At 39.9% G+C, this 264,496-nt stretch overlaps 6 protein-coding genes across 20 annotated transcripts; 3 read left to right on the top strand and 3 right to left on the bottom strand.

Moving 5' to 3' along the window:
* The first annotated feature begins 42,528 nt into the window (after positions 1 to 42,528).
* Positions 42,529 to 50,199, top strand: LOC133080083 (leucine-rich repeat-containing protein 37A3-like). The gene is made up of 3 exons (XM_061175932.1): positions 42,529 to 43,313; positions 43,738 to 43,842; positions 50,065 to 50,199. Exons 1-3 carry the CDS (start codon positions 43,074 to 43,076, stop codon positions 50,113 to 50,115), a joined length of 396 nt encoding a protein of 131 aa, XP_061031915.1. The 5' UTR covers positions 42,529 to 43,073; the 3' UTR covers positions 50,116 to 50,199.
* A 6,555-nt stretch (positions 50,200 to 56,754) lies between these two features.
* Positions 56,755 to 65,498, top strand: LOC133080813 (RAD52 motif-containing protein 1-like). The gene is made up of 5 exons (XM_061176911.1): positions 56,755 to 56,850; positions 57,231 to 57,410; positions 60,582 to 60,702; positions 61,080 to 61,250; positions 65,284 to 65,498. Exons 1-5 carry the CDS (start codon positions 56,755 to 56,757, stop codon positions 65,496 to 65,498), a joined length of 783 nt encoding a protein of 260 aa, XP_061032894.1.
* Positions 65,499 to 122,062: 56,564 nt separating this feature from the next.
* UTP18 (UTP18 small subunit processome component) lies at positions 122,063 to 159,945 on the bottom strand. Of its 3 annotated transcripts, XM_061174976.1 has the most exons (14): positions 159,505 to 159,945; positions 157,771 to 157,883; positions 155,488 to 155,586; positions 153,360 to 153,427; positions 149,067 to 149,155; positions 147,628 to 147,753; positions 146,988 to 147,162; positions 141,957 to 142,057; positions 141,576 to 141,666; positions 138,424 to 138,547; positions 129,719 to 129,893; positions 124,779 to 124,921; positions 123,426 to 123,464; positions 122,063 to 122,218 (listed from the first exon to the last, which is right to left on the bottom strand). In XM_061174976.1, the coding sequence occupies exons 1-13, from the start codon at positions 159,835 to 159,837 to the stop codon at positions 123,440 to 123,442; spliced, it is 1,662 nt and encodes a 553-aa protein (XP_061030959.1). In that variant the 5' UTR covers positions 159,838 to 159,945; the 3' UTR covers positions 122,063 to 122,218; positions 123,426 to 123,439. The 3 variants fall into 3 exon arrangements, with proteins under 3 accessions (XP_061030959.1, XP_061030960.1, XP_061030961.1); XM_061174977.1 differs by lacking the exon at positions 123,426 to 123,464; XM_061174978.1 differs by lacking the exons at positions 141,957 to 142,057; positions 146,988 to 147,162.
* Positions 159,946 to 160,188: 243 nt separating this feature from the next.
* On the top strand, positions 160,189 to 228,599 carry MBTD1 (mbt domain containing 1). Of its 11 annotated transcripts, XM_061174971.1 has the most exons (19): positions 160,367 to 160,589; positions 161,213 to 161,276; positions 165,369 to 165,466; positions 187,974 to 188,175; positions 192,600 to 192,739; positions 194,013 to 194,127; positions 194,704 to 194,789; positions 205,062 to 205,179; positions 207,570 to 207,704; positions 207,977 to 208,065; positions 208,277 to 208,511; positions 209,119 to 209,174; positions 209,512 to 209,616; positions 213,744 to 213,891; positions 214,882 to 214,964; positions 215,369 to 215,603; positions 216,098 to 216,175; positions 220,507 to 220,698; positions 225,535 to 228,599. In XM_061174971.1, the coding sequence occupies exons 4-19, from the start codon at positions 188,022 to 188,024 to the stop codon at positions 225,651 to 225,653; spliced, it is 2,088 nt and encodes a 695-aa protein (XP_061030954.1). In that variant the 5' UTR covers positions 160,367 to 160,589; positions 161,213 to 161,276; positions 165,369 to 165,466; positions 187,974 to 188,021; the 3' UTR covers positions 225,654 to 228,599. The 11 variants fall into 11 exon arrangements, with proteins under 11 accessions (XP_061030957.1, XP_061030954.1, XP_061030953.1 ...); XM_061174970.1 differs by lacking the exon at positions 165,369 to 165,466; XM_061174974.1 differs by lacking the exons at positions 160,367 to 160,589; positions 161,213 to 161,276; positions 165,369 to 165,466 and adding an exon at positions 160,189 to 160,304.
* Positions 228,600 to 232,026: 3,427 nt separating this feature from the next.
* Positions 232,027 to 235,638, bottom strand: NME2 (NME/NM23 nucleoside diphosphate kinase 2). Its single transcript, XM_061176615.1, has 5 exons — positions 235,443 to 235,638; positions 235,032 to 235,161; positions 233,963 to 234,064; positions 233,063 to 233,175; positions 232,027 to 232,282 (listed from the first exon to the last, which is right to left on the bottom strand). Exons 2-5 carry the CDS (start codon positions 235,155 to 235,157, stop codon positions 232,165 to 232,167), a joined length of 459 nt encoding a protein of 152 aa, XP_061032598.1. The 5' UTR covers positions 235,158 to 235,161; positions 235,443 to 235,638; the 3' UTR covers positions 232,027 to 232,164.
* Positions 235,639 to 239,488: 3,850 nt separating this feature from the next.
* Positions 239,489 to 253,116, bottom strand: NME1 (NME/NM23 nucleoside diphosphate kinase 1). Of its 3 annotated transcripts, none has more exons than XM_061176618.1 (6): positions 253,005 to 253,116; positions 250,723 to 250,800; positions 244,607 to 244,736; positions 241,448 to 241,549; positions 240,286 to 240,398; positions 239,489 to 239,795 (listed from the first exon to the last, which is right to left on the bottom strand). In XM_061176618.1, exons 3-6 carry the CDS (start codon positions 244,730 to 244,732, stop codon positions 239,678 to 239,680), a joined length of 459 nt encoding a protein of 152 aa, XP_061032601.1. In that variant the 5' UTR covers positions 244,733 to 244,736; positions 250,723 to 250,800; positions 253,005 to 253,116; the 3' UTR covers positions 239,489 to 239,677. The 3 variants fall into 3 exon arrangements, with proteins under 3 accessions (XP_061032601.1, XP_061032600.1, XP_061032599.1); XM_061176617.1 differs by having other exon boundaries at positions 250,723 to 250,782; XM_061176616.1 differs by lacking the exon at positions 250,723 to 250,800.
* Positions 253,117 to 264,496: the final 11,380 nt, after the last annotated feature.

Raw genomic sequence — 264,496 nt, 5'->3', positions numbered from 1 at the left:
CCGGGCTCAGCATCCAGAGCCCACTGAAGAGGTAGAACCACCTCCACTTCAGCAGGAGGCTCCATCTCAGCCTTCAGAGGCCCCTGAGGAACTAGAAACTACAAGTCCTCAGGAGGCCCTAGCCCAGCCTTTGGAGACACTTAAGGAGGTTGTAGTTCGACCAGTAGCACATCATGGGGTAAATGAAGCTCAGCAGTCAAACTTGTACAATGTCACTGTTAAACCTCTGGATCTGGCATTTACCATAACTCCACAGGTCACAAAAGAGGCTGAACCTTCTCCAGTCCAGCAGGAGACCCCATCTCATCCTCCAGAGAGCCCTGAGGAGGTTGAACCTCCGCCAGTCCAGCAGCGGGCCCCATCTCAGCCTCCAGAGCTCCCTGAGGAGGTTGAACCTTCTCTACTCCATCAAGAGGCCCCAGCTCAGACTCCAGGGTTCCCTACTGAGTATGTACTTCAAATTCCAGTGAGTGATGAGGTAGCATCTCTACCTGGCGTTCAGCGTCACGCTCATTCAAACTTGCCCAGTGTTACACTTCAACCTCTGGATTTGGAACTTACCATCACTCCAGAGCCCACTCCGGAAGCTGAATTTCCTACAGCTCAGCAGGAGGCCCTGGCTCCACCTCTTGAGCATCCTGAGGAGACAGAATCTTCTCCAACCCAACAAGGGACCTCAGCTAAGCCTCCAGAGCCTCCTGGAGAGGTGGAGCCTTCAAGTGAGCGGGAGCAACCAGCTCCGCCTTCTGAGCCTCCTGGGGAAGTTGAACCTTCTCCAACCCAGCAGGAGACCACAGGTCAGCCTCCAGAGCCTCTTGTGGAAGCTGAGCCTTCTCCAAGTGAACAGGAACAACCGACTCAGCCTTCTGAGCCTACAGAGCCTCCTGAGGAGGTGAAACCAGCAACCCAGCAGGAGACCCCAGCTCAGCTTTCAGAGTCTTTTGGAGAAGCTGAAAGTTCTGCAACCCAGGAGGAAGCCTCAGCTCAGTCTCCAGAGCCCCCTAATGAGGCAGCATCTTCTCCAACCCAGCAGGAGATCCCAGCTCTGTCTCCAGCGGAGACAGAACCTTCTGCAACCCTGCAGGAGCAACCAGCTCAGCCTCCAGAGCCTTCTTCAGGGGAGGTGGAACCTTCTCCAACTCAACAGGAGCAGCCAGCTCAACCTCCAGAGCATCTTGAAATGACAGTTTCACCTCCAAGTCACCGTCACGCTGAGCATTCAAACTTATCCAGTGTCGCTGTCAAACCTGCAGATGTGGAGCTTACCATAACAAAAGAACCCACACCAGAAAGGTGGGACCTTCTCCAAATCAGCACAAGCCTTCAGCTCAGCCCTCAGTGCCCCTTACTAATGCAGAATTTTCTACCACCCAGCATGAGGCCCCCACGCTGCCTTCACAGCCACCTGAGGAGGTTGAACCTTTGCCAGTTCAACAGGAGGCTTCAGCCCAATCTCCAGAAGCCGGTACACATAATAAACCTTCCGTACAAGAGGAGACCCCAGCTCAGTATCCAGAGCATCCAGGAGAAGAAGTTACACCTGCCACAACCCAGCAGGAGACTCCAGATCAGCATCCACAGGCTCCTGAGGTTGTACCTTCTCCACCTCAGCAGGAAGCCACAGCTCAGCATCCACAGTCTCCTGGTGAGGTTGAATCCTCTCCAACCCAGTCTCCAGAGCTCTCTAATGTGACTGTAGTTTTCTCTCCAGAGCATCATGTGACAACAGTTTCTCCTCTAGGTCAGGATCAAGCTCAGCTTATGCAGCGGCCCGATGTCACTGTTAAACCTGTGGATCTTGCACTTATCGTAACTCCAGCGTTCACTAATGAGGTTGAAACTTCTCCACCCCAACGAGAAAACTCGGCTCAGTCTACAGTGTCCCCTGAGCAGTTGGAACCTTTGTCAGTCCAGCAAGAGGTTTCAGATCAGCATCCAACCCCCACTGAAAATGTTGAACCTTTTCCAGTTCAGCAGGGAGCCCCAACTCAACCAACATACCCTGAGGTGACATTTCCAAATCCAGAGCAAGTTCAGGCTCAGCATCCAACCTTGACTGAGGTCACAATTCAACCTTTGGACCTTGAACTGACCATAGGGCCCGAACCCACTAAGGAGGATGAACCTTCTCCAACCATGCAGGAGACCTTAACCCAGCATCCAGAACCACCTAAGGAGGTTTTTGTAGCTCAGCCTCCAGTATATCAGAACCCAATAGATCCAGCACCAGATCAGGATCACACTGAGCCTCCAGCATCACCCAGTGTCAGAGTTCAACCTTTAGACCAGGGGCTTACCACAACTCCAGAACCTACTATGGAGGCTGAACATTCCACACCCCTGCCGGAGACTATAGTTCCTCCAACATACCCCGAGGTGACACTTCCAAATCCAGAGCAAGTTCAGGCTCAGCATCCAACCTTGACTGAGGTCACAGTTCAACCTTTGGACCCGGAACTTATGTTAACTCTGGACTCCAATATGGAGGATGAACCTTCTCCAACTATGCAGCAGACCCAAGCTCAGCCTCCAGAGCTCATTAAGGAAGTTGTAGCTCAGTCTCCATTGTATCCCGAGGTGACAGTTCCAGCACCAGATCAGGATCATGCTGAGCATCCAACCTCACGCAGTATCACAGTTAAACCTTTGGACCTGGAGCTTACCACAAGTCCAGAACCTACTACAGAGTGTGAACATTCTACAGCCCTGCAGCAGACTACAGCTCCCCCTCCAAAACACCCTCAGGTGACACTTGCACAGCCAAACCTGACTCAAGTCACAGTTCCACCTGTGGACCTGGGAGTTAACATATCTCAGCAACCAAGGCCATCTGAGACGGTCCTTTTTCCTTCGACTCAGTATTCAGTATCCACTGGTCTTCCTGGTGTAAAATACACCCCAGAAAAGAAGCAGCCAGAACAGAATGCCACCACAAACATCAGCATATGTGAGCTCTGTACCTGCAAAAATGAGACACTGTCGTGTGTTGGTCTCAGCCCAAAGCAGAAGCTCCACAGAGTGCCTGAGCCAGAGCCTAACGCCTACAACGGCACCTTCACCATCATGTAAGATTCGCCTTTCCTCATTTGTTCTCTGCATCCTGCCTGACATGGCAGCCTTTCTTCAGGTCTTCCTGGGTCCTCCTTATCTCCCCAATCCACATTGACTGACTTTCTGTTTCCACCTTTTGTTTGTCAGTGATTCCTTATCTTCATTCTCCTTCTTACTATTTTTCCCTCTCCTCCAGTCTTTTACTTGTAATTGCCCTTATGTTTTCCTTCTCCATTTTTTACCCCATTATTTAATTCCTTAACATCTACTCTTCTCCCATCTTTACTCCATCCTCTTTACAGCAACGTGTCCCTCTCCCCATCTCATTGGTGGTAATACAACAAAGTGGTTAAGAGTAGAGATTCCGGAGCCAGACTACCTGGGTTTGAACCCAGGTCTGTCATTTATTAGCTTTATGACTCAATTTCCTCATCTGTAAAATGGGGATTATGGTAGTCATCCTCTCATAGGATGACTCCTATGACTCCTAAATCTCCCCATGACTCCAATCTCATTGGGAGATTTAGATGAGTTAATATAGGTAAAGGTCTTCTATCAGTGCCTAGCATATATTTTAGTGTCAGCTATTATTATTATTCAATCCCTCAGTTATATCTAGAACTCATCTTCGTCCCCTGGCTTTCTATATGTAGCACCCATTTTGTGCCCAACTCAGGGCTAAGTACTGTGGGAGCCACAGAAGTGTATGGCATTGTCTCCAGAACACGACAATGACAAGTGGGAAGAAAGGGGATATGCCTTAAAAGGGAGGTGATACATAATTAAGTGTTAAGAGAAATACAGATAGGTGCTGTAGTTCACCAGAACCTGTAATCACAGGGGTGTGGAGGTCACGGAAGGCTGCATGGATAAGCTAAATCTTTAGCTGGGACTTAAAGATTGGCTGTGATTTGTCAGAAGAATAATAGGCAGTACAGTCTAGGCAAAGGTGTGACTGCAGAGATGATCAGAATTTAATAGATTAGTCTGGCTGTAAAGAATTGGGTTAGGCAACAATGAAAGATAGGATTATGAAAAACCTTGGCTATCGGCAATGGGGGTTTGAAAGTTACGCTGTAAGATGCGGGGAGCCACTGCAAGTTTTCAAGCAAGAGAGACAAATGATTAAAACAAGAGGCTTATTTTAGATTTCATATGTAGAGCGATCTAGAGACGAAAGCTTGATTCAGGGAGACCAAATAGAATGCTTTAGCAAAATCTAGGAGTAAAGTGAGAAGGGGCCAAATTAGAGTGGTTGTGAGGGAAGTAGAAAGAAAATCCCGAGAGTACTACAGAGGAGAAACTGACAAGATGTAGTAATTGACTAGAGTTGGGGGATTGTAGTACAGGAAAGAGACAAATCACATGTGTTGATGGGCAGAATGATGGTGGCATAACAGGTGGAAATCCAGCAGTTGAGAAGCAGAGTCAGTTTTGAGGGAGATGAGTTCAGTCTTAGGCATCTTTTATTGGTGAGCATAAAGCAACCAGAAGGCTCTGTTTGAGTGGAAATGTCCCTCAGGCAGATGGGCAGACAGGTATCCGTTATGACGTATTTCTGACTCGCGTGAAAAATGTGCATGTAAACTGAACAGTCACATTGTTGCTGAGGGAAGAGGACAAAGCTAAAGCTAAAGATTCAAAGTCATCCACTGAGTTAGTGGTTCAAACTGAACCTCAGGCATTTAACAGCTTCTCTTAAACATGTCTAATTCATGGATACATTCTCACTGTTTAAAAATAGAAATGTCACAGAAGTATATAGGATAAAATGTGAAAATTCCACCCCACCTTCCCTACCACCAATAAGGTAACTCCTGTTACTGTTTTGATGTGTGTCCTTCCTTCCGAGCTCTTTCCTTTGCATTTTGTTCCCCTAATGAGGTAATAACTTTACTCCTTGCTCAGTAACTTGTACTTTTCCCTATGCAATATGCTTAAGAGATATTTTCGTATTAGTCCCTCTAATTTCTAATTGCCTGTATCCTTCTAACACCTGGACAGATTCTGAGGGCACTGAGCCAAAGCTTTGGTGTTGCCTAGCATAGGATTTCTTTTGCTGATATTGATAAATGTTTGCCATTTTTCTCATTGATTTGTAGGAGTCATTTTAGACACATAAGTGATTTTGGAAAAAAAGTAATTGGCATTATGTATCCAAGAAATTGGACAGATAGGAAGTTCAGGTTCTGAGGAGATGCCTCATTGCTTGTGCCAGTGGCCTCACAGTATGTTTTTATTAATTGTGCACACTGGGAAGCTGATAAGCTGTGGGAATTAGAAAGCTGGTCTTTTCTGCATTTGAATATTCCCCACACGGTGGCCATGATTCTTTTCCTTATTCTCTACATTCTTTTCCTACCTATTCAAGGATATGAACTGTGTTTCTTCACAGAAATTTCCAAGGAAACTCTATTTCTTACATTGCTGAAAGTATATGGAAGGCATACCGCTGGGCTGAGAAGCTGTGAGTATACTCTCCCCAAATATGAATACAAAAAGTTAACTGCATTGTAAGATCTTTCTTGGTCCAGAATTTTGAGGTCAATACCTGTGAGAAAAGGTATTTCCCCTTCCATATCCCAAAGCAGCCTAGTGATTGAAATTCTGTGTTTATTTTAAAAATTAAATTTGGCAGGACCTCTTTAAAATCAGTAAGAGCCAATTTAAACTTATTTTCCATTATACAAGTAATACATGATTATATTCTCAATAGATAATAATGAAATAACAGGTATAGTGAAAACCCTCCTTGTGCCCTAATCCCCCACCCACTACTTTGAGTTTAGTATTAATCCTTCCAGACTCTTTTCCATACGTTTGAGTACCTACATATTTACAGATAGCAAAATAGGTTTGTGTGTTTTTCTTATGTTTTTTTTACATAAGTAACATCCTGCAACTTGATTCCTTCATTTCATGATATGTCTTAGATTTCTTTCCTTCCCAGTACATAGAGGGTTACCCCATTCATTTAAGCTCCTGCATAATATTCCATAGTATGAATGTATCACAGTTTAATAATGCCCCTATTGAAGGATGCTTAGATTATGTCCAGTTTTCTTGTTACTTGCATTGCTGCAATGAATATCCTTGTACATGCATTTTTGTGAGCCTGGTCATTTATTTCTATAGAACAGTTCTCTAGAAATGGGATTGTTGGGGTGAAGACTATTTAGATATAAAATTTTAATTGCCCTCAAAGAAGTTGTGCCAGCTTATACTCCAGTCATCCTGCTGTGATGACATTCATTTCTCCACACCCTTCCACCACTGGATATTCTCCCTTTTTTTTTTGCTAATCTGCCGGGTGAATAAAAGGGGTCCCATCTGAATTTGAATTTTTCTTATTACTTGTGAACTTAAATATGTTTATATGTTTACTGAACATTTGTATTTCATCTCTGAATTGTCTGTCCTTTGCCCATTTTTCTGTTACTATTTTTTTTATTGATTTGTAGAAAAAGTCAGTTTAGATACATAAATGATTTTGGAAAAAAACATTCAAAGTAATTTTTCATGACAGTCTGTGGTCATATCCTTAGTTCAACTTGAATAGACAAGTCATAAATGACTTCTGAGTTAATAATAAAAGACATAACAGTCAATCTAAAAACAGGTGTTATGACCACCCTTAAAGAGATGCCCCCTTAGTCTGATATCTTATTGGTAAGGAAAAAAATGCTAGAACCAGGCAATTTGTTTTAATTTACAGATTTCCTAAATAGTATATGTAGTTTATATTTCCCGTGATAGTATCTAACTTGGAGATTTTATTTCCCAAACTTGTAAGAAAAATGAAAGTCATTTGGCACAAGAAATAGATAACTTAATTTCCTCTGGGAGTGGAGGGGGGTGGTAGACTGAGGGACAGAGGTAAGAGAAAAAGTTTGAATTGTGTGCTACGTATTTTTGGAATTTTGAGATGTGAATATATATGACATATTTTTAAAAATTAAATTGAAATTTAAAAATTAATTTTTAAAAAGCATGTGTTTGGGAGGCGATACACTATAACATGAGTCTGGTAAGGTTTGAAGATTTCTAAGTCAGCTTGTGGTTTATACCTTATAAGCAGAGGTTCCTAACTTGAGGTCAGTGGTTCCCCAAAGCAGAATTTCTTAACCTCCTGCTCCCCCGTGTATACCTCCTGCTCCCCTGTGTATACCTCTTTGGCAAGCTGCAGAAGCTTATGTTCTTGGGATAATGTTTTAAAATGTATAATAAGTCAAACTATATAGAAAAACAAAGGAAACCAACTATATTAAAATAGTTTTCAGAATATTTTTAAAATTAGTGAAATAGTAATAAATATGCTTCTCTTAACACATTAAATAACAAGATATAGTGGTAGGTCTAATAAATATTATAACTCCAGGGTAGTGATGAGAATAAATGATATTTTGAGGTATCTGCAGCATATACGTGATATGAAATGACCTGTGATTTCTATTGGGGACCAAATTAACTATACTGCTGATCTACTGTGGTTTGTTGCCTACATTCATAATGGAAGGAAGTGCTGATTTTAGTTAGAGATTTGTGAAAACTGAGATGTAATTTTATTTCCCATCCAAGTTTGGCACTCTGGATTCAGTCCTCTCTATTCACAGACCTCTGCCCTAAAAGGATGATCCACAAGTTGAAATTGCATGCACACTTTTGCGTGTGTTCAAGAAAGTGCAGTTTTTTAGGGAAAAGAACCATTGCTTTTATGAAATTCTCAAAGGATTCTTGTCTCAAAAGATTGAGTCACAAATGTAGGGGAGAAGAAAGACATTTCTTTTCCTGTACTTATCCTCATGAGTGACGATAAATGGATAATTTGTTTTAAGTAAAAGTATCTGATAGTTGATAACTTGTCACTTTCTGAATTCATTCAATAAATATTTTTTGAGTATCTACTATATGCCAGGAACTGTTTTACATGCTAGGGTTTCAGGCCCAAGAATGAAACAGCCCAAGTATCCCAGTTCTCAGGGGGTTTACAAATATATAAAAATAAGTATATAAGTATAATAAATAGATAGATATAATTTCAAGCATTGCTAAGTACTTTGGAGAGAAAGAAAGCAGGGGAAGGAGAGTAAATCAGTTCCAGAAAGGCCTCTTGTTTGCATTATACATATAGTTAATCAAACAAACAAACCCTGAGCCCTCTCAATTTCCTAGAAGTTACAGAGGTGGAGAGAAGGATAATTGTCAATAATACAGAATCAAGAATGAATGTGAAATTCGGAAGATTGCCTTAGACCAGAACCCTGGTCAGAAGTTAGACATGGATCTTTCTTAAATGTTACTTCATGCCTGGTTTTGATATTTTCATGGTGTGAGAAAGTTTTAGATCTGGCTTTAACTCTGATTCCCCATAGTTTTAAAATTTTTTCTTCAGTCAAAATGAATATTTGGAGTTCTACAGATTAATGTATTTTATTCCAGTTATTCAGTTATTGCTTATTTGAAGCTCCTTTTTGGGTAATTTTTTGGTGACTGACTCATTCTCAGTCTAAACTTTACTTCTAGGCTGAATATACCGTTGTTATTTTTAAAATTTCTACTATCCTGTCATCCAAACAACTTCACAGAAAGAAACCCCATTAATTTGAAATACATACGGTTCGGTTAACCCCTGTCCTACCATGATATTCAAACTCTAACCAGTCTGATATGGGCATCAGCCAATCAGAGAAGACAGTGCCATAAAGAGTTGAGGATCAGCCCCATCTCTTTGCTGTACTTACTGAATCCTTGCCAACGTTCAAAGTTATAATTAGTATATATGAGTTCCACATTTGTGTAGCTTTTTTTCATATACCATCATTTCCTGTGACGTTTGTATATCATTTATGGTATATACATACAGTTTTGTCATGCGATATGAGGAGGTAGAGTTTTTTCCTACCTTTGAAGGTATGAAAAGGGTTACCATAAATGTCGTTGGACATATTGATTTGGTTTTTTTCTTTTTGGATCATTTCCATGGAAATATGAAACCACTACTTAGAGGTGAGAAAACAATCAATCTTAGCACCATCTGTTGACCATTCCCCCTAACATGTATTCTGACAATCACTGCGATTCCTTCTAACATGGTGAATTTCAAATTGAGGTCAGGGTCTTTGAAGCATGCTCAGGGCTCCAAGAGTTCTTTGTGGGAATTGAAGTCTTTTGTGTTTTTGTTTTAGTGATCTTTTAAAAATGTGTGTGACTATATTCTGTATAATATGAACCACCTTAATAACTGAGTTGCAGAGTTTCCAGGTAGTAATATTTTAATTCTCATAAGCTATGAGTAAAGAATTAATTTATGAGCTGGAATTAAGCTATGAGATGGAATTAATATAAATATGTGACCAAGAGACACTGTGAGTGAAAAGCAGAAGGTTTTAAATGCAGAACTCAGTGGAAGTAGTTTCACAAGGCAACATAGCCTGTGCTCAGATCCCCAAGGCTCCTGAAGGATGTACCACTGTTAATATTACCTGCAAGGAAGGGGATTCTTCCAGGCACGAGAAACCTACCTTTGACGTCTTATAGAGTTTCTTCTGTACTGGCTCTGTCTACTACTCCCTCACTCCACTCTTGGGATACTGGCTATGTGCCTTCCTGCTTATCAGCTATAAGAAACAGGTGCAAAACACCACCCCCTCCTCCCCACAGCATGTTCCTAGTCTTTATTGTGAGACCAGCGGAAGCAAAGGGCTTAACATTCCTCTGGCAGACCCAGGCGTCAGGCTTGACTGTGAATCGTTCCTGCTCCCTTCATTCTGCGTTCTGGAGAAGTCATTGGCTGGATCTCTCAGTTTCCTAATTTATTCTTTAACTGTCATTTCTGCTTCTCATATACTGAGATTTTTTATTATTGCTAACACTTTTCATTCGTATATTCTTGAGTTGATTAATGGATGCACTATCTGTTTACATCTGTCTGAGGGTAATAATTGTGCTATCCTAAGGTCCTCTTGTGCTTTGTTAACTCTGATTCATTGGCTATAAGCTCTTATGTTTGTTTTTGTTTTCTGTCCTTAATGGAGTTGGCTTTCTCACATTGTTTGGTCCTTCCTGAGTGTAATTCATCTTTGTAGTTGAGATTCTACTGCGTTTGTTTCCCAGCTTTAGGGGAGAAGTGAAATGAGCTGTTGGGGCTTATTACTCCCGATGGGTTCCCCTGAGAATAAGGCAGAGGTGGAAGGTGACTTCTGGTGGCTAGTCAGGGAGTGCATACCTTTCTTCCAGGATTCTGGGACCTTGCCCCCTTTCTAACACCAATTGCCCCTGCCTAGAGGAAGACACCTTTTGCTGCCTGGATCAAGGAGGAAAGATGTGGGGTTGATGTGTGCTGTAGGCTGCTCCTACCGCACTATTCCAACTGATCACCCTGTAGGTAGCTCCAGGACGTTTCTGGTAGGGGAGCATTTGTGGAGCTGCTCCCACACATTGAGCTAAGGTTGTGATTCTTAAGTTATATCTTTTCTATCATTCTTAGGGATTTTGGTGGAAGTTGAAGGGGTGGAGACTTGACATGTTTCAATCGGCCAACTTGAAATAGCACAACTTCTTAGGAAACAATTTTGTATCCCTATTACATCCTAGACAAATTCAGGCAAATATGTATCAGGATACAAATACAAGAATGTTCAAAACAGTATTGTTTTTAATAAATAAAAACTAGAAAAATCTCAGTATACACCAACAGTTGAATGAATAAAGTGTGGTATAATCATACTTAGAAGTCATACACTTCATCAGAAACATAATGCAAGCCACATAAGTAATCTTAAATTTTCTGGTAGCCACTTAAAAACAAAAGTAAAATGAAACAGATGAAATAAATGTTAATATCTTCTACTTAACCCTTATATACAAAATATTATCATTTTAACATGTAATCATTATATACATTATTAATAAGATATTCTACATTTTTTTCATACTAAGTATTTAAAAATATCCAAAGTATTATCATATCTACATGTAATCAATATAAAAATTAATGAGAGAATCTACATTTTTTTCCCATACTAACTCTTTGAAATCACAACTTGGTTGCTAAATTTTATTACAAATACTTGATCGGTATTGAGATTTCATAAAATTTACAGTCAAAAATGTAGTATCACATATGCAAATTGTTGCTAACATAAACATTTTCCAATAATTACATTGAGTATCAGTTTTTTAAATTTTAATTTTAAAATAATTGAAATTAATTAAATTAAAAATTCCACTCAGTCACATTAGCCACTTTCAAATACTCAGAAGCCTCATTTAGTTGGACATGCAACACTACATACTAGAGGCAAAAATAAAATAATTTTACAAAATAATGTTGAATGAAAGAAGCAATGTGGAAAATAATACATATAATATGATTCCACTTATATAAAGTTCAAGAAGAAGCAAGACTAAACTGTGTTGTTTATGGCTGATAGAGAAAAGGCAAAACTACATTTAAAAAGCAAGGAAATTATTATTAAAGTCAGGATAGTGGTTCCCTCTAGGAAGTCAGAGAGAGGGTTGTGATTGGAAAAGGGCACACGGGGTCTTCTGGGATGCTGGCAGGATTCTTTCCTGACATGAATGGTATTACATGGGGGTCTGTTTTGTAATTATTAAACAGTTGAACAGTTGTTCAATTGAATTATTGAACAGTTATGTATATTTTATGCACATTTTAGTTTTCAGAAAATTTTTAATGGGGAAAAAAATCAGATGGCTTCATTTGCCCTGATACAGTTCTGTGTGGGACTTCCCAATAAGGTTTGGGGAAAGAGAGGAGGGAAGGGCAGCTCTGCAACGTTGGTGCCACCCAGAGCTGGGTTCTAACAGAGACTTCGTGATCTAGAGAATAGGCATTAACTATATGATTTGGTGGGAAGAGTGGGTGGGGCGTGGGGGTGTGTGTGTGTGTGTGTGTGCGTGTGCGTGCACATGCGTGATGGAGAGAGATGGACACAAAGGAGGACGTGAAAAGAAGGTTTAAATGAAAACAGCAGAAATCACCATCCCTAAATTAAATAAGAATTAGGTTGTTTAGGTGGCACCATTACCCAGCTTTCCTCCACATATAGGAGTTAGTCCTACGTAGTATATAGTTGTAGTTATTTTGCAGTTTGATCCAGAAATAACCTTTTCATTTTTCAGAATTCTCAGTGAAAATTATTTGACTGAATTACATAAGGACTCCTTTGAAGGCTTGCTATCCCTCCGATATTTGTAAGTTAATCATATTTATTTATGAGTTCTTATCTCTAAAGTAGATTATCTATAAAGTAATTAAGGGGTTCAAGTTAGATAATCTCTTCAGTTTCTTCTAGCAATAAAATTCTACAATACTTTAAGTCTGTGTAGGGCCCCAGCCCATCACTCGCGCTAAATATCTCCTATTCATTTTTAATTTTTTCATTATATAGACAAGGTATAGATAGAAAAATACACTTTAGTTGTAGAGGAAAAGTGGTAATGAGGTCTGAGCAATTATAGACTCCCATATGAACCTTGTTATGTAAGTGTTCGTATACTGTCCATCTGTATTTATATTTTGTTTATGACCTATGGATCAAATCTGGCCCACAGTCCGTTTTTATACAGCCCATAAGTTAAAAGTGATTTTTAAAGGGCTGTAAATGAGAAAAAAAGAAACGAAGAAAAATATGTGACAGAGACTCTATGTGGCCTGCAAAGCCTAAAATATTGACTTATCTGGCCTTTACAGAAAAGGTTTGAAAAAGTTGGTTTAGTGAAATGAGAGGAATTAAAGTTAACCTCAAATTGTCCCCTACAGGACAAGAAAATATAGAACCCTTACATTAATATGAATGCCATTAACTCATAACTTTGATAATTTAATCTAAATTAAATGAACATTTAAATATTAAATATTTAAGCAGATGAATTATATAAACAGTATTGTCAAGGGACTTCCCTGGTGGTCTAGTAGTTAAGACTTTGCCTTCCAGTGCAGGGGGTGTGAGTTCGATCCCTGGTCAGGGAGTTAAGATCTCACATGCCTCATGGCCAAAAAACCAAAACATAAAAAAAAAGAAGCAATATTGTAACAAATTCAATAAAGACTTTAAAAATGGTCCACATCCAAAAAAAAATCTTAAAAATAAAATCAGTATTGTCAAGAACACATTAAGTTACCAAAAGAACAAACTGTTGTTAAGGATTTCGATGCAGAAATTGTGATACCAATATTAAGAATGTTTAAGATGATGGTTAAGTGGTATATTTAGAAACGTTTACACTAAATAAGCATATCAGAAATGCCCCTAACAAAAATCTCTCCAGCCTTTTTTTTTCTGTTTTTTGTTTGTTTTGTTTTTTGGGCCACGCCACACGACTTGTGGGATCTTAGTTCCCTGACCAGGGATTGAACCCAGGTCCCCAGCAGTGGAAGCGCTGAGTCCTAACCCCTGGACCGCCAGGGAATTCCCTCTCCAGCTTCTTTATCAAAGAGGAAATGCTTGCCTAGTATTTCTTTTTATTTAGGGATAAGGAGATAACTGTGTTTTTTGCTATAAAAGCTCAGTTTTTGTCCTTTGTCCATGGCATCCAAAGCTGTGTATGTCATTAATCCTTATTAAGCCAATTAATGATCCTCTTTAGCAAATAGATTCTTCTTGCAAATATAAAAGCCTTAAGGGAAGTGGGTATAAAGAGCCTCACATGACCCTAAAAATAGTTCTTTTAATTATCAAACCTTCCAAGCCTTAAGGGGCAATCACCTTTATATTAGTCTCTTCTCTGCCATCTGGGCTCCAAACCTTACAAACACAGTTTGGAGAAAAACAAATCAGATAACTGCACAGTGGAATAGGCCCTTCATTACTTCTACTATGAAATACTTTATAATCTGATTATTTCATGTTAGCATAATTATTCTCATTCTTTAAAAAAAAATGCCAATCAATAAAATAGCGAAAACAGAATATGCTAATCAGCACTATGCCTAGTGTTGTGAACACGAAGATGGGTAAGACAGGACTCCTTTTAGCAACTCATGATCTCACAGGGGAAATAAACATATAAGCTCAAACCATAATGACAAAGTGCTGTAGAGGCACCATGAAGAAATAAAACTACATTTCTTTTAAAACAGTCATTTCCTCCTTCTATCCACTCCCCAGCTATTTGTTGAGTTTATAAATATTTGAGTTTGCTTTATGTCCACGCGTTGGTTTTAAACATGATAGACGATGCACATAAGCAGGATCTAGTCCATACTTTGAAGGAGTTTATGCTCAGAGGAAATGGGTTGCAAAAATAGCTATATTTAAAGAAAGAAATGAATATGGGCAATGAGAGCTATAAGTTGGTATTGGAGCACAAAAGAGGGAAAAAAAGACTTCAAATTGGATCAGGGAAGATGTTACTAGAGCAATGCTGTTTAAACGGGACCTCGAAGGGCCATTGGGTATCAATGACAGACACCTTGGGAAGAATAAGCTTGCGAAAGGAAAGTGGGAGAAAGGCAAAACACAGGAAAAATACTCTGAGTACCTGTAGAGTACAAGTGGGAAGAGTAGGAGATTAGAGCCAGATCATCTAGGGCTTTGGAGGCCAAGCCAAGGATAACATGTCAAGCTACCATGTTACCACAGCAGTGCTTTAGGACAAGCTTTAGCCTGCAACAGAACCAACCACTTGGAGGGCTTGTGAAAACACAAGCTCCACCCCCATAGTTACTGATTCAAGAGGTCCAGAGTAGGGGTGAGTATTTGTATCTTCAATAAGTTCACAAGTGATGCTGGTATTTGAGAACCACTTGCGGAGAGTTAATCTGGTGATCGCGTGGAGGATGGCTTAGAAAGGGAGAGGGTAGAGATGCAAACACCAGTCAGAAGACAGTTAAACCCATCCCGGTGAAGTGAGAGACTAAGCTGGAATCAATGGAAATAAGATAGTCAGCTATAGTCAAGAGTAGGTATTTTCGAATAAAAGTCAATATGATAGAAAGTGTAATACTGAATTAAAGTTACATATTAATGAGAGAAGTAACTTCCTTTCAAGTTGTGTGAAAGGGTATCTTTTATTTCTTCTGGTAATGAATTGACCTAGAAAAACAGAACTCTACTGGGAAGTGTGTAAATATAAGAATATTCCTTTTAATATTAGAAATTATCATGATATATAGAGATAAAAACTTTGAGCTCATAATCTAGAATTTGATGAGACCACGAAAGGTGGACTCTAATCAATGCTTCTGCTCTCAGGAAAGATTACCTCCAAAATCTATCAAGATCTATAGTTGTATATTTAATTTATGAAGATCCTGAAGGTGAGACTCTTAAGAGAGGTGAAGGCAGGGTTAGGGGCTCTGGAAGGTTCAAATAATAATTCCTAAGGTTTGGAGTTTAGACCAAAGCTTCTTATTTATTATTATCATTCTAAAGTCTACTAGTTATTCCTACTAATTAGATATCTAATAGCTAATTGAGGCAATATTTTCCTTTTACTTTTCCTGGAGATTTATCCTGCAATAAAATACAGTCTATCGAAAGACGTACATTTGAACCACTACCTTTTTTGCAGGTTATGTAAGTTACAAGTATAAAACTTCATTATATTTGGAATTTTTGTAAAGCTTAATTTTTTATAAAATTAATTTGTTACTCATTTTGAAATATGATTAAAATTACTACTAAAATTTTGTAGCAAATCCTTTTTGTCTCTAGCAAAGATTAGTGTGAGAATTATTACACAGATCAGAGTGAATCATTATAGAGCAGTGGTTCTCAACCAGGGTGATTTTGCACGCAGGTGACATTTGGTAGTGTCTGGAGACATTTTTGCTTGTCAGAACTGTATATGCTACTGGCATCTAGTGGACAGAGGCCAGAGATGCTACTAAACATCCAACAGTGTACAGGAGAGCCTCCCACAGCAAAGAATTATCCAGCCCAAAATGTCAATAGTGCTGCCTTTCTAGAGAAATAAAGATCACTTAACACAAGTATTTAATGAGCATTTACTATTTTGTATCTAATGCACAACATATATAATCATGAAAGTATAAATCATAATGTCTTCCACAGTGAGATTTCTTTAGTGTATGGAGGGAGTAGTGTTGTTATGTTTCATCATATATAAATTAGAATTATTGCCAAAGGATAACTGTTCTGAAAGAATATATATTTTTCTTCTTCTTTTGCTTGTGTCTTTTTTTGTAGAAATCTTGGTTGCAATTTACTCACAGAACTGAGCTTTGGAATGTTTCAGGCCTGGCATGGAATGCAGTTTTTACACAAGTTGTAAGTGAAATAGAAGATGAATACATGTAAAAAACTGTGTGTAAAAACATCATGCAGTTATTGGTAAGCTGGGTGTAAGCCCAGTATGAATTCTGGAAAGTATGTCTTGAGAGCCATTTTTTTTTTTTTTTCAAATGAGGAAAGTAAGGTACAAAGAGGCCAAGAGACTTGTTTAACTCATATATATGAATCGCTCTGCTTTCCATAGTACTGATCTTTGGCACGGGCAATAAAAGGCACCAAGCAAAAACACTCAAATTAGCCTTGTCATGGAATCCCACTGATGCCTCTCCAATATGCGAATGGTCCATGAAGTTCCACTTTTGAATTTCACTTTGATTCCTGCTCATGTGCAAAGTTCCTAACTGCTTAAAATGTATGCAACACAGAGCTGCAAAGAACTAAGTTTAGCACCGAATTCTTCAGGGAGCAAAAGGTGTGGGTGCTTCCCCAACCATTATTAGCTCTTTTAAATGGTAAAGCAGAAAGAATTCCTGAACACCCACCACAGGGCTCTCCCCAGCCACCCAGAACATTATTTTTCAAAAAGCATATATCTCTGAAGTGAATTATCTGTGGCCAATAGGAAGCTCTGAGGTATGGAAAAAGACGTTGTTTGTGTTCAGCTATAGTGTGAGAAATATAAAGAAAATACATTGCTGTAGCCTAATTCAATATACGTTCTCTGCTGACTACTCTTCAGTAAGAAGTGTGGGTTTTACACCCCTTCAGCTCAAAAATTCTGTGATTTCTCATGACACAAGGAAATGATAGTGGGTACGTTCAATGGCCCGAAGGCGATTTTAGACTCAAGGTAAAGAGCTCTTCTACACCTGGCTTTGGAAAAGACTCTCTTACCTGTCTTGTGGTTCAGAAATCCAGTTTCACACAGTTCATTTTGGGTTAATGAAGGTGTTGAGGCTGTGTCTGGAGCTGGATTAGCAATTCCTGCAGATGCCTATCTTTAGCGGCCTCCTTCCTTTCCCTTGTTAGTTTGCTGATGCCTACCTTGGGGAGAGAGCACCAAGGGTCAGTTTTTCTTTTGCCAGCACACCGGAGAGCAGGCTCATGAGGTCCCTTCACCAGGAGGTTTTAGTAGCGTCATTACAACATCTTAAACTCACCTCGTTTCCTAAACATCCTATAACACCAAGAGTTCCTTATAAGAATCAGAGTTTCACTATAGTTACGTAGGCAACACAGGAAAATACATTGTGGAAATAAATAAATAAATAAATAAATCACAGTTTAAAAATTAATGAATTCATTCAAAAACATTCACTGAGTGCCATGCCCACTGTGTGTCAGCACTGTACTAAGTGCTGGGGATACAAAGACGCATAGGGCAGAGACTTTGTCCCCAAGAAGCTTTCATACTGGAAGGAGAAAGATGGTTGTTGATGGGAAAACATATATGAGAGCCATTCTAGCATCTGTGCAGCAGGGTAACAAGGTGAGGAGGGGGATGATGAAGTAGAAAATGGGTGGTCGGTTAGAAAAGATTTGTAATGGAAGAGGCACCAACTTGTTCCTTTTGAATTTGTGTTCCTCTTAAATGACAGAAAAATGTAGTGAAAGAATCAAAACTATCTGGTGTTGGAAATAAATTAGTACTGTACTCCTAAAACTCATTCACAGTTACTTTCAAAAGATTGTCACAGTATAGTAAGTCTTTGTTTTGGGCTAAGTCTTTCTAATAGACAAAGCTAATTTGCTTCAGGAAACATTTGCCATGGTGAGATACAAACTTTATTGCATCTCTTTCCAAAGGCAAGCCACCAAGGGAAGATGCCACCCTCGAGTTAAGTCATTTTACTACCTATAATGACATATTACTGGGGTGTTTATAAGTTGCCTCCATTAAATAAGTTTGGCAAAGGGCCCCAGCTGAGGTGGATTTATCATGAATTCAATGAAGCTTAGGCTTCAGGGCTCCTCACTTGCATAGGTCCCTTCCAAGGTCTTGAGAGGGGTCCTAGCGATTTTTGTATTCATAACTTTGCATGTTTTTATTAGATAGGATTTCCCAAAGTAGATGAGGTTCAGGCCCCACGAAACCTTGATTCATCACCGGGTTTCAGGTAATTATAAGTCAGTAGGTTTCTTGAATGAAGCCTCTATGTTATTGACAAACATCAGGTGAAGTGGTTAGCAGTGTGGTAGTCTATTTTAAATCCGAAATCTACTTCAAAGATGAGCCAAGAGCTTATTAATTAATAAAGTACCACTTTTTGAATGGTGGTTGTAATCATATCTCTTTCAGATAAAATCAGGAATGAAATATATTATGGAAAACCAGCAGTGGTTGATAATCCTAAATGTTAAGTCTACTTGTTTTTCTGACTTTAAAGTGTTTCTCCTTCATTCACCTATGCAGGTCCAGACTGATGGCTTATTTTTAAAAATTCTTTTAGTCACTTCATTGGTTCTAACAATACAAGCTCCATGATTTTAGAAACTGAAGGACTCTACAATGTAGAAAGGCTATATAACTTAACCAGACAGAGGACATTCACATGCTGGCTTGTCTGTGGTACATCAATATTGTACCAAGAACATAAGCACTAAGAGAGAATAAGAGGAAAATCAAAGCCTTATCCCTATTGAATTATTTACCCCATTGTTGAGAATATCAGTGAGGTAGGTGTGGCCACTCTATGAAGACAAATTGAGCTGCGGTCACAGAGCCGCTCTAATGCTCCCCCAGTCAACTAGCATTGGTTTCGTTTAGATAGCTGTGTACACACAAAAGCTTACACACTTCAGGGTGTTGTCATCACTTTTTGCTGTGTACTAGAATCCCGGCAGCTTCTCAGATTTATAAAGGCATAAACGCTAAAAACAAAAATAACTTGGGTCTGTCCTTTGGGGTGATTTAGGGTGGCTGTCTTATTTGTGATAGTTCAAAATTTTGAGATTGTCACACCTAGCAACTACTATACTTTTCTTCTCCCAACTGCATCTTATTCTTCCCACCTGTAGTATTTTCTCCCATTCTATATGTTTTTTCACTTTCTTGATAGTGTCCTTTGAAGCACAAACTTTTTAATTTTTATAAAATCCAATTCATCTATTTTTCCTTTGGTTGTCTGTGCTTCTGGTATCATATCTAAGAAACTGTTGTCTAATGCAAGGTCATAAAGATTTACTCCTGTGTTTTCTTCTAAGAGTTTTACAGCCTTAGCTCTTACATTTGGATATTTGATCCATTTGGAGTTAATTTTCATATATGGTGGGAAGTGTAGGAGTCCAGCTTCATTTTGTGTGTGGATGTACAGTTGTCCCAGCATCATTTGAAAAGACTGTTCTTTCCACATTGAATTGTTTTGGCACCCTTGTTGAAAATCAATAGACCATAAATATGAGGGTTTATTTCTATACTGTCAATTCTGTTCCATTGATTTACATGTCTGTTCTTATTCCAGTACCACACTGTGATTGCAGTCGCTTTGAACTGAGTTTTGAAACCAGGATGTGTGAGTCCTCCCACTTTGTTCTTTACCAACATTGTTTTGGTTATTCTGTTTCCTTGAATTGCCATATGAATTTTAGAATTAGCTTGGCAATTTCTGGAAAGAAGTCAGCTGGGATTTTGATAGGAATTGCAATGGAACCATAGGTCGATTTGGGAAGTAGTGAAATTTTAATAAGATTATCTTCCAGGCCATGAATCCAGCATGTCTTTCTATTTATTTAGATCTTCTTCAGTTTCTTTCAACAGTTTTGTACTTTTCAGTGTGAATCTTGCACTTACTTGGTTAAATTTTTCCCTAAGTATTTTATTTGTTTTGATGCTGTTAAACATGGAATTGTTTTCTTAGTTTCATTTTTGGACTACTCATTGCTGGTGTGTAGAAATAATATTGATCTTATATCCTACAACCTTGCTGAACTCATTTATTAATGCTAACAGTTATTTTCCTAGATTCCCAGGAATATGTCTTGTGGTCTTCCAGTTTCCCAGGAATACGTTGGAACATTTCAAAGTCTCTGTGGACATCTCATTCCTCAGCTTTTCTTTTTAAGCTTTTCGGTTGGGCTGTTTTTTGCCCCAAAATGTTATCCATTGCCTCATACAACCGCCATGTTAAAATATTTGCTTGAAAATGTTTTCCAAAAATGCCACCTGAGGAGAAGCTTTTCTCACTAGACAGCTCTCAGTCAGGTCAAAGGCAAGCCTTTCAAGTGAGGTCTTCCAGGGGACCACCAGACATGTAAAACAATGACAGTTCTATGGGAATGAGGCTTTGAAGGACCTCCCAGTCCATGCTGCTCCTCCTGGTACCAGGGATGTGGGCTGTTTTTCAAGGCTACCACTGGCATGGAGAGCAAAGGTCAAGGACAAGTTAAAGCAACACAGATCTGATTGTTCTTACAGAAATTAATTTGTTTTCCTTGAATAAATTGCTCCCCAATTTGCTGCAAGCCTGTTGGTTAAATTTCCAGAGTTCAGAAAAAGTTGATTCTGACCATTTTTGCCAGTTTTGTTGTTGTTGTTGTTGTTGTTGTTATTGTTATTGTTGCTTCTGTGGAGGGATAAATTTTCAGATGTCCTTCCTCCATCATTTTTACTGATTTTCCTGCAATATTTTTAAAAATCTCTAAAGTCTCAATGACCATAGGCTAATTAAATATTTATCATGGGAGGTGATTAAGGCAAAAATAAATAAAAAGAGAAATAAATAAATAAAAAGAGAAAATATCATTCTCATAGAGGCTTTCCCAGATGGGTAGATGAAGTTTGAAAAGGTATTTCTATATTTAGTGCTCTCAAAATTAAGGTTAAAGTAACAGATGTTTTAAACCGCCCCCCCCCTTTTTTTTTCATTCAGGTTAAACACAAGCTTTAGAGTCAGAACTGAGTTCAAATTCCAGCTCTGCTTCTTACTAGCTTGATGACTTAGGACAAGTTATATAACTTCTCTGTGCCTCAGTTTCCTCATTTGTACAATGAGGTAATATATCTATCACATAATGTTACTGTGAGGATTAAATGTTAAGTGCTGCTCACAGATGCCTGGCAACCCAAAAGATATTAGTTTTGATAATTATCTTTATAATATTCGCAAAAATACATTAATAATTCTTGAGTAGAGTTAACCTAAAGTCAGATATTCTTTTCTTTCTTCCTGTTTCTTTTGGGGTTTTTTCCCCCCTTATTTGTTTTAAAGAACTAAGAAAAAAGAAAAAAAAGAAAGAAAGAACTAAGAAGAAAATCTATTCCAGCATTTTGGAATAAAATTTTGTTCCCCAAAATTAATTTGTTTATTTCATTGATATATAAACAAACTGTTATTTATTTATTCAGCAAACATTTATTAAATACCTAGTAAATATTAGGCACTATGTCAGGCACAGGAATAATAATGACAATAAAGTGTGGTCCCTGCTCTCAAGTTGCTGGCAATCTAGGAGACTGACAAGTAAACAGGTGATTACATACACAGTAACAAAGGCTATGATGCAAGAATACACATGGGACTATGTGATGGGAGGATGGCTTTCACCAGTTCCTCTTGGATTTATCTCTTCTTCTTTGGCTCCAGAACCAAGGAATTAGCCCTATTTTTGTCTTTAACTGGGTAGTTTAAATCATGAAATTTTTAAAAATTTGTAGAGATGAAAGAAAAACACCTTGAATTATGGAGGACACTAGAAATAGTACTTTTTTACAGAACAAGGGCTTCCTACCAGCATAGTCACTTCTTGGGTTTTTAACCTGAAAAGTTCTTTGGCATATTTTTTCTTTGCTAGCCACTTTTTTTCTATTTTTTTGTTTGTTTGTTTGTTTCTCTTCTCCACTTTATCATCTAGAGACCTGGGTAGTTCCCAATGAAAGAGTGTTTTACAGATGCTAAGGGTGATTTACAGGTAAAGACAGAAAATGATTTTTTTTTAAACCTTCACGTTCCGTACCAAAAAAAATGAATATAAGCTTTCATGGAAGTAATTGAAAATGTAGATAATTTAAATTCCATTCCATTTTTCAGAATTCTCAATCATAATCCTTTGACAACAGTTGAAGATTCTTATCTTTTTAAATTGTCAGCATTAACATATTTGTAAGTATTGCAACAGTTTCATGGCTCATGAGATAATTTCTGCTCTTTTTTACTTTCGTCAAAGATTGAGTACTTTGGCTAAAAAGTCATAATTTAGATTTTAACTGGGTTATTGAAAATAAGAGTTATTGGCAAAGAAAAGGATTAAGAAAGAATATATATGGGTAAGACAGCCAGCAGAGAATGAGAACAGTGTTGAAGAACACATATAGATATGGAACATGTAGATGCATGTAGGAATATTATTTATCCCAGAAAGCAAAAAGGAATAAGGGGTACATTATTTTTTTTAAAAAGAGTGATCAAAAGAGGTAGATGCAATTGAAAATGAGAAGTTAGGATAATAAAAAATGATTGTACTGTTCAGCACCAAGGTCATTAATTTGATGATGCAAATTTAAATTTCTTCAATAAGAGCTCTTTGGCATTATCATGTATGGCAAGTAAGAAGCCAGAATTGAAGTAATCACATGTTAAGTCTCTTTTTAAGTTTAGAATTTTTGTCTTTGGGTTTTATATCATGCATGTTTGGGCTTCTCCTTCAGAGACATGGGAACAACACAAGTGTCACTTACAACAATTGAAAGCATCCTCATGATGACCCTTGAATTGGAAAAACCGTAAGTTGATTTTTCTTACATTTGTTTTCACTCAATTGTTTTTTTAGGTTTGTTTTATTATTTTCTTAAGTCAGGTTTATTTATGTATAATTTTAATTTAACAAAATTCACTATTTTTAAATATACAGTGTGATGTGTTTTGACAAACGTATAGTTCTGTAGCCACCACCACATTTGAGGTAAAGAAAACTTCTGCACTCCCAAAAGACCCCTCATGTCCCTTTGTAGTCAATCCATCCTCCTCCCACTACCAGCCCCTGGCAACCACCAATCTGATTTTTGTCCATATAATGTTGCCTTTTCCAGAATATCTTATAAATGAAATCATGTGGTATGTAGCCTTTTGTTTTTGGCTTCTTTCACTTAGCCAGTCTCTTTGGAGATTCATCTGTTTTGTTGCACCTGTCAGTAGTTCATTCCTTTTTATTGCTGAGTAGTATTCTAGTTGTGTGGAGACACAGTTTGTTTACGCATTCATCATTTGATGAACATTTGAGTTGTTTGTAGTTTTTTGGCTATTATGAACAAAGCCTCTGAAAACACTCACATGTGTGTGTGAACATATGTTTTGTGCGAGCATATGTTTTCATTTCTTTGGGGTAAAATACCTAAGGGTGGGATTGCTTCATCATATGCTAAGTGCATGTTTAACTTTTTACGAAAGTGCTAAACTGTTTTCTAAAGTGCCTGTGCCATTTTGCTTTACCACTATCAGTCTATGAGAGTTGCAGTTGCTCCACATCTTCAACTGATCATTATATTTGTTTTTTAAAAACTTTTAACCTTTCTAGTAGGTGTGTAGTTGCATCTCGTGGTTTTTGCCACATTTTGCATTTCGGTAATAGCTGATGATGTTGAGTGTCTATTGATGTGCAAATATCTTTTTAAATGAAGTGTCTGTTCAAATCTGTTTTTTAATTGGATATTTATATTGAGTTTTAAGAGTGCTTTATATAAAAAGCAATGGAAAAAGTCCTTTCTCCCAGATATGTGTTTAGTAAATATCTTCTCCCAGATTGTGATTTATCTTCATTGTATTAAAGTGTCTCTGAAGACTAGAGGTTTTAAATTTTTGATGAACTCTAATTTAGCAATTTTTCTTTTTTTTTCATATTGATTTAATTTATTTATTTGGTTGTGCTGGGTCTTAGTTGCAGCAGATGGGCTCCTTAGTTGCGGCTCATGGGCTTCTTAGTTGTGGCATGTGAACTGTTAGTTGCGGCATGCATGTGGGATCTAGTTCCCTGACCAGATATCGAACCCAGGTCCCCTGCATTGGGAACTCGGAGTCTTAACCACCAGGGAAGTCCCTTAACAATTTTTCTTAGATGGTTTGTACTTTTTTGTGTCTTATCTAAGAAATCTTTGTGTGAGACCCCATTGTCTAACCCCAAATCACAAAGATTTTCTCCTTTGTTTTCTTCCAGAAGTTGTATAGTTACATTTAGGTCTATGATTCATTTTGAGTTAACTTTCATATATGTTGTGAGGGAAGGGTCAAGTTTCATTTTTTTGCAGTTTAAAAAACTATTTCTGTAGGACCGTACTGTGACAGTTTATTACACAACTTACTGCACCTTAAATTGTGCCATCTGCCCTCCAATATGGCAAGCTAATAGAAACTTTCTGTTATGCCAAGGCTAGTTGAGGGGATTGCATGAGATTAGTAGGTGGAAAGGGCCCTGCATTTAGCAGTCTGTTCCAACCGTCTTTGTCAGGTCAGCTGACAAATGACTGTCTTCACCACGCCGTCACATCTGTTGGTCACTGCTCTAGCCTCATCTTCCTCAGCCTTCCACAGCATCTGCCACAATTGCGATCCCTCTCTTGTCAGCTAGATGCCCTCCTCTCTGGATATTAAAAATTATTTCCCTATGTAACTACAATACTGTTAACACACAGTATTGAATAAAGTAAATACTTACACAATAATATTACCCAATAAAGAGTTGCTATTCAAATTTCCCCAATTGTCTCTCTCATATAATATCATTTCTTTTAACAGCTTTTTGAGGTATAATTGACATACAATAATCTGTGTTCACACACACACATTCATACACACCATGAAGACATCATCAAAATCAAAATGTCCATCACCTCAGAAAGTTTCTTAATGTCTCTTTGTAATTCTTCCTTCCCATCGTTCCTTGCCCTTCCCAATCACCATGATTGCATTGATCTGCTTTCTGTTTGCATTCTGTCTGCTTTCTGTTTGCATTTTCTAGAATTTTATGTAAATGGGATCATACAGTGTATACTTTTTTCTAACTGGCCTCTAACTCAGCATGATTATTTTAATCTTCATCCATATTGTTGTATATATCAGTAATTCATTTCTGTTTATTGCTGAATAGTATTCCATTATATGGATGTACCACAATTTATCTATTCACCATTGATGGACATTTGAGTTGTTTCAGTCTTTGTCTATTACAGATAAAGTTGCTATGAATATTTGTGTACAAGTCTTTGTATGGATGTATACTTCCATTTCTCTTGAGTAAATACCTGCAAGTAGAATGGCTGGATCATTGGTAAGTGTATGTTAAAGTTTTTAAAAAATACCTATTTTCCATAGTGGTTTGATCATTTTACATCTCTACCAGCAGTGTATGAGAGTTGCATTTTCTTCACGTTGTGGCCAACACTTGCTATGCTCAGTATTTTTAATTTTAGATAGTTTAATAGGTGTGTAGTTGTATCTCACTGTAGCATCCCTAATGATTAATCATGTCAAACATCTTTTCATATGCTTATTTTCCATCAGTATATCTTTGAATCTTTTATCTATATTTTTCTGGAGTTTTGAGAGTTCTTTATATATTCTGGAAATTAGTCCTTTATCCAATATGTAAGTTGCTAAGTATTTTCTCCCATTCTGTGACTCATCTTTTCATTCTCTCAGGAGTGTCTTTTGCAGGGCAGAAATTCCTAATTTTGATGATGTCTAATTTATCTATTTTTTTCTTTTATGGATTATGCTTTTGGTGTTGTACCTAAGAAATCTTGCCTAACTCAAGGTCATAAAATTTTTCACCTGTTTTGTTCTAGAAGTTTCATAGTTTTATGTTTTTTAGTTTTATGTTTTACATTTAGATCTTTAAACCAATTTGAGTTCATTTCTGTATATGGTTTGGATGGAAGTTCATTTTTTTTTTTTTTTTTGCACCTGGATATTCAATTATTCCAGCATCATTTGTTGAAAAGACTATCGTTTCTCCACTTAAATGCCTTTGAACCTGAAAGTCAGTTGTCCACATCTCTCTACTTCTGAACTTTCTATTCTGTTCCCTTGATCTTTTTGTCTATCTTTACACTATTATCACAATGTCTTGAAAGTGTAGCTTCATAAGCCTTGAAATCAGTTACTGTTAGTTTTCAACTTTGTTCTTTTTCAAAGTTGTTTTAGTTATTCTAAATTTTATTTCCATATGAATTTTAGAATTAGCTTGTCAATTTCTATAGAAAAGCCTACTGGGATTTTGATCTATAAATCAATTTGGGGAGAATTGATGTCTTAACAATGTTGAATCTTCTGATCCATGAATACATTATATCTCTCCAGTTATTTAGGTCTTCCTTAATTTCCCCCCAGCAATATTTTACAGTTTTCCTTGTGCAAGTCTTTTACATCTTTTGTCAGATTTATTCTAAGTATTTTATATGTTTGATTCTATTATAAGTAGTATTTTAAAACTTTGATCTCTGCTTGTTTGTTGAGATAAATTAATCTTTTTGTATGTTGATCTTGTACCCTGCAAACTTGATAAACTCATTTGTTAGTTCCAGTAGCATTTTTGTAGATTCTATCAGGTTTTCTACATAATCATGTTACCTGCAAATAAAGATAGTTTTACTTCTTCCTTTCCATTCTGAATATCTCTTTTCTTTTTGTTGCCCTATTGCACTGGCTAGAACCTTCAGTGCAATGTCAAATAGAAGTAATGAGAGCAGACATTCTTGCCTTTGTCCTGATCCTGGAGAGAAAGTACTTTGTCCTTCACCATTAAATATGATGTTAGGTTTTTTGTCAAAGTCATTTATCAAGTTGAGGAAGTCTCCTTCCATTCCTAGTCTACTGAGGGCTGTTTTTCTCTTTAATCAGGAATGGATGTTAGATTTTTTCATTCTTTTCCTGCATCTATTGCAATGATTATGTGATTTTTCTCTTCTTTTCTTTTCTTAATTTGTTTATTTATTTTTGGCTGCATTGGGTCTTCATTGCTGCACGCAGGCTTTCTCTAGCTGTGGCGAGCAGGGACTACTCTTCATTGCAGTATGCAGGCTTCTCATTGTGGTGGCTTCTCTTGTTGCAGAGCACGGGCTCTAGGTGCACGGGTTTCACTAGGTGTGGCACATGGGCTCAGTAGTTGTGGCTCACGGTCTCTAGAGCACAGGCTCAGTAGTTGTTGTGCACGGGCTTAGTTGCTCCGTGGCATGTGGGATCTTCCCGGACCAGGGCTCAAACCCATGTCCCCTGCACTGGCAGGTAGATTCTTAACCACTGCCCCACCAGAGATGTCCTGATTTTTCTTGTTTAGTGTACTAAGTTGGGTAAATTGATTTTCAAATATTAAACCAACCTTTCCTTCTTGAGATAAACCCCACTTGGTCATGATGTATCATCTTTTTATATATTATTGGATTTCATATGCTAAAATTTTGTTAAGAATTTTTGCCTCTGTGTTCATGAGAGATATTGGTCTATAGTTTTCTTGTAATGTCATTGTCTAATCTTAATACGGTGAAAGTTGGCCTTATAAATAAGTTGGGAAGTATTCCCTTCTCTTCAACTTTCTGGTAGAGTTTGTGTAGAATTGGCATTATTTTATTCCTTAAGTGTTTGGTAGAATTTCTCAGTTAAGCCACCTGGACTTGCAGCTTTCTTTGTTGGAAGGATTTAAACTGCACATCCAATTTCCTTAATATCTTTATTCTTGAATAAACTTTAGTAGTGCATGTCTTTCAAGGAATTTGTTCATTTCATCTTGAATTTATTGGTATAAAGTTTTCTATAATATTCTCTTATTATCCTTTTAATATCTATAGTATTTTTCTGTTCTCCATTTTCTTTATTTCTACTTTGATCTTTATTGTGTTCTTTCTTCTCTTACTCTGTGATTAATTTGCTCTCGTTTTTCCAGTTTAAGGTGGAAGTTGAGGAGGCTGAGTACAGCGTTAGCAATATCCCACATGTTGACATATTATGTTTTCAGTTTCAGTGAGTTGAAAATAGTTTCTGATTTCGCTTTTGATTTCTTCTTTGACCACAAAGTTATTCAGAAGTGTGTTGTTTAGTTTCCAAATATTTGGAGATGTTTTGGATTTGTTCATTTCTAATTTAATTCCATTGTGGTCAGAGACATATATTGAATGACTAAAATCCTTTAAAAAATTTTTTTAAGCTTTTTTTTTAAAATTTATTTTTGCTGCGTTGGGTCTTTGTTGCTTCGCGTGGGCTTTCTCTAGTTGCGGCGAGCAGGTGCTACTCTTCGTTGCGCTACACTGGCTTCTCATTGGATGCCTTCTCTCGTTGCAGAGCACAGGCTCTAGGTGCGTGGGCTTCGGTAGTTGTGGCACACAGGCTCTAGAGTGCAGGCTCAGTACTTGTGGCGTACGGGCTTATTTGCTCTGCGGCATGTGGGATCTTCCCAGACCAGGGATCGAACCTGTGTCCCCTGCATTGGCAGGCAGATTCTTAACCACTGAACCACCAGGGAAGTCCCGATTCCAGTATTCTTAATCTTTTGTGTAGATCCATATTCCAATCTGGTGTCATTTTACTTCTGCTTAAAAATACTTCTTTTAACATTTCTTATAGTGAAAGTCTGCTAGTAATGAATTCTTTCAGCTTTTGTATGTCTGAGATAGTCTTTATTTTGCTTTTGTTTGGACAGATCTGGGTATAGAATTCTAGCTTGATAGAATTCAATTCACTACTTTAAAGATGTTATTCCACTGAGTCCTCCTTTACGTTGTTTCCAACAAGAATTTTGCTGTCATTGTTATCTTTGTTCCTCTGTATGTAGTGTATAGTTATTTCCTCTGGCTGCTTTTAAATTTTTCTCTTTATTGCTGGTTTTGAGCAATTTGATTATTTTTTGTGCCTTGGTGTAGTTTTGTCCATGTTTCTTATGCTTAAAGTTCATTGATCTTCTTGACTTTGTGAGTTTATAGTGTTTACCATTTTGGAAAAATTTTGGCTATTATTTCTACAAATTTTTGTATTTCTCCTCTCCTTCATGGACTCTAAGTACACATGTATTAGGCCACTTGAAGTTGTTGCATGACTCACTGATGCTCTATTCATTTTTGTTGTTGTTTTGTTTTGTTACTCTTTTTGTTTCATTTTGGATAGTTTCTATTACTATGCCTTAATGTTCACTGACCCTTTCCTCTGCAGTGTCTAATCTGCCATTAACCTTGTTCAATGTCTTTTTCATTTAGATATTGTTTTTAATCTCCAGAAGCGCAATTTGGGTCTGTTTTACATTTTCCATGCCTGTACTTAACATTTTCAGTGTTTATTCTGGGTTTTTTAACATATGAAATACAGTTGTAATAACTTTTCTTCATGTATAATAACTTTTAAAATGTTCTTTTCTGCCAATCTAACATCTGTATGGATTATGGGTTAGTTTTGATTGATTGCCTTTCCTCCTCAGTATGGGTCATATTTTCCTACTTCTTTGCATGCTTGGCAATTTTTCATATGATCCCAGATATTGTGAGTTTTAGTTTACTGTGTGCTATATATATTTATATTCCTGTAAAATGTGTGGGCTTTGTTTTGGGTGAAATTAAGTTACTCAAAACAATTTTATTCTTTTAGGTCTAGCTTTTAAGATTCGTTGGGTAGGAGTCCAAGTAGGCTTTAGTCTGGAGCTCATTATTTGCAACTACTGAGACAAGTCCTTTCTGAGTATCATGAGGTTTTCCAGTCTGACTTGTAGGAACAGGTACTATTCCTACAACCCTGTGTGATATCCAGTTATTCTTATTATTAATCCTTTCATGTGGTTCTTTTCCTGACATCAAGGAATTCCTCACACAAATGTACTGACCAATACTTTGTTGAATTCTCAAGAGATCCCTCTGCATATCTCCAGAGTTCTTTGTCTGTGCACTTCTTTTCTCTCTGATACTCTGCTTTGTGAACTCTAGTTACCTTGGTTTTCCCAGACTCTCAGCTCCATTTCCTCAGTCAGGGAGTCCACCAGTCTCTGCCTGGACTTCTTTTCCCTGTACCATGACCTGGAAACTCTCTCAGAGAAGTAAGTTAGGGCAATTATAGGGATCACTTCATTTATTTCCCATCTCCTGGGGATCACTGAACTTTATTGCCTGAGGTCCAGTTTCTTGAAAACTGTTGCTTCATATGTTCTGTCTGATATTTTCATTGTTTCAGGTGGGAGGTTAAATTGGACCTTGTTACTTCATCTTGGTCAGAAGCTAATAACATTCTTTAAGTCTGTTTTGCTTTGATACAGGGTCCAATTAAAGATTAGGCATTGCATGTCATGTCTTTGTTTCCTTTAATCTAGAATATTTCCCTACTATTTTTTTTTTTTGGTCTTTTATGACATTGACATTTTTGAAGAGTCTAAGCCAGTTGTCTTGTAAATTGCCCCACACTCTGGATTTGTCTGTTTCCTCATTAGATTCAAAGTAAACATTTTGGGAAAGAATACTATATAGGTGATATGTTCATCCTTCATCACTTCAGGTGGCCCAGTGCTAAGTTTGATCACTTGATTAAGGTGGTATGTTGCATATCTCTCCATTGTAAAGTTATTTTTCCCCTTGGTAATTGATAAATAATATGTGGGGTGATACGTTGGGATCAGTGAAGATCCTACTTTCAAACAATTCTTCACCCAACTGTACATCAGTGATAATCCTTGTCTGAATCGATTATTACATTGATAGTTGCAAAATGACATTTTCCTAATTCTATCATTCCTTTTGCATTTATTAGCTGACATTATTCTATAAAGAAGAGCTCCCCCACTTTTCATTTTGAGTATCATTATGAACTCACGTGCTTTTTTAAAAGTTAACTATGTTATACCTTATAATAATGATAATGTTATTCTTTGGAATGTTCCTTTTGTCCAGATTTGGCCAATGCGACCTCTGTTATTGTTTAACCACATGATGCTTTTTTATTACTAGAATAATTTCTAATATATTACTACCCACAAATAGGAACTGAGAAAGGGACCCCAGAAGGTGCAGTCTTATTCAGACTCTTCTTAGAAGTCTGCCTTCTTCCTGTGTACTCTCAACCCAAAGTGAGGCTTTCGGGTTGGAAGGAGATACTTCTGAATTAAACTACAGATCAATGTCACCCAATTGTAATCCCTATTCCCTTTTTTCTAGGCACACCATACCTACTGCCATCCTAATCCTTCTGTTGGGCACCTCTCTCCTCCTCTATATTTATTTACAACAGTCAAGAGCAGCAATTGGCCAACGGACCCCTATCCAGTTCTCCAGTCCATATGCCCCAAGAACTCCTTTTTGCACTGGTCTGTGGTGGCCTTGGCCTACCTCTTCTACCTACTCAAGTAACTCTTTTACCACGAATTTAATTACCTCTGCTTCCATTTATAGGATCTTACCTAGCCGTATGGCCTGCTGCCTCTGCCAATTTAAAAATACTATTAGGTTGTCTGTAAGACAGACAAGCTGCATTGTGACAGTGAATGCCTGACAGACATCACACGTTGTGGTGAGTCTCAATTACGGGATAATAAATTTTTAATTTAATTTTTTAATTTTTATTTTTAATCAATGATGATAAATTTTCAAATTAATTATATAATTGCATTATTTTAATTCTTTAATTTGAGTTCCAACTCCCTAAGTTTCTGAGAACTACCCATTGCTAAAAATCAGATTCTGGATTACATTATTAAGCTAATAATAGCTCAGTTACGTTGTTAGCTTAATAATGTAAATGATCCACATACATAAAGGAACAAGAGAAAGGAATGGAAGGGGAAGGGAATTAACATGAATGGCCACATATCCTATGCTGTGCTCTCTGCAAACGAGAAGTTATTCATATAGTGCATCACAGTTTGTAAACTGATTTTATATACATTAGGTCTCAAGTACCCTTTGTCTTATAGGACAGGTATAAATATATTTTTGTTTATCTTGTTTGTTTCTGCAATTTTATAAAGAGTACAAGTGATGCTGTTTTATGTCCTATTTGGAGCCTGAGAGTTTCTGGTCCCATAACCAAAAGCTGCTACCTAGCCCTTCTAATGGATGGGAGAGCTAGTTTATTCTTAGACTGTCCAGCTCTGAACTTGCTCTGAATCTCAAGCTTTTCTATCCACAAAACACTCAGGGGCTTTCAACTATTTTTCTATATATTAGATTTATTGGCACTAACTTGATGACTTCCAAAATGTGCTTTCATGCCCAGGTAGCTTGAATACAGTTCTCTTTCAGTGATCGAGGGCACCTCATAAATAATAACACTTTGCTACTTCTATAAAGACAATATTGCTGATTTTTTAACACAATTTTTTTTTTTTTGGCCGTGCCACACAGCTTGTGGGATCTTAGTTCCCCAAGCAAGGATTGAAGCCGGGCCACAGCAGGGAAACTGCCAGGTCCTAACCACTAGACCACCAGGGAACTCCCCCAAACAATTTTTTTGCTAATTATATTACTCCCTTCTCCCCCAGAAGTGGGCAGTAAAGGCATTTTTAATCTCCTTTTACAGGTGAGGTAAAACAAGATCAGAGGTGTTAAGTGCTATGACCCTAGTGCCCCGATCTCCTGTCCCCAGTTTGGGGCTCTCTGCAAGCCCATGCTCCTCCTTTCTCATGACCTTTCCCTCCTCCTTTGACCCTCACCAAAAATACTTTTAATCATTTTGGAAGAGAAGCCCAGCTACACAATGGTACACATTACCTTCACACAGTCAGAAGCTTTGGATGGTTCCCCAAGTAAAGCTGGAAATATTAGAAGGAAAATGAAATAAAAGCAAAGTAGCCATCTGACAGAAGTTGCTTTTTCCATTCTGCATTTTAGGACCTCAAGTATTATTCCATTGATTTGTTGAACATTCCACTTTGGCATACAATCTGGCAAATCTCTTAATTTATACCCCAGATCCCTGCCCAAATTTTAGCAAAGAGCCAGGGCAGACATAGTGTTTTTTTCTGTATAGAGCCTTCTGTTATGGGGGCTGGGATATATGGAAGCAGGGACTGAGCAAAGGACTCGGTGGGTGGGTGGAGAAGGACATGTCCAGGTGACCACCTGTTAGCGGCGGTTGTTGTCATGGTCATCTGTGGTAGTTGCAAGAACGCAAGCACAGTGAAGAGGTGGAGAGAGGAAGCCTCACACTCCTCTGCCTCTGAGGCAGGACAGGATGGGGTATGTGAATGTGAGGAGTCACAGTAGATCTGCAGAGAGTCCAGCTGAGTAGGGGAGTATTTGTCTTCCAGCCTTGGCTTTTCTTGAGTACTGGCCCCTGGGAACCAGTGGAGTAATCCTGAATATAGATACTATATTTCACGCAACAGAATTTTCTGAGTAGATAGCCACTTTTTCAAGAGATACCTTTTTCACATTTTGTTGTTGCCAGTCATAGTCTTAAGTGTGGGTTTCTTTTTGTCCTACGTGGCACTCAAACGTTGACTGATTCCTAATTTATTTGGCTGTGGACTGACAAAAAGCTGTCCCATCAGTCTTCAGTGATCAAAAACAGGCTCTTCTTTTTTGACAGATGAAGAAACATCTCTAGGGATTGCAGAAGGATCGTTGATGAAGGTGTTACAAGCGCGGAAGAAGAACAGCAGCCCCGAGCTGACTATTGAGTCAGAGAGGGCGTCCTCAGATAAAAGTGCTGTCAGCTTGTCAGGCGTCATGAATGAGCAGCTGGACTTAATAATAAAAGTGATATTATCGGGGCATGAAATTACATGCTGCCTTATATCTCTGAGGCGAATCTAGGAGATGTGGAATCAGCACTATTACCATTCCTTCAACTTCTTTTTTCAAATACACAAGATGGAGATATGCCGCTGGGCCTTTTGAAAAACAATACAAGGAGCCCTTCTGTTAAACGTGTACGCAACAATTCAACTAATAAAAATAAATTGAGGAAACTCCATTTTCTGGAAAATTTGTTAGATGCAGAAACTCAAGAAAAAATGGATGAGGTGAAAAAGGAAGAAAAACCTGCCACGCGTACACGTTCCAACCTTTTAAGTGCCATGTATAAACACTACATCTTTCAAAAGAAATTGCAAACTGCCCAACCACAGAAAGACAGCCTAGCAAAGACTGAGCGTACAGAGGAAAAGCTGCTGAGAGTGAACAGGGTCCTCAAGAACCCGAGGGGCCTACAGAAAATGCACCTCAAAGCAGTGGGAGATGAGAGCGTCAGGAGGAAACAGAATGCCCAGCCATCTGTGGCGAGCACTGCCAAAGAAAGAAGGCTCAGGAGGCCATCCCCAAGAAAGCTGAAACAGCTACTCATGGTGCAGAGGCCCAGGAAGCTGGTGGGAAAGTCCTCCAATGCAGAGTCTTCATTCATAAAGGAACACAAGGCAGCAGGTTCCTCTACCCTGAAACAGTACTTCAAGGGCAGGCCTTCTGCCTCCATCCCTCCAAAATCCCCACCTGAGGTTAAAAGCAAATCAAAAGACTTATCCAACACTTTACTTGTTTTAGAGGATGCAAAGGCTAGAGTTAGAAATATTAAGGATTTTGAACTAATCTCACATTCTGGGAAAAAATACATCTTCCATAAAATTGGGACTCATCAGGTCCACAGAAAACCCAAAATCAAAAGGAGTCGAAAGTTCAGAAAGAAAAGTTCACCCAATAGAATGATGCTTGCAAGCCCTCCGTTCTCTGTAAGGAGGAGTCTCATAAATTCCCCTCCGCGAGAGGCTGTTTCATCTTCAGGAGAAGTGACTTCTCAGGAAAATCCTTTTCCAGAATTATTTTCTCTTTCAGACCCTTCTACAGAAAACACTACTTCAGAAAACAATACTGCACAAAATGTTTCTGCAGAAATTATTTCTTCAGGAAACTCTACTCTGCCAGGAGGAACCAGCCCTGGAAACACTACCCATAGGAACGTCTCCACTGCACACTCTGCTGTTGCTGCGGACAACAGTATGCCAAGTGTTCGACACACCAACGAAACACAATGGGAGTAGCACAACACGGGCACTGAATTATCCTCTAAGCCCACAGGCTTCACTTTCCCAGGGCTCACATTCCCGGGTGATCAAGTTGAAACTCAGCTAAAGCAGCAGCTACGGTCCCTCATCCCCAACAATGACGTGCGAAGGCTCATTTCTCATGTTATCCAGACTTTGAAAATAGACTGCTCGGAGACCCACGTGCAGCTGGCCTGTGCCAACCTCATCTCTAGAACAGGCCTCCTGATGAAGCTTCTCAGCAAGCAGCAGGAAGTAAAGGTGTCCAAAGCGGAATGGGATACGGGCCAGTGGAAAAGTGACAACTCTATCAGTGAGAGCACAGAAGCCCAGAGTGAGCAGAAAGAGCAGGAGTCAAGTGAGGTGAGGAGAAGCCCTGAAACATGGGACCTGGACTTTTACTCAGTTTAGGACATGCCATGAACGTGCCCAAGCAGGAGTACCATGGGCTCCTAGTCCGTATCTTATCTTCAGCCATGAAACTGGCTAAGGCAGTGATCTCCCACTTGGCTCATTTAGAGAGTGTGCCACTATTCCTAGGGTAGATGAGAAAAGGACATAACACAAGACAAATAAATTGTAGATAAATAAATTGTAGAAGAAAATGCTAATGATAAGATTAATAACATTAAATTTGGCTTGTTCTTATAGAAGCTACTCGCCTCAAAGGATTGGGTTTTATAGTAGTTTAAGAATAGTTAGCTATTGTTTAGAATAGGTTTAAGAAGAATTAGCTTTCATCCCTTCTATCTCCTTGTTTTTAAAAAATTGTTATTTATTTTTTTAGCTCACAAAAGAAGTTCCAGTATATGGCTATAAGAACAAACTCATCTTGGCAATATCTGTAACTGTAGTAGTGACGATTTTGGTTACAATTCTCTGTCTCATTGAGGTAAGGACAATAATTCATTCAGATTCAGAACCCACAAACTGAGAATGAAAGCCACCTTTCCACCTACTACTACTTGATTCTTCTCTTTAGTCATGAGGACTGAGATACAATTTGTTCTTTTACTGAAAAGTATATTCCCAGGATTTTATTTTTCCTTTTTTCTTTTTTGGCTGCATTGGGTCTTCATTGCGGTGCACGGGCTTCTCATTGCGGTGGCTTCTCTTGTTGTGGAGTCCGGGCTCTAGGCGCGCGGGCTCAGGAGTTGTGGCGCAAGGACTTAGTTGCTCCGCAGCATGTGGGACTTTCCGAGACCAGGGATGGGACCCGTGTCCCCTGCACTGGCAGGCAGATTCTTAACCACTGAACCACCAGGGAAGTCCCAATTCCAGTATTCTTTATCTTTTGTGTAGATCCATATTCCAAACAAGTGTCATTTTCCTTCTGCTTGAAAATACTTCTTTTAACATTTCTTATAGTGAAAGTCTACTAGTAATGAATTCTTTCAGCTTTTGTATGTCTGAGATAGTCTTTATTTTGCTTTTGTTTTGACAGATCTGGGTATAGAATTCTAGCTTGATAGAATTCAATTCACTACTTTAAAGATGTTATTCCACTGAGTTCTCCTTTACATTGTTTCCAACAAGAATTCTGCTGTCATTGTTATCTTTGTTCCTCTGTATGTAGTGTATAGTTTTTTCCTCTGACTGCTTTTAAATTTTCCTCTTTATTGCTGGTTTTGAGCAATTTGATTATTTTTTGTGCCTTGGTGTAGTTTTGTCCATGTTTCTTATGCTTAAAGTTCATTGATCTTCTTGACTTTGTGGGTTTATAGTGTTTACCAATTTGGAAAAGTGTTGGCTATTATTTCTTCAAATTTTTGTATTTCTCCTCTCCTTCATGGACTCTAAGTACCCATGTATTAGGCCACTTGAAGTTGTTGCACGACTCACTGATGCTCTATTCATTTTTGTTGTTGTTTTGTTTTGTTACTGTTTTTGTTTCATTTTGGATAGTTTCTATTACTATGCCTTAATGTTCACTGACCCTTTCTTCTGCAGTGTCTAATCTGCCATTAACCTCGTTCAATGTCTTTTTCATTTAGACATTGTTTTTAATCTCTGGAAGCGCAATTTGGGTCTGTTTTACATTTTCCATGCCTATACTTAACATTTTCAGTGTTTATTCTGGGTTTTTTAACATATGAAATACAGTTGTAATAACTTTTCTTCATGTATAATAACTTTTTAAATGTTCTTTTCTGCCAATTCTAACATCTGTATGGATTATGGGTTAGTTTTGATTGATTGCCTTTTCTCCTCAGTATGGGTCATATTTTCCTACTTCTTTGCATGCTTGGCAATTTTTCATATGATCCCAGATATTGTGAGTTTTAGTTTATTGTGTGCTATATATATATATATTCCTGTAAAATGCTTGGGCTTTGTTTTGGGTGAAATTAAGTTACTCAGAACAATTTTATTCTTTTAGGTCTAGTGTTTAAGATTCGTTGGGTAGGAGTCCAAGTAGCCTTTAGTCTGGAGCTCATTATATGCAACTACGGAGACAAGTCCTTTCTAAGTATCATGAGGTTTTCCAGTCTGACTTGTAGGAACAGGTACTATTCCTACAACCCTGTGTGATATCCAGTTATTCTTATTATTAATCCTTTCATGTTGTTCTTTTCCTGGCATCAAGGAATTCCTCACACAAATGTACTGACCAATACTTTGTTGAATTCTCAAGAGATCCCTCTGCATATCTCCAGAGTTCTTTGTCTGTGCACTTCTTTTCTCTCTGATACTCTGCTTTGTGAACTCTAGTTACCTTGGTTTTCCCAGACTCTCAGCTCCATTTCCTCAGTCAGGGAGTCCACCAGTCTCTGCCTGGACTTCTCTTCCCTTTACCATGACCTGGAAACTCTCTCAGAGAAGTAAGGTAGGGCAATTAGAGGGATCACTTCATTTATTTCCCATCTCCTGGGGATCACTGAACTTTATTGCCTGAGGTCCAGTTTCTTGAAAACTGTTGTTTCTTATGTCCTGTCTGATTTTTTCATTGTTTCAGGTGGGAGGTCAAATTGGTCCTTGTTACTTCATCTTGGCCAGAAGCCAATAACATATTTTAAGTCTGTTTTGTTTTGATACAGGGTCCAGTTAAAGATTAGGCATTGCATGTCATGTCTTTGTTTCCTTTAATCTAGAATATTTCCCTACTATTTTTTTTTGATCTTTTATGACATTGGCATTTTTGAAGAGTCTAAGCCAGTTGTCTTGTAAATTGCCCCACAATCTGGATTTGTCTGTTTCCTCATTAAATTCAAAGTAAACATTTTGGGGAAGAATACTATATAGGTGATGTATTCTTCATACTTCATCACTTCAGGTGGCCCAGTGCTAAGTTTGATCACTTGATTAAGGTGGTATCTTCCATATCTCTCCATTGTAAAGTTATTTGTCCCCTTGGTAATTGATAAATAATATGTGGGGTGATACGTTGGGATCAGTGAAGATCCTACTTTCAAACAACTCTTCACCCAACTGTGCATCAATGATAATCCTTGTCTGAATCGATTATTGCATTGATAGTTGCAAAATGACACTTTCCTAATTCTATCATTCCTTTTGCATTTATTAGCTGACGTTATTCTATAAAGAAGAGCTCCCCCACTTTTCATTTTGCGTATCATTATGAACTCATGTTCTTTTTAAAAAATTAACTACGTTATACCTTATTATAATGATAATGTTATTCTTTGGAATGTTCCTTTTGTCCAGATTTGGCCAATGCGATCTCTGTTATTGTTTAACCACATGATGCTTTTTTATTACTAGTATAATTTCTAATATATTACTACTCACAAATAGGAACTGAGAAAGGGACTCCAGAAGGTGCGGTCTTATTCAGACTCTTCTTAGAAGTCTGCCTTCTTCCTGTGTACTCTCAACCCAAAGTGAGGCTTTCGGGTTGGAAGGAGATACTTCTGAATTAAACTACAGATCAATGTCACCCAATTCTAATCCCTATTCCCTTTTTTCTAGGCATACCATACCTACTGCCATCCTAATCCTTCTGTTGGGCACCTCTCTCCTCCTCTATATTTATTTACAACAGTCAAGAGCAGCAATTGGCCAACGGGCCCCTATCCAGTTCTCCAGTCCATATGCCCCAAGAACTCCTTTTTGCACTGGTCTGTGGTGGCCTTGGCCTACCTCTTCTACCTACTCAAGTAACTCCTTTACCACGAATTTAATTACCTGTGTTTCCATTTATAGGGTCTTACCTAGCCGTATGGCCTGCTGCCGCTGCCAATTTAAAAATACTATTGAGGTTGTCTGTAAGACAGTCAAGCTGCGTTGTGACAGTGAATGCCTGACAGATGTCACACGTTGTGGTGAGTCTCAATTGTGGGATAATAAATTTTTAATTTTTAATTTAATTTTTTAATAATTTTTACTTTTAATCAATGATGATAAATTTTAAAATTAATGATGTAATTGTATTATTTTAATTAATTCATTCAGAGTTCCAGCTCCCTAAGTTTCTAAGAACTACCCCCTTGCTAAAAATCAGATTCTTGGTTACATTATTAAGCTAATAAGAGCTCAGGTACATAGTTAGCTTAATAATGTAACTGATCCGCATACATAAAGGAACAAGAGAAAGGAATGGAAGGGGGAAGGGAATTAACATTAATGGCCACATATCCTATGCTGTGCTCTCTGCAAATGAGAACTTATTCATATAATGCATCACAGTTTGTAAACTGATTTTATATACATTAGGTCTCAAGTACCCTTTGCCTATAGGACAGGTGTAAATATATTTTTGTTTATTTTGTTTGTTTCTGCAATTTTATAAAGAGTACAAGTGATGCTGTTTTATGTCCTACTTGGAGCCTGAGAGTTTCTGGTTCCATAACCAGAAGCTGCTACCTAGCCCTTCTAATGGATGGGAGAGCTAGTTTATTCTTAGACTGTCCAGCTCTGAACTTGCTCTGAATCCCAAGCTTTTCTATCCACAAAACACTCAGGGGCTTTCAACTATTTTTCTATATATTAGACTTATTGGCACTAACTTGATGACTTCCAAAATGTGCTTTCATGCCCAGGTAGCTTGAATACAGGTCTCTTTCAGTGATCTAGAGCACATCATATATAATAACACTTTGCTACTTCTATAAAGACAATATTGCTGATTTTTCAACACAATTTTTTTTTTTGGCCGTGCCACACAGCCTGTGGGATCTTAGTTCCCCAACCAGGGATTGAACCTGGGCCACAGCAGGGAAAGTGCTGGGTCCTAACCACTAGACCACCAGGGAACTGCCCCAAACACTTTTTTTACTAATTATATTACTCCCTTCTCGCCCAGAAGTGGGCAGAAAAGGCATTTTTCATCTCCTTTTACAGGTGAGGTAAAACAAGATCAGAGGTGTTAAGTTCTATGACCCTAGTGCCCCGATCTCCTGTCCCCAGTTTGGGGCTCTCTGCAAGCCCATGCTCCTCCTTTCTCATGACCCTTCCCTCCTCCTTTGACCCTGACCAAAAATACTTTTAATCCTTTTGGAAGAGAAGCCCAGCTACACAATGGTACACATTACCTTCACACAGTTATAAGTTTTGGATGGTTCCCCAAGTAAAGCTGGAAATATTAGAAGTAAAATGAAATGAAAGCAAAGTAGCCATCTGACACAAGTTACTTTCTCCCTTCTGCGTTTTAGGACCTCAAGTATTATTCCATTGATTTGTTGAACATTCCACATTGACATACAATCTGGCAAATCTCGTAACATATACCCTAGATCCCTGCCCAAATTTTAGCAAAGAGCCAGGGCAGACATAGTGTTTTTTTCTGTATAGAGCCTTCTGTTATGGGGGCTGGGATATATGGAAGCAGGGACTGAGCAAAGGACTCGGTGGGTGGGTGGAGAAGGACATGTCCAGGTGACCACCTGTTAGCGGCGGTTGTTGTCATGGTCATCTGTGGTAGTTGCAAGAACGCAAGCACAGTGAAGAGGTGGAGAGAGGAAGCCTCACACTCCTCTGCCTCTGAGGCAGGACAGGATGGGGTATGTGAATGTGAGGAGTCACAGTAGATCTGCAGAGAGTCCAGCTGAGTAGGGGAGTATTTGTCTTCCAGCCTTGGCTTTTCTTGAGTACTGGCCCCTGGGAACCAGTGGAGTAACCCTGAATATAGTTACTATATTTCACGCAACAGAATTTTCTGAGTAGATAGCCACATTTTCAAGAGATACCTTTTTCACATTTTGTTGTTGCCAGTCATAGGCTTAAGTGTGGGTTTCTTTTTGTCCTACGTGGCACTCAAACGTTGACTGATTCCTAATTTATTTGGCTGTGGACTGACAAAAAGCTGTCCCATCAGTCTTCAGTGATCAAAAACAGGCTCTTCTTTTTTGACAGATGAAGAAACATCTCTAGGGAATGCAGAAGGATCGTTGATGAAGGTGTTACAAGCGCGGAAGAAGAACAGCAGCCCCGAGCTGACTATTGAGTCAGAGAGGGCGTCCTCAGATAAAAGTGCTGTCAGCTTGTCAGGCGTCATGAATGAGCAGCTGGACTTAATAATAAAAGTGATATTACCGGGGCATGAAATTACATGCTGCCTTATATCTCTGAGGCGAATCTAGGAGATGTGGAATCAGCATTATTACCATTCCTTCAACTTCTTTTTTCAAATACACAAGATGGAGATATGCCGCTGGGCCTTTTGAAAAACAATACAAGGAGCCCTTCTGTTAAACGTGTACGCAACAATTCAACTAATAAAAATAAATTGAGGAAACTCCATTTTCTGGAAAATTTGTTAGATGCAGAAACTCAAGAAAAAATGGATGAGGTGAAAAAAGAAGAAAAACCTGCCACGCGTACGCGTTCCAACCTTTTAAGTGCCATGTTTAAACGCTACATCTTTCAAAAGAAATTGCAAACTGCGCAACCACAGAAAGACAGCCTAGCAAAGACTGAGCGTACAGAGGAAAAGCTGCTGAGAGTGAACAGGGTCCTCAAGAACCCGAGGGGCCTACAGAAAATGCACCTCAAAGCAGTGGGAGATGAGAGTGTCAGGAGGAAACAGAATGCCCAGCCATCTGTGGCGAGCACTGCCAAAGAAAGAAGGCTCAGGAGGCCATCCCCAAGAAAGCTGAAACAGCTACTCATGGTGCAGAGGCCCAGGAAGCTGGTGGGAAAGTCCTCCAATGCGGAGTCTTCATTCATAAAGGAACACAAGGCAGCAGGTTCCTCTACCCTGAAACAGTACTTCAAGGGCAGGCCTTCTGCCTCCATCCCTCCAAAATCCCCATCTGAGGTTAAAAGCAAATCAAAAGACTTATCCAACACTATACTTGTTTTAGAAGATGCAAAGGCTAGAGTTAGAAATATTAAGGATTTTGAACTAATCTCACATTCTGGGAAATAATACATCTTCCATAAAATTAGGACTCATCGGGTCCATAGAAAACCCAAAGTCAAAAGGAGTCGAAAGTTCAGAAAGAAAAGTTCACCCAATAGAATGATGCTTGCAAGCCCTCCGTTCTCTGTAGGGAGGAGTCTCATAAATTCCCCTCCGCGAGAGGCTGTTTCATCTTCAGGAGAAGTGACTTCTCAGGAAAATCCTTTTCCAGAATTATTCTCTCTTTCAGACCCTTCTACAGAAAACACTACTTCAGAAAACAATACTGCACAAAATGTTTCTGCAGAAATTATTTCTACAGGAAACTCTAGGCTGCCAGGAGGAACCGGCCCTGGAAACACTACCCATAGGAACGTCTCCACTGCACATTCTACTGTTGCTGCGGACAACAGTATGCCGTCTATTCAACACACCAACAAAACACAATGGGAGTATCACAACACGGGCACTGAATTATCCTCTAAGCCCACAGGCTTCACTTTCCAGGGCTCACATTCCCGGGTGATCAAGTTGAAACTCAGCTAAAGCAGCAGCTATGGTCCCTCATCCCCAACAATGACATGCGAAGGCTCATTTCTCATGTTATCCAGACTTTGAAAATAGACTGCTCGGAGACCCACGTGCAGCTGGCCTGTGCCAACCTCATCTCTAGAACAGGCCTCCTGATGAAGCTTCTCAGCAAGCAGCAGGAAGTAAAGGTGTCCAAAGCGGAATGGGATACGGGCCAGTGGAAAAGTGGCAACTCTATCAGTGAGAGCACAGAAGCCCAGAGTGAGCAGAAAGAGCAGGAGTCAAGTGAGGTGAGGAGAAGCCCTGAAACATGGGACCTGGGCTTTTACTCAGTTTAGGACATGCCATGAACGTGCCCAAGCAGGAGTACCACGGGCTCCTAGTCCGTATCTTATCTTCAGCCATGAAACTGGCTAAGGCAGTGATCTCCCACTTGGCTCATTTAGAGAGTGTGCCACTATTCCTAGGGTAGATGAGAAAAGGACATAACACAAGACAAATAAATTGTAGATAAATAAATTGTAGAAGAAAATGGTAATGATAAGATTAATAACATTAAATTTAGCTTGTTCTTATAGAAGCTACTCGCCTGAAAGGATTGGGTTTTATAGTAGTTTAAGAATAGTTAAGTATTGTTTAGAATAGGTTTAAGAAGAGTTAGCTTTCATCCCTTCTATCTCCTTGTTTTTAAAAAATTGTTATTTATTTTTTTAGCTCACAAAAGAAGTTCCAGGATATGGCTGTAACAACAAACTCATCTTGGCAATATCTGTAACTGTAGTAGTGACGATTTTGGTTACAATTCTCTGTCTCATTGAGGTAAGGACAATAATTCATTCAGATTCAGAACCCACAAACTGAGAATGAAAGCCACCTTTCCACCTACTACTACTTGATACTTCTCTTTAGTTATGAGGACTGAGATACAATTTGTTCTTTTACTGAAAATTATATCCCCAGGATTTTTTTTTTCTTTTTTTCGGTGCGTTGGGTCTTCATTGCGGTGCACGGGCTTCTCATTGCGGTGGCTTCTCTTGTTGTAGAGTGCGGGCTCTAGGCGCGCGGGCTCAGGAGTTGTGGCGCACGGACTTAGTTGCTCCGCAGCATGTGGGACCTTCCCAGACCAAGGATCGAACCCGTGTCCCCTGCACTGGCAGGCGGATTCTCAACCATTGTGCCCCCAGGGAAGTCCCCACAGGATTTTTAAAGGAACTCCACTGCCAGGAGATCTCTGGAATTGGATCCATGATAACAAGCCATTGGACTATTTTGACAAGTTAAGTTTATAAGAAGGCCAGAGTTGACATGATAGTAAAATTTCTTCAACTCAAAAAACTATGCTGATTTGATGTACTCACCTGTCACTCTCAGTCTACTGTTGATTTCTTTCCTTGTTGGCTGAAGTGATGAGAGGTATACGATCTCCATACTCACGGAGCTATCAGTCACCCTGGGAGGGCTAAAAGGACATGCCTAAAAGATAAAAGTATGATCTCGTCAATTCCTTAGGTTTACTTAGCAGCTTTCTTCTCCAGTGTATTAGGAATTGTGTAGATAGGTTCCATTAAAACACTGCAAGTAAAATCCTGCCGCAGGCTACCCTAAAGTATGTCATGTTTATAGTAGCCTATTCCTGCAGCTAGCCTGTTTACCTTTTGGTCAGTTACATAATGGTTTGTTACTTTTCCCAACAGGCAGTTGCTAACATTAAAAGAGTGATTTTAATAAGCTGGCAATCTTGATTCTACCCTACCAGTCCAACCTACTTTATTTACCTTTTCTCTTGTTATGGCAGCCCTCCATTGCAGCCAAAGCAGCTCCTCACTATATGCTAGTTACACCACACCCGTTCCTACTTTTGTCTGTGCCTTTGCCCATCTAAATTTCCTTGATTTTGCTTTGCCTGTGGAAGTCCTATGAACCTCTCAAAAGCCAACTCAAGTTCAGATATCTTTCTTCATAAAGCCTTCCCTGAATACTCCAGCCCTCCTGATCCTAGTCCTGTGAGGTTTGTCACCATTTCTTAGGGGCCATAGCAAAGCAGTCGCCTCCCCTCAGAACTCACAAAAGTGGTAAGCAGTTTTTAAAAAGGCAGCCCCCCAAGAGAGAAACACCAAGGTTAGCACATCATGGAACTGAGCAGAGACGTGTAAGGACCAATGGCTTCCTGGCCTATCAGACTTGAATAAAACCTGACATGATGTACTAACTTCTACAGAGAAATGTGTCTGTCTGCAGGAGGGTTGGTCAGTAGTGAAAGCATAGAGAAGGTGAGGAGAGACCAACATGGGCAGTGCCCATCCTCACATTGCCCGAGAGTAGAGATGGCACCTTAGGCAGCAGAACTGAAGAGTCAGGCCCACTAGCCAGGCTGTGCCTGTTGAGGAGATGGATGGATCCAGCTGCCTCAGGCCTTCCCATTAAATTCTGGATTCAGCTGATTCCTTTTCTAATTCTGTTCTCACCAAGTAGCCTTCGATTGTGTGATTGTGCTTTAGTGTGCCACGGAGGCCTGTCTCCACAGAAGGTAATTCTCTGATTGTGTAGACACGGATGCCCTGTGTGTAGAACAGATGTATTTCTCATTGTCAAGTAATAATTTGGCATTCTGATTTTTGATCAATCCTGTGCTATTGATAAAGTGAGACTGCCACAGCAGGAAGACGTGAGTTCTCTCTTGGTGAGGAAGAGTATGATTTCTGAGCCTAGGAGGCTGGGGACTAGCATGGGGTCAGCTTGCTAGTCATTGGCCATTGCCCAGACTGTACCCACTACATCTCCAGGTGGCATATGGCCTTTTGCTTTTTTAGAATTTCTGTAAAGTCCCCTTTTTATTGTTTCGAACTTCTATGGAGTTTAACCTTGCATTTGTTTTGTTTTGTTTGGTTTGGTTTTGGCCTGTGGGATCTTAGTTCCCCAAGTAGGGATTGAACTTGTACCCTCGGCAGTGAAAGCGAGGAGTCCTAACCGTTATTTCCTCTCCCCACTTATATGATAAGCTCTTCGAGGACAGGGGCCATGCCATGTTCTTCCGATGGTAGACACTAATGGTGTTCAACGGAAGAGAGATGAGGCGTTATGTCAATTCCACAGTGAGGAATCATGCAATCGAATATTTATTTGAAGTAGCATCGAGTCCAGCAATAGACCATGTGTTCTTAAGACTTTTGAAATGTCATGTTTTAATATTCCAATCAGTGGGAGAAAATGATAAATGATGATAGAATAGCTGCCTAACTCTTTGGGGGGTAAAGAATAGCAGATTCCCATTTTTCATCTTAAATAAACATATTTCCATAAATGTGAAAAAAGACCACATAAAGGTATTAGAAGAAAATAAAAGCAATATTTTTATAATCTTATTGTGGGAAAGAGCCTTCAGAGCCTGATGCCACAAGCAGAGCCTTTGATATATTCCACCATCTTGTCTGTGACACCAGCTTAGCACTGATTCATGCCAAGCGTAAGATGAAGAGTTATCCATATATTGTCTGATTTAATGCCCACAGTCCTGTGAGGTTGATATTACTATCCCTCCTTCATAGATGAAGGAGATCAATGTAAGGCCCCAGTGGCCAAACCAAAAGCAGAAGCCAGTTTCACCTGACTGCAAAGCTTGTGCTCCCTACTCCACTCTTTTGTCTTGTCTCCTTAGAGACAAAAACACTGGAAAGATTCGAAACACTGAAATTCAATGAAAACCAGTATTTCTTTACTATAAAGAGTTTTTTGTTTGTTTGTTTGTTTGCGGGTGGCGGGGTTTGGCCATGCTGTGCAGCTTGCGGGATCTTAGTTCCCTGACCAGGGATTGAAACTCAGGCCACAGCAGTGAAAGCGCCAAGCCCTAACCACTGGACCACCAGGGAACTCCCAAGAGTTTTATAAGTCAACAAGAAGAAGACAAACAGTCCAGGGGAAAAGGAGGCAAGGGCTGTGGAGAGTAGGAGGTGTGTTGACAGTCTGCCACCATATCTGCCCGTCCTCTCCTCATGGCTCATGTGGGGTGGGTTTTGTTAGCCAGGTTTTGTCACCTCATGACGTACAAATAATCTCTAATATTTTCTTCAAGTACTTTTATAATCTGTCTAGAATTTGTTGTATTTGTTTTTTAGTGTGGTTGAGGTAGGGGATCTAACTTTCCCCCCCTACATGAAGATCTAATCGTTTTCAAATCTTTCACTGAATGGTTTATTCTTTCTTCCCTGGTCTAATATACTATCTTCATCTGGACTGTATTCTGTGATCCAGTTATCTTGTCCTGTACCAGTACCAATATCACACTGCTTAATTCCAGTTGCTCTATAACATATTTTATATCTGGTAGAGCAAGGTCCTACACTTTGACCTTCTTTTTCATACATTTCATAACTATTCTTACACATATTCTCTACCAAATGTCAGCTGGCCAGGTTTTATATAAAAATTTTTTGGATATAAATGGATTGCATTGAATTTGTAGGTTAATTTGATGAGAATTGACCTCTTTACAACATTCTAGGAGGATGGTATCTCATGCCATGTAAGTACTTCTTAATGTCCTTCAGAAAAGTTTTAATATTTTCATCACAGAGGTCTTACAAATTTTTGGTTAAGTTTATTGCTAGGTACTTTATGCATTTTTATTGATATAGTAAATGGGATGTTTCTTCTGTTTTTTAGTGAGTTATTTGTGTTATATGGGAAAGCTATTGAGGCTTATATGTTGATCTCTTGATTTTGTATGTAGCCATCTTACTCCTGTTACTTCCAATAAAATTTCGGTTGATTCTTTTGGTCTTTTTAGGTCCCTCATTTCATATGCAAATATGTTTGTCTCTTCCTTTCCAATACTTCGTTTTTCTTATCGTACTGATTAAGACCTCCTCCACAATGATCGATAGTAGCAGTAATGATGGGCATCCTACTCTTGTTCTTGACTTTAAAGCAATGCTTAGGTTTCTGCTAGATACTTTTATTTTCTTTTCCTACTTCTAAGAATTTTTATTAGGAATTATCTGTTGGACGTTATCTAAAACAGTCAATAAAATATACCGCCAGCTGCATGCAAGACCCTAAGTTAGGTACTGTGGAAGAGTCAAAGGATTATTAAACAGGGTAGAATTCCTTTCCTTAAAAAAGTTATCATCTCACTGGATAGATAAGATTTAAAGTAAAAAGGAATGAATAAGGATTTGGAAATAATTGTAATGGATAATCATGATCATGTTTTCTTTCAAAACAGACTTATTCTCATAGAATTGCAAAAGGGGAAGATAAAAAAAGAAGCAGAAGGTAAATATTGGTCTTTTAAAGCAGAATTTTACAACTAGAGGAGTACTTAGAACTCATCTATTTCAATTTCCTCACCAAAGGCAGGAAGAGTGTTTAATTACCCTAATGGTTTACCCTAATTTATTTATCAGCAGAATTAGCTTCCCAGCCCAAGCTGAGTTAGAACAGGACTGGCACAGATTCATCTGTTTTCACTAGTCCTTTAAGGAAAGAGGGTGGACGGGGAGAGGTTTTGGTTGTACCTGTTCCTGCTGGCCTGGTGCCTGGTTCCTAGGCATCAGGCCAGGCCAGAGGCCTTCTAGGAGGCTCTGCGGTAGGGAGGGCCACATGGTTGGGGATTTAGGGGCTGGCCTCACTCAAAGCTGACGAAAGGTAGAACATATGAGTCCCTTCTGTAAAGTGGCAAGAAAACTTGCCTTCTCACCCTACTGTTTTTCAGGCCCCTACTCTCTATTCCCTTTATCCAAACCTCATAGAATTTTAACCGGGAGAAACTTTAGACAGTAGTTTGTCTCTTCCTTTTATAATAAGGAAATGGAGAAAGAGAAAGGGAAAATATCTTGCCCCATGGTCATACTGCTAGTGATTATCAAAAAGAAGAGGGTCCCTTTCCACTGAGGACTTCTCTACTGATCACACTGTGCTTGGGCTGTGAGCTCCGTTGTTATGTCACAATTCAGTATACACATACTATATGGGCATAAGTAGTTTCTGAAACTAACTTATTGTGCACTCTGATTTTTTTCTATTCTATTTGTATTCAAAAAGAGTATTTTGTGTTTCCCTGCTGGTCATGGCCTTTAAACTGATTTCACAATTCACTGACACCTCAGTGACAGCCTGCAGTATGAAAGTCAGAGAGCTATAGATAACTTTGCTAGTTGGGTTCAGGTGTTTACTTGGTGTGATTCAACTTATAGGATAGGATAGAGCAGCCAGGAAAATAAAAGCACCTTCTCCCCACAGCCACACCCCCAGCAAATGCTGTACGTGCGACTAAGTCCGAAGCGGACTGGTGTGAAGCGCATCTAGAGAGTAACGTGTTTCTGCCCAGCGCCGCTGTGCAGTGTTTTCTCTGCACGAGGGCACTTGGCCAAGGGCCAAGAAAGGTGAACGGAGCTGAAAATCCTGCCTATACTCCATGCTAAGCCACAGGCAAAGGTCTCCCCAGAGACACGGGGGGGCCATTATGGACAGACACAGAGAACTTCTGGAAGGCCAGCATGCATGGGATGATTTTCAAGATCCCGGGTCTGTGGTGATTTTGCTCATTGTGATTATGGACTGAGGTACCCATTTAGTCCTAATAAGACCAGAGATAACACATTGTGAGAGAGATGAAAAATGACATGTAACACTAACTGTGTGTGTTTTCCTCCAAGGGGCTTTTTTCTATTTCTGCTGCATAAGAGGAGCTCAGGGGAAAGTGAGAGTCAGGTAAATTTGAGGGGGATATAGTACTGTGGCCAGAGAAAGCAGGGGAGATGCTGAATTAATATTTCCCTTTCTGTGTTCCAGGAGGGCTTTTTCGGGAGAAGGCAGCCACTTTGGCTTAGTGATATGTATAGGCCTCTCAACGCCACATGCAAGGAAAACATGGCACAAAAGCTACACGACAGGGAGTCTTCTGATGAGGATGAGATATTCTATAAGGATGCACCGTAAATGATAGGGGACAATTTTAAATTCTCCTCTAAAATGAGGAAATAATGAAAACTATAATTGTTCCTTTCAAAAGTAAAAGCCTTGGCATTTTTCTTCTTACCCCAGGGAAGTCATCAAAGCCCCAGCAGAGAAGCTTCTGGCTGCATATTGGGTTGATGAAGAGGCGGGTGAGGAAAGTGAGACAGCACACGAGACAGCCACAGAGTGAGCCCTGTTGTGCCTCAAGCCACCTGCAAATTTTATTTTCTAATATTGGCTTCTCAGCATTGCTTGCAAAATACTTATTTTTCTCATATTAAAGTGTATAAATTCATAACCAAGTCTAACCATGTGGTAAGGAATTAAAATGTAAAGAGTTGAATATTTATATACCAATAACAGGGGCCTGCAAGAAGAAGCAGAGCTGAAACTAGAATCCCTCATGGTAGCCAGTACTTCCACAAGAGGAAATGTGGGCAAAGGAGGATAAGTAGAAGGATGAAGAGGGGCTTCCCTCCCTTGTTTCCCCAGTATCATCAGTCCCTGGGAACTGGAAAACATACCATCCTCAAGGGGCATAGATCATTAAATCAAATAACAATTTATTCTGGTGCTCTCTCTCCTGGTTCATCAAGTACCAGTTATTTACAACATGCTCGACCTCCTGCCCATAGAGGATCATCTACTTCTGGCCCCTCTTGTACGGTCATTGGGGTTGCCAGAATATTTGGATCACTGGGTCTCCCTCCACTGTGGAGCCAAGGCCTGACTTTTCTCCCAAGTTCTCAAACTCATGTACAAATGTGTACCCTGTCTTGGTAGGGGGTTCTCCACCATTTCAAGCTGGTGGAAAATTCCCTTTGGGTTGTTTTTTTTCTTTAAAAAAAAATCCCAACCCTTGGATAACTAGTAGGGAGGTGCTAGAAAGACAGGGTAAAGAAGAATGTGTGAGAGCAACCATTGCCCAAGATGGCCCTCCTCAGGCCCTGGCCTCTCCTGACCCCACTGAGGGTCAGCTGTGTGCTGCTCGGCTCCCTCCAGCTCAGCCCAGCACCAAACCTACCCACCTCCTGCCTCACCCAGCACAGGCCCAGGGCTGCATGATTCCAAGTGATTATATAGTGACAGTGCCACCTGCGGAAGGTGCAAAGGCTCTTCCACTCCTGCCAAGAAAGTCATTAATCACATTTCTTAAGTCAGTGAGAGTTAAATACATTAATGAGTAAAAGAAATTCTGAATGAACAAGATTTGATAATCTACCAAAATGACCACAGATAGTGCTGGTGGTTTAGTAATATGAGGTGAAGAACGGTGCAAGCCATGGGGTGATAGCACATGGTGCCCCAGAGGATCAGTGGGCCTGGGAGATAGCCCAGCAGGTTCTGCCGGTTGGGTGGGGTTCCAAGCAAAGTGAACGGCCCATCAGTTCTTCTGATTTATGAGTTTGCTGATGCTGCATGAGAGACATCTGTTCTCTCAGTGCCTGCCCAAGTCACCTCCCAAAGTTTCTTAGTGAGAATGAAAAACAAGTGTTTTTCTCTGGGCGGTGACTTCAGTGAGCCAACAAGTATTTACTGTGTTTAAGGCGCATGACTAATACTACTAGCAATAGGAAGCAGCAGCAGCTAACATTTACCACTTGCTTGCTTGGTGCCAAGCCCTGGGTTAGGCATCTTATGGTCTTATTTAGCCCAACGGTCCATGGAAGCATATCTTGTTATCCTCGTTTGACAGATAGGAAACAGGGTTTAAAGAATGTAGGTAACCTGCTCAAGGGCCCAAGGCCCCACGTCCAAAAGTGTGAGTTAAGGTTGGAGCCCAGAACTGTTAGACTCCAACAGGGATGCAGAGAAGTATAAGCTGTGTTTGCCACCAAAGAGTTGATAACAATGATGATAATGAGGAGAAGGAGGCAGCTGCTGTTTATTGAGCACCTGCTATGGACCAGGTACAGTACTAGGCACTTTGGTTACACTATTAGGTCACAGGAGCGGAAAGTCCCCATGCCCGCTCAAACTCTGTAATGAGTGGGGGTCTGATTTCAATAAGAGAGGTGGTCACAAAGACAGGGAGCTGACGAGAAACCAGGGGTAGAGATCCTTGTACTGCTGGGCTTCCCAAAGTGTGGACCAGGATTCCAGGTAGCTCCAGGTTCCTAGTTTGGGATATTTCCATTATTTCAAAGTTGGTACATAAATGAGGCTTAGATAATATTTTTTGTATCATACTACCTCAGATTTGCACAATTTTTTATTAGTCTCAAATGCTGCCCTACCATATTTCTAAATTAAAATTCCCAAGAGTAAGATTCTGCTTGGCCCAGCTTGACCGAGATTGGGCAGTGTTTTTGCCAGAGCCAGAGACTTCACCTGGCCAGCCTGTGAGTGAGCTGTCTCTCCTTGGATCAGGGACTCATCCCTGGCTGTGGCCCAGAAGCAGGAGGGGTGCCCAGGGTCAGGTGGTACAAAACATGGCCGCCTGGGGCTGCCTCTGTCACCATCTTATGATGGACAAACTAGCTCAGAGCCCAACTCCTTACTGAGACCTGCGAGATAGAAGGGGAGAGGGAGATACAAGGCCAACAGCTACTAAATGAATGCAAATTCTGATTCCAATGAAATCTGTCAGAGAAATTAGCCACTTTTTAAAAGATAATGAAATGAGACAATATACGATTAGGGCAAAAATGATACAGAGAAGAAAATTGTAGGATTCAGAGGAGGGAAGGTTAGGAAACTAGGGAGGGTCCATGGAAAAGTTAGAACTTGATCTGGGCCTGGATTATATGCCAGACACTGTGCCTGGTGCTGGGGAAAGTGTTGATTAAGACAAAGTCCCTGCTCTTGTGGGGCCCTAAGACTGAGAGGAGGCACAGACACCTGAAGACATATTATACAGAGAAGACAGTGTGTTGACATGACAATGGCAGTGTACCAAGAAGTGGTTCAGCTCTTGGTTGGCTGGAAAGGTGTAAATGTGAGGGATGGCTTAGAGGAGGGGAAGAAGAAGAAAGCCAAAAAGAAGTTTCTTGGGAGGACGAGATGAAGGAAAGGCATTCTAGACGGAGGACAGTACAGAGGCAAGAGGCATGAAACCTTGGGTGGGCTTGAAGCGTGTGCAGTCTGGTGTTCCCAAGCATGAAGCACAAGCAGGAAAGGGCAGTAGGTGAGGCTGTGCGGGAGAGCAGAGACCCAATCCCAAAGGGCCTGGTCAAGGCACATGGCCTTGACCAAACAGAGCACAAACTACAATGTTTTAAACAGAGAAGAGACATGACCAAGCTTGAGTTTTATAAAGAGTACTTTGATGGTGGCCTAAAAGTAGAGAGGCCGAGAGGTCAACTTGGGTGTTTAGAGCAAGTAGGAACTGGGAGAAAATGGGGCACCAGACCAGAGGTTTTGATGCAACTGAGGAGCATGTACGGTGGATACACATGAGTGAGAACTGAAAGGACAAGAGCTTATGTTCAGAGAATGAAAGATTGTACTTTTAAGATTTTTCATGACAAATTCCAGATGATGATAAAATCCAAATGTAACCTGGGAATGGAGATCAGTGAGGTGTTGGGAATCCAGAAGGTGATGAGAAATAATTCGGATAGTCCTGGACACTCATTCCTTTCCCCTTTCAGTAGCTCAGTAAAAAGCTAGCTCAGCAGGTACCACCAAGCTCAATGGAAAAAATAGGCTCCCCCTCGTACTGCGACCATTTCTGTCACCAAGCAGTTGCCACTGTTAGTAGTATAGACGTTCCCTGCCTCACCATCCCTGTAACTGTGACGCACTCCAGGCTGGCTCCTCCTCTACGGGAACTCTGGTCATGGGACACACAATCCAGCTAAGTCTGGTCTAATCCGCTTCTCTGAAAGCTTGAGGGATTGAGTGCACCCTGTTATTGTTCTGCTTATAAGTTCCCCCCCCCGAACAATAAAACCCTACTGTATATTTGCACAGTAGGGGGTTGAGGAATTTCATGCCCAGGAAAATCTGTGGCTTGTTGGCATGGCAAGTATTGTGGTAGAGGAAAAGACTTGGAGCCCAGGACGGAAGTCCCCAACCGTTACGAGGGCATCATTCATTAATATGCCAGTTCAAAACACTGAGGGTCTCAAGTCTGTCTGGTTCAACCCCTGAATCAGACAGTGTATTGATTATCTGGTGGTATGTAAAAGATCACACCAAAATAGTGGCTCAAAACAACAATAAACGTTTATTCCTCACAATTTCTGCATCAAGCCTTTAGGAATATCTTGGGCAGTTCTGGCTCTGGGTCTCTCACGAGTTCCTCAAGATATCGGCCAGGGCTGCAGTCATCTGATGGCTGGACTGAGGCTGCAGGGTCCACTTCCAAGATGGTTCACTCCCTTACCTGGCTGCCAGGGTGGTGCTGGTTGTTAGAGGGAGGCCTCATTTCCTCCCTGCATGGACCTGTCTGTCCACCTGCTACTTGATTGAATGTCCTCACTACATGATGGCCGGCTTCCTCCAGAGGGAGCTGTCCAAGAGAGAGACAGAGGTTATTCCTCTTATGGCCTGGCCTCAGAAGGCACATAGCACCACTTCTGCCACATAGCATGGTTAGAAGTCAGTCACTCGTTCCAGCTCACATTCAAGAGGAGGGGAATTAGACTCCACCTTTTGAAGAAAGAAGAGTCAAAGAATTTGCAGACATATTTTAAAACTACCATAGACAAGAAAATAGAAAGCACTCTAGATATTTCAAGCCAAAAAAAAAAAAGCCAGAAAGAGAGAAAGATTATATCCAAACAGTTGGTGCTTATCATTGAGGGGGCTAATGGTGGTGAAAGTTGGGGATGGGGGGCATTGTAGCACTAGCCTTCAGGTTACTTTACCGCAGCGGCTTTCCATAGACTCAAAACTGCTGCTGCCACTCAGAAGTCAGGAAACTTTGGGAAACCGCTGATGAGGTCATTGCAGCCCCAAAGCCCCAAGGGTGGTGACTAGATGGGTAATATGGAGTCTGCTGCAGACGAGGAAAAAATGATTTCCATCTGCTTTCCACCTTCCAAATTTCACACAAGTACATTTTATTGGCAGAACCCTGCTGTCGAGGGGATCTGTGAAATATGGTTCCCAGGCCTCTAGCACCTGCAGAGAAGGGGGTAGAAATGGGTGTCAAGAGCCAACCAACACTATCCAACATGCGTCCGTATACAGGTATGGTGAGGAGGCACCACCTGTACTTGGAGGAGTCCTGGAGCCCTACTCCTTTTTTTTTTTAATAGGCTGATGGGTGTCCAAGGCTTTGTAAAAGGGGGGTGGTGTCCACATAGAATAACATGGTGGAGAGCTAGCTGAGTCACAGATCTGGAAGGTGTCACTGTAGTCGGGCAGCAGGTGAGGTACTGATTGCTGGTGACATGCAGTCAGCCCCAGAGGTGACTGGAGAAACACCTGGAGTTGATCCTTAGTTGGTCTCTGGAATGTTCTCACTGGAATGAAAGCTGGGTAGACTGCAGGCAGTGCAGCATCGGAGAGAACATAGCTGCCATTCAAAACGGTTGCCAGAGGAAAGGTGTCCATAGGGAAATATCATTTCTCAAAATATGGTCTGTGGACCTCTACACTCAAACATCTCTGGGATGCTTCTTTAAAAGGCTGATCCTGGGACTTCCCTGATGGTCCAGTGGTAAAGAATCCGCCTTCCAGACTTCCCTGGTGGCGCAGTAGTTAAGAATCCGCCTGCCCATGCAGGGGACATGGGTTCGAGCCCTGGTCCAGGAAGATCCCACATGCCGCGAAGCAACTAAGGCTGTGTGTCACAACTACTGAGACTGTGCTCTAGAGTCTGCGAGCCACAGCTACTGAGCCCTCGTGCTGCAACTACTGAAGCCCGCTTGCCTAGAGCCCGTGCTCCGCAACGGATTAATCCCAAGTATATTTGAGTACCTAATGGAGTATGAGTGTGCTAGGTACTAGAAAAAGGATGATAAATCTGTAAATATTGTTCATGAGGTGTTCATAATCGCTCTGGAGAAGATTATGGATCTTCTCCATACACAGATAATGGATACAATGAATAAATGGATACATACAATGAATGCAATGGATAATGATATGGATAATAAATCTATAGTTATTGGTTTGAAACAGTATCAAGAGCCAAGTAATTCCTCCAAAGTCAACAATTTTTGAAGTAAAAGAGCTCAGAAGTAGGTAATGGATGGGGCTAAGGGTCTGATATATTGAGGTGGAGAAAGTCGTGGTGGGGATGGTGAAATGTGCTCGGTGATTTGGGGGTACTTTAGGAAAATGGGCTAGAAACCAGCTTTTTAAGAATTTCATACTAGACTGTTGATGGCTTTAATGAGTTATACCTTGATTTGCATATTTAAGACTCATGAAAACACTCACGTCGAAGGATTGCATCTTTGGTGGTCATTTCTCACACAGAGGCGGGAAATCTAAATTTTTAAAGTTCAGTGGATAGTTAGCGCTAACTACTTAGTACTCTAGTGTTCTCTGGGAGTTTGCAGATGAAGCCAGCTGCTATAAAGATGTCCGCACTATTCGATCCTGTAAACTCACACTTTGTACTCTACGCTAAAAATACACTTGAATAGAAGCGCTAAACTCCAAGACTTCTGGGCGCGGGGGTTGCGGAAGGGGAACTAGAGGCAGAGACAAGCCTCGAGTGGGAGGGGCGAAGGAGAGGTCTGAGCACCGCCCTTGTTCCACTCACACCAAGCTGGCTCCGCCCCCCAGGCTCCCGTATTTAAAAAGCGCGGGCGCAGGCGCGCATGCGCAGGCGCAGTCCACTGGCAACTCGAGCCGCGCACGCGCAGTGACGATAGGATGGTGGCGTTAGTACTTTTTGCGGTTCCCATCGGGGGTGACAAAACCTTGCTGGTGTGGGAGCTGAGCTCTGGACCCACGGCCGAGGCCTTGCAAGTGAGCCGAGCCGGGGCGGAGGGAGGGGTGGAGGAAGCCACCCCGCGCCCCAGTAACTGGGCCCCCCGCGGTACTGCTTCAGCACCTCATCTGCCTGTGGTCTCCGCTAAGAGGAATCTTAGTTCTAGAGCCGACCTGAGCAGTCAGCTCGCCCCCACAGATTTTTGAGAGAGAGTTCCCAACAGCCGGCATTGCCTCCTAATGCTTCTCGAAGCTTAGGATTTCAGAGGGAAACTTGTTCCTGAAATGAGAAGTGTTTGGAGCTGCAGGATCACCACAGTTGCCTGCGGGGAAGGGCTGGGGGAATAGAAGGGAACGGGCGGTTTGGCTTCCTGGGCGTGAAATTTCCTGCACTTACTTAGCATGGGACCACCCTACAGCATTCTCTGTTCACAGTCTTCTCCCAGTTTGGCCTTCAGTATTCGGTCCGAGTCTTCCCAAATGCAGCAGTGGCCGGTCCTGGGTTCTATGCCATCATCAAAGTTTATTCAGCAAGGGATGCCCACGGAGCCCAAAAGGCATGCGACCAGAAGCAGCTTTTTCAGACATCTCCAGTGAAGGTGGGTCCAAATGTGGAATTCCTCGCTCTACTGGGATGAAGTGCTGAATTTAAAACTAATAGGCCATCGGGAATTCCCTGGCGGTCCAGCGGTTAGGACTCTGCACTTTCACTGCTGAGGGCCCGGCTTCAATCCCTGGTCCGGGAACTAAGATCCCGGAGGGGGGGGGGGAGGGAGGGAAAGGCCAGCGTTTGTACAGCACTGTGGTGTACAGAATGCTCTGAGATGCACTGCTCCACTGATGCCCCAGTTCCCCAGTTCTTTCTTTCTTTTTTTTAGATGAAGAAACTCGAACTCAGGATGGTTAAGTGACTTACTTAAGGTTCATGACAGTAAATGTGGAAACTAGTGGCCAAACCCAAACTTAACTGATGTTAAACACTATGTCAGTTTATGCTGCCCCTTAATTTAAGAAATCTTCACAAGAGTCTTCCTTATAGTTACTTTTATGTGGATTTTAAATCTGTGAGATTGACAAATTGTTTTTTAAATTAATTAATTAATTAATTTTTGGCTGCGTTGGGTCTTGTTGCTGCGCGCCGGCTTTGTCTAGTTGCGGCGAGCGGGGGTTGCTCTTCGTTGCGGTGCGTGGGCTTCTCATCGCGATGGCTTCTCTTGTTGCGGAGCGCGTTCTAGGCACGCGGGCTTCAGTCGTTGTGGCTCACGGGCTCTAGAGCACAGGCTCAGTAGTTGTGGCACACGGGCTTAGTTGCTCTGCAGCATGTGGGATCTTCGCGGACCAGGGATCGAACCCGTGTCCCCTGCATTGGCAGGTGGACTCTTAACCACTGTGCCACCAGGGAAGTCCCGAGCTTGACAAACTTTTGTCAGATGTAACATAAAGGAGGCTCATCATCATCACTCTCAAACTGCCTATTCAGTACTCCCTTCAGATTCCAGAAAATGGTTAAAATATTCTTTAATGCATTGTAGAAACCTTATTCCATATTAACATGCCATCCAATTTTACTTCCCCAGAATTAACATTTCATTATGTGCCTCCATTCAGCCACCATTCCTTTTTCAAGGACCTTTTCAATTCCTCTGAATAAGTGAGTGAGGCTTCGATTTCCCAGACCTTTCACTTTATAATTGTGTGTCTTCTGTGATTGGCTTCTTGCTCTGGCTACTTCCCACTGACCTTGCTGCCTATTCACACCCATATTTCTTTACTCACTGATTTCACCTTTATTGAATCTGAGAACTCTCCTCAGATGTGACTCCAGGTGCACTACCTCCCACTTCTGTACCCTGTTTAACACCCTCTTCAATCCTGGCTGTACTCCCTGGGATTGAAATGCTTTTGTCTCAGACATTCTTTAATTTGCGGACCCTGCGACCATTTCACATAACCACTCAGATATTACAGATGGTCCTGGAAAGATTATGAGACAGTTACTTGGTATCAGTTGTGAGTAATGAGTTCTTTTCTTATATTGGACATTAAGACCATTCCATAAGCTTAGGTTCTGAGATTTTCACAGCATAAAGCCCGTCACTGATAGAGTAATGAAGAAAATGTTCTACAAGTCACTATAGAGTTGAGAGGAAAGGGCATTCGTGTTAGATTTCTTTATTTAATGCAGAGCCTTAGTTTACTACCCACACCCCCGAAATTGTTACCTACTTTAATTATGCGTTCTCTTTAAATTTTATTTATTTATTTATTTGGTTGCACCGGGTCTTAGTTGCAGCAGGCGGGCTCCTTAGTTGCGGCTCAAGGGCTCCCCAGTTGCGGCACGTGGGCTCCCCAGTTGCAGCAGGCAGGCTCCTTTAGTTGTGGCTCGCAGGCTCCTTAACTGTGGCGTGCGAACTCTTAGTTGCAGCATGCATGTGAGACCTAGTTCCCTGACCAGGGATCGAACCCGGGCCCCCTGCATTGGGAGCATGGAGTCTTAACCACTGCACCAGCAGGGAAGTTCCGATTATGTGTTCTTTTATTCATTGGAAGGTATACATACTTCTTATCTTTTTTCCCTGTATTTTTTATAAATACAGACAAGAGAATAACATCTTCGAATAAAATGAAGGAAAGGCCTAATGTATCTGAGTTTTTCTCAGTAGCACGAAGGGAAATGTTTGCCAGCAAGAACTGTGGCAAGGTTATCCCAGATGTCAACTGTCTCTACTACCCAGGGGCTCAGAGCCCTTCTGAAGCTTCCTAATTGTCCAGGACAGCTCCATTATGACTCACCGTACAGGGCCTAGCCTCCCTGTTTTAAATGTTGCGACACTCAACATTGAAAAATTAGTCTTCATTTCTCCTTCCCAGCAGGCAGCTTCAGTTGGAGAAAGTAATTTCATTTTCTTATGTACTCATTCATTCACTCAGTCAACAGACCATCACTCCTCTATTATATGCCAAGATCTATGCTTGTTTCTGGTAACAAGGAAAGAATAATATATGGTTCCTTCAAGCACTTAAGGAGCTCATAAACTAGTGACGGAGGAAGATGCACAAACACATCAAAAAAGAATTAACAATGCTTTGACTTTATTTGTATTATTTGAATTTTTATGACTATATTTCTATACTACACCCTGTTCAAAATGGAAATAGACGTTTAAGAAAGAACTAGTGATGTAAAAAATCCACAGTAATATGTAAGTTATTTAGAGAGTTAAGACTGGAAATATTTGCACCCTCAAAGAAGCTTGTTAATGCAGATGAACCTCTAATTCTTTTGGTTGCTTTATTTACATTTATAGAGGTATACGTATTCCCTCTTCTAACAGGGATTAGTAACTTGGGGAGGGGGTGCTACAGATTAAGGTCCTAATTCAGTGGCAGGTCTATCTTATCTCCTCTTCAGGTCATATTCTCAAGCAGGAGCTACAGGATGAGACGACTAAAACAGTTCACTTCCTTTGCTTACCCCCAGCCCCGTAATAGGCTTCTGCTGGGCTTCCTTGGTTGCTTTCATGATCACTTTCACCACCAGAGGTCAGGGAACCTTCCGGTTAATCAGGGGCCCTGGAAATGATGCAGAAAAGTACTGACTTAAAAATAATAAATAACATTTATTTAGGGTTCACTGTGAACTCATTGCTTAAAATGTCCTACTTAATCTTCACAACCACTCTATGAAATTGGTATTGATAAATCTCAGGTATATCCAAAATAAGTCTCTATGTAGGCTTGTGATATTTTTAGGTCTTTTATGTCTTTAGGGTCGTCTCGGCACCAGACATAAGGTGGTTCGACACAATACGCTTGCCCTAAACAGCTCCAGATGCCAAGAATTGGCAAATTACTACTTTGGTTTCAATGGGTGGTCAAAAAGGATCATCAGGGTAAACTCTGTAGATTTTCTTTGACTAACCAGACTCCTTTCAACATTGAACTCCTAGACTTTAGAGAGAAGAATAGAACAGGGCTATGGGGAGGAGATGTGAGAGGCTTCCACATGGAAGTATCTGAGCTTTGGCCTGCCACCTAGAATTAGTGATAATCTCAATGACTTGGATGGTGGTGTCCATAATTTTCTCCAGTATTTTTGTATGGTATATAATAAAAAAGTGTTGTCTATATCTAGTCATTCATTTGCAAGTCTCACTGGATTTTGAAGCTTTAGCATACCTAAACTATTACCTGGGATTGCTGGAGTTTAGTTTTTATCTCTAACACCAGGATATTTTGAAGTCTAGCCTTTAATTCCAAATCCTAACAACTTCAGGATCTTTCTAACCTTGAAGAAAGGGAAAATGAAGATATTGTGACACCACTTCAGAAGCAAAGCCTGAAGTTCTTCTGTGCTTTAGAGGTGGTGTTGCCCTCCCACGAGTGCAGGAGTCCTGGAGTTGGCATGGCTGAAGAACCTTTGGATGAGTTGGAGGAAGGTCTGTTTTCCAGTATGTGTGTGTGTGGGGAGGTAAGGGAGTGGGAATTCTCTTTTTTCCTTTCTTTCTGAAACTCAACTTTTCAGATACATCATCACCTTGGCTAAGCAACTAAAGCCCTGGGCAGAATTTTTCTGCCTGACAATATAGATTTTTATCTTAGGCAATACCTGACAGCAACTTAAACTTTAGAATGTTAGAACTGACTGCCTGCCACGAAGCTTAGGAGGAGGGAAAATTAGTTAGTTTTTTTTTTTTGGGGGGGGGTTAATAATTTGTTTTGTGCTAAAATAGTCCTTCAAATACAGATGTCTTCTGGCCTTCAGTTATCCCAACAAAATCATTGTCTAAAGATTGAAATAAAAATAAACTGGGGGGCTTCCCTGGTGGCGCAGTGGTTGAGAATCTGCCTGCCAATGCAGGGGACACAGGTTCAAGCCCTGGTCCGGGAGGATCCCACATGCCGCGGAGCAACTGGGCCCGTGAGCCACAATTACTGAGCCTGCGTGTCTGGAGCCTGTGCTCCGCAACAGGAGAGGCCGCGTTAGTGAGAGGCCCGCGCACAGCGATGAAGAGTGGCCCCCGCTCGCCGCAACTGGAGAAAGCCCTCGCACAGAGGCGAAGACCCAACACAGCCAAAAATAAATAAATAAATAAATAAATAAACCCAGAAGTTAAAAAAAAAATTAAAAAAAAATAAAAATAAAAAAAAAAATAAACTGGAACAACTCTGGGTCTTTTAAGTAGGAAGCGACGTCATGAAGGAAATTAGGCGCTGCAAAGTCATTGGAAGGGCTCGAAGAGCAGGTTCTCATCTAGGTGCCCAGGACTGATATCCAGAATAATAAGACTGGCCAACTCTGGGAGATGGTCACCTGAGGCTGACACTAGAACTACTGAGTCCCCAGCACAGCCCCATCGCTGTGAGCCAGCCTTCAGAAACCAGAGTCAAGGATCCTTGACCCCCACTGCTGTCCCCATAACTACCACTCACCCCAGGAGGTGGGGACCAACACTGGAGCACTGTTGCAAAGCCTCTCATTCCTGCACCCTTGCTTATCAGCAGAAGGGCCAGGAAGAAGTTCTGTGCCTCCTCCTCACGTGGCCTACCAAATCCCGCACAAGGGTCTTTAATTAGCAGACCCTCCATTGTATCCCTAACCCTGGCTGCAAGGGCATCCGGAAAATGTAGATTTTAGCTTTCCAGGCTCTGTAGTACAAGAAGGCAGCCCAGAAGGAGGGAGGACTGAAGAATGAGCAGGCCAATCCAGAGCATCACTAGCCAACCCATAGTAATCACTAGTACTATCTCTACATCTTACAAATATGGAAACTGAGGCTTAAGTGGGGAGGTTAAGTAATTTGCCCAACGTAACACAGTAAATTAGTGGTGAAGTCAGGACTTGAAATCAACCCAGAATATTCTGGGAGCATAGCGGGAAGCAGAGAAACTGCAGATCCTGGGGCAGCAGCATCTTGTCCTGCCTTCTCTTGCTGGGCCATGAAGAGAGGCAGATCAGCTCCTGGAGAGGGTTCCAGGACCTTCCCACTCCAAGACTGCTTATTGGAGTCAGGAATGAATATCCAGTAACAACGCGAAAGACCAGGAACAAGCTGATCAAGGATGAGCAATGGTTCCCAAGCCGTCACCTGTGGGCAACCAGGAGTGATGGGGAGCAACAGCCATCACAGCGACTCCTGCCCCTGATACCTTATCTCAGGATCCTTGGGCGCCCACTCTCCTTTCTTCGACCTTATAAATCTGCCCTCTAGATTGGAAGTCTAGTTGTGGGGTCAAAACCCCCAGTCTGATTTTCATAAGTCCGATTTTCCTTCTTCTCTGTCTCCAACACAGACAAGAAGAGAGAACATTTTAGGGGAAGAAAGAGAAGCTATAAATTCAGACAAGGTTTGAGATTAACTGAATTTTCCCTTTTTGTTTTTTTTTTTTTTGTTTTTTTTTGTTTTTTTTTTAAATTTATTTATGGCTGTGTTTGGTCTTCGTTTCTGTGCGAGGGCTTCCTCTAATTGCGGCAAGTGGGGGCCACTCTTCATCGCAGTGCGCGGGCCTCTCACTATCGTGGCCTCTCTTGTTGCGGAGCACAGGCTCCAGACACGCAGGCTCAGTAATTGTGGCTCACGGGCCTAGTTGCTCCGCGGCATGTGGGATCCTCCCATACCAGGGCTCGAACCCGTGTCCCCTGCATTAGCAGGCAGATTCTCAACCACTGCGCCACCAGGGAAGCCCCTCCCTTTTTGTTTTAACTCTCTTTGGTTTCCATGACTATGGGAAAGCATGAGCAGTCTACATCCCTTAGGCAAGCATCTTAATCTTTCCTAATTCAGAGCCATGGCATGCATGGAGGAATAAGGGATAGTTAGATAGATAAATGGCTTAATCGATGGATGAATGAATTCGTAGATAGAGAATGCTGTAAGAAGAGATGGGCAGAGACAGAGACAGAGATAATAAACTTTTAATAGTCAGCCAGCAAGACCAGAACTGAAACAAACTGTCTCTCTAGAAACGTCCGGAAGAAGAGTGCAGCTTCCAGGAAGCTGACGGGGTGTACATAGAACAATATTCACGTTGCTGGAAAAAAACAGCAACAACAAAAAATAACAGTCCCCAAACTACAAAAGAGCAAATGGAATAATTACGAACTTTAGTAATTAGAAACAGAAGAGGAAACCAAATGGAAAGAGAGACCTATGAAAATACTTAATTCTATCTACAACCAGGTTCAAAGTCAAGTTCAAATCAATCAGCAAAACTCCTGAGAGGAGCCATGGGCTCCTCTTCTTGTGGCTGCAAGAAATCTGCAAGCAGCAGATTTGTCCCTATAGCCAAGATGTTCTCGGCACTCTAGGAAATCAGAGCCCAGACAAGAGCCTAGAATGCCCAGGAAACCAGAGCCAAGGTCACTGCTGTTTCTGCCCATTGGGGCAGAAAGAATGGAGGATGGAGAAAGTAATCATCTGTTTTGAGTAGGAATGGCAGGGAAGCAGTGTGGAGAGGGGGAGGGGAACACACACAGGTCTTTGGGTTTGCTTCTCTACTCTGCCAGCTGGCACCTGTGCCCTTAAGCAAGTTGCCTCACTTCTCTGAACTTCTGCTTCCTCACCTATGAAAAGAGATAGTGTCTTTCTCCTGATGTGGTTTCAGGATTAAAGATTCTGTATAAAAGGGCCTGTCCTGCAATCAGTGAAAGCTGTTGTCATGGGTGTTGTCCTGGGCTTCTGCCCCCATGTGCAGGCTTTGTGCCCCTCTCACTCGCAGACTGAAGGCAGCTCCAGATGGAAATTGGAAACCAAGGCTTCCTTGCTGCTACCCCACCCTCATGGGGTTGCCCCAGCATTAGAGGTGGGCCTTGGCCCTCGTGTCTGCCCCTAATGTGTTGTTCTCATAAACTGCTTGATAGTCTTTACTGAATGTTTACCAAACACCTGTTAAGTCAGGTCCCTCCTCCAACAGACATCCTCCCTGCCTTTGGCCTTGCTCTTTCTGCCCCAATCCCAGAGGCAGGAACCCCTGTTTGGTGGCAGAGGTTCTATTATTCAGAGAAAGACCTCCAGACCAACAGAATCCTAAGTACAGGCACACCTCGTTTTACTGCACTTCGCTTTATTGTGCTTCACACATACTGCGTTTTTTATAAACTGAAGGGTTTGTGGCAACCCTGCGTTGTCATATGATGATTAACATTTTTAGCAATAGAGTATTTTTTTTTTGTTTTTTGTTGTTTTGTTTTGTTTTGTTTGGCCTGCACCACGTGGCTTGCAGTATCTTAGTTCCCAGACCAGGGACTGAACCCGGGCCCCCAGCAGTGAAAGTGCGAGTCCTAACCACTGGACCACCAGGGAATTCCCAGCAATAAAATATTTTTAATTAAGATGTCTACATTGTTTTTTTTTAGATATAACGCTACTGCACACTTAATAGATGACAGTATAATGTAACATAACTTTTCGATGCACTGGGGAACAAAAAATTCATATGACTCACTTTACTGTGATATTCCCTTTATTTCAGTGGTCTGGAACCAAACTGCAATATCTCTGAAGTCTGCTGCATCTCCTATGTCAGGGATCCTGCAGCTGAACTCTGCCCACTTCAACCCCCATCACTTCATTCCAGGCCCACCCCAGCTTCAGGCTGCCTGCCAGAGCTTACCAGACACCTTCTGCCTTCCTGCCAAATCGTCCTCCTTCTGCAGAATGTGGCTTAGTGGAAAAGACACAGACTAGAATCAGACCTCCCTGCACATCTACTGTGTGACCTTGGGGAAGTTCCTTCACCTCTCTGAACCTCATCTATAAAATGAGGATAACAGCTTCACCGGACCATGGAGAAAATTCAAGGGATGGTGTGAGTCCTGACCCTAGTGCAGTGTCTGGCACATAGGCAGTGTTCCCAGAAGATCAGCCCCCTCTCTTTTGCCTCCTCCCACCCCAGATGGCCTGTTACTAGTCATGCCTAGCTAAATCCAGAGATGTGACAGCGGTCATTAAAGCAAATTTGTCACTTGTTTCTATAGCCAGGTGGCACATGACAGCTATTAATTTTTCACATGAAAAATGGCTCTGCTAATTGAAAAACATCAAAAAGATTGAGGTTTACACAAATGGTCAGCTCTGTTTATTTTTTCTAATTTACTTTTCAGCAGTCAGTAAGAACTTAATGAGCTCTCATTTTTGCTTCCTCCCTATTTATAGATATTAGTGCCTGTGGTGTTCTAGATGTATGTACAGTTGTCCTTTGGTATGCACAGGGGATTGGTTCCAGGGCCCAAATCCCCCACCCCTTCCCTGCAGGTACCAAAATCCTCGAATGCTCAAGTCCCTCACGTAAAATGGCATAGTATTTGCATATAATGTACATATATCCTCCCATATATTTAAATCATTTCTAGATTACTTATAATACCTAATATAATGTAAATGTTATATAAATAGTTGTAAATATCGAGACAAGGTAAATGTTATGTGAATAGTTACCAGGCAGCGGCAAATTCAAGTTTGGTTTTCGGAACTTTCTGGAATTCTTTTTTCAAATATTTTTGATTTGCCATTTGTTGAGCAGATATGGACAGCCATCTGTACTGAGAGCATTCAGCCTGGGCTACACAGCCAGGAGGGAACAGTTACAATACCCAAGTGAATTCCAGATGGGAATTCCTGCTCCTTGACAACTTAGCTGATACACTCACTGTTCATCAAGAAAACACCTCTGTTGGTTCTTTATATCAGCTGGATTCTATTTTTCCTTTTCTTGGCATAGATTTCTCTGCCTTGAAAGTCTTTTTATTGTTTTGTTTGGTATGAAATAAAAACAGGTAACATTTATTGAGCAATTATCCTGTGCCAGGCCCTATTCTGTGCACTTTACATGGATTATCTCATTTCACACCCATCACAACACAATGAGGAAGGTACCATTATATATTTACCCTGTTTCCAGATGAGGGAACTGAGACATAAGGGGAGATTAGAAATTCGGACGCCCAGGTCTCTCTGGGTTCAGAGCCCATTTTTTTTTTTTAAATTTATTTATTTATTTATGGCTGTGTTGGGTCTTCGTTTCTGTGCGAGGGCTTCCTCTAGTTGTGGCAAGTGGGGGCCACTCTTCATCACAGTGCGCGGGCCTCTCATTATCGCGGCCTCTATTGTTGCGGAGCACAGGCTCCAGACGCGCAGGCTCAGCAATTGTGGCTCACGGGCCCGGTTGCTCCGCGGCATGTGGGATCTTCCCAGACCAGGGCTCGAACCCGTGTCCCCTGCATTGGTAGGCAGATTCTCAACCACTGCGCCACCAGGGAAGCCCTCAGAGCCCATTTTTTAATCACCACATTCTCTTTTCCATAAGCAGAGCACCCCTGGTGAGCTCCACAGTTTGAGGAGAGAGAGACGTAGACGAAACAGCACTGAACCAAGAGTCAGGAGACCACAGCTCAAGTCCCACATCTGCCAAGAGCCCCCACGACCTTGAGAGAGCCTCTTATCCTCTCTGCCTCTAAGTTTAGAGGTCTGGGGTAGCATGGGAGTGAGAGCACTGACACTTATGCCTCTTCCCCTTCAGCTAACCAGCCACCAAAAGAATTAAGAGTATTGAATTTATCTGTGGCCAGTTTTGCACCCAATAGCCCCCAAAAGGAAGAGCCCTCTGACAAAGCTGGAAGGAAAAACACAAATTAGACTGAGGCTCTCCCCAAATTTAGACCTTAGAACCCACAGGACCATGAAGACATCCCATATGGTCAGGAATGGGGTGAGAACAGAGCTCTTTGAATCCTGGGGCAAACAGGTCAAAAAGAGTGGAGACACCAGGAACCCTGCCCACCAGTAAAACATGACTAAAACAGTCCTCCGATTTAGAGGAGGACAAACAAGTAAGAGGGCACAGGGAATTCCCTGGAAGTCCAGTGGTTAGGACTAAGTGCTTTCACTGCCGGGACCCAGGTTCGATACCTGGTCAGGGAACTAGGATCCCATAAGCCATGCAGCATGACAAAAAAAAAAGGGCAGAGAGAGGAATAAGCTTACCTTGCAGCACTTCCCTGAGCAGAGAGCCATGATAGCAAAGTTCCCTCCTCTACAGGCCAAGGTAAGGACCTGTGGAGAGAAGGAGAAAGAGCCCCCTAAATTTCTTCACCTATAAAGGAAGGATCTGGACCACTGACTCAAGAGGCAACAAGGATGAACTGGAATAATGGCAGCAGTTATGGAAGGTGATGGATTCAGGAGGTGTGGTTGTATCTGGCTGCAGATTGGAGATGCAGTGGGGGAGAGGTTGGAGTTTCTGGTTTAGAGAAATGGAGGATGATGCCCTTGGGGGTGAGGACCCTGTCTTGCTCATTTTTTAATCTCCCGTGCCCAGCATGGATAGAGCCTGGCTCAAGGTCAAACTCAATCAGTATCCGTTGAAGGAATAAGGGGATGAATAGGACTGTGGTTTCAGCAACGTCCAGAGACAGTGGCTCACGAGGCTGCTTTGACACTTGATTCATGAGCCTTATGGTGCTACAGGGATGTTAGCTTGTACTGTACCTATATATTTTGACTCCCAATCACATAATTAACAGCCAAGTTGGCAGCAGTCTCCATAGTAATGTTTGTGGGGAGATGGTAGGGAAATAATCACTCAGGAGATCAGTGTATTACAGTTCAATCACTTGCATAATCACAGACCTCAGGCCTTGAAAGCGTATTGAAAGTTCATCCTGGAACCCTGGGCTTCTGACTCCCATTGCAGTGTTCTTTCCCTGCGCTGTGGGCCAGAGGCAGAGGCTGCCGTGGAGACAGCTACACCAGCACAGGACGCTGTGAGGACCCCCGCTATGCCCACAGTAAGATCACTTCTTATGAACTGGGTTTGTCAACCACTACCAGCCTACAAACACCAAATAATATCCTCTTCTTGGATCTCAAATACAAATGCCAAGTATACACAAAAATGATATGTATAGGCTATCTCTTTTATTTTTTCGCATCTTTATTGGAGAATAATTGATTTACAATGTTGTGTTAATTTCAGCTGTATAACAAAGTGAATCAGCTATATGTATACATATATCCCCATATCTCCTCCCTCTTGAGTCTCCCTCCCACCCTCCCTATCCCACCCCTCTATGTCGTCACAAAGCATCGAGTTGATCTCCCTGTGTTATGCAGCAGCTTCCCACTAGTATAGGCTATCTCTTGATCTTTCTTATTTTAAAAAATTTTCCCAACTTTACTGAGGAATAAATAAATAATTGACAAATATAATTATATATATTTAGAATTTGATGATTTGATATACATATACATTGTGAAATGATTACCAAGATAAAGATCATTAACACATCTCGATCTTATCTTGACAACTGAACCAAGGAGTTCATGCAGCTAGTAAGTAGCTGAGCCCGTAAGATGTGGATACTCCCTGGGCAGAGGGGCAGGAAGAGCTTTTCCAAGGATGTGATGTTTAAGCTGAGCCCTGAAAGATGAGCAAGCAGGAACTGGCTTGGGGAAGGGGATGGTGATTATTCCCTACAAGGAGAGGGCCCAGCACATTTGAAGTCCCTGAGGTGAGAGAGCCTATGGGTTTCCATTTGCCTTGCAAAACCCCGTTTACATGAATGAAAGGAGGATTTCTCCAGAACAATGATCTTGGATCATAACTATCTAAGGGAGCTCAGGACAAGGAAAAAACTCATTACATTTCCTGAAAGCATATCCCCCCTCCAACTGAGTGTGCGGGAGGTGGGGGAGATGGAGAGAAGAGGAGGGGACGGGAGGAGAAAAGGAGGAGAGGAGATCTAATCCTTCCCCTTTCCAATGTTCCAAAATCTATTCTGCTGGTCACTTATCATGGGAGATGCTCCATAAAAATAGATTTCTGAGACCAAATAAATTTGGGGACTACAACACGCTCTATCCTCCTCTTAACAATCCCCACAGCTTGTTAACAATTTAAAGACCTTGAGAAGTCCTGCCTTAAAGAATATAGGTTCTCCAAACGCACTTGACTACTTTTTCACACAATACCTATTTAACAATCCACAGAAGCTGTATCAGGGAACAACAGCCATAAATTAACTTCAACAGCCAGGTGGAAAGTGCCAACTCTGATATCAGCCCCAAGGACAAAATTCTTTTTAACAGAACAGTCTATTGCTACAAGTTTCCTATACAGTCCCACGAGCATCGCAAATGCCCTGGTCAAGCCCCAGGCTTAAAGCAACCACTCCAAGACGAGGGGCATGCAGAATGAAGCACACGCTCACCATTTTATCCCGGGGAAGAAGGAGGAAGAGGCATGACTTGGGCTGGTATAACAGAGATTTACTTCCTCAGCATCCTTTGGAATGGATATCCTGCATGATTGAGCCGAGCTTTGTTCAATTCTCAAAGCAATTTGCCAGGAGTGAGAAAGGAGCACTTATTAAAGCAAGCTGGTCAGTCCTGGATGATTACTTCTTATTCCAAAACAATTATGATAAAGGTAAAATAGGTTATGTTGCTGTAAAAAATATGAATCTCTCCAAACAGTAGCACATGAATTTCCAACCAGAGCCGTCAAGGCCACAGCCAAAAGCTGGCCAGGCATAGGAACTATGGGGAAAACATTTCCACCCTGTCAAACAGTACTGTTTCAAGCTGAATTAAAACAGACAAGAGAGGGCTAGATAAGTGGGGAGTGATGGGGTGCCCTGGATACAAGTATCCACTTAGTAGTCTGAACCCATCCCTAAAGAATACCCTGAGGGGAAAAAAAAAGAATACCCTAAGGAAGTGGCAAAGACAACCACACAGCGGCCTTCTTCTTCTACCTGGACCCCCAGTCCTAAAAAAATAGGTCTAAGCAGGATTTCTCAACCTCAGCACTACTGACAATTTAGGTGGTCAATTCTTTGCTGTGCGGCCTGCCCTGTGTACTGTAGGGTGTTAAGCAGCATCCCTGACCTCTACCCACTAGAGGCCAGTAATAACCCCTCCTCTCCTCCAAGTTGTAGCAACCCAGTCTCCAGACATTGCCAAATGTCCCCAGGGGGTAGAAAGTGGGGTAAGATCACTCCTAGTTGAGAACCACTGGACTAAAGCAATAGAGACATGGGGGAGTGGTCCCACCAGGTCCCTGAATCCAGCCTGTCTCCAAGAGAACACTGTGCTCAAGACTGGCCTCGCCCAGAGAGCAAAGGGGGTGTGTTCAGGTTGTTACTTTTGCCCTTTTCTGGACACGGAGGGAGTAGGAGTGTCCTGATTCCCTTGACATGCCGTCCAGTGGCTGGCATCACAGCAACGTGCCTCACCTGCTCTGCAGAAGACAGCAGCCAACAGAGGTCAGAGAGCCTTCCTGACAAGCCAGGGAGCCATACCAGGCAGCCTCTCCCCTTCCCCTGCCTGGCTTCCAGACTGTTTAGGATAGAAAGATGTCTTGTAAAGCTCAAGGAGGCCCAGTAGAAAGAGTTTGAGAACTCATCCTCAAAGCTAAAGCTGCTCATTGTCCCTCCAGTAACAACCAACATGTGACATCGCTACATACAGACCTCAGTCTGTTTCCTACAATTTATGAATAACCTCCCATTAATACCAACTGCCTGTGGATGACAGAGCAGAAGGAATGCCTTGGCTTGGAGTTGGATGCTGTGTTATAGGCTCTGATGCTGACATCTGCATGAGGTATCTTCATTTCAGTAGCCCCTGGTTTTTTCTCCATCACAAAATGAGGAAAATAGCAATATCCACCTCACCAGGTTGTTGCAAGCTTCAAATGGGAAATGTGTGTGAACACACTTTGCAAATTTAGAGCATTGGGTTGTTTTTATTAACTCAAGAGGTATCATGAAAGTTGCAAAACAAATCAATTTTAATTCATTCACAAGTAGATGCTGTGCAGACATTTGCATAGAAGATGACTGGGAAGGAATACTTACTTGAATAAAGTGATTAAGAGCAGCTAAGATGGGGACTTCCCTGGTGGTCCAGTGGCTAAGACTCCACGCTCCCAATGCAGGGGGCCCAGGTTCGATCCCTGATCAGGAAACTAGATCCCACATGCCACAACTAAGAGTTCTCATGCCACAACTAAAGATCCCACATGCTGCAGCTAAAATAAGATCCCTCGTGTCACAACTAAAGAGCCCACATGCTGCAACTAAGACCCAGCACAGCCAAATTAATAAATATTAAAAAAAAAAAGACAAGAGCAGCTAAGATGGAGAGAAAAATATGACAGTGTTTTTAAGATTTTAAGAGTGAATGCTTATATACCCTGAGAAAACCATAATTCAGAAAGATACATGTATCCCAATGTTCACTGCAGCACTATTTACAATAGCCAGGACATGGAAGAAGCCTAAACGTCCACCGACAGATGAATGGATAAAGAAAATGTGGTACATGTATACAATGGAATATTAGCCATAAAAAGAAACGAACTTGAGTCATTTGTAGTGATGTGGATGGACCCAGACTCTGTCATACAGAATGAAGTAAGTCAGAAAGAGAAAAACAAATAGATTACTGCATATATGTGGAATCTTAGAAAAATGGTACTGATGAACCTAGTGGCAGTGCAGGAATAGAGACGCAGATGTAGAGAACAGACTTGTGGACACAGGGGGAGAAAGGGAGGGTGGGACGAATTGAGTAGAGTAGCACTGACATATATACACTACCAAATGTAAAATGGATGGTTACTGGGAAGCTGCTGCATAGCACAGGGAGATCAGCTCGGTGCTTTGTGACCACCTAGAGGGGTGGGATGGGAGGGTGGGAGGGAGGCTCATGAGGGAGGGGATATAGGTATACATATAGTTGATTCACTTGGCTGTACAGCAGACACTAACACAACATTGTAAAGCAATTATAATCCAAGAAAGATATTTTTTTAAAAAAAGGAGTGAATGTTTAGAGTTCCCAAGATGGCAGAGCAGGAAGACCCTGAGCTCACATTCTCCTGTGGCACCAAAATTACAACTATTTACAGACCAACAATGTATGAAAAAGACCAGCTTTAGTTTTGAGGAAAAGTTCTCAGACTCTTTCTACTGGGCCTCCTCGAGTCTTACAAGACATCTTTCTATCTTAAAATAGAAAATATCTTCTACAACTAGAGATATAAAGAAGGAACCATAACAAGATACGTAGGAGGGGTGGCGTTGTAGTATAGTCAAGACCATACCATGGGTGGGCAACCCACAAACAGGAGAATAATTACAATTGCACAGGTTCTCCCCAAGGAGTAAAAGGTCCAAGCCCCACATCAGGCTCCCCAGTCCAGGGGTCCTGTGCCAGGAAGACGAGCCCCCAGAACATTTGGCTTTGAAGGCCAGCAGGTTTTACTTTTGGGAGAGCTAGAGGACTGTAGGAAGTAGAGACTCCACTCTTAAAGGGCCCACACAAAATCTCACACACTCCAGGACCCAGGGAAGAAGCAGTAATTTGAAAAGATCCTGGATCACACCCACCTGCTGATCTTGGAGAGTCTCTGGAAGAGGCAAGAGGCAACTGCAGCTCACCTTGAGGACAAAGACATGGGCAGCAGCCATTTTTGAGAGCTCATTCTACCACATGGACACTGGAACTGGCAAGTGCCATTTTGGAATCCTCCCTCTAGCTTATGAGCCTCAGGACCCAGCCCTGACCCTACCCACCAGCTTAAAAGCATGGGATGCTTCAGGCCAAGCAACTAACTGCGCAGAGACACAGCCCCATCCACCAGCAGCCAGGCTGCCATAAAACCCCCTGAGCCCACAGCCACCCCTGGACACAGCTCTGCCCACCAGATGGCCCAGGACCTGGTCTCCTACCAGTGCACAGGCACTAGAACTGGGTCCCCTAGGGCCCTGCAGTCAGAGACACCAGGGACCCAGCTCCACCCCCCACTGGGCAGACACCAGGCTCAGAAAACCCTGAGCCCCAGCCCCACCCACCAGTGAGCCCGCTGTAGTCTCAGGACCAGCCTCACCCACCAGCAGGCAGACACCAGCCCCAGGAAGAGCTGGGCCCCGGCCCCGCCCACCAGCAGCCAACACCAGCTCTAAGATACCTTGGGCCCCATAGCCAGCCACCTTGGGACCTGACCCCACACACTAGTGGACCAACACAAGCTTTAGGACCCAAGGCCCCTACTGCTAAAGACCCCAGGACCTCGCTCTGCACATCAGTGAGCCAGCACTCGCCCCAAGACATGCTGAGCCTTGGCCCCACCCACCAGTAGGCCAAAACCAGCCAAGGGACACTGGGAGCCGCTGGTCCGACCCACCAGCAGGCAAACACTAGATCCAAGACACAATGGACCCCTCAGTCAGCTGCCCCAGGATCCAGCCCCACTCACCAGCAGGCCAGCACCAGGTATGGAACCCACCAGAACCCACAGCCAGCCATATCAGGAACTGGACCCACCCACCAGCAGGGCAACACTAGATCCAAGAACCCCAGCCGTGCAACCACCCACCACAGAGCCTGCCCCTACCCATCAGTGGACCAGCACTAGACCTGGGACACCACAGAGTTCCACAGCCAGCTGCCTCATCATCCAGCCCCACCAACCAGCAACTGGCAGCCTCTGCATAAGGCAGGCCCTGGAAACCAACTGAACTGGGGGCCCACCATGCTTACCAGACCACCCACAGTAGTCAGCCCGCCACAACAGTAGGACCCACACAGCCCACATATAGGGCACCTCTATGGCATATAGCTCTGATGACCAGAGAAGTGTGTGCTGCTGAGATGCATAGGATGTCTCTTACAAAAGATCACTTCTCCAAGGTCAGGAAACATAACGAACCTACAAGATACGTAGAAATAGAAACAGCAAATTAAGCAAAATGAGGTGACAGAGAACATGAAAATTATGAAAGGAAAAAGCTCACTGGAAAAGGCAAATATACAGTAAAGGTAGTAAAAGCTAAAAGACAAAGTTTAAAGACAAAAGTAGTAAAATCATCTATACCCACAATAAGCAATTAAGGGATACACAAAACAAATAGATGTAAAATATGATGTCAAAACAGTAGTCATGAGGGGAAGGGAGTAAAAATGCAGGATTGTTAAAATGTGTTTGAAATTAAGAGATCAGCAACTTAAAATAATCATGCATACATATAGATAGATAGATTGCTATATATAATCCTCATGGTAATCACAAACCAAAGATCTATAATAGATTCATGCACACAAAAAAAGAAAAAGAAATCCAGACATAACACTAAAGATAATCATCAGATCACAAGGAAAGAGAACAAAAGAAGAAAGGGACAAAAAGAACTACAGAAACAACCCCAAAACAATTAACAAAATGGCGATGAGTACACACCTATCCATAATTACTTTAAATGAAAATGGACTACATGCTCCAATCAAAAGACATAGAGTGGCTGAATGGATACAAAAACAAGACCCATATATATGCTGCCTACAACAGACTCACTTCAGATATAAAGACACATAGAGACTGCTAGTGAGGGGATGGAAACAGGTAGTCCATTTAAATGGAAATCAAAAGAAAGCCAGGATAGCAATACTTACATAAGACAAGATAGACTTTAAAACAAAGACTATTTACAAGAGGCAAAGAAGGACACTACATAATGATCAAGGAATCAATACAAGAAGAAGATATAAAAATGGTAAACATATATGACCCAACATAGAACTACCTAAATGCATAAAGCAAATAATAACAGACAAAAAGGGAGAAAATGACAGTAACACAATAATAGTAGGGGACATTAACACCCCACTTACATCAATGGACAGATCATCAGGGCTGAAAATCAATAAGGAAACACTGGCCTTAAACAACACTTTAGACCAGATGCACTTAATAGATATATACAGAACATTTCACCCCAAAACAGCATAATACACATTCTTTTCAACTGCCATGGAACATTATCCAGGATAGATCACATGTTAGGTCACAACTTAAGCCTCAGTAAATTTAAGAAAATTGAAATCATATCAAGCATTTTTTCCAACAACAACATTATGAGACTAGAAATCAACTACAAGAAAAAAACCTGCAAAAAAACACAAACCCGTGGAAGTTAAACAACATGCTACTAAACAACTAAGGTCTGCTTTAGCTCCTCTCTGAAGTACCTAGATAACAGTATTTGATGCACATTACCTGAATTGTTTTACAGATGTGAATACCCTCAACCAAATGGAAGATGTTAACTACTTGATGACCATGAGCACATAGTCCCAGGCCTCCTGGAGCCTAAGGACTGATAATGTTAACCCCTGTGACACCACCCTGTTGCCTCACCATCAGTGAGTCAGAGAATTGTGCATGAGCTGATCACATACCCTGCAACCCCCCTCCCTCACCTGGCTTTTAAGAATGCTTTGCTGAAACCCTTTAGGGGAGCTCAGAGATTTTTTTGGGCCTGAGCCACCCATCTCCTTGCATGATCCTGCAATAAACCTTTCTCTGTTCAAAATTAAATTAACTAATTAATTAAGAAAATAAACAACCAATTGATCATTGAAGAAATCAAAGAAGAAATTTTCTTAAAAAAGAACCTGATGACAAATGAAAATGAAAATGAAAACAACAATCCAAAATCTATGGGATGCAGCAAAAGAAGTTCTAAGAAGGAAGTTTATAGTGATACAAGCCTACCTTAGGAAACCAGAACAATCTCAACTAAACAACCTAACCTTACGCCTGAAGCAACTAGGAAAAGAAGAAGAAGAAGAACAGGAAAATAAACAAACAAACAAAAAAACTCAACGTTAGTAGGAGAAAAGAAATAATAAAGATCAGAGCACAAATAAATGAAATAGAGACTAAAAAAATAATAGATCAATGAAACTAAAAGCTGGTTCTTTGAAAAGATAAGCAAAATTTATAAACCTTTAGCCAGACTAATCAAGAAAAAAGAGAGGGCCCAAATCAATAAAATCAAGAATGAAACAGGAAAAGTTACAACTGAAACCACTGAAATACAAAGGTAATAAGAGATTACTATGAACAACTGTATGCCAATAAAATGAACAACCTAAAGAAATGGACAAATTCTTAAATATGTACAATCTCCCAAGACTGAACCAGGAAGAAATAGAAAACATGAACAGACCAATTACCAGTAATGAAATTGAATCAGTAATAAAAAAAATCTCCCAACAAAGTCCAGGACAAGATGGCTTCACAGTTAAATTCTACCAAACATTTAGAGAAGAGTTAACACCTGTCCTTCTCAAACTATTCCAAAAATTTCAGAGGAAGGAATGCTTCTGAACTCATTCTATGAGGCTGGCATCACCCTGTTACCAAAACCAGACAAAGAAATTACACACACAGAAAAGAAAATTACAGGTCAATATCACTGATGAACACAGATGCAAAAATCCTTAACAAATACTAGCAGATAGAATCCAACAATACATTAAAATGATCATACACCATGATCACATAGGATTTATCCAGGGATGCAAGGATTTTTCAATATGTACAGATCAATCAGTGTGGTACACCACATTTACAAATTGAAGAATAAAAACCACATGATCATCTCAATTGATGCAGAAAAAGTTTCTGACAAAATTCAACATCCATTTATGATAAAAACTCTCCAGAAAGTGGGTATAGAGGGAACATACCTCAACATAATAAAGGCCATATATGACAAACCCACAGCTAACATCATATTCAACAGTGAAAAGCTGAAAGCATTTCCTTTAAGATCAGGAACAAGACAAGGATGTCTACTCTCACAACTTTTATTCAACATAGTATTGACAGTTGTAGCCACAGCAATCAGACAAGAAAAATAAATTAAAAGAACCTAAATTGGGAAATAAAGAAGTAAAACTGTCACTGTTTGCAGATGACTTGATACTATATTAAAAATCTTAAAGATGCCACCAAAAAGCTACTAGAGCTCATCAATGAATTTGGTAAAGGTGCAGGATACAAAATTTTTTTTTAGAAATTTATTTATTTATTTATTTATTTATTTATTTATTTATTTTTGGCTGAGTTGGGTCTTCATTGCTGTGCGCGGGCTTTCTCTAACTGCGGCAAGCAGGGGCTACTCTTCATTGTGGTGTGCGGGTTTCTCATTGTGGTAGCTTCTCTTGTTGCAGAGCACAGGCTATAGGCACACGGGCTTCAGTAGTTGTGGCACACAGGCTCAGCAGTTGTGGCTCATGGGCTCTAGAGTGCAGGCTCAGTAGTTGTGGCACACAGGCTTTGTTGCTCTGCGGCATGTGGAATCTTCCCGGACCAGGGGTCGAACCTGTGTCCCCTGTATTGGCAGGCGGATTCTTAACCATTGCACCACCAGGGAAGTTCTGATACAAAACTAATATACAGAAATCTGTGGTATTTCTATCAAAAAAGAATAAAATATCTAGGAATAAACCTATCTAAGGAGGTAAAAGACCTGTAAGGAAACCTATAGGACAGTGATGAAAGAAATTGAAAACAACACAAACAGATGGAAAGATATACTGTGTTCATAGATTGGAAGACTTAATATTGTTAAAATGACCGTACTACCCAATGTAATCTACAGATTCAAGGAAATCACTATCAAAATACCAATGGCGTTTTACACTGAACTAGAACAAGAAATTTTAAAATTTGTACACAAACACGAAAGATCCTGAATAGCCAAATATCTTGAGAAAGAAGAGCTGGGAGATACCTTCAAGATGGCAGACGAGTAAGACGTGGAGATCACCTTCTTCCCCACAAATACATCAGAAATACATCTACATGTGGAACAACTCCTACAGAACAGCTACTGAACGCTGGCAGAAGACCTCAGACTTCCCAAAAGGCAGGAAACTCCCCACGTACCTGGGTAGGGCAAAAGAAAAAAGAAAAAACAGAGACAAAAGAATAGGGACAGGACCTACCCCTCTGGGAGGGAGCTGTGAAGGAGGAAAAGTTTCCACACACTAGGAAGCCCCTTCACTGGCAGAGATGGGGTGTGGCAGGGGGGAAGCTGCGGAGCCGCAGAGGAGAGCGCAGCAACAGGGGTGCAGAGGGCAAAGTGGAGAGATTCCTGCACAGAGGATCGGTGCCGACCAGCACTCACCAGCCTGAGAGGTTTGTCTGCTTACCCAACGGGGCGGGTGGGGGCTGGGAGTTGAGGCTCAGGCTTCAGAGGTCAGATCCCAGGGAGAGGACTGGGGTTGGCTGCGTGAAGGGGGCTAGTGCACCACAGCTAGCCGGGAGGGAGTCCGGGAAAAAGTCTGGACCTGCCTAAGAGGCAAGAGACCATTGTTTCAGGATGCGTGAGGAGAGGGGATTCAGAGCACCGCCTAAACGAGCTCCAGAGACAGGCGCAAGCTGTGGCTATCAGCACAGACACCAGAGACAGGCATGAAACGCTAAGGGTGCTGCTGCAGCCGCCAAGAAGCCTCTGTGCAAGCACAGGTCACTCTCCACACCTCCCGTCCCGGGAGCCTGTGCAGCCGGCCACAGCCAGGGTCCTGCGATCCAGGGACAACTTTCCTGGGAGAACACACAGCACACCACAGGCTATTGCAACATCACACTGGCCTCTGCCGCTGCAGGCTGGCTCGCCCCTCATTCCGTACCCCTCCCTCCCCCTGGTCTGAGTGAGCCAGCGCCCCCAATCAGCTACTACTTTAACCCTGTCTTGTCTGAGCAAAGAACAGACGCCCTCAGTCAACCGACACGCAAAGGTGGGGCCAAATCCAAAGGTGAAACCCAGGAGCTGTGTGAACAAATAAGAGAAAGAGAAATTTCTCCCAGCAGCCTCAGGAGCTGTGGATTAAATCTCCACAATCAACTTGATGTACCCTGCATCTCTGGAATACCTGAATAGACAATGAATCATCCCAATATTGAGGCAGTGGACTTTGGGAGCAACTGTAGACTTAGGGTTTCCTTTCTGCATCTAATTTGTTTTTGATTTTATGTTTATCTTAATTTAGTAATTAGAGTTTATTATCAGTGGTAAATTTGCTTATTGATTTGGTTGTTCTCTTCATTTTTTTCTTGATATAGATTTTTCTTTTCCTTTTTCTCTTTTTGTGACTGTGTATGTGTATGCTTCTTTGTGTGATTTTGTCTGTATAGCTTTGCTTTTACCATTTGTCCTAGGGTTCTGTCTGCCCAATTTTAATCTTTTTTTAGTATAGTTTGTAACACTTGCTATCATTGGTGGGTTTGTTTTTTGGTTTGGATGCTCTCTTCTTTCTTTCTTTTATTACTTTTTAATTTTAATAATTATTTTTTATTTTTATTTTTAATTCTTTTCTTTTCTTTCTTTCTTTCTCTTTCTTTTCTTTCTTTCTTTCTTTCTTTCTTTCTCTCTTTCTCTCTTTCTCTCTTTCTTTCTTTCTCCCTCCCTTCTCTTCTGAGCCGTGTGGCTGACAGGGTCTTCGTGCTCCAGACTGGTGTCAGGCCTGTGCCTCTGAGGTGGGAGAGCCGAGTTCAGGACATTGGTCCACCAGAGACCTCCCGGCTCCACGCAATATCAAATGGTGAAACCTCTCCCAGAGATCTCCATCTCAGCACTAAGACCCAGCTCCACTCAACGACCAGCAAGCTACAGTGCCAGACACCCTATGCCAAACAACTAGCAAGACAGGAACACAACCCCACCCATTAGCAGAGAGGATGCCTAAAATCATAGTAAGGCCACAGACACCACAAACACCACCAGATGCGGTCCAGCCAACCAGAAAGACAAGATCCAGACTCGTCCACCAGAACACAGGCACCAGTCCCCTCCACCAGAAAAGCTTACACAAAGCACTGAACCACCCTTAGCCACTAGGGGCAGACACCAAAAAACAACTGGTAATATGAACCTGCAGCCTGCGAAAAGGAGACCCCAAACACAGTAAGGTAAGAAAAATGAGAAGACAGAGAAACACACAGCAGATGAAGGAACAAGGTAAAAACCCACTAGATGAAACAAATGAAGAGGTAATAGGCAGTCTACCTGAAAAAGAATTCACAGTAATGATAGTAAAGATGATCCAAAATCTTGGAAACAGAATGGAGAAAATACAAGAAACGTTTAACAAGGACCTAGAAGAACTAAAGAGCAAACAAACAACGATGAACAACACAATAAATGAAATTAAAAATTCTCTGGAAGGAATCAAGAGCACAATAACTGAGGCAGAAGAACGGATAAGAGACCTGAAAGATAAAATAGTGGAAATAACTATCACAGAGCAGAATAAAGAAAAAGGAATGAAAATAATTGAGGACAGTCTCAGAGACCTCTGGGACAACATTAAAGCACCAACATTCGAATTATAGGGATCCCAGAAGAAGAAGAGAAAAAGAAAGACACTGAGAAAATATTTGAAGAGATTATAGGTGAAAACGTCCCTAATATGGGAAAGGAAATAGTCAATCAAGTCCAGAAAGCACAGAGAGTCCCATAGAGGATAAATCCAAGGAGAAATATGCCAAGACACATATTAATCACACTATCAAAAATTAAATACAAAGAAAAAATATTAAAAGCAGCAAGGGAAAAACAACAAATAACATACAAGGGAATCCCCATAAGGTTAACAGCTGATCTTTCAGCAGAAACTCTGCAAGCCAGAGGGAGTGGCAGGACATATTTAAAGTGATGAAAGGGAAAAACCTACAACTAAGATTACTCTACCCAGCAAGGATCTCATTCAGATTCGATGGAGAAATTAAAACCTTTACAGACAAGCAAAAGCTAAGAGAATTCAGCACCACCAAACCACCTTTACCACAAATGCTAAAGGAACTTCTCTAGGCAGGAAACACAAGAGAAGGAAAAGACCTACAATAACAAACCCAAAACAGTTAAGAAAATGGTAATAGGAACATGCATATCAATAATTACCTTAAATGTAAACGGATTAAATGCTCCAACCAAAAGACATAGACTGGCTAAATGGATACAAAAATAAGACCCATATATATGCTGTCTACAAGAGACCCACTTCAGACCCAGGGACACATACAGACTGAAAATGAGGGGATGGAAAAACATATTCCATGCAAATGGAAATCTAAAGAAAGCTGCAGAGTGGAACCAAGATGGCGGAGTAGAAGGATGTGCTCTCACTCCCTCTCGTGAGAACACCAGAATCACAACTAGCTGCTGGACAATCATTGACAGGAAGACATTGGAACACACCAAAAAAGATACCCCACATCCAAAGACAAAGGAGAAGCCACAATGAGACGGTAGGAGGGGTGTAATCACAGTAAAATCAAATCCCATAACTTCTGGGTGGGTGACGCACAGACTGGAGAACCCTTAGACCACAGAAGTCCACCCACTGGAGTAAAGGTTCTGAGCCCCACGTCAGGCTTCCCAACCTGGGGGTCCGGCAATGGGAGGAGGAATTCCTAGAGAAACAGACTTTGAAGCCTAGTGGGAATTGATTGCAGGACTTCGACAGGACTGGGGGAAACAGAGACTCCACTCTTGGAGGGCACACACAAAGTAGTGTGCGCATCGGGACCCGGGGTAAGGGGCAGTGAACCCAAGGGAGACTGAACCAGACCTACCTGCTAGTGTTGGAGGGTCTCCTGCAGAGGCAGGGGGTGGCTGTGGCTCACCGTGGGGACAAGGACACTGGCAGCAGAAGTTCTGGGAAGTACTCCTTGGCATGAGCCCTCCCACAGTCTGTCATTAGCCCCACCAAAGAGCCCAGGTAGGCTCCAGTGTTGGGTTGCCTCAGGCCAAACAAAAAACAGGGGGGGAACCCAGCCCCACCCATCAACAGTCAAGCGGATTAAAGTTTTACTGAACTCTGCCCACCAGAGCAACAGTCAGCTCTACCCACCACCAGTCCCTCCCATCAGGAAACTTACACAAGCCTCTTAGATAGACTCATCCACCAGAGGGCAGACAGCAGAAGCAAGAAGAACTACAATCCTGCAGCCTGTGGAACAGAAACCACATTTACAGAAAGATAGACAAATGAAAAGACAGAGGGCTATGTACCACATGAAGGAACAAGAGAAAACCCCAGAAAAACAACTAAATGAACTGGAGACAGGCAACCTTACAGAAAAAGAATTCAGAATAATGATAGTGAAGATGATCCAGGACCTCGGAAAAAGAATGGAGGCAAAGATCAAGAAGATGCAAGAAATGTTTAACAAAGACCTAGACGAATTAAAGAACAAACAAACAGAGATGAATAATACAATAACTGAAATGAAAACTACACTAGAAGGAATCAATAGCAGAATAACTGAGGCAGAAGAAGGGATAAGTAACCTGGAAGACAGAATGGTGGAATTCACTGCTGCTGAACAGAATAAAGAAAAAAGAATGAAAAGAAATGAAGACAGCCTAAGAGACCTCTGGGACAACATTAAACGCAACATCATTCGCATTATAGGGGTCCCAGAAGGAGAAGAGAGAGAGAAAGGACCCGAGAAAATATGTGAAGAGATTATAGTTGAAAACTTCCCTAACATGGGAAAGGAAATAGCCACACAAGTCCAGGAAGCGCAGAGAGTCCCATACAGGATAAACCCAAGGAGAAACACACCGAGACACATAGTAATCAAATTGGCAAAAATTAAAGACAAAGAAAAATTACTGAAAGCAGCAAGGGAAAAACGACAAATAACATACAACGGAACTCCCATAAGATTAACAGCTGATTTCTCAGCAAAAACTCACAAGCCAGAAGGGAGTGGCATGATATACTTAAAGTGATGAAAAGGAAGAACCTACAACCAAGATTACTCTACCCGGCAAGGATCTCATTCAGATTCGATGGAGAAATCAAAAGCTTTACAGACAAGCAAAAGCTACGAGAATTCAGCACCACCAAACCAGCTCTACAACAAATGCTAAAGGAACTTCTCTAAGTGGGAAACACAAGAGAAGAAAAGGACCTACAAAAACAAACTTAAAACAATTAAGAAAATGGTCATAGGAACATACATATCAATAATTACCTTAAACGTGAATGGATTAAATGCTCCAACCAAAAGACACAGGCTTGCTGAATGGATGCTTAAACAAGACCCATATATATGCTGTGTACAAGAGACCCACTTCAGACCTAGGGACACATACAGACTGAAAGTGAGGGGATGGAAAAAGATATTCCATGCAAATGGAAATCAAAAGAAAGCTGGAGTAGCAATACTCATATCAGATAAAATAGACTTTAAAATAAAGAATGTTACAAGAGACAAGGAAGGACACTACATAATGATCAAGGGATCAATCCAAGAAGAAGATATAACAATTATAAATATATATGCACCCAACATAGGTGCCTCAATACATAAGGCAACTGCTAACAGCTAAAGAAGAGGAAATCGACAGTAACACAATAATAGTGGGGGACTTTAACACCTCACTTAAACCAATGGACAGATCATCCAAAATGAAAATAAATAAGGAAACAGAAGCTTTAAATGACACAATGGACCAGATAGATTTAATTGATATTTATAGGACATTCCATTCCAAAACAGCAGAGTACACTTTCTTCTCAAGTGCGCACGGAACATTCTCCAGGATAGATCACATCTTGGGTCACAAATCAAGCCTCAGCAAATTTAAGAAAATTGAAATCATATCAAGCATCCTTTCTGGCCACAATGCTATGAGATTAGAAATGAATTACAGGGAAAAAAAACGTAAAAAACACAAACACATGGAGGCTAAACAATACGTTACTAAATAACCAAGAGATCACTGAAAAAATCAAAGAGGAAATCAAAAAACACCAAGAGACAAATGACAATGAAAACACCACGATCCAAAACCTATGGGATGCAGCAAAAGCAGTTCTAAGAGGGAAGTTTATAGCTATACAAGCTTACCTCAAGAAACAAGAAAAATCTCAAATAAACAATCTAATCTTACACCTAAAGGAACTAGAGAAAGAAGAACAAACAAAACCCAAAGTTAGCAGAAGGAAAGAAATCATAAAGATCAGAGCAGAAATAAATGAAACAGAAACAAAGAAAACAATAGCAAAGATCAATAAAACTAAAAGCTGGTTCTTTGAGAAGATAAACAATACTGATAAACCATTAATAAGACTCATCAAGAAAAAAAAGGGAGAGGACTCAAATCAATAAAATTAGAAATGAAAAAGGAGAAGTTACAACAGACACCGCAGAAATACAAAGCATCCTGAGAGACTACTACAAGCAATTCTATGCCAATAAAATGGACAACCTGGAAGAAATGGACAAATTCTTAGAAAGGTATAACCTTCCAAGACTGAACCAGGAAGAAATAGAAAATATGAACAGACCAATCACAAGTAATTAAATTGAAACTGTGATTAAAACTCTTCCAACAAACAAAAGTCCAGGACCAGATGGCTTCACAGGTGAATTCTATCAAACATTTAGAGAAGAGCTAACACCCATCCTTCTCAAACTCTTCCAAAAAATTGCAGACGAAGGAACACTCCCAAACTCATTCTATGAGGCCACCATCACCCTGATACCAAAACCAGACAAAGATACTACAAAAAAAGAAAATTACAGACCAATATCACTGATGAATATAGATGCAAAAATCCTCAACAAAATACTAGCAAACAGAATCCAACAACACATTAAAAGGATCATACACCACAATCAAGTGGGATTTATCCCAGGGATGCAAGGATTCTTCAATATGCGCAAATCAATCAAGGTGATACACCATATTAACAAATTGAAGAATAAAAACCATATGATCATCTCAATAGATGCAGAGAAAGCTTTTGACAAAATTCAACACCCATTTATGATAAAAACTCTCCAGAAAGTGGGCATAGAGGGAACCTACCTCAACATAATAAAGGCCATATACGACAAACCCACGGCAAACATCATTCTCAATGGTGAAAAACTGGAAGCATTTCCTCTAAGATCAGGAACGAGACAAGGATGTCCACTCTCACCACTATTATTCAACACAGTTTTGGAAGTCCTAGCCATGGCAATCAGAGAAGAAAAAGAAATAAAAGGAATACAAGTTGGAAAAGAAGAAGTAAAACTGTCACTGTTTGCAGATGACATGATACTATATATAGAGAATCCTAAAGATGCAACCAGAAAACTACTAGAGCTAATCAATGAATTTGGTAAAGTTGCAGGGTACAAAAGTAATGCACAGAAATCTCTTGCATTCCTATACACTAATGATGAAAAATCTGAAAGTGAAATTAAGGAAACACTCCCATTTACCATTGCAACAAAAGGAATAAAATACCTAGGAATAAACTTACCTAGGGAGACAAAAGACCTGTGTGCAGAAAACTATAAGACACTGATGAAAGAAATTAAAGATGATACCAACAGATGGAGAGATATACCATGTTCTTGGATTGGAAGAATCAACATTGTGAAAATGACTATACTACTCGAAGCAATCTACAGATTCAATGCAATCCCTATCAAATTACCAATGGCATTTTTTACGGAACTAGAACAAAAAAATGTTAAAATTTGTATGCAGACACAAGAGACCCTGAATAGCCAAAGCAGTCTTGAGGGGAAAAAACGGGCCTGGAGGAATCAGACTCCCTGACTTCAGACTATACTACAAAGCTACAGTAATCAAGACAATATGGTACTGGCACAAAAACAGAAATATAGATCAATGGAACAGGATAGAAAACCCAGAGATAAACCCACGCACCAATGGTCAACTAATCTATGACAAAGGAGGTAAGGATATACAATGGAGAAAAGACAGTCTCTCCAATAAGTGGTGCTGGGAAAACTGGACAGCTACATGTAAAAGAATGAAATTAGAACACTCCCTAACACCATACACAAAAATAAACTCAAAATGGATTCGAGACCTAAATGTAAGACTGGACAGTATAAAACTCTTAGAGGAAAACATAGGAAGAACACTCTTTGACATAAATCACAGCAAGATTTTTTTTGATCCACCTCCTAGAGTAATGGAAATAAAAACAAAAATAAACAGATTGGACCTAATGAAACTTAAAAGCTTTTGCACAGCAAAGGAAACCATAAAAAGATGAAAAGACAACCCTCAGAATGGGAGAAAATATTTGCAGACGAATCAATGGACAAAGCATTAATCTCCAGAATATATAAACTGCTCAGGCAGCTCACTATTAAAGAAACAAACAACCCAATCCAAAACTGGGCAGAAGACCTAAATAGACATTTCTCCAAAGAAGACATACAGATTGCCAAGAAGCACATGAAAAGCTGCTCAACATCACTAATCATTAGAGAAATGCAAATCAAAACTACAATGAGGTACCACCTCACACCAGTTAGAATGGGCATCATCAGAAAATCTACAAACAACAAATGCTGGAGAGGGTGTGGAGAAAAGGGAACCCTCTTGCACTGTTGGTGGGAATGTAAATTGATGCAGCCATTATGGAGAACAGTATGGAGGTTCCTTAAAAAACTAAAAATAGAGGCTTCCCTGGTGGCGCAGTGGTGGAGAATCTGCCTGCCAATGCAGGGGACACGGGTTTGAGTCCTGGTCTGGGAAGATCCCACATGCCGCAGAGCAACTGAGCCCGTGAGCCACAGCTACTGAGCCTGCACGTCTGGAGCCTGTGATCCGCAACAAGAGAGGCCGCGATAGTGAGAGGCCCACGCATCGCGATGAAGAGTGGCCCCCGCACCACGATGAAGAGTGGCCCCTGCTTGCCGCAACTAGAGAAAGCCCTCGCACAGAAACGAAGACCCAACACAGCCAAAAATAAATAAATAAATAAATAAATAAAAATTAAAAAAAAAACAAACTAAAAATAGAATTACCATATGATCCAGCAATCCCACTACTGGGCATATACCCAGAGAAAACCATAATTCAAAAAGACACATGCACCCCAATGTTCATTGCAGCACTATTTACAATAGCCAGGTCATGGAAGCAACCTAAATGCCCAACGACAGACGAATGGATAAAGAAGTTGTGGTACATATATACAATGGAATATTACTCAGCCATAAAAAGGAATGAAATAGAGTCATTTGTTGAGATGTGGATGGATCTAGAGACTGTCATACAGAGTGAAGTAAGTCAGAAAGAGAAAAACAAATATCGTATATTAACGCACGTATGTGGAACCTAGAAAAATGGTACAGATGAACCGGTTTGCAGGGCAGAAGTTGAGAAACAGATGTAGAGAACAAATGTATGGACACCAAGGGGGGAAAGCCACGGGGGTGTGGGGATGGTGGTCTGCTGAATTGGGAGATTGGGATTGACATGTATACACTGATGTGTATAAAATTGATGACTAATAAGAACCTGCTGTATAAAAAAATAAATAAAATTAAATTAAAAAAATTTTTTTAAAAACTAATACTAAACTTTCTTTGGGTTATTTGTATGGAAATATGTTAATATAAATGTTTCATACATTACATGACATTCTTAAAAATCTTATATGTTCTGATATAATGTTATGTCATAATTCTAGTTATTACTTTAAAATGTATATCTCAGAAATAACTAAATTTCCTTGTCAATTGCATTATTATGAACTTTCATCAAATCTTTAACCGTGGTCATTTTTAAGTCTTTTGTCATTTACAAACAGTTCTGGGTGTACTCTGATGCTTTTGCAAAAATGTTCCTATAAAAGGGTTTCATCTTCAAGGAATTCATGGAAAAGACTCTGACAAGTACAGGTTTCTGGTAACTGACTATACTGCTGAACTGAATGAATAAGCATTTTCAGAACTCTAATGTAAAACTGATGAATTCATAAAAGTGCTAACAAAAGATCAAGATGAAAAAAAATTAATTACATGGGACTGAGTGAACTGATGAGGATGATTATAATTTTTGTGAGTTTCTGTTTGAATAAAAAAAAAAGTGAAAAAAAAAAGTCATGTACCACAATGTTCATTGCAGCTCTATTTACAATAGCCAGGACATGGAATCAACCTAAGTGTCCATCGACAGATGAATGGATAAAGATGTGGCACATATATACAATGGAATATTACTCAGCCATAAAACGAAACGAAATTGAGTTATTTGTAGTGAGGTGGATGGACCTAGAGTCTGTAATACAGAGTGAAGTAAGTCAGAAAGAGAAAAACAAATACCATATGCTACCACATATATATGGAATCCAAAAAAAATGGTTCTGAAGAACCTTGGGGCAGGACAGGAATAAAGACGCAGACATAGAGAATGGACTTGACACGGGGAGAGGAAGGGTAAGCTGGGACAAAGTGAGAGTGTGGCATGGACATATATACACTACCAAATGTAAAATAGATAGCTAGTGGGAAGCAGCCGCATAGCACAGGGAGATCAGCTCGGTGCTTTGTTACCACCCAGAGGGGTGGGATAGGGAGGGTGGCAGGGTGACGCAAGAGGGAGGAGATATGGGGATATATATATATATATATGTATAGCTGATTCACTTTGTTATAAAGCAGAAACTAACAAACACACCATTGTAAAGCAATTATACTCCAATAAAGATGCTAAAAAAAAAAAAGAAGAGGTGGAGGTATCATGCTCCCTGACTTCAGAATATACTACAAATCTACAGTGATCAAAACATTATGGTACTGGCACAAAAAGAGACATATATATCAATGGAATTGAATAGACGGCCCAAAAATAAACCCACACTTATGGTCAATCTACGATAAAAAAGGCAAGAATATACAATGGAGAGAAGACTGTCTCTTCAATAAACAATGCTGGGAAAACTGAACAGTCACATGTAAAAAATGAAATTAGAATATTTTCTAACACTGTATACAAAAATAAACTCAAAATGAATCAAAGAGCTAAACTGAAGACCAGAAACCATAAAACTCCTAGAAGAAAACATAGGCAGGACACTCTTAGACATAACTCGTAGCAATAATTTTATGTATCTGCTTCCTAAGGCAAAGGAAACAAAAGCAAAAATGTTTAAATGGGACCTCATTAAACTTAAAAGCTTTCTCACAACAAACCATTGACAAAATGAAAAGACAATCTATAGAATGTGAGAAAATATTTGCAAATCATATGACCAATAAGGGGTTAATATCCAAAATATATAAACAGCTCATATAACTCAACCTTAAAAAAAAAAACTCAATTAAAAAAATGGGCAGAAGACCTGAACAGATATTTTTCCAAAGAGGAAATACATATGGCCAACAGGCACATGAAAAGATGCTCAACATCACTAATTATTAGAGAAATGCAAATCAAAACCACAATGAGATATCACCTCACACCTGTCAGAATGGCCATCATCAAAAAGAACACAAATAACAAATGTGGGCGAGGATATGGAGAAAAAGGAACACTTGTGGACCCTTGGTGGGAATGTAAATTGGTGCAGCCACTGTGGAAAACAGTATGGAGGTTTACAAAAAACTAAAAACAGAACTATCATATGACCCAGCAATTCCACTCCTGGTTATATATCTGAAAAAAAAAAACCACTAATTCGATGCACTAATACATACACCCCAATCTTCATGGCAGCATTATTTACAATTGCTAAGATATGGAAACAACCTAAGTGTCCATCAACATATGAATGGATAAAGAAGTTGTGATATATATATATATATATATATATATATATATATATATATATATATATATATATATATATATAATGGAGTACTACTCAGTCATTAAAAAGAATGAAATTTTGCCATTTGCAACAACATGGATGGACTTGGAGGCAATTATGCTTATTGAAATAAGTCAGACAGAGAAAGACAAACACTGTATGGTATCACTTATATGTGGAATCTAAAAACTACAACAAGCTACTGAATATAACAAAAACAAACACACTCACAGATATAGAGAACAAACTAGCTGTTACCAATGGGGAGAGGGAAAGGGGGAGGGGCAACACAGGGTTAGGGAATTCAGAGGTACAAACTGTTACATACAAAATAAGCTACAAGGATATGTTGTGTAACACAGAATATAGCCAATATTTTATAATAGCTATAAATGGAGTATAAATTTTAAAAATTGTGAATCACTATACTGTATACCTGTAATTTATATAATATTATACGTCAACTATACTTCATTTTTTAAAAAAGACCACAAATAACAAATGTTGGTGAGACTGTGGAGGAAAGGGAACCCTTGTACACTATTAGTGGGGATGTAAATTGGTGCAGCCACTGCAGAAAACAGTGTGGAGTTTCCCCAAACAACTAAAAATAGAACTACCATGTAATCCAGCAATTCCACTCCCGGGTATATATCCAAAGAAAATGAAAACACTAATTCAAAAAGATACATGCACCCCAATGTTTATAGCAGCATTATTTAAAATAGCCAAGATATGGAAGCAACCTAAGTGCCCATCAATAGATGAATGGATAAAGAAGATGTGATATATAAATACACACACACACACATACGTACACAATGGAAAACTACTCAGCCATAATAACAGAATGAAATTTTGCCATTTGCAACAACACAGATGGACTTGGAGGGTATTATGCTCAGTGAAAGAAGTCAGATGGAGAAAGACAAATATTGTATGTTATCACTTATATGTGAGATCTAAAAAATAAAACAAATGTATGAATATAACAGAAAAGAAACAGACTCAAAGATATAGAGAACAGACTAGTGGTTACCAGTGGGGAGAGGAAAGAGGGGAGGGGCAAAATAGGGGTAGGAGGTTAAGAGGTACAAAGTATCTCATATAAAATAAATAAGCTACAAGGACATATTGTACAGCACAGGGAATATAGTCAATATTTTATAACTATAAATGGAGTATAGTCTGTAAAAATATTGAATCACTATATTTTATACCTGAGGCTAATATAATATTGTAAATCAACTATACATCAATAAAAAAATATTTTAAGAGTGAGTATTAAAACACCTCAAACTCTTAGGTACATTGAGATAAAATAGAATTGCTCTTCAAAGTAGTCCTTTCTGTCCCTTTTTTTCCACTTCTTTAGACCTTTAGATCTTTTTCTCCTATTCACCTCATTTCCATTGTTGCTTGGGCCCCTCAAGCATACTTAATCGTCATTGCCAGCCTCATCCAGAGCCCCTGTGAAGCATTTAACTGTTCATGGCACCACACCAGTTGCTGTTCCAAGAAAATTATTATTTGTATAGGAGCGGGAGAGGGAGGAGGTGAGCAGTGAGAGACACTGGACCTCTCTGGAGTTTTAAATCTCAGACTGGACATACAAACCTGGAAGTGGAAAGGAGAACTAACATCACTTGGGGACCTAGCATATTCCAGGAACTGTGCCAGGTGCTTCACATAGCTCGTTGCCTCTAACCCTTGCAGCATTCCTAAAGACACAGCCTTTCCCAAAGTGTGTTCCATGTAATATAAGTCCATCCTTGATTCATTCATTCAACCAATGTTTACTGTGTTTTCTCTATATGCCAGACACTGGTCTTGGTAATGATAAAAGCAAATATATAGCGGCAGTACCAGCTATTTGCCAGATATTTTTTTCTATATGTTAACTCATTTAATCACAACTTTATAAAGAAGACATAATCATTGTCATCCCAATTGTACAGATGATAAGACCAAGGCACAGGGTTAAGTTCTTGCCCAAAGGCACAAAACTAGTGTGACCGGCAGACTCTCAGATAGCCCCCGACGATCCCTGCCTCCAGGTATTCATGCCTTTGCATGGTCTCTTCCCTTGAATGTGGCTGGACAAGTGACTGCTTCTAACCAAGAGAATATGGCAAAAGTCACAGGCTGTCACTTCCACGATTAGGCTATATAAGATTGTGACTTCTGTCTTGTCAGCAGACTTGCTCCCTTGCTGGATTGGAGGAAGCAGGCTGCCATGTTGGAGAGGCCCACACAGCAAGAAACTGACAGCAGCCCCCAGCCATCAGCCCACAGGGAACTCAGTCCTGCCAACAACCAGGGGGGCTTGGAAGCACATCCTTCTCCAGCAGAGACTTCAGCTGAGACCCCAACCCTGGTCCAACACCTTGATTGCAGCCTTGTGAGGTACACTAAACCAATGACCCAGCTAAGCTCTCCTGGATTCCTGATCCACAGGAACTGTGAGAAAATAAATGTGCATTGTTTTCAGCCACTGGATTTGTGGTGCTTTGTTACACAGCAGTAAACAACTAATACAACTAGTAAGTGGCAAAGCGGGGGCTTGTACTCAGGTAATCTGGCTCCCAAGTCTGTGTCCTTTCCCACTATACTACATCACCTTTCATGTCTAAGGGGATATTCTGTTTGTAAGAAAAAGGCGGTAAAATAAATTTGGAAATGTTGAATATCATACCCACCCCCTTGAAGATTCACATTAATGAAGAGATGTCATAGTAAAAAAGAGTCTTCATCTGTGCTTGACCTAATGTTGCCCACACTTATCTGATCACATAAATTTTTGTGCATGTGACACTGGTAGCATCCTCCCAAACCACGATTCCACAGAAAATGCTGAGACAAGCATAATCCCCATATTTTGCAGATGAGGAAACTGAGACTCAGAAAGGTTAAATAATTCAGAAATCACACATGAAGGTGCTGAGCCCGAATGTGTGGTCTGACGCTAAGACTCGCGTTTTTCCCACTAATCCACCTTGAAAAGGGAAGGGCAGACAAAATGGCCTGGGTGGAGGGGGCGGTGGAGATGAAATAGCCTGAAGAAAGCATCACTTGACTGATCATTTTGCACTGCTTAAACCTCAGCCAGTCAGAAATCAGCCAGCCCCACACCCAGAAGCCCTCGGTGCCCAGACCATGTTACCTGTTCAGGCTCACCCCGAGTGGTCACAACAGCAAAATGACTGTGGTGAGAAAGGATGGGTATAAGGTGTGGCCTAGTGAGCAGGTGAGAGGGTGCCTTGGGACCTGTGTCCGGGAATATGCAATCACAACTTTCCTACGTCCCTTGCTTTGCTTGGTCAAACAGGTCCCAAGGCCCTGAGAGTTCTACCCAGAAGTGACCTGGTGACCTGCTATAACTAGACTCAGATAGCCATCTAGGCTAGGTGGCCACCTAGAGTCATTCCCTATTTGAGGGAGCTTAGTATTATTGTACCTAATTAGCTCACCTTTAGAACAGACTTTAAGGAAAATGAGGGGAAGGAGAGAGGAACATTGCCAAGTGACTACACTGTTTCATGCTTGATGCTGAACTTACATTATAGCATTTAATCCTCCTAACAACTTTATGAGGGAGTAACTCTCCTCCCTCCCCCATTCCACAGATGAGAAAAATGAGGTTCACAAAGATTAAGACACCTGTTCAAAGTAAGTAAATGGCAGAGCCAGAATTCAAATGCAGGTGGGCCTGACTCCAAAGCCCAGGATTCATTTAAATGCAGTTTGGGGCAGGCAGAAATTTGGTAGAAACCCTTTCCCCTCTCTCTGCCTTTCACATAAAGGTAATGAAAATGGATGCTTTGGGAGCTTCTGGAGAACTAGCAGTGCCCTTCCCATGTTTCCAGAAATTTTGGTGCTAAGAACACCTCTAGAAAGGGAACAGTTTACTTCTTCTGTGAACAAATGTAGAAAAACACCCTCGGAGTTAGCTTGGGATGTGAAGGTTTGGTTTCCTTTTAATGGCCATTTATAAATGAAATGAAAGGAGCTATACTTCCTGAAAGAACAGAAGGGGAGTTTTGTCATCAGGATGTCCTGGAAGTTGCGGGGCTCAGACAGAGGTGAGTCCGTCCAGGGCAGAAGTTCTGCCCTGTACAGATGTGTGATTTTGGTACATGATTGGCATACCAATGTCAGCAGACCCACAAACAGCCCTTTGTGCAGACAGGCTGTGAAAGCAGACGGACCAGTTAATATTCTGCGAGGTTATTCCTAGGCTCACATTTCCTTCAGAGAGAGAGTCTTGTAAGACTCAATCACCCCTAGATGGGCAAATAACCATGAATCACTCCATTAATGCACAAGGGAAACTGCAAGAGGAAATTTGCATGTGATGAATTCCCCCCAACTCTGCATCAGGCACTGTGCATACATTACCTTAGGGAAACATCAACCTAAGAGGAGGGTCCTCCCACACCTGCTATCCCCAGTTTATAGTAGAGGAAAGGGAGGCTCTGAGAGGTTAAGTTACCTGTGCAGGACCACTCAGCTAGCCCATGGCCAAGCCAGGACCTCACCCAGGTCTGTCTAGCTACAAAACTCGCACTCATCCTCTGCACCATGCTACTGCCTAAAGGAAAAAAGGAAAAGGGCAAACCCTGATGGGTCCCAACTGTTTGCACAGTGTCTGTGCTGGCCACTTACATATTCAATGCTTACAGCAATCCTAAAAGGCAGATCTTATTAAACTCGTTTCACAGATGAGAAAGCAAAAGCTCAGAAAGGTTTAGTAAATTGCTACAACATCAGCTGTGACCTGGACCTAGGTCCGTCTGACTCCAAATCCTGGAATCTTTCCACCACACCATCAGTACTCGTTGACACATTCTGACCCTCTCCCTGCAGCCCTCCACCTCCACTCTCCCACCTTTCTCCACCCTGCTCCTAAAGCACTGGCTCAAAGGAGATGAGAAACAGGGACTGGGGGCTAGACTGGTCATTTGGGCACCAACACACAGAGGGGGGTTGGGGGATAAATGTGTGTCTCCAGCAGCTATGGTGAGAAATGATGGAATCCAGGCCAGAGCTAAGAGTGGTTTTCACCATGGAGTGATGCATATGCGCCAGATGAAGGAGGGGTTTGGGCTACGGAGAAAGCGTGTATTTGTCGCCTCTGGTCTAGTGATTGAGCTCACTTAGCTTCAGTGGTCCCATCTGTCAAGTGTGGTCAACTCAACTGTCCCTGAAGGCAATTAACTCTGCAGATGCACGAGTAGAGGAAGAGGTGGTTTCTGAAGAGAGCAGCACAGTGAGGCAAGTGCCTTTAGCCCAAAGCCAAAATCATTCAAGCACCAAGTGGCTGAAGGAAGTTCACGTCAGACTGTACAAGCTCACTTGACATATTTGCCCTTCCTACTCCACTCTCCCCTCCTCTCAGTTCTAAAAGATCCATGAATGTTATAATTTCTAGTCTGTTTATCTTTGCTTTGATAGAAACCAATTTGCTTCATTTCTGTGTGTCAGATTACATTATATGATTCCCACTTTTAGTTCACTACATCCATTTAGGGAAGCATAAATGGATGTAGTGAAAATAATGAAACATGTTTTTAAGTAAGTGTTTCAAAAATGAGTCTCCATCTTCTTGCAGTAGGCAAGAGGTCTCAGCCTACTGTTCAGTCTTGTTCTGTTTTCCATTTGATCCCTGCACAGCAGCCTGCCTTGAGTCATGACTCCCTGTCACATCATCCACCCATTTATTTGTTAATCCCCTCATTCACTAAAATATATTCATATATTTATTTATTTATTTAACAATCACCTAGTCATAGACTGTGTTGGTTGCTTGGGAAACACGATCATAGATGAGCAAAAAATAGACACTGTCCTCCTTGCAGAATTTAAAGTCTAGTGGAGGAGAAAGAAATTAATCACATGCATTTAAAAAATGTATAATTAAAACCATGATAAGGGCTTGGAAGGAACAGTACATGATGCTTTAAGAGCAAATAACAGAAGGACCTGACCTAGTTGAAGAAAGTGATGTTAGAGATGAGATCAAAAGAATGGGGTGGCAGGGGGCAGGGGGTGGGGGTACCTCTGGGACAAGATCAGATGTGCATTTTGAGAGGATCCCTGGCTACAGTGTAGAGAACAGGCTGGGAGTAGTGGCAGCAGGAGAACATGCACGCTCCAGGGAATAAGAGGAGAGCAGATGGGAGGCTATCACAGAACTCCAGGAAGAAGGTGAGGTTACCTTGAACTAGGGTGGTAACTACAGGGGGAGAACAATGGGCAGAGTTATGAGCTATTACAGCGATATCATCAACCAGAGGGTGAAGGAAGGAGGTGCCAAGATTGATTCTGGGGTCTGGGGAACTGGATGGCCGGTAAACGTAGCACTCACTGTGTGCCCAGCACTGTACCCAAGGCCTTGAGAGATACAAAGAGAGCACTGGCCTCGGACTTCCCCCGTGTCCCTGCCGGACAAAGGCCAGGTTCCATAACCTCTCACACAAACCCCACCTGAGTCATTAGGCCCAATACAAATACTATAACTGTGCCCCTGACTGTGCTCTGAACCCTGACCACATCCTCTCTGTCCTAGAAAATGCCAGGCCCAGCTCTAGATTCAGTGTAAATGAAATGGGCAAAGGCTCTTGAGCTGGTGTGGAGGTGACCTTCCCTCCGGCACTGACCCACAGCCCCACTCGCAGTCCGGCAGGTCGGCATGGGAGGGTTTGGCTGGCTTGTGACCTTGCTCTCAGTGTCCATTCCGTCCCCGCTTCCATCGGCTTCTCATGCATTGCCCAGAGCCCCCATCTCAGCCCCTCATCTAGCACCTGCACCTGATGACTGAATTTGGCTCTCCTGCTGTGAATCTTTGTGCCCCATGAGGTCACACATCTGTTCTCCCTCTGGTTCTTTCCATCATCCCTGCAGGGCAGGCTTCTATAATGAAAACAATTGTAAATTGTTAAATTTACAACTTACAATTAAAATTACATATAAAACTAAATTTACAATTAAAAGCCTTGTGACAAAGAGCATGAGTGCATCAGTTTTGGGTTTTGTTTTGGGGGGGAGAACAGAAAATATTTACTGGATGAGTGAATGGATTGGGGTGGGTGCTTGCCAGGGAGAGTGCCCACTGGGCTGAAATTCTGAGACTGGAAAGCATCATTTCTTTCTCCTCTGGATGAGAGAGAAGGGACAGTATTTAGCAGCCTCTGAAGACATCTTCTGCTGACCACAGTGCCCCTTTGAACAGAGGGCAGAGGAAACAGATCTGAAGAAGGTGAATGTGAGTATAGAGGCTTTAAAATGAGCCCGCTGACTTGCTGGAAGTAACAAGATCGAGTGCCTTATGGTCACCACAACCCCATTTGGACTTCATAATGACCCTGTTGGGTGTTTTACAGGGAAAAAAAAACCCCAAACTCAGAAATATTATCTAACCTCTCGGATACCACTTACTTAAAACAGCTAAGTGGGGTCTCAAACTTAGTCTTCTCTCTAAAACCTGGAAGATATTCCTTCTCAAGAAAGTCTACATATCTTTATAGTGGTGACTTCAGAGAAAAATCTAAACACTTTCCATTCCTGCTTTCTGGTAATCTTGAATCACGTAGATAATTGTCACATTCTCACATTACTGTTCTCCCCCAAAACAGAAGAAAACAAAACAAAAAACTGACGCACTCATGTTCTTTATCACAGGACCACTGTTTGGGTGCTGAGGGGTACAGAAGTTTAAAAAAAAAAAAGATAGCATCTCTCAAGAAGCCCATGGTCAGGGGAGAAATAGCTAGGTAAACAGACAGGTATCCTATGATAGGACATATACCTTAAGATAAGGCAGGTGGGTGTTTAAGATAGAATGGCAACAGTGAAGAAGAATTTAACCAGGAGTCCAGGAGGTTCACAGAAGAGGTGAAGTTTAAAGAGGGCATGGGGCAAATGCAGTCTGCCTGCGATCTACATGGGGCTATGAGCAGGAAAGAGCTGTTGAGGACAGGAGGGCTTTCTTAAATCAAAAGGAGTCATGCTGGAAAATAGAGAAAAAGAACTTCCCCCTCGCCTTTTGCTCCTCTCTGGATATTTTCCTGTCAGGCCAGAGAATTTTTCATCACACAGGAGTTAAACATTCCTGGATTAGAGAGTGACACAACTCGCTCATGTGAGTTCTTTTAAAAGCATGTTGCTATAAAACTAGTGACCTGGTAAGAGCCCACAATAGGTTGGTTGTCTTCTTTTTTTTTCTTCCTTTTCTTCCCGTTACCTGAAATGGACAAACGTGACATATACCACCAACACTGATAAATTAGACAGCCCCAAACCCTGAGCTGAGCAACTTTGGGGAAAGTAAATATTTTTTGCAATTATCATATACACATGCAATAATCAAGGGACAAAGAAATTAGCAAATTAGTCTCATCTTTCTTAGCAGAGCTGTCACCTGCTCCCCACCTCCCTCAGGCTCCCCAGGGTTTGCAATAATTGGTTACCAATCACAAAAATCACAGGCCAGAGCATCCTCCCTCAAGTTCAGCGTGTCCCACAGGCTGGATGGCGGTGGGAAGGTATCCCTCCTCAACAAGGATGGAAAAGTTAACGATAAGGCCCAGGAAGAAGTGAGCTTTCTGAGAGCTTGAGAATAGAATCCAAGTGGGAACTTCAGAATCACTAAAAATTGATCCTTTCCCACTGTGAAAATATCTGGAAGTTATTTTAAAGAGACATGCTCTGACCTACTGCTTCTTGAGGAATGGGATCAGAAATCTTCCCATATCAAATGATTGATCAGATCTTAAGAATAGCCAAGGACATCTATTTCCACTAGCCAAGACTCCAAAGTTGAACAGGTGTCATCAGAAAGAGCTGAAATGTACTAAGGGTGATGCAGCTGCAGAATTAGGAGTCAATATCCAAATCTCTGCCACTTACTGGCTTGTGACCCTGAACTTACCTCTCTGATCCTTAGTACCTGAAGGATACTAAGCAAAAGGAAGATGCAGATAATAACTCCTAATGTTTTTATGAAGATCAAATGAAATAACTGATGAGAGCATCTGTTGAGCTGTTTGGGTCTTCCTATTAATATTTCTTCCAGGAAGGTCCTTCTGATCATAAATTCCTCGCCAAAGGTTTATGCCTTCAGTGAGACCCTTAAGGGCAGGAAGCACCTCATATTTCTCACTATCCCAAGCAACCAGCAGGATTTCTGAACCTAGCAAGTGCTCAAGAAGTCCAAAATCTAACCATTGACTTAGGAGTTTTGGAAAGAGGGAACAGAAACTAGAGGGGATGAAATTATCAATGCAGTAGTTCAAGATAACTCCCAGAGTTAATGTTTCCAGACAGAAAGTTCCAAGCACCCAGAACAAGGGATGCAAAAAGCCACATACCTAGGCACATCACTATAAAGTCCTGCTTTACCAAGAATAAAAAATAGATTATATCTGAAAAAGAATATATGTGTATATATATATATGTATAACATTGGAAACTGACATAACATTGGAAATCAACTATACTTCAGTTAAAAAAAAAAAAAAGATTCTAAAATCTTCCAAAGGAAAAGTTTTTTTTAAGTTACCTTGAAAGTAAATCGAATTAGAATATTACCAGATTTCTCAACAGTAACAATGTATGTCAGAAGAACAATGCCTCAGAATTCTTTGTTTGTTTGTTTGTTTTATTTATATTTGGCTGCATTGGGTCTTCGTTGCTGTGCACGGGCTTTCTCTAGTTGCGGTGAGCGTGGGCTACTCTTCATTGCGGTGTGCAGGCGTCTCATTGCAGTGGCTTCTCTTGTTGCGGAACACGGGCTCTAGGTGCATGGGCTTCAGTAGCTGTGGCACGCGGGCTCAGCAGTTGTGGCTCGCGGGCTCTAGAGCACAGGCTCAGTAGTTGTGGCGCACGGGCTTAGTTGCTCTGCGGCATGTGGGGTCTTCCTGGACCAGGGCTCGAACCCGTGTCCCCTGCATTGGCAGGCAGATGCTGCGCCACCAGGGAAGTCCCGCCTCAGAATTCTAAGGTCGTTAATTTTCAGACTCAAGCTGATATTTTCATACACACAAGTTCTTAAGAAATTTGTCTCCAATACACCTTATTTTAGGAGGTTATTTGAGAATGTGCCAGAGCAAAACAAAGAACTAAACCAAGAAAATGGAAGATGAAGGACCAGAAAACGAAGGATAACAGCCAAGAGAGCAGTCAAGGAGAATCTCAGAGTCCAGATGGGGCAGAACAAAGGGTTCCAGAAAACAAACACCTCATCTAATGGCACAGCTTGCGGTGGGGGTGAAGGAGATGGATATAAAGGAAGGCAATACAATAAATTAAATGTAATCAAAGTACATTACTTCTTTTTCTTGTTAATAATATTTACTTAGTCATACTAATGGAAACACCATGTAACTGAAAATAACTAAATTACCATATTGGGAGGGTTGAATAGGGGAGGGGAGACTGGTGCAATAGACAAAAATCCTTATTTGTTACAGCAGGAAGTAAACAGAAAATGTCTAAAGATGACAGACCATGAAATAGTAGCATGATATTACTTAGAGATACAGAAGCAACTAGAAGCAACCAGAAGAAAGGGCTAAAGGGATTCAAAATTGCAGCCTCTAAGAAGTAGGACTGAGGGGTAGGAGGGATGAGGAAGGGACTGTTTTTTCATTGTAAACATTTTCCTACCACTTGATTTCTCAACCATGCACAGTATTGCTTTGACAAATATTTTTAAATCTGAGTGAAATATGATATGAAACAATAAATCCGACAGACAAGAGGAAGAACACAAAGCAGCTAATGTATTGAGGGTTTGGGGTAATTGTTTTCTCTCTATTACATTTAGTCGTAGTGGTAGAATGAACAAATATACATATATTATACAATTATATATTATATTTTATTATTATATAGTATATAATTATTTTAAATATTATATATTTTACATCTATTTATGTATACTTATATATTAGGCCTAATTTCAGCATATAACACAACAATTTTTAATTTATTACAAAAAAATTCTGGGAAGATGACAGCAGTGGGATCATAATTTCTCATATCTCCCAATTAAAAAAAAAAAAAAGAGCAACTAGATAACAAAACCAAAAAAGGACAAAAATGGTCAACATGTGACAAGGTATACTCATAAACCCCAAAATACAAATGAGTGAGGACAAACCACCAACCACCACAAGACCTGAGCACCATCAGCATTCATGTAGGAAGAAGTAAAGAGAAGCCACAGGGCAGCATCTGAGAACAGCAGAACCCTGAAGCAGCCCACAGGTATTCACTAGGAAACATGGAGGGCCAATTGGAAAGCAGCAGCCAAAAACGGGAAGGGTTTAGCCGTCTCCAATACTGCGTGAGTGTAAGGGTCTGTGGTAAAGACAGGGCTTACTGCTAGGACTGGGCCCCACATGTAGGAGAAACTGCACACCGGAAAGACAGGTCCATAAAACAAAATAAAACTGTGACTGTTCAAATCGAGCTCAAACACATTTTTTAAGCTACAAGACATAAAAGAACATTATAAATCAGAAAAAGTCAGAAGTGAGAGGACAGAATTCAGGAAAGACCTGAAAAGAAAAGATAAAAATCATTTCTGAAATAAAGACTGGTCTAGAAGAAACACAAGATCATATAAGCACAACATGTTTCTTAAGAGAAACAGAAGGTGAAAAACAGGGAAAAAATTAAAATAAAAAGAAATGAAGAAGAGATAAAAAGGATTCAAGAGAAACTGACAAATATTGAAGATAGCCAAAGAAGATCATGATAATAAAGTCCCTAAAGAAAAAACCAGAACAAGGGACTAGAACAGGCACAAAAAACTATGATTCAAGAGAACTTTCCTGAAATAAAAAAAGATTTGAAACTTCATATTGAAAGAGTAGACCCTAAACCTGAGAATACAAACCCAGAATGACCAGCACCAAAACATTCTAGAAAAATTACTGGGCTTTTAAAGAAAAAGAAAAATTCCTTTAACAATCTAGAAAATATGAGCATATGATTTAATAAATGAAAGAAATTCAAATTATTATCAGACTTTTCAACAGCAACACTATATGCCAAAAGGAAATAGAGTAACATATTCAAGATACTCAAGGAAAGAAAGTATGAGCCAGAGACTTTACATCTAGTAAAACTGACCTTCAAGTGTAAAAGACTGTTGTTTCGCAACCTGAGGAGTTCCCCTGGGTGAAATTTGAAACTCCCCCCACCCCCTGCCCCCCACAGAGTGCAAGCAGAGATAGAAGAAAGAGGCAGACCCTCCAGATTGCGAGGTGGCAGGTTTAATGAGCAGGGAACTTACCTACAAGGCTTGTCTTGGGTGCCACAAAAAGAGATCTCTGCATTGCTCACCAGAATCTTAAAGTTTATATAGAGGACTTAGCTGGGTTCAGTCACGGTGTTCAGTCCAGTTGGTCTCAGCAACACCTTACTGTCAAGGCTGCTTCCTGGAGGCAGCTTCTAGTGCGGAGAAGGCAGGCGGAACGCACGTTCCAAGCACGGGGAGAGGGGGCGAGGGGGCAGCAGTGAGGAGCCTCCAACTGCCCAGGTCCAGCTCACGGGTCAACCAGCAGTCATGTCCTCTGGATGACCTCATCCAACAAAGACACAGACAAGTGCTACCAACATGCAATAAATTACCCACCTCACCTCCAGTTCTGTCTACTGAACAGGTCTGGAAATAATAACCAACTTCCGTAGTGACTGATCATCACTAGCAACCAGAGTGTGTAGTCTCGAAACATAATTTCTCATTCAAAGAAACCAGTGATCTCAAAGAAATGGCTTGTTCCAGGCCGGGGGCAGGAAATATGCAAGATGAGCATGGAACATTTTGTCATACTAAATAGTGAGGAAGCTGTATGAAAACCATTAGAGTCATGTCAAAGGACTCAGGGACAAACCTGAAGAAGCTTCCACTGGCCAAAGATGGGACAACTTGAGCTTCAGTGACAATAACTGCAGCAGATTAAAACCCATCAAACATATTTAAATCCATAGATTTGTAATGATATTAATATTAAAAATAAAAAGGTTGGTCACCCTCAGAGGATGATAGAAAACTAATTCATCGTCTTGAAAACCGGTGAGTAATGGGGTTAACAGATACAAACTACTATATATAAAATAAATAAGCAACAGGGATATACTGTATAGCACAGGGAATTATATCCATTATCTTGTAACAACCTATAATGGAATATAATCTGCAAAAATACTGATTTACTTTGCTGTACACCAGAAACTAACACAATATTGTAAATCAACTCTACCAGAAACTAACACAATATTGTAAATAAACTATACTTCAAAAAAAAAAAAAAAAACCACTAGTGAGTTAAAGGGAAATAACCCAGCATTTATCCTGCCTTTCCTATATGACCGCACCACTGGGTAACCAAATAACACATGAGGATATCTCTTTATTAAAGTATTCCAACTAATAAATAAAAGGAAATGATAGAATATCGCTATTCTACAACCCCTAACGGAATTAAGCATAAAAAAGACCACCAGACATTATTCACCTTCTATAGTCATGCCTAAGACCACCTGTAGTTTTGCCAAAGAGATTGACCCTGAGCTCTGATCCAGCCTCTGATCTATCTGCCAATTTATAAGAAATAGAGGACTGAGGAGTATGCCTAACTGCACCATGAGAATGCAATCAGCAAAGCCCAGACTGTGGGGAACTCTACAAGTCAAATGGTTTGAATTCTTCAACAGAGAAATTGTAAAGGGGAAAAAAAAAGGATGGAGGAGGAATTTACAGATTAAAAGAGACTTAAAAGAAATATCACATTTTTTTAATGGGCAAGACTAAACAATACTCTTTCAGGACATACATTTGCATAATAAAACTAAAAAAGCAAAGACGTGATTACTATAAAAGTCAGGAGAGTGGTTATTTATAGGAAGAGAGGGCACTGGATAGGGACAAGGCATGTGGAGGGGTTCCCGGGGTGGATGGCAAAGTTCTATTTCTTGACCTGCGTGGTGTTTGCCTTATAATAAATAATTTGGTAAGCCATAGATTTGTCATGTGTGAGTTTTGGTATCTGTGCTTTATTTTTCAATTAAAAATGTGTGATATGCTTAAGTAAAGATAGTAAATTGGGGATTTTCATACAGGGGTGATGGGAGTATAAACTGATAAGGGTTTTGTAAAGCAATTTAGCCATATCTATCCATATTTCAAATACTGGTCCCATGTGCTTTACAGGGTCAGAAGAAAATGAAATAACAAATGTGACTACAGATGGATAAGTGTGAAAGACTATAGAAACACAAGGTAAAGACAAACTCAGGCTGATCAAGCACCTCATAGATGTCAGAGAGAGTGCTATATTAAGTCCTTTATACATATCATCTCACTGAACCCTTTATAATTTCTGTCAGATAATTATCATTTCAGATGTGGCAACGAAGGCTCAGAGAGGTTTAGTAACCTACCCAGAGTTACCTAGCCAACAAGTAAAAGAGCCTTCACTTCAGAAATTACTACTCCAGAGGTAAGAGAATAGGGAAGCACTAGCATCTACCCTGACAATTCGTTGGACATCAAAGAAGAATGAAACCCAGTGCTTTCATTGAACAAAGTGGAATATTCTTGCTGATATATAAAAGCAAGAAGCCCAGAGGCCTTGGATGAGAAATAATCTTTTGTAGAAAGAGTAACAGTGTAAAAACACATTAGTATCTTTTCAGCAATATCATATTACAATACTTGTTATAAGAATTAAATGATTCTGGGCTTCCCTGGTGGCACAGTGGTTGGGAGTCCGCCTGCCAATGCAGGGGACACGGGTTCGAGCCCTCGTCCGGGAAGATCCCACATGCCGCAGAGCAACTAAGCCCGTGCGCCACAACTACTGAGCCTGCGCTCTAGAGGCCGTGGGCCACAACTACTGAGCCCGTGTGCCACAACTACTGAGCCCGTGTGCCACAACTGCTGAAGCAGTGCACCTAGAGCCCGTGCTCCCAACAGAGAAGCCACCGCAATGAGGAGCCTGCACACTGCAATGAAGAGTAGACCCCGCTTGCTGCAACTAGAGAAAGCCCGCACGCAGCAACAAAGACCCAACGCAGCCAAAAATAAAAATAAATAAAATAAAATAAATTTATTTTTAAAAACAAGTGTTTTTAAAAAGAATTAAATGATTCTGCAGTTTTCAAATGCATAAACATATGATAGGTCTTATTTCAAGTTGGAGGGACTCGAAGTAATTCCACTCAGTAGACATCTAGGTGAACACCCAGCTGAAGGCTCAGTGCTCACGCTGCATGGATGAACCCACCAGCCTCACAGCCTCTGAGTGCCCTTCCTGGTCCCTCCTGAGAGAGATCTGCATCCCAGAGCCTCTGAGCGACAGGCAGAAGTTTGGCCCTTGGGTTTCTGGAGAAAGCACCAGGCAGAATTTTGGTAAGAGGAGGAGCAGCAGGAAGGAGAGAGAATTCACAGACATGAAAGTCAGGCAGGTCCCCAAGGGAAATACCACTCATTCCAGAGGCCACTCTGAGAACAGAAGGAGCACTGGACTCAGAGTCAGGACACCTGGGCTCCTGACTGTCATCTACTGGATTTGTGACCTCAGACCAAGTCATTTAACATTTCTGAAACTCAGCCTTCCCAGGGGCATAAAAGGGTTAATAAAAACTGCCCTGCCTACCTCCCCAGGCTGATGAGACAATCATGACAGCTGGCATTTACTGAATGCTTGCCATATGCCAGGCAACAGGCCACACGTTTTATATGCTGCAGTACTTCTTAATTCTCCATCAAGCCTCTGGAGTGGCCTCTATTATTGACCCTCTTTTACAGATGAAGAAACTGAGACCTGGAGAGTGTAAATAATTTGCCCAAGTAAGGGCTGACAGTCTAAAGCAAGTAGATTGACTCTGGGTTCTATGCTCTTAACTGTGATGCTGTACTGCCCCCTGGAGTACATACAGCATAACTAAAAGGACCCTGTGTCCTTAAAACTGTACAACAGGAAGACACACAGTAGGTACCAAATGCCATCTATAATGCAATGTCTCCACAAGCAAAGCAGAAGGGATGCTTCAAGGACACCTCCAAGTGAAGACTGAGGAATGTAGGGAGATTCAGGAATATGTCCTTCAAACCCTCAAGACAAGACAGACTTGGAAATAGCAGGAGGAGGCGTTGTATCCTCTCCTACCCCACCCCCTTCCCTGTGAGACAGCCAGAGGTGCTCCCTGCACAGAAGAGAGGTCCTGGGAGTTTCCAAGGTTGCACAGGACAGTCTGCTTTTTGCAGAGGAGACAAGAGGAGCCTTCTGAGAGCACAGACTCAAGGTCTTCCGGTGAAAAGAGACAGCGAGCCCCACTGAGCATCCCCAAGGAGAGTGAAGAGCATGGGGTACTGTAGTAGAAACAGCATTAAAGTACAAGTCAGGAAACTTGGGTTGGAGTATCAAAACTTGGATCCTAAGTCTAGCTCCAACATTGACAAGTTGTGTGCCCTTGGATAAATCACTCCACTGTCAAGACCAGATGACCTCTAAGGTCCCTACCAAACTTGATTCCTACAGCCCTATCTTCTCTGCTCTGCCTGGGCCATGGGGCCCTTGGATGGAGGAAGGGACTCATTACTTATGAAGTCCTTTTTATGGGCAATGTACTGTCAGAGTCTTTTTAAAATAGTAATAGCATTAATATGACATATATCAAGAATTTACTCTGTGCTTGACCCAGTGCTAAACTGCCTTACGTTATGATAAGAAAAGTTATCCAAAACTTGGAAATAAGACAAAATGATTTCACCATCCCTTTATTAGGGCATTGTCTAAGAAAAAAGAGAAGCTGTAGCATTCTCTCTCCCCAAACTGAGAGGGGGAACGAGGTGGATGGGCAGATCCATCAAAGAGGAGAGAAAGGTCCACTGGAGACCCAGGATCTTCAGGGAGAACCCAGGGTTCCAAATAAAGAGAAGCAGTCAGAGAATGCACAGGGAGTCTTCCCAATAGGATGAGAGATTCCATACAGCATGGTAGAGGCCAAGGCCTTAGAGGGAAATGGGGTGCGGTGACATGGAGGGACTGGGCTAACTCCTACTCACTCTTCCAAACTCAATTTAAACCTGGCTTCCTCAGGGAGCCTTCCAGGACCCGTCGGACCAGGTCGAGCTTCCCTGCTCCATGATCCCAAAGCACTCTGCCCTTCCCTTCCAGTTACACTTGTTGAACTTGCAATTACCTGTCTGATGTGTGATTTTCCCTTCGTGAGAGGAAGGCCTGTATCTGTCCATGACTGCTGGGAATCCAGCATGAACGACATAGTACCTGACGTACACAGGAGCTCACCTGATATTCAGTGTGTGGATGGATGAATGGATGATCTGAAAATTCAGGTGAAGGCAACAGGAAGAGGGAGCAAGAGTCTGAGGTAGAACAGAGGCATATAAATATAACAGTATTTCATCTTCTGAGAATTTGATTTCCTTTCACAAGTCCATACATGCTTTCTGAAGGGAGGCAGGACCTACAAAGAGGGAATTCTGTCACGCTCAGCTGTCTGTGAGATAATGCATTTGCCCACTGCTGGCTGACTCAAAGTTTCACAGTTTATTTTCAACTCATTACCTATTTTTAAAACTATTGACTTGAGCTTTGCCTCTGGCTATCGGCAGTTCATCTCTCCTTATGCCTCAACATTCTCTCTTAAGCTCTTTTTTACAACTTAACCTCCAAAATAGTCCCAATTCCAAGTATACTGACCTGCTGTCTGTATAAACCATCAAAATACCTCAGAAGTTTCATTTCTATATTCATGTTATACCTCCAAGATGGCTTCTCACATCAGAAAGTGGCACAAAAATCCTTGGTAAACCCTTGTATCTTGATTTGAGATGCAGAAAATGTGCTTTTAGTCATTATCGGTCCATATTTACCCCTTGTTCTCTCTGTAATCAAGTCAGATTTTCTTGAACTCATAAAATTACATATCCAATATATGAAGCAAGCACTGAACTAGATGCTGGAGATACAGAGATTAATAAAATACTAGCAGGACAGAAATATATTAACAAATGCATGTCAAGGATGGGTTGAGGGGAGGAGGAAGACTGCTTTCCCTGAGGGACTAGTATTAACTTCTCTTATGGACAATGTGGATCATAGAACTTTGTTGGTTTTTTTCTTAATGGAATCAGAATGATAGCATAGGCAAAGTAAGATAATAATAGGTATCGTTTTCCCTCATTAGGTTATGAACAATAATATCCAGTGGTGAAATTTTATCACTGTTTAGCTGTCAAAGAGAAAGAAGGGAAGGGGAATGCTCATCCCCGTCAGTGGAAATGTCATTGGCATAGCCTTTTTCGAGAGCAGTTTTTATCAAACTTTTAAATCAAAAATTTTAATGTCTTTATCTAGCAATTCTATTTCCAGGTATCTCCCCTGGAGAAATACATATGTGTACAAAGAGCCTTTATAAGACAGTTAATTGCAGCATTGTTCAGTTTACAATAGTAAAAGACAGAAAACTACCCATATGTTCCTCAGTCAGAGATACTATGCAGTAGTTACAAAGGAGGTAAATCCATATGCACTGCCATATCGGCTGGGTAAGTGAAAATAAGTGCAAATAGTGAGTTGGAGAATACTGCAACTTGGGCCCATTGCTGTTAAAAAAATAAAACAAAAAATTTAAAAACATGCATGCATGTATCTGCGGCAAGCACTGTTGGTTTTCTCCCAACAGTCATTCCCTCTTCCCCCTCCCTCCTTGCAAACAGAATGCCCAGAATTTTTTCAAGCAACAGGCAGATAGCAATGTGCTATCTGGGGCAACAGGTCTCACTGCCAGCCCCTGGGATGAAGCATGATTGGTTTTATAGAAAAATCGGTCCTCTTAGACAGTGATTGGTCTAGAGGTGGGCTTGTGACCCTATTCTGCCAAGGAAACATGAGAGAAAGTCTGCAGGGAGACTTCTATCAAAGACTTTCTCCTTTGATCAAAAAGAAAAGCCCTTGGCGAGGATGTGGAGAAAAGGGCACCCTTGTACACTGTTGGTGGGAATGTAAATTGGTGTTGCCTCTATGGAAAAAAGTATGGAGGAGCCTCAAAAAATGAAAAATAGAACTATCATGTATGATCCAGCAATATCACTTCCGGGAACATATCCAAAGGTAACAAAAACACTGACTCAAAAAGATACCTGTGTGTTTATGGCAGCATTATTTACAATAGCCAAGACATGGAAACAACCTACGTGTCCACTAATGGGTGAATGGATAAAGAAGTTGTGGTATACACACATATATATATACACACAAATACACACACACACACACATATATACACATACAAGAGAATGTTATTCCACCATAAAAAAATGAGGAAATCCTACCACTTGCAATAAAATGGACCTTGAAGGCATTATGCTAAGTCAAATAAGTCAGACGAAGACAAATATTATATGATCTCACTTATATAGGGAATCTAAAAATAATAATAACCAAACTCACAGTAAAAGAGATCAGACTGTGGTTACCAGAAGTGGGGGTGGGAGAAGAGAGGGAATTGGAGGAAGGTGGGCAAAAGATACAAACTTCCAGTTGTAAGATACATAAGTACTAGGGTGTACTGTACATAATGTACAACATGATGACTATAGCAAACACTGCTGTGTGTGGCATATAGGAAAGATGTTAAGAGAGTAAATCCCTCTGCCACCTCCATCTATGTTATCTACTATTAATGGAATTTTGTGCAAATCCCTTTGGGTGTATTGATAAACAAATTAATATGCAAGTCATTTGGGGGGGATCTATATACTAGCTACAAATTTTCTATGCAGTAAACATGGTTTTTATATAAATTGTAAATTTATCCAACTAATTTGTTGAAATAATTCCAATGAATTGGAACTGCTAGGACTAAGGATATCCAAAATTTATAGTTTGAGTCCAAACTAGATTCCCCCCTACTATATAGATGGGACCTCATCAATCTTGCCCTGTGTTTATGTGGGTCTGTTTCCTAAAGCTGTACAAATGTTAGATTTTTAATCTTTGGTAATATGATATTACAAAGAAATTGCTTTTCTTCTTATTGTTCAGCTCAGTCATCTTCATATATACTTAATCCTTACTAGTCACTTGTGTTATTTCATTTTCTTCTGTTTTTTGTTTTTTCATTTCCCTTGGTACATCAATGTCTTTGTTACTGGTTTCTAAGAACTCAGTTATGACTGAGGATGGTAACCATTTGTCATGCAATGCAAATGAAATACCATATTTTATTGCCATCAACTTACTATGGTGATTTGTATTTTGGTTGTATATTAAAATATAATCATGTTGTGTTTTATAAAAAAGAGTAAATCCCAAGAGTTCTCATCACAAAAATTTTTTTCCTTTATTCTTTTCTTCTTTCTTTTCTTTTTATTGTACTACATGAGATGAATGTTAGCTGAACCTATCATGGTGATCATTTCACAATATATGTAAGTTAAACCATCATGGCTGTATGCCTTAAATATAGAGTGACGTATGTCAATTACTTTTCAATAAAACTGGAAAAAAGAAAAAGAAAAACCCTGCCAGGGAAGAGACTATTTTCTCCCTGTTCCCTTCCTTCCAGCTTGGAATGCTCTTGAGTTGTGTGAGGATGTGAGACTTCAGGTACAGCAGCCATTTTGCAGCCATGAGAAACAGGCAAATAGAACCACAGACACACTGACCAAAGATAGGGCATTGCTGAGCCACCAAATGGATTCTGAAGCCAGCCTGCCACCTCTAGACTTCATAAACATTAAATGTCCTTATGATTTAAGCCACTATTTGTCAGGTTTTCTTGCATCTGAACATATAATTGACTCAATACCCCCCCCCAAAAAAAAACTACTAGCAAAATATACATCAAACTGTTAATAGAGGTTCTGTTGGATAGGAAGGGAAAGAGGACTTTCACTTTTTCTTGAAATATATTTTTCCCAAAAAATATATATGAGTATTGCTTAGGTCAAAAATTGAAAAAAAGAAATGTAGTCCTGGAGGATTAACCAAGATGGCGGAGTAGAAGGACGTGCTCTCACTCCCTCTTGCGAGAGCACCAGAATCACAACTGGCTGCTGGACAATCATCGACAGGAAGACACTGGACATCACCAAGGAGGATACCCCACGTCCAAGGACAGAGGAGAAGCCACAGTGAGACGGTAGGAGGGGCGCAATCAGAGTAAAATCAAATCCCATAACTGCTGGGTGGGTGACTCACAGACTGGCGAGCACTTATACCACAGAAGTCCACCCACTGGAGTGAAAGTTCTGAGCCCCACGTCAGGCTTCCCAACCTGGGGGTCCGGCAACGGGAGGAGGAATTCATAGAGAATCAGACTTTGAAGCCCAGTGGGAATTGATTGCAGGACTTCGACAGGACTGGGGGAAACAGAGAACCCACTCTTGGAGGGTGTACACAAAATAGTGTGTGCATCGGGACCCAGGGGAAGGAGCAGTGACCCTGGGGGAGACGGAACCAGACATAACTGCTGGTGTTGGGGGGTCTCCTGCAGAGGCGGGGGCTGGCTCTGTTTCACCGTGGGGACAAGGACACTGGCAGCGGAGGTTCTGGGAAGTACTCCTTGGCGTGAGCCCTCCCAGAGTCTGCCATTAGCCCCACCAAAGAGCCCAGGTAGGCTCCAGTGTTGGGTTGCCTCAGGCAAAACAACCAACAGGGAGGGAACCCAGCCCCACCCAGCAACAGTCAAGTGGATTAAAGTTTTACAGAGCTCTGACCGCCACAGCAACAGTCAGCTCTACCCACCTCCAGAGCCTCCCATCAAGCCTCTTAGATAGCCTCAACCACCAGAGGGCAGACAGCAGAAGCAAGAAAAACTACAGTCCTGCAGCCTGTGGAACAGAAACCACATTTACAGAAAGATAGACAAGATGAAAAGGCAGAGGGCTATATACCAGATGAAGGAACAAGAAAAAACCCCAGAAAAACAACTAAATGAAGTGGAGATAGGCAACCTTCCAGAAAAAGAATTCAGAATAATGATAGTGAAGATGATCCAGGACCTTGGAATAAGAATGGAGGCAAAGATTGAGAAGATGCAAGAAATGATTAACAAAGACCTAGAAGAATTAAAGAACAAACAAACAGAGATGACCAATACAATAACTGAAATGAAAACTACACTAGAAGGAATCAATAGTAGAATAACTGAGGCAGAAGAACGGATAAGTGACCTGGAAGACAGAATGGTGGAATTCACTGCTGCTGAACAGACTAAAGAAAAAAGAATGAAAAGAAATGAAGACAGCCTAAGAGACCTCTGGGACAACATTAAACGCAACAACATTCGCATTATAGGGGTTCCAGAAGGAGAAGAGAGAGAGAAAGGACCAGAGAAAATATTTGAAGAGATTATAGTCGAAAACTTCCCTAACATGGGAAAGGAAATAGCCACCCAAGTCCAGGAAGCGCAGAGAGTCCCATACAGGATAAACCCAAGGAGAAGCATGCCGAGACACATAGTAATCAAAGTGGCAAAAATTAAAGACAAAGAAAAATTATTGAAAGCAGCAAGGGAAAAACGACAAATAACATACAAGGGAACTCCCATAAGGTTAACAGCTGATTTCTCAGCAGAAACTCTACAAGCCAGAAGGGAGTGGCATGATATACTTAAAGTGATGAAAGGGAAGAACCTACAACCAAGATTACTCTACCCGGCAAGGATCTCATCTAGATTTGATGGAGAAATCAAAAGCTTTACAGACAAGCAAAAGCTAAGAGAATTCAGCACCACCAAACCAGCTCTACAACAAATGTTAAAGGAACTTCTCTAAGTGGGAAACACAAGAGAAGAAAAGGACCTACAAAAACAAACCCAAAACAATTAAGAAAATGGTCATAGGAACATACATATCGATAATTACCTTAAACGTGAATGGATTAAATGCTCCAGCCAAAAGACACAGGCTTGCTGAATGGATACAAAAACAAGACCCATATATATGCTGTCTACAAGAGACCCACTTTAGACCTAGGGACACATACAGACTGAAAGTGAGGGGATGGAAAAAGATATTCCATGCAAATGGAAATCAAAAGAAAGCTGGAGTAGCTATACTCATATCAGATAAAATAGACTTTAAAATAAAGAATGTTACAAGAGACAAGGAAGGACACTACATAATGATCAAGGGATCAACCCAAGAAGAAGATATAACAATTATAAATATATATGCACCCAACATAGGAGCACCTCATTACATAAGGCAATTGCTAACAGCTATAAAAGAGGAAATTGATAGTAACACAATAATAGTGGGGGACTTTAACACCTCACTTACACCAATGGACAGATCATCCAAAATGAAAATAAATAAGGAAACAGAAGCTTTAAATGACACAATAGACCAGATAGATTTAATTGATATTTATAGGACATTCCATCCAAAAACAGCAGATTACACGTTCTTCTCAAGTGCGCACGGAACATTCTCCAGGATAGATCACATCTTGGGTCACAAATCAAGCCTCAGTAAATTTAAGAAAATTGAAATCATATCAAGCATCTTTTCTGACCACAATGCTATGAGATTAGAAATGAATTACAGGGGAAAAAGCGTAAAAAACACAAACACATGGAGGCTAAACAATACGTTACTAAATAACCAAGAGATTACTGAAGAAATCAAAGAGGAAATCAAAAAATACCTAGAGACAAATGACAATGAAAACACGACAACCCAAAACCTATGGGATGCTGCAAAAGCAGTTTTAAGAGGGAAGTTTATAGCTATACAAGCCTACCTAAAGAAACAAGAAAAATCTCAAGTAAACAATCTAACCTTACACCTAAAGAAACTAGAGAAAGAAGAACAAACAAAACCCAAAGTTAGCAGAAGGAAAGAAATCATAAAGATCAGAGCGGAAATAAATGAAATAGAAACAAAGAAAACAATAGCAAAGATCAATAAAACTAAAAGCTGGTTCTTTGAGAAGATAAACAAAATTGATAAGCCATTAGCCAGACTCATCAAGAAAAAGAGGGAGAGGACTCAAATCAATAAAATCAGAAATGAAAAAGGAGAAGTTACAACAGACACCGCAGAAATACAAAGCATCCTAAGAGACTACTACAAGCAACTTTATGCCAATAAAATGGACAACCTGGAAGAAATGGACAAATTCTTAGAAAGGTATAACCTTCCAAGACTGAACCAGGAAGAAGCAGAAAATATGAACAGACCAATCACAAGTAATGAAATTGAAACTGTGATTAAAAATCTTCCAACAAACAAAAGTCCAGGACCAGATGGCTTCACAGGTGAATTCTATCAAACATTTAGAGAAGAGCTAACACCTATCCTTCTCAAACTCTTCCAAAAAATTGCAGAGGAAGGAACACTCCCAAACTCAGTCTATGAGGCCACCATCACCCTCATACCAAAACCAGACAAAGACACTACAAAAAAAGAAAATTACAGACCAATATCACTGATGAATATAGATGCAAAAATCCTCAACAAAATACTAGCAAACAGAATCCAACAACACATTAAAAGGATCATACACCACGATCAAGTGGGATTTATCCCAGGGATGCAAGGATTCTTCAATATACGCAAATCAATCAATGTGATACACCATATTAACAAATTGAAGAATAAAAACCATATGATCATCTCAATAGATGCAGAAAAAGCTTTTGACAAAATTCAACACCCATTTATGATAAAAACTCTCCAGAAAGTGGGCATAGAGGGAACCTATCTCAACATAATAAAGGCCATATATGACAAACCCACAGCAAACATCATTCTCAACGGTGAAAAACTGAAAGCATTTCCTCTAAGATCAGGAACGAGATAAGGATGTCCACTCTCACCACTATTATTCAACATAGTTCTGGAAGTCCTAGCCACGGCAATCAGAGAAGAAAAAGAAATAAAAGGAATACAAATTGGAAAAGAAGAAGTAAAACTGTCACTGTTTGCAGATGACATGATACTATACATAGAGAATCCTAAAACTGCCACCAGAAAACTGCTAGAGCTAATTAATGAATTTGGTAAAGTTGCAGGATACAAAATTAATGCACAGAAATCTCTTGCATTCCTATACACTAATGATGAAAAATCTGAAAGAGAAATTATGGAAACACTCCCATTTACCATTGCAACAAAAAGAATAAAATACCTAGGAATAAACCTACCTAGGGAGACAAAAGACCTGTATGCAGAAAACTATAAGACACTGATGAAAGAAATTAAAGATGATACCAACAGATGGAGAGATATACCATGTTCTTGGATTGGAAGAATCAACATTGTGAAAATGACTATACTACCCAAAGCAATCTACAGATTCAATGCAATCCCTATCAAATTACCAATGGCATTTTTTACGGAACTAGAAAAAATCATCTTAAAATTTGTATGGAGACACAAAAGACCCCGAATAGCCAAAGCAGTCTTGAGGGAAAAAAACGGAGCTGGAGGAATCAGACTCCCTGACTTCAGACTATACTACAAAGCTACAGTAATCAAGACAATATGGTACTGGCACAAAAACAGAAACATAGATCAATGGAACAAGATAGAAAGCCCAGAGATAAACCCACGCACCTATGGTCAACTAATCTATGACAAAGGAGGCAAAGATATACGATGGAGAAAAGACAGTCTCTTCAATAAGTGGTGCTGGGAAAACTGGACAGCTACATGTAAAAGAATGAAATTAGAATACTCCCTAACACCATACACAAAAATAAACTCAAAATGGATTAGAGACCTAAATGTCAGACTGGACACTATAAAACTCTTAGAGGAAAACATAGGAAGAACACTCTTTGACATAAATCACAGCAAGATCTTTTTTGATCCACCTCCTAGAGTAATGGAAATAAAAACAAAAATAAACAAATGGGACCTAATGAAACTTCAAAGCTTTTGCACAGCAAAGGAAACTGTAAACAAGACGAAAAGACAACCCTCAGAATGGGAGAAAATATTTGCAAACGAATCAACAGACAAAGGATTAATCTCCAAAATATATAAACAGCTCATTCAGCTCAATATTAAAGAAACAAACAACCCAATCCAAAAATGGGCAGAAGACCTAAATAGACATTTCTCCAAAGAAGACATACAGACGGCCATGAAGCACATGAAAAGATGCTCAACATCACTAATTATTAGAGAAATGCAAATCAAAACTACAATGAGGTATCACCTCACACCAATTAGAATGGGCATCATCAGAAAATCTACAAACAACAAATGCTGGAGAGGGTGTGGAGAAAAGGGAACCCTCTTGCACTGTTGGTGGGAATGTAAATTGATACAGCCACTATGGAGAACAATACGGAGGTTCCTTAAAAAACTAAAAATAGAATTACCATATGACCCAGCAATCCCACTACTGGGCATATACCCAGAGAAAACCGTAATCCAAAAAGACACATGCACCCAAATGTTCATTGCAGCACTATTTACAATAGCCAGGTCATGGAAGCAACCTAAATGCCCATCAACAGACGAATGGATAAAGAAGATGTGGTACATATATACAATGGAATATTACTCAGCCATAAAAAGGAACAAAATTGAGTCATTTGTTGAGACGTGGATGGATCTAGAGACTGTCATACAGAGTGAAGTAAGTCAGAAAGAGAAAAACAAATATTGTATATTAACGCATGTATGTGGAACCTAGAAAAATGGTACAGATGAGCCGGTTTGCAGGGCAGAAGTTGAGACACAGATGTAGAGAACAGACATATGGACACCAAGGGGGGAAAACTGCGGTGGGGTGGGGATAGTGGTGTGCTGAATTGGGCGATTGGGATTGACATGTATACACTGATGTGTATAAAACTGATGACTAATAAGAACCTGCAGTATAAACAAACAAACAAAACAACTAATACTAAACTTTCATTGGGTTATTTGTATGGAAATATGTTAATATAAATGTTTCAGACATTACATGAAATTTCTAAAAATCTTATATGTTCTGGTATAATGTTATAAGTCATAATCCTAGTTATTACTTTAAAATGTATATCTCAGAAATAACTAATTTTCTTGTCAACTGCATTATTATGAACTTTCATCAAATCTTTAACCGTGGTCATTTTTAAGTCTTTTGTCATTTACAGACAGTTCTGGGTGTACTCTGATGCTTTTGTAAATATGTTCCTATAAAAGGGTTTCATCTTCAGGAAATTCATGGAAAAGACTCTGACAAGTACAGGTTTCTGGTACCTGACTGTACTGCTGAACTGAATGAATAAGCATTTTCAGAACTCTAATGAAAAACTGATGAGCTCATAAAAGTGCTAACAAAAGATCAAGATGAAAAAAAAAAAAATTAATTACATGGGACTGAGTGAACTGATGAGGATGAGTATAATTTTTGTGACTTTCTGGTTGAATTTAAAAAAAGAAAAAATCCCACAAGAACTCAGAGGCAAAGAATATACAAATCAATTTTCACTACAAAGTAAAGGAGCTGTTACAGTGGAGGATTACTGGACTGAATGTCAATATTATGACATAGTATGAGTGTGTTTCATGTTTGGTAATTGCAATCATTGTTGCTTTTGTTGTGGTCATCCATGTACAATGCTTGGTGTCAGTCTATTTATCTCTTGTAAAAATAAAATACAGTGTGTGTGAAAAAAAAAAAAAAAAAAAAGAAATGTAGTCCTATGGATTCACCATGGTTTAGATTTGCTGACTGCATTCTCATTGTGTTTAATATGGTCCTCTGTGCTCTGTGTATCCTATAACTTGACAGCTAAGTTTAGAATGTTGATCAAATTTAAAATTGTTTTGGATTTGGTTTGGTTTTTGGAATTGTTACCTTAGAGATAATGTTGAGTTCTTTCATCAGGGCTATAAATGTCTAGTTACCTCTCATTTTGTGATATTAGCAGCTATATATCTGTTAAGTCATTAAAGATTGTCAAATGTCATATAAAATACAAAAAAAAAAAAAATTGTAAAAAAAAATACAGTTCAACTTTAGTAACCACATATGGCCTACATATTTGGGTTCTAATTTCCCCCGTCTTATTCATTTTCCCAGGCTCTGATTCACTTATATTTTCCCTCTTTACTGTGTGTTTTGGAAAGCCACTTCAAATCTTCTGTTGAAAGACTGTATTTAAAAAAAAAAATGCAACAAAGGGTATAGGTACTATAATAGAAGTCCATCTCAGTCTTGTTAGATGTGCAGAGTTTGAAAGGCAGAAAAAGTAAAGGCAATGAGGAAGCATCAGCAAGAACAAAGGCACGTAGGAGAAAAACAGCTAAGTTTATTCAGTGAAATCTCAAGTAGCTCAAGATTTCTGGAGTGGTGAGAGCTGGAGAGAGGGAAAGAGGCTGAAATAAAGGGTCTTTCTACGAGCATAGGAGCTTGAATGTCAGCTTGAACCTGACTGTGGTCATGATGATGCTAATGATGGCAGCTAACATTCACTGAGACCACGTTCTGGACCAGGTGCTGTTCTGAATCTAATAACTAGTCCTACAAAGCAAGTCAACTTTTATGCCCTTTCCATAGATGGGGAAACTAAACAGTTTGGGAGAGAAGAGCTGTTGAAGGATTTTAAGCAAGAGTAGCGCTATGTTGAGATTTATATTTTTAAAACACATCTCTATACATACTTAAATATTTAGAGATGAAATGATACATCTTGGCTTTGCTTCAAAATAACCAGAGTTTGTGGGTGGGGATATAGATAAAATTCCCAGGAGCTGATCATTGTTGAAGCTGGGTGATGCATAGAAGAGGGTGTATTATACTAATCTCTCTTCTTTTGTATACATTCGAAGTTTTCCATAATAAACGTTTTAAAAAAATCTCTGGCTGCAATGTGGAGATCCAACTGAAAGTGTGAAGTTAGGGTATTAACAGGTGAGAGCTGATGAGAGTCGGTGAAGTGGCAGTAGGATAAAAAAAATAAAAGACATTTTGAGAGAAACTAGTCTTTGTGGTGGGGGAAGGAGTAGCGAAAAACCTCAGGTTTAAAGTCAGTCTTAGGTACCTAGCTTAAGTGACGCAGTTAATGCAGCAGCTGTTAATAGGGAATACAAAAACAGGTCTGGGAAACAGTGAAAGGAAGGGTGTGGAAATGTGTTCAGCTTTGGATATGTCCAGTTTGGTATGGCAGTGTGTTGGGCATCTAAATCAGTGGCCCTTTCTTAGAAAATCCTTGAGTATATACCTTCAATTCAATCAAACCTATTTATTTATAAATTACCTAAATGATCTGTAGTATATGTTATGTAACAAAGATACTTTTTGCATGACATGGAAGTTCTATCATTTCCTACCCACAACCTAATGGGCTGTATTTCATACTGTTAAGAGTATGGACACACTACCCTTTGAGGACCGCTGATGGTTTTAGGACTGGAATGTTCAACCTCTCTGAACCTCAATTTACTTCCATGTTTACAGAAAATACTACTTTCCTTACAGAGGAACAATGAAAATGTCATGAGATATACATATATACTGATGTGAGCACAAGTATGGTGCCAGGGGCTGCAAAATGCTGTTTACACTCCATTCTTCCTTCTCCCCACACCTCTTGCCCCAGTCTCCATTTCCTCCAGATTAGAACAGAATAGCCAATGCTTTTTGCTTCTTGTGTGAGGAATCTGGAGATGCATTTAAGTGGACTCCTGAGTAGCTTGAGAGCTGATTACAGGTGTGAGCAAGCACTTCATTTCATAGGCATTTGCTTGCTTCCATCCCATCCCCAAGGTGAAGTGCAGAAATGCTGGTCACAAACCCTGCAGCTGGTCACTTCACTCTGCACAGGCTTAGAAAGGGTTATATACCCTCACCAGAAACACATTACACTTAACATCTAGTAAAGCAAGAGACTTCTCACAACTGAAAAAATTTTTCAAGAGGCTAATAATTCTTCAGTTCATTGAATATTAGCAGGGATTGGGTGAGAGATGAGTTGAATACACTAAAGGTCAATTCATTACTCCAAATAAATCCCATGTGGCTCTAGATGACAAAATATCACCTCACAGCTTGAGAGTCCCCCCTAAAACAGATATAAGCCACATTCATGCTATCTTAGCAACTGCCAATAGAGAAGTGGGTAAATAAGTTCATGACTGTGGCTCTTATCTCCTTGAAGAGTTAGCTTGGCACTGGTTACAAGAAGGATTTGAGCTTGACTCAAATCCTCTAATCCCCATCAAGAGAGTAAAAAAATTAGAATTGGGAATTCTTTATTCTGCCCCTAGTAGAGTATAAATATGACCTAGAGATGTTAACAAAGTAGAATTAAAATTTAAACTCTGGGGGCTTCCCTGGTGGCGCAGTGGTTGAGAATCCGCCTGCCAAAGCAGGAGACACAGGTTCAAGCCCTGGTCCGGGAAGATCCCACATGCTGCGGAGCAACTAAGCCTGTGCGCCACAACTACTGAGTCTGCGCTCTAGAGCCCCCAAACCACAACTACTGAGCCCACGTGTCACAACTACTGAAGCCCGTGCTCCGCAACAAGACAAGCCACCGCAAGGAAGAGTAGCCCCCACTCGCCACCACTAGAGAAAGCCTGCGCACAGCAACAAAGACGCAATGCAGCCAAAAATAAATAAATAAAATAAATAAAATAAATAAAATAAAACTCTGCTTCCATTATTTTTTTCTAGAACGATAAATTCCTATAAGTCTTTCACACTCTGAAAACCATATGCAAAATAAGCACATATAACGCTTAGCACCCATTTCTGAAACAATGACTGAGCTGAAGCTAAAGATAAGGTGATGACAAAAAGCTACAAAAGCCTTGCCTTCAATTACTCACATAATTTAATGCTGCCCTCTAGCAACTCAAAAGAGAAATAATATTAATAAGCCTTCAGATCTAGGACTCTGAAATTTTTAGCCTTAGTATTATTTACGACAGAAGATGCTGAAAAAGGAGGCCACGTAGGAAAGGTCTCCACAATTGTACAGCAATAGCCCATCTTAATAGAAAATGTTCTTTTAGAAAGATGCTGGGATATGTTAACACAATCCAGCGGGCTGCTCGAGGTCATCACCCGTAGACCTGGAAGGACCTTGAAGACACTGAAGATACCCTGCACTGGCCTGTTTGTTTGTACAGTTAAGTGGGATCTATTACTTCTCTGGGCAGAGCCAGAACCATTTTTTGTCATTGGAGTAACTTCCTTTTCTAACCTGCCATTTCTTTTCCACATTTTAGAAAGGAGGTGGGGTGAAATACATAATATAATGTCAGTTTTTCCTAAGAAACATAGGGACTTAAGCAAGGTTATATTATGATTAAAGAATTACGCAATCAACTGACAAACTTGGAACCTCAACTAAACTTTTAAGTTGGCGTCATGAACATTTCCAGGAAGGGGAGTGGCTAGTAATTAGTAGGACAAGCATACCAGGTTTTCATATGCCCCCCTCCCCACAAAGTAACAGTGACAAGCATTTGAAGTACTAAGCCCAGAAAAGTCTTTTCGCTTCCACAACTACCTTTCTAGGAAAACCTGAAGGTTCAAAATTTATACCGTTAGATCCCATGGTTCTCATAAATGTGGACTGACCTCCATGGCTCATCAGAACCTCTGTTAGCTGATACCCAGAAACACAGAGAGACCTATGCTGGGAAAGGGGTAAATACTAATCAGGGTTAACTGTGAAACAGGAGACTAACTACCTGTATTATTTTTGGCTACGGACAGGTGTTTCCAATCTCTCATGTTGGGTCTTAAAAGAAATGCACCCAAATTAGCGTGTGTGTAGGTGGAGAGGGAAGAACCACATACACTTAGTTTCAAACAAAAGTTACTATGGGTTTATTAAAACATTTCTGATAACTTAAATAAGCACAGCTGGCTCAATATATCATTATCCTTATATTATCACTCATTCTGGAAAGTTTCTGAGAAGATTTATCAGGATGGGTTTCTCTTGTGGCTCAACTGGATCTGAGGAAAGAACAGAAGAAATTATATACTTGATTTACAGTCACTGGTCACCAACAAACAACATGCACTGGCAGTGCTGTTTTGGCAGGCAAGGCAGCTGGACTGCTTTCTCCTCCTGGCTAAAGTTTTGCTCAAAATTCTGCCACCTTCAAAAATTCTTTCCCCTAATTAAGTCTATATGCACTCCCAGAGTCTCTCCTCAACATTTATGAATCTCAGAGAAGACCAAATTAGTCAATTGTGATGAACAGGCCGGTTGCAGCTCCACCTCAGAACCACCACCATATCGCAGGTGAAAAATCAAGCCATGGGAAGAGAAGCATGTCCTACTGTTTTAAATACCAAGCAGCAATTAGAGGAAGGCACAAATCTTGTACCTGGAAGTCAAAAGGTACAAACGTCCAGTTATAAGATAAATAAGTACTACGGATGGGATGTACAACATGATAAATATAACGAACACTGCAGTGTGTTATACAGGAAAGTGGTTAAGAGAGTAAACCCTAGGACTTCTCACCACACAGAAAAAAGTTTTTCTCTATTTCTTTAATTTTTATCTAGACGAGATGACAGATGTTCACTAAACTTATTGTGGTCATCATTTCATGATGTATGTGAGTCAAATCATTATGCTGTACACCTGAAACTTATACAGTGCTGTATGCCAATTATATCTCAATGAAACTGGAAGAAAAAGAAATACATATATGGCGTATATGTGTACATATATGCATATGCCAAATATATATACTATATATGGCAGCAAAACTAATGACCAACCATTAACTAGCTACAAGGCAAGCCACTTATAATCTCTCAAGAAACATACAAAATAAAAGGGTTTGAGCTTACGGAAGCTATAATTATATGTGGAGATACTTATCTCTCTCAGTTAAGTCTCTTCTCCTTTGTGGATTAAATATTCAGTAATTATAATTTTGAGGACCATTATGGACACAATATTAAAGATATGCCCTCAGAAGAACAGAGCCAGACTGTTGTGATTTGGGATAAAAAATTCCCAAGGAAGGTTCAAGTCCAACTAGGCTCTTCCTGATCTATATCCATCCCACTCCCTTAACTGAAGATAGAGCAACCCAGAGGCAAAGAAACAAAAATCAGTTAATATGGTCCCTCTGCCAATTGACAGCAATGGGTGTAACCTTAAAACTTTGTAGGATGAAAAAAAAGTGAAAGATTTTCTTACTTCAAATAATCTCTTTAAAAGTCTGAGTAATGATGCAACCTGAAAAAGTAAAAGACAAATCATCAAAACAATTTTGTGATTACCCAGGATACTGTCAATCAGATCACAGAATGGCACTTAGGAAGACTTCAGGTGCGGAAATGTAATCACAATCACTCTCACTAGGCAGCTAGGTTACTCCTCAAGCTGACATTCTGAAGTATCCTAATGCTAATACCTCAGATTTTAGATAAAAGCCATCAGCTTGCTCCAAAGCATTACATCAGGGTCTATGAAATACCTGATCAGCCACATCCAACAGAAATGCTGTCAGTCCAACCCACATGCTAGAAACAGTCTCACTAGAGACCAATGCTCTGGTGAAAACTCTAATGGGCTTTGGGGCTTAAGAAAAGAAAAAAATCAGTTATAATAAACCAAAGCTTTGGAAGAGAATTCCTAAGTGCAGTAAGAATCTGCATCCTTTTATAAAATCCAAACTGAAAAAACCACTCCAAAAATGACCTGAAATGAGAACGATGGAATTATCCATTTTCCCAGTACCACCCAACCATTTTCCTTTCAAAGTAAGTAAAACTATAAGCCATATTATTGTTTGCTATGTTCTCTTTTCAAAACCAATTTGTATTCCTCCTCTTCTTCACCCCAGATTTCACTTTCTTTGAAAGCAGGCCTTCCCTGAAGCATACAAACATAAACACAGGGTTCTATGCAACATTCACCGCCAACACATGGGAGCAAGGGAAGGCGGCTATTATTTTTAAGTCACAGGTTCTCCCCCAGAGCTACCTTGTCACCTGTATCTTCTAGCAACAATGTAATTAGATTTTATTTGTTCTTGCTTTATAGCCAAGTAGGTTGAGCACAGAAAAGAACCTGGACAGAGCACAGGCTTTTGGTATCTTTGTAGTTAACATCCTTATTTACAGCTTACAGCTGCAGGAAAAGAAATACCTCTTAAAAAAAAAAATCACTTAAATCTAGTGGAATAAATAGAGCATTGTCAAGTCAACAAAGGCTAATCTAAACATAAGGCACCAAGAAAGTGGCAGTACTATTAAAGTGGCAACTTTTCCTCAATTTGACATTTTCAAAATATAGCTTCCCCCTCTCCTCCAAAAATTCCCCAAGTAAATTTTCTGCTAGAAAAATGCACATTTTTTTTAGATATGACGATGGGAGTCGACTATAAACACTCTATAATTTATCAGTTAATAATTCATAATTATAATTAATAAATTAGATCTAATAAATTATACATAATTATAGACTTGAGAATGTAACAACTTTATCTTCACATTTTCAAAAGAAGCTGAGACTTCTTTCTGACTTCTAAACATAAATAATACCTACCTATACAGCAGGGCCTTGCCCTTTTCATTCCCCAAGGCAAAATAACCACTTCTGGGAGAAAAATCCATACTATGAACAAGAGAAATATTCTTCTTTTTAACAACTGGGAAGTTTGAAAATACTGTACAGGAAGGAAGGTGGACCTGCAGGAAATAATAAAAAGCTTTAAACTACAACAACTGGGAGCTCATCTTTCTTAAATTTTGGTCTTCATTCTGTCATTTTGCTGGAACAAAAAGTTCATTTTGATTGTAGCACACATCAAGTACAGTTCTCTTAATACGGCAAAGTGTTCCAAAATTAAAATTTGATTCTCAATGAGCTATTAACTGAGAAGGAAGGGAAGGAAGAGAAGAAAGTGCTTTCTTGATGCTGCATTAAAATGCAGCATCTAGCATGGTGCCTGGGAGGGTCAAACGAATAAGTGAATGAATAAAGTGAAAAGTCAACAGTAGAGCCCATTAATGCTCTAACTTAATAACCACAGTAAAGGATACTAAAATTTAATCACAAGGAACAGATACTTCAAACATTATGAAGAGTTTGAATCCAAGACAAAGTCATATCAAATCTTCCAATATCATATAACTCCCTTTTTTTCACTTTTATTTCTCAATTTTGTGGTATATTCTTTGTCTTTTGCAATCTCTCCTTGAGGAGGGCTAAACCATGAAAACCTAGTTCATCACGTGAAACTGTGTTCTGACTGAGAAAGAGCCAAAAGCTCACCTCAAGGCCACGTCTCTTTCTCCAGGAAAGTCTACTTGGGGGAAAACAGGCCCAAATCCAAGCTAGGCAAGACAAGTCCTCGTCCAATTTGTGGATAAATAAAACCTAAGCACAGAAGCCGTTACCTTAAGCAGACTAGGATTTTAACAAACTCTCATTTTCACACGTTCTCTAGCTCTTCCAAGAAATACACCACCTTCATACTCACATACAGAATTATCATTCAGCTATTAATCATGGTAGTCTATCATCCGTCACACTTTTAGATGAGACTTTAAACCACCCAATCAAGGTGATTTTCATAGACAAGTACCAGGTAAAACCCACTGTTAGATACACCTGTCTATTACACTGGTTTCAGTCAGTCACTAGGCCCTACTCCCCCGATAAATGCCTATTGACCATTTTTTGTCAAGAAAGTAAAGTTTACAGTGAATCTCCAAGCCATTTTCAATTATTTTCAACTTCTCTGGGAAGCAGGCTCTGCCTGCACAGCCTGGCATCAATGCAAAGGCATTAGAAGTGGTCTTGACCCATTAAAGCTAAGAAGTTCACAAAAATTGGGGCACAAGACACAAAGCAATTTTTTAAAGTTCATTTTTACCAGAAGGTAGCTGTGTATTTTTCTAGCTAAATAAACAGAACAATTCTGTTACCAAAATTATCAGAAATACGGCAGTAAATACAAACACGAAGTTTATGATGTAAATGGAGTCTCTTTAGATGTGGTGCCTTGTGCAACAAATAACCTACACAACCGTACACAGCGGCCATGGCTTCACACGACAAGCTGATGTGTTCTTCCTGATGGAGGATAAATACCAACTTATGGACAATTTAATTTTAAATTTTATCTCTCCTACTGACTCGGATATCAGGGGCAAAAAACATGTTTATGCCCTCCTAAAAGACTCAACTGTAACTATTCCCCAGCGTTTTTAGTACATCTTCCCTCAGACCAATGACCCCCACCTGGTTAGAACTAAGCTGTGCTCTAACCTCTCTTTATGACCCCTGTATTAAAAGCTGTAATTGAACTAATAAGAAAAAGTCCCATAAAAACCCAACTTCTTTAATTCAGAAAGTTCCCTTTATCTCCAACATAATTTCTGTATTACATTTAAGGGTCCAGATACCAAAATTCAACAAATAAAAGGTCTCTCATCCTTAATTTAATGGATAAGGAGTTCCACAACTTCTACAACATCCAAGATTGTAGATGTAATAACAATTTAACTTCTGAGTCTCTTACTGGTGCAATGGCTTAGATTTATATTCACTGCTTTGTGCTGGAATAACAGAACTGTTTGGATCATTATAAGAGATTGCATTTAATGACACTACCAATGTTTCACTGAAGCATTCTGAAGCTATGCCTGGCTTCTTTCCATTAGATATTATGGTTGACTACCATTTAAAAAATGGGAGTTGGCTGTTACTAATGAATTCCTTGTGTGATTTTGCCACAATAAAACACCATAAATGCTGCCATGATCACTGAAGCAAACTAGGCAGAACTAACTACTAGGCATCTTGCAGAATACATTATGTCAACAGAGATAGATCCCATGGTTTTCTAAAACAACTTACTACCATTAAAATGATAAAAGGTTAATATGTACTAGTCCACCACTACCATTACAGGAGCGGAGATTTTAAAGCTGACTTGAATTAGGATCCTCTCATTTATCAAATGATTCATTCAAGAGGCAATAAAACGCAATGCTATATTTTCCAAACACTTTTTCCAGCAGAACTCTTTCTTCTCTCAAAGAAAATCTTATGCAGGATGCCAATACATACCACAAGTAATACTGAAGCTGCTCTATATAATACAGGGAGGAGCTTAGCCTCCTACCTGCCCTACTTACCATCTGAAGTCCTATACACATTCTAGGGCTCTGAGGAATTTAGTTAGAAAACCATTAAAATGTTAGAAAGAATATGGAATCTAGCATCACAGTTCACTGCCCTTTACTAGCTGTTGACTTTGGGTGAGCCAATCCTCTGAGGACTGTTATTTGGCTCAAAATATTTTTGTAGAATTCTTTATAAATCTTTGTAAACTATACACTATTAAACAAAGCTGATGAAGTGTGCAAGGTTTATTTGCTGAGTAAGCAAGATAAAAATAAGAATCTCTGTAAAGTGCTTATGGTATACACATAACAATAGCACAGTGTAATGCTGCCATTCAAAGTTCTATGCCATCTGTATACCTGGCCCACAGCAAGTAACTGCTGAATGAATGAAGAAATTGGTTCTGCCTGAAGGGTAGGAAACTTCACACAGATGGAGTGACATTTAAGCTGAACTCTGAGGTTGGGCAGAAAAGAGTCAACACTGGCCTGAGGCTGCTATCCTTAGAAAGGCCCGCTTGCAAGTGGCTCTTAGATGGTGTCTGGGAACTTGACTGGCATACAGGTCCCTACACACATGGGAAACTTTCCCTAAATGATAAGGACAGCTCACTGTGCCTAAATCATTTGTCTAATGTGGTTTATGCTGAACACTTGCCTTTACTTCTGGGAGCCTTGACTTTGGGTACCTCCTAGGCAGAGGGTACCTACATGATCAACCCCCAATAAAAACCTTGGGCACTGAGTCTCTAATGAGCTTCTCTGGCAGAAAACACTTAACACATGTTGTCACAACTTGCTGTTGGAGGAATTAAATGTGTCCTATGTGACTTGCACTGGGAGAGGACTTGTATTAAGTGTGTCCTATGAGACTTGCACTGGGAGAGGACTTGTATTAAACGTGTCCTATGTGTCTTGCACTGGGAGAGGACTTGTGTTAAACGTGTCCTATGTGACCTGCACTGGGAGAGGACTTGTATTAAATGTGTCCTATGTAACTTGCACTAGGAGAGGACTCTTGGAAGCCTGTGCCTGTTTCTTCCAGGCTTCACCCCATGCACCTTTTCCTTTTGCTGATTTTGCTTTGCACCCTTTCCCTGTAATTATTCTTAGCCATGAGTATGACCATATTCTGAGTCCTGTGAGTCCTTTTATTTACTATTCTATACACCAAACCTGGCGGAAGTCCTGGGGACCCCTGGCACAGAGCTATCTTCACAAGTAACTATCCAGCTATTTAAACTGCAATCATTTTACACAATTTATTTTCAAAACTTAAGAACTGCCTCCACTCCCTTATGACACCAGGCCTTAAAAATGTAGATGAAGAAAGAAAACTAGGGATTTCCCCGGTGGCGCAGTGGTTAAGAATCCGCCTGCTGGGCTTCCCTGGTGGCGCAGTGGTTGAGAGTCTGCCTGCCAATGCAGGGGACACGGGTTCGAGTCCTGGTCTGGGAAGATCCCACATGCCGCGGAGCAACTGGGCCCGTGAGCCACAATTACTGAGCCTGCGCGTCTGGAGCCTGTGCTCCGCAACAAGAGAGGCCGCGATAATGAGAGGCCCGCGCACCGCGATGAAGAGTGGCCCCCACTTGCCGCAACTAGAGAAAGCCCTCGCACAGAAACGAAGACCCAACACAGCCATAAATAAATAAATAAATCAATAAACAAACAAACAAATAAATAAATAAACCCAAAGTTTAAAAAAAAAAAGAATCCGCCAGCCAATGCAGGGGACACAGGTTCGAACCCTGGTCCGGGAAGGTCCCACGTGCTGTGGAGCAACTAAGCCCGTGCGCCACAACGTCTGAGGCTGCGCTCTAGAGCTCACGAGCCACAACTACTGAGCCTGTGTGCCATAACTACTGAAGCCCGCACACCTAGAGTCTGTGCTCCACAACAAGAGACGCCACCTCAATGAAAAGCCTGCGCACCGCAACTAGAGAAAGACCATGCACAGCAACAAAGACCCAACACAGCCAGAAATAAATGAATGAATGAATTAATTAATTAATTTAAAAAAAAAGAAAACTATAGAGGAATGAAGTGTTTGCTTTAAACATATTCCTTCATGTATATGCTGAAAGAAACTTCTGAAAATGAAGACTACCACTTAAGAAACGCTAGGAATGGACAGCATGGCTTTCCCAAAAGAACTGACATAATACAAATTTGGTGGCTACTGTTAGTCATTTCTATAATCACACCCAAAAGCTACAATATAAGGAATTTCTACATCAAAAGAGGCTACTCTTTTTAAAATAATCCAACACTTTCTTATTATCTTTCCATGTTTTCAACTTTAAATTTTAAAATTATCAATGCTAAAAGGAAAGGGTAAAGAAATATTACCAATCTGACTGCTTCTTTCATTTTTTCTGAAGCAATTGCCAAGATTTCTGTAGTAGGATTGAAGGTCAGAGAAGTAACACCTGTAACCAAGTTCATTATAGCTTTTATTGGCTTTGGGTTTGCTTCTTGGAGACAAGAATCTTGATTGTATATGTTTACCACTCCACAATTAGAACTGCAAAGAGAAGGAATACAACAGATTAAAAACAAGCAAAAGAGTTTTCACAACCTAAGTGAATAAAGATTTAACCCCCCAAACTGATATTTACAGGCATCGTATTGTGTTACACAGGGACCATGGGTTGGAGAGTTCATCCCAAGGCAAAAGCTAGACACAGTCTATCAGTTCTACTGTAGTCTTACTGAACTCTCCTTAACTCTGGCAGCTTTTTAATTACTAGCCTAGCTAGAAAATCCTACAAAGCGTGAAATCTTCATTATTCATTCCTTCAATAAATATTTACTGAATTTCAACTCTATGCCAGGCACTATTTAAGTGCCTGGGATGCAAAGGTGAACAAAAGAGACTAAGACTGCCACTCTCATGGTATTTATGGCCAACCTAACATCCTAATATGCAAATGAGAGCTGTCCTTCCCCTATTTAAATAGGTCTCCTCCTTTCCTTTTTTATTCTATTTATGAGAACTTCCAAAACAGTGCTGAACAACAGCTGTAACAGCAAGCATATTAATTTTTTGCTCTACCAGGAATATCTACAATCAAGAGTTATGGAAATGATCATCCACTCCAAGTTTACTGAAACATTTACCAGCAATGAATTATACCCAATATTCATAAAAAGTAAATCTTAATGGCTTTAACAGAATCATCCACAGACAAGAACTTTCAGTAAACTTCTTTGCCCTCAGTGTTCAGACAACCTAATGTTATGGGCATCATTTATAAGGAATAAGAATAAGGTACTTGTAATTCATAGATACTTAATTCAAACTTAATTAGCAAATGCAACATCAACCTGAAAGATGCAAGAAATTAAGCCTCAAACTAACAAGGGCGACACACATGTATTCCACTAAGTGTTCTCTCATTCCTATACTCAAACATTCTCACTTAAGCTTACTGCCTACAGTGAACCAGGCACAGAGCATAAACAAGATAAATTCAGTTCACATACAAGATTCCATAGCTTGAAATTATAGCCAACACACAAATAGTATGTTAGATTTAGTGCTTTAAAGTCTTCAAACTGCTTACATATACGGTTTCATATACACTAAGAACGCCCTAATTTAAGGACAGCTAACTCTATATAGTCCATATTAACCACTCAGGAGAAACAATATATATCCTGGGTTTATATAATTTTGTTACGGACTGAACATCTGTGTCCCACTAAAATTCTTATGTTGAAATCTTAATCCGAAATGTAATGGTATTAGGAGGTGAGCCTTTGGGAGGTAATTAGGTCATGAATGGGATTAGGGACTTTATAAAAGTGACCCCAGAGGCTCTCTCACTCTCTTTTCACCCTGTGAGGTCACAGCAAGAAGCCAGCCTATTGCAACCTGGGAAGAAGGCCCTCACCAAAGACCCAAGCATGCTGGCAACCTGATTTCAGACTTCCAGTCTCCAGAAATATAAGAAATAAGTTTCTGTTGATTATAAGCCACCAGTCTACGGTACCTTGTTACAACAACCTAAGACAAAATTTATATTTTCCTTATTTATATTTTTGACTTGGATCAAAATATCTACTTACTGTACTTATTTTATACTAAATCTCTTTTCTTGCTGAAAACTAATTTATGCCTAAATCCATCTTAATTAAAGACGAAAAGTTATAATCCATATAGCTCTCTTCTAAATATCAATTTTAGATCAAATCTTATCATCATGAACATCAGAGTACCCTTAAATATAGCCTATGTTGCTTAGATGTGTGGAACAAAAATGGTACAAGTTAATCATTTTGATATATGGAAACTTACAGTGGTATTTGTGCTAAAATATATTGATAAATGATTCTAATATGCTACTGAGAGTGGTTATTTATTGAATGATATCTATATAACCAGCAATATGCAAACTGTCACGGGAACACAGCATATCAGAAGGAATTTAACCCCAGAAAAAATACGCCTGCAAGAAATACCCAGAAATACAGGAGAACATAAGCTGAGCTCCTTACGTGATCTAGACCCTCAAAGAAGGGAAAAATCAATATGAGGTGAAGTTGCTCCAGTGAGCTTTGTGGAAGAGGTAGGTAAGACGTGAGATGGAGAAGGGAGATATTAGGTTAAAAAAACAAAGAACAACAACAACTAAAACCGGGTATCATAAGTGGAAGAACAGGACCAAAGGGAGAAAGGAGCTCACCCTGAACTCCAAACTAAAGAAACAGACATGACTGTTATCTTTCCACCCTCAACCACAGCTGATTGGACTAGAAGCAGGTTCTTGAATCAAGAAGCCAATCCATTAGCAGATCAGCAACCACGAAGTGTCCTGGTACACAAAAATCTTCCCCAACAGGAATGATGGCAATTAACCACATCAACCTACCTCTAGTGTCTCTCTCATCTCATTTACCCCCATGGACCATCAGTGTCTTTAATTCCACTCACTTCTAACTGCTTGTGGAACAGCCCCGTGACACGCCTATCTCTGGCACGCCTCCCTCCTCCACCCTCATTCTATGGACAACTCCACTCTTCTGGCTGTCTTGGCCTGGAGCCTGATAATGTCACTGCTTCTCTCCCATCCCAATTTTCTAAGCAGTTATGACATATGTTACAAGTATTGTTTACCTATCTCCCTATTCCCATTCCCACCCTTACTACTTAATGCCTGGATTATTGCAATGACCTCAAGGCTCATCTACCTGCACCTCTACTCCCCTTCTAAAGGCTGTCATGCAAATTATCTACTTCAAACTCTAAAATTCAAGTATCATCATGATTCTCCTCTGCTTAAAAACCCTTAACGGTTTCTCTTTCCACTTAATATAATGTCCATATTCTTCGACACAGCATAAAAGACCTTTCTACAAGTTATCCCCTGACTGCTTACCTTTGTAGCCTAACCCCCCTTAAGAGTCATTCCATCCAGACTTCTCTCAGAACATAAACCTGAATTTTCTCATCCTTTCCACTATCTGCAATGCCTTTCTCTGAACCCCACCTGGCCCTCAAAATGGCCAGCTCAAGTGCCAATATCCCCCAAAACCTTTTCCAGACAGACGTTCAACAATAACAGCCTTCACCATTCCTAACATTCTTAAAATTAAAACACTGTATCTCAACTGCAGCCCTTAAGACGTCTCGCCTTGTAAATAGAGATACATGTATGCATGTCTTCATATAAGATCATAAACTATGAGAAGGTGATGATGCATAGTTCTATCTCACAATCCCCAGCTCAATGCTCAATAAATGTTTTTATGAATGAGGAAACTGAAGCAAAAACGTATCCTTGAATAAAACAGGTTTTCCTTGCATTATAAAGCATACATGTCCTGAACAATCTCTAGATGAAGCAAAATGAAACCCATTTTATATGTTCCACGAGAGCACTAAAATTAAAGAACTATTCATTCCAGGCCCTAAATCATAACAAATTTCATACTCTTCTATAGCCCTGAATTATTTAGTATTCTTTTAAAATAAAATAAAAAATACTTGGGGGTGACAGGGTGGAAAGAACACAGAACTGGAAACTAGATAACATGAGTTCCAGATCCAGCTCTGCCAGTAACTAGTCTGATGAGTAACAACACTTAAATTACCTAACTCTTAGACCTCAGTTTCCTTATCAATAAAATGACTGGATTAGACTGGCACTACTCAGTATACCTTTCTGTGATTATGGAAATACTCTATAGCTGTGCTGCTCAATATGATAGCCACTAGACACATGTGGCTACTGAATACATAAAATGTGGCCAGTGTCATCAAGGAACTAGATTTTTTTTAATTTTAATTAATTTAAAATTAAATAGCACATGTGGCTAGAAGTTACTGTGATGGACGTGCAGAATTAGACTAAGACACCAGCAAGAAATTAAAAACAGATATACAAACAAATGGAAAGATAACAGAAAAGGGACAATCATCATCAGAATAAACTAATACTGAAAATATCTTAGATACAAAGATGAAAGAGAAACTTTTTGTTAGCTTTAAGTTACAGAAGACTAGTTTCCACATTCTCCCAATCCAGGTAGATTACTGAAATCACAAAAATCCTGCAGCAAAGTTTTAAGCTAAGGGTTTAAAACCCAGATTTAAGTAGGAAAAATAGCAATCCAAGGTATATTTAGACATTTTAAAAGATAAAAGATACAGCTATATAAAAGCTGAAGCACAGAATGTTTGAAGCTGATTTTCCAAAGATGGCACAAAAGGATTCATTCTCAAGACAAACTGGACTAAATGTTATTTCTTGTAAGACTCCTTAATTTGCAAAACTCCTAGTGACTGTACCATTTTATATTTAAACACATCAACACACAGAGATGTACCTTTAAAAAGGCAGTAGAACTCAACCATAAAAAACAATGTTGCCATTTGCAACAACATGGATGGACTTGGAGGACATTAAGCTAAGTGAAGTAAGTCAGAGAGAGACAAATACTGTATGACACTTTTATGTGGAATCTAAAAAATACAACAAACTCGTAAATGTAACAAAAAAGAAACAAACACAGATATAGAGAACAAACTAGTGGTTACCAGTGGGGTGAGGGAAGCGGCTAGGGGCAATATAGGGGTAGGAGTTTAAGAGGTACAAACTATTATGTATAAAATAAGCTACAAGGATATATTGTACAACACAGGTAATATAGCCGATATTCTAATAACTATAAATGGAGTATAAACTTTAAAACTGTGAATCACTATACTGTACATCTGTAACTTACATAATATTGCACATCAACTATACTTCAATAAAATAAAACAATCCAGACAAAACTATAATTCAAAAAGATACATGCACCCCTACGCTATGAGCAGCTCTATGTACAATAAGCAAGACACAGAAGCAACCTAAATGTCCGTCGACAGATGAATGGATACGGATGTGGTATATATTTATATTCAATGAAATATTACAGCCATAAAAAAGAATAAAATAATGCCATTTGCAGCAACATGGATGGGCCCAGAGATTATCATATTAAGTAAAGTATGTCAGAAAGAAAAAAACAAATACCGTATTATATCACTTACATATGTGGAATCTAAAATATGACACAAATGAACATATCTACAAAACAGAAACAGACTCACATAGAGAACAGACCTGTGGCTGGGGGGGTGGGGAGGGGTGGGAGTGTGGGACTAGCAGAGGCAAACTATTAGATACAGGATGGATAAACAACAAGGATCCTACTGCATAGCAAAGGGAGCTACAGTCAATATCCTTGGATAAACCATAATGGGAAAGAATATGAAAAAGAATATATATGTATAACTGAGTCAGTTTACTGTACAGCAGAAATTAACACACCACTGTAGCTCAACTGTATTTCAATAAAATTTTTAAAAAGAAAACAAACAAAAAAAATTTTTAAAGGTTAAAAGCTCAGGCTTTGGAGCCAGACTATTTGTAATCTTGGGTCTGCCACTTACTGTCTGACCCTAACCAAGTTACTTATCTCACAGTGCCTCAGCTTCCCCACCTGTAAAGCAGGGATCATAGTACCAATATCATGGAGTAGGAAATGAGAATTAAGTTAGATTATATATGAAAAAATATCTATACATATATTTACATACACACATACATACATACGTAGCTTATATATATATATACACACACAATACACATATACAGCTATATATGAAAAACAGTGCTTGGCAGATACTAAGTGCTGAAAAAATTTGCTATTAATATTATAAATCTTTTTATTGTAATTATTATTCAGAGCACAGTTTGAGACTATTTAGATGGAAACTAGTAAAAAGACAATCTTAATTTGTGTATTTTTAAGAAGGTAATGAAGACTAAAGTCAACAAGTATCTAACCACCTGATAGAACTTTGATTAGAAAATATAAAAACAGGTATTTTTATGGCTTTGACCAACAGTTCTCAAAATACAAAGAGCCCAAAGTGGTTTATAGGTTGCACACTCCAGTCACGGCAGGAGCCCAAGCCAGTGATGTTCCATGACTGCAGCACAAGACGCTCCTAACTTCTTCACTGTAAAGCAGAGAAAATAAAGCAACAGCAACAAGATAAAGGGGATTCTCCAAGTCACCTTATGGGGCCACCTGAACTTAGTGAGCTATCTTCTGAAGTCTATGTATTCAAAGAGCTGTCACATGCAAAGGAGAGAATATGCCAGGTCTCAACTCCTTCCCATTCTTTAATATACAGTGCTTTGTAATACATAGCCAGCATTCAAATATTTCTTTTTTTTTTTTACTGACTGACTTCTAGACTAGATAGGAAGTCACAAAACACACTACTGCATACACAAAAGATGCAGCAAAGGTACAACTTAACTAAGATTCTACCCAGTAGAGCGAGAAGGGCACTGCACCTGGAAAAGTAAGACTGCAGGCTTCAAGACCCCTCCTTATCAATGACTTCAGTTGTGTCTTACAGAATGCTTCAGAGCATCAGCCTCCCCCACCTATCAGGAAGGGTTAGTCCCTAATGATTTCCCAAGTATGTCCTAACACCGATGTTGTACAAATTAATGTGAAAGCTTTCTAAAAACATGCAGCAATCCTTATATTAACCAAAGCCATAAAAAAAGATACTGTAAACTAAAAGACCTCTCTATTTACAACATTCTTAGTTTCCCTATTTCCCTATCAGAGCAAAGCTGTAAATCAAAAGCATCCACTTTATGCCAGGACACTGAGAAGAGTTAATAGACACTATCAGATGAATTCTGAGATCAAGGGAGGAGTTAATTCCCAGCAGCAAAGGCCAGGATAGAGAAATTTCACACCAGTACATGGAGAGGGGAAAGAGAGGGAGGTGGGAGGAAGGGAAGGAGCAGCCAGCCAACCAGTCAAGTGAGTTCAGTTTCTCCTACCTCTGCCCTGATTCCACCACCAACTCTTCCCCGCCTGTCTGATAACATGGGAAATTCCTCTAACAAGGGTTAAGGCCTTTCTTTCCAGGTTTAACAATAAAAACCTAATAATGGTCTTTGACCAAGCACATCAGAATTCAATTACACTGAAAGGCAATTAAAATCAAATGAGTTTAAACGACTAATATTAGATTCTTTCCTCTTTGGGCCCTTCAAAGGGGATTAATAAAAAGTGATACAAAAAAGAGAGGCACGGACTAGAAAAAGATTAACTTCACAGATTTGAGTGAAGGTTATGTTTGTGCAGTTATTCTTGTCCCACATGAAGGCAAAAGCAGGTCTGCTTAAAATTATTTATAATTAATTTAAATACCAGTCTTCATTCTAAAGGAGCTTTAGTCTCAGAAGACCTGCTAATCATGAACTGCTGCCATAGTGCACAGTGCTCTAGCGCTGGGCTCAGGCTACCCTACTGCCTATGGCAGACCCACATGATGTCAGCCTGGCCTCCAAACTCCACAGCCTGGTTCCACTTTCCTTTCTTCCCAGGACCCAAGGTAGCTGCTGACCAATTTCCAAATGGTGGTAGGGATATTTATAAGCAGTTTCCCCAATTTTAACCTTTGAAGGAGGTAGTGAAGTGAAGAAAAAGTGGTGAGTATGCTATGACAGCAAGACCCACTGGACCTCCCACCAAGGGAGAATTTGAAATCTCTTTATGGATCAATTGTGTTTAGTCTAAGAAAGTCATAAAGATTGACTTCTGGAAGTTCTAAAATTACAGGTGCTGATTAGTGATTTGGTAGGTAAAATCGTTTAGAATTACAGGTAAGTATCCAATACCCCCTCCTCCCACCCTGCATCTTTAAAATCAAGTAGGACAATAAAGCCATCTTTTCCCCAGTGTAATAACCATTTTTTTCAGCAATGACACAATAACATGTTCTAGATAATATTTTCAAAGTCTCTATAATACTAACAACAGTGTTCCCAAAAAACATGTTTTTGGTTTATACCACCTAGCTAGCTAACTAAAGGCAAAAATGCTTTAAGTATCTTTAAGACTTAAATCAAACAAATATTTCAAACGTAAGAAAACATACCATAACATAATAAGGTAGTCTAGTATTTTCTTTGCTAAAGAGCTGAAAAACTGCCCTTAATATTATTAAACACAAATATTAACAAATATTATTAAGACAATAAAATGTAAGACCTGGGTTTATCAATTTCATATTACTAGTTTATAAACAGAACTACTAGGCACCATCTAGTATATTCAATTCTTTTTTTTTTTCTTTTTATAAATTTATTTATTTTATCTTTGGCTACGTTGGGTCTTTGTTGCTGCGCATGGGCTTTCTCTGGTTGCGGCAAGCGGGAGCTACTCTTCGTTGCAGTGCGCGGGCTTCTCCTTGCGGTGGCTTCTCTTGTTGAGGAGCAGGGGCTCTAGGCACACGGGCTTCAGTAGTTGTGGCTCGTGGGCTCTAGAGCACAGGATCAGTAGTTGTGGCGCACGGGCTTAGTTGCTCCGCGGCATGTGGATCTTCCCGGACCAGGGCTTGAACCCGTGTCCCCTGCATTGGCAGGCGGATTCTTAACCACTGCGCCACCAGGGAAGCCCCTCAATTCTTTAATATTTTCTCATTAGCAAAAGGTGATTAAAGGTTACCAGAACCTCAGTTTACTTACCCACAAGCCACATACTGTCCATTCCTAGATGTGGCAATGCTTAATCCATATAAACTGCCTTCATCAACAAATCTGTTAAGGCACTTCCTAGAGTTCACATCCCAAACATAAACGTCTCCATCCCCTGAATGAAACAGCCAAAAAATGGGTTTGGTTAATTTTGTTTTAAACTCGAAAGGCAAGTGAACTGACCATTCTTAGTCCCTCTTTAATGGTACAAGATACTACAAATAAAGACCTACTGTATACTATAATTGCCCTAAGTCTAGAAAACTGGCCTAAAAATGTTTCTTCTATACATTTCCATATATAGAAAACTACATCCTCATTAGTCATTAATAAACAATATCTTTAGGTTTAGAGTGAAAATCACAAACTCTTGGCTTGAGTTGAACTTTAGAAAAAGTTTCTACATTTCACTCACATAAATTATTGGCGCAAAACTTGAAAAAACAAAAAACCCATCAGCAAAGGTTTTCCAACATCTATCAAGAGGTATCAGAGTACCTAACATGTAAGGCTAGGTGATTTAGATATCAAACTGATGATGAAGTTGACAACAGAGGAGGAAATGATGAATGAACTGATCCAGACCAAAAGGAATTTATAATTTAACTAAGGAGGTATGGATAATTTATTGTGAGTAATAAGCACAAATAGTTTAGAGAAGGGAGAATGTGTGAAAGATAAAGGATATTAAATCTGATGAGAACACAAATATTTTCATGATAGAAATGGCCATCTAATTGCCAAAATCAGTCCTCCTTCTTTTTTCTCTCTCCTATACACTCAATATTGATGATCACCCTCTTCCTCACACCCATTATAGATGTGTATAATGACCCTATACCCATCTCAAAGGTGGCTCCTCACTCATGTATTTCATCTCTTTCTTTTCTGTGGATATTGCTCTAACGTTCACCCTTCTATACTATTATCCTTCCAATGAGAATTCAATATCTCACTGTTTCACCTATTTCATTAAGAAACAAAATTTCCCAGGCTGGCATAAGGGTTTAGGTTAGGTAGAAGTAAAATATGTATTTAGAAAAAATTTAATAGGCTCAAATTTTTAAAACTTTATGTCTGTCTGTAGGGTAATGGTACAATAAAGGAAGGGCTTTAAAGATCAGCCTAGCTAGCAACAGACTAAAGTGGGAATGGAAGGGATCAAGGGCAGGAAGACCATCTAGAAAGCAAGTGTATTACATGGTCATAAGCTGATGTTGACTTAAGAAGCAAAAATTAATCCAAGAAAAACAAAAAGAAAAAACTGGCTCAGCTGAAAAGATAAAAGGTAAATTCTTTCTTCAACACTCCTTCTATCAAAATATTCTTTATATATATAAAACAATAAATATGAACAATATGATGCCAATCACACAAATCACTCCTTACAGAAGAAGGAAAGGAGGAAGGGGAGGGGGGAGAACACCAATCAAAATGTAGGTAACCCCTAACTTACCAAGGCTCAACTTTTGATTACTCCTTCTCTGATTTTAGGACCTTTCTTCTTATGGTAAATTAGACCTCCATGGTACTAACCTAATTTGTAAATATTTAACATCTATATCCAATTCATATAACCAAATCTCAGTACCTGTGCTGACCCTTCAACTCTTCTCCCCAACTCTGACTCTCCCAGGATCCAAAGGCCATTTCATTAGGAACATTATTTCTCTGAACCAATATTTATTCCTTACCCCTCATAAAACCTAGCATATTAATTAATAGGGACTATATATGCTGCTGATATTCTTATATTATTGGATTAAAAACATACAAATGTAAGTAACTCAACCTTGTGAAAGTTTGATTCTGGGCCAAAACCAAAACAAAAATTAAAGTTAATGCTAAACTTAATCCTTTTTTTAAAAAAAGTTTTTGAATAGATTGAAGAATACTACTCACTGGCAGAACCACTCTAATGCCTCCCACTACCAAACAGCATGAGCTACGCTGAGCTTGTGATGGTCCCTAAGATCCTTTAGGAAAAGGAGTAAGAGTCACAGGACAGTCAGAAAGGCCAGCAGAAAAGCACAAGATTAGAGACTGTCAGGAATGATAAAGGGTTGGTCGGTAGTACTACAGAAATGTCAGATGAGATCAGAATTGTTTTCAGTCAATAATGAATAAAATTCCAAACATTATCCAAGTCAAAAGAGGCTAAAAGAAAAGAAGTGATGATTCTAAGTAACTTTCAAAAAGAAAGTAAGAAAGTCTCAGAATAAATCATCTTTTAAAATGCATTTTCTGGGGACTTCCCTGGTGGTGCAGTGGTTGAGAATCTGCCTGCCAATGCAGCGGACATGGGTTCGAGCCCTGGTCTGGGAAGATCCCACATGCCGCAGAGCAACTGGGCCCGTGAGCCACAATTACTGAGCCTGCGTGTCTGGAGCCTGTGCTCCGCAGCAAGAGAGGCCGCGATAGTGAGAGGCCCGCGCACCGCGATGAAGAGTGGCCCCTGCTTGCCACAACTAGAGAAAGCCCTCGCAGAGAAACAAAGACCCAACACAGCCATAAATAAAATAAATAAATTAAAAAAAAAAAAAAGTTAAGGATGTACCTCACATATCTTATTTAAAAAAAAAAAAGAATCCGCCTGCCAATGCAGGAGACATGGGTTCGATCCCTGGTCCGGGAGGATCCCACATGCCGCAGAGCAACTAAGCCCGTGCACCAAAAACTACTGAGCCTGTGCTCTAGAGCCCGCGAGCCACAACTACTGAGCTCGCATGCCACAACTACTGAAGCCCACGCACCTAGAGCCCGTGCTCTGCAACAAGAGAAGCCACTGCAGTGAGAAGCCCACGCACTGCAATGAAGAGCAGACCCCGCTCGCCGCAACTAGAGAAAGCCCACGCGGCAACGAAGACCCAACATAGTCAAAAATTAATTAATTAATTAAATAAAATGCATTTTCTTCCCATCTTTTCCCCAAACAGTGCATGTTAAGTGGTTAACCCTTCACCATTACTAGTTAGTAAATGAGAAGGCAAACAGCAATGAAAAATGAATTGTAAAAATAAAAATGATTTTCTTACTAACACAAAAAAGTCTAAAATCAAACCCAGTTTTGGTTAAAGTTGATATTTAAACACATCCAAAGCTTCAAAGAAGCTTTGCATCATCTTGTCATTAACTTAACTTACCCGAAGATGCATATACTTTCTTACTATCTGAAGAGAATGTGGATGCTGCAATCCTTCCATTAATTTTCATACTACCAATTAGCTCTTTGGTCTGGAAGAACAATAAATATCATTTATCAAATTGTTAGGCGCTGCAAAGAAGAATCACAATGTGCAGAATAAAAGCAATCTGGTTCTCTATTTTGTACCACCTACTCAACTTTGTTTTTCCCTACCCTCAAAAAAAAAATTCTTCCCCAACTGCCCACAACTTCTCCCCAAGTCTCAATATGTTCCTCTACTTGAGATGCAGATTTAAGGACACCATGAGTTATGGTTCAAGACCATCCCTACACTAATGTCTTATCCTAGAAGAACAAGCAACAGCTAATAATGGTTCACCTTCATTGACAGCAAGTGAAAATATCCAGCAACACCATTTATAAGCAAAAAGGACCCATCTGGGGAGACTTCGAAGCTCCTCACTATCTTCTCCTTCAAACCTAAGAAAGGAGATGAATCAATAAGGATTAATGGTTTGCAGTAAAGCTTTCACTGACAATTGAGAGTTTCTTACTTTTTAAGTGCCTTAAATAAAACGTGGGCTCAGACTCTGAATAAGTCTGACCCCATGCATCATTGATTATGACTGAAATATAAGGTCACTACAAAATGCTTAGCAAACTTCTGTTCTTTGTCTTGGTTAACATTCACCTTTCTAATTACAGGCCTGAGAGCCAGCTCTCCAACCAGTAAAGTTATCGACTAATTTTCCAAATGTAAACAGTAATACCTGTAAGTAACTAAAAGGATAAATTATACTTCTCTGTCAAAACGTTCATCACCAGAAGGAAAATACACTGCCACAGAGACAGCTAAAACACAGTAACATGCAGAAACTAGTTGCTAGCCACCTACTAAACACCCCATGATGAATGGGAGTCTAATTCTTAACTTTGTGGATCAAAAAGAAAAAACAAACCAAAACCATGTGTCAGTAGTGTATCCAAGAGTTGATTAGCTTCTCAAGACTCACGTAACCGAATCACATGAGCTAAGTATATAGACCAGATGTCAATTTACTTATTTATAATGGGACATGTTCCTTTCCCATGCCTAAAAGGCTCATACTGACTATGCAGGAGACCCTTCTGATATTAAATTGCTTATAGAGCCAACTTACCCATTAACAAGTTGCCTAATAGAAAGGATACATAAGAATAACTAGCTACGATTCCAGGGTGACAGAGCAGAAGAGAATTTTCACTATCCACTCATTTGTACGTATTGGACTTTTGCACCATGTGAACATATCGCTAAGTTAGAATATTAATCAGAAAAAAGAATTTAGAAAAATCCAGTGAAGAGTTCTTGTTCCCCCCCCCAGGAAAATGATAGTTGAAGGTCCCACAGACCATCTCTGTGCTAGTAACAGTCTTTGTCTAGATGGTTCACAATACTACAAAACTGGGCCTCCCACTCTAGCCCCACCCACCAAGAGACTACATCCTAGCTTCCTTGACTGGAATCAATCCAGACACATATTTCCAGTCACTAGGGTTACTTCTGCTAGGGATGACCATCTTCTTCACAATGACTCTAGTCCTACTAAGGGTAATATTCATCCCAAATTTTGGGCAAACATTATATACTGACTACAGCATACAGAAAGAAACAGCTCCAAACATAGGGAAAATATCATTACATGATGAAGCAGAGAAGGGAGGTTAGTTCTGGAAACCCCTCCAGACCCAATCCTAAGAGCACAATGGGAATGCAAGACAGAACTCAAAGTGTTCACCTTGGAGCCTACAGCTGGGCACCACCACAGTCCTGGAGGACTGCAGACTGCACAGGTGTCACAAGGGCAACAGTAAACAAACTTCCCTCATACTGTGTGGGACCAGTGTGAACACAGACCCAGGATGGCAGCAACAGAGGCAAAATGCCAGAGGACTCTTTACACAGTCCACTGCTCTCTGCCTGCAGTGAAAGACCTTATGTTTTTGGCCTGAGTAAGCTTGTTGTTTGGGGGTAATTCAGGAAAGGGGGTTGTCTTCAAGAAGGAAATACTAGACTTCCAACAAATAAGGACAAAGTTACTTTATCAATTAATTGGAAAAATAAGAAAGATTACCATATTTTTATCCAAACCTTACAGTGTACTGTACACCAGTTATATGTACATAGCATTTTACTTTTGACTTCACAAAAGAATAGTGATAATAAATGCTAATATCAATATTACAATTGCTTTTTATAAAAGCTAGACCTTTCAAAACAGAAGTCAGACAAAATTTATAACATGGCCTTGAGAAAGAAGATATAGAGCTTTAAAGATGTCAGGTGTAAATGTTTCTATAGATTAGGGAATGAGTTTTTTGGTTTTTTTTTTGGCCACCCCACACAGCATGTGGGATCTTAGTTCCCAGACCAGGGATCGAACCCACGCCCCCTGCATTGGAAGCACGGAGTCTTAACCACTGGACCGCCAGGAAGTCCCAGGAATGAGATTTTTAGGTCAACTGCTGAGCAACTTATAGGTAAGAAAAAGAATGGCCAATTTAATTAGAATAGAGCCAAATTCCATAGGATGGGAAGTGAACTGACTGTGATCAGACAGATTATATGCTGTTCTTAACAATGACAGCAGTTACCAATGACTGAGCATTTACCAAGTGGCAGGTGGTGCTTAGTTACAATCTTCTAAAAAATTCTTTTAATATTTTAGAACCCTTGAGTTTACAGAAAGAGAAAACTAAGGCTCAGCAATGACCATATGCCTATAAATCAAAATGGCTGCCTGACAAATTAATTTGACTCCCAAATGGTCAAATTCTTTGTGTTTTCCTAGAACAAGACAGCTCCCTTAAGAACTGCCCTTCTGGGACTTCCCTGGTGGTCCTGTGGTAAAGAATCCACCTTGCAATGCAGGGGACAGGGGTTAGATCCCTGGTCAGGGAACTAAGATCCCACATGCCTCGGGGCAACTAAGCCCATGCGCCGCAACTACTGAGCTCACGCGCCTCAACTAGAGAGCCTGAATCTGCAAACTACAGAGCCCACGCGCTCTGGAGCCCATGCACCACACACCACAACTAGAGAGAGAAACCCCGCACACCACGACTAGAGAGAAGCCTGCACGCCGCAAGAGAAGATCCCACATGCCTCAACGAAGATCCCGTGTGCCGCAACTAAGACCCGATCCAGCCAAAAATAAAATTAAGTAAATAAATAATAAATAAATCTTAAAAAAAAAAAAAAAGGAACTGTCCTTCTAGGGACTTCCCTGGTGGTCCAGTGGTTAAGACTCGGTGCTCCCAATGCAGGCAGCCCGGGTTCGATCCCTGGTCAGGGAACTAGATTCCGCGTGCCACAAATAAGAGTCCGCATGCCACGACTAAGAGTCCGCATGCCACGACTAAAAGATTCCCGCATGCCGCAATGAAGATCTCGCATGCGGCAACAAAGATCCCGCATGCTACAACTAAGACCCGGCACAGATGGATAGATATAGATATAAGAACTGTCCTTCTAAATGATGCAACTGAAACTGCTTCTGGACTTTGAAATAGTAATCTGTGGTTCTTAACCTTTCTGTGTGCCAGTCTGGTGAAGTGTATGATACCCTTCTCAAAATAACGGTTGTTTGAAACTTTCGTAACTGAAGGAAATGCTAAATTTCAGTTAGAGATTAGTGAAAATAAAGATGGAATGTTTTTCCTATCCAGCTTCACAGACCCCTGAATTTTGAGAATCCATGGACCCCACTTTACAAGCCCTGACAGGTTAGTGGAAGGAACCCTCAAAGCGGAATTCTTCAGAATGCATCAATTCTGAATTCTTCATTTTTCAGACTTGCATTTGCAAGAACCAAGAGCTCACATATACACGTAAGGCTTGCACATCCTAACTTGTCAGCAATTTTCCCCCTTGTTCTACTGTCCTTAATTAATTTCGAGTTATTAATACTGTTTTATAATCACGAGAGACTGAGAATTATATTCAATAACATAACACCACAAGAAGAAATACATTTGATTTACCATTACTATTATAATTATCGTTATTACCAAGTTATGCTTATTGAGGAAAGAGAAGGAAAAATATTAAAAGGCAAAGATAAATGCCATGTGTTAGAAGAATCCAGTGATCAGATACACACCCCTCCACACCAGCAGATCCACAGTACACATCACTAACTACTGGATCTCAGCCACCCCTGGTTTGCTTTTCCCAAGAGGATGCACGGCAAGGAAGGACCAGAGCACATTCCTTTTGATTAGTGGAATGACATTTAAGAATAAAAACTACTACATGTTGCTTTCTATTTCAATATGGGGAGACAGTTTAAGGTTTTCCAACTCAAAGGGAAGTCCATGGACCAGTAGCATCAGCAGCATCTGAGAACTTGTTAGAAATGCAGAATCAGGCCCGCCTCAGAACAACAGAATCAGAGTCTGCATTTTAACAAGATCTCCACGTGATTCATATGCACATTAATGTTTGAGAAGCACTGATTTAAAGCATAAATAGATAAATTAAAAACCCCCTTGGAAAGGATCACTGAAAGTGTCAGGAACACAGGAAAGACAAGACTGGAAACACTGAAAATAAACATCATAAATGTTTCTAAAGTTGGCCTTACTCACTTTTAACCACTAGCAGAAAAAAGGCTGTACAGAGCAACCTGTAACCTTTACAGCCCCACAGATGTGCAATTTAACAGGGAAACTGCCAGCAAGCTGTAGCATATGACAACACCACCTCTCAAGATATATGTTAACCCAACCAACTTCATTACAAGGACTTTAGTTCCCAAAGTATCATGAAGGTGTCACTATATTTTTGAGGTAATGGGAGTAGGAGAATGCAGAAGAATAGATAAGGCAGAGGAAAGATAAATTTTCATCTGATAAAAAAGATGTATTTTTTAAGTAGTTCATTCTTCAAAATACATTACGAATTCCAAAAGCAGTGCTTTATTTCCTTTAAATGTAAACCAAAATTGTATTATAACAAACAGCAGAAGAACTGGAGGGCATCCAAATTTCAGATCAGAGAAGTGAAATAGTTTGTCCAAGGAAGTAGAACCCAGGTCTTTTAGCTCCCAGGCTCATGTTCTTTCTGCTGCAGCAACTGCTAATTTTACAGCCAAGTATTTGCAACTGCTTTTCTGGTCTAGGGGAATATATATTTGCAATTATGATTTTCTTCCCATAGGTACTCAGTAAAAAGTCAGTCCACTTTTTTCATTCAAACATGTTATCTCAACAACACGACATTTTCCAAATACTAAAACCAAAGAAACCCTTATTTTTAATAACTCTATGGGGAGGAAAAAAAGTGGTTGTAAATACTGTTAAACAAACTCAACTATGGGCTGGGGGGGAGGGGGGTGCATGTCAGCTATATGTTCATTAGAAACCTTACCTCTTACTTGATGCACAGGAATTAGCTTTCCAGCCAGCATATCATAGACATAAAGAACCTTGCTGTGAGTACTCGTGGCTAAAACCTTTTCTCCATTAGCACTAAAACAAGCTTTAAAGATTGGAAACTTTTCCAAATAGATGCTCTGAATTTTAGGATTTGTTTTTCCATCAACCTATAAGGAAGTACAAAATATTCCTTTTGATTATTTCCACAGACCATGTATGCTGATTGTAAACACTTTTCACTACAAGTCTTTCTCTTAAAAATTTATTTATTTTATTTATTTTTGGCTGCGGTGGGTCTTCGTTGCTGCACACGGGCTTTCTCTAGTTGCAGCGAGCGGAGGCTACTCTTCATTGCAGTGCACGGGCTTCTCATTGTGGTGGCTTCTCTTGTTGTGGAGCACAGGCTCTAGGCACATGGGTTTCAGTAGTTGTGGCACGTGGGCTCAGTAGTTGTGGCTCACGGGCTCTAGAGCACAGGCTCAGTAGTTGTGGCGCATGGGCTTAGCTGTTCTGCAGCATGTAGGATCTTCCGGGACCAGGGATCAAACCTGTGTCCCCTGCATTGGCAGGCGGATTCTTAACCGCTGTGCCACCAGGGAAGCCCCTACAAGTCTTCATTTAAAAATGCATACCTGAAATAGCGACACAGCATTATCTAGTCCAGCGACCATCACAACCTGTGCACGAGGATGGAACTGCACAGACGAGATCCGAGCAGTAGTAGGACGTTCAGCATTAGCATGCTGGCAGTGCTTCATCTACAGAAAAATAAAGCTGGAATTTTATCAATTCGAATGGGTTAACATTATTTTCTTTAAAGCATGAAGACATTATAAAGTAGTTTACAATGCAGAAGAAAGTGCATTGGAAGAGTAAGCAGAAGACCACAGCTCTGCTACCAACTAGTATTCTAGTACAGTGTTTTACCATACAAGAATCCATTTTTCGGGGGCTTCCTCTACATTAAAAATGCAATTACATAAAAAACACAGTATCATATGATGTTTTCTTTGTAACCCCTGAAGATAAATTTTTGTGGTGACTACATTTTCAATGGAGGTGAATTCACCGTATGAGGAGCTAAATGAATTATCTGCACAGGGTTGGGAGAGACAGAATCACTCTGTCTAATAATTTACCATAATAAGGTCCCCTCTCCCCATCTAAATTCGCATGCTACCATTTTATAATGGGGAAAATTATGTCAAAGAGAGAACTGTTCATTTGACATATATTTAACTGAAGCAAGTGCTGGGTAGGTACTTGGTTACCACAATGAACAAGTGAGACACAGTGATGAGTTAGACAGTAACTAGAGTAAGCCACTTCAGATAGGATGGCAAGGAAAGACATTTCTAGGGCATCATGTGAGCAGAAAGGTGCCACTTTAGGTACGATGGCGAGGAAAGACATTTCTAGGGCGTCATGTGAGCAGAAAAGAATGAGTTGGCCACTGGCAGTGCTTAAAGAACACATGGAGGGATGAGCAAGAGCAAAGGTTCAGGGGCAAGAAAGAACTTGGCATGTGCAAGAAACAGAAAGAAGGCCTGTGTGGCCTGAGTAAGGAATAAGAGGAAAAGGCATCAGATGAAGTGGAAGACATAGGCAAAAGCCAGATCCTGTGAAGGGCAGGGTAGACTATGGTAAGGAATTCAGAAGTTTTCAAAGAGCAATGAAAATTGACAGGACATGATATTTTATTTTTAAAAGATCCCTCAGGCTACTATAGGAAGAACGGCTTAGGAAGAAGGAAAGTGGAAGTGGAGAGTCTAGCCACGAAGCTGTTGCTTTGCACTGGGCGAGAGATGAGAGCAGCATGAACAAGGCTGGTGCCAACAGAAGGAACAAGAAATGCAAAAGGAGGAATCAAATAACATTCCTAAAAAATTCCTGGGAACATAATTTAATCTTGTTTTTGCAAAAGGTAAAAAACCTAACACAAATATTTACCAAGGAAAAATGACAGCAAGCACATTTAATCCCACAGATAACAGGAATCCATACATTTGTAACTGTGAAGTATATTGGATTTCAGAGGTAATTAGTTGGACCCAATTTTACTGATTCTCACCTTTAAGATTCCTTTAGGAAGAGAGGTTGATGTGGATATGAAATTCCCAGTCCTTTGTAACAAATCATCTTCATCCTCTTCACTTTCATCTAAGTCAAACAAATCCATAGGCTGATCTTTAGAATCACTGAGATGGCCATTACCTATCCCAAACATCTGTATTTCAAACTTCAACTCCCCTCCCAGTCTCCCAACCTCAATCATTTTATTTAAGCTGCAAATGGTAAAAGTAAAACGGCAAAATAAATTTGAAGGAGAGGAAGAAGATGACAAGACCTCAATGTATATGGTTAAAATCAAAGCCTGACTCTGGAACGAAAGACACATTCACTACAGTGACTAAAACAACATGAAATGAAATAAAGATGAAACGGAGTCAGCATTTAATTTAAAAAGAGAAACTCGTAACAGTGGCAAGATGGGCAACAGGATGAACAGCAGATCTAGCTTAACAACTCACAGGAAAAAGAACTAGAACTTTTAGCTGACTGAAAGAACAATGCCAGCAAACTGTGTATCAGAACTTCCAAGAGAGGTAATAGGGCTGCTTTTCCCCTGGAGATGACTGACGATTCTAGTAAAGAAAGCTGAGAAGCTAAGCAGAGTGTTTAATAAAACACTTGTAAAGGGTTAAGAGAGCAAAAACTAGCACCAAAAGCCCTCTAAGGTTCCTAAGGGGTCTGGTAAACCACCAGGCTCTGGATTGTTGCCACAAAAGGCTATACATAAAATTAAAGGTAAAATCAAAGAATTACGAGAAAATCTCCCAGGAACTGAAACCCGGCTTTGAATCCTCACACTCTCTCACTAGAATAAGATGTTCTAGGATTGCTAGTGCCCATTGCCCAACCACCTACCCAAAAACAAATATATAAATTCTCTGGAGAGAGATACCATTGTCCTAGACCTCTAGTTAATCAATACTATTTCTCATATACAATGCCCACCACTCAACGACATATAACCAGGTAAATAATGACAAGGTAAGATAACTTAACTGAAAACCTAAAGAAAAACAAACAATCCTCACAGGAGATCTAGATAATGAAGTTATCAGACATAAAATTTTTAAATATTACATTTAAAACTCACAGAAAAAGAGATCAGGTCTGTGGTTACCAGAGACGGAGGGTAACGTGAGGGGAATTGGATGAAGACAGTCAAAAGGTACAAACTTCCAGTTATAAGATAAATAAGTACTAGGGATATAATGTACAACGTGATAAATATAACTCTGCTGTATGTTATATATGAAAGGTGTTGACAATAAATCCTAAGACTTCTCACCACAAGGAAAAATACTTCTTTTCTACTTCTTTAATTTTTTATCTATATGAGATGATGGATGTTCACTGAACTTACTGTGGTCATCATTTCATGGCATATGTAAGTCAAATCATTATACTGTGCACCTTAAACTTATACAGTGCTGTATGTCAATTATATCTCAGTAAAACTGGAAGGAAAAATAATAATAATAAAAAAAAATTTTAACTTATGTTTAACATATTAGAGATAATGAAAGGCAAGACTCAGAATTAAGCCAGAGAACTAGACTATTAAAAAAAAAAGAAGCAAATGGAAATTCTAGAACTGAAAAACAGTAATTAAAACTAACACCCCAGTGGATGCTTTTCACAGGATATCAAAATTACGTGAAGAGAGAATTAGTGGTCTGGAAAAAGGATCAGAAAAAAATATCCAGACTAAAGTACAGAAAGCAAAAAGACAGAAAATACAGAAAAGAACACAGTCTACAGCCATACCACCCTGAATGCACCTAATCTCGTCAGAAAAGAACACAGAATGTTTTAAAAAATTTTTTTAACATACATGTAATTGGTATCCCAGAAGGAAAGAAAGAATGGAACAAAAACAATATGTGAAGAGATAACAGGCAAGAATTTCCAAAACTTAGAAAAGACATGTAGCCAGATTCAACAGCACCCATGAAGACCAAGCAGAATACAAAGCAAGCTAAAAAAACTGGAAAACTGCGGCAGGGGGCGGAGGGGCGGGGGTGGTGGTGAATAAATTGACAAAACAGCAACAATACAACTCTGTAATATTAAGGAATTACTATTGATTTCTGAAGATGTATGATAATAGCATTATAGCTATGTTTAAAGGAGGGAGTACTTCTCTTTTAAAGATACTCAATCTAGGGACTTCCCTGGTGGTCCAGTGGTTAAGACTCCGTGCTTCCACTGTAGGGGGCACAGGTTCAATCCCTGGTCAGGGAACCTGCGTGCCAGTGGGCCAGGGGGATAAAAAAAAAAAAAAAAAGGTAATTCAGGAAAAAAAAAAAAAAGATAATCTAGTATTTACAGATAAAAACAAATAATATGTTGGAAATAACTGTGAAGCTGGGTTGTAGTCACCACTCTGACAATAAGTATACCTTGGACAAGTCACTTCTATCTTTTTGAACTTTACTCCCATCATCTGTACAATTAAGGTATTAGACTTGGATATCCCAGATAGTAACAGACTGGCTGACTGTTGACCTAATTCATTTCCTTTTTCTCCTGGGCACAAAGACAAACTATATTTCCTGGTATTGCATGCAGTTAGTGTGGCCTCATGACTGAGTTCTGGCCAATAAAATGTAGGTGAAAGTATCACGTACCACTTCCAGGACAGGCCAATTAAAAACTTCCCTTGGTGAGCCTTCTCTCTCTTCTCCTATAAGTCAACTGGTGGCCAATATCTTAGGCAACATTGGAAGACCCAGCCTGAAGATGGCAGAACCTCTATAAACTTGGGTCCCTAGAGTAGAGCATCACCTTCTCACCACCTCAATTGTACTCACGGGAAAAAAAAAAATTCTACTGGATTAAGCCACTGGGATCTGGGAGATTTTCTGCTTCAGTGTCAGCATAAACCTAATCTATAATTACATGGATCTAAACTGCTGTAGTTCTATGAATGCAATATTCTAAAATGGATAATAAAATTATATTTCATCCAGGAAGGTAAACTGATGACTGAGGTTTATAATTATGCCATGTAAAAAAAAGTGACAGGATGGGACTTCCCTGGTGGTCCAGTGGTTAAGACTCCACGCTCCCAATGCAGTGGCCATGGGTTCGATCCCTGGCCTGGGAACTAGGATCTCACATGCTGCGTGGGGCGGCCAAAAAAAAAGAAAAAAAAGTGACAGGACAAGATGATTAACATATTAAAAAAAAAACCTAAAAATATATTTCTCAAATAACAGAAGAGTTTTATATGAATGAGAGATAAGGTTATATCTCTTCAAAAGGTAGGACTACAGAGTATAGGGAGGCTAAATTTCAATAGTAAAAAAATTACAATTAGTTCTTAAAGAAAAGAGAAAGAAATAGTCTAATAAGGAGCACAACATTATTTGAAATATTTAAGCAGAGGCTAAATTATCATCTAACAGATGTTGTAGAGAAGTTTCTTGCAGCAGATAAAGTCGGGGCTACATCACTAAGAGTCCTTCAACCTCTAAAAGTATCTGGTTGGAAACCAGAAGGTAAGTTTCTACTCAATAACAGATTGAGTTTTCTAACAGAATTATATAAAACTGGCTCCTTGTAAGGGCTCCCTATACGTGAATACCATGAAGACTGACATGGGTGGGGAGAAGGGAGGGAGAGGTGATGATGATAATCAAACAGAGGTTCATCAGATACCAAAGATGCTAAGAAAGGAGCTCCTGTATTACAATGGGAGGATATACTCTAAAGTTCCTCAAGGATTTCAAAAGTCAATTCCAAGTCTAAAATTTATAACTCCAAGAACTCAAATCAGATCTTGGCCAAACCATCCATATAATATCTAAACTCAAAGATCTAAACAGCAGAAAACAGTTTTGGTACAAGTCAAACTTAAAATCTGGAGTTGAAAAATAGGTTTTTAGAAAGTGAATAATCATCTGGGCTTAACCTGACATGTGCTCCTTAGAAAGACATTCCATTTCCTAGTGGATAGCTAGATCAGCTGCTCATGTCTTTGGAAGGGGCTCTGAATCAAGAAATAACACTACTACTTACTTTTTACTTAATCTATGCCATAATGTAACATAGTCATAAAATTCATCCATTATTGTCTCTACAAGTAAAGAATATGCTACTAAGTACGTCTACACTATTGTAAAAGAGCTTCTTTCAGAGAAATGGTAGACTTCAAAACCAGACATTAAAAAAAAAAAAAAAGACATATTTCAAACACCAGGTTTTAACGAGCCTCGTGAGAAACCTCAAATAATAACAGAACAGAAATAGGAATCTATTTACCAACTTAAACAGAGGTGTCAACACTCACCATCTGAAGATGTTTTCCGCTTACTGGTCTCTGCCCAGGCAGGTACTCCCCCCATGGCATGCTGGAATCTAAGCAAAAATGTAAAAATAAAATTTTGTAGTGACCACTGTATTTATATAGAGCTTAATACATTTAAAGAATATAGGTCAGAGCATGAATAGAATCTCTTCCAAAGAAGTTATCATCTTTCAGAACAGAAGGGCTACTCACACAGGATAGTCCTAAATTGGTAACTTTCATGAACTTCTAACCACCTGGATACATATTTGTTGTTACTTATTTACATCTAGTTACATAGTTGTCTTAGTTGCACATATCAACACACCAGATTTGGTGACTAAGTAAAGAAATAGAAATCTCTTTGTGGTTATAAATCAATGCTATAGTACACAGAGTACACAAAAGAATACTAGAACATGTCTGTAAGAAAACGACCAGATTGGTAAAATAAACAAAACTTCATCATATATCCTTTGAATAAAATGGGAGCATTTCATCCTGGAAAAATTAAGCTTCAGGAGAAGCATGACAGCTATATTCTGAAGGGCTGGTATTTGGAAGCCTGAAAAGAATCATCCTGTTTAATGCAGAATCATAGACAAGTCCACCAAACTAAGCCCACTAGCCATAAGTAACTAGAAAACTGGACAAAATATGTGAAGCTATTTTCAGAAACTGGACAACAGGCAACATAGAACTATGATCTCTAAGAGAAGAAAAGTAACAAGGTGAGCAATGCCATTACTGGGATTTTCCCCTCAAGGCATTTTTATAAGACCCTGACACAGAGACAAGGAGAAAAAGATCAGACTTGAAAGAGGCTGAAACAACAGGAATTTGAGGGGCAGTCAACTGTAGAAGAGGAAGAGAAAGAGCTCCAGAAATCTGCACAGGGGTCCACAGACACTTCTTCTGAATACTAAACTGCATGCTCATAGGATGAAACTCCATGAGGTCAAACAAAGAACTACTAGGGGGCTGTAAGTTGCACAGAACCAAAGCTCAGACATTTGAGTTCAACCAGTCAGAGGAAGGGTCCTTACTGAACACTCAGGGCATTCAGGAGAGATCCCAGGAAGGTCATACCTTAATAATGGGGCTAAACCAGCCTAGAATAAATGCTACTGTAGAAGAAAGCTAAAAACAAATCCTGAAAGGATCAAAGTGATTTCCAAGTCAATTAACTGCCTGCCAAGACAAAGTTCAACACACATTAAAAGCAAAAAACAAAATCCAGACACTGAACAACATTCACACTGCCCAGAATCCAATCAAAATTACTAGATATACAGAGAAGCAGAAAAACATGAACCGTAACCAGAAAAAAAGCAGTCAACAGAAACAGAAATGACAGACCTGACAGAATTAGCACACAAGGACTTTAAAATAGCTAATACACATAAAAAGGAACAAAATTGTGCCATTTGCAGAGATGTGGATGGACCTAGAGACTGTCACACAGAGTGAAGTTAAGTCAGAAAAAGAAAAACAAATACCGTATGCTAACACATACATATGGAATCTAAAAAAAGAAAAAAGGTTCTGAAGAACGTAGGGGCAAAACAGGAATAAAGACACAGACATAGAGAATGGACTTGAGGACACGGGGAGGGGGAAGGGTAAGCTGGCACAAAGTGAGAGAGTGGCATGGACATATATACACTACCAAATGTAAAACAGATACCTAGTGGGAAGCAGCCATATAGCACAGGGAGATCAGCTCGGTGTTTTGTGTCCACCTAGAGGGGTGGGATAGGGAGAGTGGGAGGGAGATACAAGAGGGAGGAGATGTGGGGATATATGTATATGTATAGCTGATTCACTTTATTATACAGCAGAAACTAACACACCATTATAAAGCATTTATACTGCAATAAAGATGTTAAAAAAAAACCAATAACATCATTGATTATACTTAAATGGCGGGATTACAAGTTTTTTCCAAAATTTTTTGTACTTGTATTCCTTCTCAGGTCCCCATACTAAAACTTAATCATGTCTTCCAAGAACAATGCTCTTCCAATTCAAAATGGAAATCTGACTACCAAAGAAGCCAAAGACTGAGCAAATCAAAATAAAATACTGGTTATAAATACATCTTGGCAAACCTATGAAAAAGGACACTTACTCCTCCTTAAGTCTCTTTTGAAGCTGATCTTTTGAAAGTTTATTTTCACTGGCATTTTTCATCATATCTTTCCGAAAACGATTGTTCGTCATGTCAACCCTATAAAAAAAACAGAAAACAGCATGCTTTCAATAACTTGAAGAATCAACATAAATAGTTGCTGCCTTTAGTATTTTGAGCGAACAATATAGGTCAAGATTTATAAGATGTGGAACATCTCCAATGTACATTCTCCATTCTTCCCGAAACAAAAAGGAATCTCCAATATTTCGGATCATCTAGTTTACCCTTTGAAGAGCTATTTCAAATTCATAATTACTTACTAGACACAGCTTATGCCATTCACCAAAATAAATTCCAGGTAAATCAGAGTTAAATACAAAAAAAAAAAAAAAAAAAACCAAAACCCAAACCTTAAAATACTATGAAGGAAAAATATAAGCAAATATTTCTCTCTCTGAAGAACTTTTTACTAAAAACAACAGCAAAAAAAAAAAAGGAAAAGAGTCAAAGACTTCACTACATAAACATTAAAATATTCTGTGCATCAGACAACATTAAAACAAACTTAAAGGCAAACAAAAAGCTAGAAGATAATGTGCAATAAATTTGACATATAAAGATTTGAAATTCTCAATATGTAAGGAGCTGATATACTAAAATCATTAATAAACAGTCTCATCTGCCATTTGCAACAACATGGATGACCCTGGAGGACGTCAAGCTAAGTGAAATAGAACAGACATCAAAGAAAAATACTGCATAATCTCACTTATATGTGGAATCTGAAAAAAGTAGAATACGTAGAAGCGAAGAGCAGAATGATGGATACCAGGGGTGAGAAGGTAGAGGAAATAGGGAGATGTTGGTCAAAGGGTACAAAGCTGCAATTACGTAGCATGACTGCAGTTAATGACAGTATTGTACACTGGAAATTAGCTAAGGGAGTAGATTTCAGGTGTTCTCACCACAAATAAAAATGGTAACCATCTGAAGAAATGGAAATGCTAATTAGTTCACTTGACTGTAGTAATAACTTCACCATGTATATATATAGCAAATTGTCATGTTGTACACCTTATGTACAATTTTTATTTTAAAAATAAAAAAACAAAATGAAAGAGTCTCCAGTAGACAAATACGCAAAGACATAATAGAGACTACTTTTAAGAAAAACCAATGACTAATAAAAAAATGTTTTCTCAACACAAGTTAGATATTTCCTACCCTAAACTGTCACCCTAAACTGACAATGTCTGAAAAAAGAAAAATCATTGCTTTTATTTTTTTTAAATATTTTTTTGATGTGGACCATTTTTAAAGTCTTTATTGAATTTGTTACAATGTTGCTTCTGTTTTATGTTGTGGGTTTTTGGCCGCAAGGCATGTGGGATCTTAGCTCCCCCACCAGGGATCAAACCCGCACCCCCTGCATTGGAAGGCAAAGTCTTAACCACTGGACCGCCAGGGAAGTCCAGAGAAATCATTGCTTTTAAAATGGACTGAAACGGACACCTTTCAATGAAAAGGTAAATTGGCAGAACCTCAGGGTCAGCCTGGCAGTATTTATCAAGAACCTTAAAAATGTCTGCTCTTTGATTAAGTTAGTCTATCTCAAAGAATCTTTCTTAAATAATTTTAAGTAGAAAAAGATTTATGTGTAAAGATGCTCATCTCAACATCAATCTATTAAAAGGAAAAATATCCAATGATAGCTATGTAAATTATGGTTAAATCATATAATGGACTATAATACATCCATTTTAAAATGTTTATAAAGGTTTTTTTTTTAATTGGGGAGAAATACTTGCAATACAATACATTCTCATCTTAAGGTACATATTGTACATGATTGTTAACTTTTTTTGGTCTTTTCTCAATTTCAGGCATTGTGTTAAGAGCTCTACATACACTATTTAATCTCAAGAGCCTTCTGATATAGTTACTATTATCTCCATTTTACACATGAGAAAAGGTAGGTTCCAAACTTGCCAATGGTCAGTTAGGAACTGGCCAAACTAGGAGGCAAACTCAGGTCTGACCCCAAACACTGTGCTCTTTTAGCTTTTCTATACAGCACAGAAGAAAGAGGGAGAGATGTACGCCAACATGTTAACAGTGGTTCTCCCTCGCTGATGGGATTATGAATGATCTTTGCTATACTTTCCAGTATTTTTCAAGTCTTCACGTAATCACATATTCAGAAAGAGAACTTTCTTAAAACCTGCAAAGTAACTTTTGAAGAATCCAGAGGGACTCCAGAAGAAAAATTAGGCAACCTACATCTCCTCATCTTCATCTTCTTCATCCAACCAAACTGGCTTCTTTTGAAGTGGAAAATTATCTTTTGCTTCATTCTCCACTTCAGAGTCACCTGAGTCTTCTTGTACTTGAACCTAGAAAAGACAAAATGCCCACAACCACTGAGTCTTTCATATCCCATGGTGGCAGACTTTGCAGAATGGTGGCTTGTAGAATGCTTTGTTTTTATGGCCCTCTGATCAAATTATGGGACAGAATGCTACCACAGCAAATGCTGGAGATCGAACAGAAAATGAGGAGATTAGAGAATGGCACCACCCGCTGGACACATGAGGTAAGATGGAATAGTCAAAGAGTCAACTTGCTGAAAGGAAAAGACCAAGTAAGACAAGTAAAAAAGGTAAGTTGACAGATGAATAAAGGAGCAGGGAAAATCACAGAACTACAGAAATCACAGGACCAAAGGCAGACACCAAAGATAAAATAACATGACTGAATGTCATAATTAAGTCATATTTCATATTCATAAACATACTTCTCCACTTTTCTTAACTGTTCTTGATCCCCTACCTCCTCAAGAAACTTTATACTATCCAAACAAATCTAAATCTAGACCACAGAATTTCACCTGAAGTGAGCTTGAGCTTTCCCAAAACCACATGACAGAAATGTCCAAATGATTTCTACTTGTTCTATTATTGGCCTATGATCCTTCAAAGCCCAACAAACCCCACCGCACTTAAACTGTTTCTTTTCCCGAATGGGAAACTGTCACACAGCATTTTTCCAGTAGTATTTCTCTATCTCCCAACTATATTCTGCAACTTCTCCCATAAGCACCCAAAGGAGATTCTGGCAATCAACTGATACTTGCTAGGTCTGCATTCGTTTATCAAACTGAGTAATTCTCAGTAAGGCTTTGCTTGACTACCCTATGTAAAATTTCACAGGCCCGCTCGACACACGCTTATCTCCCTTTCTTGAACGCCTTTATTTTTTTTTTTCCTTCGGCACTTCACTGACATAACTTGAATTTTATCTTCTGCCTCTGCCACTAAGTATCCAAGCTCCAAGAAGGCAGGGATTTTTGTTAGTTTTCGTCCACTGCTGTTTCTCCTCCAGTGCCTAGAAACTGCCTGGGACTCCCTATATTGGCAAAAAGACAGGTATAGAATTAAAAAAAAAAAAAGCAAAAAGCATGCAAAAAAATTATAATCAATCAATCACGCAGGGTTTTCACTGCTAGGAAAAGTATCTGGCGCCAAACTGGTTCACAAATATTACTTTAATAGACGAATACACGGTCACTCTCAAAAGCTGGCTTATCAACCACTCGATGTGGTTGTTAAAACAGACTACCAGGCCTGTGCCCACGAATTCTGATTTCACAAACGAAGTGGAACCCCTGAATCACAGCAAAGTATTGAGGCAGGCGACTGAATGACCAAGAGAGAAGAAACACTGAGTCTGGGGAGAAAACTGAGCCACTGCCACTAATCGAAAGATGCTCACGATTAGTTGGCTAAACGAATACGTGTTGAGCGCCTGCTGCATACCAGGCGCAGCAGCTCCCTCGGGGGCGGAGAAAGGCGCGGACTCCGCCCTCCCGGGACTTTCAGTCTGGCACCCCTCGGCGCCCGCATTCCCGGTTCCCTCCCACCTGAACGCTCCCCTGCGCCACAGGTCGCCCAGGCTCCGCCCCCGGAGGCACACCGCCCACCGAGCGCCCAGCCCGCACGCCGCGGCCTCCCTCACCCGCGGGCCCCGCAGACGCCGCAGCAGCGCGTCCTCGTCGTCTTCGACGTCGCCGAAGATCAGCTCCTCCAGGCACCGCTCCACGGCCGGCTTGTCCTCCTCCAGCGTCTGGCGGTTCCGCTGCCGGAGCCGTCTCTCCTCCTCCGCCGCGACTACGGTGGCCGCCGCGCGCGGCCGGGCCGGCGATTTCCGCTGAGATGAAGGAGCAGCCTTTCGGAACGGCCCGCCCGGCCCCGCTCCGGCTCTATCGTCCGGCCTCATTCGGGTCTTCCGGTCTGGTCTCGCTCCGGCTCTCCGGTCCGGTCTCGCTCGGCTCCTCCGTTCCGGCGGCATCGCTCGGTTTGAGAAGGAACGCAGGCACTCACGTGGATTCTCACTGCGCGTGCGCCGAGGCCCCTCGCTTTCCGCAGCGGCTGAGGCCGCAGGGGGCCGGAAAGAGGCTGCACCGCCCTGTGAGCACGTGACCAGCACTGTCCCCCTGTGTAACGCCCATCCCCTCACGAGCCCCTCCCCGTGTGGGAGTTCCTCCGAGAGAACCAATCTTCCGGGTGGAGGGGGAAGCGGCGTGACTGGAGTGGAAATTTTTTTCCAACACAACTTCGCAGCTGCAATTGATTGAAAGGAGCGCAAGAAAGCCAGGGTATAAACTGAGATGACAGGCTAAAACTGCTACTCTTCTTCCTAACTTTTTAACCACTCGACTTACACGAGCCCAATCGTCTTTTCCACCCCTTCATCTTGGTACGGCCCTTGGAGTACGGAGCCTGCAGAGGGTCCCACGCTGGAAGACAGAGCGGAGGGTATGTAGGGAAGTGGGCCAATCGGGGCGCGGGTCACGGCGCAGGCGCGCTGGGGAGGGAGGGCTATGCTAATGTTGTTGATATCCTGGGGCCACCCGAGTTAAAGGGGGGAAATCCGGGGGTTGCCGCCGCCGCCACCGGTCTGGGCCCAGTCGGGGCCCCCCCTGTAGTCGCCGTAGTCCCGGGGAGAGGCGCCTGCCCCCAGCTCGGGAGGGGGCGCCGCGGGCCCGGGGAGCACGGACAACCCCTACCCATGAGGCCCTGATGGAAAACACAAAGGATCTGGTGAGAGCCGAGCGCGGCAGCTGCTTTGTGTGCCAGGTGGGGGGGACGCCGGCAGCCCCCCGACCCCAGGAACCCCTGCAGTCCCCTGACCCCGCTCCCAGGCCTGCTTCTCCATCCCACGCCCCCTCCACCTCCGGAGCCCCCCTCCCCCTACCGGCCGTTAAACGATTCGGGGGTTCCCCTCCCCCCACCCCCGGACTCATCAGGGTTCTCTCTATTCTCTTTACTTTTTGGAAGAAAAATTTTAGAAGAAAGTTCTCTTCGTTCCGGCCCCCCGTCCCCCTTCAGCTCTGGCTGGGGGAGAGAGAAAGGCTGGATTTGAGACTTCCTTTTTTGACCGCCCAAGAATCGGGGAGTGGAGTCCTCACTTCTCCCAAGGGGGCAGGGTTTTGGTGCTTTGCAGGGGAAGGCGCCTCTCCGCTGTAGGGCAGGTGCCACGAGGCGTTTCGCACGTGGAGGTGGAAAAATTGAAAGGGGGCGGGGTGGGCACGTGTGGGATGGGAGAGGTGGGAGTGGTGTTTGGGAAGCAGCCGCCTAGGCCGCCTATTTAAAAGGGTTCTAAGTCAGTGGGCTTTTATGACCGTTGCGTTCTCTTTTGTGAAATAAGAATCCTAACATTTCAGAGTCGGAAGAGACATTAGAGGTCACCCAAAGCAGCCGTCCCCTGTGCAGCCTCTCTGACAAGTGGTAGGTAGCCTGGCCTCTGCCTAAACCCCTGCAAACACTGAGCGTTCGCTGCTGCCATGGAAAGCCCTCGCCGTTCAGTTCTGTTTGTTGTTTGCCTACCCTTATTAGACTCTTTAGACTCATTCATGTCCTTATTAAGTGGATTCCCTTTTTACTTCTCAAATTTTCTCTCACATTCTCCTCACCCACCCACTGCTCATTGGCCTATATTTTGTGTGCCAGGAAAGAACAGCAGGGAAGTGGGGGAAGGAGGGCTTGAGAGATAGTGAGGGCCGGCTGAAAACTTTGCTGGGTCAGTTCAAATGTGCTGGCTTCTGTGTCTGAGAATGGTTGATATTTTTCTACAGGAAGTTTGGGAAATGGGATCTAGGGATTTCATGGCTGTTTTCTCTCACTAGTGCATCTTTTTAAAGTTAGAAATTTCAGCTTCCTATCTCAAAGCACATTTCTTGTTGCCTAAATCACTTTCCCTAAGGGATGCCTAAATTGCCTCTTGGAGATAGTACCAAAGCTGTTAGAAGCATCTCCTGGTAGAGGGATGATCAGAAGAACTGCACTCCCCACCACCTCCTCCTTTTGACCTATGTTTTTCTTTCAAGCTGGGCTTCCTGCTTGGGGCCCCTCCTTCACAATACTTTCTCTTTTTCTTTTCCAATTTTTAATGAGATATGAAATTTTTGCAACACTTTAATATTTGCCTAGAGTTTGCAATATTTTTCATGCTTCTTATATTAGTATGCATCAGTGGTTATCACTCGGTGGTTTAGTTAGTTCAGTTCTACTATTGTCACTTAGCATTTTTCTGATATTCTCCTTCATTTGGTGAGCTATGCTGCTTCCAAGAGAAGTTTTATTGGCATAGGAATCTTGGGGGCACATGTTTTCCTCTTCCTAATATGGTGAAGTGGGAGTCAAGACATAACAGATAAAATGTAGACGTAACGAATCTGGTATAAAAGCCAGAGAGTAAATTTTACTTTAAACTCCCAGTCCCCTGTTTAAAATGTTAGAGCACAGAAATTGTTTTCTCTCCCCCTTTTGTGACTTGGAGACTGTTGCTCTGCTCTAATGTGCTTACACTGTATTTTTTTCATTTCTTTACCTCTACACCGATGAGTGTTTAGAAGGAAAATAGCTGTCTTTTTTTGCACCACCTCCTTCTCTGAATAACAAGTAGCTTCTACTTATGTAGAACCCCATACTCCACGCTTCTGGGTGCCTTGCAAATTATGGCAAAAACTGTCTTGAATAAGTATCTGTTGATAAGTATCTTATGTTGAACCATGTTTTTTAACTGTCCAGTTTTTAATTTTGTACACACTTTGACATATGATATTTTCTCTAAATCTAGTCACTGAAAGTTAACATGGGAATGAATACTAGATAACTGATAAAAGTTAATGGAGCTGCATAATTCTGTCTTGAAAGTTTTCATTAACGTGAAATTCCCAAGTTCCTGTTCACTTTAAACATGAACTGTCATGACTTAAGCTGACTAACTTTGGAGACGTTTGCATTCTAAACATACTAGACAGGAATGACTGGTTTTATTTTTAAAGAAGACACTATATTTTTATGGCTGGTTATATGTTGATTTAATTAGTGTCTAAACCTTTTCTTAGATGTTCAGAGGCTTCAAACCCTCAGTTTCATCAGAAATTAAAACTATTTAAATTGTTTTTAACATAGTAGTCAAAGGAAGGTTAAACTATAGCTTAGAAGTGAAAACAACCTATTAATGTTATAAATACTAAACCACTAGATTACTGAAAGCCATGAGTTCTCAGTGATTTGAGTGACCACATCCTAAAATTAGACAAGTCACTATTCTTTTGGTTGCTCCTTGTTTCTCAATTTTTCATCTTTAAAATGTTTGCTAAGTAAGATTTAACTTTTTCACATTTATAATGTTAAGGTAAGCCAATTATCATTAGTTTCAGAGTTTCAGATCCAAAAGAAAGATAAAAACATCAGGATGGTGAAAGAGGAAGGAGTTAACAATAGTTAAACTAAGATATGCCTCCTAACACTAGTATTCTTAACTGTCCAAGGCTACTTTTAATTTTGTACAAAAATTGCAGATTGTTTGATTTAGTCATTTATTTTAAATAAGCCTTTGTTTTTTTTAGGATTTTTTTCCCATAAATTTAAAATTTCTCTTCTTACTTTACTGCAACCCACAAGGAAGGGTGGAAAGAAAATAATTCCCACTTGAATAAACCCTAAATTTATGGGGATGAAGTGATACAGTATGAGGGACACTGGCAGATTAGGTTAGCATTTCAATTCTGCCACTGAGTAACTTCATATGCCTTGTTGGACAAGATTCTGTGCCTCAGTTTTCTCATCCTTAGAGTGGAAAGGTTGGTCTAGAATTAACATTATCCAGTAGAACTTTCTGCAGTGATGGAACTGTCCTATATCTGTGCCATCTGTATGGTGGCCACTAGCCACATGTGGCTGTTGAGCACTTAAAAGGTAACTAGTGTGGCCGAGGAACCCAATTTTCAATCTGATTTAATCAGGTGTAAATTTAAATAGCCACATGTCTGCCACACTGGACATACAGATAATAGAACAGTGTTTTCCAAGCTTAGCTGATCACCACAATCACCTCTTGGGGATCTTATAAAAATACAAAACCTCTCTCTTGTGGGTTATCATTCAGTAGGTCTGTGGTGGAGCCTTCTTCAGAAAGGTTTTTATCAGATTGGTTAGAGCAGTACTGCATGAGAAGATTTCTGAGCTCCCTTCTAGTTCTCACTTTAGTATTGATAACTTAAAAAGTAATGTAGTAGAAATGAGCTACAGACAAAGTTGGCAAACTGGCCAGGCTCTGCCTCTGCCACCTCCTGACCTGTGATCTTAACGCAAGTTGCCTAATCTCTTCAGGCTTCATTTTCCTCATCTCAAATAAGGGCCAGGGATCAGCCGTGCCTTCCTCCCAAGGTTTCCGTAAACCTCCAGTCAGATGTGATGACCACTGTATAAGAAAATGTGAGCTGCTATAAATGATAAAATGTTAAGATATCTATCCAGAATCCCTTTTTCTTATTTCCCTTTTCACTGTGTTATCTAATTCCTACTTATATTGTAGAACTAGTTGTATACAATACGCATTAATTAATTTAATAATTTCTTCATCCTTATTTTTTTTTTGTACCTGCTGGTTTTTATTTATTTATTTATTTATTTATTTATTTATTTATGGCTGTGTTGGGTCTTCGTTTCTGTGCAAGGGCTTTCTCTAGTGCGGCAAGTGGGGACCACTCCTCATCGCGGTGCGCCGGCCTCTTACTATCGCGGCCTCTCTTGTTGCGGAGCACAGGCTCCAGATGCGCAGGCTCAGTAATTGTGGCTCACGGGCCCAGCTGCTCCGCGGCACGTGGGCTCTTCCCAGACCAGGGCTCGAACCCGTGTCCCCTGCACTGGCAGGCAGACTCTCAACCACTGCACCACCAGGGAAGCCACCAATTTAGTTATTTCTTCTTGTCTCAACTATTTGGCCGTAGTTTATAGTCTAGTTTTAGGACATGCATATTAAGTTTAACACTTTTTTGTATTTCTGGTGCTTAGCATAATGATTTGTGTATATTGCTCAGTAGATGTTGGATAATACCATCTATTATTTTACTATTAGACTTCAAAACTTTAATTAGCTAGTTTCAGATTATTTTATACACCAGAGAAATAACCCCCTTGTGTGCACATGTGTGTTTAACTCTATTTCAATTGTTCCATTATTAATACCCTGTAGTGTTTATTGTTACTGATTGTGTATCTTTTGAGCAACCAGCTCCAAATATATTTTTAAAAGATAAACACCAAGAGAATGTCATCATTTTACATCAGTATTTTTAGGTATATCAAATCAAGATGATGCTGTATAACCTATTTAACTTATTTTTGCTACATTAACATTATAAATGCTCTTGTTTGATTACTTAAATTACATTTACACTTCAGCCCAGCCTTAGTATGAATTCAGTTATTTGGAGTAGAATTGATGGCTGATAATGAACGATCTTAAAGACCTTCTAGGTTACTGCATTTCAGACTTAATTTTGACGGGGTCATCTTATTTTTAATTAGCTTTTCAGGTTCATACTTAAGGATTCATAACTTTCTTCTGAAGAACTGAAAGCGCATTCATGTGAATTATTTTATTTTTCAAACATCCTTCTTGTGTGGTAAGTGGTGTTTTCCTTATTTAGAAGAAAGGGAAACTGAGACCCAAATAATTGTTACATCCAAAGTCCTAAGTAATAGAACCAGAACTTGAACCCAAAGAGATAGAAATTTGTGTTTTTTATATATCAAAGATAGCTTCCCTTTGCTCACTGTTGCTTTAAATCTTAGAGTATTGTTATGTAGAACATTGTCCTCTCCTGTCCTTCTCTGGGTACTTTTCACTTTCTCTAGGTGGGATACTCAGGATATTATTGCTTTCAGTTTAGATGACTGTATCATTGACATGGACTTACTCTTTCACGTTGAACTTGTGGGAAACAAAAACCCAACAATCCCAAATCCTTACCATTTATTTTTCTCCTAATAGTAAGCTTAGAAAACACGAAGGCCCTTCTGTTTAGCCCAGTGAATTGTATCTTGATAGTGATATGAGGAAGAAACCAGCAAGAGCTAAGTAGCTCTTACTGAGTCCAGTCATCATAGAGTAACTGTTAATTCTTATTTTGAACTTTGTCATTTCACACATACAACTTTCAAACTTAAGGTTCTAGAAAACTTATATTCCATGACTAAATATAAAACTTTGATAATTATATGGGTCACTGTACCCTGTTAGTGCAGATAATGGAGACTTGGTTAACTTTTGATTAGTTTATTCATGTTGAAATTATGCTATTAGTACTTGGTTGCATATTTATATGTGCTTGCATTTAGAATCTAAAATATTTTCTGTAAAATTTCTACTGGAGAGGTTTACACTTTTATTGCAACCTGTGGGTGATTATACAAATAAGTTAATGGTTATACTTTTTAATTCCTTTGTAGATTTTATAAGGAGGAAGGTTCATCAGGGTTACAGTCACGGTAGGAAAATGAAATTCTACTGCAATTTATGACTTCTTCCTACATTTTGTCACTCTAAAAACCTCTTTTTTGTTTTATTTTTCATTATAGAAGTGTTACATATTTGCTGTTTAAAGAAAAAGAAAATGAAAAATACAGAAAAGTTAAAATTATCCTCCCATCCCATTCTCACACTGTTAACAGTTTAGCTGTTCCTTCCAGGATCTTTCTAAATGCATACATAAACAAACAGATACATCAATCTGTGCATATACCAGCATATATTGTTTCTTTTAATAAAAAATGAGTCATATTATTCGTATCTGGCAATTTACTTTTTTTCACTCAGTATTTTACCTGTAGTAAATCACCCCCCTACTGATGGTTAGATTGCCTTCAGTTTTTCACTATTACATTATTGCTGCAAGAAATATCCTTCCACATGGATTCTTGTGTCCTATGAGTATTTCTGAAGGACAGATTCCTAAAAGTGGAATTCCCTGGTCAAAGGCATGCTCATTTTTTTTTTAAGTTTTCATAAGTAATACAAATTGCCTTCCAAAAAGATGGCATACATTTGCCTTCCTACCAAGTGTATATGAGTGCTTTTTCTCCCATACATAAATTTGCCAATGCCAGATATCATCAGTCTCTCAATTTTTACCAATTATTGCATTTTTTAGAGGTAGTTTATACTTTATAAAAATTAACTTTTATTTTTATAAAACTAATGCATGCACTTGATAGTACCATGTAAACAATAATAAAAGTGTACCCCCAAAAAGGATCCCTTGCAGCAATCTTTTTTTTCTCTTCCCAGTTCAGCTTTCATGAGACAATCTTTTTTTTCCTCTTCCCAGTTCACCTTTTTTTTTTTTTTTTGGCCATGCCTCATGGCATGTGGGATCTTAGTTCCCCGACCAAGGATCAAATCCATGCCCCCTGCAGCGGAAGCATGGAGTCTTAACCACTGGACTGCTAGGGAAGTTCTAAGACAACTACTTTTAATTCTTCTATCTTTTTGATCTAATATCCATCTCCATAATTCTAAATATTAGACTTCCATTACCTGATGTATGAATTTTAGGTATTATATTTTGACTTCCTCTGTGCTAGTTGAGGAGTCACTATATATGCCCTAATATTAGGCAAGGTTTCACCACCTGCAGTCATCCCATCACCTTATATTCAAAGCCTTGAGTAGTCACCTAACATGATTTTTCAGTTTTATTTTGAAGAGCAATGTGTTCAGAATAGCACATTACCTGAAACAGTTTTATTTGATATTTGTTTTCTGTGCTTACAGAAGTTAGCTGATAGAACCATAATTAAGAAAGAAAGAGAAAGGAGGTTAAAATTGAACATAGATTTAAGATTATTCCCTTGATTCATATTGCTAGTGTTCATTTTAGCTGTATGACCTTGGGCAAATTACTTAATCTGTTTGAACCTCTGCTTCCTCATCTGTAAAAAGGGAGTAATATTTGTAAGGATTCAATGCATTGCTACATATTAAGTGCTTAGAATGTTCCTAGCACATATTAAGCATCCTATAAGTTGTATGACTTATATTAGTTGTATTACTAATCTTAACAGACTTTTTACAAATAAGTAGCAAAAGTATTTCATAAGATCACTGCAGAATTTACAAATAAACTCCTGTAGAGAAAATGTGTTTCTAAACCGAATTAGATGAAAATGAACAAGACTTACTCTGGAAAACTATCAAGTGATACAAAAAGTGAATCTAATGTGTGACAGGTGAAGTGTTTCGGAAAATGGCAAAAGCAGTATTTCTAAGATAATATATTCTAATATACTACTTAAACGTGTATGTATAGACTTCTAAGTCTGGAGAACAGTGGCAGAAGCCTGATGCAATTTTCCCACCCACCTACCTGTAAACCAATAAAAAAGCATGTATAAATCACACACCACCCCTGCCTTCAGCATTAAGAAACAGATTACCACAACCTTCAAATTACCTATAAGCAGAGAAATCAGATTCCAAGAGCTCCTCCTGCCCATGTGAAGAGTGGGAAAGGAAAGTCTTAACAGGTTTGTTGAAAGAGTTTAGGGACATGGAAGGCTTAGATGAAGCACAAAAATACCACTTTTTCAAACACAGGTTTGAAATCTGATAGTTCACAGTTCCAGCCACAGAGAAGAGCTTGAAAGCAAGCAATACCAGAATTAGTAAGCTGAAATTACCAGTGCTTCATAGGGAAGGAGTGAAGACATGGAGACTTGGAGTCATGAATAAAGAGAAAGAAGGAAGAGGGAAAAATAATCTTTCAGAAAAAGAAAGAGGATGTTCTTTAACTAGAAACTCTGACCATGAAATGAATAGAAATAGAAAAGAATGGGTCACATCCATACAGAACTCTGAGAAGAAACAGTGTGAATCTAAGCATATCAGCTGATGAATATCTCTCCTTCTCCCCAAAAAAAGAAAAACGTGAGGCAGAAGAAAATTGACACAATAATACTCAAAATGAAATAAAACATCTTCAAACCATATTTGGTGATAAGGGTAAAAACCTTCACTCAGAAATATAACACAGAACAGAAAGGGACAAAAAACAGGATGAAATAAAGTCAGATTAGATTAAACTGAGAAAGTAGAAGGAAAAAAATCATATCAGAAATGAAGACTAAGTTACAAGTTTCCCAACAAACAATAGAGTCAAATGCAAATGTGATAAAAGACATAGAAGAAAAACAAGAAAACCAAGAGAATGAAAATGACCGTTTTAGTGAAAGGTGGGTCCAAAAAGTCTCACATGTAATTGGTGTCTCTCAAGAAGGCAGAGGAATAAAAGCATAACATTTAAACGCATAATCAAGAAAACTTTCTGGAGATAAAAGATCTGAATCTTGAATTTTGAATATATGAAAAGTTCATACCAGAAGATAAACTCCAAGATATATTCTAGTAAAGCTATACAACTTTAAAGATTCAGAAAAATTCTCAGGGCCTCCAGGGTAAAAAGATGAAGTGACTTACAAGGGCCAGAGAATTAGAATGGTATTGGGTTTCTCAAAAGCAACATACACAGCAAGAAATAGTGGCGCATCGCCAATTAAAAATATTTTCAAATTGGCTTAGAAAAGCAAAACCCACTTTATAACGTACAAAAGGCCCTTAAAACAGTAATAGTAAAAGAATGAACAAAGATATACCTGGCAAACAAATAATAAGAAAACAGGATTGACAATGCTGATAACAAAGTAGAAGTCAAACCAAAAAGCATTGAAAAAGACAAAAGAGGACAGTTTATAATGCTACAACCACAATTCACAACAAAGATACAATAGTTATATATATGAACCAAATAACAGCAACCATCTGTGTAAATCAGAAGCTATAAAAAATGCAAGTAGTGAAAAGCACTAAAAATTGGAGACTTTAATACTCTTAGTACAAGATAGGTGTTGTAGACAAAAAATAAGGTTATAAAAGATCTAAACCACATAATAAGGCAGATCATCAGGTATATCCATTACTACATCCTAGTAGAGACTATATTTCAAACACAGAATATTCATAAAAATTGCTGCTAAATTAGGAAAACATCAGTAGGTTCCATTCAAGAAAACAAAAGTAAAACCAAAAAGCAAAAGGGCACTTCGATCTTGAAATTTAGAAACCTTCTATTATTTGTTAGAAACCCTTGTGCAAAAAAGTTCATAGCAGTTTTATTCATGGTATTCAAGTCTGGGTGGAGAATGGATAGACTAATATATTGATAAAGTTCAGTATCACTCAGCAGTAAGAAGCGTTGAACCATCATACATGCAATAACATGGATAAATCTCAAAATGTCCATATAGTTTTATTCCATTTATGTAAAATCTTAAATATATGCAAAATTAAGCAATTGTGCTAAAACTGGGAGGAGGAGAAAAACTGTGAAAGGACATGAGGGAGCTTTGTAGAGTGATAGAAAAGTTCAGCATCTTGATTGAACTTGAAAAGTTTAGCATCTTTGATACGCATTCAAAATTATGCCTCAATTAAAAAAAATTAACTCTTGGATAAGTGGGGAATGCAAACAAATTACAGAGTTTCTAAAAAGTAATAATAATGGGGCTTCCCTGGTGGCGCAGTGGTTAAGAATCCGCCTGTCAATGCAGGGGACGTGGGTTTGAGCCCTGGTCCAGGAAGATCCCACATGCCGCGGAGCAACTAAGCCCGTGCGCCACAACTACTGAGCCTGCGCTCTAGAGCCCGTGAGCCACAACTACTGAAGCCCACGTGCCTAGAGCCCATGCTCCACAACAAGAGAAGCCACTGCAATGAAAAGCCCGCGCATTGCAACGAAGAGTAGCCCCTGCTCGCTGCAGCTAGAGAAAGCCACACATGGCAACAGAGAACCAAAGCAGCCAAAAGTAAATAAATAAGTAAATTTATAAATAATAATAATGAAAATGCTACATACATACCAGAATCTGTGGAATACATTTAAAGCAGTGAGCAGAGGAAAATTCATACTCCTAAATTATCCGCTGTTAAAGGAAAATTCAAAAGTAAATTCTAAAAGATTTTATTGGCTTTATCAGCAATTGATACATTGGGCAACATCCAGTCTAGCAGATAGAAAGGAACTCTGAAGAGCTGCAGAAGGCCAAGAGATTTTGATAGACCAAAGTGAGCAGGAGGAACAAAGAAGTTATACTGGGCATTTGCTGATTGGTTAAAATGGGGTTACTGGCCTTAATGGAGCAAAAGGAAGTCTTGGAGCTGGGTCAGGTAACTTGTGCTGATAGGTTGACTTAGGCTTATCTTTTCTGGAAGAGCTGGGTGTAGAAACCTAACCACTAAATTTTGGCTTTCTGACTTGGGTCTTAGCGTGAGCAACTCCACCTTGGGCCTAATCTGGTTACTTTAGCATAGGAAAAATAGAAGATTGAAAATATATAATTCCCAACTCAGAAACAAAAAAGAACAAAGCAAAACACACAAAAAAAGGGAATAATAGATAAAAGTAGAAATTAATGAATTAAAGAACAGAAAAACTATACACAAAATTGATGAGTCAATCCTGGACCTTTGTGGGGAAATTCACAAAGTACGTAAACCACTAGCTAGTTTAATCAAGGGGGAAAGGAGAATGCACAAAAATAAAATAAATTTGTAAACCTAGATGAAATGGATTATTAGGAAAATACAGTTTGAGAAAATTGACCTCACTAGAGAGTTTCTTAAAAACTTAGATAAATTTCTCTATTTCTTTTATGGAAATTATCAAGGAGCTATCCCACAAAACACCAGGCCTGAGTGATTTCACAAGGGAATCTGCAAAACCTTTAGATAGCATGTAGTCCCAATGCTACACAAATCATTTCAGACCATAGAAAATTAAGGAAAACTTTCTAATTATTTTTATGAAGCAAGACTAATACCGATTTCTGAACCTGATAAAGATGGTGCAAAAAAATGAAAATTAGGCATTTATGAATATCAGTGCAAAATCCTAAGTATTGTGCAATCTCTTAACACTATATTCAAATACATTGTGATGAAGTGAGCTTTATAGTAGGAGTACAAGAATGATTCAGTATTTGGAACTCTGTTGATATAATTTACCATATTAATAGCTCTAAGGAGAACAGTCATATTCTCTTTTTAGATGTTGGGAAAGTCTGTGACAAATTCAACACCTATTCCTAATAAAAACTTTTAAGAAAACAGGAATGGATAGATCCTTCCTTAACATGATTTTCGTAAATACACATGCACACTCACATACATACATACATCAAAACATCTTAATCCTAAAACTAGCATCTTAATAGGGAAACACTGAGATCAGAAAGAAAGGGTGCCCATTGTCTCCACTATTCAACATTGTACTGGAAGTATGAACCAATACAGTTAGGAAAAAGAAAATTATAAGCTTAGTGGGAAAGAGAAAAGTTTCTTGGCAAGTGACATGATAGTGTATCTGAAAAGCCCTAGAAAATCAATGATAAAACTTTCAAAATAATTTAGCAAGATTGCAGGATATAAAATAATAAATCTTAGTGTACTCAGTCAATTCAACAATATCACAAAAGGGAAAATTGCATTTACATTAGCCACGAAAAATAAAATACTTAAATTCATAAGGATTTCCTTTTAACAAGAATTGTTCAAAAGCCTATATGATGCAAACTATAAAACGTTTCTTGTTCTCAGTTAAGACATCTCAACATGATGAAGATTCCAAAGTTAGTAAATCTAATGAGACCCTAATAAAAATACCCAACAATTTTTTGGTATAAAGCTAAGCTAGTTAATACTGAAGTTCATTTGGAAAAATAAAATATGCAAGAATATCAAAACATTAAAGGGAAAATATTGGGGGAGGGTGTCTAGGCCTACCAGATTTCAAAATATACTAGGAAGGCTCTATAATTTAAAAAGGAAGCTATTGGCACATGAATAGACAGACCAATAAAATAGTATAACGTTTAGATATGGACACAACTACATATGGAAATCTAAAACATAAAGTGGTATTTCAAAGCACTGTGACAAAAGGGACATTTTAGTAAAAAGCGTTGGTACAACTAGATAGTTGGGAAAAGATAGTATTAGGGCCATTGTTTATGCCATACATAAGAATAAACTCTAAATGGATCAGAGATGTAAATATCAAAAAACTATACAAATAACAAAATATGGGTGAATTTTTCTATACCATGATATAAGGGAAATTTTTCTGTGACTCAAGGTACAATGAAAGAAAATACTGATAAATTTTACTACATTAAAAAAATTTTTTTTTGTTGTATGGCAAAAAACTCCATAAAATCAAAGTTTGCCATATATAACAGAGGTAAATTTAGGGTAAATTCCTAAATTCAAAGAGTTTTGAAAAAACATTTAAAAGATTAAAAACACTAAAGAAAAAAGGGCAAGAGATAAGAACAGACAAGTCCACACACATATATAGAAAGGTATAAAAATGGCTTAGTGTAGAACTATACTGGTTTTTAATACCAATCCCCACTAAAAAGGATGAGAGCTCCTTGGAGAAAAGGTTGATTTTGGAGCTGGAGCAGTGTAGGTTTAAAATGATCCTAGAATATCTTGATATTCCAGAAAGTAAGGTATTGCTCAAAAATTGATGTGGGCAGGTCAAAATGACATGGGAATCAGTTCAAGGGGATCCTAGTAGCCAAATCTGGGATAATTTGAACCCCCAAATAATTAAAGACAGTAATGAATTATGAACTGCGGGGGTGGGGCGGGGAAATAGGAGTTAGTGAACTCATACCGATAATGAGTAGGTAGGTAGATATATAAAGGGGATGATGAGAGTTTCCTGCTGACTGATAAGAGAGTACTAGCACTAGAAAATCATTTTGCAGACATCATAATAATGTTTGGTTCTGCAGGAGTTATTGGATGCCTAATTTAGGGATGAGGGGGGTGGAATTTCAATGAGCAGCTGTATTTGTTTGTTTTAAAGGTGTCCCCAAGATTGCTTATTAGTTGCAAGGAGAAATATGGTAAGTATCCTGGAAAAACTGGACAACACCTTGGCAGGGTGATCAAAATGAACATCACCACTGAGGGGCAGATATGTATCTTGTGCCTCTGGATGTAATACTCTTGAGAAGGATATATCACTTACGTAGTATTATGGGGATATATAACCTGAAAATGAGGAAACTTCAGATGAACCCCAAATGAAAAGCATCCCATTAAAAAGAGGAGAAGAGACCTACATTCTCCAAAAACAATCTTCTAGATTAAAGGAAACAAATACAACATGTGATGCTGGACTGGAGGGAAGAAATTCTATAAAGGACATTGGGTCCATTGAAATATGGATGGTAAATTAGGGCAAAGTATTAATGTTAAATTCCCTGAAACTAATAACTGTGCTATAGTGATGAGAGAATGTTTATATTCTCAGGAAATGCACACTGAAGTAGTTTGGAATAAAAAGACATGTATGGGACTTCCCTGGCGGTCCAGTGGTTAAGACTCCACACTTCCGCTGCAGGGGGCATGGGTTTGATCCCTGGTTAGGGAACTAGGATCCTGCATGCTGCTGCCAAAAAAAAAAAAAAAATTGTATGCAACTCACTCTCAAATGGTTCAGAAAAACATCTATATATTTCGAGAGAAGAATAAAACAGATGGAGCGATTTTTTAGTAATTGGTGAATCTGAGTAGAATACACAAGATTTCTTTGTACTATTTTTCCAACTTTTCTGTAAATTTGGAGTTATTTCCAAGTAAAAAGTTTTTTTAAAAAAAAAGGGAAAAAAGACTACACTGACATACCGTTTTCATCCAGCATATTATATGGCAAAAAATAAAAAATAAAAACCTCCCAGTATTGCTGGAGCAAATACAAAATGGTAAAATTTCCATGGAGGGGAATTTGGCAGTATCTAACAAAATTACATATACATTCACCATTCTACCCAGCAGTCACACTTCTGAGAATATACCCTGAAGTTATACCTCAAGCAATTTATATACATATATGTGTATATGTATATATACAAGTATATATGTTCATTTCAGCAATATTTGTTACTGCAAAACATTGAAAACTATTGTGTCCAAATGAAATTGGTTGAATAAACATGCACGCAGTGGAGAACTGTGCAGCTTAAAAAGGAATGAGGAAGATGTCTGTGCCCTGAAACGAAGTGGTTTCCAGGATGTATTTCTAAATTAAAGGACAGAGGAATTTAGTGTGTGGCCTTTTGTGTAAGAAAGAAGAGGAAATAAGGAAGCATAAATATACCTGTTTACCTTTTTAAAACATACACACGTAAGAAAGATGAACCAGAAAGCAATAAAGTTGGTTACCCACCTACAGGAGACAGTGGCGAGGTAAGGGAAGGAAATATTTCTCCAAGTTATACCTTTTTGTATAGCTCTTTATATTTGGAAGCAGGGTGATTTTTTTGATAGTCCCAAAAAGTGAAATTAACTCAATAAGGATGTCAAGGGAGACTAAAACCAAAAGCAAACCAAAACTGACTTATTTCAAACTGACAATTGAAGGAGGGAGAAATAGCTAATCCAAGTAACTCTAAAACTCAGTGCTCTGTTCCTCAGTTTGAGGAGAAGGGACTACAAAGAAATTCTGAACTCAAAAGTTCATTTTTATTTTATTTTATTTTTTTAATTTTATTTATTTATTTATGGCTGTGTTGGGTCTTCGTTTCTGTGCGAGGGCTTTCTTTAGTTGCGGCAAGTGGGGGCCACTCTTCATCGCGGTGCGCGGGCCTCTCGTTATCGCGGCCTCTCTTGTTGCGGAGCACAGGCTCAGTAATTGTGGCTCACGGGCCTAGTCGCTCCGCGGCATGTGGGATCTTCCCAGACCAGGGCTCAAACCCGTGTCCTCTGCATTGGCAGGCAGATTCTCAACCACTGCGCCACCAGGGAAGCCCAAAAGTTCATTTTTGTAGCGGTATGGATGTTATGCTCTGAAACTATTTAAATATATAAAAGGATGGAGCAAATGAATAAATGTTAATTTTGTTGGAAGCCAGGGTTTTCAATAGAAGAAGGGAGAGACAAATACGGATGTGGGAAGGTAAGGAAAAGCCCTGTGGGGATGGATTCTAATTGGAGGTGTAAGTGTGAACTCATGATTTTGAAAATACATTGTATATACATGACATATGTCACATACATGTGTGCATATATATTCTAGCTCACATGCACTGAAGGGCTCCAGAAGCAAAGAGATAGCCCAGTAGCAATGAACACATGGACCACCTAGATCTTTATTTCTAACATTCCTAGTAAAAGAAACCAAGGCTCTTTGGAGAAATGGTTGATTCCAGAGCTGAGACAGGAAAGTGAGATAAGCCTAGAATGTCTTGTTATGCCAGAAAGCAAAAAATCGTTCAAAAATGATAGGGGCATGTCAGAATGACACAGGAGTCAGCTTGAATGGGTTCCCACTGGCTGAATCTGTCATGATTTGAGCCCCCAAATAACAAAGGACAATAAAGAATTACAAACCATTGAAAAGTTGGAATCCAAGAGTTAATACCCATAAGAGAAAAAAGACGGATCTTCCTGACAGAAGAATGCAAGTGATGAATATGGAAGGAATTCTGGGATTGGAAAATCAGTAAAAGATTGGGCAAGAATCATTGGATGCTAAATCTGGAGTGAAATTTTGATGAGCAGTATATTTGCATGGTCTTGAAATGTCTTCCATAGGTTGCTTATTAAAAGAGGGAAAACAGTAAAACTCCAGTGGAGAACCAGATCCCACAGCTAGACCAAGTCTTATCATCACCAATAAGGGGCAGATGAACATCATATAATCTGGGTTTACTACCCTGAGTAGCATGAGTTATGTAGTATTTCAACTGGGAATATACAGTGTGAATCTAATGATGAGAAAACTGCAAACCCAAAAAGAGGAAATTTTTAAAGGAGGGGAAATCTATGTGAAAGAACTCCAAATAATTTGTGTAGATAGTCCACCCTCAAAGAGGGGGTGCTTAATGGCCTCTTGCTGATGTGCTTTCACCTATGCTGTTTTCTCTGCTTAAAAAAATCCTTCCTCCTCTTGCCCATCAGAAATCTTCTTTCTCAGCCTTTAAACCAATATCATTTGTGTGTGTGTGTGTGTGTGTGTGTGTGTGTGTTTGTGTGTGTGTGATACTGAGTTGACCTGACCCCCTATTTTTCTCTCTTGGAAATTTTCATTCCATTCATCCACATAATTGTCTTTGGAGCTGCTCTGTTCTTTTATGCCCCTGACCCTCTGGTTGAATACCCCTAGGCATGCACTTAACCCAGGTGAAGACAGCATACCCATTATTTGGGATTTTTTAAACTAGGAACTTTGCTCTTAGAACTGTAAGATGGCAAATTTAAGAAATGAATGATAAAGAGATCATAATACCAGGGAAAAAAGCTAAAGGTTTTGACTAAGATTTTGTCTGAGGAATAGAGAGGGATCCTCAAATATTCAGGGACAATAATGAGAGAATAAAAGGGTTTCTGCTTACCCTCTACCAAATTCAGTTTGTTCACCAAATTAGGAACCACAGTTTAATTAGGTTTCTGTCACTTATAACCAAAAACATAAAACCTCAGTTTAAATCAGGGTTTCTCAACAGTGGCACTAAACAACGTTTTGGACTCTTCTGTCATGTTAATGCAAAGGAATGTGACTCTTTTCCTCCAGTCCTCTTCAGGGATATTGCCAAATATCTACCAGGGGGCTAATATCCACTGCCCCCAGTTGAGAGACAACAAATATTTGAGTCCTGCAATGCTGATCTCTGAGAATATTGTGAACAAGACAGAAATACTTACAGTTCAGAGAAGATAGGCAAAAAATTAAGTGCACACAAAAATCTTAAAATAATTCAAATTCATAATAAATTCTCTGAAAGAAACAAACAGGATACTGAAATGAGAAATAATGGGGTGAAGAGTGCTACTTTATTTAATTAATTTGTTTGAGTGCTACTTTTTTTAATTTATTTTTTTAAGAAAAGAGGGGGTGCTTAATTCCCCACTCCTTGAGCGTGGGCTTCAAATAGTTACTTCCTTCCAAAGAGTACGGTATGGAGAGGGGTGAAGAGTAATTTTGTAGTAGAAAAAACTGCCAAATAATTCTTCAGGCAAGTGGGACTTCCCTGGTGGTGCAGTGGTTAAGAATCAGTCTGCCGATGCAGGAGGCGCAGGTTCAATCCCTGGTCCTGGAAGATCCGACATGCCGTGGAGCAACTAAGCCCATGCGCTGCAACTACTAAAGCCCGAGCACCTAGAGCCCATGCTCCACAACAAGAGAAGCCACCGCAATGAGAAGCCCGTGCACTGCAACGAAGAGTAGACCCTGCTCGCCGCAGCTAGAGAAGGCCCACGTGCAGCGATGAAGACCCAACACAGCCATAAATAAATAAATAAATAAATAAATAAATTTATTAAAAAAGAATTCTTCTGGCAAGTAATCAAGGTCAACGTCAACAGGGATAAGTTATGTTGACAGGATGTATCCCCAGTCTAATCATGAGGATATGAGACAAATTCAATAGAAACGACATTCAACAAAATACCTGACTAGTACTCCTCAATAGTCAAGGTCACCAGAAACCAGGAAAATCTGAGAAATTTTCACAGCCCAGAGGAGCTTAAGTAAACCTAACAACTAAATGTAGTGTGGGATCTTGGAACAGAAGAAGAACATAGGGTAAAAATGAAGGAAATTTGAATAAAGTATATATAGACTTAGTTAAATGACAGTTATATCAATTTTAGTTCATTAATTAACAAATGTACAATACTAATGTAAGATATTAATAGGGGAAACTGGGGTAGAATATGGGAAATCTGTGCTGTATTTTCAAGTTTTCTGTAAATCTGTTGGAACTATATACATTATAAATCATTTGTAAGTAAAGATGAAAATTTTGCAAAAATAGCCATCTATTGTTACCTTTCTTAAAGAAGGGAGGACATAATCTTATAATAAAGAGTAGTCATTTAGTCATTTAAGTTTAATAAATTAAGCTTTATGGAAAAAATTTATAACTCAGGCAATAAATATAAGTTGACATTTGCCCTTTTTATCTCCATCCTCCAAACTTTTTATTCAAGTTGATCAAAAAACTCACTTCTTGTTATTTTTAATCTCATGGGGAAATGAGGAATCACCATATCTTTATACCTATCCACTTCATAAGTTAAATCATTAGTGTTTATATGATTATGTTTACTGCTGCTCAGCCCAGTCACTGGATTGAACCCGGGCCACGGCAGTGAAAGCCCGGAATCCTAACCACTAGGCCACCAGGGAACTTCCTTTGTTCCTTTTTGATATAACTTCTTTTCCTGGAGTTAACAATTGTCTCATTTTTTTTCGTTTAATCATTTAACACTATTAAAAGTGTCTATTGCCTTTTTCCTAAATCCTCCAACAAACTGTCAAACACAAAGTTTTATTTTTATCCTGAAGCTGCCATCATCCATCCTGCTCCAGTATAGTCTGGTTACTTTGTAGGCCTCCTGTACAGCTGTCATCTGAGGACATCCCTTTTATCATTGTCTTGGGAATTCCCTTTACCTCTGTCCTCTGTTGGATCTTTCTCTTTCTTCGTTACTTTGATATTATAATGAAGCACATCTCCTGAGTAAAAGTGAACATGGGATCTAAGTTTTTTGAGACTTGGCATATCTGAAAATATCTTTATCCAGCCATTATACTTGGCTGATAGATTGACAGGATATAGATTTTTTTAACAACTTTCTTGAAGTAAAATTGACACGAGATTAAAACTAGGCATCTTTAAAGTGTATAATTTAAAAGTTTTGACAAATAATAACACTCATGAAACCATCACCACAGTCAAGATACAGAAGCTGTCCATAATCCCCAAAAGTTTCTTCATGATCCTTTATAACCTCTTTCCCACCCCTGGCCCATCCCTTCTCCAGGTAACTTACTGATGTGTTTTCTGTCACTATACATTAGTTTGCATTTTCTAAAGTTTTATATAAATGAAATCATACAGGTTGTGTTCTTTTTTTTTTTTTTTTGGTATGGTTTTCGCTCAGCATAATTATTGTGAGATTATCGCTGTTGTGTGTGTCAAAAATTAATTCCTTTTTATTGCCAAGTAGCAAAATGGAATCATTGTATGGATGTACCACAATTTGTTTATTCATTTACTTTTTGATGGACATTTGGGTATTTCCAGTTTTGAGCTATTATGATCATTCATATATATGTCTTTGTATGGACTTAAGCTTTCATTTTTCTTAGATAAGTACCCAGGAGTGGAATGGATCGTAGGTGGTGTATATTTAGGACGTCTTATTTAACACTATTTAAAACTGCGTGTTCTCCAAAGTGTTTGTACCATTTTACATTCCCATCTTCGGTATATGAGAGTTCCATTTGCTGCACAGACCATAGAGGGTTGTGGGTTGTTTGGCCATTCTAATAGATGCATAAGAACATCTTGTGATTTTAATTTGTATTTTCCTAATGACCAATGATGTTGAACATGTATTCATGTCCTTATTTGCCGTCCATGTAGCTTCTTTGTGAATTCTCTTTAGATGTTTGCCTGTTTTTTTTTTTTAATTATGTTGTTTAAGTTACTGAGTTTTGACGGTTCTTTATATGTCCTGGATACAAATCCTTTATCAAGTATATGATTTGCAAATATCGTTTTCCAGTCTGGCTTGTTTTATTCTCTTAATAGTGTCTTTCAAAGACCAGAAGTTTTAAATTTTGATTAAGTTTAGTTATCAATTTTTCCTTTAATGGGTCATACTTTTGATGTCATATCCAAAAACTTTTTATACCTAACCTAACATCGTGAATGTTTTTTTCCAATTTTTTTTCTGGAAGTTTTTAGTTTTACCTCTTACTTTTAGGTCTGTGATCCATTTTGTTTTTGTTTTTGGCCATGCCGTGTGGCTTGTGGGATCTTAGTTCCCCGACCAGGGATTGAACCCAGGGCACAGCAGTGAAATCGCCAAGTCCTAACCACTGGACCACCAGGGAATTCCCTGTGATCCATTTTGAGTTACTTTTTGTTTATGATATAATGTATAGATCACCGTCTTTTTTTTTTTTTTTTTTTTGCATATGGTTATCTGCTTGTTCCAGCACCTTTTGTTGAGAAGACTATATTTTCTCCACTGAATTGCCTTTTCACACTTGTGAAAAAAATCAATTGACCATATATGTATGGGTCTATTTCTTTTGATCTGTTTGTCGGTCTTTTATGTCAAAATTCCACTGCCTTGATTAGAGTAGCTTCAGCATACGTCTTGGATTCAGGAAGCTTAAGTCTTTCAACTTTGTTCTTCTCAAATTTGTTTTGGCTATTCTAGGCCCTTGCAGTTCCATATGAATTTTAGATTCAGCTTGTCAGTTTCTACCCCAAAATCTTCTGTGTTTTGATTACGTTGTGTTTTTTGGGGTTGGTTTGTTTGGCCACTCCATGTAACATGTGGATTCTTAGTTCCCCAGCCAGGGATCGAACCCCTGCCCCCTGAAGTGGAAGCACAGATTCTTAACCACTGGACCACCAGGGAAGTCCCTTGATTAGAATTGTGTTGGATCTATAAATCAACTTGGGAAGAATTGGCATTTTAACAATATTTATTCTTCTAATCCGTGAACACAGTACATCTTTCCATTTATTTAGATCTTTCTTTAACTCTTTCAGGAACATTTAGTAGTTTTCATGGTATTGGTCTTGCACATCTTTTGCCAGATTTATCCCCAATTATTTCATATTTTTTGATGCTATTGTAAGTGGTATTTTTTTTATTTCCAGAAATTGAACTCCAAAAATTTCAATTTCTGGAGTTTTGTTGCTAGTATATAGAAATACAGCTGATTTTTCTGTACTGATATTTTGTCCTGCATCCTTGCTAAACACTTATTAGCCCAACACTTACTGTATATTCCATCAGATTTTCTACAATCGTGATGTCTGGGAATAAAGATTAGTTAAATTTACTTCTTTACAATCTGGATTCTTTTATTTCTTTATTTCTGTACTTCTTTTTTCTTATTGCACTGGCTAGAATTTCTAATACAATATTGAATTAAAATGGTAAAAGCAAATATATATACTCCCAGTCTTAATGGGAAAACATCCAGATTTTCATCATTAGATTTCTTTTTTTTTTTTTTGGCTGCGCCACACAGCATACAGGATCCTAGTTCCCCGACCAGGGATCGAACCCATGCCCCCTGCAGTGGAAGCATGGAGTCTTAACCACCGGACCGCCAGGGAAGTCCCCATTAAATTTCATGCTAAGTTTAGGATTTTCCTGAATGTTCTTTATCGGGTGAGGAAGTTCTCTTCTATTCCTAGTTTGCTGAGGGGTTTTTTTAAATCAGGAATAGGTCTCGGATTCTGTCAAATGCTTTTTCTGTATCTCTTGAGATAATCATATGACTTCTGTTTTTTAGTCTATTAATATGGTGAATTTATTGATTTTCAAATGTTGAATTAGCTTTGCCTTCCTGGGATAAACCCACTTGGCCATCCTATATTATTCTTTTTATATAGTGTTTGATTCAGTCTGCTAAAATTTAGTTTAAAATGTTTGCATCCTATATTCATGAGTAATATTGCTCTGTAGTTTTCTTGTAATAGCTTTGTCTGGTTTTGGGATCAGAGTAATGCTGGCCTAATAGAATGAGTTGGAAACTGTTTCATCCTCTTCAGTTTCCTGGAAGAGTTGGTGTAGAATCAGTAGTATTTCTTAAGTAGAATTGTCCAGTGAAGCCATTTGGGCTGGAGTTTTCTTTGTGTGAAGTTTGTAACTACACATTTAGTTTCTTTACCAATTCAGGTTATTATAGTTATTTACCTGTTCAGGTAATATGTTTATATGTGAGATTTGGTTTTATGTCTTTCGAAGAATTTGTCCATTTCCTCTAAGTTGTCAAATTTATTAACATAAAGTTGTTGGTAATATTCTTACTCTCCTCTTAATATCTGCAGAATCTGTAGTGATGCTGCCTCTCATCCATGATACTGGAAATTTTGTCTTTTCTCTTTTTTGCTTATCTCTAATCAGTTTTATTGATCTTCTCAAAGAACTGGCTGTTGCTTTCATTTTTTTTTTGGTTTGTTTGTTTTTCAGTTAGTTGATTTTCACTTGGAGCTTTGAGTATAGATTTTATGATAAGAATTTTTTTCCTTAACCAGCTATTGCTTTCTTTTTTTTCTTCTTTTTTTTGTTTGTTTGTTTGTTTTTTAGTTAGTTGATTTTCACTTGGAGCTTCGAGTATAGCTTTTCTGATAAGAATTTTTTTCCTTTAGAAGTTTGAAGGCATTACTTTTGTTAATCTTGTCATTGAGAAACCCACTGATATCCTAATTCCCTTCTCTTTTTGTGTGATATAGTGTTTTTCTTGAAGCTTTTAGTATGGCAAAGTTCTGTAATTTTTATAAGGATGTACCTTGGTATAGTTTGGGGTTTTTTTAAGTCATTAAGCTGGGCTTACGTGGTCCCTTCAGTATAGGAACTCTGTCTTTTGATCCTGGAATTCTTGTTGTTGTATTTTTTTCTTTGTTCCTGTCTGTTTTCTTTCTTCAGTATCTCTATTCTTTGGATTTTGTATCTTCTGTATTTAACTTTTATCTTTTCTCTTTTATTATCTACCTATTTGTCTCATGTATACACATACACACATGCTTTTTGAAAGATTTCCTTGATTTTACTATCCATGTATTAATTTATTGTTTTGCCTCTTCTGTTTTTTAAATTCCAAGATCTGTCTTGTTCACTGATAGCATCCTATTATTATATTTCTCTGAAGAATTTTTTTTTTTTTGAAGTTTTCTTTTGCTCCCTGCATTACTTCTATTTCCTGTAGATTCTTTTTTTCTGAAGATTTGTTTTGGTCTTTCACATTTTTTTAATTAATTAATTTTTTAAATTTTCAAAATAATTAATTAACTAATTAATTTGGCTGCGCTGGATCTTCATTGCGGCACATGGGCTCTTCATTGAGGTGCGCAGGCTCAATAGTTGCAGCACAAGTGCTTAGTTGCAGTATGTGGGATCTTAGTTCCCCGACCAGGGATTGACCAGGGCTCGAACGCAGGCACCCTGCCTTGGGAGCGAGGAGTCTTAAACACTGGACCACCAGGGAAGTTCCTGGTCTTTCACATTTTTAAGAGGCCTTTCACAAATGACTGGTAATCCTTGCCTGTTTATTCATATTTAATGGTTAGTTACTAAGCAGCTGATGGGACTAAATGTGCCTAAATTGGGCTTGTTGACTAGTGAGATTCACTGTTGTGATTGGTGACTTTAGAAATCTTCTCTCTGGTCTCCTGCACTTTTACTGTGATCTGTTTAGATGTGGATATCTTTCTGTTGTGCTTAACATATATTGTAGTGCTTAACATACATTGTAGTTCTATCTGTGAATTCATATTTTTGTTGTTTCTTCAAAATTTTCAGCCAGTATCTCATTCAGCTTTACCTTTTTCCATTCTCCATAGTCTCTCCTTTGAGAATTTTTTTATATATATATAAATTTATTTATTTATTATTTATTTTTGGCTGTGTTGGGGCTTTGTTGCTGCATGCGGGCTTTCTCCAGTTGCAGCGAGCAAGGGCTACTCTTCGTTGCCGTGTGTGGGCTTCTCATTGCGGTGGCTTCTCTTGTTGCGGAGCACGGGCTCTAGGCATGAGGGCTTCAGTAGTTGTGGCATGCAGGCTCAGTAGTTGTGGCTCACAGGCTTAGTTGCTCCGCAGCATGTGGGATCTTCCCGGATCAGGGCTCGAACCCGTGGCCTCTGCATCGGCAGGCGGATTCTTAACCACTGCACCACCAGGGAAGTCCATCTCCTTTGAGAATTCTTATTGACATTTATTATTAGATCTTTACATTCAGGGCTCTTTTAACCTCTTAGTTTCCATGTTTCTGTTCTTCTTTGCTGTTTTGGGTTCTTTCTTAATGTTTATCTTCCATTTCCCCAATTATTTTTTAGGCATGTCTAATCCATTTAGGGTTTTTTTGTGTTTTTTTTTTTAAATTACAGCAGTTGTATTTTTCATTTACAGAAATTACATTTGGTTCTTTCTGATTGCTTTGTATTCTCTGTTCATTTTTCAATAACATTTTTTATTTCTTCTTAGTTCTTGTATGGTTATTTTATATTCTGTCTCTGGCAATTCCAGTGCCTAACTATTTGGGATATCTAATCTATTTCTGCTGACACTTGAGGTGGACTGCTTATTGTGTGTTTGATATTTGATTGTGTACTGATGTTTGATAAAAATCTGTGGAAATGCTGAAAGGCCCGAATTGTAGGTGATTATTTCTGAAATGATTTAGGATTGCTTTTGCTGGGTGTCAAGGGGCACTGGTATCCTAGAACCACTTTAATTTCTTGACATGGGAATTTTCTGACCATCTAGGGTAGGATAAGTTATAACCTCAGGTCTTTGGTTGCAAAATCCCAGAGAAGCCTCTCCACCCAGAGCATGGACAAAAAGGCTCCTTTGTAGGTCCCTGAGCTGTGCAGCTTGTGGAATCTCAATTGCCCAACCAGGGATTGAACCCGGGCCACCGCAGTGAATCCTAACACTTAGGCCACCAGGGAACTCCCTACATGTAGTCAGTTTTTTTCCCACCCATTTTACAACTTATATTGAAGTTGCAGCCCCTTCAGGGGTTTTGGTCTGATATAGAGAGCATTTCTCTAGAACATTAGTCCTTAAAGATGCTTTGGAAAACACTGCATACTATATATACCTCTTAAATTATTGTAATGTTCACAAGCATCTTAAGGGTTCGAAGAGGGCTTTGAAGTAAGGAAAATTTCCCAAATGTATTTGACCATAATACTTTTTTTTAAATGTTAACAGCCTATACTTATTGAAACCAAAATGTTTGTAATCATTGGGTCCCTGCAATTTTAAGTTTATATTCTCTAACAAGTTGAGTCAGAATAAGATATTCTGTGTTGACACTTCAGGGTCAGTAAATATGTTAGCTGCTAACCAAGCTGACTATAAAGTGGACGACAAACTTATGTGAAAACTCTGGATGTTAAAGATCATCTCTGTATGGAGTTAAGGTGTATGAATTTATTAGAATTTAGAATTCTAGCCAGTGTTTACTAAATGTATATTCCAGGCATTGTGATAAGTATTTCATAGTGTCTTTATGTTGCCCTCAGGAAAAAAATATATCAAACTTTAACCTAGCCTTCAAGGGCCCTGGTGATCTGGCCACTGCATCCTCCTCCAGCCTCATCTCCCACACCTCTCACACTGGACACCAGCCGCATTGGCTTTCAATGCACCAAGTATGTTCCAGCCCAAAAGCCTTTGTCTTGCCCTTTCCTTCCAGCACCAGATATTCAAGTGGCTGCCTTTTTTGTCCTCAGGGTCTTTCCTCACCACTGAATCTCAGTTGACTACACTTGCCTTATTACTCTATTATCACATGATCTTGCTTGGACTTCTCCCACCAGTAGACTATAACCTTATGAGAACCATTGATCTCTCTTAACCTGTCTTAACTGTGAGACACACAAATGCTCAATAAATTGTTGTTGAATGTTGAATGAATAAGAGAAAGAAACTCATCACTTGCCCAAGTTCACGGCTAACAAATGACAAAGCTGAGTCTCAAACCTGGGTCTGTCAGAATTCTGTGTTGCTAGTACCATACTTTATCTAAACAAGGATTATCCTATTCCCTGCCACCTTACCAGTTCAAAATATTGTTAGACTTTTCCTTTTGAATTGCCTTCAGAGTCTTTATTCTTTTGAAATCTCCTGGTGGTAGCAGATTTTGATTCTTTGAAGATACATGTAATTTATAGAAATAACTAAAAGCTATTCAGAACCAAATCTGCTAAATAATCAGGCTGGGGAAACCAATAGTAGGGGAGGGATGAATATTCTAAAGTGACCTCAGTCGGCTTTTCTTTTTTAAATTGGGTCTAAAAGAGAGTTCTGAAAGAAGAATAGTAAAAAAAAAAAGTTAGAAGTTGTGGCAATATTAGTAGAACATTTGTAGAGCCTCCCAAGGGGACTTCTTAGAAGACAGTATTCATTTGAATATATAATATTTCCATCGTGTGGATTAAGAAACTAGTTTTATTGCTTTCATAGTTACACCTGATACAAGTGAAAATCAGTTCCCCATCTCAAAGCAAATTTTAATACAAGCATATCTGAAAATGACAGTTTATTCAATAAAACTAAGATATGCATTTGGATGGTTTTATCTTGTCAAACTTTGGACAACAGATTTCAGCTTTGTTATTGGTCATGTTAAGATGTTAAACTAGCCAGAGAAGAAATTGTGCATAAGGTGGAAGATGATACCAAAAAAATTATAACTGAAGCAAAAGAATAAGATAGGTACCAAACTCTAAAGATTTTTTGGTTGATAGTTTTCACTCTACTTGTAACTCACTGTATGTTTAGTGATGGTTTGATTTTTTTTCATTTCAAATATTCCATTTCTTTTTTTCTCTTTGTTTTTTCCTGCTTTCTTTTAACTTTCTTCTCACTGAACTTGAAGTTTTGGAATTGATTTCAGGAAAAGTTGGAGTGGTGGTAGGTATTAGTTTGGGGGTTTTTTGGTGGCTTGAGTGAGGGAACATTTTTGGAGGAACATATGAGTAGCATTTGCTGAACATGATATATAGTATCTTTGTGCTTTTTCTTTTGGAAAGGAAATAGTGTTTAGCGGGAGATGATTGGGTTTTTTTCTAATTATGTATGTTAAAAAAATGAAATAGTGTTACATGTAGAAATGCTGTCTTCTATAATTTTTGAAATAGGTATTTGTTATGTGTATTTCACCACAGTTGTTTTAAAAAAGAAATCATCTGATCTAATCGCATTTTATAGAGAAGTGATATATCTAGTTTATGGCAAAACTTGAATTACATGATGATCTTCCGATTCCCATTTAGTGTTTTTTCCATCATTATTGTTACCCCTTTTAGCTAACATGGTAGCTAATAGATTTGTGCCTCATGGAAGTGGAGGGCTCCACTTGACACAAACATTTAGCTTTTCATTATAAAATAAAATTGTCAATTCTCAGGGCTAGATTTTCATTTTTCAAATCTCATTTATCACAATTTGAACTAAGGTCTTTTAGGTAGTGTACATGAGTGCTGTGTCATGTGTTACTGATTTCTTCTACTTTTAAGACTGAACATTCTTCACGATCCGAAAGGAAAAGAAGAGACTCTTTCGGGATGTTTGACGGTTATGATAGCTGCAGTGAGGACACGAGTAGCAGCTCCAGCTCTGAGGAGAGTGAAGAGGAAGTTGCTCCTTTACCTTCTAATCTGCCAATTATCAAAAACAATGGCCAAGTGTACACATACCCAGATGGTAAATCTGGCATGGGTGAGTATGGAGTATATACTTCAGCTCAGGTGAACAGCCTTCACCTGTTACACACCTTTATATTTGAGGGTATGTTTTGATTCCATTTCTCCTATCATTTCCCTTAGAATTTTTAAAGAACAGTTTGAAGAAACACAGTCTAAAACTTATAGTTCTAGATAAGATCACTGGGTTTGTGTTAGATCTCTTTATTTTGCATACCTACCACCTGCTGGTAGAAAACAAGTAGAAAAAAATGAAAACAAAAGGCAGCTGAGAAACTTAATGGGACTTAAATTCCATAATTATATAATAAATCCCTATGTAATTGGAAGTGTGTAAGATAATAGACTTACAGAGTTGAAAGAGACTTTCAAGGTTAAGTCTCCCTTCTCTTTAACAATTCCTTATAAGTTTTCTGTTTTAACACTTTGGCGATAGGGTATCTCTAATTACCAGAATATCCTTTATATTGAACCAAAATTATCCTTGCTCTAACTTTTGTCTTTTGGTCTTAATTTTGATTTTTAAAGGTACACAGAATGATTCTAATCCCTGTTACAAAGACATCTCTTCCCATCACACTACAACACTTATTTCTAGTGTGTCTCTAGGACACACTAAGTAAACCTAATTGTTCCAGTCATTTCTCATAGCATCAGTAATTTAATTCATCAGTATCCTGCTCACTTTCTTCTGGGAATACTTCAGATTATGTGGTAGTAGGGTGACACTTGTCCTGATTTGCCTGAGACTGTCCTGGTTTTAGGATTAAATGTCCCACATCCTGGAAAAGGACCTCAGGCAAATAGTTGGTCACCCTGTGTGATTAGGACAGAAGGTAGTTCAGCTTTTATCTCCTTTTTTTAGGACACTGTGTTTCCATTCAGGCCACCAAAATTGCTTTAACTTTTTTAAAACTAATACTGAATTTAGAAATAACTGAAACCACATGAACTAGACCAATTTAAATCAATCTTGCGCTTTTGCTGTTGATTTTTTAAACCCAAGGTGTTAAGACTTTAAAACTCTCCATGTAACCTTTTTCTTACTAAATTTTGGTCTTAGAAATATTTTATTCCTAATTCTTTCATCTAATGTTGAATGCAGTGTCATCTGATGGTCATTTGCAGATTTTATAATAATGCCCTGTAAGTCATATTCTAGTCTTTTTTTTTTTTTTTAATTAGTTTCCTTTGGCCTTTAATGACATTGGTACTTTTTTTCTTTTTTTTTTTTTGCTATGTTGGGTCTTTGCTGCTGCGCGTGGGCTTTTCTCTAGTTGCGGCGAGCCGGGGCTACTCTTCGTTGTGGTGCGCGGGCTTCTCATTGGGTGGCTTCTCTTGTTGTGGAGCACGGGCTCTAGGCGCGGGGGCTTCAGTAGTTGTGGCACTCGGGCTCAGTAGTTGTGGTTCGCGGGCTCTAGAGCACCGGCTCAGTAGTTTTGGCGCACAGGTTTAGTTGCTCCGCGGCAAGTGGGATCTTCCCAGACCAGGGCTCGAACCCGTGTCCCCTGCATTGACAGGTGGATTCTTAACCACTGCACCACCAGGGAAGCCCTATATTCTAGTCTTTTGATTAAAACGTTGAGCATCTAAGGGCCTGGTACAGAGTCCTGCAGATCATATCAAAGAACTTAACTTCACTTATCATGACTCACTAGGTGTGGTCATCCAACCAGTTAAAACCTACCTAGGTGTTTTCTACTTCAGCTTGAATTTCTCAATCCTTACTGACAAAGCTACATGAGAGATTTTATCAAATGTGTTAACTCCTGTTAATATACATCTTGTCGTGGTTTAGTTATGATATACCAGTCTGGTAATCTTATCACAAAAGGGAGCTTTATATGTGCCAGACTCTGTTTTACAGATACAAATAGGAACAATATAGAATAAACTCCCTGGTGGAGCTTACATCCTGGTCATGGGAATTCTAGTTTGACATGTTCAGTTCTTGGCAAAGATATACTGTCCCCTTGGGATCGCTTTTTTTTTTTTACCTAGATGATCCACAACCCCTATCTTATACCACTCACAAACCTTTTAAATAATCTGTTCTAGAATTTTTACAACAGAAAATCATTCAGGCTTTTTTTCCCTTAGACACCCTTTGTTTATCTCTTATCCTCGGCTTCTTACATATTTTCCATGATTTCTCATAATTTGTTATGAGAACTTACTGGTTAAACTGTAAGTTCCTCCAGTTATAACTGGTTAGATGGAGATTTGAACCCACTCAAGCAGTTGTTTGCTATGTTATCTTTTTTCCCCCAACTTTACTGAGGAATAATTGACAAATATAATTGTATATGTTTAAATGTATAAATGTCTATAAATGTGGTGATTTGATATACATGGATACGGTGGAATGATTACCAAGATCAAGATAATTAACACATCTGTCACCTCACAAAGTTAACTGGGTGTGTGTGTGTGCGTGCGGTGTGAGCACAAGATCCACTCTCAGCAACTTCCAAGTATACAGTACAGTAGTGTTATTAACTATAGTCACCATGCTGCACATTAGATCCTCACAACTTACTCTTTTTATAACTGAAAATTTGTACCCCTGGCAACCACCATTCTATGAAATGGGCTTTTTTTTTTTAAGATTCCACATATAAGTGATAACCGTACACTATTTGTCTTTCTCTTTCTGGCTTATTTCACTTAGCATAATCCCCTCCAGTTTCGTCCATGTTGTCAGAAATGACAATATTTCCTTCTTTTTATGACTGAATAATACTCAATTATAATGAATAATATTCCAATTTAATGAATAATATTCCATATATATGGATACCATATCTATCTGTGTATCTATCTATCTATCTATATATATACCACATTTTTTTTTTTTTATCCACTCATCCATCAAAAGACATTTAGTGTGTTTCCATAACTTGGCTATTGTGAATAATGCTACAATGAACATGGGGGGCAGATATCTCTTTGAGACACTGAGTTGCAGTCAACTAATTTTTGATAAGGGCAACAAGAACACACAATGGGGAAAGGATAGTCTTTTCAGTAAATGGTGTTGAGAAATTTGATATCCACATGCAAAAGAAAAACTGGACCCCTATCTTATACCACTCACAAAAATTAACTTGAAAATAGATTAAAGACTTAAATGTAAGACCTGAAACTGTAAAACTCCTAGAAGAAAACATAAGAAAGAAGCTCCTTGACGTTGGTCCTAGCAGTGATTTCTTGGATAAGACCAAAAGCACAGGCAACAAAAGCTAAAATAAGCAGTGAGGTTACATTAAACTAAAGAGGTTCTGCTCAGCAAAGGAAACAGTAAATTGAAAAGGTAACCTGCAGAGTGGGAGAAAATATTTGTAAACCATATATTTGATAAGGGGTTAATATCCAAAATATATAAAGGACTCATACAACTCAATAGCCAAAAAAGCAAATAATCCAATTTAAAAATGGACAAAGGACCTGAATAGACATTTTTCCAAAGAAGACATGCAAATGGCCAATAGATACATGAAAATGTGCTCAACATCACTAATCATCAGGGAAATGAAGATCAAAACCACAATGAGATATCACCTCATACCTGTTAGGATGGCTAGTATCAAAAAGACAAGAGATAACAAATGTTGAGGAGGATGTGGAGAAAGGGAAGTCTTATAAACTCTTGGTGGTAATGTAAATTGGTAAAGCCATTATTGAAAACAGTATGGTGATTCCTCAAAAATTTAAAAATAGAACTATTGTGTAATTCAGCAATCCCACAACTTATGTATCTTTTTTGAGCTTCACTTCTTATTACCCTGTTCTTCTAATTCTGCCTTTCAAATTATTGTCCATTATGCTAATTTACAAAAGAGACCCAATAGTGGTTAGAGTTTTGTTGCCCTCTATTATCAGTTAATAATAGTGCACGTACCTCAAGCGTTGAACCTATCCTGTTTCTCTCGTCTCCTGAATATAACTTGAGAGAATCCTCATATTGCCTTTAGCATTTTTCTGAGTTGGCCATTTTTATGTTTCAGTCTTTACAGTATTTTAAAGACCTGTGGTGCACTTTGTATTAATCTTCAGTTGTGTTGCACTTTTTTTTATCTTTTGTGTATAATCCTTTCAAACATCAGAGCTTATAATGTCTGGCACAAGGTGAGCACTAAGGAAATGTTAGTTGAATCTAACTTATATTTGCTTGTGTGTCTTTTGACCCTTTTTAAAGCCTTTTCAGACCTTAAGCTATTGTCAGACCTTCTGGAGCCTGTAGCTGTGATATCATTCCAGTCTTTCCCCTACCTTTTATTAGGTTTTTATATCATTTATGTAACAGATAGAAGAAATTTTCTATCTGCTTTAAAGAAATTTTTAAAATTAAAACCTTTAGATAATTGAAGAAATTATTAAACTGTTAGATGAAAATTGGTTTTATTATATGATCATAACACCATTGTTTCTGTTAATTAGCTACCTGTGAAATGTGTGGGATGGTTGGTGTGCGAGATGCTTTTTACTCTAAAACAAAGCGTTTCTGCAGTGTTTCATGTTCAAGAAGTTACTCGTCAAACTCCAAGAAGGCAAGCATTTTGGCCAGACTTCAGGTAACGGTACAGAAACCTTCTTATTCTTTATATCTGTTATTTCTATGGCTTTCACTGTTTATCTGTCATTTGATTGTGATTCGCTGCACTCCACCTTTGCCCAATTGGCCAGTTATCATTTTATACCCCACATTTTTAAGAAATATGTTCGTTCTATAAAATTGAGTAGCTGTTATAAATAGAGAAGGCATACTATCCAAAATAAACTATGAATTGTTTGTGTCTTTTTTCTAAATAAGTATAAATGTAATAAACATCTTTTTATATACATGAATTGAAGCCATTTTTCCCCCTGGTTTTCTTTGGAGTTAACATCAAAGTAGAAACTTTCAGTGTTGGGAGGGGGAATGATTTACCCTTTGGTTTTATTTTTCCATCATCTTTGGTTTGTATTTTTGATTGCAACCCATTTGATACCTTGACCAAGTGTATTTGGTTAATCCAACTAACTTTTTGGAAAAATTCATAATACAAAAAGAAAATCATCTTTCTGTAAATGTACGTCAGTGCCTACAAAATGACTGGAGATTTGACCATTTGACTAAGTTATTACTATTGTAGCATATAAACAACTTTTTAAAGGCATCACATAACTGATTTTTGTAATATATTTTATTTGAATGATCACATTTTTCATATTCTTCTTTACCTTATTGTGATCATTGCATAGCACTGAAAGGATTATTTAAATTCCCCAGATTAAGGAAATACATCACTTAGATGTATTTCTATATTTCAGATAGACAGTACCTAAAGATCCTGAGCAATGGTCTGTACCCAAATGGATGGCAGTTTGTCACACTGAATTTGGCCCATGATCATTTTGTCATTGATCTTTTGCGTTAGCGCTAAAGGTATAAACCTCAGTCACTTGCTCTTTAAACATTAAATTATCTTTTCTTATATGAATAGCAATGCTTGGCAACCTGCATGAGTGAATAACCACTGGTTTTATCTAGTATAAGAAGGAATGAATTATCCACCACAGCCTATATTTTAACATCTTATGGGATATAATTTTTTATTAACATATTAATTTGCATATTGCTCTTTTAGTCTGTGCCAGCTCTGCTACCCATATTAGGTATCTACATTGTAGCAGAACTCCAGAAAACATTTCTCATGTTAAAATTCCTTGTATGTTTCCTCTGCTTTAATAATTTTCTAAACCCTCGATGTTTACTTAAGCAGAATGAGTAGTATGCAATCAAGTTAGTTTTCAGATTTGGGGGTGGGGGAATGAGAAAGAATCCTATTTACTTAACTCTTCTTGTTTTAGGGTAAGCCTCCAACAAAGAAAGCAAAAGTTCTTCAGAAACAACCTTTAGTTGCTAAACTAGCTGCATATGCTCAGTATCAAGCTACCTTGCAAAATCAAGCAAAGACTAAATCAGGTAATATGGGTGAATGTAGTGGAGGTGAAATATTTGCTACTGATTCATCTAGTTTTAATTAATAACATTTTAATTTTGGATTCTGTTAACTAAGCTATTTCTGTACTGTATTTGCACATTGTGACACTGGGCTTCCTGATAGTGGTTTTGGTTTCAGTAAATTATTCTAGAATAGAATAGTGTTCACAAGTTATGGTGCTATTAGGTGGTGGATACTGGATAGAAATCTCATTGAAGTGCACGGTAACAGCTGCGTGGGAATAAAGCACAAGAGCAGCCAGAACAGCATTTGTTATCCTGAAGGTATCTGCTCTCCGCTGTTCTTTGTTTCTTATAACTGGAGAGCTCTTGCCTCACTTCCCAAGGAGCATATGTTGTGTATAGAAGAGTTAAACTGCTATTTGTTTGCAAATATGTTATATGCTAAAGTTCATGTTTATTTAGAGAAGTTCTGTCTTTATAGAAAAAAACTTTCTTTAGAGGTGATAAATTAAATTTGTGTCATTTCACATTTTAAAATAATAGCCTTCTTACAAATTTTAGAACTGTAATATATCTAACTTTATTTTATTTCAGTAGCAGTCTCCATGGAAGGTTTCAGCTGGGGTAACTACATCAATAGCAATAGCTTTATAGCAGCTCCAGTTACCTGCTTTAAACATGTGAGTATGGAATTTCTCAGTTTATATTGAAATGCTTAGTCATTGTTTAAATCTGAAGGCACAATAGCATTTAAGCATCTTATCCTTAGAAGGTCTTTATTTTATACGTTGTAATGGAAATGTTTCTTTTTTTATTAATTATAGTACTATGAATAGTTACATAACTTCTCTAAGTTTTATAAGTAAAAGGTTCCTATAAAGACATTGCAAGTTGAAATTGTTTTAAATGGGGAAAGGCACTAGTCTCGTCCAATTTTTATATTAAGTTGAACCATATAAAATTGCTGGTTTTGTGTATCAAAAATAGTTGTATATTGGCAGTCATATGGTTCAACCTCATAGAAACCATCCATCGTATATGTTACCTAAATTTTTGTGATTTGACCTAATAATTGAGAAAAGGAAAGATCTTCTAGTTTTGTTTTGTCTCAAATGTAAAATCACAAAAACAAAGAAGGAACTATTAGTAATACAGTATCGTGGGCTGAAATGATCTTTTGTGAGATGTTCTTTTTAACAAGTAGTGTCACAGAACATCTGAAGTAATTGAGAGTTATGTTTAAAATGTATCTATTGATAAATTCTTTCCTTTTGATTTCATTCCTTTTGATTCAGTTATCTGTGATTAATTCTCTTCAGTACTTTTTTTAACCTCACTGTAAGTTTAATTTATATTTAAAGATTCTGTCTGCTACTGATCATGTATAAGAAGGAAAGAGAATTTGGAAAGTTAATGAATGAAATTTTGCGTACACTTAACATATTGTTAACTTAGAGCTTTACTGTTAAATAATAGCATGTGAACAAAACTGAGCTTGAGTTCTTGCTGTGGAAATCCAAATGAATTTTAATTCATTCATGTCCAATAAAGGACGTTGATCAAGGCCAAACATATTAATTCAGTGGTAGAAATATGAATTAAAGCTAAATTCATTCATTTGCTAAGTTTTCTTTCTTAAAAGTACAGGTGTTAAGCCCTTAGTCGGTGGCATGCTGACCATGCGAATCAGCCTAAGTGGAATCTTAGATACTTTACCTTAGTATACAGTAGCTGATATATTTTATTGTAGTGTTGATAGTAGTGTCACATTTATGAGATATATTAAATACATGGCAACAGCAGCTTTCATGAGAACTACAAAGCAAGTCTTTAACTCTCCTCTCTTGAGATAGTTCTTTTTGGTACTAGGAAGATAAGAATTAGATTAAGTTCTCAGTTATAATAACTCTTTCATCCCAGATTCCTGGAACATTTGTCTGTTGTCTCCTTCTGAGTACCCTTTATCTCTTTTCCTATCTTTATTTTAATATTTTGTTTTTTTAGGTTTTAATATCATAAGCCATGTTCACCTATTTTATATAAGTAGTCAGGATATTTTTTAAAATAACATTTCAAAGTCCCAAAAGTATAATATTTTATTTCATGTCCGTATCTTTGAATAGTAATACTATGTTAAAGTTCTTTGCAAGAAAATCTCTATTATAATGAAATTGATTTTTTTCGACTTTGCTTTTTTAAGATTAAAGTGTTCTATCATATAGAATAGAGCAGCTAGCCTTAGCTGTATGATTAATAATGATACTGTGGGACCTCCTGTTTCTCATTCAGAAGCAAGGTATCTGTCTCCCAGTGCCTTCCTGCTCCACTCATCTTCCTTTACTGCCTTCTCCTTACCATATAGGAAACATTTTATACTGGTAATGTCTTAGTATATTTTAGTACAAAATGAGTTTGCTTTGTTGCCTTAACCAGCATTTTTATTTGAAGTCATTTGGTTTAGGAGGTCAGACTTTGTGCTGTACTTGATTTTTGTCCTTTAGAGTTGACTCTTCATGGTTTTCCCCCTTGGATAGTTTTTGGGGTCTCCAAGGAGAATTACTGGCTTTAGCTTTAGAAAACCTATTGCCAGGAGCAGCTGCAAGCACAAGGTCCTGCCTTGAATCATCAGTCTTCTAATCTTCTAACACTTGATGCCTGCTTTAACACTGATTCATCTGTGGGGCCTCTTCCTCCACACTCTACACCTGCATTGTCTCCAACTTGAGCGCAGGTTGGGAGCCTTTCCCTGCTCCTAGGGGATTCTTTTTTCAAACATAATTTTTTAACACATTCAATCTGTGGGAATTTCCTAGCAGTCCAGTGGTTAGGACTCGGCGCTTTCACTGCTGGGACCCAGGTTCCATCCCTGGTTGGGGAACTTAGATTGCGTGGCACCGGCACCACCAAAAAAAAGAAAAAAAAAAATTCAGTGTGTACATGTAAACAGAGCTGTTCTGGTTGAACCAGGATTTGGGGGTGGGGGTGGTGTCACAGCTTTGACTGCCTTGCTTCTTTAAGGTAACTCAGCCTCTTCTGCAGTAGGGACCCCAGGTAAATATATTTTCCAGCACTTAAAAATGACAGTGATTAGTTCTTAAACCATAGAATTTCAGTAGAATTCCTCTTTTCCATGGTCTGTCTTTAAATTTCTGGGAAGTTTCTGCAAAGTATATCATAGGACAATATTCTCTTTGAATATTGCTGTAATTGTGCATAATGGTTTATACTTAATCACTCAATTACAACAGTGTTTGACATTTTTTATAATTATCAGTGTAAATGGAGCCCAGTTGTCATTAAATATATCTACTTAGAAACCTGTATATTATGATTGCTATATATCTGATGCAACTTTCATTTCATCTAGGTGGTAGTTTTCAGACTTTTTTTTTTAAAGCATTACGATTCCCCCATTCCCTAATAAACATAGCTAGCATAAGGGGAAGTTATACTGATCGGTCTGGCAAGAGTAGGGTGGTATGGCTAGAGCCTTGGCCCCTGACCCTTGGCTTTCCCTTCTTTGGCAGTCTCTGAGGTTGGAAACCACTGAATTAGGTTAATACCATTTTTTAAAAAATTTTTATTGGAGTATAGTTTATTTACAATCTTGTGTTGGTTTCAGGTGTTAGGTAATATCATTTTTAATTAATCCTAAATCATATGGTCACAAAGCTGTAAGTTATCTTAAAAATCATCTAGCTCATCTACTCCATCTCTTATTATAAATGAAGAAACTCTTGCTACATTTTTCAGTAGCTGGATTGAAATTTTCAACTTTGGGCTTTAACCTGCTTTTTCTCATGCAGTTTTTCTTATTTGTTCGGTTTTTAACATAGTTTTGAATTAAGCCCCTATAGGAAAACCCTCCTGTGCTCCCCCTTTACCTACACAACTCTACCACACAGTGCTGCTGATACCAGATGTGTGGGTTTCCGCACATCAGGCATTTCTCTGACACCAGCTTGGGTGTCCTACAGTTTAGTTCAATTATGACACTGTCTGTCTGGAGTTAGCATCAGATCCCACACTTACGGACTCAGTCCCACAAGACTGCCCCCACTTCAGACACCAGTTGCAAATCCCACATTGTCACCTCTACTTCTGACAGATAGCTGTAAATCAGAGTTCCCATGCCCCTTCCTTGGGTTTGATAATTTGCTAGAATGGCTCACAGAATTCAGGGAAACACTTAGGTTTACTGTTTCATTATTAAGGATATAATAAAAGAGATGAACAGTCAGATGAAGAGATGTGTAGGGCAAGGTATATGAGAAGGGGCACAGAGTTTCCATGCCCTCCGAGGTGTACCACTCCCCTAGCACCTTTACTTATCCACCAACCCAGAAGCTCTCCAAATCCTGTGTATTGGGATTTTTATGGAGGCTTCATCACATAGGCATAATGGGTCATTAACTCAATCTCTAACCCCTCTCCCTTTCCTGGAGGATGGGTGATGGGGCTGAAAGTTCCAAGCTTCTAATCATAGTTTTGTTTTTTTTTTAATAAATTTATTTATTTTATTTATTTTTATTTTTGGCTGCATTGTGTCTTTGTTGCTGTGTGCAGGCTTTCTCTAGTTGTGGCGAGCGGGGGCTTCTCTTGTTGCGGAGCACGGGCTCTAGGCGCGCGGGCTTCAGTAGTTGTGGCTCGTGGGCTCTAGAGCGCAGGCTCAGTAGTTGTGGCGCACGGGCTTAGTTGCTCCGAGGCATGTGGGATCTTCCCAGACCAGGGCTTGAACCCGTGTCCCTTGCATTGGCAGGCGGATTCTTAACCACTGTGCCACCAAGGAAGCCCTCTAATCATAGTTTGATCTATGTGGTGACCAGCTCCCATCCTGAAGCTATCTAGGGGCCCACAAAGAGTTGCCTCATTAGAACAAAAGATACTCTTATCACCCAAGAAATTCCAAAGGATTTAGGAGGTCTGTGTCTTGGAATTAGGGTCAAAGATCAAATATTAAAACAAAAGATACCTCTAGTACTCTTATCACTTAGAAAATTACAAAGGCTATTAAGACCTCTGTGCCAGGAGCAGGGCCAGAGACTAATACATACATTTTTTTATTTCACAGCTTCTAAAAGTAGCTTTTAGCCTTATCTTTACTAACTGTGGAACAATCTCCAAAATACTACTGCAGTATCACATGCCAGTTAGGTTCTCTACGTTAATGAAATTCACAGACTGTTTTCTCCTATTGACAATTTATGTTTGAACCCAGGAGAGTTGTTCTGTGTATGCAGAACATTTAGCTTTAAAGCATTCTTAATTTTTTTAATATTATAGTCTTTTAAATAGAGGCACTCCTGTTCCCCATTATTTGCCTTATAAAATCAAGTACAGAGAGTTCCATGGTGGCCTAGTGATTAGAATTCCGGGCTTTCACTGCCTTGGCCCGGGGTTCAATCCCTGGTCAGAGAACTGAGATCCCACAAGCCACGTGGCATGGCCAAAAAAAAAAATCAAATAGAATATGTCTTTCCTAAGCATTACAGCACAGGCCAAAATGTGCTAATATCAAATGTACATGAATCATAAAAAGCTAAAATCATATTCCTTTAGTTATGTATTTACAGACTTCAGATTTCTTTTGTTTGGTACCTGGCTATATACTCTGGTGTCTTGTTGATACTGTCATTGCCAAAACCAGAAATGTAATCATTCTACTTTTTTCTCCCTTGAAAATAGTTGTAGTTAGGTATTTTTTAAAAAGGTCCTTTGCACACATGCGTGCCATAACTTTAAAGCTGAGTTTACTATTTCATCCTTCCTCCACAGGTATCACCTTGTATTGCTTACATGATGTTTTCTAATCCTCTCTTTGGTACCAGACCTGTATGCCAGCTGTTTTGAAGGGGATAAGGTTATCCATATTTCTTTGCAACACATATTACAAGTATATTTTTGGATTTTAAGGACAAAAACAAAAGCCTTTTTGTTTGCGTATGTGCGGTAACAGTAGCTTATAGTAAAACTCATGATTTATTTCTCAGGTCTGTATTTATTACTAAAATAATCTCTTTCAAATAAAATTATTCTTTGTTTTTTTCCCTAGCCTTAACCATGCATACGTAACTCCATTGAAAATTGAAAATAAATGTGATTTCACATCCATTTTAACTAAAGTTGGAATCTTCAGTATGTCATCCTAGATTGCAAAACTTCTTTCTAATGGAAATAAAACTTAAATTCGTTTCTGGTACTTGTTAGTACTCCATCCAGTTTAGCTATTATGAGTGTTGCCACAAAATAGATTCTCTGCAGGAAAGCAGTGGACTCTGATGTAATAAAAATCACCTGTTTTAAGGAAGACCTAAATAATCTAGATTATTTTCATTTGATACGTTTTTTTTAAGTTATGGGCTGTTTTATGCCTTTCAAATTAGTAACCACTGCTTCCTGTCTCTTTTTACATACACTAGCATTCCCTCATTCTTAATCTTACTTTCACCCCAAGCATCCCATTTTACTTTTGAACTTTCCTTGTACTCCCTATCCCCCTGTTAGCACCACTCCAAAAAGTATTGGGATGACCAAAAAGTTCCTTCGGTTTTTAAGTAAAAATAAGAAGACACATTTTTCATTTTCACCAAGAACTTTATTGAACAACGTATTCACTGTTTTGTTCCACTACCTTCTGCCATTTTTTCAGGCAACTTCATAATTCCATCTTCCCAAAGCTTTATCTTTTTGAGCAAAGAACTGTTCCAGCTACCTTTTAGTCTTCCAGGGAATTGAAATTTTTTCCATTAAGAGAATTTTGTAAAGAGCGAAGTAAGTAGAAATCCAAAGGTGCAATGTCTGGTGAATACAGCGGATGAATCAGAACTTCCCAGCCAAGCTGTAACATTTTTTGCCTGGTCATCAAAGAAACACGTGGTCTTGCATTATCCTGATGGAAGATTATGCATTTTCTGTTGACTAATTCCGGACGCTTTGCCGATGCAAAGTGCTGCTTCCAGTTGGTCTAATTGGGAGCAGTACTTGTTGGAATTAACCTTTTGGCTTTCCGGAAGGAGCTCATAATAGAGGACTCCCTTCCAATCCCACCATGTACACGGCATCACCTTCTCCGGATGAAGACCGGCCTTTGGTGTGGTTGGTGGTGGTTCATTTCGCTTGCCCCACGATCTCTTCCATTCCACATTATTGTACAGTATCCACTTTTCATCACCCATCACAATTTGTTTTAAAAATGTAACGTTTTCATTACGTTTCAGTAGAGAATCCCATGCGGAAATACGGTTAAGAAGGTTTTTTCCACTTAACTTACGTGGAACCCAAACACCAAAGCGATTAACATAACCAAGCTGGTGCAAATGATTTTCAGTGCTTGTTTTGGATATTTTGAGTATGTTGACTATCTCCCGCGTGGTATAACGTTGATTGTTCTCAATTAATGTCTCAGTTTGATCGCTGTCAACTTCAACTGGTCTACCTGACCGTGGAGCATCATCCAGCAAGAAATCTCCAACACAAAACTTCGCAAACCACTGACACGTTCCATCAGTCACAGCACCTTCTCCATACACTGCACAAATCTTTTTTTGCATTTTTGTTGCGTTTTTACCTTTCTTGAAATAATAAAGCATGATATGCTGAAAATTTTGCTTTTTTTCTTCCATCTTCAGTATTAAAATGGCTACACAAAAATTCACCAGTTTTGATAAGTTTTTTTTTTTAAGTGCACACTGATACAACAGCTGTCACAATACAGTCTAACAAAATTGTTTCAAATGAAGTTAAAGACAACTAAGGGCTACTAGAGCCATCTTATGGAAAAACTGAATGAACTTTTTGGCCAACCCAATAGATTCTGTTATCAAATCAAAAGGTGAGTGGACTTTCTGGGGAAAGAGGGAACAATTTTTTTTTTCTGTTTCTACTTCCTATCAATTCTAGCAAATAATACTTAGGAGTTCTAATTTCTTTCTAGTTAATTTCCTATAATGTTTTCTCCCCTTTTTGGCCAAATAATAGTCTGTCTTTCTCTACTAGGTTCATTTTAGTCATCATAATGCCTATTAGTCAAAGTATTTTAATGGTGGCTTTTTGTATATTTGCCATATCATTATTAGGATCAATAATAGTTACCTACGTGCAACTTGAAGGCTAACTTCTGCCCACTTAAATTCTTTGTCACTGCTGAAGATTGTGATTATCAAAAGTTGTAGGTTGTCAGCTCTATGGAGGGAAATCTGTATTTCTCCCATAAAGCATCACACGTACAGTGTGTCAGCCCTCCGAGAGTCTAAATACTAGCCATCTGAGCTGTTGGACTATCTGGGAATATTCTTAAAGCACAGAAAAGTAAGAATCCCACCCAATTACTTTCTTACAGATAGACAGTCAGGTGGAGGTTATCATACATTTGTGTTGGGGAGCCCTCAACATTTGGATTTGGCCATGTCCTGCAGGACCTGATGACAGCGTACCTTGCAGGGAAGGAGAGTCGCTCCCAGATAGCCCTCACGAGTGGCCCTGGAGCAGGAAGTGGTGAAGCAGATCTTCCTGGTTTGGGAGGAGCCTGAGGTGGACCTCTCGTCCTGAGTCTGGAAGGTAAATTTGTTGTTACCTGTAAATTATGGTTCTGCTAGTTCATGCTATGCCAATCCAGACTTTCAGAGGTATCCCTCCTGCCAGCAAGAGAAGACAGATGACTTGGATGAAGATGGCTCTCAAGCCCTGGGTCATTTAGTCTTCCACACTTAAGAATATTCATTTTAAACAAAAGGGCAGATATATCTATGAAATGACTTTATTATTTCAACACATTGAGCACATGCTATGCGATGACTATGGTGCTCTTTTTTGTTTTTGTTTTTGTTTCTTCATTTTTTTTCTTAGAGTGAACCATATGGATTGGTTTAAGAGGGCCTAGCAGAACCACAACCTTACAGGCAAGAACAAATGTCACTTTCTGCTACTTTCTCCTATACCAATCCAGACTGTAGGGAGCAAAACATAACATCCCCCACTAAAGTGAGCATTAACTTTATTTTCTAAGTGAGCATATTGACACATTCTCTTTAGTAAAATGTGACCAGAAGTTATTTTCTCCAAACAATTGTTAAGACTTAAAGAAAAAAGTCAGTATGACATTGTCACATCTAGCTCAAAAGGGAGTCAGTCCTGTATGCCAAATTCATTTAGCAGTGTGCCCACCTAACACACAACTTGTTAGCATAACCATGCGTCTTCCTTCTCAGTGAAAAATAAAGCCCATTCCAGAAGATTTGGCAGCCAAACAAAGAGGAATGGGTATCCTACCTTAATTTAATGCATACATTTCACTGCATCTGTCTGCTCTAATTGGTTCATCCTCACAGAAATTAGCACATGGTCTTTGTGTTAATATATGGTAGCTTAATCTGTTACCTATCTTCTTTCCAGCCTCTCCTTTTCTAATCATATCTGCTGGCAATAGGGATGGCCCTACAGTCTAGAATGATATAGGGGGAGATAGCAGAACCTGAAGAGTCCATTCTTTCAATTTAAAAAAAGCAAAAAGAGGTAGTCATAATCGATGTATTATTTTTTTGCACAGCTCAGGAAGATAGTTATGTGTATCCTTCCAGAATTACAAATAGTTGAGATAGGCCACTGTCTCCAAGTGATAGAAGTATATTCATTGCTTGCTACTTTAAAAAATAGCCATAAGTTGATTCTGTGTTTGGTTTCTAGACTTACCCTAGTTCAGTGTTGTTTGACATTTTCTTCCTCTCCTTCAGAAATTCCTTAAACTATTGAGAGCATAAGGGTTGAGTACTGTTTTAAGCTAATGCTGTTGGGTTAGCATCCACCCCAGTATGAGCAGCCTTGCATGGAAGACATTTGCCCAGTGTTCAGATGGACTAGTTTGTGTGACTCTTGGATATCTTTGTTTAGTCATCTTTTAGCTTTGAAGCTATTTTGTCTTTTCCTGATTTGTTCATATTATCAGGTCTTTTATAACCTTACCTAATCCTTTTTTCCGTGATCAAGGTGCTAAATTGTATTTAACGAGGAACTGATTATCAAGGACCGCAGAAACTGTTTGGTATTATCAGCATTTAAATTCCTATATTCATTTATTTGGTTTAGTTAACCATTGCTAAATTCCAAATAATTGTAAACTGCCTCAAATTTAAGGATTAAAATATAATGGAAATTGTAATTTGGCAACATATTAAATTTTGGAAAATCCCTTCATGGTATTCATTTAATAGGTTTTCTGAGTCCCCATCTTAACCATTTGTGTGGAGGCTATTTATTACCAGATCTAACACTGGAAGTTTTCTCTTTGTTTATGTTAATTCCTGCGTGAGAAATTTTGAAATAATAAATTATTTAACAATTTACCGTGGTACGAGTCTCCAAAAACTCTTCAACTCCACCTTTTTAATAACTTTATCTGGTGCTTTTGCCACAGGTCAGTTGTAGCAGACTATATTTCTATTCTATGAATTTAACTGAAGTTGAAAATATAGATAACTAAGTTTTGTTTATGTTACTGAAACCACATTGCTGATTGGAAGTATCCTTCTTTCTGCTCTTTGACCAGATCTTTTAAAATTAGAGGTTAAGGTAAAGTACATTCATTCAGTTCATATTAAAAATAATGAATTTCTTAAATCAGCTTTTTCCTTTGAAACCTACTATCAAGTTTGTAATTTGGATTTTACAAAAATTGCTGCTCAGGTCTTGTTTTAGGGCAGTATTGAATTTTGAACTCGACATGGATCTATTCTAATATATGTGAATTCTCTTCATCTTGAGCTTGTCCCTGACATCGGCTTTTTCCAAGTAGAATTCTGTGACACAGGGAATAACCATTATATTTTTAGAGAAAAATGAATGAATTAAACGGTATTTTTAGTTTAATGTTTCCATGATTGATAGTAGTGCTTAATTTTGAATGATGTGTTTTAGACTTTATTTAATAAGATGATAATTTAATAATTTTTATATGACAGGCACCTATGGGGACCTGCTGGGGTGATATCTCAGAAAATGTGAGAGTAGAAGTTCCCAATACAGACTGCAGCCTACCTACCAAAGTCTTCTGGATTGCTGGGATTGTAAAATTAGCAGGTGAAAAGCATGTGTAATAATTTACTTTAAAAATGTCAGTTATATTTTTAACTTATAAGAAAGCATATTTGTAAATTTTCAAGTATTGCCAAATAAGTATGATGTAGGGCAGAGGTTAGCAAATTTTTTTCTGTAAAAGACCAGACAGTAAATATTTTCAGCTTTGTGAGCAATGCAGTCTCTGTCATAACCGTTTAACTCTACCATCATAGCATAGAGGCAGCTGAAGCAGTACATAAATGAATAGGCATGACTGTGTTCCAGTAAAACTTTATTTATTGTTACGTGTCATAAAATATTATTTTATCTCTGATTTTTTTTTCAGCTATTTAAAAATGTAAAAACCATTCTTAGATGGCAAACTAAAAAACATCAGGCAGTAGGCCAGATCTGTGGGCCATATATAGTTTACCAACCCCTGATAGAGGGAGATGCTTTGGAAAGTAACAAAAAAGTCGAAGTACTAAAAAAAAGTGATATGGTCCATAATATGAGAAGTAAACTAGTGATGAAAATTTCATCTATTTTGCATACTACTTTTTCCTTCATTCCCACCTCTTCCAAGTACCCCAGCCCTTATTACATTGTTGCTCATGAAGTAAATGCATTAGGTGTCTGCTGTGTTAGACACCGTGGCCAGGTGACATGCAGATGTATAAGATTTGGTTTTTTCAGCGAGCTCACATCTGCTAAATATTGAATACATTTTAACACAAGGTGCTTAGTGAGTGGTGTAGTAGGACACTGTAGTACTTCAGAGGGGGAGCAGCCACTCAGATGATAAAAGTTGTCCTGAGATTACTGGACGAGGTATCTTACTCCTCCTACTCTTTCTAGGCTTATCTCCAGCCATTCTCCCCCAGACACCCTGCGTATTGCTCCCTATGTACTGCTGATAGACTTAATTTACCTAAAAATTATCTCAATTCCATTTTTCTGTCTTTAATGGCTTCTTTGTCCTTAAAGGATCAGGATGGTCAGCATTTACAGCTATTGATGAGTTTCACCATACACCACTGGCCAGATTTTTTATTGTTCCCCAACATAAATGATCTGTTCTGGTGAGATTAGTTTTCCTCCTCTCTCATACAGCATGTTCTGTGTCACCTCCATGCCTTTACTCACTCTCACTCTCTCACTTACCGTATTTAACCCAGTTCAGTTCCCACCTTTTCCTTGAAACATTTCCCCAGCTGTATAAGCATTCTCTAAATGCTTGTATTATTCTCTACACCTTAATTGAAAACAGCAGTATATATTTTTTTGCTTGATGTTTAAATCAGTTGCATTTAAATGGCTCTAAAGATCAATGTATTTAATATCCAAGAATTATTTCTATCTTCCATCTGGTTTTACATTTCTGTTTTATCTAATTGCAACTTATATCTCATTTTAAGCCCCTTTAATGACATTTTAGAAATGAGCCTGATATTGATCATGAACCCAGAATCAGCAACAGTTAGCAAAGTCATGAGTTGTTCTGTGAATTATTGAATTTTAAAACTAAAAGTTTACTGCTATAAGTTTTCATCATAAATATTAACACATGAAAATGCTGACTGAACTTAGCTCCCAGCCTGAAATACAACTTTATTGGGCCTTTTTTATTCCACTCAAGGCCTTAAATTAAACCTTAATCTATTATCAATACAAGGTTTATTAAATTATAAACAATATATATCATATACTATTTGTTCTTTTCAGGAAATAATTCTTCCGATTTGTTTAGTACATACAGATTTTAAGTGACTTCACATACTTTTATTTGTGTTTATTGAACTTTTTTACCTCGCATTTTCAAATCTTATTTCCAAATAAACAAGACAGAAAAGTTTAGGCTCTTAAAGGAGCCACATCCAAATTATCCAAAAATAATTTGGTCACCTGATCACTTGGATAAAGCAGTTTCTTTGAAATGTACTTTAACTGGATTTCTGTGACTTAACAAGATTATACTAACTTACCACAGTCTTCTTTATTTCCAAAACTACACATTCTAATAGAACTTTCCCACCCCTCTTTTCACTGAGAATTTCTTTTCTAGAATTTAAGAAACTATGGGTCAAGTTGAAATATATTCAGAGGAGTAGGCCATGCTCTGAAAACAGTTAAACTAATTACATTGTTCAGATAGTTCTCAAAGTTTCATCTATACCATTAGTGACAGCAGCCTCTGGGAACTTGTTATAAATGCAGATTCTCAGGCTCACCCAAGATCTACTAAATCTGGATCTCTGGGGTGTGGGGCCCAGCTATCTGTCTGTTCACAAGCCCTGCACATGAACCTGTTTCAGATGCTCACTGACATTTGACAGCCACTACCAGCAGTTATATCCTGTTTTATTTCATTTGGTTTTCTTATTATGCGGCAATTGCTTTGTTGGTTTCAGGCTACAATGCCCTTTTAAGATATGAAGGATTTGAAAATGACTCTGGTCTGGACTTCTGGTGCAATATATGTGGTTCTGATATCCATCCAGTTGGTTGGTGTGCAGCCAGTGGAAAACCTCTTGTCCCTCCTAGAAGTGAGTAGCTTCTTTACCCTTACTGTAGCGTAAGTATTTGCACTTTAATGCAGTTTTATACTTAGTAACATTAAAGTGACATAGAAATTAAAATAATATTTTTTGGTTTCAAGTAACTTATTTGCTAGTAAGACATGCTCATTTTCCCTATTTTTGTTACTCTTCTTGAGAACTTTAATTGCAGGGAAATTTGTTACTTTTTTTTTTTTTAACAGCTTATGAAGCAATTCTATTCTTTGCTAAAGTGTAACTGGTTATTTCTTTTGTTTTAGCTATTCAGCATAAGTATACAAACTGGAAAGCTTTTCTAGTGAAACGACTTACTGGTGCCAAAACACTTCCTCCCGATTTCTCACAAAAGGTAAAGGCGCAGGATCTTAGAAAGGACTGAAGTGGCAAATGAGAACTCTAAAAAATGGAGTAACTTCGAAGTTTTTTAAGGAATTGTTTCAATTAGTGAGTCAGATGACCTATGTTAACTATCGAGTGCACTCGGTATTTTTATAGTACGATACTAAAATTATTTGTAGACCTTTGTCATGAATTCCCAACAGTTCTGCTTTTGTTTCAAGGTTTCAGAGAGCATGCAGTATCCTTTCAAACCTTGCATGAGAGTAGAAGTGGTTGACAAGAGGCATTTGTGTCGAACACGAGTGGCAGTGGTGGAAAGTGTAATTGGAGGAAGATTAAGACTAGTGTATGAAGAGAGTGAAGATAGAACAGATGACTTCTGGTGCCATATGCACAGCCCATTAATCCATCATATCGGTTGGTCTCGAAGCATAGGCCATCGATTCAAAAGATCTGGTAAGCACCTGTCACAAGAACTCCTGTTGAAAATATCATTGAGGCTAAATTGTACTACTTGGTTATTTTTCTCTGCAGAATAGCATAGATCAAAAATAGTTGCCGGGGCTGCTTATTCTACCTTAATTAGGAAAGTTTCACACCAGGATATTAATGTCCTAACAATTCCTTTATATTCCTTCCACTTGTGCTCAAGTAAAAAATAATGCACTTTTGGTCACAACTACATTTGTTTTCTTACACTTTTTTATCCAGCCTGTTTGAAAGAACTAAAGATAACCTTTCCCTTTCCATTCAATTTTGGTTGAAATAGTGAAATTAAATGTGGTTAGACTTAATACTAAACACATTAAAACGTACTTTCTAAAGTTGTAATTCCCTAACTAGGGAATTTCCAGCATTCTGATTGGCTGAATGTATTTAACAGCACATGTACTCTAAAGAGAGAAAGACTTTTAAAGAATATTATTCGCCATAAATGTAGAAGGCATGTATTTTTGCCATGTTTTAGAGTATACATACCTTGTGAGTTTGAAACCTTCAAAGAAACGTGGTTTTTGGTCTTCTCACAAATGCTGACAGATTAGTATGTAACTTTTCCTTGTAGATATTACAAAGAAACAGGATGGACATTTTGATACACCACCACATTTATTTGCTAAGGTAAGAAGTTTTTATAAGAACCCTCATTTGTAAATTAGGTTTGAAAGAGGGTTGTGGGTTTTTTCCTAATATTATGGAAATCATAATTACATATGTTCAACCTAAAAGGATTAAGACCTTGTCATCCATATATGTCACAACTGTTGATTATAATCATTCTTCAGTTCTATTCGCCTGAATTCTCTCTATTCCCTAATGGAAGTTTGAGTTATAATATTAGGTAGGTAGGAGAAGACACTTGGTATTTTCATCTGGTAAACTATTTCAACTTGGTATTATTTTAATTATTAACTGATAACATTTGTGACAGTAGATGTACTTTCATGTAATTCTTTAGGTAAAAGAAGTAGACCAGAGTGGGGAATGGTTCAAGGAAGGAATGAAATTGGAAGCTATAGACCCATTAAATCTTTCCACAATATGTGTTGCGACTATTAGAAAGGTAAGAAAATAGGTTTTAAAATATAGAAATGCAGTTATAGGAACTAGGTTTAAGGTAATAGGAGAAGGAGGCCCCTAACATATTCATTTTGCAATAAAATGTGTGCATCTGCATCTTCACTGGGGAGAACGTTACTAGTAATTTCAAAATAAATTTGAATTCTCTTAGGAGCTTTTCTTTTTATATATCTTGTTGTCAAGATTGTTATCTTGAGTCTGCTACCTTTATTTTATGGAAGTATATCCTTAAGTTAGAGGAGGAATATTTATTTAACTTACTTCCTGGTCAAAGCTTGTCCAGCACAGAATTTGTAACAAGGCCAAGTTTATCTTCAGTTTCCTACGTTTCCTTTGTGTGCTTTTTTTTTTCCATTTTAGTAGTACTTTACTTCTTCTTTTCTCTTTTTTCTTCTCTTCTGAAACTGTTTTTTTTTTTTTTTTCTGAAACTTTTTTTATAAAAATATGTAGAAGAGTGATTCTCAATTCTCAGTAGGCATCAGAATCTCGTGGGGAACAAAAAAAAAATACCATTGACTAGGCCTCTTCCCCGACCCCGCACCCCCATTCTGATTTAATCAGTCTGGTTTGGGGCCCTAGCATTGGTTGTTTTTGTTTTTGTTTTTTAAGTCCCCAGGTGATTCTCAGGTACAACCAAGGTTAAGAACCATTGATCCAGAATCTGCTTACATAAAGGTGTAACTAAATTGTGATTTGCATTTCAACACAGTTTTAAGCCTTAAGCCAGAAGAATTAAAAACAGTTGTGATGGCTGCCATGTCCCAAACACTTGTGTTCAGGTCACACAGCTAGACCAGACAGGCTCCAAACCCTTGTTCTTCTTCTTCACCTGACTAGTGATCCAAACCACCTGGTACTATTTAAAACATAGATTTCCATGACCTACTCCAGACCTACTCAATCAGAATCACAAGAATTATTGCCCAGATATCTGTATTTGTTTAAAAAAGAAAGAAAATAAAAAGTTCTCTCGGTAATTCTGAAAAGCAGCCAGGTTTGGGAACCAGCGCCATTGTGCCATACTCTATGTGAAAGGAAAATAAGTGTCCAGCGAGTAGAATACCCAGCTTCACTCAGAAAATACTTTATGAATTCTTGCCATGCTAGGTTTGGTTTGGACTTTAAGAAGCTTACAGTCTTGTAGAACAAGATAAGATGTATGAAAATAAGTTTAACATACAAGATCAACTATGATCTAAGAAAGGTACAAGTACTGTTGGAATTCAAATAAAGAAGAGGTCACATCTTCTCAGAGGAATCAGGGAAAGCTTTATGGAAGAGAGGACATTTGAAAACTTTGTCTCAAAGGATGGGAAAAACTCTGCCAAGCAGAGATGCAGGAGGAAATTGTGCCATGGAAAGTGAATATGCACAAAAGCATCAAGAGTGGAAAGTACAGGCCACATTTAGGAAATGGAGAGTGGTTCACACACAGTACACATCAAACAAGTTGCTTTGAATATTCTGGACCAGGCTTTTTGTTTATAAGGAACAGAAACCCGCTCAAGTGGGCTCTAGGAAAGTTACTCTAAGGTTGCAATGGGCACGCTCACAGACATGCAAGGACACAGGGATGAGACCTGGGAAGGCATAAACTTAGTGTTATCCTCCACCTCTCGGGGGCCTCTTTAGTCCACCTGTGCTCTGTCTGCACCACTCTTCTTTCACTCTTTCTCTGTTGGTGTCCTGCTCACTCAGTCTGCACATGGTAGCCCCTGTCCCTGTCTGTATCACAACCTTTCAGTGCCAGCTCCAACCGATGGCTTGACTACTATCTCTGTGTCTGTTAATTCTAATTACTGAGAGAGAATCTAAACAACTGAGCCCAGCCTTTGGCCTGGTCCTCTGAAGGTTGAATACTAACCCCTGATCCAGTCAGCTGTATTTAGAAAGGGAGAAATCCCATGTGAGTGGAGGTAGTCCTTTCCAGAGGTCTTAGAGCTGTTAAGGTTGAAGAGAAAGTTAGTGTACATATCCAATATAGTAGAAATAACTAGGAGAAAGGAACCTGCAGGCAAAGACAAAAAGATGATGTGGAATTAGATTATGCAGTCTTTAATGCTTGGTCAGGCTGTTTGAGTTTTCTTTATGAACAGGATAAGTTGGTAAAGGTTTCTGGAATGAACAGAGGTCATACCAAAGGAAAGTTTAACTGTGTAAGAGGGGAGATGTCCATAGAGGAAGGCTGAAAGCAATGATATCAAACAACATAATGGAGAGAGAGTTAGTTAATGGCAAGGATAAAGGGACTGAATGTTTAGGGAGAGCTGTGGGGACCCAGTGATTGATTGCCTTTGAAAGGAGCAGGAGAAGGAAGTTGTTGGTTTGATGCCCGGTACTAAGTCTCAGAGAATATGTTCAGCATGCAGGTAAAATGCAGGACTGAGACACTGGGAGGGTGACAAACTCATGATAAAACTTGAGAAATTGTTGGCATAAAAGTCAACCATTGAAGAGTGGATGCCATCATGAAAACAAAAGAAAAGGGCTAAAATCAGAAACAAGAGTTGGAAGTGAAAGGGTGGCCACCAAAATAATGTGAACGAATGAACACAGAGGTGAGAAGATGGATCAGTAGACTGTATGTAATGACAGTATGGGAATAAATGTTTCAAAAAATTGAGTAGTCAACTGGTATGGGATACTGCAAGGGAGGCTGAAGTGTTGGAAAAAAGGCACTGGATTTGACAAACTAGGAGGTCATCGGTGAGTTTAGCAGTTTAGTAGGGTCAGGACAGAAGTCAGACTTCAAGGAGTTACATAGTATATAACTTGAATTGAGTCTCTGGGTGAAGAGCATATAGGAATTCATTGTACTATTCTTGTATCTTTTCTGTAAGTGTGAACTGTTTCAAAATAAAATATTTTTAATGTAATGGGAATTGGGAGACATTAGAGTATAAGAGATGGTGTTTTAGGAGCAAGGTACCAGTGACAATGGGTCAAGATGGAGAAGTTTGTCTTGAGGGGCAAAGGACTACTACTTACAACGATTTGAGGTGCAAAGGATGGACTGTGAGGCCCCTCACGTAGTTTCTGTGATAAAGGAGCACGATCATCCAGAGCATGAGAGGTAAAGTTGGAGCTTGAGGAAGGTGGAAAAGGTTTAGAAAAACTTCTCTATGTGATAAATCAGAAGGAAATAAAGTTATTACTGAGTAAGATTTAAAGCTTAGCTGAGACTACATAGTTAAATCGTAAAAGAGCACTCAGCCCACTTTCATCGTGCCACAGCAGCAGACAGCCTTGGCCATTGGCAGAGGTACTGTTTTCCCTAGACCTCTGAAATCACTTCTATGTAACCATGCTGTTATTTCTGGAACACACTAGAACTTACACAGATTTTTTTCATTATAATTTCAGTTATTTAAGATAATTAAATAAACATTTTTCACTTTTAAGAGATCTTTATGTAATAGATTTTCCTTTCTTTTAGAATGTCACTTAAAGGATCATTTTTAAAATAGTGGTACCTAATTTTTTTTTTACATCTTTATTGGAGTATAATTGCTTTACAATGTTGTGTTTCTGCTGTACAACAAAGTGACTCAGCTATATGTATACATATATCCCCATATCCCCTCCCTCTTGAGCCTCCCTCCCACCCTCCCTATCCCACCCCTCTAGGTGGTCACAAAGCATCGAGCTGATCTCCCTGTGCTTCCCACTAGCCATCCATTTTACATTTGGTAGTGTATATATGTCACTGCTACTCTCTCACTTTGTCCCAGCTTCCCCTTCCCCCCACCTCCATGTCCTGAAGTCCGTTCTCTACGTCTGCATCTTTATTCCTGCCCTGCCACTAGGTTCATCAGTACCATTTTTTTCCATATATGTGCATTAGCATCCGGTATTTGTTTTCCTCTCTCTGACTTACTTCATTATGTATGACAGACTCTAGGTCCATCCACCTCACTACAAATAACTCAGTTTTGTTCCTTTTTGTGGCTGAGTTATATTCCATTGTATATATGTGCCACAACTTCTTTATCCATTCAACTGTCAGTGGACATTTAGGTTGCTTCCATGTCCTGGCTATTGTAAATAGTGCTGCAGTGAACATTGTGGTTACCTAATTTAAAATACTTGGAATTCTGTTAATTTAAAAGGTGCTGGCTGATGGATTCCTGATGATTGGGATCGATGGCTCAGAAGCAGCAGATGGATCTGACTGGTTCTGTTATCATGCAACCTCCCCTTCTATCTTCCCTGTTGGTTTCTGTGAAATTAACATGATTGAACTTACTCCACCCAGAGGTACTTCTTCCTAATATATACACTGGGTTTTCATCCTTGCTCTCCTTTTACATGGTACCTGTTTACAACATTTACCACAGCCCTAGATTTCTTGCTGTATGAAAATATAGTATGTGTGTATATGTATATATAAACATGCGTACATAACAAGAGCTGGGGGGTGCTCTGAAAACATAAGTAACTGTATCCTAGGTAGCTTTAATAAATGACATTGGTGTAGAATTTTCCCTAAGCATCTGTACATTTTATAATAAGAATTGGTATTCTCAAGCCCTGTTGAGATGTTGATGTAGGCTCAAAGAGCTACTGCATACATGAACTTTTTAAAAAAATAGATACTTCAGCCTTTGAGAGAAAGCAAGTTTTCATCTTTAGATTACCATATGAGGGGATTCCCTGGCGGTCCAGTGGTTAGGACTCGGGGCTTTCACTGCCGAGGCCCTGGTTCGATCCCTGGTGGGGGAAGTAAGATCCCACAAGCCAAGTGGTGTGGCCAAAAAAAATTAAAAGATAAAAACGATTACCATGTGACTTTTTAAAAGATTACATACCCTTAAATAGCTCATATGGCTTAACCAGTGACTTTCCTAATTTCAATATCTGAGCCTTGGATTTTTCTCTTAAGAAGGAGAAAAGCCAAAACAGAAGACTATAAAAATATTATTTGCCCAGCCAGTGTTCTTTCTTACAAAGAAAGAAAAATATTACTGAAAAAATATTAAATATTAGACTGTTCTAAGCCCAGGATTGAAAAACAAAAGTCTGTAGTTCTTATACACTGAGGAGAGGAGAGTTACTTTGGCATTAGAATAAATGGGCGCACCTGTTTCTGCCTAGAAAAAGAAGAAAATCCGTATAACAGGGAGGAACTATTGTACTGTACAGCATTAGCACTTGAGATTGTAGCGTGCGCTGAATTACTTTATGTCTACACTTTAATATTACACTAATTTTAGGTGAACTCCTAGTTAAACCAGTTGTGTTTTTCAGGTTACACAAAACTTCCTTTTAAATGGTTTGACTACCTCAGGGAAACTGGCTCCATTGCAGCACCAGTAAAACTATTTAATAAGGTAAATTTAAAAGATAGCATAATACTTATGTGGATTTTTTTTGATGCTTCACAAATGCAAATCATTGTTGATCTAAATGTCTTTGCCTTATGTTAGAATTTCTTAGTGGAGATTAATATAAACAAATATATATTAGTAAAACAATGTATTATTTCCTTTACATAGGCATTGAAGCTTGTTTCCAAACTTTGTTTCATTTTTAATCTGAGTAAAATAGGAATGAATACATTTCCTAACTAGTTCTTATATGCTTCACCTTCATATGTTTCAGTAATTAATTATTTGGGATTTTTTTGGTCTAAATTGTTAATTGGTTATGTTACTTCTCTTTTGTCTTTCTTAGTGTTAGTAGAGTTACACATTCTTCTTTTTACCAGTGTTAATATTTTGCTTCTCCATGTTAGGATGTTCCAAATCACGGATTTCGTGTAGGAATGAAATTAGAAGCAGTAGATCTCATGGAGCCACGATTAATATGCGTAGCCACAGTAACTCGAATTATTCATCGTCTCTTGAGGATACATTTTGATGGATGGGAAGAAGAATATGATCAGTGGGTAGACTGTGAGTCCCCTGACCTCTATCCTGTAGGGTGGTGTCAATTAACTGGATATCAACTACAGCCTCCAGCATCACAGTGTAAGTTGGTATACAGAAAAGGTGTCCTTTTGTAAAAATCAGCAATTCTCCGAGGACTATGTCACATAAATCATCTTGTGAGCTCACAGGACAAGAATATACCTATGTCTGATTGGTTGCCAGGTAAGATCTTAAGACTCAACAACAATATCACAGAATCAGACCATGTGTACCATGGCAGTGTGAATTCAATAGTCAGTTGCTTAATGACTATAGAAACACAACATTAAGAGCACTCACCAAATTAAGCTAGACTTCCTTTAATGAGTTTAAAGTTACAGGCTAAAATTTATTGATATATAATAAGTGCTTATTGAATAAATAATGGAATCTGTCTGGTATTGAGCTTCATGGTTTTGCAGGAACAAGTACCCTTATTTTCAAAGCATCACGTACTTGTATAAACGTCATGGTTTTGGTGAAGATAGTTCATCTAAGTTGTATCTAGAGTTGTAAGCAATTATTTGGTATCAATTTTCTCTTTTATTTTTCAGCATCAAGAGAAAGCCAATCAGGTTCATCAAAACAGAAGAAAAAGGCTAAGTCCCAGCAATACAAAGGACATAAGAAAAGTGGGTCACCACGTGGTGTTTATATACATTTCCTAACTTGTCAGCCAACTGGGATCTTGGTATTGTTGCACAGAAATGGTATCCCTTGTGAGAGCTGATAACTGTGCATTCTGTATTATGCTTAAAGGTGCAGTATGCCATAAAAGGCAAACCTTTTCAATAATGAGAAGCACTTATCTTTGATTGACAGGGAAAATTATTACCATAATATTTGATATATGGTAAAGAATAGTCTGTGAATGATTCTTGAAGTAATATGTAAACCTTCTGAAAATTAATCCTTTTTTTTTAAATTTTTTATTAAAAAAACTGTAAAAGCAGATGCTTGATGCTTACAATAGACTTGGAGACTAATAAACCCATCCTTATAAACCAAAACTCTCTTTCTAGAATGATAACTTGTAAGAAATTCAAGTTAAAAAAAAAAAAATTCAAGTTGATAGCTAACACAATCAGGCTTAAGAAAATCTTTTTCAATATGCTGTCTATATTATATTTTACCTTACAATGAATGATTACTGACATTAATAGCCAAAATAATATAAAATATATTGATAGCTCTGATTCTTTTAAAATCTCCCTCCCCCACCCCATAGAAAACTACAGATTTTTCTCTTCATGAAACCTGTCATGGACTATTTCATTCTGAGATAAGATTATTTTTACTTAAAGATTTTTTTAAAAGTAAAAAGTATATTAGAGGATTAAAACTAAAACAGATTTTTCCAACTGACTTGCCATATGTTCAAGTAAGTGCTAATCTGTCTCATTAACAACCAAGAGACTGAAACAGCGTGAAGAATCAAATATACCTTCACACGTTTGATTATAGTTGATGTTTATTGTTTTTTCAGTGGGGACTTCTAGCAGCCACTGCAGTGGTGCTTTAGTTTCCTCCCCACATGAAACCCAAGTCAGCTTCACAATAGAGATAACCATCAGGCCTGTCTCTTACCCTCTCTTTTATATTATGGACATAAGCCTCCCACAGACCAAGAATTATTTTGCTGACTGGCTGCTTACCATGTTTGATATTCACCTAAAAGAACTCTAGAGAACATTGCCAGACCAGGTAGATCAAAGTGATTTCCCACTTATCTGGAACTGATTAGCAAGAAGTCACGTAGTAACTTCATGTCAGTGGACTAACCATAGCAGACGTGATCACTAAGCTTTCTCTAAGACAGGCTGCTTTGGCTTGTCTTTTCACTTTTTATTTATTATTATTATGAGATTTCAGAATTTTCTTTGCAATGTGTCGAATTTAAGTATGCTTTTTATTACTCAGTGACTTTATGACATATATCTTTTTGGACAAATTTCTGAGCATCATATACACAGTTCACATATCTCCTCAGTGTGACACTTACATGATTGTTTATGGTTTATGGGGCTTAATTATTTTTGAATTAATGGGCTAGGGACACGGGAAGAAATGTGAAATTAATGAAGTGATGATATCACTATCCCAGTTTTTAGTGACATTTAACATTATCAGATTTCTGGATTAGCTGAAGAAATGAATTTAGCTAAAAATGTAATTTGTTCTTTAACATTTTGATAACTCAATATTATGACATCATCTCTAATGCCTTTATTTTTTTTAATTTATTTATTTTATTTATTTTTGGCTGCATCGGGTCTTCATTGCTATGCGCGGGCTTTCTCTAGTTGCGGCGAGCAGGGGACTACTCTTCGTTGCGGTGCGCGGGCTTCTCTTGTTGTGGATCACAGGCTCTAGGCGCGCAGGCTTCAGTAGTTGTGGCACGTGGGCTCAGTAGTTGTGGCTCGTGGGCTCTAGAGCGCAGGCTCAGTAGTTGTGGTGCACGGACTTACTTGCTACGCGGCATGTGGAATCTTCCCGGACCAGGGATCGAACCCACGGCCCCTGCATTGGCAGGTGGATTCTTAACCACTGCGCCACCAGGCAAGTCCCTCTAATGCCTTTAAATTGTCCTTTGGACATAGAAAAGAAAAGAACTAGGGACTCACAGTCCCTTATTAGAAATCCTAGAGACCAAATGTGTTTTGGAATTTAGAATTTTTTGGATTTTAGAAAAGAAGTACAGAGTGTGTAGCATATATTATGTAACTCCCCTTGCAGGCTCTGCAGTATTTTTTGAAGCAAAATATGTATAAATAGTTACATTTAATGGGCCAAATAAAGATTATAAATAGTATCACCAAGTGAGGTCTGATTTTGTTGCCAAAGTTTTGCCCAAAAAAACTTTGAATTTTGGAATTGAGGATAAGGAATTGTACTGCTTTGTGAATGAAGAAGCAGTCTTCATTGTAAGGACACTGTTCCTTTTATTTTTTCACATTACTCAGCAAATAATTTATTAGAAGTTTATCCACAAAACTTTACTTACCAAAATAAGAAAGAAGTTGGGGTCCAGGAACCTAAGTCATCCATTGCATGCAGATTTCTATCAGTCAGATAGGCCACAAAACCTTTTATTTGTTTTTAAGTTTGTCTACAGATTATTATATTCTGGCTCTGTTGTTTCATCTTATGGCTCTTTGGTCTTTTTGTACCTAAAATCATCCATCAGTGTGTTCATTGGTAGGGCTTATTTTTTACAGAACTAGACAGTTGATTGGCTTTCTCTAGTTGTGGCGAGCAGGGGACTACTCTTCATTGTGGTGCGCGGGTTCTAGCCTATTTTTTAATTAGCCGTGTTCATGCTGCAAAGGGATAACTATTAACTAGTGCTTCTGAAAAATAAGGGTGATGTTCTGTCGAGGGAATCATATAGACTGTTGTGTGCGCATGATCTGTCCAATCTGAAAAGCCTTTTTTTCCTCAAGGCTTAGTAACTCTAGAGCAGGAAAACCAGCACTAATTTCTGTACCATCTTCAGGGGCTATTGTAAGTAGTAGAGAGTTGGAGATTCTCCTTGCATTTTTACCTCCAAGTGTGTAGTACATTAGACTTTTTCGTCTAAATGGATGCTGCAAGTGATTTTGGTTTGGCAGTTGAGAGTTGAATGTGTACTCATAGGAGCTTGGTTTCCAGATCATTTTACATAAGAATACTGTCTAACTTAGATTCGTCTTTTAGCTCTGATTTTGCAAAGGATAATTTCTGATTGCTCTTGCCTGAGTCATTTGTAAACTCTGGAAGAAAACAGATATAATTTATAGTCACAAAGATATGTAAGTATCCTTCAGCTTTCAATCAAATTAATGCAGTATGCTTGGTTGTTCAGTATTTGCAAAGCTTATTTTTTTGTTGTTGGTAAAAGCATTGTGTAAGTCTTTGAAAGCTTATGTGTGCTTATGAAACCGTAACCAAAGGGTGTTTCAAAAGAAATTAGATTGCTGAAGAACTTGCAGGCAACAAACATTTAAATTTTAGAACTGCTTTTCAGAATAAGAATTATAATTGTTTTCTAAAAGAGTGAATTATAAACCAAAAGTTAGGGGAGCACATTTCATATCAGTAAAGTCCTGCCACTCGTATAATTCATTAAATAAACTGTTTGATTTCTCCCTGAAGGACGCTGTTTGTTTGGGCTTATATGGGCAGTGAAATGCCTACAAGTAGGGTTTTAAAACCCTCTCTGCTGGGCTTCCCTGGTGGCGCAGTGGTTGAGAATCTGCCTGCTAATGCAGGGGACACGGGTTCGAGCCCTGGTCTGGGAAGATCCCACATGCCGCGGAGCAACTAGGCCCGTGAGCCACAATTACTGAGCCTGTGCTCCGCAACAAGGGGCCGCGATAATGAGAGGCCCGCGCACCGCGATGAAGAGTGGCCCCCACTTGCCGCAACTAGAGAAAGCCCTCGCACAGAAACGAAGACCCAGTACAGCCATAAATAAATAAATAAATAAATAAACCCAAACTTTAAAAAAAAAAAAAAAAGACTTAAGAGAGATAATGGACTGAAAAGTACCTTCAAAAAAAAAGTATAAAGCTCTCTTCAGGTAACATCATTTACAAAAAAAAAAAAACCCTCTCTGCCATTGGATTGTCAGTCCCCCTCAAACTAAAATTTATTTGAAGGTAATTAGCCAGCTATTCTCCACACTCGATGCTCTCTGTAGTTCATTTTGCTTTGTTTTGTTTTAAATTGGTTAGAGAGTCAGGAACCAGGATTACCAGACTCTGAGAGACTAGAAATAATCTCCCCCATCATCCACTCCCCAACACGCGCGCGCGCACACACACACACACACACACACACACCTTGTTTTCAGAAATACAAACCTTGCATAGTTGGTTCTCTTTTCAGAGTATCCTATGCAGCACAACCTTTCCTAGTTATGATGCAGTTTTCTTACCACACATGTAAGTAAAAGCTTACTTTAGTTTAACTTGATATTTAGAGAGGAAGATGCCATTTGGGAAGAAGCCTGTCAGTTTGTCGAGCCTGCCCATGACAGGTGGGGTACGGAGGAGCTTCTCTGGTGGCGAAGAGTTGACTCCTCCTCCATATCGAACCCTTCCAGCACAGACTGCCCCGGAGGCCTTCCCACCTCCCCGCACTAGCCGAGAGTTCAATCCCAGCCTCAAAACAGGTAATTGGTCACATCAGCACCTCAGGTACTGCAGAGGGTCAAAGTCTGGGTTAGGGTGGTGGGAGACAGAAGCATGGTCTGGCATGACAGATGCTGACATTAAATTTTTCTTTTTCTTTCAACTAAAAAATTCATTTTCATTAGTCTTTGGTAGTCACTTCACTAAAATGAATAATCAGGGAAGGATTTTTATTTTGTTACAAGCCACTTTTGAGCTTCAAATTCAGGTAAAGCTGTGATTTCAGTTTATGGAATTGTGAGACAACTTGTACTGTTTCATGGTTTCGTTAAAATGGTTGAACATTTTGCATTGCAGAATTCTACGTGACTTGACCTGAGGGAGAAATATGCCATAAGGGAGCAATCTGATTAATCAGATCCAAAAATGAGGCTTTGTTCATAGCATTCCATAGCGTCTCATTCAGTAGACAGGATGTGTTTTGTATTCCTGTGTGATTTTGGTTCTGGTAGTAACATTTACCACAATCTTAGTTGAATAACATGGATTTGGAAATATAATACCTGTATAATTTTGGTATTGAATTTGAGTGAAATTTATTTCTATAATTTCATGTTTATATATGTACAGTGATTAAGTAAGTAAATGACATTTAATTTGAATTGAATTGGTTAGGCTAAGCTGGTAGAGTATAAGGAAGACTGCCCTTTGTAATTGCTAAGAACAAACATGTTACCGTAGAATGTCAGAGGCTTCACTTGCATATGATGAATCTTAGACATGAGTACAGATCAAATAGCCCCAAAGCCAAAGTTGTATCTACCTTGGCATATGTTATGCCATATCCTAACTATTGCTTTTAAACAATTGTTTACCTAATTTGCAGTCTTTAAAATGCCTTTTATATGTTGAAAACCATGATGGGACTTAGCACCTAGCTCTATTTTCTTCTCATTCCTCTGTTTGCTAATATTTTTGCACCTGAAGTTGTCATCAGCCTTTTTTTTCCCATTTTAAAATGTGTTCTTTAGCTTTTGCCTTCTTAAACAGTGTATTAGGTGATCTTGATCCTTCCTAGTCTGTTTCTCTGAAGATCACTCATATCTTTATATCTGGAGAAAATTACTGTACCTCTTTTGTATAAGAAATGGATTAGGACTGAAAATGCAAGTTTATCTGCTCTTTTATGGAAATACCTTCAAATGTCTAAAGAGCCTTTCAACTTCTTTTCTTGTCTTTGTAACTTTTTTCTTTTTGTACTTGTTATTATGAAAGTTTTCTGTAACCTAAGTAATTAACTATAGATATTGTGAGCTCTGAATATGTTTGAATTTTTATTGCATTTTAGATGTATTTTCTTTAAACATTAGACTGATTTTGAAGGCGTGTGTCATGTTTTGTGAGAGAACTTGACTTTTAGGATTGGCAAAACCCAGGAACTTGGAGTAGGCATACAGGATGGAACCTACAAGGCCTCCTAAGTGACTTCCCTTTCCACTCGTGTCTATTGTGTGTGTCTTCTGAGCTAGGGGCACATCTTGTGGGATTTAGTGTGATTTTACTATGGTGAAACTATGTAGGGACTATGTTGCTGTCTTAACTCTCTGAAAGCTACGGTTTGTTTAGCTATTGAGAGAATTTATTATTTATGGACTTCTAACTAGGAGAATGTGATTTCTGTTAGATTGTCTTCTGAAATGTTAGTGATTAAAGTCAGCAAAGTACTTCTTTTTAAAAACAGAGCCAAGAAAATGCATTTGTGTAGAAAGTGACATCAGCCACAGGATCTATTTTCTTTCATCCATCATTCATTGAGAATAAGGCCTGTAAAGGAGAAACGATTAGTGTGAAGATACCAGACAGGCTTTATTTTAGGTTCCTTGAAAACACTGAAACTTTGCATTAGAACATTACACATCTGAGTGACTGTTTCACCTTTATCTTGAGTTACTTTTTTTTAAGAACATTGTTTCCATATTTTAACATGAGTAGAAGCATAATCCAGAACTTTGTTGTTAATAACAAGTGCAAATAGTTTCAGGATGTGCTTTAGAATTTCAATTTACTTTTCTTACATTTAAAAAAAAACAAAAAGCATCTGTTTGAATGGAACATGTTTGGTCTTGAAGCACAGTAATTCTTTTCTCATTCATTTAGCCATCTGATCATCATATAACAAGATATTGTTTTAATCAACCTTTTATTGTGGGTACTGCACCTTTAATGAAATTTGGGGGTTTTTTCCTTTTCCATGTGTTTATTTTCATGGTATTGTTCAAATGTCCTTAACAATGCATGTTGGTTTGATTTGAAGGATAACTGTTATATGTTTGATATCCTCCATAAAAACATTTTTATCATATTAACTAATTTTTTTAAAGGATTTTTTAAAGAAAGCAAGCACAGTCATGTTTGCTTTACCTTTCAGCAGTCTGATTGGTATGTGTTTTGCTATTATTGTAGGCATAGTGTATTCACTTTTCAGTCTTTGGGCTATTAAATTTTTTAACACCATTACCAAAACAAGTACCAAAGTAAAATAAAATGAATTAGCGTTATTTCAAAAGATTATTCCTTTTTTTTTTTTTTAGTTTTATTTATTTTTGGCTGTGTTGGGTCTTCGTTGCTGCATGCGGGCTTCTCATTGCGGTGGCTTCTCTTGTAGCGGAGCACAGGCTCTAGTCACGCGGGCTCAGTAGTTGTGGCTCGCAGGCTCTAGAGCACAGGCTCAGTAGTTGTGGCGCATGGGCTTAGTTGCTCCACGGCATGTGGGATCTTCCCGGACCCGGGCTCGAACCCGTGTCCCAGGCATTGGCAGGCGGATTCTTAACCACTGCGCCACCAGGGAAGCCCCAAAAGATTATTCTTTAAATTATTAAATAAGATGTCAAAGACCGTTATTTTTGAAACTAATCTTTTGTAACTAAAATCAAGACACGAAGTATTTTTCTATCACTATTTGACTTTAAAGGTAGCCATTTTAATATTGTTCCACGTGGTGTTACTGTTTCATGAAACTTAGTTGGCTTACTACTCATCTAAATACTCTTTGAGTCCTAATTCTTCTCATAAATTGACCTTTTTCCCCCTGTATAAGCAGTTCCCAATTTACATTCCATATATATCTTCATCCTCTCGCTCCAATTGTTATGAAAAGAGCCATAAAAAAAGAAACAAAAAAATTTCACCTTTCCTTTGCAGGAAGCAGACAGGTGGTTACTCAGTGGCTGAGCAGCCAGCCTGAGAGTCACAAGTTGTGCAGAGGGAGGCCTTAGGCTACATCGGTTCCCACTGTTAATAGCCCTTCAAGAATGCTAGTCTTATGTTACCAAGTCTCCCTACTTTTCATGGTTTTATATGAAATCTCCTGTTTCAGAATATTCAGTCAATTTAAAAGAACCACAGGGCAGAGGTGAGGGAGGGAAAAGCCCAGTTTGTGACCTCTGACTTAACAGATCTCTGTGCTGAAGAAATTGAAGAAGAAAGTTAGCATTACTCACCATGGGATTAGATTCCAGTGAGAATATAAGCATAAAAGGTCACCTGTTCTTGAAATTATTTGAAACTTTACCAACTCAATTTTGGTTAAACAGTAACTTTTTAAGAAACTCGAATACATCTCTGAGAGGTTGGCAGTTACTAAGACTAGTGTTTGTTTAACACCTAGCTGAGATCATTTTCATTTAAAAAGTAGGAAAGTGATTTTTTTGAAGGGAGGTGTTCTATAGGAAGTAGAGGGTGCGCTTCAGGGAAAGGATTTAGGGCAGCCTGAAACTACTGGCTAACTGCATTGAGGTAACTTAAGAGATGTTTTTAAAAAGAGATAGGAAAATCTCAGAATTAAACAGCCTAAACTTTTGCCTAAGACCAGTGCTGGGACCAGCAAAGAAAACATTCCTCTTTTTCTTCTTGCTTGTCCATGCATTAAGAAGAGCCCTCCTGTCACTAAAAATTATGACTAGCATGACTTCAGTGGCTACCAAGAAACCTAAACCCCACTGAAAATACTGGAAACTGAAAAACAGTTGTCCATAAAAATAAAGACCTATTGGAACATGACCTGTTCATAAATTGAGGACTGCCTATACTGTTGTTTGTTTTCATTAAAAAAGAAGTCTTCAGATAAGAACTCAGAGAGGTAGTACTACTGTTAAGTGATCCCATTGATAATGTTAGCTGTTTTTGTTTTCTTTTTTGGCCGCACTGCACAGCTTGCAGGATCTTAGTTCCCCGATCTGGGATTGAACCCGTGCCCTCGGCATTGAAAGTGCAGAGTCCTAACCACTGGACCACCAGGGAATTCCCAAAGTTAGCTGTTTTTTATACCAAGGATTTTCACGTTGCTGATGTCAATCAATTTTTATTTTACCTAAAATGATTACTTAAGTTTTTCTTGATTTTAGTTTTAATACAGGTGTTTAATATTATCAGATTTATATCTTTTTTATGAAGGGAGTCTTTAGGTACTCCTTGGAGATAATAACATATTAAAGTCATTTGTTGTGTTACTTATTATTCAGCACTATCCAAGAAATATGCTGTTTATGTAGACATTGACATAAAAGTGAGTACTTAATCATGAGAAAAATTCTAATCATTCTAGTCAAATTAGTGATCACTGTTACCTTCAACATTTCATTGACAGTGTCCATTTGTGCAGTGTCCAATTTGCAGTATTGTTCCGTTTTGGAACTCTTCTTAACTACGAATACACTTTGAAAATTAAGATTAATTAAATGCTCTTCCTTCGGGGGGGTTAGTTTTAAGAGTTATTGAAGACATGAAGAAGTCTTATTACCTGTGAAGCTGGTGGAACATGAAGCAATCTGAATATTCTAGAAAGACTTAATAACATCTTGTACATTTATTTCTTGCAGTGACTACATTGCAGCTGAAGGAGGAGTTGATAGATGGAGAGGATTATAATTTCCTCCAAGGAGCATCTGATCAGGAAAGCAATGGCTCTGCCAACTTCTACATCAAACAAGAGCCCTGAGGTTGCTCAGAAACTGAGGGTGGGAGGGAAAGAATTTTACACAGGACTGATTTATAATCAATCCAGCTGTACAGCGGGGCTATTCTACTGGGACATTTTGCTAAACATAGAAAATTTCAGTTCCAGATTTTTCAAGTGGGTAGGGAAACTATTTTAGCTGTGGGGGGAAATTTTTCAATTTATAAAGATGGACAATTTTTGTGTTGTATTTGAAGCTTTTGAAAGAATTTTGTAATATTTTCCAAGTTTGGATTTATGTGCATTGTTAACAAGAACTGAAATTCTAACTTTTTTGGTAAGATTAAAGTTTAGGTAGCAGGATTGAAGGAAATGATTTAAGAAGGATATAGTTGTAAATGCAAATGAACTGTCATTACAAATGAACCTTTTTGGTACCTGTTGGGAGATTTTGGGATTTTGGAAGTTAGGCCAGTCACATCTCCAGCTTCCTCTGCTGCAGAATAGGCAACTGAACATCCCCCCCATCCCCGCCCCACGGAGAGCACATCACCACATAGATCACGGAAGGGTAATTAATTCTGCTTGTTGGCATTTTATTGCAGCCCATTTTAAATATTTGTACAGAAATGTTTTTCATTCTGTGAAAATTTCTTTGGAGTTCTGTATGAAACTGGAAGAACTCTGGATACTTTTATATGTTCTCTTTTAATTAAAAAATGAGGAAAATTATCCTAACACTAAAGCATTAAACTGGAATGGTTGACAAGATATACAAGATCTCAGTCTACATGTTGAGGGGTTGGGGAAAATGCAATATTGTCCTAAGTTTATTTTATTTTCCTTACTAAAAAATACCCCACAAAAGGGATTCTCATCAGTTCTCTGCCATTTCTCTCCATCTGTGAGATAATACTTGGTATAACCACGCCCCAAAACACATGTTCTGTATTACCAGGAGAATCAAATTAACAGTTGTTTAAAGCCAAGATAAGTTTAGATTTCAAAATCATTCCAGCTCTGCTTTTAACTATCCTGGATTTGTTAGAAAACTAATTTGAAAGAGAATTTAATTTTCTTAAAATTCCATATATATATAATTAGTATGAATTGTCTTTAACTCTATTCAGAATTAATTTTAACAATAATAACAGATTTGGACCATTTTGAACATTCCCTATTTTAAAATTCACATGGCTTCCTTTGAAAAAAGGATATAAGGGTAAATTGGTGAAAGGTTTGCTCTCTGCATTTTTTGACTTTCTGAGTTGTGACTGAATGAGAGAGCTTTAGCATTTACCAGTGAGGTTCATAAACTAAACTCTCAGGAATTACTTGCATCTGTTCTAGAAGTGCTTCTGGGTCTTAGCCTGGCCTCTTCAGAGTGGTAATATTGACCATCTCCTCTGGAATATAGGTAGGGCTAATTAGAAATTAATCAAAATGATTAACCTCTACAGTCCTTCAGCCTATGGAATGCTTTAAAAAATGTTAATGGAAAGCCCCAGGACACCATTTTAGCTAAGATTTTTTTTGTTTGAATTTTAAAATGCATAGAACATTAAAAACCAGCAATTTATTTTCTAAAATATTGCTCTACTTTTGGGAATAATAGCATTGGTAATATGCACAGGTTTACCTCATTCTATGCAAGAGGGGTTAATATCATAAGGTTTTGTAGTTGCTACTGGAAGTAAAATTTGTTACTTTATAGTGTAAGAATGTATGGAATCGCATGTCAACATTTCTTAATACTGACTCTTTAGGGGCATAAATGCAGATCATATCAACGCCAAGTTGATTCTCATGTGTCAGATATATGTGAATTCAGCTGTTAAATTACTGGATATTTATCTTAAACAACATTACTGAGAGGGACCTACTGTAAATGTGACATCCTCACACTTCCCAAATCTTTAACTTTTAAGAATCTTCCTGTAAACTTAAAGCCTGGAAGACTTCCAAAAAGCAAGGGTTACAACAATCTTTATTCTCAGGCTTAGTGAATTAAACCCAGGACTCCGATTCCATGATATGGACACAAGAAGCCAGTTGTATCGTGTGCTCTAACAGTGCCCTGGGCTTAGGGGCTCTATAGGGAACTGAATAAACCAGGAGGGATTTGATTTGGAGCCTGGTAATTAGTTCTGTGAAATGCTCATTTGTAGCCAGGTTTTATAAGCTTCCAGTTCTACAGCAAAGCCATGCTCTGAGTGTTTTCAGATTTCCCACCTATTTATGAAGTGTTTCGTGTCTTAATCCCATGACCAACGTTAAATGTTGGTAAGGACTTCCTACCGAATAAACACAATCTGAAGCCCTCTTCATTGTTCAGACTCTAACTCCCTGCTGCCGATGAACAGAAAATGAGTTGATGCAGAGGAGATTTATGTCTTAGCCACAACTCCAAGTGTACAACTCAGTAGCCCCATTCTCTTCTACGGTTCAAATGTACTGCTGACCTTGGGTTTCTTTTGTTTTTTTCCTGTTAGGATTATTTGGGGATTTTTGGTAGTTTAAACTCTTTAACCTTTTCCTTGCTGTGTATGAGGAAAGCTAAAGCTGTTATCAACTTCTTATTCTACGGATACTAACACGGGTTTTCAGTGTTTGTTTGTTTTTATTATTATTAATTTTGTGTGATGTGAATACCCTCTCCCATCAATATTTGTATTATGGTGCTATATATTTGGTAATGATCCTTTACTATTGGGAAGGGATTTTAAAAATACTGTGATTAAACTGGGTTTCTTCCTTTGATTTTCATATTTTAAATAAAGCCACAGTCATTTATACAAAAGAAAAGTATCTGTCCCTGGGCAAATCTTTTGAGGACAGAGGTCAAAGTAAACTGCATAAGGTTTTTACATCATTTCTGTATGTATTTGATAAATAGATCAATATCTGTACAAATTTAATCTTTTATTTTCTTGGTAACTTGTGATCATTGAGAAAGTGTTTGAAACTTTCTCGTAAAGTGTATATAATGGCGTGAAAAATTCCTTTGGAGAAATTTATGTTCCTTTCATTTTTACCAAATTGCAAATTTTCAGCATGGATGTGAAAAGCATTAAAATTATAACTTTGTGTACAAGATGAAAATAATTCACTAAATTTGCCCTTTTTTACACAAAATAAAACGTTAAAGTTAAGTTGTATATGAGCAATTCTTTAATATGCTTTGGTATTTGAGGTATTTCCTTTTTTATTCAAAATATTGAGTGCTGCCTTTTTCTTATTTATTTTTTTGGCCGCGCCACGCAGCATGCAGGATCCTAGTTCCCCAACCAGGGATTGAACCTGCACCCCCTGCAGTGGAAGCACGGAGTCTTAACCATTGGACGGCCAGGGAAGTCCCTTGAGTGCCTTCTATAAGCAGTCGAAGGCCCCTGGGAAAGTCAGATCAGTTCCTCCCTCACAGAACCTGTACTCTCATAAGGTAAGCCAGCACGAGTGAGGAAGAATTTACTGCTGGCTGACGAGAGGAAGAGAATATGGGTGGATATATGGCCATAGTTGCATTTGAGCCAGGATCTCACTTGGAGGGAATAGGCAAAAACCACAGGAGGGGTGAGTATGGACCCCTTGTGGGGAAATTAAATCACTTTAGTCAGAACATGGTGTTTCAGGGTTGGCATGATTGCTAGGAGACTTTTTTTTTTTCCAGCTCCATTAACCTCAGCAACAAGGTTCATAGGATGTAAATCAATTATCCCAGCTTGCTCTTGCTGTTTACATTAAGAGGGAACGCAGACACCCTCCTTTATCAACAGTTGACTCTGTGGGAAATTATCCAACTTTTACTGCATAAGCAGTTTGTAGAGAATTTTATGGATGTTAGATAGCAATGAGATGGATTGGGTATCTTTAGGAGTTAATTTCATCACTTTAGAAAAATATAACACATTCCGAGAAAAACAGAACCTAATTTCTGCCCTGCTTCCTACCTTAAATGGCTTGAAAACAGTTGCCCTAGTAAATTGGAATTCCCAGGTTGGCCTCAATTACTATCCCGAGCTTTGACATATACATTCTTCTTTAAACCGTTACGCGCCTCTTGGGAAACGTAGTTTCCTAAAGTGCTTTATGCCCATGTTTTAAGAGGAACAAATGTTTCCCCAAAACAAGTAACTTTAGCACTGTGTTGTTTATCCAGCCTTGTGAGACCGGGAAAACAGCAACTATTTCCTTTCTGCACTCTTACTGAGGCTAGGTCAACATCCCTTTTTGGCCTGTTAAGAATTCCAAGCCTCGGGCTTCCCTGGTGGCGCATTGGTTGAGAATCTGCCTGCCAATGCAGGGGACACGGGTTCGAGCCCTGGTCTGAGAAGATCCCACACGCCGCGGAACAGCTGGGCCCGTGAGCCGCAATTACTGAGCTTGCGCGTCTGGAGCCTGTGCTCCGCAACAAGAGAGGCCGCGATAGTGAGAGGCCCGCGCACCGCGATGAAGAGTGGCCCCCGCTTGCCACAACTAGAGAAAGCCCTTGCACAGAAACGAAGACCCAACACAGCCATAAATTAATTAATTAATTAATTTAAAAAAAAAAACTAGCTGTTTATCCTCAAGCAACCGCTCTCTTTAAAAAAAAAAAAAAAAGAATTCCAAGCCTCACAAGCAGGCCAAAGCAGGGCTTGCCTATTAACAACAAATAATTATATAAAAAGTAATGCATTTTAAAAAATGCATTTATTATATGTTTAAAATACAGTTTTACGAAAGCATAAAAGGTTCTGAATTAGTTGTCCACTTTCACACAGCCAACTGGTATATAGGATTAGGTCCAAAACCCAACCTTACTCCAGAGGCAGTGCTCTTGTCCTCACCATAGCCTACCCTTCCTCATTCAGTTCTACCAAATTAAGTCCTAACATTCATATCCTTCCTCTCAGCTCTCACCACTCCAAATTTGACTTCATCACCCTCCAAACTCACGACTTTATCATGTCACTTGGAAAACTATATAAAGGTAGTAAAGCACAGTGGCCAAGAGCAGAGTCTAAAGCCAGCTGCTTGCATTGGAACTTGACTCCTTCACTTGTTAAGCTCTGTAACTTGACTCAGTTTCCTATTATAAAATAGGATACTGGTACCAACTTCCTAAGAGTTGTGAACATTAAATGAATTCATGTATGTGAAGTTCTTAGAACATCCCTGGCACAGAGTAAGCCTATACATAATAACTGCTGCTGCTGATTACAGGTACCTTAGCCACTGTGCATGTGGATCCGGGGTGGGCACCTCCACACTAAAATGCAGACCCCAGGCCTGCCCCAGGATCTAATTTCAATAAACTGCCACTTAATGTAGTGAAAGCATGTAGCATATATAAACATGAGATTCATTTGAAACTAAAAAATAATTTAGAAAATGTTAAATTTCTTGTCAATCATTGACTTGAAATTAGAATCCTGACACTTTGTACCAAGCTGTTGATGTGTTTGTCATTGTCTTATAGTATGGCAATGTGCATAAAAAAATGTAATGTTGAGGGCGTTCCCTGGTGGCCTAGTGGTTAGGATTCTGGGCTTTCACTGCTGTGGCCCGGGTTCAATCCCTGGTCGGGAAACTGAGATCCTGGAAAGCCATGTGGCCAAAAAAAAAAAACAAAAAAAAAAAACGTAATGTTGAGTCTTTTATATGGAAGTGGCATGAAAAGCTTTCACCAGTTTCCTAAGAAAACAGGTATTCATAAACGCACATATTTCTATAATCTTGTTTTTAAGGCAGACTCCAGGTGACAGTTATAATTTATATTGATAGGTGCTCTTTGGCATCATTTTACAACTGTACCAATCCAGCAAAATTAACAGGCAATATGGATTTTGTAACCACTTACTACTAGCCCAGGAAATAGGCATGATACATATCGCATCCCAGGGTAGAGAATAAGAAGGGAGGTAGGATTGCAGGGAATATTTGTGTACCAGCTATGGGCCAGGCACTAGGTTAACTGCTTTACATGCATTGTTTCATTTAATCCTGCATTGCCATGGTATCCTCCTCACCTTACAGGTGTCCTTAGGCTTCCATTTCCTCATACGTAACTCGCCCAATTTGCAATCAACAAGAATGTAAATCTGGACAACTTGACTAGTCTATGTTTCATTCTACCAAGTTTCAACAAATTCTTTGTACAGAAATGTGCATTTCTACATCAGCTAAAGTGGTTGGGATCTTTATTATGTTCATTATTTCCTTATTAGTTTCCTCAGATACGCAACCAGTGCCACACTTGTCCTCTTCAGCCTCACTGCTTTCCCTCCTCGAGTCTGGAAGTATACCAGGTGTTGAGAAGGATTAAATCATTTTTCCATAACAAGCAGGATTAATTTGTTCTGGATAACACTACGATAGCCAGGGAACCAAGTCACGTCTTCCAGCTTAGTAACCAGTAATCACCAGAGGCTACACCCCGTTTTCAAAGGCTTTATTGGTAGATATACTTTAGGAAAGAAACATCCATCCTACTGCTTCCAAGTTAGTGGAATGAAGAGCTGTGCCCAGGGACACATCAGTTGGTGCCAGAGGGGACTGATGCTCCGTCCACCTCTTATTCATATATCCAGTCAAAAGCACAAGACTTGTACTCAACCAGTTCTTCAGGCTTAAACCACAGGCTGATTTCTTTCTCAGCACTTTTTACTGAATCACTGCCATGAATGATGTTCCTAAGAAGGAGAACAATTTCTAGTTACCACATTTTAAAGTACAAAAGTCTGTTTACTGGATAAAGCAAAGGACAGTCACTGAAGACATTTTCAGCCAGTTGCTCCTTGAAGCAGCTGACCACCCCCAAGTATCTCCTCTTCAAAGCAACTATAAAACTATAAAAGTACTTAATCCAAAAGCATCACTTTTGGTGCAACTTTATTATGCTTCTAAATTTTCAAAACAGTGCTTGTACCTAAGATTGCCACAAAACATTACTTCTCAAATTTTGAAAAATATAGGAATACCCAGACCAAAACCCAAACTAGATGTGACGTATTCATTATCACGGCCATTTCTGCTGTATTTTCTTACAACACTAATTTGCAAAGTCCAATCAAAACATTCACGCTTATTGAAAATCCCTTTATTCCATTTGAGTCTCATAACTATAAAAATTTTTGTAGAGATTCTGATGAGTGAGCGAACCAAAAAGGCTAAAAGTGACACACCCTTGGATACAAAGGGCAGAGCCAAGGCTAGACCCCTTCCTTGCCCCACTCTCTGCACTTTCTGCTATCACGAAGGACCTACCACAGGCAGCTCCCTTGTGCAATGCCTTGGCTAAAATTTTAAGTAGCCTAGAGAAGTAACTATTTAAGAAAGCGTTCATCCAGTGATAATTACCACCTAATTTAAACGTTCAAATTTTTCTAAAATTGGAATATGCCAAAAATGTTTGTTTTAAACCCAAGTTAAGTGGCTTTGAGGAAAAGTCATTAGTGTCCCTTGGAGCTTACCTGCCAACTTGAATGCAGAAGTCGCCACGAATGGTGCCTGGCTTAGAATCCGCTGGGTTGGTCTCCCCAAGCATCACTCTCCCTGTCTTCACTACATTCAGGCCCTCCCAGACCTTGACAGTAGGGAAAAGGAATTTCATCAGTTCTGCCATTCAGGACCATTAAAAACAAATATTTACCCCTACCTAACAGCACATATCAGTAAGACCAATCAGTGACATGATTATCAGCCAACCCCAGTAGTAGTAGGGGTCGACATAAAATACTCCATCCCAAGTGTATTGCTAGGATACAGAGAAAAAGTCTGCCCAACTTGGGGGCTTCCCACTCTGGCTGAGACACAGATTAACAAGACTGAAGAATCCTTATGCAGCCACAAACTCTAAAAAAATAGTGGTGAAAGGGTAAAGAAAAGTGACCAGACTGGAACAGGATCAGTGGGAAGGGCATCGCAGAAGACTGTTAGAGCAAGACATGGCAAAGACTGACATGAAAGGGGAAAATGTATTCCAGGGAAAAGCAGAAAGAAGAAAAGGTCACCCTCAGGGAACAGGAAGTAGGGCTTCTTTCCCAACAATTTTATTAACTCCCTATTATACCCTCTACCTCTATTCACTTCATTTCCAATTGGACATTAATGCCACAGGAAGAAATAGACCAGTTCATTTCTAGCACAGGATCACAGAGAACTCTTTAAATTCTGATTCTCGCTTCCTTTTTCCTCCCAAGTTCCCAGTTGCTCTGTAAACTAACTCACTCCAGCAGGCTGCCTTTGTAAAACAAGGAATTTGGAGTGTCTGCGGAAGATGTCTAAAAAGGAACATGAAGACACTGAGCAAACCCAGTTACCTATAAGCCGTTACTTTCCTTGGTTCCCTCTCCTCCACCACAAGCACGTACCATGGCCACAACCGGCCCTGAGTTCATGTACTTCACCAGCCCTGGGAAGAATGGGCGGTCTTTCAGGTCAAGGTAGTGCTGCTTCAGGAGCTCCTCAGAGGCCTGGCATTGAAGAGGAGGTACCAATTAGGAAGTAAACTAGAAAGGCTCAAATACGGCTCTATCCCATCCTCAGAACCCGCCCGCCCCCCCGCCCCGCCAGTTAACATGGTAGGTTCTCTAAAAGTCTGGGTGTGTATTTTAGCTCACATCCATAAGGTGTGTATTTAAAAAAAAAAAAACCCATCCAAACCATGAAACTGATGCTATCTTAGCGGAAAGATTGTTCTGATCATGAAGACACCCTCATGTCAATGACCTGACAGATGTTATAATCCTTAGAAAGAGGTGGTTAGGGAGTTAAGTGTTGGCTGCAATCAAAGGAAATATGCCAGACAGAGGTCATATCAAACCCTCTGGCCCATTCCCAATGCCCTTTTAAACATTTCAGACGTTAACTGAGAAAGCTTGGTTTAAATTTCAGTTCTTAGGTACTTATCCCCTAAGGTCCAGATCTGTACCCCAAATTTAATGTGGAAGATAAAGTTACTGCCCTATGCCAAAGGGAGCCTGCAGAGAAAGGGCAGAGTAAGGCACACCCCACTTAAGACCTCAATCATCTCAGAGTTGCAAGCTGAAGCACAAAAGGATTCCAGCTTCCAATCCTGTGCCTGGGTGGACCTGCGTGGGCCCGGAGCGCAGACCTCCTCCACTCCCTGCTGCCCCCCTGCGGCCCACTGCCCGTCGCAGCCGCGAGAAGGAAGCAGCCCCGGAGCCTGAGTCACGTCACCTCCGCTTAGCCTTCCAAGGGCGTCTGTCCCCCCGGGCCTCGGGGAAGGGTCAAGTGGGCCCGTGGCGCCCTGGGTGGGGGGGCGGGGGGGGTTGGAGGCCCAAAGCAATGGGGTATTCGCGGGTCCGAAATCAGCCAAGGGGGACTCCGACTAGAAAAAGACACGCGGATCGGCGCTGCGGGGAAGGAAAACCACCCGCGACCTCGCCGCCGCGGGGGTAGGGGAGCGGGGCGCGTCACCTGAAGGAACTTCATGGCCACAAGGCGGAATCCCTTCTGCTCGAAGCGCTTGATGATCTCGCCCATCAGGCCGCGCTGCACGCCGTCGGGCTTGATGGCGATGAAGGTGCGCTCCGCGTGGGCCATGGTCCTGCGGGCGGCAGGTGCGGTCAGGGCGTCGCGGCCGCGTTCACACAGGCCGCGAGGGGGCCCCGACCCCGGCCCGGAGGCCACGTGGCTCCCGCGCCCGCCCGCCGCTACCGCGGGGACACGTGGCCTGCGGGACGCCTCAGCCCTGCCCGCGCCGGGCCGCCGCCCCTCAGCCGTCCCCGGGTGCCCGCGGAGGACACTCGGCAGGGGTCCCGGGGGAGCGCCCGGCCTGCGGGACCGAGGGGGCCCGAGGGCGGGAAGGGATCTGGGCCGCCGGCTTACCGGTAAGCAGGCGGGCGCGGGCGGCGATGCGGGCCTGAGCCGAGATCCGAGCCGAGAGCTGAGCGACCACCGCCGCAGGGAGCCCGCGGAGGCGGGGTCGGCGGCGGCCACACCCCCGACGGCCCACCGCCCAACCCGCGAGGCCGGACGCTTCCGGAAAATCTGTCCACGCCCCGGGTTTGCAGAATAAGCCAGCGAGGGCTCCAGGGGCAGGAAGTGATTTCTACCCCACCTGGATGTACCAGAAGTAGAACTGCGCGCGTTCAATCCAACTCCTGTCTTCAGTACCGCCTCATACGCGCGCACGCGCGCACGCAAACCTCTCCCGGTCGTGAGTCAGTACCCCGGCCAGTACCATCTGCTTTTCCCCATTCACCAAGCACCCAGAGCTGCTTTCTCTCCTCCCCGTCTAGCACAAGTCCTTATGCTACCTGTGAAATCCAGTTTCCCCTTCCCTCCGCTCTGCTTGAGCCCTGCTTCAAGCCCTCCACCTCCCTCCCAGGCCGAACTGGCGGCCTCCCAATGCGCGTCAACCTCACTTCTCCCCGCAAGGAGCCTCCCTCAGCACCTCCTCAAACACCATCTGACCCTCGGCCCTGCTTTGATGACTCCCCCTGCCTGGAGGATGGCATCCAAGGCTAATTTAGCAAAATACCCCATGCCCTGCTCCCTCCTGCCTGTCTCCCCACCCACCTTCCCAGCCCAATTAAGCTGCCCTGTTCCCACCCTGAGATGATGATCTCTGCCCCCAGCATCATTGTGTGGCCAGTTCAGCCTGAGACACACCCTTGACAAGATTCTAGATTCTCTCATAGAAATCAGGCCTGTCATACATTTGCAGACAATCCCTATCTCTTCTCTGCCTGACAAACCACTAGCCACCCTTTGGTGGTGCCCAGCTTCCCTGGAGGAGCCAGCAAGCCCCTCCTCTCAGTAAGTGTACACTCACCCCCACCCCCACCCCCACCCCTCCAGCAGTGCTTACAGCCTGAGATGGGCAGAGCCCCTGTGTCTCTCTCCTCAGGGCGGTGAGCTGACTACGGGAATCATGTGTCATCACCCTAGTGGTCCTGGCACTGCACTGATAACCTGTGTTAGATGCTGTGACAGTCCAGGCCTCTATTACACCTTGCTGGCTTTCCAAACTTCTAGTTGCAGAGCATTAAACCACAGTACACTAGCAGTCTTCATTCTGGAGCAAGGACACCCAGTGTTCCCTTGGACCTCAATCTGCAGTACACTTTTATTTGGGCTTCCTTTTCAGGGTTAGCAAATGTCAATTGTGGGAAAGAGTGGGAATTTCACTGGATATTTCTCTGCAGAGCTGTATGCCCCTTGGTCTGGTCACTACTTTGCGGTACAGCCAACAGCAGCCCTCTGCCTTTCACCTCTCCTTTCCTTCCTGGGAAGACTGTCCTTAACTGGGGAAGGTATAAATGAAGAGGGAAGGGGGCAGGGCACAATCCTTAAAGAATGACACAGCCCTTGAGAAAAACTGGATACAACAAGAACTGGTTAGAACCGACTAGGCCCAAGATGGTGGAAGATTCAACTTCCAGTAGAACTTGCGCCTCATTATACGCTCACTGTAATACATCAGCCTGCTAAATGACACAGCCACTGGCACCATGACAGTTCCAAGGCCAACCATAAAGGCCAAAAAGTGGGCGGTGGCCCAAATCCTGGAAACCCCTGAGCCTTCTCCAAGGTAGTTAGAATATTCCTCCCACTCGTTAGCCTATGGAATTACCCAGCCCATGAAAACTAACCACCCCTGCACCTCGGGCCTGCTCTGCCTTCTGACACAGACTGCATTCTGTCTATGGAATTGTAACCGAGCAGGACCCTGTGGGGCCTTCTGGGGCAGACCCTTCCCCCATATCCTCTTCTCTAGCTCCTCTCTGAAGTACCCAGATAATAGTACCTGATGCACATTTCCTGAGTTGTTTTACAGATGTGAAAACCCCCACCAAATGGAAGATATTAACTATTTGATGACCATGAACACATAGCCCCCAGGCCTCCTGGAGCCTAAGGACTGATTATGTTAACCCCCGGGACACCACCCTGTTTGTTACTTCACCATCAACCAACTAGAGAACTGTGCACAAGCTGATCACATACCCTGTGACACACACACCCCCTCCCACCCCCTCTCCCCAACCCCCCTCCCCCACTCCCACCCCCTCCCCCCACCCCCATCCCCCACCCCCACCAACCTGGCCTTTAAAAATGCTTTGCTGAAACCCTTTGGGGAGTTGGGGATTTCAGGGGCATGAGCCACCCGTCTCCTTGCATGGCCCTGCAATAAGCCTTTCTCTGCTCCAAACTCCAACATTTAGGAATTGTCCGGCCTCACTGTGCATCAGGCACACGAACACAAGTTCAGTAACAGAATGTGTATCTCTCTCAGTCAACCTCTTTCACTTCACTATGGCTTGCTCTTGAATTCTTTCCTGCGCAAAGCCAAGTACCCTCACCTAGCAGCCTGTCCCAGGAACTCGCCCAAGGCCTGGGACATGACCATTCTCTCCCACCCCATTTTCCTGCAACATCTTTACAAAGGAAGAGGAAGAAGGTGGTCTTCTCCCCTCCCCACTTTTCCTTTGATTATAAAAACATAGCCCACTTAGTTCTCAGGGAAGAGCCCTCTTGCCTGCCCACTTGTATCCTTCCCAAGTGTCCTATATTAATAAATATACTTCTTACCTATCACTCTGTCTCTTGCTGAATTCCTTCTGTGCCAAGACATAAAGAACCTGAGCTTCATTAAGTCCTGAGATGAGCTGTGCAGTTTCATGACCCTCCTGCCTCGCTACACACATATTCATTCCCCCAAAGTCCTGGTACTCTATTTCACTCCCCATTCTTTGTATGAAACAGAAATGCATCTATTCCTCAGCTGCCCGAACAAAAGGTGGCCCCCATGGGAGAAATCCTTTCACAATGTATACTTATAGCAAATCATCATGTTGTACATTTTAAATATCTTACAATTTTATTTGTCAATTACATCTCATTAAAACTGGGGGAAAAAAATCTAAGCAGGTACATACGGTACATAGAAGTGGTGATGGTGGTAAGGCTCTGATCCTTGAGGTGGTCCAGAGATTCAGTTCCCTCCAGCCAATCCAAGATGGTTACCACCCCTATATCCGCCTTCCAGCAAGTAGGGAAGGGAAGTATGATTATCCCTTCCTTTTCAGGGTACAACCTTGAATTTACCACCTTCACTTTTTCATGTCTCTTTGGCCAGAACTTAGTCCTGTGGCTGTATCTAGCTGCAAGCTAATACAATCAAGCTAATTAACATAACAATGGCTTCCTACAGTTACCATTTCCTTTCCTTCTTTCTATCTACCTTTCTTTCTCTCTCTTCCTTCCTTCCTTCCCTCCCTCCCTTCCCCTCCCTCTATCTCTTTCTATCTCTCTCTTTCTTGTGATGAGAACACAGATCTACCCTCTTAGCAAATTTCAAATATATAGTACAGTATTGTTAACTATAGTCACAGTGATCTACATCAGATCTCCAGTTTGAACTTTTAAGTAAATGATAAGTAAATTTCCATCTTGTCTCTATTAAAGCAACCAAATCAATATCCTAACAAATCAAAACTACTTACAAGATATCTTCTGCTTCTTCTGAGGTCATCCCAGAAATCCAGGCCCACTATCCACATAGCTTTTTTGCTTTGGAGTAGTTACAACTTCTCACACTCCCCCAACCACTGAATCCCTGAGAGCTTCTCAAGAGCAGGAAGGGTACCTTTTATTTCCAGGGAATCTTCGATGCATAGGACAGTCTTGGCAACCTAGCAGATCCCTGACAGAGAGCTGTTGACTGGCTCAATGCCAAGAGTGGGTGGACTGCAGAGGGAAGAGAGGGACAGGCAAAGAATGTGTGTGTATGTGTGATCTCTCAGGCCAATATAATTTATATAGTATTTACACTCTCTATTAGCTCAGGTTAGCCAGAATACATGAAAAAGAAAAAAGAATACAAAGCAATACAACAATACAAAGTACCTTACTCAATGACTCCTTCCTTGAGATGAAACATTTTAATCTGATGATAGATAGCACATAACACTGTACAGGGAGCATCCACAGCTCCAAGAGTTTCCCTCCAGATGAAAAGCAAGTTCTCAGAAATAACTAGATTTGCTATGACCTGGCCCCCGCCCATGAGAGGGAGGGGAACTGGGGTGGGACAAGCACTGTAGTCTGCTTCCATGTCACTCATAGATCCAGTTCTGAGCACAGCTCTTGTAATTCACCAGTTCCTCAGGGTGAAACCACAAGCCAATCTCCTTCTCTGCACTCTCCACAGAATCACTGCCATGGATAATGTTCCTGGATGGGAAAAGAGATGGCCACATTACCAAGGTCAGAAGGATTAAACTGCCCAGAAGCTCCCCTCATTTCCATTGCCAGAAAGCCTACAGCCACCAGAGCAGAAAAACCCAAAGCTCCATGTACATTATTCCATGGCAAAAGAAAAAACCCATGACTGCCATTAATGTAAGGATAAAGAATGCCCTCTCCACATCCAGCCCTCCTAGCAACACTGATGCAAGCAGTGGGAGCCTCAGGAAGGACTCTGGCCAGCAAAGCGCATTGTACCAGGTTCTACTCTCACAACAAAGGCACAACCACAGTGATGTTGATGACCAAAGGCAGAGGGCCTGCAAAGCCAAACACCAATTAAGAAGGAGGAAAACAATAAACTCTGATTACAAATTGCTCTGTATATGGTATCATGTCTACCCTCAGCTTCAGAAACCCAAATTCTTGTGGCACCTAACTTGGATTTTAGAAAAGAGTAAAATGCACCAACTCTCACCTGCCAACTTGGATGCAGAAGTCCCCACGGATGGTCCCAGGCTTGGAGTCCGCAGGGTTGGTCTCCCCAAGCATCACTCGACCTGTCTTCACAACATTCAGCCCCTCCCAGACCTCCAAGGACAAAAGAAGATATGGTCAAGGAAGAAAACCAATCTTAGCAGAAAATCTGAAAACTATTAATTCCAAAAAAAAAAGAAAAAGAAAAAGCCCCCCCTTAAAATGACATTCATTCATTGAACAAATATTTATGGGGCATCTAAGTGTTCCAGCACTGGGAATATTGGTCTCCCTGCCCTCCTCTTGCCTTTCTACAATCCATTCTTGACACAGAGTGGCCTTTCTAAAAACCAAGTGTAGAAACCTCCCATAGCTTCCCAGCACTCAGGAAGTACAGGGCCGAGACAGCCCTACATAATCCGGCCTCTGCCTGTGCCTATGAATTAACCTCATCCAACCTTTCCTTTCACCCACCAGGCTTCACTTACTCCAAGCGTCTTTCTGTACCTCAAAAAGTCCCCCACCCCAGGTCCTTTGCACATGCTATTTTCATGGTTGAGAATGCTCTTCACTGTGAATTTGTACATGGCCGGCTCCTTCTCATCCAGATCTCAGCTTGAAAAATCACGTTTCTTGACCACCCAGTCTAAAGCGCTCACTTGTTATCACATAATCCTATTTCATTTCTGTGCATATCACTAATCATTAGCTGATATATGTATGTTTTTTGGTTTCTTTACTATCTGCCCATCCTCCCTTTTCAGGATACGTAGGCAAGGAAAGTTATGAAAACAGTTACCTATTTTGTCTCATTCATGATTGTATCCCCAGTGTCTAAAAGAGCCTGGCACAAAGATGACAACCAATACATACTAAGAGAAGAATCACTGCAATAAACAAGACACAGTCTCCCTCACCTCCAGGAGCTTACAATCAGGCATATCTCTCCTGATTTCTCCCAGATGTGAGTCTTCAGTTCAGCAAGCAAATGTATTTTGTCTTTGGTGAGCCAGAGAGCTGACTCATACCCTAAGTGTCCAATGCCCTAGCCTCAGAATCCTCTGCATCAATGAGGACCTGGCATTAGAAGCAAGAATCACAATATTCACTCTTCACTCCCAACTGAGTCATTCACATCAACATCCCACACATGTTACACTCACCATGGCAACCACTGGCCCTGAGTGCATGTATTTCACCAGGCCAGCAAAGAATGGACGGTCCTTCAGGTCAATATAGTGCTCCTTGAGAAGGTCTTCAGAAGCCTATCCCACAAGATAGAGAAGAAAATTGATCCCAAAACTATCTAAGAACCAGCAATTTAGTTATTTCCCACTTACCCATCCTGCTGTTTAAAACTGAGCTCTCAGCTCACTTGTTCTATTATAACCCAATTCACTCTTGACTTTACCAAAGGGAAGAAGTGACAGGGACTAAAAGTGCTTCAGCTTTGTACCAATTTTCCCCCTACTGTCCTTGACTGATCAGCATAAAATTACGGAACATTAGAATTGAATCCAGCCATGGTATTTTACACAGGAAAACTGACAATACAATAAATTTCCACTTCCAAGCAAGCCTCAACTAAAATGTTACAGGGAGGTGGTCTCAGCATTGGATGAGAAGCAAACTGAACCAGGCCATTTCTCTTCATATTTATTCAGAGAATAAAGGCCCAGTGTGGTGACCATGCAATTACCACGGGTATTTGCAAACCACTCAAAAGTACATGACATCTAGCAATAAGTAATTTTACTGAAGAATGAATTAGAATCTTTCACATTGCAAGGCTGGTATCTGGGAACAAATCAAGTTAGGTAGAGAGCAAACGATCTGCTTAGCAATGCCAACTCGACTCAGCTGTGTTCCCTCTTCCCTACCATATACAAGCTTTTAAGGATCTAATGAGGACCCTTAGCTTTCCCAGTTCTGTGGTACTGCATCATACAGCATACTGCACACTTCAGTGATACACACAAATGTGGGGATTTGCTGCTGAAAAGCACATCCTGAACATCCTATCATTCAGCCCCCAGTTGACTGTCACTTGCCAAAGTAAAATTACACAACCACGTCATCACTCCGTGTTAGTGTTCACCCTGACCTATCCCTTTCAATCCAAATGGAAGACTTGTGGTGGTAGTCTCCTAACACACTGATTACCTTCCCTTACCAGAACACTCTTTTAATTGTATTAATTGGTTCTGATTATCTTTACTCTGCAAAACAGGTCACAGGGGTTTTTTTTGGGGGGGGGCAAGTGGGGAGGGGGCTCAAGTCTTCCCTCACCTTCCTCCACATTTAAATAACCCTGTAGGGGCTTCCCTGGTGGAGTAGTGGTTACGAGCCCGCCTGCCAATTCAGGGGACACGGGTTCAAGCCCCGGTCCAGGAAGATCCCACATGCCACGGAGCAACTAAGCCCGTGCGCCACAACTACTGAAGCCTGTGCGCCTAGAGCCTGTGCTCCGCAACAAGAGAAGCAACCGCAATGAGAAGCCCTCACACCGCAACGAAGAGTAGCCCCCGCTCGCGGCAACTAGAGAAAGCCCGCGCAATGAAGACCCAATGCCGCCAAAATAAATAAATAAATAAATAATTAAATCTATTTTTTTGAAAAATTTTTTAAATAAATAAATAAATAAATAACGCTGTAGGTTCATGGCAGCTACCCCTCCTCCCATTCTTCACCAAGTCCATGCCCGTGATAGGAAACTCAGTGTAAAGGACAAAATGTATGCACTTAGGGGTCAGAGAGACCTGGGTTAAAATCCCAGCTGCATCACTGACTGTATAACCACACATTACTTAACCAGCTGCATCACTGACTGGATAACCACACGTTACTTAACTTCTCCAAGCCTCAGCTTCCTATCACTAACAACCACGGGAAAAGGAATAAGTACCTCTCTGGGTTGTCATGAGAGCTAGATGAAAAAACACATGTGCCCAGCACGTGGTAAATATCCGATCAACAATACTTTGATTTCACTTTACCTTCAAAACTGATGAACCTAGTTGCAAGGCAGGAATAAAGAGGTAGACATAGAGAATGGACTTGATGACATGGGGTGGGAGGTCGAAGCTGGGGCAAAGTGAGAGTAGCATTGACATGTATACAGTACCGAATGTAAAATAGTTGGCTGGTGGGAAGCAGCAGCATAACACAGGGAGATAGGCTTAGTGCTTTGCGATGACCTAGAGAGGTGGCATAGGAAGGATGGGAGGGAGGCTCAAGAGGGAGGGGATATGGGGACATGTGTATGCATATGGCTGATTCACTTTGTTGTGCAACAGAAACTAACACGGTATTGTGAAGCAATTATACTCCAATAAAGTTGTATTAAAAAAAAAAACCTAATTTAATATACAAACTCTCTGGAAAGCACTGCTTGTCCAATACCTGGCTCTAATCATTCTATCACACTCTCCCCTCAGCATTAACATCAGTCTTCTCCCTTTTATATTAACACAGTTTTTCTAAAACATCACACAGGAACTAAAATGCAAATCAAACTAAATTTAAAATTCCCTGGCGACCCAGTGGTTAGAACTTGGCGCTTTTACTGCCAGGGCCAAGGTTCGATCCCTGGTCAGGGAACTAAGATCCCACAAGCTGCATGACCACCCCCCCTCTTTTTTTTCTGATTCATTCATTAAAGTTGACTCTTAATAGGAAAAAAAGATGATCCCCTAATGTATTTGCTTTGAGAATTTAAATTCTTATTTCCCAGGTCTGTTTGAAGACGGGTTCTTGGTCAATCAATCCTTTGCATTTTTTGAAATATTGTTCTGTAGGTATCTTGCAAGTGTGTCTGCCCTCTGCTGTTTCAGGTGGGCCGCCCCAAGGGCAAAATCACAACTTTCCCCTACATGCCCTGATGGCACCTAATATATGCTAGACAGTAGGCAGGTGCTAAACAATGATAGAAAGACTTCCTTGCTGAAAAACAACCTGCCTCAAACGGTGGGGACAGTGGGGAGGAGAGGGGGGGTGGTCTCTAAAATTATCTGCTCAGGAAGCTCATGAACAGGAGCTCAAACATGCCCAAGGCTTTGAGTCAGAAATCACAGTGCTGCAGTAATACGTGGAACCCTGCATTGCCAAGAGAAAAGGGAGGCTACTTCTGAAAGTCGCAAATAACTTTTTTGCTCCAAGACTCAGCGGAGATGCCACTGAGGAGTTTCCGGGTTTTAGGACATTTGTGTTCACCCTAAATGGAGACGTCTAAAACAAGCTGAAGGGAGAAACAGAGAGGCTGACATACGATGTTCTCCTACTTCTATGAAATAATAGAAATAGCAAGAATGAAGTCCACTTACCTGCATGAATTTCATGGCAACAAGGCGGAATCCCTTCTGCTCAAAACGCTTGATGATCTCTCCCACAAGGCCCCGCTGGACTCCATCAGGCTTGATGGCAATGAAGGTGCGCTCGCTATTGGCCATGGTCCTGGGGATAGACAGGTGGAGGGATGAAACAACACTGAATATCCTGCCTACATCATTATTGTTCTCAAGAGGATTACCTCCATAAAGCTGGTTTAAATCTGCAACGTCAACTCCAGGACTCTCTAGTAAAACCTAATTCCTCCTCAGTCCCCTCATCTATGAACTAATATCCCAGAGTGGGGAAGGGTCCAAAAGCAGGGCCTATAATTTCTATTTCATTTGATTTAATAAGCTTCTATTAAGTCATGTCAAGAGGACATGACTGCCAGTTCACCCTCGATCTGGACTCAGGCAATCGGAGGCTCCTCACCCCTTTCCTGTCCCTGGAATATACACTCTGTACACTGTTCCCACAGTAGGAGCCGCTACAAGGACACAGCCTTGAGAGAGTAAGGTGTTGTTGAGACCATCTGGACTGAACATGTGACTGAACCCAGTTAAACTATATAAGTTTATATAAACTATATAAACTATATAAACTTTAAGATTCTGGTGGGTGGGTATAATGCAGCCAGCCAAGACAAGCCTCATATGTATGTTCCCTTACTTATTAAAACTGCTACCTTCCAACCTGGAGTGGTCTACCTCTTTGGTCTCTCCTGGTCCTCTCTGTACAGGGGCCAGTGTGTGGACTAACAATTTGTGAGCCAGCCAGGAGACTGAAGAGATGTGCCTTGGGAAAGAGGCATCCCTGGGGGAAATCCCAAGCTGAACATCGACCTCTATGTGGGGAGGGTGGCCTGTATGTTTGATACTTGTGGACCACCACATGAAAACAAGGATGCCCCAAGAACACCGGCTACTTTAGTGCATTTGTTAGAGAAACTACACAGAGCAGCAAAGAAGGGAAATGAATGGCTGCCACAGTGGGCTGGCCTCTACTGAGGGCAGGCCACTGGCCACAGATGCACAACTAGAGGCTGAAGCTCGAGTTAGACAGTTGGAAGAAGAGCTGAAGTTAGAGAAGAATGTGCAGGTGTCCACTGCTCTGCCAGCTTTGGGGCTGGCAGACAAGATGAGAGAGCAGGATTGTAAGTTGGAGATCTTAGCTTGTCATATGGCAAAGCTAGGAGAGCACAAGCTGCTGCAGATTAATGTCCAAGTGCTGTGACAAAGCCTGATTAGGACACTAAGAGACAGAATCCCTGGGAAAGTGAGGAGCACAAAGGGGAGGCTGTTGTGGTGACTGACAATGAAACAGATGAAGCGCCCCATGCTGTCCAACGCCTAATACAAAGAAAAACTTTACAATTTTTTTTTAAATTTTATTTTTATTTACTTATTTTTGGTTGCATTGGGTCTTAGTTGCTGCACGCAGGCTTTCTCTAGTTACAGCGAGTGGGGGCTACTCTTTGTTGTGGTGCACGGGTTTCTCATTGCAGTGGCTTCTCTTGTTGCAGAGCACAGGCTCTAGGCACGCGGGCTTCAGTAGTTGTGGCACACGGGCTCAGTAGTTGTGGCTCACGGGCTCTAGAGCGCAGTCTCAATAGTTGTGGCGCACAGGTTTAGTTGCTCCGCGGCATGTGGGATCTTCCTGGACCAGGGCTTGAACCTGTGTCCCCTGCATTGGCAGGCGGATTCTTAACCACTGCGCCACCAGGGAAGCCCCCAAGAAAAACTTTAAATAGTAATTACCCTAGACTTCTGATAATAGAGAAATACACCCCAAAACTCTTAAGAGAAAACTTGCATTCTTTCTCTGTTCCTTGAAGTTATAAATCTTAACATGTCTTTGAAATGTAAACACAACAGGAAATAACTAAAACACTGCCCACAGACCAAAGAAAAAGGGGGGGCAGTGGTGAAAACACAGACTGCTATAGGAACACCCCCACACAAAATCTTGTCCACAGTTTCCCTAAGATTATTCATCAAGGGCAAGTACAAATTTTTTTTTTTTTTGGCCACGCTGCGCGGCTTGAGGGATCTTAGTTCCCCAACCAGGGATCAAACCCATTCCCCCTGCAGTGGAAGCGTAGAGTACTAACTACTGGACCACCAGGGAATTCCCAAATTTTTAAAATCTTCTCCACAAATATTAGTAAAAGGCTTCAGCCATGTGAGTGGATACTTGATTCATGGCTAAAGTTCTAGAGAGAAAGCTATGGATTCTCTGTTTGTGTCTGTCAGTATGTTCGTACGTCTATGGATTTGTTATATATAGGTGATGTTTTTCTATCTCCAGAGAGTATTGTCAAAATTAATTTGTAAAAGAGCTCTATTTAGTTGGCCTAAAGAAAAATAAGCTTTGATATCAATAGTGTACTTATATAAAGCTGAAACAATTTTCTTTCATCTGCTCAAAGGACAAAGTTTTGTTGGACTATTGGTCTGTTCCTTATGGGACTGTAAGAGGTTTTTCTTTACCTTTTGAGTAACCTGCCCAGAAAAAAAGATTCTGTGGTTTTACCCAAATAATTTCTTGTGCTTCATGTTGTCTTTATCACATCTTCAATTACTTAAGAAAACTGAATCTACTCTATTAAAAGAGCTAAGTTTTTTTTATAATTATGTAACTATCTGTATTTGCCTTTGGAGTCTTTGTCACTTAAGTTAAATAGATAACTAAGTATTGTTTCACAGTGAGCTAAGATCCTATTTAATCTAGTGTTTTAAAACCTTTTGGTATTTTTGACAAGCTCTCCCAAAATCTAATTCTAAATAAAGTTATGCTGACCTAGAACTAACTTTGGGATTTTCCAGAGGGCCCCTGGAACATCTCAAAAGACGTATTCTCTTTCCTTATAAAATAGGCTAAACTAATTAGCCTATTTGATATATTAAATTATATGGGAAACACTGTCAAATAAGAAGTGATGTTAGGGACTTCCCTGGTGGCGCAGTGGTTGGGAGTCCGCCTGCCAATGCAGGGCACACGGGTTCAAGCCCTAGTCCGGGAGGATCCCACATGCTGCGGAGCGGCTGGGCCTGTGCACCACAACTACGGAGCCTGCGCTCTACAGCCCGTGAGCCACAACTGCTGAGCCCGCGTGCCACGACTGCTGAGGCCCACGCACCTGGAGCCCGTGCTCTGCAACGGGAGGGGCCACCACAGTGAGAGACCCGCGCACCGCAGGGAAGGGTGGCCCCCGCTCGCCACAACTAGGGAGAGCCCGCGTACAGCAACGAAGACCCAACGCAGCCAAAAAGAAATATAAATTAATTAATTAATTAAATTAAAAAAAAAAAAGAAGTGATGTTAAACTTTCTTTGGGCTATATTTGTATGAAATTCCTAAAAATCTGATGTGTCCCGGTATGATGTTATTAGTTATAATTTTAAAATGTATGTCACAAAAACAATGAAATTCCCTTGTCAACTGTATTATAATGAACTCTCATCAGATCTTTTTTTTTAAATTAATAGCTACTCTATTTATTTATTTATTTATTTATTTTTAGCTGTGTTGGGTCTTCGTTTCGTGCGAGGGCTTTCTCTAGTTGCGGCAAGCGGGGGCCACTCTTCATCGTGGTGCGCAGGCCTCTCACTATCGCGGCCCCTCCCGTTGCGGGGCACAGGCTCCAGACGCGCAGGCTCAGCAGTTGTGGCTCACGGGCCCAGTTGCTCCGCGGCCTGTGGGATCTTCCCAGACCAGGGCTCGAACCCATGTCCCCTGCATTGGCAGGCAGATTCTCAACCACTGCGCCACCAGGGAAGCCCTCTCATCAGATCTTTAACCATGGCCATTTTAAAGTCTTTTTTCATTTACAGTCATTGCCGTACTCTGATGGTTTTGCAAAACTGTTCCTGCAAAAGTGCTTCATATTCAAGGACTTTTATGGAAAAACTTCAACAAGCCTAGGTTTCTGATACCTAAGATCAATTTGCCTTCATGTGAGAGGGGCAGTAATGGACGTTTCAAGGACTTCCTCACGGCTACCTGCACAGCCTCACCACATGTCATGGGATGATAGCCCAAGACCTGCGCCTGTTCCCCTTCCCCACTTCAGTAAAACGGGCCCATTACAGTGATGATATAATGTTCACATGTGAAGACTTGCCCCTGCTGCAGGGCACTCTGCAGGCTTTGCTGGAACATCTGTGAGGGAGAGGATGGGCAGTGAATCCACAGAAAATTCAAGGCCCAGGCACCACAGTAAAGTTTCTGGCCGTCCTTCGTTTGGGTAAGATTCAAGTTGTCCCAGAAGTTGTCATTGATAATGTACAAGCCTACCGAACCCCTAAGAATGTGAAAGAGGTGCAAGCCTTGGTAGGAATTTGGGGGTTTTGGAGGACTTTTACTCCCCATCTGGCACAGTGCCTCCATCCCTTATACCACCTGGTAATGAGAGGGCATACGTGGGACTGGGGATTAGAGCAGCAAGCCGCCTTTCAGATGGCAAAAATATTAGTGAAGCAAATTAAAGTTCTGGGCATCTCCCAACCCGGACTACCATTTGAGTTAGATGTGTCTGTGACTCCACAAGATCTGGGTTGGGCACTGTGGGAGAGACAACAGAAAGAGAGTACCCCTAGGATTTCTGGTCCCTGGAAGGGGGCAGAAACCCAATACACCCCCGCAGAGTAACAGCTTCTAGCAGTGTACACAGCATTCCTCCGGGCACAGCCGCTCACAAAGCAACAGCACATCATGGTAAGAACTTCCCTTCCTTTGAAGGGGTTGTGCAGAATATGTTCCATCTACCCACCTCTGCCATGGCTCAAACCCCCCACACTGACTAAACGACACGTCTATTTGCAGCAGAGGAGTACCCTACCACCGGCCCGCTGTCTAGAAATGTGGGTGCTCCTAGGCCCTGTAGAGAATGTAGATCCTCCAAATGTCCTGGCCCTCTTCCTGTGTCGGCCTGTAGAGAGGGAGTGCGGGAAATTCCCACTGATGCCTGGTATACACATGCCTGGAAAGAGGAACAAACTGCAGCCTCCAGTGGGTTGGTGAGCCCTGGCCATTAATGCTTTGCACTGACAGTTGGGCTGTTCTAAAGGGATTGACCCTATGGCTTAGACAATGGAAAGACAAGGGGTGAATGATCATAAATAAGCCTTGTGGGGTCTGGATATGTAAAAAGACATTTGGGTTCACCTGCAAGAGTCTGAGGCACTCCTCACTGTCTTCCACACCCTGGCTCATAAGGCACTGACATCCTCTGGCAATCAGGAAGCTGATGCCCTAGGCCAGAAATGAGTCCTAGCAACTGACCCTTGGGTGCATAGGAAGAGGGAACACTGAAGTGCCCAGGGGGATGACATATTGCCAAGGATGCTGGACTGCCTTTGAAATACAGTGACTCAGTTAATGCAGTAATAGCATGTCCTGTGTGTTCTAAACAACACCCAAGGCAACTGCCAAAGGAGTCTGGGGCCGCCCACCAGAGCTCCCAACTGATGTGAAATTGGCCAATGGATTATACTGGCCCCCTCCCTCCTAGTGAGGGTTCTAAATATGCTCTGGTTTGTGTGGACACTGCATCTGGCCCAATCCAAGCTGTCCCCTGTTGCCTCACAAACCAGGCTGCCACTATCAGGGGATTAGAGAAGCTAAGACCATGTATGGATACCTTTGTTGAATAGACAGTGATTGGGGGTTATATTTCAAAGGTCATGACTGGGCAAAAGAATATGACATCAAATGGAAGTTCCATCTCCCCTATAACCCACAGGCAGGAGGACTGGCAGAAAGGAAAAATGGAATAGTAAAGCAGCAGATTAAATTACTAAAAGGTAAAACCACCTTGGCCAGGTGGACTAAAGTACTGTCCCAGATTTTGATACATTTGAATGATCAACCAGTAGAACCTACGGCCCCAAATACCAGACTGGGGACCCCTGACAAGACACCCAATGCCATACAAGTAAGGAAGTCTTGGGAAACAGCCACTACCCCAACTTTCTCTGTGGATCAATGTGCTGTGCTGCTGAGAACACCAAGCCCCATCATACCTGGGAAAGGAGTTATCTACTGGAATTTGCAATGGGATGTCTCACCGGGATGGGTGAATTCACACCTCTGGGTAAGGGAGACTTACTCAATCTCCACTGGGATCCTGCTGTCCTACTGCAAGCCGGACTGTTGAAATGTGCTACAGCTGGAATGAAACATGCACCTTTGAAAGAGGGGAGAAGGTGGGGTTTCTGGTCTGGCATATCCTGCCCCCAGTCCACCTCCTCACGCTTAACAGTGCTGCCTGCCCCGGCCAATATGTATGGTATGTACAACCGGGTCAAGTTCCTAAAGCCACCAACCTCCCTCTCCTCCAGGCCAGATGGGCACATTCCGTTTTCTACTGGTACAATCATTTAGCCACCATCTTTCTCCCCTCCATTGGCCTGGAGGACATTATAGCATACAGAGAAGCCCTTACCAACTTCACCCAGCAAGCCTTAAATGACAGCCTGCAAAGCCTTTCTTTACCAATCACTGAAATATCTTTCATGAGAAAAGCTGTCCTCCAAAACAGAAGAGCCTTGACATTATTACTGCCTCATAAGGGGATGCAGGAAATCAATGGTTCAGATTATGGGGCTCTTCATAGAGAAAACTGTTACTTATTTTGGGAATCATCTTAATCCATGTTTTCTCTTGGATGTGCCTCTATACTGTTGCTGTGGCATCTGCCTCCACTGCAGTCAGACAGCTGCCAAACGAGCCACCGCCATGCTGGCAGAACCCCTTGCTGACCTCTCAAGCACACTTCTGACCCTGCAGAAGGAGAGGGGGTGAGACTGTAAGAGCCAGTCACAAGCGGTGGAGTACTGGAGGAGGTCATAACTATCAGCTGACCCTTCAGCTGAACCCAGAAACTGGAGGCTCCTCACCCCCACCCCTGTCCTTGGAATGTACACTCTGCCTACTGTCCCCACAGTAGGGGCTGTTCAAAGGACACAGCCTTGAGAGAGTAAGGTGTTGTTGAGACCATGTGAACTGAACATGTGACTGTACCTAGTTAAGGCCTCTACGTATACTTTCAAAATTCTGGTGGGCGAGAGCAGAGATCTACTTGTCTTGCAACCACCCAAGACAGGCCTCAAGCTCCGTTGCTCATGACACCTGTCACCTACCAATCTGGAGTGGTCTGCCTTTCTTCAGTCTCTCCTTTCCTTCTGTGTACAGGAGCCAGTTTTTGAACTAACATAAGCATCTACTGTGTACCCAATACTGTGGCAGAACTAAGGCAGGGGATGTAAAAAAAAAAAAAAAAAAAAGACACTATCTCTCAATTATCCAGATGAGGGACACTACAGTGATAATGTGAAAGTGATGTCTGGTACAGGGCAGTCTAAAATATGGTTTGACCTACTGCCACAGTCATGGTATTAGAACTAGAAGAGGTTTTACAGATTATTTCATTACAATCCCCTTCTTTTACAAATGAGGAAACAGATCTAGAGCACCCGAATGAGGACCAAAATCCAGATTTCCCAACGCTATGCAACTTATGCTATATCATGAGATGTAATGAATATTCTGACTAACCAGTAAACGGTGGACTGCGGGAGAACTATTGCCATGAGTAATATCTGATATGCGACATCATGCTGGAAGGAAGCCTAGAAAGTATCTATTCCAGACTTTTCCTTTTACAGAGAAAAAGATCGGGCTCAGGACCTGCTCTGTCTCCATAAGATGAGAAAGGAGTCCCTTCACCTTGAAAGTCAATCCCTCTGTGGATAACAGCACCACCTCCTGGCTCTATCTTCCTGTACTTTAGCTTACCTCTTATTTCAGCACCTTAACAATATGTTTGAATTTTCTGTTTATCTGTCTCTCCACTGGCCTGCCGCCTGTATACACGGATGGATTACTTCTGTGTCTGTCCCTGGTACCTAGCCACAGGGCCTAGCACTCAATAAGAGCAAAGAAAATGTCTTAAATGATAATCACCCTACACCTCCAAGAAAAAGAGACAAAGCCCAAGAACTGGCGGAGAACTCCCAGTGGAAGCTGGAGACAAGCATGGATTCCCCAGGAGAAAATGGAGCTAAGGAGCGACAAACAGTCCCTGTAAGTGTCCTCCACATCCACCTGACACACACCTGTCATTCATTCAGAGCCCAGCACTGCACTAGACAGAAACAAATAAGGCACAACCCCTACGGTCGCGGACTAATGGGAAAAGCAGCCACGGACAAAGGTGAGTCCACGTGACGTGGGACGTGAGCTGACAGGTTTGCACCTGTCGACAGGCGCTTCCCTCCCACCCGATCACCCTGGCCACCTCTCAGAGCGGAACTCATCCGACCTCTTCACCTCCCCCTCCCCGGACCCCCTTCCTCTCCCTTTCCTCTCAGTACCCCGAACCCTTCTCACCAATCCGGCTACTTGGGCTTCAACTCCTTCTGCTGCCACCGGCACCGCAAACGCGACCCCGCCCCTCGTGGTTCCCGGCACCCGCCCTCGCGGAACGCTTCTGCCCAGATCGGCTGCGGGAGGGCGCATTCTGCAGAACACCACTCGCCTACGCTTCCTCCCGACAGTCGGGTGTCATTCTAGGGAGCAATTTCCAAAGTTCAACTTCCGGTACTGTTTTTTCCTGCTGTTCTGGTTGGCTATCGCCATCTTTTGTTTTTTCCTTAAGATTCTGTGACTGTCTTTTTTCTCGAGCAAATTGGCTTCCCGAGAGGTGGCGCTCACACTTTTCATTGAGTCTGAACGAGCGCCTGACCTAAAAGTAGACAGTCGCCCTCGTTTTACATTTACTCATTCTTTCCAGCCTGTCAAGCAGATTTTTTATCGAGTACCTTCTGTGTGGCAGGCATTGTTTCAGGGTCTGGTGTATAGCAGTAAACTTTGTTGGAGCTGGTTATGGGGTTGGGAATGGGGACAAACAATAAATAAATGAGCAAATTAATATGAAATATATCATAGTACGCAAATGCTGTTAAGAAAAAGCAGGGCAAGGGCGGAAGGAAGATTGAAGCAGTAAACTAAAGGTTAAAGGAGGTGGCAGTAGAATAGACCTGCATGAAGTGAGGGAGCAACTCTGGTGATTACCCAAGGGCCAGTATTATAGTGGGCGTTGAGCGCTAGAAACTGCGGTTGGAGAGCAGCAAGATTATGTTTTGGTGGGAAGCGATTGGAAGATTTTGAGTAGGGCATCATATAATCTGATACACATTTTTTAAAAAAATCATTCTGACTGCTGTAGGAGGAATGGATAGGGTAAGATACAAAGCAGAATCAGGAGCCTTTTCAACAAATGTGCGGGAGCAATGGGACATCCATAGGCAAAAGAAAAAGAAAAAAAACCTCTACCTAAACCTCCCACTTTAAATGAAAATTCACTCCAAATGGATCATAGTTTTGTAAGTGTAAAACTATGTGGACAAGAAAAAGAAAGAAAATGTTGCCTGCCATTTCAGTAAACAAAGACTGTTGCCTGACATCAAGCCATCAGCCACTGTGGCCTCCCCAATAGCGCACACTGAAGGGAAATCAGGAGAAACACAGGGTACTGGCCCTAGATAGTTAAGATGCGTATCAAAGGAATAATTTCAATGAGCGTATTTTTTTTTTTATCCAATGCAGCTTTTTTGTGTGATTAGCAGTAATTTTTAAAAAATTTTATTGATGTATAGTTGATTTACAATGTTGTGTTAATTTCTGCTGTACAGCAAAGTGATTCAGTTATACATATAAATATTCTCTTATATTCTTTTCCATTATGGTTTATCACAGGATATTAAATATAGTTCCCTGTGCTATACAATAGGACCTTGTTGTTTATCCATCCTATATATAATAGTTTGCATCTGCTAATCCCAAACTCCCAATCCTTCCCTCCCGCACCCTTCTCCCCCTTGGCAACCACAAGTCTGTTCTCTAAATTGATTAGCAGTAATCTTTTGACGTTCCACTAACATGTTTCTTGTATGTTTTTTTCAGCAAAAACTATATATCCTGGCTTCTCCCTTACCTCTTTGGAACAGTTCCTCAGAGCGATCTGAGAGACTGTCTCCCAAGCTATAGTCATCAGTAGGGTCATCAAATAAAACTTACCTCACTACTTTTAGGCTGTGTGGGTTTTTTTAGTCAACACTGTAAAAAGTTTAGAAAAAAAAAAAATGGTAAAAAATCTTCAGGACCAAGGGCTAGGCAGAGTTTCTAGACTTGCCACCATAAGCACAATTCATACAAGGAAAATGTTGATAAACTGGATCTTATCAAAATGAAAACCTCTGGCTCTTCAGAACACCCGGAGAAGAGGATGAAAAAACAAGCTACAGGGTGGAAGAAAATATTTGCAAACCACATACACAACACAGCCCTTGTATCTAGACTATATAGAGAATTCTCACAACTCTTAAAAAAAAATCCAATTAGAGAATGAGCAAAAGACAAGATACTTCACTGAAGAGGATATGCAGATGGCAAATAAGCACATGAAAAGATATTCAGCGTCATTAGCCATTAGGGAAATGCAAATTAAAACCACAATGATATATCACTACACACCTTTGATAATGGCTAAAATAAAAAATAGTGACAACACCAAATGCTCTCGAGGAGGTGGAGAAACTGTATCCACTCATACATTGCTGGCAGGAATGTAAAATGGTACAGCCACTCTGGAAAAGTTTGGCAGTTTCTTATAAAACTAAACATGTGCTTACCACATGACCCAGCAATTGCACTCTTGGGTGTTTATCCCAGAGAAAATGACTTATGTTCTGTTCACACAAAAACTGGTACACAAATATTTATAGTGTAAGTAGATAGGGTAGGGGGTCCCCAGAGAAAGAGAACTGACCTTGGGGGTTTTTTTGGTTTTTTTTGTTTACTTTAAGAGAAGCCATTTTTGGCCTAAGCCACTTTGTGATCCAAGCCACAATGCTTGCCCTCAAAGAGGTCTCAGTAATTAATGATTTAAGGGAACTAAAGAATGCAGGAACAAAGGGAAAGCAATCAGGAAACAGTAGCTCAGTAATAAAAGAGTCCTAGTTCCTCCTCTTAATTCCTCCTAGTTCTTCCTATATCCAGGGGACATACATAACAATCTAATACATATCTTTGAGTTCTGCAGGAACTAAGGCCCCCACCTAGCTGGAGGACGGTAACTTCAGGCTGAGATCCCAGACTGGTCAGAACTTAAGTAATAATAATATTGACCTTTACTGAACCTAATGACTTCAATCAACTAAAGCTTGGACTCTGTTAACCTTTGTCCCAATTCTATGCTAAATTCTCCTCTGCTCAAGCCCCTTCATGAATACACATGTACCCTTAGCTTAAAACTTCCACAGTTTTGCTGTTGGGGAGATACTGCTTTGGGAAAGATACCTCGTGTTCTCCTTACTTGCTGTAAGTAATAAAGTCTTCCTTCTCCCACTCTTTGGCTTGTTTGTGTCTTTTGGCTTGACACCCACCAAGAGGCAAACCCAGTTTTCGGATAACAATAGCAGCAATTTGTAACAGACCAAAACTGGAAACAACCCAAATGTCCATGATTCACTTTGCTGTACATGTAAAATTAACACAACATTGTAAAACAACTATACTCCAATAAAAATTAAGAAAAAAAAAAACTATGGTCCATCCATACCATGGAACACTACACAACAATAAAAAAAGAAACTACTGATACATGCAACAACTTGGGCAGATCTCAAGAGAATTATGCTGATTAAAAAAAGCCAATCACAAAAAAATTACTTACTATATTATTGCATTTATATAACATTCTCTTTTTTATTTTTAGCATTCTTGAGATAACAAAATTATAGAGATAGAGAATAGATTAGTGGTTGGCAGGAGTTAGTGATTGGGGAGAGGGCATGGGTATGTCCTAAAAAGGTAGCACAAGGGAGTCTTGTGGTAATGGAATCGTTCTGTATCTTGATTTTGGTGGCAGTTACATGAATCTGTTACTGAAAGCTTGGCCTCTCTGTACAATGGTGCTGAACCAAATCTCAGAGACAGAGTTTTGGGTGAAGCAGAAAAAGATAGTGGTATTGCTTTGCTAGGCAAAGGGAGACACGCTGGGCTTCTGCCTCGAAAAACTATGTGTTCCAACCCCAGAGGATTTGATGAAGGTTTTATAACTGTGGTTCAAGGGTAGGGTCTCTGACAAGATTAGGGTGTGTGTAGGGCCTGTACTCCTTTAATCTCATCTCAGGTAGCTGGTCTCCTAATCTTGATGAGCTTCTCTGATCCCTTTAATCTTGCCTTGGGTGGTTTCTTGGCTGCTCCTCCCTTGATTAACAACTGTTCAAATCCGCCCTTTGGAACTCAGGGAAGGTCATGGAGGCTGGAGTCTTGCCTACAAAAAATGGGGGACAAAAGGGCCTCCATGCTGAGAGCCCCACAGGGCCCCACTTGGTTTCAAATTTACACATGTGACAAAGTTGCACAGAACTATACACATGCCAAAAAAATGAGTGCATGTAAAACTGATGAGATTTGAATAAATTCTATGACATATACCTATGTCAATTTCCTGGCTTTGCTATTACACTACAGTTATACAAGACGTTACCATTAGAGGCACTGGCTGAAGGATACATGGGACTTCCTCATACCTATTTTTTTGCAACTTCCCATGAATCTATAATTATTTTAAAAGTTTAGCAATTTCGAAACAGAGTCAGAAAAACTGGTTGAGACTATAGTAGTAGTGTTACCGAGTCCAAGCTCGCTCTGCTCACTGCATGACAGGCCAATAAATTGGGAGATGAGGTGTTGAGGCAAGAAATAGAGACTTTATTTGGAAAGCCAGGCATCCAAGAAGATGGCGGACTAGTGTCCTAGAGTACCATCTTATCAGGGTGTGGATGCTAGTTTCTTTTATAGAACAGAGAGGGGGAGGAGTTGAGGAAATAAAGTGAAAAGGCCATAAGTCTTGCAAAACATCTCCTGGTTTTGGCCAGCCTCAGTGAGGGGATGTGTTAATTTCTTCTTTTTTGCACCCGCTCACAGGTGGATAGGGTCAGGGTGTTTCCCTGAGAGCTGAACAAAGGCACTTTAGTTTAACATTCAGGCAGAGGAGCAGGGTTCCCCAAGGCAGGCCATTATGTATGCCTATAGCTATAGACAGAACAAAAGCAATGGAAAGCAAGGGTCAAAATAAAGGAAACAGATCCAACATGGAGTCAGATTTTGTTCTTCCATGTTACAATTCCCCACTGTCAATGTCCATTCTACAATCTTGCAGGATAAGGGGCAACGACTGCTCTAACTGCTTCCTGCCGTGTAGGGGGGGATGAGGGGTGATCATGGAATGGAAATGATCAGCCTTGGGCAGGGAATAATTCTCAGAATTTTTAGTAAATAGTACAACTCTCAGTTATTTGAACCTGATTCTGTGTTTTTCAGTAGAACAGGATTAAACAAGGAGATTGACTCACCCTTCTCCAGCTATAAGGAAATTACAGTCTCAAGTTAAGGAATTTAGCACTTTCCTATGTATAGGAAGATGCAAGAGTCCAGGCTCACTGAAATCATTCCTTTGATATGCACCTCATCTGTCTGGGGCCAGTATCCTGTGCTTTCACATCCTGAGTTTCCTCAAGGCTCACCATAGGGAGTGGCTGCAGTCTGATGGCTGCTAGATGGCAGGTATTTTTTCCTTCCTGAGTTCCCTCAGAGCTCACCAGCTCACCATCGGTGGTGGCTGCAGTTGCTGATGGCTGTGACATCCTTTGTTTATGGATATGGCAGGAAATATTCCATTTCTCAGATCCTCCTCTTGGTTAGGAATTTGACCAATATTTGGGAGACAATTCATGACCAAATTTTGTCCCATGGTGCTGAGGCTTATCCCAGATCAGGCAAAAATTCTTGTTGATATGACACCCTACGTGCTGTTTCCGGATTAGGCCCTGTTGATAATTAAAAATTCTCTGGACCCGCTGTCTTACTAGTCTATTATGATCCAGGAAATGTTTTTCCTTATTGCTTCTTCCCATACTTAGAATCACACTATTACAATTATTCTATAAAAGTCATAAATGTGATCTATTTCCTCAAGATGTTTAGCCATCATCAATTTTGTTGGAGGCCTGGTTACACACTGGGTACCGTAAGAGACAACAATCTTATAAAATAGACAGTATATAAGTAATGCAGCTAGTAACACTGACAAAGTCATAGTGCAGCAGGGAGACACAAAGCATAAACTATTTGGAAACAAAAAACAAATTAAAATACGTAATCCAGTTACAATAAACCATCAAGTCCACAGGAGAGCCAGCCGGAGAAGCCAAATTCTGGCAGGATCAGGTAGAGAGAAAAAAGTAAATGTTTCATCTTTGTTTACAGGGGTATACTTTATTAACTTGTTGTAGGTCATAGCATAAGAGAAAAAGTTTTTCTAGAAAATGAAGATTAAGGCTAGTATATTTCCCAAAGTCATAAAGTTATAAATCATATTCATCAGTTCACTCAGTCCCATGTAATTAATTCCTATTGATCTGGATAAAGTAATCAGGTTTTCCATTAGTTTTGTCATATGTTACCCAGTCCAGTGGTATTACCTAAATGCTATCAGAAACTTGTATTTGTTAAAAAAAAAGTTCCTTTTTATGAGTCTTCTTGAAAATCTTCATTTTGTAAAAGCATCAAGACAAAACTTAAAATAGCATGTTTAAAGATTTGAGTACAGGGCTTCCCTGGTGGCGCAGTGGTTGAGAATCTGCCTGCCAATGCAGGGGACATGGGTTCGAGCCCTGGTCTGGGAAGATCCCACATGCCGCGGAGCAACGAGGCCCGTGAGCCACAACTACTGAGCCTGCGCGTCTGGAGCCTGTGCTCCGCAACAAGAGAGGCCGCGACAGTGAGAGGCCCGTGTACTGCGATGAAGAGTGGCCCCCCACTTGCCACAACTAGAGGAAGCCCTCCCACAGAAACGAAGACCCAACACAGCTAAAAATAAATAAATAAATAAATTAATTAATTAAAAAAAAAAAGATTTGAGTACAATGCAATCAGCAGGAAACTTGGATATTTCTGTAACATAAAATCAACCAGCTCTGGGACTTCCCTGGTGGTCCAGTGGGTAAGATGCCACACTCCCAAGGCAGTGGCCCTGGGTTAAATCCCTGATCGGGGAACTAGATCCCACATGCATGCCACAACTAAGAGTCCACATGCTGCAACTAAGAAGTCTAAATGCTGCAACTAAGAGACCCACATGCCACAACTATGAGCCCACATGCTGCAACTAAAAAAAGATCCCGCATACTGCAAGAAAGATCCCACATGCTGCAACAAAGACCTAGTGCAGGGCTTCCCTGGTGGCGCAGTGGTTGAGAATCTGCCTGCCAATGCAGGGGACGCGGGTTCGGGCCCTGGTCTGGGAAGATCCCACATGCCGCGGAGCGGCTGGGCCCATGAGCCACAACTGCTGAGCCTGCACGTCTGGAGTTTGTGCTCCGCAACAAGAGAGGCCGCGATAGTGAGAGGCCCGCGCACCGCAATGAAGAGTGGCCCCCGCTTGCCGCAACTGGGGAAAGCCCTTGCACAGAAACGAAGACCCAACACAGCAAAAATAAATAAATAAATTAATTAATTAATTAATTAATAATAAAAATAAAGGAATTCCTTTAAAAAAAAAAGACCTAATGCAGCCAAAACAAACAAATAAATAAATAAATAAATACTTTTAAAAATGAAAAAATAAAACCAACCATCTCTGAGACATACTTTGGGGTTTTTGGGGGATTTTATCTAGCTATTCAATAAACTTCCATCACTTAACTTAAATTAGCATAACTCTAGAACTTAAAGTTACCAAATATCTGGAAAGATCATTTTTTTAAATTTATTTATTTATTTATTTTGGCTGCATTGGGTCTTTGTTGCTGCATGCAGGCTTTCTCTGGTTGTGGCTAGCGGGGGCTACTCTTGTGGTGCGCAGGCTTCTCATTGCGGTGGCTGCTCTTGTTGCGGAGCACAGGCTCTAGGCGCGCAGTCTTCAGTAGTTGTGGTGCATGGGCTCAGTAGTTGTGGCTCACAGGCTCTAGAGCACAGGCTCAGTAGTTGTGGCGCACGGGCTTAGTTGCTCTGCGGCATGTGGGATATTCCCAGACCAGGGCTCGAACCCGTGTCTCCTGAATTGGCAGGTGGATTCTTAACCATTGAGCCACCAGGGAAGCCCTGGAAAGATCATTTTAAGTAGACATTTCTAAAATATAATTATTTTTAAAGAGTTGACCCAAAAGTTCATATCTCATTTACATTTACTTTAAAGTTTAATTATATCAAGTTATTTTTCTTGCAACAGATGTAATAAGGTCTTATTTGATTCCTAGGTACAATAAAGTATTATACTTCATATTAATGACTCTAAAGACATGTTTATATTAATTAGATCAACAAACAAACTTTAATACCAGGCATCAACTTAATATTGAATATTTCCCAGGACACATGAACCTGAAAGTCATTTTGGCTGGTTTCTTTATATTTAATTTGTAAGCGCTTACTTTTAAATTGAATAAAACTCTTTATAAACTCAGTTTTGATAATATTTTTCAGAGGTAGAGATATCTCATATGTATAATGTATACACAGACATGTAATATAAACAGGCCCCCTTTCTGTTCCAGCAAAGAAAGGACACGGTGAGGAACATACAGTGGTGGGTTGCCCCAGGGTAAACTTCTTAGCTTCCTGAAGTACCTCACAAGTAGCTGCTACAGCTCCAAGGCAAGGGGGCTATCCCTTAACAAAATGTTCTAGTCGTTTTGAGAAGTAGGCAACAGGTCGAGGGATATTCCCCAGAGTTTGAATTAACACCCCAAGGCTTCTGCCTTGTCTCTCACGTACATACAGTTTGAAAGGTTTCTTTAAGTCCAGTAGTTCCAAAGCCCGGGCTGAGACTAACTTCGTTTCTATTGTTTCAAAGGCTGTTTGGCACTCTTCAGTTCAAGTAAGGGGCTCAAGATCATGTCCCTTCAGTGCCTCCTAGAGGGGTTTTACTATGAGCCCATAGTTTGGATCCAAATCTGACGGAGCCCTGCCAGTCCCAGAAAACCTCTCAGTTGTCTGCGGGTCTTGGTTGCTCCCAAGCCTGCAGTTGCCTGCTTTCTGTCAGGCAAAAGATCCCGCTGTCCTTGGGAGAGGACAAAGCCCATATACATGACTTGCTGTTTGCATATCTGGGCTTTTTTCTGGGAGACATTATATTCAAAATTGGCCAAATAGTTCAGGGTTCTGATGGTATTTTGTAGACATTTATCATATGTAGGGCTCACTATGAGCAAGTTGTCCACATATTGGAGTAAGAGTCCTTCATCCAGTATTGTTTCTAAGATCTCCAGCCAACGTCTCCCCAAACAAGGTAGGGGAATTCTTAAATCCTTGAGGCAGGACAGTCCAACAATACTGTTGGACTACCTGTGTTTCTGGGTCCTGCCATTTAAAAGTAAATAGCTACTGTGATTCTTCTGCAATAGGAATGCAGAAAAAAAGCATCTTTTAAGTCAAGGACTGAGAACCAGCCGTAGTCTCCCTGAATAGTTATGAGCAAAGTGTATGGATTAGGCACCACAGGGTGTAAGTTTTGGACTACTTCAGTAATAGCCCTCAGATCTTGGACAAAGTAATACTCTGCTGAGTTTGGCCTTTTGACTGGGAGGATAGAGGTGTTATATGGGGACCCACAAGGTTTAATCAGTCCTGTTTTCAAAAACTTTTCCAGAGTTGGCTGAATTCCCTTTTGGGCCTCTTGTCTCGGAGGATATTGTTTTAGATTGGGTGTCCCAGCATCCCTTTTACAAAGGAGATTTTGTCCCAAAAGGGGGATTGGACGCTCTGGATGTTTCAGGGTGAGGTCCCCTAGTTGGCATTCTAGAGGTTGTACTTCTCCAGAAACTCCCATGACTGGGATAGACTGAGATGTTTTCTGTGCCACCTTGGTATTTACCACAGAATATGTATGTGACACCTGTATCTATTAGAAAGTCAGTCAACTTGCTCCCCACTGTCAGATTACCTGGGGCTCCTGTGGGGAAATTAGAATCGGATGCCTCAAGTCCAAGGGAGTCCCCAGGGCTCTTCATTTATTATCAGAGTGTTCCTCTCTTTCTACTATATGAGAGACTCCTGTCTCCTTTTTATTATTTTCTTTCTTTTTCTTTAGTCTAGGGCAATCTTTTCTCCAATACCCTTCCTCCTTGCAATAAGCACATTGTTCCTTCCCCAATGGTGGCTTACCTTCCATTAGGTTACTTGCCTTCTGGGAATTCAATGCTGCTGCCAGAAAAGCTGCATTCCGTTTTGCATCTTCTTGCTTCTGTCGTCGTTCCCTGTTGCTGAATAGTTTAAAGGCAACATATACTAATTGAGAAGGGCTCATTCCAAATGCACCGTCTAACTTCTGTAATTCTCTTCTTATATCTGAGGTGCTTTGCCCGATGAAGGTCATATTTAGGTCATATTTATCATCCTTACATTCTCAGGGGCCTCAGGGTCTGCATCCGTATAGCACCTATAAGCTTGATAAACTCTTTCTAGAAACTCTGATGGATCCTCATTTGGTTTTTGTTTTATCTATCTCCTGAATTTTGTTTAAGCTCTTTTGTCTAGGTCCCCCCTTGGGCTTTCTTTCAGACCACTGCGTGATAAAGTGGCAGCCCTCTGACTCCTTTTCCTCCTGATGCAATAGCATAAATGTTTCTACATATAGAATCTCATCACTTTTCCCTGCTCTTTTGCAAAACACTTCTAATTGCAAGATTGTATTATAATTGAGTAGTCATAGGCTCACGGCTATGTTTTGCCCATTTGTCTAATATACGACCCAAAGGGCTCTCCTTCGGGATAGATGGACTATTTCCCATTTTTATACGTTTGATAACACCAAAACACAAAAGACACACACACATTTTTTAAAAATAAATTTATTTATTTATTTATTTATGGCTGTGTTGGGTCTTTGTTGCTGCGTGTGGGTTTTCTCTAGTTGGCGGCGAGCGGGAGCTACTCTTCATTGCAGTGTGCAGGCTTCTCACTGTGGTGGCTTCTGTTGTTGTGGAGCATGGGCTCTAGGCGCACGGGCTTCAGTGTTGTGGCACAGAGGCTTAGTTGCTCCGCGGCATGTGGGATCTTCCTGGACCAGGGCTTGAACCCATGTCCCCTGCATTGGCAGGCGGATTCTTTTTTTTTTTTTTTTTAAACATCTTTATTGAAGTATAATTGCTTTACAGTGGTGTGTTAGTTTCTGCTTTATAACAAAATGAATCAGTCATACATATACATATGTTCCCACATCTCTTCCCCCTTGCATCCCCCTCCCTCCCACCCTCCCCATCCCACCCCTCTAGGTGGTCACAAAGCACCGAGCTGATCTCCCTGTGCTATGCGGCTGCTTCCTACTAGCTATCTATTTCACATTTGGTAGTGTATATATGTCCATGACACTCTCACCCTGTCACATCTCACCCCTCCCCCTCCCCATATCCTCAAGTCCATTCTCTAGTAGGTCTGTGTCTTTATTCCTGTCTTGCCACTAGGTTCTTCATGACTTTTTTTTTTTTTCCCTTAGATTCCATATATATGTGTTAGCATACTGTATTTGTTTTTCTCTTTCTGACTTACTTCGCTCTGTATGACAGACTCTAACTCCATCCACCTCATTACAAATACCTCCATTTCATTTCTTTTTATGGCTGAGTAATATTCCATCGTATATATGTGCCACATCTTCTTTATCCATTCATCTGTTAATGGACACTTAGGTTGCTTCCATGTCCTGGCTATTGTAAATAGAGCTGCAATGAACATTTTGGTACATGACTCTTTTTGAATTATGGTTTTCTCAGGGTATATGCCCAGTAGTGGGATTGCTGGGTCGTATGGTAGTT

Source organism: Eubalaena glacialis, chromosome 19 (genome assembly GCF_028564815.1).
Source record: "Eubalaena glacialis isolate mEubGla1 chromosome 19, mEubGla1.1.hap2.+ XY, whole genome shotgun sequence".
NCBI lineage: Eukaryota > Metazoa > Chordata > Mammalia > Artiodactyla > Balaenidae > Eubalaena > Eubalaena glacialis.
Note: the sequence above shows the minus strand (reverse complement) of the source record. Positions and strands in the feature narration are given on the sequence as shown.

Excerpts from the sequence above, each read along its gene's own strand:
- UTP18 (XM_061174976.1), bottom strand. The coding sequence starts at position 159,837 with ATGCCGCCGGAACGGAGGAGCCGAGCGAGACCGGACCGGAGAGCCGGA. Across the intron at positions 138,548-141,575 it reads GAAAGTATATGCATCTTCGG|GGGATGGAGACGTTTATGTT; the intron begins GTAAGTTAAGTT and ends TGTTTCATTCAG. Across the intron at positions 123,465-124,778 it reads GGCAAGGCCCTGCTGTATAG|GTTGCATCATTACTCAGACT; the intron begins GTAGGTATTATT and ends TTACTTTTTCAG.
- LOC133080813 (XM_061176911.1), top strand. The coding sequence starts at position 56,755 with ATGGTGGCGTTAGTACTTTTTGCGGTTCCCATCGGGGGTGACAAAACC. Across the intron at positions 56,851-57,230 it reads CCACGGCCGAGGCCTTGCAA|CATTCTCTGTTCACAGTCTT; the intron begins GTGAGCCGAGCC and ends ACCACCCTACAG. Across the intron at positions 57,411-60,581 it reads TTCAGACATCTCCAGTGAAG|GGTCGTCTCGGCACCAGACA; the intron begins GTGGGTCCAAAT and ends TTATGTCTTTAG.
- NME1 (XM_061176618.1), bottom strand. The coding sequence starts at position 244,732 with ATGGCCAATAGCGAGCGCACCTTCATTGCCATCAAGCCTGATGGAGTC. Across the intron at positions 241,550-244,606 it reads TTGCCATGAAATTCATGCAG|GCTTCTGAAGACCTTCTCAA; the intron begins GTAAGTGGACTT and ends CTTGTGGGATAG. Across the intron at positions 240,399-241,447 it reads CAGGGCCAGTGGTTGCCATG|GTCTGGGAGGGGCTGAATGT; the intron begins GTGAGTGTAACA and ends TTGTCCTTGGAG.
- MBTD1 (XM_061174965.1), top strand. The coding sequence starts at position 160,569 with ATGGAAAACACAAAGGATCTG. Across the intron at positions 214,965-215,368 it reads CAGTAAAACTATTTAATAAG|GATGTTCCAAATCACGGATT; the intron begins GTAAATTTAAAA and ends TCTCCATGTTAG. Across the intron at positions 215,604-216,097 it reads ACAGCCTCCAGCATCACAGT|CATCAAGAGAAAGCCAATCA; the intron begins GTAAGTTGGTAT and ends TTTATTTTTCAG.
- LOC133080083 (XM_061175932.1), top strand. The coding sequence starts at position 43,074 with ATGCGAAGGCTCATTTCTCATGTTATCCAGACTTTGAAAATAGACTGC. Across the intron at positions 43,314-43,737 it reads AAGAGCAGGAGTCAAGTGAG|CTCACAAAAGAAGTTCCAGG; the intron begins GTGAGGAGAAGC and ends TTATTTTTTTAG. Across the intron at positions 43,843-50,064 it reads CAATTCTCTGTCTCATTGAG|GGAAGTCATCAAAGCCCCAG; the intron begins GTAAGGACAATA and ends TTCTTACCCCAG.
- NME2 (XM_061176615.1), bottom strand. The coding sequence starts at position 235,157 with ATGGCCCACGCGGAGCGCACCTTCATCGCCATCAAGCCCGACGGCGTG. Across the intron at positions 234,065-235,031 it reads TGGCCATGAAGTTCCTTCAG|GCCTCTGAGGAGCTCCTGAA; the intron begins GTGACGCGCCCC and ends CTTCAATGCCAG. Across the intron at positions 233,176-233,962 it reads CAGGGCCGGTTGTGGCCATG|GTCTGGGAGGGCCTGAATGT; the intron begins GTACGTGCTTGT and ends CCTACTGTCAAG.